This window comes from Lithobates pipiens, unplaced genomic scaffold (assembly GCF_037356315.1).
Source record: "Lithobates pipiens isolate NorthernLeopardFrog02 unplaced genomic scaffold, aLitPip1_a1.2 Scaffold_57, whole genome shotgun sequence".
In the NCBI taxonomy this organism is placed as follows: Eukaryota; Metazoa; Chordata; class Amphibia; order Anura; family Ranidae; genus Lithobates; species Lithobates pipiens.
This window is the reverse complement of record NW_027507879.1, coordinates 2708459-2996816: the sequence shown is the minus strand read 5'-3', so window position 1 is coordinate 2996816 and position 288358 is coordinate 2708459. Positions and strand designations below refer to the sequence as shown.

General features: G+C 45.4%; 3 protein-coding genes across 3 annotated transcripts in view; all 3 read right to left on the bottom strand.

Annotated features, from left to right (window-relative positions):
- Nucleotides 1-45607: 45607 nt before the first annotated feature.
- Nucleotides 45608-54814, bottom strand: VCPKMT (valosin containing protein lysine methyltransferase). Its single transcript, XM_077467602.1, has 6 exons — nt 54524-54814; nt 52728-52838; nt 52563-52635; nt 51172-51291; nt 49950-50053; nt 45608-48059 (listed from the first exon to the last, which is right to left on the bottom strand). Coding segments are annotated over exons 1-6 (645 nt in total). The 5' UTR covers nt 54760-54814; the 3' UTR covers nt 45608-48058.
- A 16815-nt stretch (nt 54815-71629) lies between these two features.
- Nucleotides 71630-258872, bottom strand: SOS2 (SOS Ras/Rho guanine nucleotide exchange factor 2). The gene is made up of 23 exons (XM_077467601.1): nt 258060-258872; nt 185934-186059; nt 170502-170633; nt 166357-166521; nt 160636-160842; nt 152447-152590; nt 145975-146085; nt 139021-139119; nt 127247-127374; nt 112929-113584; nt 110090-110171; nt 108980-109102; nt 107051-107154; nt 104818-105040; nt 103991-104110; nt 101657-101819; nt 93910-94027; nt 89885-90057; nt 88853-88969; nt 85753-86014; nt 84309-84347; nt 80395-80501; nt 71630-74991 (listed from the first exon to the last, which is right to left on the bottom strand). The coding sequence occupies exons 1-23, from the start codon at nt 258144-258146 to the stop codon at nt 74482-74484; spliced, it is 3996 nt and encodes a 1331-aa protein (XP_077323727.1). The 5' UTR covers nt 258147-258872; the 3' UTR covers nt 71630-74481.
- A 27567-nt stretch (nt 258873-286439) lies between these two features.
- The window catches only part of L2HGDH (L-2-hydroxyglutarate dehydrogenase), a 47433-nt gene continuing 45514 nt past the window's right edge, over nt 286440-288358 (bottom strand). The window contains exon 10 of the mRNA XM_077467599.1: nt 286440-288358. This exon is cut by the window's right edge and continues 653 nt beyond it. The gene's annotated coding sequence lies outside the window, so the exon portion shown is untranslated.

Below are 288358 nucleotides of genomic sequence, written 5' to 3'. Positions count from 1 at the left end.
TCTTTTTGGGATATCCTATGCTCTGTTTACTTTATCCAAGCTCAATGTTATGTAGCAGCCATAACCCTTTGTAGGGCGGCCTTAACTTATTGGGCTTACCGGTTACCTCCGCTTGGCTTGTTTTTCCACGTCTAGGGGTTCCCAGGGTTGATACCCAACAACTTGAATGCTGACACAAATAAAGTCCTTTTGAAAGGTTTTTCTCCAGGCACTTCTCAGGCTGCCACATGTCGGCCCTCCTCTGAAGAATCTTCCCTCGGTCCCTTCCATCAGCTGTGGTGCCCCTCCAAGCCAAGAGCACACCCGGACACCTTGAATCCTCCCTCAGTTACTGCGCCTCGGACCAGCCGGTTCCGAGACTCAGGAAAAGACGGATCCCTACCCCAGACCAGACGGGTCTATTGGGGATAACTAACAAGAACATGTTGCAGGATGTCGAACACCCCGTGACCGGGACCCCTCACGGGGCTACCCCAGTCCTGGAACCAGAACAGACCACACAGGCCTCACAAACTCCTCTCCCCAAACACGTGGCCCCAAAGTCTTAAGTACCCCTTCCCAGACTCCTCAGCGAGGCCCAGCACACCCACTGATTGTTTCCTTGAAGGCTGATACTTAAAAACGTCCAACCAGGCCTGGTTCTGGCCTGTCATGTGTACCTCACCACACACATGACCAATCAGAACTTCCAACACAGCCCAGCAAAACTGATGTCAAAGTCAACCTACACAATTAACCCTCAGAACCCCTACTGAAGCAAAAACTACATTTATAGCGGTATGACACTTTGTCCAAAATGTCATCCGCTACAGTTATAATAAATCAATAATAAAAAAAATTAAATAAACTGATCCTTTTAAGGCCCCTTTCACACGGGACGGATCAGTAATGATCCGCCCCGTGATGATCCGCTCGCTCAGCGGGGATCGCTCCGTTGTCCCCGCTGAGTCGGTGGCGGACAGGGCGGTCCCGGTACACTGTGCAGGGACCGCCCTGTCAGATCTCCGCTCTCCTCTATGGGGGATCGGATGAGCACGGACCGTCTGTCTGCGTTCATTCGATCCGCTCTGCAGACGGATAGAAAAATAGGATTTTCCTCCGTCTGCAGAAACGGACAATAGGGAAGGCGGACGGTATCGGGTGTCTGCAGATGTTCATCCGCAGACACCCGCTATCCCATAGGAATGCATGTACGTCCGTATTTCATCCGCAAACGGATGGATGAAATACGGACATAATGTCCGCAGGTGTGAAAGGGGCCTAAGTCAGTGGAAGATTGAAGAAGACACAGTGTGCCTGGCTACGTGTGCGCTAACTGGCGAAAAAGTCAGTTCACCAGCATCTCCCTAGGGGGTGCGCTACATTTTTCTAAAGGACCTAACCTTTACCAGCTGCTGCTTCATTGGCAGTTAGTTTTTCTGTTACCTTAGAGGAAAATGAAACAGTTACTGAACAGTTAATGAAAGACAGCAGGCCCAAGCACTGGTGAGATGTGTTAATTTTCAGTCTCACGTTCTCAAACCCTAATGAGTGGGGAACAGAAATAGCAATTCTAAGTTTAACCTGCACGCGGTCTGAAACGGCTTCACTGCGCTCCGACCTCCCACAGCAACTGATCTCTACTTGGGATCAAAGAAACAAATGGCCATAAGTAAAGGGGACATCTGTTATTCGGATGCTTTAAAGTAAAACCCCACTTGTACGTGTAATTGCAATAATCCCTCTCTTACACTTTGCAATAAGTTTCTGGCTATTGGTAAGGTAACCCTGTATGTTTTTTCACATAGGCCGACTGTAGAAAAGGTCTTCAGACCCAGACATTCAATATCGCCCTGCAGACAACTTGTGTCCATTCTACTTCACATCTCTTTAAGAAGAAGTCTCATATCTTTTTTACTTTGTACTTTTTTTTTCCATCTTACTAAGTGCCCTGGAAGACTAGTTACGTGGCCTGACAGGGCATGCGCCTTCCCCACAGCTGTCCGACAATGCAGCTAGCTAGGAGACTGCTGCAGTGAAAGCTGGTGCTCGTTTGTGCCTCCAAGCAGTGCCGGGACAAGGTCATCCAGCGCCCAGGGCAAAGATGCCAAACTGCGCCCCCCTTTCCCTTAGGGTTAGGGTGCCCCCTACCCCTGCAATAAACCATTGCGCAGGGGCAGCCACCCCCTCCTGCCCACCCCTTGTCCCGGGCCCGGCCCTGCCTACAAGCACTTGCCAGAGACAAACAGCAGCAAGAAGAACGCAGAGGGGTGGGGGTCACGTCAGCTTTCCTTCCCTCTGCATTTCTCTTGTCAGTGCTCGTCTCAAGAAAGTTCTTGCAGCAGGAGATAAGCATCGACTATCAATGCTGCCACCTTTTTTTTTTTTTGCTGGCTACATTGTCGGACAGGTGTGGTGGGGTGCGGTGGGGTGTCCTAGGCAACCATGTAGCTAGCACAACACGTAAAACTACAAGTACACTGTAGTAACACTGTGCCATTAACGTATAAAAGTTTATGAGCTGACAGAGATGCAGAATCTTTACCATATCTGGGGTGGAGTGTAGGATGTATAAAGATTACAGTCAGTTTTACTGATTTATTCTAGCAGGACTAAATGAAGATCAGCAGTATAGCTTCCCTGCTTTCCCCATAGTAGCCCAATGCCACACCAACCCTTCTGGTATTTTCCAGGAGGTGCCAAATTGCAAGTCTGGGCTGCACCTGCTCTTATGAAGAGCTTACCGTATATACTCGAGTATAAGCCGAGATTTTCAGCCTCTTTTTTGAGGCTGAAAGTGCCCCCCTCGGCTTATACTCGAGTCATCGCTGTCTGCCCGCTCGATCAGCGTGTCGAGCAGACAGACAGCGGCCATTCTATTCAAAAGCCGCGCCTCCGGCTCCGCCTTCGCCTGTGATAGGCGGAACACTGAATTTCCCAGCAGCCTGTGTTCCGCCTATCACGGACATCGTATCATCCTCGTACTACGGACGAGGATGATACGACGTCTGTGATAGGCGGAACACAGGCTGCTGGGAAATTCAGTGTTCCGCCTATCACAGGCGAAGGCGGCGGCGCAGCTTTTGAATTTTACAATGGCCGCCGACGAAGAGGGCACGGGACGGAGGCAAGGCAAGGCACGGCACGGGACGGGACGGGACGGGACGGGGGCAAGGCAAGGCACGACACGGGACGGATGCAAGGAGGCAAGGCACGGCACGGGACGGAGGCAAGGAGGCAAGGCACGGGACGGAGGCTCGGGACAAAGGTAGGCTGGACACACACACACACACACACACACACACACACACACACACACACACACACACATGGATGGAGACACACACAGGGATGGATGGATGGATGGAGACACACACACACAGGGATGGATGGATGGATGGATGGAGACACACACACACAGGGATGGATGGATGGATGGATGGAGACACACACACACAGGGATGGATGGATGGATGGACACACACACACACAGGGATGGATGGACGGACACACAGGGATGGACGGACACACAGGGATGGACGGACACACAGGGATGGACGGACACACACACAGGGATGGACAGGCATGTCTCACCCTCGGCTTATACACGAGTCAATAAGTTTGCCAGTTTTTTTGGGGGTAAATTGGGGGCCTCGGCTTATATTCGGGTCGGCCTATACTCGAGTATATACGGTACTCTCTCAGCCCTTAAGCCCATGTTTCCCAACCAGGGTTCCGTGGCCAGGGCTGGGACAAGGGGTGGGCAGGAGGGGCGGCTGCCCCTGGCGCAATGGTTTATTGCAGGGGTAGGGGGCACCCTGACCCTAACAATAAGGGAAAGGGGGCGCAGTTTGGCATCTTTGCCCTGGGCGCTGGGTAACCTTGTCCCGGCACTGTCCATGGCACTATAGGGTTCCTCCTGACCTCGCTAGGGGTTCCGTGAGCAAAATGCAACTTCTGACTCTCAGATAAGTGATCACCGGCCCAATGATCTTTTTATATACAGCAGGTAAAATAAGTATTGAACATGTCACCATTTTTCTAGGTAAATATATTTCTTATGCCATGTACACACGGCCGGACTTTGACAGCAAAGGTCCGACTGAACGAATCCGTCGGACAATTCGACCGTGTGTGGGCTTCATCGGACCTTTGCTGTCTAAAAATCAGATGGACTTTAGATTTAGAACATGTTTAAAATCTTTCCAATGGACTCGAGTCCGGTCGAAAAATCCATTCGTCTGTATGCTAGTCCAACGGATGAAAACCGACGCTAGGGCAGCTATCGGCTACTGGCTATGAACTTCCTTATTCTAGTCCGGTCGTACGTCATCACGTTTGAATCCGTCGGACTTTGGTGTGATTGTGTGTGGCCAAATCCGTTCATTTTGGAAAGTCCATCGGAACTCCGCTGAAAAGTCCATTGGGAAGACCTAGTCTGCCGGAAAGTCCGGTCACGTGTACACGGCATAAAGGTGCTATTGGCATTACATTTTCACCACATGTCAGTAACAACCCAAGCAATCCATACCTACAAAGAAACCAAAACAAATAAGTTCAAAAATTCCGTTATGTGTAATAAAATGGAATGACTCAGGGAAAGGGTATTGAACACATGAAGAAAGGGAGGTGCAAAAAGGCATGGAAAGCCAAGACACCATCTGAAATCTGTCATTAATTAGAAAGCAATCTCATTACTAAGGTGTCACACAAGAAACATCCCATGATGGGCAGGGCTGGAGCAAGGATTTTTGGCACCCTAGGCAAAACCTGATTGTGCTGCCCCTTGACTTCACCCCTGACTCCACCCCCTTTTCCCTGCCCATGTAAACCCCACCCTTTTAGCAAAGTGCCCATCAAATGCAGCCCACCAGCACCCATAAAATGCAGCCTAAAAGTGCCCATCAAATGCAGTCTACCAGCGCCCATCAAATGCAGCCTACCAGCGCCCATCAAATGCAGCCTACCAACGCCCATCACATGTAGCCTCACCAGCGCCCATCACATGTAGCCTCACCAGGACCCATCAAATGCAGCCTACCAGCGCCCATCAATGCAGCCTACCAGCGCCCATCAATGCAGCCTACCAGTGCCCATCAATGCAGCCTACCAGCGCCCATCAATGCAGCCTACCAGCGCCCATCAATGCAGCCTACCAGTGCCCATCAATGCAGCCTACCAGCGCCCACCAATGCAGCCTACCAGCACCCATCAATGCAGCCTCACCAGCGTCACCAGCGACCATCAAATGCAGCCTACCAGCGCCCCTCAATGCAGCCTCACCAGCACCCATCACATGTATCCTCACCAAGACCCATCAAATGCAGCCTACCAGTGCCCATCAATGAATGTCACAGGTATGACCTTTGTGAGTCCTGTAGTTCCACCACTGGCATCAGTAGTTTTAAAAAAAAAAAAAAAAAAAAATTTATTTTTATTTGCCCCATTGGGGGACTGTCCCTAGGCAGCATGGGGTCCCCGTCCCCAGAAGAGATGAGGTCCTTTTCTCCAGGGCAGATGAAGTTACTGCCCCCACGTGAGAAGGGGTCCCTGTCCCCAGGGGGAGATGGAGGGGGTATGTAATGGTGTGTGGGGGATGGGGTCCTCTCACTCACCATGACCAAGCTGTAGGCCGTGCACTCATCCATGTTGGCCTGGGCTCCATCCAGTGTGCTGGACGGGTGATCAGCATATCTCCCAGAAAGACCTTTCATCATCTGTGTATGACGGGGAGGAGGGGGTCTGGCAGACAAGCCTGCAGTGTCCTCCGGGGGGCTCTCATAGGGCTGCACTGCATCTGTGTGCTTAAAGTTTGTTTACCCGGGAGAAGTATGCAGTGCAGTGTGGGCCGGACTCGGGGGGGGGGGGGCGGGACTCTGGCTGGGGAGAACAGACATCCGACTGAGTGGCAATGCATGGAGCAGGAGAGGGGTACTCTGAGGAGCCGGCGGAGGACACAGGTCATGCGGGAATGCACAACTAAAGAGCAGCCAGTGCGATAGTCGAGCATGGAGCTCTGCTAGTCACCCTCCACCTCCACCACCCGTGCACTGGTACCCCTAGCTGCCTATGCTGCTGGCAGCCATATGTAGAGGGGGCTGCATGGGCCCCCTGCAGCACAGGGCCCAGTTGCGGTCACGACTGCTGCACCCCCTATAGTTACGCCCCTGCATGTAGGTATTTATACATTGCATCTAGGTTAGCCCCGACATGTTTCATGGGATCTATCCAATCATCAGGGGCGGATGCATGATACATGTATCTGCTTAGTGTGAAACAAACACACCGCCAGGGTGCCAGGGCCGAAAAGGAATGCCTGTTCCAGAAGCTGTGGTAGTAGGGTCCAATAGAAACACAGGGAACATGAGTATGGATGTAACCCAGAATATCTGGAACAATGTAACAAGCATGAGACCGGCTGTTCGGCTTGCTTATAACAGGTGACTGACCACATCAATAACCTTGCAGGTGGACAAAGACTAGGGAGGGGAGAGTGGGGAGAGGGAGAATGCATTACCCAAAACCCAAATGCTGGAATGAGGAGCAGGAGCACTAAGTGCTCCTGACAGGTACACTTGTTTCAAAGAAAACCATAAGTGATGCACTCAACCGTCATGGCCTGTATGCACGATCACCATGCAAGACTCCATTTCTGGGAGAATATAGTCTGGTCAGATGAGACCAAAATGAAACTCTTTGGAAGCCATAAATCACAACATGTTTGGGGGTCAAATGGCACTGCCCATCACCCCAAAAACACCCCCCATACCAACAGTGAAATTTGGAGGTGGGAACATCATTTTTTTCAGCATACGGTACTGGCAAACTTCATGTCATTGAAAAAAGGATGAATGGAGAAGACATTCTTGATAAAAATCTGCTGCCATCTACCAGGATGATGAAGGGCGGACATTTTAGCAAGACAATCATCCCAAACATAAAGCCAAGGAAATCCCAATTGGTTTCAAAGAAAGAAAATAAAGGTGCTAGAATGGCCCAGCCAATCACCTGTCTTGAATCTAATAGATAATCTATGGAAAGAACCAAAGATCAGAGTTCATAGAAGAGGCCCACAGAACCTTCAAGATTTGAAGATTGTGTGGAAGAATTGGCCAAAACCTGAGCAATGCACGTGACTAATTTTCAGGGCCGTCTTTAATATAGATGGGACCCTGGGCAAAATTTTTCTTGCCCCCCCCCCCCCCCCCATGCAATTTCACTCTCCACCTGCTCTGAGACAATACAATAAATAGCAACTATCAGATCAGGCAGCAATTGCAATTGGTTGCCAGGAGTTACAGCATTTCATTACTGCTTACTGACTGGTTGCTAGAGGCTAGAGGTTACAGTACACATTAAGGCTCACTGATTAGTTGCTAGAGGTTACAACACACATTACGGCTCACTGATTAGTTGCTAGAGGTTACAGCACACATTACGGCTCACTGATTGGTTGCTAGAGGTTACAGCACATCATCTCCTCACAACAGGGAAGCATGATATACATATGAATGGCACCTTTATTTACATATGAATGCTGCCGGCTGCAGCTATTTACTTAGTATTGTCGCCGCTATTTACATATGAATGCCGGTTATTTACCTGTAAACATAGGATCTGCAGGTGAGTCATCTGTACACAACAATAGGGCAGAGCTGAGCAGCATTAGTACCAGCACTTTACACTGAGATATTGGGACACAGCACAGGACTAAAACAAGGGACAAGGGAATTTAAACCTGAATAGTTGGCAAATATGAGGAAGCTGTTTTGGGCCCCACAACAATGACAGGGCCCAGGGCAGCTGCCCCTTTTGCCCTGCCTTAAAAAACGGCCCTGCTAGTTTCTCCATACAGGAGGCATCCTGAAGCTGTCATTACTAACAAAGGATTTTGTACCAAGTATTAAATACATTTCAGTTTGGGTGTTCAATACTTTTTCCCTTGGCCATTCCATTTTATTACACAGAACTTCATTTCTGAATTGTATTTGTTTTGGTTTCTTTGTATGTAAGGATTGCATGGGTTGTTACCGACAATTTCATGTCAATAGCACCTTTTAGAAATATATAGGCAGGAACACCCAAAACGCCAAAGGTGGACACAAACAGAGTCAGTCATTACAAGGGAAATTTCACTATTGGAGTGCCCAAGACACAGAAGAAGTCAGGGGCCAATTTAGCCCACCAGGCCTCACCTTTCACTAGAATATCACTTTTGGGTGGAATGACCCTTTAAACAACGCCTCAAATCTAGTACGCTCCTTTAGCCAGATCTTTTGATCACTTAATTGCAGGTTGCAGGCTGCGGGACTCAGAGGAACAGCAATGAATCACTACTGCTATCTCTTGACTGCGAAAAATCAGTTTAACAAGTAGGAAAAGGAATGTGTGAAAGTCGAAGAGACAAGTTGAGGACGTGTATGAGATCATTTCTATTAAAATAAAGACAAATGGTGACAATCGTCAGACTTTTCAGTATTTTAACATTTTAAAAATCTGAACTATTAATTTAGAGCAGAGGAGAAAGGTATAAGAGCAGCTCTACTAAGCCTGGCTTATGTCCATTATTTATATCCATTATAGTGAGACATGTGCGATTCGTTTCATTAAAATGCAGACAAAATTTTCATTATTCGTAGAATCTGATGTATCTGAATCTCTAATCACAATAGTAACAGATTTCAATGAACCTGAAAAAAATTATAACGAAAACAAGAAATTAATTTGTAATCTTTTGTTCCATTCGTTTACGACTTCAGAGGGTTTTGTAAGTTCAATAACATGTGTCACACTCTGTATTGTTATAATTAGCCAAAGTCACTTTAACCACTTTAAAACCAGGCCTTTTTCTGACATTTGTTGTTTACAAGTAAAAAAACGGTATTTTTTGCTAGAAAACGCCCAAATATATATATATATATTTTTTTTTAGCAGAGACCCTTGAGAATAAAATGGCGGTTGTTGCAATAATCTCACACTGTATTTGTGCAGTGGTCTTTCAAAAGCAATTTCTTTGGAAAAAATACACTATAATGAGAAAAAAAAATAATTAAAGTTAGCCCAATTTTTTATATAATGTGAAAGATAATGTTACGTTGAGTAGCTAGATACTTAACATGTCATGCTTTAAAAATGCACATTGCTCGTGTAATGCCGAGAAATCACGGTACTTAAAAATCTCCATAGGCGATGCTTTACTTTTTCTTTTTTTTTTTACAGGCTATCTGTTTAGAGTTACAGAGGAAGTCTAGTGCTAGAATTGTTGCTCTCACCCTAATGATTGCAGCGATACTACACATGTGTGGTTTGAACACCGTTTACATATGTGGGTGCGACTTATGCAGGGCCGTTTTTAAGGCAGGGCAAAAGGGGCAGCTGCCCTGGGCCCTGTCGTTGTTGTGGGGCCCAAAGTAGCTGCCTCATACTTGCCAACTATCCTGGTTTAAATTCCCTCGTCCTTTGAGGTTTTAGTCCCGTGCTGTGTCCCGGTATCTCAGTGTGAAGTGCTGCTACAAATGCTGCCCAGATCTGCCCTATTGCTGTGTACAGATGACTCAACTGCAGACCCTGTGTTTACATGTAAATTACTGGCATTCATATGTAAATAGCAGCAACATTCATATGTAAATAGCGGAGGCCAGCAGCATTGATATGTATATCATGCCCCCCTGAGGTCATATTCACAGTAATCTCTAACAACCAATCAACAAGCAGAAATCATGTGCTGTAACCACTAGCAACCAGTCAGTGAGCGGTAATGATACACTGTAACCTCTGGGAACCAGTTAGTGAGTGGTAATGATACACTGTAACCTCTGGGAACCAGTTAGTGAGTGGTAATGATACACTGTAACCCCTGGCAACCAATTGCAATAGCTGCCTGATCTGAAGAAAAGTTTTGCCCAGGGTCCAATCAATATTAAAGACGGCCCTGGACTTATGTATGCATTCGCTTCTGTACGAGAGAGGGATGGGGCACTTAAAAAAAAAAAAAAAATCTTATTTATTTAACTTTTTTTTTTTTACACTGTCCTTTTAATATTTTTTATTTTTTTTATCACTTTTATTCCTATTACAAGAAATGTAAACATCCCTTGTAATGGAAATAAGTGCGACAGGTCCTCTTTATTGAGAGATCTGGGGTTAAACAGACCTCAGATCTCTCACTTACCTTTAAAAAAAAAAAAAGAAAAAAAAAAAAGACATTTTGCCTTTAACAAAAATATATATATATATCAGCCCTTTAAGCCCGAGAGGCGGAAGTGACGTCAGACGCTATCTTGCCCTCACTCGGCCATCGGCCGCACTAGATCGGTTCCGAGCTTGCTGACTGCTTCGGTAAACCCGGGAACGACCAATCTTTTGAACCACCTTTATATGAAAGCCGACAGCCTGTAGAAAAAAAAAAAAAAGATACCGGGGTTATGGCAGCTAACTACTGTCATAACCCCAGTATTTACCTGTAAAGTCATGACATATATTTACAGTTAAGCGGTCGGAAAGTTGAAGTTGCATCAAGTCGCAGTGCAAAGTCGCATGACTTTGGGGTCGCACCAGTGTGATCTGAGCCTTAAAGTGGTTGTAATGGCATATTCTACGCAAGGTAAAACAACTTTCTGTGTGCAGCAGCCCGCCCCCCCCCAAAAAAAAAATTACCTGAGCCCCCTCTCGATCCAGTGACGTCCACAGTAGCCTTGTCTCTCTCCGGCGACTCCTGATTGGCTTCTGGCAGCAGCAGGAGCCATTGGCTCTCACTGCTGTCAATCACAGCCAGTGAGCCAATCAGGAGACGGAGAGGGCGGGGCTGAGTCACAGCTATGTGTGTGAATGGACACACAGAGCTGCGGGTCGGGAATGCACTAGCTTGGGTGCCCCCCATACAGGCACTCGGCACAGAGCAGGTAAGTATAACATGTTTGTTATAAAAAAATAAAAATAAAAAAAAGACTTTAATATCACTTTAACCGCTTGAGATCCGCGCTATAGCCGAATGACGGCTACAGCGCGGACCTGCTTTGCCGGGACTACGTCTCTTGACGTCATCCCGTGCACGAGCAGCCTGCGCGCCCCCTGAGGGGCACGCGCGGCGTGCTCTGTGATCAGCGAGTCTATGAGACTCGTCTGATCACAAATCGGAGAAAGGGGTCGATCCCGACCCCTTACCACGTGATCAGCTGCCAGCCAATGACAGCTGATCATGTGATCACAACAGAGCCGGTAATCACCGGCGGCCATGAGAGGGACTTCAGTCCTGATCGCGGCCAAGTCATCAGTGCCCACCTGCCCCCTGCCAGTGCAACCTAATTAAAGTAAAAGTGTCACCCATCAGTACCACCCCTTAGTGCCCATAGTGCCACCCATTAGTGCCCATAGTGCCACCCATCAGTGCCCATAGTGCCACCTATCAGTGCCCACAATCTGCCTCAACAACAGTGCTGCACCTCATATGCCACATATCCGTGCCCATCAGTGTCATCTACCAGTGTCCATCAGTGCCCAGCAGTGCACCCTATCAGAGCCACCTATCAGTGCCACCTATCAGTGCCCATCAGTTCCATCTATCAGTGGTACCTATCTGTGCCCATCCGTGCCACCCATCCGTGCCATCTTATCTGTGCCCATCTTTGCCCATCAGTGCCGCCTTATCTGTGCCCATCAGTGCTGCCTTATCTGCGCCTATCAGTACCGCCTTATCTGTGCCTATCAGTGCCCACCAGTGCAGCCTATCAGTGCCCACCAGTGGCGTGTCATCAGCGCATTTCAATGAAGGAGAAAAATGACCTGTTTGCAAAATTTTATAACTATTAAACATGATTTTTTTATTTTTTTTATTTTGTTTTTTTTTTTTGTTTGTTTAGCAAAAAATAAAACTCTCAGCTGTAATTAAATACCACCAAAAGAAAGCTCTATTTGTGGGAAAAAAAATGATAAAAATGTCATTTGGGTACAGTGTTGTATGCCCGCGCAATTGTCATTCATAGTGCATCAGCGCTGAAAGCTGAAAATTGGTCTGGGCAGGAGGGGGGTTTAAGTGCCCAGTAAGCAAGTGGTTAAAGATGGAAGCATCTGAAATAACATAAGGACATAACAAATTAATCTCCATCTTCCAAGATATGGAAAAATATGAATTGATTCAGAACAACGAATATACATAATGAATTTTGAAAACGAATTATTCTAACATAACAAATCTGATGAAATGAAATGATTGATTTAACAAATGCATCCAAAACGATACAATTTTTTTCGTCATGCACATCTCTAATTATGGTACCATTACATTATACTATTATAGTGTTCAGTTGCATACACACAGGTCGAAACCGAACAAATTCCGATCTGTGTGCAGCCCTCCCGGTTCCACAGAAGCCGAGTGTTGGATCGATTTTCTACTGAAAGGTCCTGATGGAAAACCTCCTTTGATCAGTGTAATCCGACAGCGGAGGAATTCTGCTGTCAGAATACAATAGCACAGCAAGATAGATTCCGCTATCCACCCCGCTTGCGTGAACACAGAGAAACCTGTTTTTTTTTTTTAATTAAAGGTAATTTTTGGTTTATTATGGAGGAGCTCGCTATACTAACTATCCGATGTTAGTACAGCAACCCCCCCCCCCCCCACCCGCTGAGCTATTGTGTTGTGACTATCCCCCCTCCCTTTCAGAACACACTGGTCAGCGCTCACAGCCATTGGTATTGGCTTTCCAGCATGCCCATGCAACAGAAGCAAAATGCCCAGTTTCTGTCGGACAGGCTGGTGTACACATAAGTGGAATTTCTGTTGAACTGGCCAATATCGGTCCTTGTGTACCAAGCTTAGGGGGGAGGGTTATAAAACCTGTAACTGCTTTTAAAGTGTGAACTGGAGTTTGCCTTCAATTTGTTAGTGTATTTAAATCAGTTTTTACATCTAACACTTCCCTCCCCCCAGACTGACAATGCTGCTGTCCAAAGGTGCCCCCTGTGCTCCTTCATCCAGAGTGGGTGTACTTTAAGACCCCTCTCACACTGGGGCAGTTTTCATGCTGGAATTAGCCTCTGCTAAGCACCTGAAAACCACCTCCCATTCATTCAATTGTGACTTTTCCCACTGGGGGGGGGGGGGGTGCGCTTGCGTGACGTTCCGAAAAAGTCCTTCGAGCAGCATCTTTGGGGCGGTTTGGGAGCGCTGTAAATGGCCCTGCCCGCTGGAATGAATGGGCAGCGCCTGAAAAAGCGATTTGAAGTGGCGCAACAAGGGAGTTGGGTTTAAAAGCCCCCCGCTAGCGGCCGAAAAGCGCCATATAAACAGAGCTAAAGAGCCGCTAAAATGAGCGGCGGTTTAGTGCTAACACGCCCCCGTTGTGAAAGGGGTCTTATACAGGAGGTGTGTTACTGGCCTGATCACCAGGCGAAAATAGAGGGGAAGAGCCAAAAAAGAAAAAAAAGAATGCAGCCGCTACATCCAATGATTGGTAAGCTACAATATATTAAATTTTTGATTTTGGGTTTATTACCGCTTTAATCAGCCACTAAGTATCATTCCTTTCCATGGCATGAAACTGTGCAGAACAAGAGGACAGAGCCGTACTGCCACCTAGAGGCTGGTGTGAGGCTGGGCGCTCACTGATGATAGGGCTCTGCTTACACTCCTGTGATTACCATGAAGCCCAACCTTAATCCATTGCATGGAGACTGCAGTACAGACAATTCCCTCCCCCACTCATCCCAATAGATGCCTTTCATATCACTGCTCTACAGCCCCATACATGACATTTTTAGGCCCATATGGATGACTGCACAGAAAAGTACACATAGGCATTTATGTCCATTTACTTATTTTGTAGCGTGTTAATACAAGTTTTTAATATGCATTATGTCTCACATTATCTTCCGTTGCTTTAACACAGCCTATTGACACGAATGAGTTGCCAACACAACCCCAATGCCCCGTACACACGGGTCGGACATTCCGACGACAAAATGCGTCAGATTTTTTCAGACGGATTTTGGCCCAAACTCGTCTTGCATACACACGGTCACACAAAGTTGTCGGAAAATCCGATCGCTCAGAACGCGGTGACGTCAGACACGTGCGACGGGACTATAAACGGGCCAGTAGCCAAATAGCTTTCGTCTCGTAATTTATTCTGAGCATGCGTGGCACTTTGTCCGTCGGAATTGTCTACACACGATCAGAATTTAAACAATCGGATTTTGTTGTCGGAAAATTTTTAGATCCAGCTCTCAAACTTTGTGTGTCGGAAATTCCAACGGAAAAAGTCAGATGGAGCCCACACACGATCGGATTTTCTGACAACATGATCTTTTTTTTTTTTTTTGTAGCACAATGCACCAATAATTGAAAGTGTTTCTGGATACACGCTTCACACCGCTCAGGTGTAAATGGGGGCTGAGTCCGAGGATTTGGTTAAGGCACCGTGCGGACATCGCATTGCAGGCTGCGTAGACAAGGGCGTACCACCAGTCCTCCTGTACGGGGCTCAGGGTGAATTGGATATGGGCCGGGAAGGTGAACGGTGCGGCAGGAGGGCAATTATTGGAACCAATACCCTGTATGACTCTCTCTGCAGCAGCTGAAAGCTGACTTCTTCTCCTCTCCCTCCTATTGGCTTTCAGCTGCTGCGGAGAGAGCCATACAAAGAAAGTAATTGCCCCCTCCTGCCACATTGAACGTTTCCCCCTGCTGCCCAGGCTCTTCTGTGTCCCCCCCTTACTCCTGCAGTGTTTCCAGCTTCCTTCCCACCAGCAGCTACACGCACACAATAGGATCCTTCAAGATTGAGAGTAGAGGAAGGACCTGGCAAATATGCCATATTTACCAGGACCTTCCTTTCCTGAATGAACACAATGAGTGATCGGTATCATTCACTCACTGTGATCACTTATAACTGAAGCATTGGCTGTATAGGGCCATGATGTGTCTGGTTGGCTGTATGAGGCCCTGTGTCTGGTTGTCTGTATAAGGCCCTGTGCCTGGTTGGCTGTATGAGGCCCTGTGTCTGGTTGTCTGTATGAGGCCCTGTGCCTGGTTTTCTGTATGAGGCCCTGTGTCTGGTTGTCTGTATGAGGCCCTGTGCCTGGTTGTCTGTATGAGGCCCTGTGCCTGGTTGTCTGTATGAGGCCCTGTGCCTGGTTGTCTGTATGAGGCCCTGTGCCTGGTTTTCTGTATGAGGCCCTGTGTCTGGTTGTCTGTATGAGGCCCTGTGCCTGGTTGTCTGTATGAGGCCCTGTGCCTGGTTGTCTGTATGAGGCCCTGTGCCTGGTTGTCTGTATGAGGCCCTGTGTCTGGTTTTCTGTATGAGGCCCTGTGCCTGGTTGTCTGTATGAGGCCCTGTGCCTGGTTGTCTGTATGAGGCCCTGTGTCTGGCTCTCTGTATGAGGCCCTGTGTCTGGCTATCTGTATGAGGCCCTGTGTCTGGCTATCTGTATGAGGCCCTGTGTCTGGCTGTCTGTATGAGGCCCTGTGTCTGGTTTTCTGTATGAGGCCCTGTGCCTGGTTGTCTGTATGAGGCCCTGTGTCTGGTTTTCTGTATGAGGCCCTGTGCCTGGTTGTCTGTATCTGGTTGTCTGTATGAGGCCCTGTGTCTGGTTGTCTTATGAGGCCCTGTGTCTGTATGAGGCCCTGTGTCTGGTTTTCTGTATGAGGCCCTGTGTCTGGTTTTCTGTATGAGGCCCTGTGCCTGGTTGTCTGTATCTGGTTGTCTGTATGAGGCCCTGTGTCTGGTTGTCTTATGAGGCCCTGTGTCTGTATGAGGCCCTGTGTCTGGCTGTCTGTATGAGGCCCTGTGTCTGGCTGTCTGTATGAGGCCCTGTGTCTGGCTGTCTGTATGAGGCCCTGTGTCTGGTTGTCTGTATGAGGCCCTGTGTCTGGTTTTCTGTATGAGGCCCTGTGCCTGGTTGTCTGTATCTGGTTGTCTGTATGAGGCCCTGTGTCTGGTTGTCTTATGAGGCCCTGTGTCTGGTTGTCTGTATGAGGCCCTGTGCCTGGTTGTCTGTATCTGGTTGTCTGTATGAGGCCCTGTGTCTGGTTGTCTTATGAGGCCCTGTGTCTGGTTGTCTGTATGAGGCCCTGTGTCTGGTTGTCTGTATGAGGCCCTGTGTCTGGTTGTCTGTATGAGGCCCTGTGTCTGGTTGTCTGTATGAGGCCCTGTGTCTGGTTGTCTGTATGAGGCCCTGTGTCTGGTTGTCTGTATGAGGCCCTGTGCCTGGTTGTCTGTATGAGGCCCTGTGTCTGGTTGTCTGTATGAGGCCCTGTGTCTGGTTGTCTGTATGAGGCCCTGTGCCTGGTTGTCTGTATGAGGCCCTGTGCCTGGCTGTCTGTATGAGGCCCTGTGCCTGGTTGTCAGTATGAGGCCCTGTGCCTGGTTGTCTGTATGAGGCCCTGTGCCTGGTTGTCTGTATGAGGCCCTGTGCCTGGTTGTCTGTATGAGGCCCTGTGCCTGGTTGTCTGTATGAGGCCCTGTGCCTGGTTGTCTGTATGAGGCCCTGTGTCTGGTTGTCTGTATGAGGCCCTGTGCCTGGTTGTCTGTATGAGGCCCTGTGCCTGGTTGTCTGTATGAGGCCCTGTGTCTGGTTGTCTGTATGAGGCCCTGTGCCTGGTTGTCTGTATGAGGCCCTGTGCCTGGTTGTCTGTATGATGCCCTGTGTCTGGTTGTCTGTATGAGGCCCTGTGCCTGGTTGTCTGTATGAGGCCCTGTGTCTGGTTTTCTGTATGAGGCCCTGTGCCTGGTTGTCTGTATGAGGCCCTGTGTCTGGTTGTCTGTATGAGGCCCTGTGCCTGGTTTTCTTTATGAGGCCCTGTGCCTGGTTGTCTGTATGAGGCCCTGTGTCTGGTTGTCTGTATGGGGTCCTGTGGTTTCTAACAGCAGCCCTGATTGCATTGCAGGAACGATTGTTCCCGCTTGCGATTCTCAAAGCACAGTTTATGCGCGTTTCTGCATGTCGCGCACAGGGCAGCCCATTCACTTCAATGGGTAGCCCTATGTGCATTTACCATCCAAAAGACGTTCCTGCTCCTTTTTTGGATACAAGCACGCTTTTTAAGCGCTCATGTTGCCTCTTTGGGGTGCCATTAACCACTTTTTGTCCCCAGATCTCATATTTAAGAAGTCCTGTCACGCTTTTTTCTATTACAAGGGATGTTTGTCTCACCATTCCACAAGCGGGCGCAATTTTGAAGCGTGACATGTTAGGTATCCGTTTACTCGGTGTAGCATTATCTTTCACAACATAAAAAAGAATCGGGCTAACTTTACTGTTGTCTTATTTTTTAATTCAAAAAAGTGTATTTTCTTCCCCAAAAAAAGTGCGCTTGTAAGACCGCTGCTCAAATACGGTGTGACAGAAAGTATTGCAATGACCGCCATTTTATTCTCTAGGGTGTTAGAAAAAAAAAATGTATAATGTTTGGGGGTTCTAAGTAATTTTCTAACAAAAAAAAAAAATGTTTTTAACTTGTAGACAACAATTCTCAGAAAGAGGCTTGGTCCTTAAGTGGTTAAATACAATGACACCCAAACGCATGTTTTGGAATCGCAGAGATTCTGCCTGCGATTCCCAATCCCTTAATGTGAACAGGACCTACGAGTTAAAGCAGATGTAACCCCTTAGTGAATGACATGTAGTTTGTTAACCCTTTAGCTGCTAGGTCCTTATGTCATACTGACCTGACAGCGGGAAGTTTTACAGACATTTGCTCTCCTCCCCTCCTTGTTGCTGACCCAGAAAGCATGTGTGACGTCACTTCCGGGTCCATTTCTCGGTGTCCCCGGCCAGCATATCTGGGAAAGCATGTAATACAATGTGAACGCGGCATTGCATTACCTTCAATGGGGGAAAAGGGGAGACATCCAAAGGCTTTTAGACAGGTTCTCTTTTCAGCTGAGTTTACACTAGCTGCGTCTCACAGCGGGGGGTCCGGTGTGTCCCTGTACACCGTTTCAGGTGTGAATCAGGTCAGAATTTTTTTGCTGAATTCGCACCTGAAACGGAGCCAAAGACGCACAGGACCCTTTTCCAGTGCGCTCCGCGGCCGACCCGGTGCTGTGTGAACCGGCTCCATTGAGAGCCGGTCACAGTCTTCTGCCATGCGAATTGGATCCGGAGAAACACACATCCAATTTGCATCCGGGGAAACACACATCCAATTTGCATCAGGAGAAACCCACATCTAATTTGCATCAGCATGAACCCAGCCTTAGACCCTGGATGTCTCATTAAAGAGAACCTGTCACCAAAAAAAAAAAAACACAACATAGGGGACTTTTTGTCCACTATGTGATGAAAAAAATAAAAATAAAAGTTAAACAAAACTTTTTTTTTAAATCATAAAAAAATTAAAGTAACACCAAAGCACAGAAAATCCCCTCCAAAATTTTTTGAAACCCCCCCCCCCAGCCCCACATATATGCACGTACGAATGTAAACGCACGCGCCGGGCACCTGTGCATGAAAACACTGGCTGCCATATATGTTACATATGGCCAATTCGCCACGCACCCCGGAGTGAGAGCAATATTTCTAGCGCCAGACCTCCTTTGCAACACTAAACAGATGACCTATAGCAGGGATATGCAATTAGCGGACCTCCAGCTGTTGCAGAACTACAAGTCCCATGAGGCATAGCAAGACTCTGACAGCCACAAGCATGACACCCAGAGGCAGAGGCATGATGGGACTTGTAGTTTTGCAACAGCTGGAGGTCCGCTAATTGTATATCCATGACCTATAGGGTAAAGTTTCACCTATGGAAAATATCGGGTACTGAAGTTTGTTGCCATTTCACGGGACGAGACACAAATTTGAGGTTTGACATGTGGGGTATCTATTTACTCGGTGTAATCCCGTCATTTATATTTTATCAATAAATTACATAATGTATTGCATTTGTGTGCGTTACAGTTAAAGTGTTACTAAACCCACAGCAGTAAAATCAGTCTGTATATTCAGTAAAGCATGCTCGTTATACTCACTGTGGATCCTATGGCGTTAATCCTTTGCATTGTGTATAAAGGCTGTTTGATCCTGTCTCTCTGATCCTCCTTTTTTTCCCCACTGTCTCCAAAAAATAACTTGATATTTACAGAGCCAGGGGACGGGCTGCACATGCTCAGTTTGGTGTGTATTGCTGGAGAGTTTTTTTTTTTTTTTCATGGGAGGGTGCATGTGATCAGCACAGGGCCAATCAGCACTGTCCAGACATGTCCAGAAAGAGGATCAGGGGAGAATAAAAACTCCTCCTTCAAGGTTTACTAGGAACTGATAGAAGTCACAAGACTGCTATATACTGCTGATGAGAAAAGGTATTTAGCAGTTTATATTTACTAAAATAATTGCATTTCCATGTTCTGTGTACTGTGGGAGACCAGATATAGTGAATGCAGGGTCCTGGGTTTAGTAACACTTTAAATTTAGTGTATTTTTTTTACTGAACTTTTGCATTTAATAGACCTTTACGGAAATATTGTGTCACATAAAAATTTGGAGCTACCACATTTTATTCTCCAGGGTGTCTGCTTTCAGAAAATATATCATGTTTTGGGGGTTTTCATGTAATCTTCAGATCTAAAATCATTTTTTTTTTTTAACCATGTGTGCATGCGAAAGGGTTAAAAGTGCCCAAAAGCACATCAAAAAATGATTTGGACGCTTCATTCAGTTTCACGCACACCAGTGATACAAGGGCCCTCCAGAGTCATGATGCTGTACAACTGTGCTTGAAGGGCATGCTGGCACTTGTAGTTCCTCAGCAGCTACCAGACCGAGCACTGCCCAGCTTGTAGTATGTGGTTGAGCAGGTCCCTTGGTGCGTTTCCTGTGTGAGTAGGTGTGGTGGAGAGAGATTTCCTCTGCACTCTGTTCTCCCTCATTATCAATCACTCAGCTTGACACCACACCCAGCAACCATAAAAATGTCATTATATAAGGCAGCAAAACAAAGCACACTGTAACCAATGCACAACTCCTGCCAGCAGACTGGGGGATGTATAGGGGAAAAAAAAAAAAAAAAAAAAGACTAGTGATAATACAATCCAGGCTTAACAGATGTTGCAAACGCTTTAGCAATATTCCGGTAACATCATCATGACTGATACAAAAATACTCAACGATCACTTAAAGTGGTAGTAAAGCCCGCTTTGCGATTTTTTTTTTTTTTATTTTATTTTTTTTTATTTATTTACAGGTAAGCCTATAATAAGGTTTACCTAGCCGCTGCTACCACTAGGCAAACTAGGCAGCCGCCTAGGGCGCCATGCTGACTAGGGCGGCCGGCCACTGGTGTTCCTACTCTCTTCTCTCTGCAGCAAGCAACTAAGCCTCAGCATCAGCAGGCAGCCACCCTTCCATTCACACATAATGTCAGAGGCGCAGCGGCAGTAGAGGACTGTGTCTGTGTCCTGAATCCTAAATTAATGGAAGCAAGCAGACATTCATTGATGGGCACTGGTAGGCTGCATTTGATGGGTCTTGGTGAGGCTACATGTGATGGGTGCTGGTGAGGCTACATGTGATGGGTGCTGGTGAGGCTACATGTGATGGGTGCTGGTGAGGCTGCATTTGATGGGCGCTGGTAGGCTGCATTTGATGGGCGCTGGTAGGCTGCATTTGATGGGCGCTGGTAGGCTGCATTTGATGGGCGCTGGTAGGCTGCATTTTATGGGTGCTGGTAGGCTGCATTTTATGGGTGCTGGTAGGCTGCATTTTATGGGTGCTGGTGAGGCTGCGTTGATGGGTTCTGGTGAGGCTGCATTGATGGGTCCTGGTGAGGCTGCATTGATGGGTGCTGGTAGGCTGCATTTGATGGGCATTGGTAGGCTGCATTGATGTGCACTGGTAGGCTGCATTTTATGGGCGCTGGTGAGCTGCATTTGATGGGCACTTTGTTAAAAGAGTGGGGTTTACATGGGCATGGAAAAGGGGGTGGAGTCAAGGGGCAGCAAAATCAGGTTTCGCCTAGGGTGCCAAAAATCCTTGCACCAGCCCTGCCTACAGGTAAAATGAATATCTCCTAAGCACGCACCGTTTAGGACAGGGATATGCAATTAGCGGACCTCCAGCTGTTGCAGAACTACAAGTCCCATGAGGCATAGCAAGACTCTGACAGCCACAGGCATGACACCCAGAGGCAGAGGCATGATGGGACTTGTAGTTTTGCAATAGCTGGAGGTCCGGTAATTGCATATCCCTGGTTTAGGAGATATTCACCCTGAAAGCAGTAGGTGACCTCACCGGTGCATGCGCTCTGAAGGTCCGGCATATAACCGAGGGCTTCCGCGTGCATGCGCCGGAGGTAGGTCATTGCGACCCTGGCCAATCACAGCGCCGGAGCCCGTGAACCTAGAAGAAAGACTGGGGGAAAATGTCAACCCTCTCAGCAGTGACAGCATGGTGCTAGAGGGCTTTGTTCTATGGTAAGTATTTTATAAAATGCTAGCACGCGATGCATACTAGCACAATATGTCATTGTCTTACAGGGTTTTTTTTAACCTGTTTACGACCGCCCCGTAGCAGATTTACTACTACAGGGCGGTCGCTGTGTGCACAATCACGTGTATATATACGCGATTCTGCATTTCCATGTTTTGACTATGAGCACGCACCACTGGCGGCCCACTCCCGCTGTGATTTTACACAGTGGGGGGCTGATCAGCTGCTCCCACAAACCTGATGTCTGCTGGGTCCGCCGATTGTTTCGTTAATCTGACAGAATGACAGTCTGCCTAAATCTAAACAAGGCATTCCATGAGTACAGAAGGCATGGATCCTCCATGTCTTCCAATAGTAAAAGCACCTCCCCCACAGTTAGTAAGCACTCCCTAGGAACACATTTAACCCTTTGATTGCCCCTGTTAACCCCTTCCTTGCCAGTGTCAGTGCATATTTTTAGCACTAATCACTGGTCCCCCAAAAAGTGTCCGATTTGTCTGCCGCAATATCGCTGTCCTGCTACAAGTTACTGATCGCCGCCATTACTAGTAAAAAAATAAATAAATGAAAATAAAAATATCCCATAGTTTGTAGACGCTATAACTTTTGCGCAAACCATCAATATACGCTTATTGGGATTTTTTTTTACCAAAAATATTGACCTAAATTGATGAATAAATTAGATTTTTTTTTATTGGATGTGTTTTAAGCTCGATTCACATCTATGCATGTTGTTTTTGAGCGTTTCTGCACTGCTTTTTGCGTTTTTTTTTCTTTTACACTGTATATAGCTGGTTGCTAAGGAGGGGGCCGACGAGAAGCCGGTCGGCACGTCCTTAACAGCTGATGAGTCATCAGCTGTCAGCGGGCTTCCCCACTGAATGTTAAAAAAAAAAATTGCTGGCTAGAAAAAAAACAGCGTGGGGTCCCCCCCCCCAGGTCCATACCACCATACCAGGCCCTTGGGTCTAGTATGTATTTGGAGGGGAGCCCCCACGCCAAAAAAAAAAAAAAGGCATGTGTCGCCCCCCTAAAATCCATACCAGACCCTTATCCGAGCATGCAGCCAGGTAGGGAGGCCCTGAACCATACCAGGCTGCATTCCCTCAAGGGGGGGGGGGGGGGCGGGCTCTGCGCTCCCCCCCCCACCCCAAAGCACCTTGCCCCCATATTGATGGGGACAAGAGCCTCTTCCTGACAACCCTTTCCTGGGTGGGGGGCTTATCGGAATCTGGAAGCACCCTTTAACAAGGGGGCCCCCAGATACTGGCCTTCCCCCCCTATGTGAATGAGTATGGGGTACATTGTACCCCTACCCATTCACCCAAAAAAAAGTAGCATAGTGTGAAAAAATACAGTACACAGTTTTTGACAAGTCTTTTATTAAAAATATCTGCTTCTTCCCCGCTTCTTCCTCCAGTCTTCCTCCATCTTCTCCCACATCTTCCTCTTCCGGGCTTCTCCTTCTCCCGCTGCTTATTCTTCCACTCTTCTTTGTCCAGTGTTCTCCTTCCACTGCCGCCGCCGACCCCACCCCTCCCTCCGATGCTGAGTCCCGCTCCTGCCGCCGACCCTCCTCTGAAGCTGCGTCCCACTTATCTGTCCCCGCCGATGTCAAGCATTTCTTAGATAATGATGGGGGCGTGGTCATCGTATGACTTCATTTGGAGACCCTGCCCCCTTGAGACATCACCACCCAGGGCATGATGGGTCCGTGATGTCACAAGGGGGCAGGCCTCCAGATGCCGTCATCCGATGGTCATGCTCCCACCGTTATCTAAGAAATGCTTGACATCGGTGCGGACAGATCAGCGGGATGCAACATTGGAGGAGGGTCAGCAGCAGCAGAGGAGGAACACAGGAGAAAAAAGAGCGGAAGAAGTGGGAGGAGGAGAATCCCGGACGAGGAAGATGCGTGAGAAGATGGAGGAAGAAGCAGGGAAGAAGATATTTTTAATAAAAGACTGTCAGAAATTGTCTACTGTATTTTTTCACTCTACACTACTTTGTTTTGGGTGAATGGGCAGGGGTACAATGCACCCCATATTCATTCATATAGGGGGAGGAGGCGGGGATCCGGGTGCCCTCTTGTTAAAGGAGGCTTCCAGATTCCTCCTGCCCCAAAGCACCCACCCCCTCATGTTGAGGGCATGCGGCCTGGTATGGTTCAGGAGGGAGGGGGCGTTTGCATGTCCCCTCCCTTTCCTGACCTGCCGGGCTGCATTTTTATTTATTTTTGGCCCCGAATCCATACTAGACCCAAGAACCTGGACCCCATGCTGGGTTTTTTTTTTTTTTTCACAAGGCCCACAACCTTTTAGCCGGCTTTTTTTTTTATTTTTTATTTTTTTTTACATTCAGCGGGGAAGCCAGCTGACAGCTGATGACTTAAGGATGCAGCGGCCGGCCTTATGGTCCCCTCCTTAGCAACCAGTTATATAAAGTAAATGTACAGCTCAAAAAAAAAACCCTAAAACGCAAATCGCGTCAAAATTGCGGTACTTGCATTTTGGAAGTCTATTACATGCAAAACGCTGCATTTTGCGGGAAAAAAGTCCCTGACTACCTTTCCAAAAAACGCAGAGGTACAAAATTGATTGATGTGAATAAACATGTTCCATAGGAACCCATGTTGAAAAATTTCCCTGCATTTCTGCAAAATGCAGAATTTATAAAAAAAAAATGCATTAGTGTGAATCAAACCTCATAGCAGAAAGTTAAAAAATATTGTTTTAGTAATATAATTGTCAGTCGTTCTTTGTTTCTAGCGCAAAAAATAAAAACCTTTGGGGAAAAAGGGACATCAATTTTATTTGAGTACAGCGTCGCATGACTGCCCAATTTAAAGTTAAAGTAATGTAGTGCCATATCACAAAAACTGCCGGGTCAGGAAGGGGGGGGGGGGTAAATCTTCCAGAGCCAAAGTGGTTAAACTCTGCTGCTGTTTACTACCGCTTTAAAGTGACACTAAACTCTGGACAGGATCTGCACCACATTCCTGTTCAATTCACATGCGAGTCATGTAGTCATTTTGGAACAACACTGCAAACCAGATCGCATCGTGCTTTTGTACCATGTGGTCCAGTGCGGGCAAACGCACTGCCTTTGGGGAGTTAAATGCAGAGTGGGAAACGCGCACGGATCGCAGGGTTTTCCGCACTGCGTTTGTGGAACCTAGGCTAACTCAGAAAAGTCCTTTCTATTTCTCTCAGCTTCCGCCAAATCTCCAAACTCCTTCTTTTTTAATTTTTTTTAAAAAATTTTTGTGCTGCTGTGATCCGATTTCCTGTTAGAGGGTTGGTTATTCTCCGTAGTCCCACTGTATGCAGGGACAGAGCCACCCTCTCTTGCCCGTTCCTGAGATGGACTATGGGATGTGAAATGTGCAGGATTGGGCTGCACTCCGGTGTAATCTGTCAATTGCTATGTCCACCAGACACAGCCAATCACAGATCACGGTACCGACCCACTGCTGGTATCATGTGATCGCTGTGGCCAATCACATGAAAATTATAAACAATGAATGGCTTTGATTCATGCAATTTATTGTGTAGAATTGTGATAAGAAGCTTTTCAGAGGAGCACACAGAAGAGTCTTTTCTAGCTCTAGATCAGAGGGGCACACAGAAGTTGTTTTTCTAGCCCTAGGTCAGAGGGGCACACAGAAGAGGCTTTTCTTGCTCTAGATCAGAAAGGTACAAGGAAGAAGCTTTTTTGGCTCTAGATCAACAGAAGAAGATTTTCTGGCTCTAGATCAGAGGGGCACACAGAAGAAGCTTTTCTGGCTCTAGATCAGAAGGGCACACAGAAGATTTTCTGGTTCTAGATCAGAAGGGCACACAGAAGAAGCTTTTCTGGCTCTAGATTTGAGGGGCACACAGAAGAAGCTTTTCTGGCTCTAGATCAGAAGGGCACAAAGAAGAAGCTTTTCTGGCTCTAGATCAGAAGGGCACACAGAAGATTTTCTGGTTCTAGATCAGAAGGGCACACAGAAGATTTTCTGGCTCTAGAACAGAGGGACACACAGAAGAAGCTTTTCTGGCTCTAGATTTGAGGGGCACACAGAAGAAGCTTTTCTGGCTCTAGATCAGAAGGGCACACAGAAGATTTTCTGGTTCTAGATCAGAAGGGCACACAGAAGAAGCTTTTCTGGCTCTAGATTTGAGGGACACACAGAAGAAGCTTTTCTGGCTCTAGATTTGAGGGACACACAGAAGAAGCTTTTCTGGCTCTAGATTTGAGGGACACACAGAAGAAGCTTTTCTGGCTCTAGATTTGAGGGACACACAGAAGAAGCTTTTCTGGCTCTAGATTTGAGGGGCACACAGAAGAAGCTTTTCTGGCTCTAGATTTGAGGGGCACACAGAAGAAGCTTTTTTTATGGCTAAATATCTAAAGTCATTGCAGGCTCTTGTGTAGAACTTTTACCCTTTTTAAAAGTGTAAAATGACTGATAGGTTTACTTCAATTCTTCTTATAAATATTGATAGGTGTGCTTTCATGAATCTTCACCATCTCCTAGGCTTGGAGTGCACATGCAGGATCAGTGAAGGAATGCTTCCACCTGCTGTGACTGTGCAGCATGTATTATTAATGAACTGAAGCAGTGCTCTATAATAAAACACCTGGCACAGCACATTCACCAGCGCACGCCTCTTTATCAGAGCACAATGTACCATTTCAGCGGGATAACACACAACAATAAGGAGTGCCGCTTCAGCAGAATGGTCCGCCGTGGACTCGTGGCATCGATGTGCTGGCTGTGTCCCCAATACTATCACCCCCAGTCAAAACTTCTGGCCTCACCCCGGACAACGAGCAACACAGTACAATAATGCACAACAGTCAGAACTCATATTTTACTGATCTGAATGTGCTAAGATGACGTCTGATTGGCTATGTGGAGTTAGATCTCCTCATATGCCATTACTGCTTTGTGCATTTCTTTAATAAAGTGTATCAATAGTATATACCAGTGATGGCGAACCTTGGCACTCCAGGTGTTTTGGAACTACATTTCCCATGATGCTCATGCACTCTGCAGCGTTGTTGAGCATCATGGGAAATGTAGTTCCAAAACATCTGGGGTGCCAAGGTTCGCCATCACTGGTATATACTAACATCAATAGTATGCAAGCTCTTGGAGGGGATGATAAGGGACTATATACAAGATTTTAGTAATGAGAACGGTATCATTGGCAGTAATCAGCATGGATTCATGAAGAATCGTTCTTGCCAAACCAATCAATTAACCTTCTATGAGGAGGTGAGCTGCTATCTAGATAAAGGAAGGTCTGTAGACGTGGTGTATCTGGATTTTGCAAAAGCATTTGACACAGTTCCCTATAAACGTTTACTGTACAAAATAAGGTCTGTTGGCATGGACCATAGGGTCAGTACATGGATTGAAAACTGGGAGCACGGGCGAGTTCAGAGGGTGGTGAATGGTGATAAATGGGGAGTACTCGGAATGGTCAGGGGTGAGTAGTGGGGTCCCCCAGGATTCGGTCCAGGGACCAATCCTATTTAAAGCGGAGGTCCACCCTAAAGTGGACCTTCCGCTCATCGGAACCCTCCCCCCCTCCGGTGCCACAATCGGCACCTTTCAGGGGGGAGGGGGGTGCAGTTACCTGGATAATCCAGGTAACTGCACCTACTTCCGGGACAGCTCTCTGCGGAAAGGGGCGTAACTTACGCCCCTTTCCGCAAGTGCCCGCCCCTTCCCGCAAGTGCCCCGCTGCCTGCTGGGAAACACACAGATCCCAGAGGCAGCGGGGAGCGTCCTTATTGCACAGTGCGATTCACGCATGCGCAGTAGGGAACCGGGAAATGAAGCCGAAAGGCTCCATTTCCTGATTCCCATACCCAAGATGGCGGCGGCAGGACCCGACAGACGACCTAGAGATCGGCTTCAGGTGCTGACATCGCGGGCGTGCTGGACAGGTAAGTGTCACTATTTTAAAAGTCAACATCTGCAGTATTTGTAGCTGCTGGCTTTTAAAAAAAAAAAAAAAAATGCGGAGTCCCGGTGGACTCCCGCTTTAATTTGTTCATAAACGACCTGCAGGATGGGGATGAGGGAAACTGTTCAAGCTCTGTATTTGAGGACGATACTAAGCTAAGCAGGGCAATAACTTCTCCGCAGGATGTGGAAACCTTGCAAAAAGATCGGAACAAATGAATGGGGTGGGCAACTACATGGCAAATGAGGTTCAATGCAGAAAAATTTAAAATAATGCATTCAGGTGGCAAAAATATGAATGCAATCTATAGACTGGGGGGAGAACCTCTGGGGGAATCTAGGATGGAAAAGGGGGTCCTAGTAGATGATAGGCTCAGCAATGGAATGCAATGCCAAGCTGCTGCTAACAAAGCAAACAGAATATTGGCAAGTATTAAAAAGGGGATCAACTCCAGAGATAAAACGATAATTTTCCCGCTCTATAAGACTCTGGTCTGGCCGCACCTGGAGTATGCTGTCCAGTTCTGGGCACCAATCCTCAGGAAGGATGTACTGGAAATGGAGCGACTACAAAGAAGGGCAACAAAGCTAATAAAGGGTCTGAAGGATATTAGTTATGAAGAAAAGTTGCGAGCGCTGAACTTATTCTTTCTGGAGAAGAGACGCTTGAGAGGGGATATGATTTCAATTTACAAATACCACACTGGTGACCCCACAATAGGGAGAAAATGTTTTTGCGGAAGGGAGTTTAACAAGACTTGTGGCCACTCATTAAGATTAGAAGAAAAGAGGTTTAACCTTAACCTACGTAGAGGGTTCTTTACTGTAAGAGTGGCAAGGATGTGGAATTCCCTTCCACAGGCGGTGGTCTCAGCAGGGGGCATTGATAGTTTAAAAAACTATTAGATAAGCACCTGAACAACCACAACATACAGGGATATACAATGTAATACTGATATATAATCACACACATAGGATGGACTTATGTCTTTTTCTCATATCGTCTTCCAGGACAGCCTTTGAGATATAGGGCTCCTCCCTCCGGGACAGGAAACACGTCAACCCAATCAAATAAAAGGTGTGGTCCTCCAGGCCCTCCTCAGTTTTTGTGTTTCCTGCCGGACGGGAAGGAGCACGTTGGAACTTGTAAGGGGAGCTCCTTCTCAGGGGTTGGTCCTGGGGGGAGCACCTGGTGGACCTGACCCTTAGCACCCCTCGGTCCGTTCGGAGGGAGGAGAGGGTAGCTATCAGTCCCCGCTGCCATTTAAACGTTCGGAGAGAACGGGACCCCGATGGGCGGCAATCTCCCCCCTCTGTAGCGCTAACCGCTCGTACCTGGTCGGTCGAATGGCGGGTCGAGAGACGTTCGTTTCAGCGGCTGGCGTTCGGGTACTGTGAGCGGTGCGTTCGTAAGGAACGCACGGCGTCGGGGCAGAGTCTTTGCGTTCCGGCATCCGGAAGTGGGAGAGACGCACTTCCGCTGGATTCGCGTCATCAGGGGGCGCCGCAGGACATGTTCCAGTTCTTTGGGCGCAGCGGTGTGACTACAGGGTTGCCTGGAGCGGTGTGAAGGCTCAGAGAGACTGAGTGAGACACAGGAACCATGGAGAGTGCAGTTGTGCAGGTGGACTCCGGTTCAACAGGCTCCAGTACCTCTCAGGTAAGCTTGGTGAGGGCAGACCAGGACTTACACTGGGGGGTGGAGGGGTCACTCTGACCTTAGTACCTTCCCGGGGTGGAGAACCTGCTGGTGAAGGGGGGCACTTCCTAGGCAGACCCTAGAAGCATAGTGGTGTGGTCAGGGGTGGTATTGTAATGGGACCCTGTTTTTTCGTTGTTTTTTAGGTTAAACAGGACAGAGCCCAGATACCTTTGCCCAGAAGGAAATGTGCCGTGTGTGGGGCTAAGTTAGGCACCGGTTGGGAGAAGCCGCTTTGCCCGGATTGTGTCAGTAGCCTGGTGAAAGAGGACTCGGTGGCAGCTTGTCACAATGTTTTGGCGTCCGTAAAGGATGAGATAGCATCCACCTTCCAGTCATTTAAAAGCATGATGGATAGGGTGCAGGGTCCTTCTGTCTCTTTACCCAGGGCCGTGAGTATGCCCTCCTTATCCGAACCAAGTCAGGAGGAGGAGGTGGATAGGGAGAGGTTACCTAGGTCATTAGCCTCCTCTAGGACAGAGTCTACTTCTGAGTCTGAGGGGGAGGAAGAAGCCATTAGATCAGCCAGATACAAGCTGTCTTTGGACGATGTGGGTGACCTCCTCAAGGCTATATATGACACTTTGGAGATCAGGGAAGAACAGGTCTAGCTTTCAAAACACGACATGATGTATCAGGGGTCGAGTGTGCTGAAAGACAGGGTATTCCCCATCCATAAATCGCTGGTTGAGGCGATTCTGCTGGAGTGGGAACAACTGGAAAAAAGGCAATTTTTTTCAGGTAGCCTTAGAAGGAGGTTCCCTTTTGAGACTGATGCGGTGCATCCCTGGAACAAGGTTCCCAAATTGGATGCTCCCTTGGCTAAGGTCTCTAAGAAGGCAGATTTGGCCTTTGATGATATGGGTTCACTCAGGGATCCTATGGATAAGAGGGGAGATCTGCTGCTCAAGAGAGCCTGGGATGCCTCTTCCATTGGGCTTAAACCAGCCTTAGCAGCTACCTGTGTGGCCAGAAACTTAGAGTGTTGGCTTACACAGTTACAATCGCATATTTCTGCGGGTACTTCTAGGCAACAGCTGTTGAAGTCCTTTCCGCTACTGTTCAAGGCTGTGGGGTTTTTGGCTGATGCCTCTGCAGAATCAGTCAAATTGGCTGCTAGATCTGCAGCACTAGTGAACGCTGCCAGAAGGGCCGTTTGGCTTAAAACCTGGTCAGGGGACGCAGCTTCAAAATTGAAGCTATGTGGATTACCCTTTTCAGGGGACCATTTGTTCGGGCCCGGCCTGCAAGAGGCGTTAGAGCGCACGCAGGATAGGAAGAAAGCTTTCCCAGAAAGGAAAAAGAGACCTGAGGGGAAATGCCTTTTTCGAGGCCCTAGGCAGCAGAACCTGCAGGAAAGGGAGGTTCGCCCCAAAAAGCATTGGACGGGTCACAAGGGAAGGGGTAGAGGAGGAATCTTATTCAATCCTCCTCAACCCTCCCCTAAAACCCAGTGACTCCTGCGTCCCGGTGGGAGGAAGACTGGGGAAGTTCCTCCCACAATGGGATGCTTCAACCGAAAGTCCGTTCATTCGAGATGTAATAAGGAACGGCTACAGGTTGGAGTTTGGTTCATTTCCCCTCCCAAATTTTCAAGTAACAAGGTTACCAAGGGACCAAGAGAAGGCAAAATCTGGGTCTTCTTCTGGGGGATCTGGTGGACCAAGAAGTACTGGTGCAGGTGCCTCAAGAGGAGCGAGGCTTGGGGGTTTACTCCCACGTATTCGTGGTAAAGAAACCTTCGGGAAAGTTCAGGCTAATACTGAATCTCCGCCCCCTGAACAGATTCATAAAATACAAGCGGTTCCGGATGGAGTCAATCTTCTCGGTAACCAAGTTCCTGTTTCAGGGCTGTCACATGGCCACCGTGGATCTCAGGGATGCATATTTGCATATCCCGATTCATCCGGAATCTCAGAGATTTCTCAGGTTGGCGGTGAGGTTGAACACGGGTGTGTTACACCTCCAGTTTCGAGCTCTCCCTTTCGGGCTTTCAGCCTCGCCAATGATCTTTACAAAGGTTCTGGCAGAGGCACTGGCCCCATTAAGGCTCAAGGCTATAACAGTGATTCCATATCTGGACGATCTACTGTTCATAGCCCATTCGGCCAAACAGCTGCAGAAGGATGTACAGGAGGCCTTGGGTTTCCTGCGCTCACTGGGGTGGCTAATAAACCAGGAAAAATCCCAGTTGACCCCCTCACAGGAGGTCCTGTATTTAGGATACAGGATTTCTTCGGTGGAGATGAGGGTATTTCTTCCGGCGGAGAAGATCCGCAAGCTAGAACAGGCGGTAGCCCAGCTGCAATCATGTCGGGAAGCCCAGATCAGGGAGGTTATGAGAGTCCTGGGATTGATGACATCATGCTTTCCAGTGGTGGCCTGGGCAAGGCATCATCAGCGTCCTTTACAGAGACTCATGCTCCGTTATTGGGATGGCAGGCAGCAGAGCATGGATCAGGTTATGCCCCTATCCTCGGCAGTCAGGAGGTCTCTGTGGTGGTGGCGGGCCCAGGTCAACCTAGACAGGGGTCTTCCCTGGTCCCCACAAGCTACGGTGGTGGTCACGACCGATGCCAGTGCGCTGGGTTGGGGTGCCCACCTAGAGGGAATCTTAGTCCAAGGTACCTGGTCGAATCTAGAGACAGGTCGTTCCTCAAACCAGAAGGAGCTTCTGGCGGTTTGGAAGGCTATAGAAACCTTCCAGTCCCAGTTACAGGGCAGGGACCTACAAGTTCGTTCAGACAATGTGGCAGCAGTAGCCTACCTGAACAAGCAAGGGGGAACCAGAAGCCCCGCGCTACAGGTAATTGCGGACAGAATCTTCTGCTGGGCAGAGAAGAACTTGTCCTCAATATCAGCCATTCACCTGAAGGGAACTCAGGATTTGCTGGCCGACTTTCTCATTCGCCAGAAGATAGGTCAGGACGAGTGGTCCCTCAACAAGGAGGTGTTCGAGGAGATTGTGTCATGCTGGGGAAGGCCAGAAATAGACCTATTTGCAACAGAAGGCAACAGGAAGGTGACGCAATTTTTTTCGGTTCACCCACAGGATCGGGCCAGGGGGATAGACGCCCTTGCCAATCCAGGGCTGTTCGGCCTGTGTTATGCCTTTCCTCCGGTAAGGATGGTGGCGGAGGTCCTGCAGAAGTTCCGATCGGAAGCTACAGACCTCATTTTAGTGGCTCCTTTTTGGCCAAGGAGACCCTGGTTTGCCAGCATAAAGAGGTTGGCTGTTCATCCTCCGCTGTTTCTACCAATCAGGGAGGATTTACTTTCCCAGGGGCCGATCCTGTATCCTCAGATAGAGAGGCTCAAGCTTGCGGCCTGGTATCTGAGGAACAGATCTTAAGAGCACAGGGTTTTTCAGAAAGAGTGGTTAAGACCTTGTTAGAATGCCGTAAACCAGTTACTAGGGCAATTTACGCCAAGATAGGAAAGAGGTTTAATTCCTGGTTGCGAGAACAGGGGATTGCAAGTCCTGGGGTCCCGGCAGTCCTAGATTTTCTACAAGCAGGGGTAGAGCTGGGCCTATCTATCAGCACTCTAAAGGTACAGGTGGCGGCCTTAAGTCTTTATCTAGGTCCAGGCCTGTGAGAATGAAGACCTGTCCTACTTGGGATTTGGCCTTGGTTCTTAGGGCTTTGATCCAAGATCCATTTGAACCACTAGAGGGAGCATCACTTAAGTGGATGGTACTAAAAACTGTGTTTTTGATAGCGATCACGTCAGCTAGAAGGGTCAGTAATCTGCAGGCGCTCTCGGTCAGAGAGCCATTTCTGTTAATTTTAGAAGACAGGGTAGTACTTAAGACTGACCCTAGTTTTCTTCCTAAAGTTGTGTCCACTTTTCATAGGACACAGGATATTATTTTACCAACATTTTTCTCAACCTCAGGAGAGGATGAGGCGAGATCTTTAAGTTTGTTAGATGTCAGGAGAAGTCTATTAATTTTTTTAGAAGCCACTAGGGTCTTCAGGAAGTCAGACTCACTTTTTGTTAATTTTTCGGGCGCCCGCAAGGGCTTCAAGGCGTCCAAATCGTCTATCGCCAGGTGGATACGAATGGCGATAGTTAAAGCCTATGAATTAGAGGGGAAGCAGGCACCCTTAGTTAAGGCACACTCTACAAGGGCGGTTTCCGCATCATGGGCAGAGAGGGCTGGAGCCTCTCCGGAGGAGATCTGCAAAGCAGCAACGTGGTCCAGCTACTCAACGTTTGCAAGACATTACCGTCTGGATTTATGGTCTGATAAAGAGCAGACTTTTGGTTGCAAGGTCCTCCAGGCAGTGGTCCCGCCCTGACAAGGTGAGCTCCTTGCTTATCATCTCAAAGGCTGTCCTGGAAGACGATATGAGAAAACCGGAGTTAGACTTACCGGTAACTCTTTTTCTAGGAGTCTTCCAGGACAGCCTGGTTTCCCACCCAAAGTTGTTTAAGTTGGACTAAGTGGTGAGGATGTGTACTAACGTGATTGTTAGTGTGTTATATCTTTCAGAGCCTTCCGGCGGTTCTTGGAGTAAAACTGAGGAGGGCCTGGAGGACCACACCTTTTATTTGATTGGGTTGACGGGTTTCCTGTCCCGGAGGGAGGAGCCCTATATCTCAAAGGCTGTCCTGGAAGACTCCTAGAAAAAGAGTTACCGGTAAGTCTAACTCCGGTTTTTTTAACCTCACCTACTATGTATCTAAAGCCTTCTTGACTAGTTCTGGATACAGAACAGGTTCGAACCCCTGCCAGGTTTTTATTGCTCTGTGTCACAGTTAGGGAGATTCAAGGCCCATTAAAACTTGTGCGTTACCACATGTTTCTGTAATGCCCATACTTATGGGAGACTAGTGCTCTTCATTGTGAATTGTACCCCACTGCACAGGAGAGAGCAACACACGACATGCCGCATGTTGTCCTGCACTGCTGGGTAGCATGAATTTTTTGATTTGCAGCATTGTGTTGGCAGTCACTTTCTGGTACAATATGTTTTATTGAAATATGAAAAAGGGAAAAACCAGATGACAAATTCCCACGCAGGGGATATGAACATAAAAAGGAGGTTCACATACAAGTAAATAATAAGACATATATTATGAGGGTATAGGCTATAAACTAACACCGACCCACCAGCTGAAGTCGGGGGCCAGTGCGTTATGGGCAGTCAGTTTCATAATGAATTGACCAAGACCTGGTTCACACCTATGCAGGTTGCAGTTTGCATATTCCAGGTGCAATTTGCGTTTTTCAATAAATGTTTTTTGATCCATTGAAGTCTATGGAACATAAAAAAAAAAAAAAACAGAAAAAAGTCCCGGGCCCTTTCCATAAAATGCACAGATGTGAACTACATCCATAGGAAACCATGTTAAATGGACTGTAGTGTTTCTGCAAAACTGAAAACGCACAAAAAAAATGCATAGGTGTGAACTAGGCCTTAAAGCGGGGTTCCACCCTAAAGTGGAACTTCTGCTCATCAGAACCCTCCCCCCCCCCCCTCCGGTGTCACATTTGGCACCTTTCAGGGGGGAGGGGGGTGCAGATACTTGTCTAAGCCCTTGTACACACGGTCAGAGATTCCGACGGAATGTGTCCTATCGGACCGTTTTGTCAGATAACTGTGTGTGGTCTCCATCGGACTGTTTCCATCGGAATATCCGACGGACCAAGTTTTCCAACTTGTCCGTAAAATTTTCCGACAAAATGCTCCGATTGGACATACTCCGATCATGTGTAGCTTACTCCGATCGGACAAAGTGCCACGCATGCTCAGATCAAATTCCTAGACCAAAGCTATTGGCTACTAGCCTGAACGTAGTCCCGTCGTAACGAAATAACATCATCACGTTATGTACAATCGGATTTTCCGACAACTTTGTCCAACCGTGTGTATGCAACAGTTTTGGACAAAATCCGTCGGACAAAATCCAACGGATTTGGTTGTCAGAATGTCCGACCCGTGTGTACAAGGGCTAAGACAGGTATTTGCACCCACTTCCGGGCATAAGACTCCCACCGGAGTCTATGCCGTTTCCTGTCCTGGCGCGCTGTCTGCTGGGACACACACGGGTCCCAGAGACAGCCCTGACCATTCCTAGTGCGCTGCGTGACTCGCGCATGCGCAATAGGGAACCAGGTAGTGAAGCCGCAACGCTTCGCTTCCTGATTCCCTCAGCTAGAATGGCGGCGGCAGCAGCCAAGCGATCGATCGGCCTCGGCTGCCGGCATCACTGGAACCCAGGACAGGTGAGTGTCCATTTATTAAAAGTCAGCAGCTGTAGTATTTATAGCTGCTGGCTTTTACTATTTTTTTTTTGTAGGTGGAATCCCTCTTTAATGCACTGCAGCGAATCAATACAGCCCCATACTCTCTCAGGCTGGGTTCGCACTATTATGAATTTGATGCGGGTTTCCCCGCCTCCAATTCGCATGACAGGAGAGTTTGACAGGCTCTCAATAGAAGCGGTTCACACATCTCCGGGGAGGCCGCAAAGCGCACCGCAGTAGTCCTGTGGGCGTCATTGGCTCTGTATTCAGGTCCAAATTTAGCCACACATTCAGACCTGAAGCGGTGAAGCACCGGACCCCCTGCTGCGAGCCGCGCCACACACAGGGTGAACCCGGCCTTAATCTTGGTGATCCTTGTCCTGAAGACAGAAGGCGATGTGAAATCCAAAATATTACAGTTGTCACCAGTACAGGAGGGGAGTTACACCAATAATTTATCAGTGAAAGGTTATAGATAAGGCGGTCAGGTGAAAAGCTCCAGAATTTATGGTTATATCACTATACAGATAAAGGGAACGTTTGTATACCTTGTAATTATTAAAACATCATATTAAATGAAAATCGAATGTGTCATTAGAGGTGCGGACTCCATGCACTCTGACCGCATTGTCTGCATGCAGTGTGCAGGGGGAGGACTGTGCAGTCTTATTAGCAGCAAGAGGGATTGTGTTTATAAATAATGCAACCCCGTTCTTGTTCTTATAAGGATTTATTTATCACAGGCGCAAGATTATTTGTGGTGTGCTGAGCAGGGAATTCATAATTAGGTGGAAGAACACCACAAGCGTTAGGTTTACATTATTTATACATTTAGCTGTTTGGATATCTCAGAGGAACCGTGATTTAGTGCTTATTAGCATCAGGTATTGCATTATAATGCCTTACAGGAGAAGTAGGGCCAAAGCTCTTTTGGCTCTACTTCTCCTCTGGGTCACAGTAGTGCACTTTGTTTCTGCACTCTGGTGGCCCAGATTCAGCTGGCAGTGTTGGCTTTTTGGCGTCAGCCAATCAAGGCTCTGCAGGGATCCCGACAACAATGTCAGGATCTGCCAAAATGCCCGACCAGCAGCTGGCCTAGCACACCTCTGAAAAACCGAGCCTGCCACTTCTACTCTCTACCCCCCCCTCCACAATCTGGCGCTCCAGTGAGCGCTGGAGGGGCAGAGCAGAGCGCTGGTGACCGACAGTGGACAGAGAACTGAGCGATCGGTGGTCTTTAACTACTCAGTTCTCAGTGTAAAGCAGATGGAGGATCGATGCTGCACTTGCCTAGGCAAGTATGAATGTTTACTGTATAGAAATCAGACCATTCCCTTTCACCACTTGCCTGCTGGGCATTTTCTCCCCCTTCCTGCCCAGGCCAATTTTCAGCTTTCAGCACTGTCGAAATTTGAATGGCAATTGCGCGGTCATGCAACACTGTACCCAAATTCCATTTTTTGCATTTATTTGAGACAAGATAGAGCTTTTTCTTGGTGGTATTTAATCACCACTGCCAAAAAAGCCAGAAAAAAAAAAGAAAAAAGAAAAACATTTTTCAAAGTTAGGACACTGGCAATGCACGCTGTAAAGGGCACGCACAAAGTAAAGGTTAAAAAAAAAATCACCTTAATGCATTCTATGCATTAAAGCGGGAGTCCACCGTTTTTTTTTTTTTTTTTAAAAGCCAGCAGCTACAAATACTGCAGCTGCTGACTTTTAAAATAATGACACTTACCCGCCCAGCGTGCCCGCGATGTCGGCACCCGAAGCCGATCTCTCGGGTGCTGCCGCCGCCATCTTGGGTATGGGAATCAGGAAGTGGAGCCTTGCGGCTTCATTTCCCGGTTCCCTACTGCGCAATAAGGATGGTCCCCTCTGTCTCTGGGATCCGTGTGTTTCCCAGCAGACAGCGGGGGACCTTCGGAAAGGGGCGTAGATTCTGCGGAAAGGGGCGTACCTTCTGCAGAATCTACGCCGGAAGTGGGTGCAGATACCTGTACTGTACAGGTACCTGCACCCCCCTCCCCCCTGAAAGGTGCCAATAGAGGTGCCGGAGGGGGGGAGGTTTCCAATGAGCGGAAGCTCCACTTTAGGGTGGACCTCTGCTTTAAGGTGAAAAAACATCTGACAGTGCCGGCACCCCCCCCCCCCCCCCCATTTTACTTACCCGACCCCTTGAAAGTCCCACGCTCGCCTCCGACATCCTCTTCGCCCGTCAGCCTGGACGTTGATTGGCTGGAGTGGATGGATTGAAAGCAGCGCAGCCATTAGCTCGCGCTGCTGTCAATCACATCCAATGACGCGGCGCGTCGGGGGGGTGGGGCCGAGTGATACAGTGAGCGGCTATGGACATACTAGTCCATCATGTGACACTTAGCCGCAAACGAAGCCCACGCTCTCCCCTGCTGCGTCCATCTTCGCCCCTCTTCCTTCGGGAGCTGCGGACTCCGGCTCTGTGACTGGCCAGAGCCGTGTGACGTCACTCCCGCGCATGCACGGACAATATTAAAAGCTATTTACATAGCGGAGGGGCACACAGTAGTTCTTACATTATGCCTCGCTGTTGCAGAGCGGCTTGTGGCTGTGTTGAAGGGCAGGTTTTGTCTGTGTTGCAACCCGCCCTTAGACACAGGCAACAGGCACTGACCAAGATACTAAAGCCGCCGTGCAACACTGACAAAAGGCGACTTTGAGCAGACTGAAACCCCGCGCCCCGCAAGAGCGAGGCACAATATGAGAACTGCGGTGTCCTTCGGCTCTGTGAATAGCTTTTAAAAGTGCCCGTGACATTCTCTCTCCCATCGAAAATTGCCTCCTGTGATGTGCGCATGCGCCATGGTCACGTCACTCCAGCTGATTGGCAAATCGGCTGGAGTGCGGCTCTGTGCTGCGCATGCGCGGGCACATATCGATAGACAGGGACGGCACGGAGGTCCGTTTCTTCACAGTCAATGACTACTACAAGTGAAATATCTCCTAAATGGCACACGTTTAGGAAATATTTCCACTACCTAGAGGTAAGCCTTATTTTAGGCTTACCTATAGATAAAAGGCAGACAAAAGGGTTTACAACCACAGTAGAACAGTGGTCATAATATAAAATCACAGGGGTGATGTGGGCTGACCATTCTGGTAAGACTGGGCTTTCTATTATTTTTTTTAACCGCCCTATTCTATAAATACCAGTTGATCCTGCCATTTGAACCACTGAATAGGCACTCCCTTTGATAGTGAGAAGACACTCTGCCTTCTGCAATCAAAGCACTGCAGGGTTGTCACCCTAGATGCAGCAGCTGCTTAGATGTTGGCGCTTTTGATGTCTGTGTGCATTGCATGCAGCTGCAGCATAGTGATGATGCATCTAAAGGGGTTGTAACCCTTCGTGTTTTTTCACCTTAATGCATCCTATGCATTAAGGTGAAAAAACACCTGGCAGTAACCCCCCCCCGTTTTACTTACCTGAGCCCTAAAAATTTAACCTGGCGGAAACGCACTCTTCCTTTCCCCGGGGTTCTCGGCTCCTGATTGGATAGATTGAAAGCAGAGCAGCCATTGGCTTCTGCTGCTGTCAATCAAATGACGCACAGGGTGGGGGGGGGGGCGGGGTCCGGCGTTCGTGTCTATGGACGCCAGTGCTGGACTCAGGAGTGCACCTGCAATGTAACCCCCCCCCCCCCCCCCCTCCGGGAGAGCGCTTCTCCTAGGGTGTTATCTGATAAGAGGAGGAGCCGCGAGAGCTGCTGAGGGACCCCAAAAGTCAGTGTTCGGGGCTGCTCTGTGCAAAAGGAGCTGCACAGTGGAGGTAAGTATGATATGTTTGTTTTTTTTGCTTTTTAAACGCAAACTTTTACAATCACTTTAATGCTGCGTACACACGATCGAATTGTCCGGCGGAATTGGTCCGGCAAACAATCCGGCGGACATTATAACGAACGGACTTGGCCACACACGGACGCTTCCGAAAGTCCGGCGATTTCTAGCACACTGACGAACGTATTGTCCGCTGAAAGCCAAGTCCGGCGGACAAATTTTGAGTCAAAACTACTTTCTAAGTCCGCCGGACTTTACGATGAAAAAGTCCGCTGGAGCCCACACACAATCGAATTGTCGATCGTGTGTACGTGGCATAAGGGGTTAAAACAGGTGGTCAGGAGGCAACATATTGCCTCTTTACCGGCTATCAAATGCCTCTGAAAAGCAATCTGAGCATAGGTCGCTTTTCGGAGGAACAGCATTTTTTTTTTGCTGGTACTTTGATCAAGCAAGAAAAAAAAAGGCAGTTCTGATTGTACACATATAGGGGGTTGGGATTAAATGTGCATACATACATCTAAACAGTGGCGTTAGTGCTTTTTGCAAAGGATTCTGTTGCTGTATTGTCACTAATTATTCATCTTATTTGCTTTACATCTGCTGTGATTTCTGCATCAGCCTACTGATGGCCATTGACAGAATTCCCTAAGAACCTTCAGCAGCTTTTAAAAAGAGCTCTTTCATAACATGTTGTAGGTTATTTTCAAATAAATATCATTCCGCCACCAACAGGATTATGCAAAAAATAAATAAAAAATGACTGGACATTATTAAAGGCCTTAAAAAAAAAAGAAAAAAAAAAAAAGAAAAAAAAAGAACCTCTACAGTCCATAATTTAGAACTAATCCGATGTTAAAAATATCCATTATGCTGCTCCCATATCTGTAGGCCTTTTGTAAATGTAATGTAAACTGCAAGAAACACTCAGTTTGTCACAGCTCCATCCTGTCCCCTTCCCTAGGGCAGACCAGCCATTAAGACCAATGCCCCCTAGGAGTAAGGGCCATTCATCTGAGCCCCGCAGATACGCAGCTTTCTCTGGTCACTGCAGATCTCCAATTTTTTTCTTTGTTCTGTGCCAGGCATGTCCAAAGTCCGGCCCACGGGCCAATCACGGCCCGCGTTCCGGTTTTGAATGGCCCGCCTGCTTATCTGGACATATATCTTTTGTGCCCCCCCAACGATCTCCCAGCGCCGGTGTTCTATTGAATAGTGCCCGCTATCGTGAAGTGCCTATGACGAACGGCGCATGCGCCGTAGGGAGCAGCACAACAGTTGATTTTACGATCCGCTGTCGTGACGGTAAGACGGCGCCTGCGCACAATAGTGACTGGAAGAAATTTTTGCGTGAGATTGTAAAAAAAAAAAAGGGGGGGGGGGTAAGGTTTGCGCTATGGAGACAGAAAAATAATAATAAAAAAGAGGCGAATGATTAAATCGCATTTATAGAATAAGGGAGGGAGGCTGCCACTACCAGATAGTACCAGCCTAATAGGTTGGAAAGAACTGTGAATATTAAGGTGGTAGCTATAGCGCTCTCCTGTAACAGTGCATAAAATGCATACTACATGTGAGTTACAAATGCTAAAATTATTTCAGCCTTCTTAAAGTGCTAATACTACATAAGTTCATATATGTTTAATCCCAGTGCAAAAAATATATAGAAAATTATTAAAAAATAAAAATGTTTGAAATTAACTGCTATGTGCAGTCGAAAGTGCATATGAAGCCTATGGAACTTGTATCATCTTCACACAATGAAAATCATTCCAAAACATAAAATAAAATAAAATAAAGTCCATTTAGAATTTTAAAGAAAAAAAAAACAAAAAAATCTTCAGAAAAATCCACAAGAGTTCAATTAAGGTGACTTGTGCTCAGTGCCTGGTGTATCCTGAATGACAACCGGTGCGTTTTCCGTGCATGGAACAAATTACCGCACTCACCAGCTCCCCTGCCCCTGCAGGGGTTAACTCTCCTCCACAGTGTGAGCCCCTCTGCTGCTGTATAAAGCTGGTCCGGTTAGTGTTCAGTTACTCCTCGTGTTTATATAAAAAAATATATAAAGCATCCATAGTGTAGTACTGTTTAAAATTAGCGCCTTTATTGCATTCAAAAGTGGCTACTCACATAAGTCAGAGGTTAAAAAACGTTCGTAAAGTACAAACACCGCCACTGCCTTGTGAAAGAGTGTGTGTATGTTAGGCCACGCCCTACGCGTTTCGTCATCGGACGTCGTCTGGAGCCTTAGTAGAACTTATGTAGTGTTAGCACTTTAAGAAGGCTGGAATAATTTTAGCATTTGTAACTCGTATGTAGTATGCATTTTATGCACTGTTACAGGAGAGCGCCATAGCTACCACCTTAATATTTGCGTCAGATTGTGTCCCCTGCTGGCGAGGAGTGTTCATGTCAGTGAGGGGCGGATTATTAAATGACGGGCAGTGCTGCTAAACACATTTTTCTGATAGAAAAGGACACCCTTCAGTTGGCTAAACACGCCCCGCAAACGCTCCTCGCCGACAAGAACACGCCTCGACAGCGCAGGGCACAATCTGACACAAACATTTCTTCCGTCGGCTATTGTGCGCAGGCGCCGTCTCAACAGCTGATCGTAAAATCGGCTGTTGTGCTGCACTTGCGCCATTTGTCCCAGGCACTTCTCAATAGCGGGCACTATCCGATAGAACTCCAGGGCCACACAAGATATATATGCTGGCTGCCTTGGAGAGGACAGGGAGGAGGCGGAACGAGTGCCGCACACACAGGAGTATTTCCTCTTTACACAGTAGCCTCTGTACGAAAATCCCGGTGCTGCCATTGGACGACTGCTGTTCTGTCCATCAAAGGAGGCGGGACTTTCTATTAAAGCGGTAGTAAAACCGCACCTTATTATAGGCTTACCTGTAGGTAGAAGTTAAAAAAAAGACTATACAACCACTTTAAAGAGGCAGCCGAGAAAACAGGAGTTTTTGCTGTATGTAATATTTTGGTGCTCATCCCAGCCCCTCCTAGGCTGCAGATGGATGGACATCGATCAGGCTGCACTGATGGCAATAGTGAATCTGCATTCCTGGCAATGGTGGGCCTGCAGATGGGCACTGACCCTTATTTTGCTTCACAGTTCTTTATTTAAAATGTAAGTTTTTTTTTTTTTCCTGAACCTTCCCTCTTCAGGCCTCTTTCACACGGGACGGATCCGTAACGATCCGTCCCATGATGATCCGCTTCCTCAGCGGGGATCCGTTTATCCCCGCTGACCCGGCAGATTACAGGGCAGTCCCTTCACACTGTGCAGGGACCGCCCTGTCAGCTCTCCCCTATCCTCTATGGGGGGGGGGGGGGGGGGAATCGGATGCACACAGGCAGTCTGTCCGTGTTCATCCGATCCGCTCTGCAGTCGGATAGAAAAATAGGATTTTCCTCCATCTGCAGAATTGGACCATTGTGGAGACGGACAATACCCATAGGAATGCATGTATGTCCGTATTTCATCCGCAAACGGATGGATGAAATACGGACCACACGTGTGAATGGAGCCTTAAAGTGAAGGTGCGTGTTATATGCCAATAAATACGGTATATCCAAACAACACACCCAAGCTCATCTCTTTACTCACACACAGCTACAAAGGCAATAGAATTCTTGTTGGCCCGTGTATTTAGTGCTCGGACTAACACAATTTGAACCATTAAAATTCAGTCTAAGAACGTCAGACAAAACGGTCGGCCCTCCCGCATGTTCACTTCGTCAAATCTGGCCCTCTTTGAAAAGTTTGGCCACCCCTGTTATGCGGTGTATTCTGTTTGTGCATGTTTTCACAAAAAAAAAAAAAAAAAAAAAAAAAAAAAATCGCTTTTTTTTTATTAGATGACCTCAGCAGATGCAACATTCTTTTTCCTGTGGCGGCCACTGAACTCATCTGTAGTGGAGAGCACAATGCACGGCTCAGAAAGATGCAGCTCCCTCCTGTACTGCTAAGGAGCACTTGTCCCAACGGCTACACCATCCTAGGAAAAAAATTTAATAAATAAAAAAATAAAAACACTGTGAAAATTTTTGGGGAAGTTTTTGGGGCAGGCTTCACAAAAGGGGCATTTTTAACATTGGATTGGTTTAAAATGATGGACTGGTGTTCATATACTGCATAGAGCAGCCCCTTTCAACTAAGGTGCCTTGGATAAATGCCTAAAAGTTGCCAGTGGGTGGATCAAGCCTGCCTTTTTGTTAAACAAAGCCACAGGTTTTCATTGTGCACCATTACAACCTTCCAGTCGCTGGTGTCCTAACAAGCACTGAGGTCATTGGTTGATAAGGTGGACATCGGGGCACCTGAACAGCATCCTGTTTTCCCTCACCTGCCCTCTTTGCCAGCACTGGGGTTACTAAGAAGTAAACACTTACACTAGCTACTAGTGCATAGAATAAGAAATCATACCCATGCAATAAAATTAAATGTGTGAACTTCAGGTTTTAATGAGAAAATAAGTAAAAAAAATAAATAAAGAAAAATATAACTTGTGTAGTGGCACTGGACACTAGCACCACCTGCAGGGCATTTTTAGTCACTGCCACCAATGCAAGATGTACTGCAAGAACCTGAATATAGTGATGCGAGTCCCCTTAAAGCGGGGCTCCACCCTAAAGTGGAACTTCCGCTCATCGGAACCCTCCCCCCCCTCCGGTGCCACAATTGGCACCTTTCAGGGGGGTGCAGATACCTGTACAGTACAGGTATTTGCACCCACTTCCAGCATAAATATCCGCAGAATCTGCAGATATTTATGCCACTTCCTGCGGGTCCCCCGCTGTCTGCTGGGAAACACACGGATCCCAGGGACAGCGGGGACCATCCTTATTGCGCAGTGCGACTCGCGCATGCGCAGTAGGGAACTGGGAAGTGAAGCGGCAAGGCTCCACTTCCTGATTCCCATACCCAAGATGGCGGCAGCAGCACCCGAGAGACGATCGAGAGATCGGCTTCGGGTGCCGACATCGCGGGCGCGCTGGGCGGGTAAGTGTCACTATTTTAAAAGTCAGCAGCTGCAGTATTTGTAGCTGCTGACTTTAAAAAAAAAAAAAAAACGCCCGAACTCCCGCTTTAACTACGGTACTTCAGCCCCAGAAGATTGTACCCCCTAAATGACCAGAGCATTTTTTGCGATACGTCACTGCGTCGCTTTAACCGACAATTGTGCGGTCATATGACGCTGTACCCAAAAAATCTGCAGGTTTTATTTTTTGCGATATAAAAACAAAAAAAATAAATAAATACATTTTGAAAAAAAAAAGCTATATTTTTTACTTTTTGCTATAATAAATATCCCCCCCCCCCCAAAAAAAATATAAAAAGTCCTCAGTTTAGAGCGATATGTATTCTATATATTTTTGGTAAAAAAAAAAAAAGTTGGATATCTTTTTTTCTTTTTTACCAAAAATATGTAGACGAATACATATCATCTAAGTGTATATTGATTGGTTTGCGCAAAAGTTATAGCGTCTACCAAATAGGGGATAGATGTATGGCATTTTTATTTAAAAAAAATATATATAAAATTTAGTAATGGCGGTGATCTGCGATTTTTTTTTTTTATCGGGACTGCAACATTGCAGCAGATAGGACACTTTTGACACCATTGACAGTGATCAGAGCTAAAAATAGTCCCCGATCACTGTATCAACGTCACTGGCAGGGAAGGGGTTAAACACTAGGGGGGTGATCAAGGGGTTAACTGTGTTCCCTCAGCGTGTTCTAACTGTAGGAGGGATGGGCTACCACTGACATGACAGGGAACAGATCTGTCATGTTACTAGGCAGAACAGGGAAATGGCCTTGTTTTCTGCATCTCCTCGCCATGATTGCGGGCCATCGGCGGACGCCCGCTATCCTGCTTTTGGGGAGTGATGTGCAGGTATGTCAGTTTGTGCAAGAGTGCCATTCTGCCGACGTATATTAGCGTGAGCCAGTCAGCAAGTGGTTAAAAAATAAAGTGCAAGCCAAGTCAAAACTTATTTTTTCTAGTTTTGGATAAAAAGGGAGGAAGGATTCCTTTTACGGCTGTCCAGTTAGGGAGATTTACCTTCATTTCTGGTCCTGCTTACAAAGGTTTCAGCACACAAAGTAAAATAAAAAACTGTAACCTTCCACTCAATGAAGAAAAAAAATATATATTATTGCGATCTGTGTTGCTACTAGTCAGTTACCCTCACTTCCCATCTTGTTACAAAAACATCACACATAAAAAGCAATGGAATTGAGAGGAAGTCTAACAGAATCCCAGATAGCAGGAAAAACCCAACAGGGGTTTCAAATTTTCCCCACACAAAAAAAAAAAAAAAAAAAAAAAAAAAAAAAGAAGAAGTTTTGCCTCTGCATGCACTTTAAATGTTTATTGCGTACACCTTGTTCTGAGGCAGTTTACATATTTGTTGCAGCGAAAAAACAATGCAATCAATAACACACCAATTATAAAAAGTGATTTATTTGTACAGTACCAAGATACATGCAGAAAAGTCAAATACAGTTCATATGCACATTGCAAAATCCTAGGCTCACAATTATAGCTCCATATGCAACAAACTTAAAAAATAAATAAAAATAAAGTAGTAATAATGCAAATGTAAATGTTTTATTTTTCTAATGCAAATGTAATTCCATTACCAAGATGCAATATTTTACAGGATCCTAGGGAAAAAAAAATATGATATACATCAAAATAAAAGTAGTGCAGAAGTTGATGGGTTACTATGCACAGCTACTCTAGTTTTAGTAAATCTTCCCCATGGCGCATATATATATCTATCGTATTTATCAGCGTATAACACGCACCCCAAGTTTAGGAGGGAATTTAAAAGAAAAAAAACTTTTATGAGGGAAGTTTAAGGAAAAAAATAAAATAAAAAAAATTACATTTAAATGCCCATCAATGCAGCCTTGTCAGTCATTTGCAGCCTTGTCTGTGGCTTTGCCATTTAAAAATGGCACCGCCGAGATACAGAGCGGATGTTCTGTGTATCTCGGCGGCGCACGGTAGTTCTCAGCAGCCTTCGGGTATTTTCGGCCGCCCTCGGCTGTTCTCAGTGGCTTTTGGCTTTCCGAGAACGGCCGAAGATAGCAGAGAATGGCCGAAGATAGCAGAGAATGGCCGAGTGCAGCCGAAAATACCCGGAAGCCGCAGAGAGCATCAGAAAGGGTTAGAAATAGCGGGGGATCGCGTATAACACGCACCCCCGACTTCCCCCTGATTTTAGGGGGGAGTGTGTGTTATACGCCGATAAATACGGTGTATGTATATATATATATATATATATATAAAACATACACACACATTATATGCATGTGCCATGGGGAAGATTTACTTAAACTGTAAAACTGGAGTAGCTGTGCATAGTAAGGCTCGGTTCACACAGGGGGCGACACGAGGCGACACGACTTGCCGCGCCGCGACCTCAGCGGCGACTTGCAAATGACTTCTGTATAGAAGTCAATGCAAGTCGCCCAAAAGTAGTACAGGAACCTTTTTTCTAAGTCGGAGCGACTCGAGTCGCTCCTCTTAGAACGGTTCCGTAGTACAGAACGGGGGCAACTTGTCAGGTCGCGGCACGGCAAGTCGTGTCGCCCCCTGTGTGAACCGAGCCTAACCCATCAACTTCTAGATTCAAGCCCCAGTTCAGACCGGTGTGATTTGTCATGTGATTTGAACCGTTCATGTCGCAGCAATTATGAAAGGTTCCTGCACTACTTTTTAACAATTTCATTGCAACTTGCATAGACTTCTGTTAAATGAAGTTGCAATGAAATAGGCAGTGCAAATCGCACCGATGTTCGCTGAAGAAACTTGATTTCAAAAAGGTGGACCAGTGTGAACCAGGGCTTATTGCTAACGTTTATTTCAACAAACTGAAGTTGGAAGCTGATTGGCTACTATACACAGCTGTACAAGATTCTGGGCCCCGGACACATTTTGTCTATATACCGCATGTGATCCTGTAACTGCCAAATCACTATGTTGTACATATGTATTTACCACGAAAGGCTGAAAACACTCAGCAAATATCACATGAAAAAAAGGCATTAAACTCCATTCACAGAAGGAAATAAATAATTAAATGCATGAGGTCGTTAAGTAGTGATCGAGACGTGGTAATGGTGTAATGTGTACAGGTTGTTAAGGAGCAGGCGGGCGCTGCATCCTTAACAACCGATGAGTCAATCGGCTGTTTTTATTTTTTGTTTTTACTTTTGTATAGAGTGGAGATGGATTAGAAGACCTGTAAGGTTTATACTGCTGCCTGTGTCCCCGTTAGGGAGATTCTTCCTCTCCGTTTGTCCTGTTCACTATTTTTTTAACTGAAAGTGGAAGGACATCCCAAAAATGGTTTGCCGCAGAACTGCAATATTGAGGTCATTTTCCGCTGGAGACACTATTTGTGGTGTTTAGGCTACTGGGAGCAAGCGGAGAGAAATCTCCAATGGGACACAGAAGGCAAGAAAAACCTGAGAGGTGCTATAACCCCTCAAATGAAAACGTTGCCTTCAGATTTACTTTAAGCTTTAGGTGGAGGTCAACAACAGGGTGCAGAAGCCCACAGCTACTCCAGATTAAAAGGCATGCCATGCATTCATTCCGAAACAGCCTGCACCAGAGCAATAGAAAACAACAAAAAAAATAAAAAATGAGGCTCCAAAAAAATGCTACAGGATTTGTATGTATGACAACAGAGACATATACTGACTTAACTGCATTATACAGCCATTTTCTGTGCAAGCTTTGCTCCTCATTCAGCATACCAATATCATTCTTGTTAAACTTTCCTCAGTAGAGACTTGGTTGGGCCCTTCAGGAGGACCAGGAGGCATATTCTGAGCATCATTCCCACTGGCAAACAAGACTTATTGGCTTTACTGGTGGAAAGATCTGATGAAAGAACATCGATATAAAAAATTAAAGCTGAATTAATTACATGCAAGAGAATTTCTGAACCAAAAAAAAATAAAAAATAAAAAAGGTAAAACCATTTGTTAATCAAACTAAATGTATTCTTGTCATGATAATTGCAACCCAGCATGGTTGTATAGTCATTGTTATGACTTTTACCTACAAGAAAGCCTAAAATAAGGTTTACCTGTAGGTAAAAAGAATAACCGTACAGGTTTAGGAGATATTCCCCTCGCAATCTGCCGCTGACTGCAGCGGCGCATGCGCACAAGGGATTCTCGGCTGAAAGTCCGGCAGACGCCAGACCCTGCCGGAAAGAAATCTCCCATGCGCATGTGTGGGAGTGACGATGCCGCGGCTCCGGCCACTCACAGCGCCGGAGCCGCGATACCCGGAAGAAACGCAGAGGGAACATGTTATCTCCCTCTGCGTGGATCGGGCCAGATGTCGGGGCCTCGTTCTAAGGTAAGTATTTCATAATGAGCTAGTATGCGGTGCATACTAGCTCATTATGGCTTTTCCTTTGCAGGTCAGGAATAAAAAAAAAAAAAAAAAAAAAAAAAAAAACCTTCAGCAGGTTTACTACCGCCTTAAGGAGTATGCACCATGGATCACTAGCTTGTTAAAATGCTGCTGCATGGCAGCACTACAATCCCTAAATTCAGGGCACTGGCAGAAAGTAGGGATTGACCTTTAGGTAGGTCTTTGTAGAGCAATAACCCCAAACGCATCCGAAAATGCAATGCAGAGATAGTGAGAGCAGCCTTAACTGCATCCTGCCCTGTGGTCATGCAGTTATATAAAAAGGTTAAAAATAAATGACTACATGCAATGTCATGTGTACACGATGTTTAGGATAACACTAAACTCTGTGCTTCCTAGTTGGATTTTAATGTATCTGATTAAATTGTGCCACTTCCAAATATATTTGCAAAAGTTTTATGTCTGGATACATGCAAGAAAACATTTCACAGTATGAAATGCATCCTATACCTATATCAATTGGCTGGTGATGGGTCTGTCAAATGCATTAGGTAGGACTGACGGGAAAAGTTAAAGCGGGCCCCCACCCTGAAGTGAAAGTGTCGCTCACCTGATTCCTCCCCCCCCTCCTACCTTTCAGGGGGGAGGGGGGGTGCAGTTACCTGGATAATCCAGGTATCTGCACCCACTTCTGGGACAAGACCGCCGCAGACTGCTGCAGATGCGCCCCCCCCCCCCCATTGTGTTCTGGGAAACGCACAGTTCCCAAGACACAGCGGGGACCAGTGGAGACGCGCAGCGCGACTCACGCATGCGCAGCAGGGAACCGGGCAGTGAAGCTGCAATGCTTCACTTCCCGATTCCCTGACAGAGGATGGCGGAGAGGGCAGCAGAGAGACGAATGATTGCTCGTCATCTGCTGCCGACATCGCTGGACCCTGGGACAGGTAAGTGTCAATTTATTAAAAGTCAGCAGCTGCAATATTTGTAGCTGCTGGCTTTTAATATTTTTTTTTTTTTTTTTAAAAGGTGCAGTTCCTCTTTAAAGAGGAAAAAAAAAAAAAAAAAAAACGCACAATGCAATATCTATGAGATCAGTATAGTTTCCCATCCTACAAGTAGCCAACATAACTGCTCTAAATGGCTTCCTTTTCCTAAATGTAGGCCTCAGGGGTGCACTTTTGTCACAAGTGTGAAACTATTTTTTTTTTTAAATCAGCACCTAAAACAATGACTCAAAATGTAATAATAAAAAAATAAAAACACATCTCTCTCTCTCATAATAGATACATACACATATATATACACACAGAGAGAGAGAGAGAGAGAGAGAGAGAGAGAGAGAGAGACTCACTATAATATTACACAAATAATATCGACACTCACTAATTTTTCAAATAAATTTGCAAAATATGGATATCTTCACTGCGGTATTCCTCATCATGCTTTTCTATGGGCACTTCCTCGTATTCAAAGTCAACCTTGAGCAGCTGAAACACAGATAAGCACACATATAAATCAATGTACACCCATACATGCTTCAGATCATAAAAACACTCACCTTTGTGTTTCTCATTGTACTAAGGAATACATGCAGGGTTAACAAAAAATAACTAAAATAAAACAATCCTGTCAGATTTGTTTCCTGTCTCTCTCCACTTTGGGGTGATTCACTCACTCATGGCCTGATCACCAATGTCTCTGGGAATAAACTCAATTCTAAAACTAAAATGTTGTGCTGTCACAAGAACAAGAGTAAAAAGGAGAAATCTTCCAATGAGTATACTTTTTGCCAGGGCTTCCGATAAGGGGGTAGCACCAGCCCTCCTGTACCAGGCCCCAGCCAGCAGAGGGACCCTGACAGGGAAATCAGATATGGGCAGGAGAGGGGGTGATTAGTGTGGCATGGTAGGGTGGGGGAGCAATTACAGTAACTGATCCTCTGTCTCTCTTCCTGCAGCAGCTGAAAGCCGGCTTCTACTCTTCTTCCTGATGGCTTTACGCTGCTGAAGGGAGAGACACACACAAGGGATCAGTCAGGAAATTGCAGGACGTGAGCATAAATCTCTCTAGTTAGACACAGATGGCAAAAAAAGAAACCCTGGATTTAATCCTCCCCTACTCCATCCATAATAAAAACAGGTTAAGGTTTTACTTTAAGTATCCAAGTGTTTTGGCAAGAGGTGATCCAGACTCTTTGTAAGATTATGGGTCACCTTTTATGTTTATGTTTTATGCACAGAAAGCAATTCTCCTGTAGTGGAAAAAAAAACAGATGCCCCATAGCTAGACTTTTGGAAAGCCCTAATTAATAAAGCATTGACCTTTAACAAAGCTACTTACCTGAACAGAGGCTGTTCCAAAAGGGAAAGGGGAAGGAGAGGGGAGGGGCTAAACTACACATAAAACACCATTCTTAAGAAGGTGCAAGCATTGTAGCTCAGTGAATATCCATAGATAGAAAATTCTCTAAAACCCATATTGACATTCCCTTTCAGCCAAACATCTTTTGGCATTTACTGCTGGTGAAAATCAGCAGCTTGTCAGAGATAAAATTCGATAGAGTAATAGCAGTACAAAGTAGTAATAATAATTTATACAAGCTCACCTCAAAGAACTTTTTCTCTATTTCAGGATTCTTGCCAGTAGTTCTTTCTTCATAACAACATAGAATACACGTGTCACTTCCTGACAGATCCTTAAGAGACTTCAGCAAAGGTTTTAGTGACTGGAAGCAAAAAGGAAAATAGTTAGAGTAACAGTAAAATGTTTAACCACTTGCCCTCTGGAAGATTTACCTCCTTTCATGACCAGGCCATTTTTTTTCTTTGCTATACGGCACTGCGTTACTTTAGCTGACAATTGCGCAGTCATGTAACGCTGTACATAATTTAAAGGGTTGTCCTTTTTCCCCACAAATAGAATAAAAAAAATTAAAACTTCTTCATAAAATTTAGGACTATGTATTCTGCTACATCTTTTTGGTAAAAAAAAAATCCCAATAACTGTATATTGGTTTGCACAAAAGTTATAGCATCTACAAATGATGGGATATATACTGGAATTTTTCAAAAAATGTTATACTAGTAATGGTGGCGATCAGGGACTTATAGTAGGACTGCACTATTGCGACAGGTCTGGAAGGTATTCAACTGATTTTACCTGAAAGCTCAGTTAGGCGTTAAAAATATCAGTCCATTCCATTCATTTTTTTTATTAAATGGTCATAAAAAGTAGGAACCTCCAAGGGTTTACCACAGTCTGTGTGATAAGGTGATGTCCTCTTGCCTTCTGTGGCAGTGAGCACACAGGAAACAAAAGGACATTTCAATTAAGGGCACAGACAGTAACTATTTTTGGCTGGAGTTCCCCTTTAAAAGGAGATTCCATTCTTCTACAGACCCTAACTTTCATTATCAAGGGGTTCACGATCAAAGAAAAATCTGTAATGTGAACTTACACAGGACACCCTCCTTCCCCCTCAGCGCCACGCTCCCCCCCCCCCCCCCCCTCCAAAGTCCCGTGATCTCTCCTTCTGAATCTCCTCTGCATTCACGCTTCTTCCTCTCTGACAGGACAGGGCTACACGGGTTCTAAATGGTCGGTGCCGATCAATTTGAATGCTCCATAACGTCCCTACTGACAGGGTACGTTTTGGAGATTTATCTGTGGGGATTTCTAAAGCCCCAGATCCCTGACGCGGCTATACCAGGGCTCAGAATATCGCTGCGATCCAGGTCAGCGGGACTAAGGAGGTGAGAAGGTAGTCCTGTGTAAGGTCACCTTACAGATTTATCTGTAATGGTGAACTTACCCTTAAGGGGTGGGAAGGGTGTACATTGTTAGTTCACCATTTCATTATTTTTCTGTAATGGTGTACCAACACTTTAAATATTATTTGTGAAAAATATATTTCTGAATTTGAGCAATTCTACTCATCGGTACAAATCCAAACAAAGGTCTACCAATAATTCCTAATAAAACAATTTGTATACGGACCTCCTCATAGTAGATGCAGTCAGCCATCAAGATATAGTTAGGAGACAGGAAAGAGCCTGCAATTTCCTCGCCCCTAAAAACAGAACACATTTTGCTATAAAAGATACTAAAAAGGTCAACGAGAAACTTTTTTTCAGCTCTTTCCATAACCACAAAAATACAAACCATTTTAATACCTTCGCTTGGCAAGAACCGGTGATCAGATGAGCGTTATGGTCAATGTTCGCATTCATCAAATCTTGCAGCTCTTCAAGATCAGTCACTGTAACGTGCGCTCTGTGAAAATAGAAATACAAAAAGTCTGAATCTTTATTCACAGAATTTGTAGCCAATTTTAAAGCAATGCATGCTATAACAAAAGTGTTGCCCATCCAAATTTTCACTTCAGGAATAGCTAAACCCAGAAACAAAAATGTAACATATTGCAGCTGATCAGCTCTTAGCCCTTGTACACACGGTCGGACATTCCGACGAAAAATGTCCGATCGGACCGCGTTGTTGGATAATCCATCGGAATATCAGACGGACAAAGTTTTAGAGCTGGGCTATAAAACTTTCCGACAACACGATCCGATTGGACTTTGTCCGATTGTGTGTAGAGAATTCCGATCGGACAAAGTGCCACGCATGCTCAGATCAAATTCCTAGACCAAAGCTATTGGCTACTAGCCTGAACGTAGTCCCGTCGTAACTAAATAACGTCATCACGTTCTGAATGATCGGATTTTTCGACAACTTTGTCCGACCGTGTGTATACAACAGTTTCGGACAGAATCCTTTGCACAAAATCCGATGGGTTTTGTTGTCGGAATGTCCGGCCATGTGTACAAGGGCTTAGGCTGGATTCACACCTATGGCAGTTTTAGTGCTTTTTGCAGATTTGCACTACAGTCCATTTAACATGGTTTGCTATGGAACACGTTCTGTAGTGCACATCTGCAAAATGCAAAAATCACTAAAACTGCCATAGGTGTGAATCCAGCCTTAGCTGTGGTGACTGGAGTACTTTTATTTTATTTTTTTAGGCTCATTCTGTTGGAAGAAAAGTTGGGATAAATGCTTCCCGGCTACTCAGAAGAATACTTGGATTTTTATCAATAAATACAAGGCTTCCTCTGAATGGAACGGGTTTGGCAAACTGCTAAAGAGGAACTACACCCTCCTATCATTTTCAGACAAGGTAGCTGCCATCTTAGCTTCTGTTTGATCTGAAACTGCCATGATGCTCCCACGTGATCAGTTATGGTTTGACAGTTTCCTTGAGAGATCAAGAAAATCATGTGACAGTTATCACTCCTGGAATGCAACTTTTTTCAACTGTTAAATCGAGGGGTTTAGTTCAACTTTAGCCTTGGTTCAGACTGATGCGGGAAACGCACAGGAATCGATGCGATTCCCACATCGCATTCACACGGTGTTCATGCAATCTGCTGCAGGTGACAATTAACCACTTAAAGGACCAGCCTTGTTTTGAGATTTTGGTGTTGACAAGTTTAAAACAGTTTTTTTATTTTTGCTAGAAAATTACTTAGAACCCCCAAAAAACATTATTGTTTTTTTTTCTTTTCTAACACCCTAGAGAATAAAATGGCGGTCACTGCAATACTTTTTTTCCATATTGCGCAGCGGTCTTACAAGCGCACTTTTGGAAAAAAATTCACATTTTGAATAAAAAAAAGACCAAAGTGAAGTTAGCCCATTTTTTTTTTTTTTTCACACCACACCGCTGATCTGCAGTTATTAAAGCTGCATGACAGTCAGGGAATGAGCACTTCCGGAAGGAAGAGCAGCCCTGGTTGTCCCGGCACGCCTACTCCCTACATCAACCAATCAGCTTTCACACAAGCTCGGACATGATTGGCTGCTGGCAGGAAGGCTCGACTCTGATTGGCCCAGGAGTGTGAGCAGGTGGGACATTGCAGCGCAGTGTAAGCCGGGCAGTTATCACAGCGCCTCCTCACCCCAGTGCAGCCGCCGCGATGCCGACAATGGCGGTCCCAGAGCCCAGCTCCAGCGCCGCTCTGCCCCGCAGCGCCCCGGGGTCCGCACGCTCCCTCCGCTCCAAATACTTAGACAGGACGATGGCGGCGTCCCACACCACGCAACCCACATCCCCGGAGCTCAGCTGCCGTATCTCCAGCACTCTGCCGTCCCCGAGCTCCAGCTCCCTGATGAACACTCCCGCTGCCTCCGCCATGGCAACAGTGCGTCAGCGCCGCGCATGCGTCCTGTCCTCCGGAGGGAGGGGGGACCAGAACGTCGCTGAAAGCGTGCGCGTAACACATACAGGTTCCGGAAGTGACGCGGCTGGAGATTTTGACAGAAAATCACTGTGCTGTCATAGCGGGCGCGCGCGCACCTTTACCGCCGCAGAGTGGAGCTCAGACAATAGAAAAACAATCAGTTAATAGCCATATTATGGCCTTGTGTAGGTCAAAGGCAGATAAATAAACATAAATAATACTAAAAACACAGTTTAAAGTGCAAATTCACTCAACATACTTCCAAATCAAACACAAATAGATTGACCATAAAGTGCTGAGTGCTTACTTGACCAGACTGTGCAAACAAATAAACACGCTACAGATGTAGCCAAAAGCATAAATACAATTAAAAGTGAATAATAATAATAGTAAATATCAGAAGATCTACACGTGAAAGTTACAACCTCAAAATAGTGTATTAATAAAGTGCAAAAAAGAAAAAAAATAGTAAACGCACAGCAGAGGCAGCTGAGACATGTGTCAAACAGATCACTCCAAACTTTGTGAGTTAGATGTCCACCATACTTATTTAGAGTCTTTCTGACTAAAAAAAAATCTAAATATATAAATATTCAATTCATAAGTGATGTGAAGAGACAAGCTCCTTTAAGTGAAAGTGCTTTTCTGTTCAAACTGTGCAAATTCAAATAAGGTGACAGCTTCCCGGTGTTCTATCCCTCTGTGACCGCACACATTGAATGAATAAATGAATGCATGAGTGACTTGTATAGCGACTTGCGACTTTGCGTGGTCCTTTACCCCGTAAGGTCCTACTTTGGTAGGCAATGGCCCCTTACCTTATGGTACGGAGAAAATCGCATGTAAACATTGGTCCCTGGATCTCTTTAAAACTCTTCTCCCTAGCTCCACAAAATTGACTTCTCCTTTAAATTCTTTATCACTCGGTGGGGCCCAACAAATCAATAAAAAGGGGGTACCCTTTTTAAATGTTATCACACAGGGTACTCACAAAATATTTGGTTAAAAACAGCCCATCCAAAACGAGCAGCGAGCTCGTACTTGTGTACATCAATGTCGAGCGTCTTTCCCGTCCCTACGTGTGACGTCACACCGCATGACTTCATCAGGGGATGCACAGGAAACAACTCCACACGCGGTGAGAAAACACATCACATTCCACTCCGCTTCTGGAGCTTTTTGGGGCATTTGTCAAGCATAGAGCAGTCCGTTCAAGGGCAAGGGCTTGCCCTATGGGTAATGAGTGGAAAGCGCTTGAAAAACGCACAATAAAATAAGCAAGTTCCTGCTACGCTCAAGTACGATTCCTAAGGGCCCATTCACACCAGAACGCGGCGCGGGAAAAAAATGCGACCCACGCACCTTTCATGCACCGCATGTAAAAGCGCTGCCTTTGCGGGGAAATTGTTAATAGCGGCCTAAAGCATCTCGCAATTGCAGCATATTTGTGTTTATTAAACTGTATTATGGTACCGCAGCACCGTGTGGTTTGGTGCGATTTGAAAAAGCGGTGCTTACACTACTTTTTTTTCGGTTCCAGTGCATTTTGCAGCCCGCGTAACTGAACGGGCAGTAAAAACTGGGCCATACGGGAATGCGCATGTTTCAGTGTGAACCAGCCCTAAATGGACATAAAAAAAAATCTATTCCATAAAACTAAATCGTTTTATGGAATAGGCCCCTCTCCTTTCCAGGCTGGAAGCTGAACACAAATTGCCAGTGTCCTCCCAATTGTCTGGCTGTCATGCCTCTCCTCTGGATTCTGAGGGCTCAGCCACACATGCGATTAGGCTGCTGCATTCAGATGCTGCTAAATGCTGTCTCTGAACCCACCCAACTATGTGTGGCTGGGTTCAGAGACAGCATTTAGCAGCATCTGAACGCAGCAGCCTAATCGCATGTGTGGCTGGGTTCAGAGACAGCATTTAGCAGCATCTGAACGCAGCAGCCTAATCGCATGTGTGGCTGGGTTCAGAGACAGCATTTAGCAGTATCTGAACGCAGCAGCCTAATCGCATGTGTGGCTGAACTATGATAGCCCTTCCACACTGTTCTGTAGCAAAATCTTTTCCTGCGATTTTGCTGTGGTTCAGATGCGTCTCCAATCAGTTTTTGGGTTGCCTTCACCTGTGAAAACTGGACACGACGTGACTCAAAAATGCACAAAGAACACAAATCGCAGTGTGTTTTTACCACAGAGTTACTGCGATTTCCATAAAAAATTTTTTAAAACCGCACCAAAGATGCTGCATGCAGAACTTTTCAAAACGCATCGCACCTGTAACGCAGCGCTGTGATGATTCCCATAAGATTTAAAGGGAAACATTTTGCTTGCAAAAACACAGGAAAAACGTATTAGTGTGAAAGGATCCTGACTGTATATACACTAAACAATTAGCTGCGGTCAGGGAAGAACAGCCCTGGGCACAAAGTGGGAGATTTACTAAGGCTAGGTTCACACTTGTGCGGCCCGCAGTTGTGCGCGGGCATGAGAACCCAGTTATTTGAATAGGCTGCTGTGCCCCGCGACATGCATGAAAAAAGTCTTTGCACTATTTTTTAAATTGCAGCCTGCACAGGAAGTGAGGTTCCCAGTACAGGTGCGATTTCCAGTGCGGGCGGAGTGCCATTAGGATTAATAGCATCCGCCCACGGGTCCCGCATTTCTCTGTGTGGGTGGCTGCGGCTGCTGGTATTTGTGCAGGTCCCACGGTGGCACCACCCGTACAGGCGTGAACCTAGCCTAAGGCACTCAGAACCTGGGCAGCTGTGCATAGTAACCAAAAAGGTTCTAGCTTCAACTTGTTCAAGTAAGCTTTGACAAGGCCATGTTCACACTGGTGAGACGTCCGATCTGACTTTGCCCTGCAACTTCGGTCCGACTTCCATGTGACTTTAAAGTGGTTGTAAACCCTTACAAACCACTTTGACCTATAGGTAAGCCTAGATTAAGGCTTACCTGTAGGTCCAAGAAATATCTCCTAAACCTAAACGGTTTAGGAGATATTTGCCAAAAGACAGGTACCGCTGTCTACGGCACATGCGCTGTAGATAGCGGCACGCAGGCGCACTATCGCCGTTGGCAGCGGCGCGCTTAGTGTGCCTGCGCGCCGCTGTTAATGGTGATATGCCGCGAGTGGCAGCTCCCATGCGCATGCGTGGGAGTGACATCATTGTGGCTCCGTCCAATGACTGCGCCGGAGCAGCGAGACCCACCAAGAGGATGGTGGCTCCATACACAAGGGGACGGCGGTGACTTCGCTGGCTCCTGTGTCGGGTAAGTGACACATAATGGACTACTATGCGATGCGATGCGTTGCGATGCATAGTAGTCCATTATGCTTTACCTTTGCAGGGAATCAAAGAGGAAGTAAACCCATCAGGGTTTCCTTCCTCTTTAAGGACCAGCCGCCGCAGTTGTACTTCCGCAATGTGGCTGCTTCCCGCAAAGCTGCCATTGTACATCGGCTCGTACACAGTGATTTGTGGGCGTGCCCATTGGCCAGCAGGGGAGCCAATCAGCGGGTGGGGCGGACTTGATGGCCACCAGCCACCAGCGATTGTTCCCTGCAGTGACAGAATGGGTATCTGCCTGTGTAAACAAGGCAGATCTCTGTTCTGACGGGAGATCACACAGATCTTGTCTTTTTGCTATGCAGGAAGACAGATCTGTGCATTTCCCCAGTCACACAGTCCCCCATAGAGTTTGTAAACACACCCAGGGAACACACTTAACTCCTTGATCGCCCCTAGTATTAACTCCTTCCCTGCCAGTGTCATTAGTACAATAACCGTGTTTATGTTTAGCACTGTAATAATGTCACTGGTTCCCAAAAAAAAGTGTAAAAAATGTCAGGTGTTCGATGTGTCTGGCGCAATGTCGCCGTCCTGCTAAAAATAGCTTTTTGCCGCCATTACTAGTAAAAAAAATAAATAATAATAAATGCCATAAATCTATCCCCTATTTTGTAGACGCGATAACCTTTGCGCAAATAAATCAATATACGCTTATTGTGATTGTTTTTTTTTTTTTTACCAAAAATATATAGAAGAATATATATCTTGATCTAAACTGATGAAGAAATTTGTTTTTGTTTTTTATATTTATTATAGCTAAAAATGTAAAAAAAAAAAATATATTTTTTCAAAATTGTCGTTTTTTTGGTTTATAGCGCAAAAAATGAACACCGCAGAAATGATCAAATACCACCAAAAGATAGCTCTATTTGTGGAGAAAAAAAGGACATCAATTGTGTTTGGGTACATCATCGAGCAACCGCGTAATTGTCAGTTAAAACAGCGCAGTGCCTTATCGCAAACAATGGCCAATACGGGGGAAATCTTCCAGTCCTTAAGTGGTCAATGAACGGGATCCAATTTTGATCGACTTTGAGATGGGTGCGACTTGTCCTTTGACCAATCAAAACGTTTCCTTTGGTTCTGGTATGGCTGAAACATCATGCCAAATTTATCCCCCCCCAAAAAAAAAAAAATGTTTGTTTAACCACTTGCTTACTGGGCACTTAAACCCCCCTCAGTCCCAGACCAATTTTCAGCTTTCAGCGCTGATGCACTTTGAGTGACAATTACGCGGTCATACAACACTGTACCCAAATGAATTTTTTATCATTTTTTTCCCACAAATAGAGCTTTCTTTTGGTGGTATTTAGTTACAGCTCGGAGTTTTATTTTTTGCTAAACAAACAAAAAAAGATGCAAAAAAAAAAAAAAAAAAAAAATCATGTTTTAATAGTTTGTTATAAAATTTTGCAAACGGGTCATTTTTCTCCTTCATTGAAGTGCGCTGATTAGGCGGCACTGATAGGCTGCATTGGTGGGCACTGATGGGCTGCATTGGTGGGCACTGATGGGCTGCATTGGTGGGCACTGATAGGCTGCACTGGTGGGCACTGATAGGCATAGTTAAGGCGGCACTAATAGGCACAGATAAGGCGGCACCGATGGGCACAGATAAGGCGGCACTGATGGGCAAAGATGGGCACAGATAAGATGGCACGGATGGGTGGCACGGATAAGTGGCACAGATGGGTGGCACGGATGGGCACTGATAGGTACCACAGATAGATGGGACTGATGGGCACTGATAGGTGGCACTGATAGGTGGCTCTGATAGGTGGCACTGCTGGGCACTGATGGGCGGCACTGGGGTGCAGCACCTGAGGCAGATTTTGGGTGGCACTGTGGGTGGCACTGCTGGGTGGCACTGTGGGTGGCACTGTGGGCACTGCTGGGTGGCACTGTGGGCACTGCTGGGTGGCACTGTGGGCACTATGGGCACTGCTGGGTGGCACTGACAGGGGGGCACTTACTTTATTTCAGGATGGCACTGCGGGTGGCAGGTGGGCACTGGCAGGGGGCAGGTGTCCTTTTAAATTGCTGGCCGTGATCGGGACTGATGTCCCGAACACGGCCGCCGGCGATCGGCTTTTTTTTTTTCTCCTCGCGCTGTCAGCGCGAGGAGGAATACTAGCCGATTACCGGCTCCGTTTTATCACATGATCAGCTGTCATTGGCTGACAGCTGATCACGTGATAAGGGGTCGGGATCGACCCCTTACACGGATCGGTGATCAGGCGAGTCTCACGGACTCGCCGATCACAGAGCGCGCCGCGCGCGCCCCTCAGGGGGCGCGCAGGCCGCTCGTATCCGGGACGACGTCAATAGACGTCGTCCCGGAAATGTGGGTCCGCGCTATTGCCGTCATTTTGCAATAGCGCGGATCCCAAGTGGTTAATCATTTATTTGAGCAACATAGTGATGTTAAAGCAGCTGTAAACCGCTGGACAATTTTTTTTTATTTTTTTATTTTTTGGACCTGCAAGGTAAAGGCATAATGTGCTAGTATGCATTACATACTAGCACATTATGTTAAACTTACCTTAAAATGAAGTCCTTCAGCGCCAAGATGTCAGCGCTGCAAGCACTCTCATCTTCACCTGTCTTGCTTCCAGGTTCACGGGCTCTGGCTCTGACTGGCTGGAGCTGCTCATACGTACGGGAGCCGCCGAAACAGATGGCATTGTTTCCATTCACACCTAAGCTAAGCTTTTTTTTCAGATTATTTGTTGTACAAGCATTTTTGCACAAGTATGGAAAGCTCAAGTGTTGGTAGGTTTCCTCCGGGTACTTCGCTTTCCTACCAAACTCCAAAGACATGCTGGTAGGTTAATTGTCTCCTGTGGAAATATGCCCTTTGTTTGTATATGTATGCATGTGAGATAGGGACCTTAGATTCTAAGCTCCTTGAGGGTCGGAACTGATATGAAGTCAAATTACCATCATTATATAAATACCTATAATAAATAATTCAGCTTTCTGGAGAATTGAGTACCTATCCCCCTATACTCGGTCCCTGGAATCGATCAGATATTATGTATAATTAACCACTTAGTGACCGGCCCATTGTAGCTTTAACAAAATCACTAACCAGATGAAGCACTGTTTTTGGCATAAATTATATTTCTACATGGCAAATAATTTACTAGTAGGTGTAGTAGAGTAATAGAAAACCAACAGACCCAACGGTCATGACATGCATGCTGCTAATTCCGTGTAATTGAAAGGGGACGTGTTCAAAATAATAGTGTGGAGTTCAATTAGTGAGGACATTCAGTCTGTGAAGAAACAGATGTCACACAAGCATGGGTGTCCACGGGGGGGGGGGGGGGGGGGGGGAATACATCTTCACATGTGCCAGAAGTTGGTGGACTCCATGCAACACAGATGTGAAGCAGTTCTCAGAAACAGTGTCTATACTAAATATGAGTTCACTGGAAAGCTAAATCTTCAAGCATTGTTCAGTTTTATACTGTAAATGTTTGAGTTTGTAAAGAAAAATTCAGACACTACTTTGTTTTTGGAAAAGCCTAATGCAGTAATACCTCAGATTGCGAGTAACGCTGTTTGTGAGCGTTGTCTTGCAAAACAGGCAGTATTCAAGCCTCTGTGGTGTGCAGTACCGCATTTGGCCAGAGCTGCGGGGGAGGCGGTGACACTAGTAGCTGCTCGGAAACACTCCATTCCCGAGTGTAACCAATCGGCTCCGAATGTTTTCCAAGTGTCTCTGGCGCCCTGCCCCCGACCTCTGGCCACATGCGGTACTGCATACAATAGAAGTCAATGTAGAACGAATTATAGGAGTTTCCATTGATTTCTTTGGAGAAATTCAAACGCTTTGGATTACAAGCATTCTTCTGGAACAAATTATGCTTGTAATCCAAGGTTCCGCTGCATTTTTTTTGTCTTTAACTTCTGTAAAGTAGTAACAGATTTTAAACATTTTCTTCATGTTTTGATTTGGAATAAACTGTGCAGTGTTCCCAATGCATTTGCATGTATGAAAATAAAAGCTATTCTAAAAATTTAGAGTTTTACTATTTTGAACACAACTGTATACACACAATTTTGCTCTTCCGGGTAGGGGGGAGTACCACTGTGATTATTTACAGCGGAAGCCGACCAATGGATGCCCGCTGACCATCCTTTGTTCGCCTTAGATTTTTAACCCCTTCCCAGCCAGTGTCATTAGTACAGTGACAGTGCATATTTTTAGCACTGATCAGCGTCAGATTGTCCGCCGCAATATCGCAGTCCTACTATAAAGTTGCCAATCACTGCCATTACTAGTATAAAAATAAAATAAAAAAATTCCAGGATATATACCATAGTTTGTAGATGCTATAACTTTTGCGCAAATGTGTTTTATAGCAGAAGGTAAAAAAATAGGATTTTTATAACAGGCTTACCTGTAAAAATCCTTTTCTTTGAGTAAATCATGGGACACAGAGCCTAAGGTAATAACAATGGGTATATAGGCACCTTCAGGTGATGCACACTGGTATATCCAATCCAGGAAGTGCACTCCCTATATAACCCCTCCTCCTATCAGGGGTACCTCAGTTTTTGTAGCCAAGCAATATACTTAAACCACAAAAGTGGGGAGGGACCTCTGTGTCCCATGATGTACTCCAAGAAAAGGATTTTACAGGTAAGCCGTTATAAAAATCCTATTTTCTTTATCGTACTGTATATCATGGGACACAGAGCCCAAGTTAATAACTTAATGGGATGTCCCATAGCAATGCTATTTGAGGGGAGGGAGACACAACCCGCAGAGTACCCCCAGACTTGAGGACCTATACTGCTGCCTGCAGCACACTGCATCCAAAGGCGACATCCTCATACCTACTTATATCCACTTGATAAAATTTGGTGAATGTATGTACTGAAGACTAAGTTGAGGCCTTACAGATCTGAGCCATGGAGACCTGGTGACGCACTGCCCAAGAAGCACTAACCGCCCTGGTAAAGTGCGCTTTGATTTACCCCTTTGAATCTTACCCCTTAAATTATAATTCTGAATTATAACCTGCCGAATCCACTTAGCGACAGTGGATTTCGATGCTGCCTATCCTTTCTTAGGACCCTCTGGCAGAATAAATAAGACATCAGTCTTACGAATCTGAGCAGTTGTATTTAAATAGATTTTCACTGCTCTCACCACATCAAGACAATGTAGTGACTTTTCTTCCCTGGAACATGGTTTTGGAAAAAACGATGGCAGGACAATATCTTGGTTCAGGTGAAAACCTGTAACCACTTTTGACAAAAATCTGGACGAGGGCATAACACCACTTTGTCCTCATGAATAATTAAGTATGGCTCTGTACAAGAAAGAGCAGCCAATTCCAAAACCCTCCTTGCTGAGGATATAGCAACCAAGAATACCAGCTTCCTTGTCAGAAGGACTAAGGGAATATGCTGTGTCTGTTCAAATGGCTGTTTTGTAACACTGACAAAATTAAGTTCAAGTTCCAAGGGTTCAAAGGAGGTTTGACTGGCTGATTAAAGCCACATACACACTATCATATTATCTGCTGAGTTTTTCCTTCAGATTTACCAAAACCATATAGTAGAAGGGTCTGCCTGATTACATACACATTGAAACTCCTAAGGTTTGTCCTCATATTATATGGTTTTGGTAAATCTGAAGGAAAAACTCAGCAGATAATCTGATAGTGTGTATGGGGCTTAAGCCGCATCACCCCTTGCATAAAACCCCACACTAAAGAATGTGTAGTAAGCGGTCTTTGAAATAAGATCGATAAAGCCAAAATTGGCCTTTAATAGTACTCAAGGCCAATTTCATCTCTACCCCTAATTGTAGAAAGGCAAGAATTCTGCCTATGATATACCTCCAAAGGTGCTCACCCTTGGATTCACACCAAGAAACATAAGCCCCCCAGACTCAATAATATATAGTCCTGGAAGCTGGCTTCCTTGCATTAATAAAGGTAGAGATACAGTGCCTTGCGAAAGTATTCGGCCCCCTTGAACTTTTCAACCCTTTGCCACATTTCAGGCTTCAAACATAAAGATATAAAATTTTTATTTTTTGTGAAGAATCACCAACAAGTGGGACACAATTGTGAAGTGGAACGAAATCTATTGGATTTTTGAAACTTTTTTAACTAATAAAAAAATGAGGGACGTGCAAAATTATTCGGCCCCCTTGCGTTAATACTTTGTAGAGCCACCTTTTGCTGCGATTACAGCTGCAAGTCGCTTGGGGTATGTCTCTATTAGTTTTGCACATCGAGAGACTGAAATTCTTGCCCATTCTTCCTTGCAAAACAGCTCGAGCTCAGTGAGGTTGGATGGAGAGCGTTTGTGAACAGCAGTTTTCAGCTCTTTCCACAGATTCTCGATTGGATTCAGGTCTGGACTTTGACTTGGCCATTCTAACACCTGGATACGTTTATTTGTGAACCATTCCTTTGTAGATTTTGCTGTATGTTTGGGATCATTGTCTTGTTGGAAGATAAATCTCCGTCCCAGTTTCAGGTCTTTTGCAGACTCCCAGCAGGTTTTCATCCAGAATGGTCCAGTATTTGGCTGCATCCATCTTCCCCTCAATTTTAACTATCTTCCCTGTCCCTGCTGAAGAAAAGCAGGCCCAAATCATGATGCTGCCACCACCATGTTTGACAGTGGGGATGGTGTGTTGAGGGTGATGAGCTGTGTTGCTTTTACACCAAACATATCGTTTTGCATTGTGGGCAAAAAGTTGGATTTTGGTTTCATCTGACCAGAGCACCTTCTTCCACATGTTTAATGCGTCTCCCAGGTGGCTTGTGGCAAACTTTAGACAAGACTTTTTATGGATATCTTTGAGAAATGGCTTTCTTCTTGCCACTCTTCCATAAAGGCCAGCTTTGTGCAGTGTACGACTGATTGTTGTCCTATGGACAGACTCTCCCACCTCAGCTGTAGTTCTCTGCAGTTCATCCAGAGAGATCATGGACCTCTTGGCTGCATCTCTGATCAGACTTCTCCTTGTCTGAGTTGAAAGTTTAGAGGGACGGCCAGGTCTTGGTAGATTTGCAGTGGTCTGATACTCCTTTCATTGCAAAATGATCGCTTGCACAGTGCTCCTTGGGATGTTTAAAGCTTGGGAAATCTTTTTGTATCCAAATCCGGCTTTAAACTTCTCCACAACAGTATTACAGACCTGCCTGGTGTGTTCCTTGGTCTTCATGATGCTCTCTGCGCTTTAAACAGAACCCTGAGACTATCACAGAGCAGGTGCATTTATACAGAGACTTGATTACACACAGGTGGATTCTATTTATAACCATCAGTCATTTAGGACAACATTGGATCATTCAGAGATCCTCGCTGAACTTCTGGAGTGAGTTTGCTGCACTGAAAGTAAAGGGGCCGAATAATTTTGCACGCACCACTTTTCAGTTTTTTATTTGCTAAAAAAGTTTAAAATTATCCAATAGATTTCGTTCCACTTCACAATTGTGTCCCACTTGTTGGTGATTCTTCACAAAAAATAAAAATTTTATATCTTTATGTTTGAAGCCTGAAATGTGGCAAAAGGTTGAAAAGTTCAAGGGGGCCGAATACTTTCGCAAGGCACTGTAACTGACCCGGACCACATTTCTTCAGAATGTGGGTTATAATAGCCAGACCATTAAATTTAGCATTCGTAAGGTAGGGTGGAATATCGGCCCCTGTGAGAGTAGGTCTGGCCGTAGTTGGAGGGACCATGGACCATTCACCGCCATCTTTACAATTTCTGCATACCATGACCTTCTGGGTAATGCTGACAGTAATGCCGCTATGAAGTTCAGCCTAGTGCTGGGAAAAACCGGAGTTAGACTTACCGGTAACTCTTTTTCTAGGAGTCTTCCAGGACAGCCTTTGAGATATAGGGCTCCTCCCTCCGGGACAGGAAACACGCCAAGCCAATCAAATAAAAGGTGTGGACCTCCAGGCCCTCCTCAGTTTTACCCCAAGAACCGCCGGAAGGCTCTGAAAGACATAACACACTAACAATCACGTTAGTACACATCCTCACCACTTAGTCCAACTTAAACAACTTTGGGTGGGAAACCAGGCTGTCCTGGAAGACTCCTAGAAAAAGAGTTACCGGTAAGTCTAACTCCGGTTTTCTCATATCGTCTTCCAGGACAGCCTTTGAGATGATAAGCAAGGAGCTCACCTTGTCAGGGCGGGACCACTGCCTGGAGGACCTTACGTCCAAAAGTCTGCTCTTTATCAGACCATAAATCCAGACGGTAATGTCTTGCAAACGTTGAGTAGCTGGACCACGTTGCTGCTTTACAGATCTCCTCCAGAGAGGCTCCAGCCCTCTCTGCCCATGATGCGGAAACCGCCCTTGTAGAGTGTGCCTTAACTAAGGGTGCCTGCTTCCCCTCTAATTCATAAGCTTTAACTATCGCCATTCTTATCCACCTGGCGATAGACGATTTGGACGCCTTGCAGCCCTTGCGGGCGCCCGAAAAATTAACAAAAAGTGAGTCTGACTTCCTGAAGACCCTAGTGGCTTCTAAAAAAATTAATAGACTTCTCCTGACGTCTAACAAACTTAAAGATCTCGCCTCATCCTCTCCTGCGGTTGAGAAAAATGTTGGCAGCCCTCTCTGCCCATGATGCCTGACTGCCGAGGATAGGGGCATAACCTGATCCAGGCTCTGCTGCCTGCCATCCCAATAACTGAGCATGAGTCTCTGTAAAGGACGCTGATGATGCCTTGCCCAGGCCACCGCTGGAAAGCATGATGTCATCAACCCCAGGACTCTCATAACCTCCCTGATCTGGGCTTCCCGACCTGATTATAGCTGGGCTACCGCCTGTTCTAGCTTGCTGATCTTCTCCGCAGGAAGAAATACCCTCATCTCCACCGAATAAATCCTGTATCCTAAATACAGGACCTCCTGTGAGGGGGTCAACTGGGATTTTTCCTGGTTTATTAGCCACCCCAGTGAGCGCAGGAAACCCAGGGCCTCCTGTACATCCTTCTGCAGCTGTTGGGCCGACTGGGCTATGAACAGTAGATCGTCCAGATATGGAATCACTGTTATAGCCTTGAGCCTTAATGGGGCCAGTGCCTCTGCCAGAACCTTTGTAAAGATTCTTGGTGAGGCTGAAAGCCCGAAGGGGAGAGCTCGAAACTGGAGGTGTAACACACCCGTGTTCAACCTCACCGCCAACCTGAGAAATCTCTGAGATTCCAGATGAATCGGGATATGCAAATATGCATCCCTGAGATCCACGGTGGCCATGTGACAGCCCTGAAACAGGAACTTGGTTACCGAGAAGATTGACTCCATCCGGAACCGCTTGTATTTTATGAATCTGTTCAGGGGGCGGAGATTCAGTATTAGCCTGAACTTTCCCGAAGGTTTCTTTACCACAAATACGTGGGAGTAAACCCCCAAGCCTCGTTCCTCCTGAGGCACCTGCACCAGTACTTCTTGGTCCACCAGATCCCCCAGAAGAAGACCCAGAGCCTCTGCCTTCTCTTGGTCCCTTGGTAACCTTGTTACTTGAAAATTTGGGAGGGGAACTGAACCAAACTCCAACCTGTAGCCGTTCCTTATTACATCTCGAATGAACAGACTTTCGGTTGAAGCATCCCATTGTGGGAGGAACTTCCCCAGTCTTCCTCCCACCGGGACGCAGGAGTCACTGGGTTTTAGGGGAGGGTTGAGGAGGATTGAATAAGATTCCTCCTCTACCCCTTCCCTTGTGACCCGTCCAATTCTTTTTGGGGCGAACCTCCCTTTCCTGCAGGTTCTGCTGCCTAGGGCCTCGAAAAAGGCGTTTCCCCTCAGGTCTCTTTTTCCTTTCTGGGAAAGCTTTCTTCCTATCCTGCGTGCGCTCTAACGCCTCTTGCAGGCCGGGTCCGAACAAATGGTCCCCTGAAAAGAGTAATCCACATAACTTCAATTTTGAAGCTGCGTCCCCTGACCAGGTTTTAAGCCAAACGACCCTTCTGGCAGCGTTCACTAGTGCTGCAGATCTAGCAGCCAATTTGACTGATTCTGCAGAGGCATCGGCCAAAAACCCCACAGCCTTGAACAGTAGCGGAAAAGACTTCAACAGCTGTTCCCTAGAAGTGCCCGCAGAAATATGCGATTGTAACTGTGTAAGCCAACACTCTAAGTTTCTGCCCACACAGGTAGCTGCTAAGGCTGGTTTAAGCCCAATGGAAGAGGCATCCCAGGCTCTCTTAAGCAGCACATCTCCCCTCTTATCCATAGGATCCCTGAGTGAACCCATATCATCAAAGGCCAAATCTGTCTTCTTAGAGACTTTAGCCAAGGGAGCATCCAATTTGGGAACCTTGTTCCAGGGATGCACCGCATCCGTCTCAAAAGGGAACCTCCTTCTAAGGCTACCTGAAAAAAATTGCCTTTTTTCCGGTTCCCACTCCAGCAGAATCGCCTCAACTAGCGATTTATGGACGGGGAATACCCTGTCTTTCATCACACTCGACCCCTGATACATCATGTCGTGTTTTGAAAGTTGGACCTGTTCTTCCCTGATCTCCAAAGTGTCATATATAGCCTTGAGGAGGTCACCCACATCGTCCAAAGACAGCTTGTATCTGGCTGATCTAATGGACTCTTCCTCCCCCTCTGACTCAGAAGTAGACTCTGTCCTAGAGGAGGCTAATGACCTAGGTAACCTCTCCCTATCCACCTCCTCCTCCTGACTTGGTTCGGATAAGGAGGGCATACTCACGGCCCTGGGTAAAGAGACAGAAGGACCCTGCACCCTATCCATCATGCTTTTAAATGACTGGAAGGTGGATGCTATCTCATCCTTTACGGACGCCAAAACATTGTGACAAGCTGCCACCGAGTCCTCTTTCACCAGGCTACTGACACAATCCGGGCAAAGCGGCTTCTCCCAACCGGTGCCTAACTTAGCCCCGCACACGGCACATTTCCTTCTGGGCAAAGGTATCTGGGCTCTGTCCTGTTTAACCTAAAAAACAACGAAAAAAACAGGGTCCCATTACAATACCACCCCTGACCACACCACTGTGCTTCTAGGGTCTGCCTAGGAAGTGCCCCCCTTCACCAGCAAGTTCTCCACCCCGGGAAGGTACTAAGGTCAGAGTGACCCCTCCACCCCCCAGTGTAAGTCCTGGTCTGCCCTCACCAAGCTTACCTGAGAGGTACTGGAGCCTGTTGAACCGGAGTCCACCTGCACAACTGCACTCTCCATGGTTCCTGTGTCTCACTCAGTCTCTCTGAGCCTTCACACCGCTCCAGGCAACCCTGTAGTCACACCGCCGCGCCCAAAGGACTGGAACAGGTCCTGCGGCGCCCCCTAATGACGCGAATCAGGCGGAAGTGCGTCTCTCCCACTTCCGGATGCCGGAACGCAAAGACTCCGCCCCGACGCCGTGCGTTCCTTACGAACGCACCGCTCACAGTACCCGAACGCCAGCCGGTGAAACGAACGTCTCTCGCCCGCCATCCGACCGACCAGGTACGAGTGGTTAGCGCTACAGAGGGGGGAGATTGCCGCCCATCGGGGTCCCGTTCTCTCCGAACGTTTAAATGGCAGCGAGGACTGATAGCTACCCTCTCCTCCCTTCGAACGGACCGAGGGGTGCTAAGGGTCAGGTCCACCAGGTGCTCCCCCCAGGACCAACCCCTGAGAAGGAGCTCCCCTTACCAGTTCCAACGTGCTCCTTCCCGTCCGGCAGGAAACACAAAAACTGAGGAGGGCCTGGAGGACCACACCTTTTATTTGATTAGCTTAACGTGTTTCCTGTCCCGGAGGGAGGAGCCCTATATCTCAAAGGCTGTCCTGGAAGACTATATGAGAAAATGTCCTTCCTAAATCAGGAATGCCACTTGCAGCCCTTACGTGCCCCACTGCGCTTCTGTGTCCCAGTGTAGGCTGCTTGCTTCCTCCTCATAGGTGGACTTTTTAGTTCCCAAGTTTCTTCCCTTACCTTATCCCCGCCACAGGATTTTCTGAATTAACAGTCAATCCAACCTTCACCCATCACGGCGGGTTGCGTTTAGCAAACCTTTAAGGACCAGGTCTCTTTTTATTGGGGTTCCACTCCCTTTGACCTGTAAAAAGCACCCTGCCAGGAAAAGCTTTTTGGTAATGTAGCATGACCAAAGCCCTGGGTGCCGGGTCCAGCCCTGCAAAGAGAGGCGTTACAGGCAAAACCTTTTGCTTCAGATACGAGGCCCAGGTACCATCCACTTTGGCCTCAGTGGCACTTTGGATGGATCCGGTCTGTGGAGGCTGTTTAAATCCAGCATGGATCCCTCCTGGAGCTCCTCAGAGCACATCTTCACTTGTGACCAATACCTTAAACACTGGCGATAAACTGAGGTACTCCTGATAGGAGGAGGGGTTATGTAGGGAGTGAACTTCCTGGATTGGGTATACCAGTGTCCATCACCTGAAGGTGCCTATATACCCATTAAGTTATTAAAGCGGGAGTCCGCCGTTGTTTTTTTTTTTTTTTAAAGCAACAAATACTGCAGCTGCTGACTTTTAAAATAATGACACTTACCCGCCCAGCGCACCCGCGATGTCGGCACCCAAAGCCGATCTCTCGATCGTCTCTCTGGTGCTGCCGCCGCCATCTTGGGTATGGGAATCAGGAAGTGGAGCCTTGCGGCTTCATTTCCCGGTTCCCTACTGCGCATGCGCGAGTCGCGCTGCGCAATAAGGATGGACCCGCTTCCTCTGGGATCCGTGTGTTTCCCAGCAGGCAGCGGGGAACCTTCGGAAAGGGGCGTAGATTCTGCGGAAAGGGGCGTAGCTTCTGCAGAATCTACGCCGGAAGTGGGTGCAGATACCTGTACTGTACAGGTACCTGCACCCCCCTCCCCCCTTAAAGGTGCCAATTGTGGCGCAGGAGGGGGGGAGGGTTCCAATGAGCGGAAGCGCCACTTTAGGGTGGACCTCCGCTTTAACTTAGGCTCTGTGTCCCATGATGTACGATAAATATATATATATATATTTAATTGTCTTCCTTTTTTTTTTTGTTTATAGCCCTAGAAAATTAAAAACCCAGTGGTGATCAAATACCACCACTTTGCATCCCTGTGCGGGTAAACATGGCCCTCTATATGGGGGTGGAAGTTTATGTACGCCTCATGTGAACGAGGCCTTAGAACCCGTTATGTATTTTATTGGCTGCAGAGCTGAACAGTGTATTCAGATGGTGGGGGAGTCCCGTTGTCAGAATACAATGACACAGCGGAGAGGATTCCTCCATCCACATCGAATGTGAAGATGGGGGAATCAGTTCAGTTTTTATGTTCCGCCTTCTGGCTGAATGAAAAAAAACTGAACCATGTGGCCAGCCTAACTCTTTCACATTAAGAAAAGGATTAGGCTAGCGCTGGGCTTTAACAGTTGTTCACTTTGTCACAGTCCTGTCTCAATGCACATCATCTTGATTTAACACTTTAACTCACAACACAAATGAATTCAATCAGATTAAGACTACTGTAATTTATTACATCTGTTAAGAACACAGATACAAAGCACAGTAAAAGGCCACAGGACAGGAAATTGACGTGGCTTGTAGACATCTGTACAAACACTGCTTAAACCTGAAAAGTCATGTTATATCCCACGCCATCTGTCATTAGAGGCTCAGTTATATATATATATATTTAAAAAAAAAAAAAAATCAATGACTTAATAGTGAGTTGATGGAATTAATGAAGAACATAACCATAAGCAACAGTGGAATGATGTCAAAGCTACCAGATTTAAATAAAATGATTAATAAGTCCTCTGTTTCTGGCGATAAAACACATGAGCAGGTTTATCCAATAAGGCGAAGATCAATATGCAAAACAACCAATCAGCAATCACCTCCCATTGTTCATTCAAGATGGTATCCAATAGTAATGGGTTACAGCGCTTGCACTATATTCTGGGACTTATGTATAATATCAATTTTATTGATCCGGATATAAATTTTGCCATCTGGTTTCCCAGGAATCTCTTGGCAACATTTAGGAAAACCAAGGCACAGAAAAATAAAATAAAAAGAATACATTTTGCAACACCTTCTCTTTTACACCATTTATCTAAAATATTTTGTGTGCCAAATTGGTGGTGGTGGAGGGGCTGCAATAAAATAGGAAATCGTTGAAACACGGACGCCGTTTGAATTTTCCATCTCTACTGTACGAAGAGTTTGACCAGACACTTTTCATGATTTGTGTTTATTAAATATTCCAGTTGCCTATAGCAAACTTTATGGCATTGGAAGAGTTTTGTTACGAAGGGTGATGCAAATACGTCTTCCTTTAGAGATGAGGTCTAAAGGAAAAAAAAAAAAAAAAAGCAAGAAAGGAAAAATGTGGAAGTACTGCTTATTTCACCCAATAAGATTCAATCTGTCTTTCTCTACTAAAGAGCAGACTAAATAAAACAATGATCTGGTTGATATAGGGATCATTCAGATGGACGCCGACACCCGTACTGCATGCTCTTTTTTGTGTCCGCATGCACCACGGAGCTGCATGCGGGCAAGCCCATAGAACTGGATGCATGTCAAAATTTGGCATGCATGCAGGAGTGGGTTGCACAGATCCAAACTGCATTTATAATGTTGGCATCCTGACCACAAAGAGAATATTAATGGTAAAGGAACACTCCTTCAGTTATCAAAATGGCTGCCACCGCTATGGGCTTTAGCAGCTCTGTTTTGGAACTTGACATCAACAATCGGCTATATACAAAAGTGCAAGGACTGAATATTTTATAAAATAAATACTTGCATACTTTCTTTTTTTTTTTTTTCTAACCCCCCTTTTCATGCCATTTACAGGAAAAAATTGTTATGAAGATTTCCAAAGACCCAGGTTTAAAAATAAAGCAGAGCGTCTTGGTGTATGGAGCTTTTAAGGTTTTCAGTCACGTCTTTGCAAGATTACACATTACCCTCAGAAACATTTTTGCCAAATTTTATTTGTTCTGTACAAGGACATATTACAAAGGAGACAGCCTGAAAAAAAAAAAAAAATAGTTGTTTTTGGCTGCTTGTGGTCTTCAGAAGAGACAACATGACTGACCGACTGAAGAAATGTATGCAGATTATATCCTCTGCTATTGATACCCCAACAACACACCCGGATAGACAGCGGTTCTTCAATTGTACATTCGTGGCAGATAGCTTTGATCTCAGAAAAAAGGCAACTTATGAGCACAATCTGGCTTTTACCTGCTAAAATAAAGGAAAAAAGGCACATTTGAACACACTGCATGCTTAATACTAGTCTTTTGATAAACAGTAGTGTTTTTTTTTGTTTGTTTCCTTAGGTAGTGTTTGTGAACAAATAACCACATAGTGCACTTAATGGGAATCTGATATTTTTTTTTCCTTTTCAATAGACATCGTCCATAAATGAGACTTGAGGGCAGCGAACATTTGCCTGTTAAAAAATCAAGCACAATGGTGAACGGAGCCATTTTGAAAATGTGGCCTACAATGCTAAAAAAACAAAAACAAAAAAAAAACAACGGCACTTCTTCCCAGCGTTGTGGTGTCGCCGGCTCAGTTGCCTAAAAAATTCCCATTTAACACTTCAGGCGACAAAATGGCTTCCTCCACTTGGTGTATAGGTAACAGGTGCAGTGTAACCCCTGTTACGGCATAAGAGGTCATAATGCCACTACTGAGAATGGTTTGCTGAGTGGGCAAATGGAATGATGTAACCTGTCAAGATCCGCAGAGACTGCAATGACACTGTATGTCCTGGTAATAAAAAATAAAAAAAAATAAAAAGAAGAAAGAAAAAAAGGCCACTAGTGCTTTAAATAAAGTCTTCCCTCCAAAAAATGCACTTATTTTACCAAATATTAAAATTTGGCTTAGTGCATAGAACTGCAGTTTTAATGAATTGGTCTGTTGGAGGGTACAGTGCAAAACAAGTGTGAACAATAAAGTTTGTATGCATATAAAAAAAAAAAGAAAAAAAAAAATGAAACATACAGCACTGTGTGTCCAAGACAAAGCAGAGACAGGTTTCTCCTGAGGCAGTTACACATTGTATTAGTGTTTAAAGGCCGTAGTGTGTGTAGAACAGTCCCTCCCCCGAGGAGTTCATTCCTGCGCATGCCGTTTTTGATCAGTAGCACTTTTAGTTGAAGAGCAATGGAGTTAAACCCCCTCCCTGGCCACACCGCCGGGCAGCACTTTTAGCCGTGCCTTGGTTAAACAAGGGGAAATACAGTGCCATATCAAAATAAATTACCAAAAAAGAAAGAAAGAATAGCTTGTCAATAGTTCATTTCTGATCCCTATCCAGTGTCGAGGACTGTCATGGCTGTAGTCATTGCGGGGTTTCTGTATTTTCCAACAAGGTTAGTCTGTGCAAAGGAGGGTGGGAGAAGTCCCTTTTGTAAGTCTTTGGTGGCAGTTTAGGTAGCTGAGGACTGGAGTTCTGCCGTGGCGGGACCGGGGGGGCCACTGTCTGTAAGAGGTTGCTGTGACTGGTGCTAAGCCCGCAGCAGCGACGTAGTGCTCTCGGGGATGGAGTGCTAGGAGGGGTGTTGGGAGAGTTTGGAACGGTGCTGGAGTCTCTGAACCAATCCTGCTCTCTGTGGAGGCGTCCCAGGGGTGGAGGCTGGAGGTTCAGGGGGCAGTTTATAAAGTGTTCTGGAGGACGAAGCGGGACTGGTGGTGGGGTGTCAGGAAGAGGATCTCTTGGTGGAGGAGGTGGTGGGCTGTGTAAAGGTCCATCAAAGGCCCCGGAATAAGCAGGAATTCGTGGCTGAATCTTTGGAGGTGGAGGCAATCTTGGTGGAATGGCAGGTGGGTCCTCATCTGCTCTGGAGCTTGCCTGGGGTGAAAAGGAAAATGCAGAATGTTTAAATGTCAGACAGAATTTCTTGTACCTGTACCGTAAGTAATGCAAACTATCCAGGTAGACAAAGTGGCTGTTTTAACAGTAAAGTAACAAGAGAACATGTAAGGCCTTGCTCAGCGGGGGGACCTGTCCGCTGATCCCCACTAAGCAGGCGGGTGGCGGGTCCATGTCTATTCCGCTATGCAGAGCAGACACAGCCTGCTCTCCTCTATGGGGCGATTGGATGGAAAGCGGATTGTCATCCGATCCACTGGACAGATGGCGAAGGTATCGCCTGTTTTCGGCGGATTTTGTTGGATCGGATTCCCAGCGGGTGTCATCTTCTGCCCCACAGAGGACAATGGGTGGTCCAATCAGGTCCTCCTAAAAAAAAAAAAAACTGACAAGCGGACCTGATCGGTCCGCTGGTGTAAAAGGGGGCCTAAAGCTAAACTACAGAAAAAGTCTAATACACAGCAAAAGAACAAAAAAAAAATCTTCAAAAAGGTGCCTTAGGTGTTCAAAATAGTCCCACAAGTATTAAAGCTCAACTCTAGGAATCATCTGTATTGCATAATTACATTGGTCAAACGTGGCACAATGTAAGTGTGCATAGCTCATACCCGATGGGCTGCTGGGGAAGCTTAAAGAAAAAAAATCACTGTAGTAGCTAATATTAGTTGGTACGGTGATCGTTGCAATCTTCTTGCGATCTTTCTGCTCAGGTTCAATGTGAGTGGCTGTCGCACCGCACACTGTCAACAGCAGGTCGCAAATTGAACACCCTGTATTTTTTTTTTTTACAATAAATACAAGACGTTATCTGATTGGACAAGGACATCACAACCTCCACATTATCCAGAGAATGCCTTGTATTCAGTAAAAATACAAGACATTCTATGAATGGAGTCAGTGTTGAGGGAGCAACCCCCTGTGGTCATTGTGCAGAAGGGAAGCCACCTGCACAGAGCTTTAGCAGGACCCAGAAGATCGTGGCTATCACTGTAGAAGCTCCGACTGCTGCAATGATTATTCAGCTTCCCCGGCGGCCCATCGGGTATGTGATAGGCATTATTTGTGCCAAGCTAGACCAATGTAAGTATGCAATACAAATCATTTCTGAGATACACGAGTCTCATACTGGATTGTAACATTTAATGAACTTTTGATGGGTCAAGGTACAATAACTTCCTATGTAAACAGCTAACAGCTATACACTGCTGAAATACATATATGTGAATTGTCTTACCTGCCACATGATTGATATTTGAGTAAATGCAGACATGTTTAGGTACTTCTAGATCAGGAATATGCAATTAGCGGACCTCCAGCTGTTGCAAAACTACAAGTCCCATCATGCTCTACCTCTGGGTGTCATGCTTGTGGATGTCAGAGTCTTGCTATGCCTCATGGGAATTGTAGTTCTGCAACAGCTGGAGGTCCGCTAATTGCATATCCCTGTTCTAGATTCATAAATATTATATGTAAGGTGGTATATTCCTTTATTTTTTTTTACATTCAACTAGTATATGTGCCAGAATCTGTCTGATATCAGCCTCTGTCATTCCTTGCAAAGCAGAACTTAGAACTTGGAAAGGGAGGAGCATCACTAGGAGCTAGTCGGGGACTACCGCTTGAATGTGCTGACAGAGAACACGCTGACTGGAGGAAAGAGAAAAGTGAGCAGAAGTTATCTGTTCAGTGCCCTGCCGTCTTTTTATTACCAGCTGTGGGCGGGGAGGCGATACCACTGTATAAAAAAAGTAAGCTGCACTCTAAAAAATGATTATATTGACATATGATCACATATATGTAGGGCTGCAACTAACGATTATTTTCATAATCGATTAGTTGGCCGATTGTGGTTTCAATTAATCGGTTAATAACCTTTAAGAAAAAATAAATAAAAAAAAGAGGGTCAAATTGACATTCATTTTCAACCACAGTGACGGGAAAATTTGGAAATAATAGAAAACTTCTCGGTCAAAGGAATTTTCAGATAGTGTATGTGTTTTTTGTTCAGAAATGAAGTGAAAATTTCAAACAAAATTCTTTCATTCAGTGAATGTACAAAGATTTTTCGTCTGAATATTCTGACCTGAAAATTGATCTGTGAGGCTGACATAAGGCTTGGTGCACACCTATGCAGTTTTTGCTTTTGAGCCGTTTCTGCAGTACTTTTTGCTGTGCGTTTTGATTTTTGCGCACGTGATTTTACTGCATTACAGCGTTTTTTTGCATTTTTTTTTTTTGGGCAGATTAAACCCCCCAGCGGTAATCCCGAGTCTGGCTCGGGTTAGGAATTTACTTGATAGAAGCGGTAACCCCGAGCCAGACTCGGGATGGCTTCGCTGGATGCAGGGGAGGACACAGGGAGAGTTACTTACCTTGTCCCCTGGATCCAGCGATGTCCCCCGCGCTGTGTGATCGAGCCGTCCTCCGCTCCATTCACACAGTGCCCGAATGCCGCCGAGCTCCGTTCCCTGCGACGTTACGGCACACGGGAGCGGAGAACGGCGGCAAATTAAAAAAAGTAAAAAGACACAAAACACACACAGCACTGTAATCTTACAGATTACAGTACTGTATTAAAAATTACACACCCCCTTTGTCCCTAGTGGTCTGTGCAATGCCCTGCATGCACTTTTATATTATAAATACTGTTTTTTTCTTCCTGGAATTTTGAGATTGCCCATAGCAACCAAAACGTGTCCCTTTTTTCAGTGTTTTAGGATTTGATTAAATTATTGAATAATTTTTATTATTCTTTATTATATTATAAACTTTATCATACCCGGGATGTCTGCTAGACTCTGGTTTGAAGAGATTTAAGAGCGTTATTCCTAGGAATTACAGGACTACAAAATAAAACGCCAAATTTCCATGCAAAATAACTAACGCTTTCAGCACCTAAAACCAGAACTAATCATACCGCCAGGGAGGTTAAAAAACACAAATTGCTTCAAAAACGCATTACATTCTTTTCTGCAGCTTCTCCTTTGAAGTATATTGAACCAAAAAAAAGCACCATTTTTGCGTTAAAAAGTCCCTGACCCTTTCCAAATATGCAGCGGCTGAAAAAAAGCACAGATGTGAACGTGTCCCATAGGAAACCATGTAAATGAACTGTAGTGCGTTTCTGCAAAAAGCACAAATAAACATATAGATGTGAACCAGGCCTAAGACGTGTAGTAACACATTGGGGTTAAAAAGACTAAAATTAGCCATTTATAGTCTAAAAAAGCAAATACTCACTACTGTAAGGGGTTCATTGTTTTACTGTAGAACAGGGAAAGTAATATTTACAGTAGTGATTATATTTTTGTACTATAAAGGGCTCATTTTAGTTTTTTAACCCCATTATGTTACTGGCCAATTAATCGATTATGAAAATAGTAATCGATTAATTTCATAATCGATTCGTTGTCGATTAATTGATTATGAAAATAGTAATCAATTTCATAATCGATTAATTGATTATGAAAATAGTAATCGATTAATTTCATAATCGAATCGTTGTCGATTAATTGATTAGTTGTTTCAGCCCTACATATATGATCTATCTGTGTCAATGGAGACTATAATGGCCCCCAATACACTTTACAATACATGATGAACCATATTACTGTGATAAACCTATAATTAAAAAAAAAAAAGTTATTTATCTTAAACCGTACAAAACATGGATCACAGTTATTAGAGGGCTAGAAAACCCTGTTGGAAAATCCACACTTGTCTTGAAAAAAAAAAAAAAAAAAAGATGAAAATTCCACAATTATGCAACACTTCCAGCATACATTCATATATAAAGAATCCTCAGTTCACTGATCATTGGTGACTTAAAACGGTAAACACCCAAGGAATAGTGATGAATTGAGATAGAAAGATTCCTCCACCCGAGAAACGACTGGCGCTTACCAGCTAGATTGATCTCTTTTTTTTTTTTTTAGGGAGATCAAATGCGCCTATGTCTTATAGCCAGGGTCTCTTATGCTTGCCAGCAAGATGTCCCCACTCCTCTGTTCAAAGTGTCCTTGGAGTTACCCGCGGTCATAAAGACGGCGCACAACCCGACCGGCAGTTCATCGTTACTGACTTATCGACCTGCAGATAATTCAGAGCCGTTTGTTCTGGATCATTTAAAAAAAAAGGAGCACTCCGCATACGTCACCGAGGTACTTACACTGTATGTGTTTTGGTCGGTTGCCTTAACATGATTAAGGAAAGTGGTGTCCCCCCCCCCCCCCCTAACGGCTGAGCTGTCTGGCAGAGGTGTATGAATCATGCGTTTGGAATACAAATCTAGCAGGACAGACAGTTCACATGTTTTTAGCTATTCACCTGCAGATTTCAATTCTTTGGCCCCATCTAAAGTTGTGAGTGCAAACATAAGATTCCTGAAGACGCTTGAATGCGAAACGCGTAGGAGTTGTGGGAGACATACTATCTTTAAACACAAGCCAGGAACAGGTTGGTCCAGTGGAGGGAGAACATCACCACCTGCGGAACATCATTGGCTTGCCCGATTCTAAACGGTTTTCTCATTGCTGGAAAGGCTTGGTGTCGGCCAATAGGCACATTGAAATGTGAGTGCAATATGTTTTTATTGATTTTTCATTAAAGTTGAAACGGTTTTACACTATATTGGTTCTATTTAATTTTGTATGCATATAGGGACATTGAGGAATTGCTAACGGAGAAGTGCATTGAGGATTGGTTATCGGTTGAATGAACCGAAAGGCTTACTTGGTTGGTGACATCTGGTGAGTGGCCATTCTGCTTGGTGACAGTGGCACGGATTTGGTTTTCTTAGTTGACACATGTGGACTTTTTATTAGAAGATGAATGATGATTAAGATCGCACAGCTGGAGGGGTCGCATTAATTATCGCACAAGAAGGACGCTATTTTTTGCAAACGCTTATATGTTGTCATCAGACTATTGTGTTGTTTATAATTTTAGGACACTATGGTGGCACAGTGATTATTCAGTATAAGTTACTTAGAAGGGGGTGGGTGAAGTAGTGAGTGGGAGGTGGAATCCCCTAAGACAGTGATGGCGAACCTTGGCACCCCAGATGTTTTGGAACTACATTTCCCATCGTGCTCATGCACTCTGCAGTGTAGTGGAGCATCATGGGAAATGTAGTTCCAAAACATCTGGGGTGCCAAGGTTTGCCATCACTGCACTAAGATATGTATAAACATGAGATTGTGTTTCACAGACTAAAGAGGTTCAAGGTGAACGACAGAAAGCTTTTATGTTACTATAAAAAGAAGGTGGGAAAAAAAAAAACCCCTGTCGTTTAGGACCTGCAGATAATATACAGCTCTGACCGCTACAAAAGTTACTTCCTCCAAGTATCTTTGCCACCACGTGGTTGTATATTGTACCTACCAAGCTAATGGAGTCCGGATCAAACTTCTTCCGTGGAGGTAATGGAGGAGGAAGCAGATGATCATCAACTAGTCTGTGCAGGCTACTGCAAGAACTGAAGAAGGACTCTGTCAAAAGAATGGGGGGAAAACTGAGTGAAATACGGATTACCTTTGTGTTTTGTTCACTTTGGTCTAGAATTCTGTCTATCCAAATTCATAGAATATTCAATCTATACAAGGAACACACTATACGGTCAAGCATTTGCGGACATCTGACCAACACATCTATATAAGCTTGATGGACATTCTATTTAAAAAAAACAAAAAAACAAGCATTAATGTAGACAGCAAACAAACACTGACCATCATTTGGACCCCCGGCATCCTCAAAAAATTGTGCAGACACGGTACTCACTGACATCTCCTGCTCCTCGCCATCCACAGTATGTATATGGTAGAGCTGCACAATTAATCAATCATTAAAAAAAATTGTGATCTCGATTTAACCCCCTCCGACGATCTCTATTGCAGAGTTTGCCAATTCTTTCATATAACAAGTGGAGAGACTTATCTGCTCACTCAGCTGTCAAAAGAAAACATCCAGGCAGTCTGCCGAGTTTTTAACAGGAAACATTTTAACTAAAGCCCCATACACACTATCAGATTTTAAGCTGATTTTTGTCTTCAGATTTACCAGAACCATATAATGAGGTCAAACCTTAGGAGTTTCAATTTGTATGCAATCAGGCAGGTCCTTGCACTACATGGTTTTGGTAAATCTGAAGGAAAAAAAAAAAAAATCAGCAGAAAATCTGATAGTGTGTATGGGGCTTAAAGGGGTTGTAAAGGTAAATGTTTTTTAACCTTAATGCATTCTATGCATTAAGGTGAAAAAACATCTGACAGTGCCGGCGCCCCCAGCCCCCCCCTGTTTTACTTACCTCACCCCTCAAAAGCCCCACGCTTGTCCCCCCACGTCCTTTCCACCGTTCAGCCTGGCCGCTGATTGGCTGGAGTGGATGGATGGAAAGCAGCGCAGCCATTGGCTCGCGCTGCTGTCAATCACATCCAATGACGCGGAGCGCCAGGGGGCGGGGCCGTGTGATACAGCGAGCGGCTATAGCCGCCGGCTGCATCACGGGAGCGCGCCCGCAGGTGCTTCTCACCATGCGAGGGAGCGCGCATGAACGTGAGACGTACTTGCAGGGGGAAGCAGAGACAGCCGCTGAGGGACCCCAGAAGAGCAGGTTCGGGGCCACTCTGTGCAAAACGAGCTGCACAGTGGAGGTAAGTATAACAGGTTTGTTATTTAAAAAAAAATAAAAAAATTCACTTTACAATCCCTTTAATCCTCTTTAACTCTTCCTTCTTATATCAAAGGGATAAACTTGTGTGTAAAGAAAAAACCCAGGCAGTCTACCAAGTTTTTACCAACTGTGTAAATGCAGGCACTTAAAGCCGCAATTTTTTTTTTTTTTACCACCTGCAAAGCAAAAGGCATAATGAGCTAGTATGCACCGCATACTAGCTCATTATGAAATACTTACCTTAGAACGAGGCCCCGACATCTGGCCCGATCCACGACGAGGGAGCTGACATGCTCCCTCTGCGTTTCTTCCATGTATCGCGGCTCCGGCGCTGTGAGTGGGAGATTTCATCCCGGACTGCCGGAATTTCAGCCGAGAATCCCCTTGTGCGCATGCGCCGCTGCAGTCAGCGGCGCATACCGAAGGGAATCTGTACGGTTTAGGAGATATTTTTTTACCTACAGGTAAGCCTTATTATAGGCTTTCCTGTAGGTAAAAGTTAAAAAAATTAGTATACAACCACTTTAAAGTGGGGTGCCCCCTAAAAAAAAATAATAATAAATTTTTTTTTTTTAAAGTCAACAGCTACAGAGAACAGAGAATGAGGCTTTGGGTGGCCACATCGCTGGATTGTGGGACAGGTGAGTCTTTTAATTAAAAATCATACGATACACTTTTTTTGTAGCTACTGACTCTTAATAAACAAAAAAATTTACTGGAACTCTGCTTTGAATTAAAAATAACCTCACTCCCAAAAGTGGAACTTCCGCTTTAAGCATTCTTCGCCCCCTGATGTGCCACATTTGGCATGTCATTTTTTTTTCGGGCGTCTCCTCTTCCTGTCCCGGCTGTCTAGGTGACTCCTCCTCTAACCCTAGGCGGCCCCTCCCTGCCAGCGATCTTCTGGGACACAATACAGGTCCCAGAAGATTGGCTGGCTAATAGCAGAGCGCAGTGCGCGCCTGGCCGCGAAGCCGTAGGCTGTTACGGCCAGGTGCTGCTGCCCACAGTAGATCTGACGGTGCCGAGGAGAGGAGGGGGGAGAGGAGCGGGGCTCCGTGCGGCCGAATCGATGAACCGAGGGACAGGTGAGGGTCGGTTTATTAAAAGTCAGCAGCTACACTTTTTGTAGCTGCTGACTTTTAATAAACTAAAAAAAAAAAAACGGGTGGAACTCCGCTTTAAGGAGTGCGCTAATCCGGTGCACTACATGGTACAGGAATTCACGCACATGGCTGCTGGGAGGTCAGGAGGGATTAAAATCCACAGCAAACAGCCCTGTGAAGCTCTCTGTACTACTGCTGTTAAAATACCTGTGTGGTAATAAATGTCGAGTTATAATCCATTAAGTGCCCGCCGCTGTATGTGGCTTTTTAAAAATATATGCAGCTTCATACCTCATTTCTGTGCGTCACCGTATAACCACCGACTGCAGCTATCAGATCAGAAGAGAGGTGGGCGGGGCTGACGTCAGCCGAGATGTGAGAGGAGAGAGGCGGGCAGTCACATAAGCGGCATATACAGTTATACATAGAAATGAGGTATGAAGCTGCATATACTTTAAGAAGCACATACAGCGGTGGGAACTTAATGGTTTATCACTCTGCATTTATTACAAAACAGTTATTATGACAGCCATGCTCAGAGTGCTCTCCCCGAAGGGGCGGGGCAAGTCGGGATGACGTAAATTTTTCCAGTCGCATGCATCGATGCCGCATCGAGGGAAACCCGCATTGCGATGCAGCGATTAAATTCTGCACTCCTAGTGTTCAGCAGATTTAAGGTCAGCACACCAAACTATGTATTCCTGGAGCTGGCTTTGTACACAGATCATGATGCAGCAAAAAAAAATAAAAAAATGCCTTCCCCTAAACCAGTGATGGTGAACCTTGGCACTCCAGATGTTTTGGAACTACATTTCCCATGATGCTCATGCACTCTGCAGTGTAGTGGAGCATTATGGGAAATGTAGTTCCAAAACATCTGGGGTGCCAAGGTTCACCATCACTGCCCTAAACTGTTGCCTAAAGGATCAAAGCACAGAATTGTATAAAATGTCTTTGTATGCTGTAGCATTCGCTGGAAACAATTGAACTCAATTTGGAGGGGTGTCCACATACCTTAATTATCGGTGTATAACACGCACCCCAAGTTTAGGAGGGAATTTAAAGGAATAAACTTTTAGGAGGGAAGTTTAAGGAAAAAAAACATCAATGCAGCCTTATCAGTGTCCATCTGCAGCCTTGCCCAGCCGCTGATTTAAAATTGGCGCCGATCTCCACTGACTGAGTGGAGAGGAGCGAGCGCCGCCGACATACAGAAAGCCGAGTTTACTCGGCTAGACTAGGCTCTGCTCACAGTTAGGGGTGGGACTGCGAGTGTAGCCGAGTACACTCGGTTTTCTGTATGTCGGCACCGCTTGCTCCTCTCCTCTCGCAATCAGTGGAGATCGGCGTATAACACGCACCCACTGCTCTCCCTTAATTTTAAGGGGGGGAAAAAGTGCGTGTTATACGCCGATAAATACGGTACTTTTGGCCATATAGATAGTAGTTGTAATACTCAGGTGTCCACAAAGTTCTGACCGCAGTGTTTAATAAGAATATAAAAACGGATATATACTTACTGGCATTCGGCAGAAGAACTGGGGCAAATATGCTGTTACCTGTTGAAGGTAAACAAGCACACTTTTAGTGCAAATCCAGTATTACAGTTGAAATATCTCGGTGTGCTATGAGTCCATTGGGAGTAGGGATTGATCGATTATTGCAGGCTGATATCAGCATTTTCGGAAAAATCGCTATCGGTCGCAAACTAGACCGATATTCCCCCTTCAAGGGGTTTTACCGGGGAGATGCCTGCAGCTGCAGGCATCATCCCAGTACCATTTTATTAGAGCGGATGGTCGGTTTTATTGTAATAACAACCGATGAGGCTCAGCAGTCGATCGGCTGTTATAACAAACAGCGAGAGGGGACACCCCCTCCCTCCCCCCACCTTTCGCATGAATATAAAACACGGGGGGGGGGGGGGGGGGGAGGGACACCTGTGTCCTCCAATGGAATCCATGAAAAGGATTTTACAGTTTAGTACATAAATCCTAATCTTAAAAGGTACGTTCACCTTAACAGGAAATCTGTAAGGTGACTTTACACCAGACACGCTCCCAATCCCCTCTGGTCCTGCTGCGGTGTCATGCAATCCTCCTCTGTCAGAGACCAGAACGCCCCTTCATCGGTCCGGGGATTTGAAATCCCCCTGGCCTTCTCTCCTCGCAGCGCTGACAGGATGGGCTAGTTGTCCATGTGACAGTGCTGACCAATTAGAATGCCTCTTGTCTGTACATGCTGAGACGTACAGATAAGAGATTAAGCCACAGGGATTTCAAATCCCAAGACTGGTGAAGCGCCATCACAGTGCCCGAAAGCAGGGGATCGCGGGATGCTGGTACTGCAGGGCGGGACGGGGGACGGGGGGGGGTTGGGGGGATGGGGGGGTTGGGATAGGGGGTCAGTGTAAGATTTTCTGTAAAGGTGAATTCACAATTTAACCTTTGGGAGATCCAAAAGTAGTCCAACAGAGAGAGCAATACAGCCACCCATCTCCAAGCGTGAAACCCAGTGCCCGAAAGTCACTTCCAGGCTAATCCCATGACTTCCAGTCCAGAAGGGTCCAGATTCTGCACTCCAACAGCTAGGCTGAGGATGCACCAGCCTCTGCACCCCCAAACCCCCCCCCCCCCATATGCACCAGGCTCCGCCCCAGCCCCTCCGATCCCTCATTTGACAGCGAGCGGGGGCTCCTCCCCCAATTTGCTGCCACAATTTAAAAAAAATCTGCGGCTGTGTGGGGCTCCGCCCACGTAATTCATTCACACTGTTCTGTGAACGTGAAAACTACATGTACCAATAGCCTGTCCTTCTTTACAACAGCAAAATAAGATTTGTTTTAAAAATATAACCAATTTTAAGAAAGACTGCCTTTTTTTTTTTTTTTTTTTTTTTTTTTACAAGGACCTGGTGGGGATACCGATAGGGCTAAATAACTGCAAGAAAGAATGAAATACCTACCTAAGGAGCTGCTGAGATCTAGGTCTAAGAAGACGCTGACTTCAGAGTTTGCAGACACAGGAGGAGTAGAGGGGGTATTGGGGGAAATGGGTGGAGAGGTTGTTGACTCGTGTTCAGATTCAGTGATTCTGCTGAAGCTGATCTTGTAAGGTTCTCGCTCCAGGGGCATAGGGTGTCCGCGCAGCGTGCCAGAGGATGACAAGTGTCTCCCGCTGTTCGGTCGTATGCCTGGGGACTTGAGTGGATATGTGGTTTTCCGTGGCTGTAATAAACAAAAAAGTTGTGTTTTAAATTGACACCATTCATATTTGGCTAAATTTTTCAAAGATTAGGAATCTTAACAATGTCGCAAAAGTTTGTATTTAGATTTTTACATTTGCAAGAATTCAGTCCAGCCCTAAAAGAGATGTACAGGGTTTTTTTTTGGTTTAAGAATTATACTTACCTAGGTGGTAAGATGTTGCATCTGTCCCCCAGAACCGCTAACACTGAGAACTGAGCGATCAAACACTGCCGATCGCTCAGTTCTCACAGCTCCCTGAGCAGAGAGCTACTGACTGTCAGCCACCGCTGTCTACCCAGCCCCCCCCCCCCGCCCAATGCACACTGGGATGTGGAGGGGGCGGGAGTGGCCAGCTCAGGCGCTCAGCGGCTTGCTGAGAGCCTGAGCTGGGTGCTGGTCTAGGCATGTGGGCAGATCCCAACTCTATTGTCGCCATCTAGCCCGAGCCTGGACCGGCTCTGACGTCAGCGGGCTGTCTGCTGAAGGCAAGTCACAGGAGTGCAGAACAAACTAAACTACTGAGATCCTCAGGCTCTCAGCGGCTCGCTGAGAGCCTGAGCTGGGTGCTGGTCTAGGCATGTGGGCAGATCCCAACTCTATTGTCGCGATCTTGCACGAGCCTGGACCGGCTCTGACGTCAGCGGGCTTCAGTCGGCTGTCTGCTGAAGGCAGGTCACAGGAGTGCAGAACAAACTAAACTCCTGAGATCCACAGGAAAAGTACAGCCAAATGAGCTTTGGCTGTACTCATCTAACATCTAAAAAAAAAAAAAAAAAGTCTTAACATGTGTGACTCCTAAAACAGAGGAGGGCCTCTTTTCCTTCCTGGCATTCCCTCAACTCTCAATCATAAATTCACTTTAGATTAAATAGTTGTGAGGGCCCATCCCTCTAACCCCTCAAACCTATCCAAATCTAAAACCCTCCTACCCAGGATGGGAGCCAGGCGTGCCTATACATGTTAAGATCTATACAAAAAAAATAATAATTGAAAGCAAATCATTTTATTAAAAGCGGACTTCCACCCTAAAGTGGAGCTTCCGCTCATTGGAACCCTCCCCCCCTCCGGTGCCACAACGGGCACCTTTCAGGGGGGAGGGGGTTACAGATACCTGTATAATACAGGTATCCGCACCCACTTCCGGGCATAGATATCTGCAGAATCTGCGGGTATTTACGCCACTTCCTGCAGGGCCCCCCACTGTCTGCTGGGAAACGCACGGATCCCCGAGACAGCAGGGACTGTCCTTATTGCGCAGCGCAACTCATGCATGTGCAGTAGGGAACCAGGAAGTGAAGCCACAAGGCTCCACTTCCTGATTCCCATACCCAAGATGGCGGCGGCAGCACCAGAGAGCCGAGCGACAGATAGGCTTCGGGTGCCGACATCGCGGGCGCGCTGGGTGGGTAAGTGTCCATATTTTAAAAGTCAGCAGCTGCAGTATTTGTAGCTGCTGACTTAAAAAAAAAAAACGGTGGAACTCCGGCTTTAACCACTTGAGCTCCAGGCCTTTTTCTAGCACTGTTGTTTCCATGTAAAAATCTGTATTTTTTGCTAGAAAACTAGTTTGAATCCCTGAATATTATATATATTTTTTAAAGTCGAGGCCCTAGATAATAAAATGATGAACAAACAGATTATTGATAATTCTTAATCTACATAGGTAAATTCATTTAAAAATAATCCAAGCAGCGCTCCCTATCAGCTCTACAACATTGACATAGTAGATTTATGTATAATTTCACATGAAATATGAGTAAACCAAATTAATTGATCAATGAAATTAATCAATAAAATTAATCAATAATTCAAATCAATTAACCAATAATGTTGAGTTTTTGAAACTATTTAGCGCCGAGGTGAGAGAAATAATAAAATGATGGGTTTTGCAATTTTGTAGGTCAGCGCAGCAGTTTTTCAAACACAATTTTGTAGGCATAAAATGCATTTTTTTTTTTATTTTAATGCAAAAAAACACAATACATAACAACATTTATGGCAAAATATAAAACATGATGTATGCCGAGCAGATACCAAACATATCACGCTTTAAAATTGAGCATGCCTGTGCGACGGTGACAAACGATGTAAATGTTACTATCCATAGGCGACATTTTAAAAGCCTTTACAGGTTACCACTTTAGATTTACAGAAGTCTAGGGTTGCCCATGAGCTGACATTTGCCGGTGATACCTCACTTGTGGGACGTTCACAGTTTGAGTGTGAAACGACGCGCAGACGCTTTTGCGCACAAGCGTTTTTAAATTATTAAATCGATTTCGATATTTTTTTTTTAAAAATTTTTTTACACTGTTGCTTTAAATTTTGTATTTTATCACTTTTTTTGCTGTCAGGAGAAATTAAAAGCATTCTATTATACCAAGATCAGTGTTTGAGTGCTTTTGATCTTTGAAAATGGCGTTACCCGTCGACATTCGGGTAAACCGGAAGTGACATCAGGTCATTGCTTCTGGGGTACCATAGCTAAGAGCCAATCAAAGTTCGGCTCTCTGATCAGCCGGCGGAAGGGCCAGCTCCGGTTTCCTGGTGGGATGGGAAAGCCCAAGAAATCTGCGGGGGGGGGGGGGGGGGGGATTGCTTTTACAAGAGAGCTGACCGTCGTTTAAAAAAAAAATAAGAAAACGGTACCGGGATGATGCAGCTGATCATCCCTGTATAACCACTTGAAGTCCAGCAAGGTACGGATGTGTCACTTGTCGCCAAGTAGTTAAAATAATCATGCAGACATGGTAACGTGTGAGTACATATTACATTCTACGTATAATGATATTTTACAGTGGCCCACAGAATACTTACAAATCTAGGTGGCTGTTTGCAGCCTCTGGGTTCAATCTCTAGAGATTTATTGAATAAATGATCTGTAAAATCTTTCTCGGGTGTGTTCCCCATTGGGTTCAAATTCTCGAAGAATCTCTAGAAAAAAAACAAACAAACACAGTTACTCTCTACTCAGTATGGGTTATTTAACATACTGTATGTATGCAGCAGAATCCTAAAGAAATAGCACTAAATGATTTATTGGATAGCTATGTTTCTGGGGTTAATGAACATTAGGGTAACCCAGGCCTTATATATAGTACGCGAATGAATGAATATAGAACTGTATACCCCCAGCTTAAAGAGGAAGTAAACCCTAATGGGTTTACTTCCTCTTTCATTCCCTGCAAAGCATAATGGACTACTGTGCATCGCATCGTATAGTAGTCCATTATGTGTCACTTACCTGACACAGGAGCCAGTGAAGTCGCCGCTGTCCCCTGTAGTCCGCCGCATCCATCTTGTTGGTGGCGTCTCGCAGCTCCGCCGCTGTCATTCGGCGAAGCCGCGATGACGTCACTCCCGCGCATGCGCACGGGAGTCGACGCGCGCGGCAGCTCCATTCTTGGAAATGCCGCGCTCAGTGCGCCTGCGCGCCGCTGTCTTCGGGCAAATGTCTCCTAAACCATATAGGTTTAGGAGATATTTCTTGGACCTACAGGTAAGCCTTAATCTAGGCTTACCTGTAGGTGAAAGTGGTTTGTAAGGGTTTACAACCACTTTAAGTGCTGTGATCCTCAGCAGAGACCTGGCTGTTCTCGGAATATATTTAAATTCTTATGGTAAGCAGCGTTCTCACACTTAGCCCCACGACTCCATTCCTAGCTATAGTTATGGTGGGGCACTATCCAAAGTGGGTTCTTTTGCACTGCATGCCCATTCATTTTGTATGGGTTCAAGTCGCACTGCAAAGGTATCGGTTTTAGGTATCTGAGCATTTGCACGAGTACTCATGACACTCTTAACACAGATACTGGTGCAACTTTGACACATTTTGCCCTCGATCCATACCCGGATATCGGCTTCTATCCGTAAACAGTAAGGCTGGTTCTGGTACTGTTGAATCTCTCCCGTGATTTCTGCCACTTTCCGCCTCTTACTGAAATTGATGAGCTCTTTGCCATGTCTCTTCAGGAAGTCCGGGTTACCTTCTTCAGTCTTCAGTATATTGGTTAAATATATTCCTGGAATAAAGGAAAACAATCATGTGCTCATTAGTGAGACATATACCAACAGAATGAAGGTGGAAACCAAGGCGTGGGGCAGCAATCTCAATATTTTGCAGACTGAAGGTTCAGCTAAACTTTTGGCTATGGTAGTATGGAGGAAAAAAAATAAAAAATCAAGGTGCTAAAAACAATGCAAGATGATATGGGAAATGACCACCCTTTTAAAGAATTAGTAAACCCTGATGGGTTTTACTTCCTCTGTCTCCCTGCAAAGGTAAAGCATAATGGGCTACTATGCATCGCATAGTAGTCCATTATGTGTCACTTACCTGACACAGGAGCCAGTGAAGTCACCGCTGTCCCCTGTTGTCCGGCACATCCATCTTCTTCCTGGTATCGCTGCTCCGGCCACTCACAGCGCCGGAGCAGCGATGCCGTCACTTCCGCGCATGCGCACGGAAGCCGCCACTAACGGCGTATCGCCGTTAGCAGCGGCATGCTGCCAACGGCGATAGTGCACCTGTGTGGCGCTATCTATGGTGCATGCGCCGTAGACAGCTGTCACTGTCTTTAAGTAAATATCTCCTAAACCGTGTAGGTTTAGGAGATATTTCTTGGACCTACAGGTGAGCCTTAATCTAGGCTTACCTGTAGGTCAAAGTGGTTTGTAAGGGTTTACAACCACTTTAAGCCTGTAATAATACCTACTAGTTCCATCACCATTGACTGCAAACTTCACTCTCTTGCAACACTACACCAGCTGAGGAACCTAGAGACTCTGGAACTTGCAAGCGTTCGGGGTGTCTGCGCTACCCCCCGCCCCCCAACCCCCATGAGAGGTTACTACAGCTATGCATGGACTCAATGATGTAGGCAGCCAATGGATGAACCACAACACACAATGGACCATGCAAGCATTTGTTGCACCCTGAAATGCGGAATGCTGAAGATTCTTCAACTGCAAGAATTCAAAGGTTAGATCACTGGCAGCTGGACTGGTAAGCACTGGTATTCTTGTACAGTGCTCTAGCCGACCTGTAAGTATAGATCTTTTTTTTCCAGATGAGGTCTTTTCTCCCTTTAAAAGGGGTAGAACATATTTACTAATACTACACATCTATTTATATTTACAGTTTACTTCTGTACCCAACTCCTGATGAATGGCATAAGGCCATGAAACGCGTCGAGTTTTTCATGGGGTGCTCAGTCAAGTCTGGCTCATTACTTATTCACTGGTCCATATATATCTTTCATACATTCAAAATGTATTGAGTGCATGGTGTACCAATGTCTGCTAATATGAAATACCGTATATTACATTCATCAATGTTTACTATCTCTCATAGTATGCCAAGCTGACATATATGTATCCATTATGTTTATACCGTGTGCGTGTGTGCGTGTGCGTGTGTGCGTGTGTGTGTATATATAAAAAAAATTTTTTTTACTAGTGTTACAAATAAAAAATGTTTACTAAATACTCTACCTCCACAAGTCAATTGCCTCATTTCAAGTCCCACATTCCCTTCTTATATACCTGTTATTCTTGTATAGGCTGCCCTTTTTTTTTTTTTTTTGGCGGCTGTCCCTTTGAGAGCAAAGCACTTAAAGCGGTAGTAAACCCATCCTTTGCTATTTCCACCATATCGAGCTTCCTACCTTATCCCGTTCTGTCTAATATGTCCTTTTCTTATCAATGACGTAAACAGCGCATGCGCATAGTGCCATTTTTCCGGCGGGCTCTTCTTCTTTCCGGAAAATTGGCGTTTACATGCGGGGGGGGGGCTGCATCATTTCTTTTACGTGGCATCAGCTCCGAAATTCCGCGATAATGTTTGACATTCATAAGCTGAGCCTTAAAGAGGAAGTAAACCCTGATGAGTTTACTTCCTCTTTCATTCCCTGCAAAGGCAAAGCATAATGGACTACTATGCATGGCATAGCAGTCCATTACGTGACACAGGAGCCAGCGAAGTCAGCGCTGTCCCCTATAGTCCCAAGCATCCATCTTCTCGGTGGGGTCTCGCTGCTCCACAGCTGTCATTAGGAGAAGCAGCGATAACGTCACTCCCGCGCATGCGCACGGGAGCCGATACGCGCGGCAGCTCGGTCGGTGAAAATGCCGCGCTCAGTGCACCGCTGTTTACGGCGCATGCGCCGTAGACAGCGGTGCCCGTCTTCGGGCAAATATCTCCTAAACCGTGTAGGTTAAGGAGATATTTCTTGGACCTACAGGTAAGCCTTAATCTAGGCTTACCTGTAGGTCAGAGTGGTTTGTAAGGGTTTACAACCTTTTTAACCCGGCAGCGAGCGTGCGAGATTAGGGACATGGAAAGGGAGTAAGGGCGCACGTAATAACAGTATTGAACACGGAAGACAGAAGTGAGCATGGCGGCGGCTGCAGGGGAAAAGAGCTTTATCAAATACAACGTTTTTACAAGTAAGAAGCCTTCATATATTTTCCCTATATGGCGCTTTGATTTAAAGTAACTTGATGAACTTCATTCTGTGTTTTTTTGGGTAGAAGTATGAGAATTTACTACCACCTTAACATTCTCAAAAAGAGAGGTCAACTATGATAGAGCCGTCATAAATAATTCTTTAACCCTTTCATGACAGACTATTTTTGACATTTGGTGTTTAGAAGTTAAAATCCATATTTTTTTGCTAGAAAATTACTTGGAACCCCCAAACATTATATATATATATATATATATATATATATATATATATATATATTTAGCAGAGACTCTAGAGACTAAAACGGCAATTGCTGAAATATTTTATGTCACACGGTATTTGCGCAGCGGTGTTTTAAACGCAACTATTTGGGAAAAGGGACACTTTCATGAATTAAAAAAAAAAACTAAACAGTGAAATTAACCCAATTTTTTTTTGCATAATGTGAAAGATAATGTTATGCCGAGTAAACAGATACCAAACATGTCATACTTTATAATCGCACGCACTTGTGGAATGACGACAAACTACGGTACCTAAAAATCTCAATAGGCGACGCTTTCAACTTTTTTTCCCGGTTACCAGGTTAGAGTTACAGAGGAGTTCTAGTACTAGAATTATTGCTCTTGCTCAGACGATCGTGGCGATACCTCACATGTGTGATTTGAACACCATTTGCATATGCGGGCGCAACTTCCATATGCGTTTACTTTGCTGCGCAAGCTCGTGGGGACGGGGAGGGGGCGCTTTAAAAAAAAATTCTTATTTATTTTAAAATTAATAAATTGTTTTTAAAAATAATAATAATAATTTGATCACTTTTATTGCTGTCACAAGCCAAGTAAACATCCCTTGTGACAGTAATAGGTGGTGACAGGTACTCTTTAGACCCCCGATCCCTCCTTTACACTTCAAAGTATTCAGATCGCCGTTTTCGGCGATTCTGAATACTGTATATATTTTTAAATCCGGTGCCATTGGCAGCCGAGTCATGACGTCGCTTCCGTGTTTACAATTAGGAGACTGGAATGAAGCGGCTTACGGCTTCATTCCAATCCCTCACTAGCCGCCAGAGGCATCGGATTCTGCATCGGTGCTCCCGATTGAACGGGAGCCCTGGTAAGAGCGGATACTAGCTCATTATGGCTTTTCCCTTGCAGGTCAGAAAAAAAAAAAAAAAAAAACGTTAGCGGGTTTACTCCCGCTTTAACATGAAAACCTTCGACCTTTACAACTCCTTTAATGCAGCCCAGAAATTAGACCATGTTTCGGGTCAACAGAAGGGTGAATCTCCCGAATGTCACACCAAACTTTATAAAACTACAAGTCCCAGCATGCTCTATGAGTTTCTAATGCAAAGCCACATTTACGTTTCACTGCAGTCACTAAAAGTGGAAAGCGACTTACCAAAGAAAGGCACACAAGGTGGGTTGATTGACTTGAGTTTTGCCAGATATTTTTTGAAGTGATCCTGACTAAGTTCCACAGCTTCATCCAAGATTTTCCTCTTCCTTTCCTGTAATGCCTGTAATGTAACAAAACGTAATGCTTTACTTTCACTCTAAAGCCCCATACACACACGGTCAGAAATTCCGCCAGCAAAAGTCGGATGAGAGCTTTTGGTCAAAAATTCTGACCGTGTGTGCGCTCCATCGGACTTTTTGCTGGCAGAATTCCAGTCAGCAAAAGATTGAGAGCAGGTTCTCTATTTTTCGGTCGGAAAAATGTTCCGATCGGAAATTCCGATAGTCTGTACAAATTCCGGTGCTACGCATGCTCGGAAATAATTAGACGCATGCTCGGAAGCATTGAATTTAATTTTCTCTTGTACATCACCGCGTTCTTGGCGGTCGAAAGTTCAGAGAACTTTAGTATGACCCGTGTGTATGCAAGCCAAACTTGAGTGGAATTCTGTCGGAAAAACCATCCAAATTTTTTCCAACAGAAAATCTGCTGTGTTTGGGGCATAACCCTTAGCAGGTATAATTTTTAGCATAGAATCCTTTTTAAGTGAAAAGGGTCACAATATATACAGTGGGGAAAATGATTATTTGATCCCCTGCAGATTTGGTACATTTGCCCACTTACAAAGAAACGAAGGGTCTATAATTCTTATCATAGGTATATTTTAAATACTAGAGACAGAATAGCAACCAAAAATCCAGAAAAAAAAAAAAAAACACATGATACAAATGTTATAAATTGAGTTGCAGTTCAGTAAGTATTTGATCCCCAAGGAAAACATGACTTAGTACTTGGTGAAGAAACCCTTGAGGTAAGACGTTTCTTGTAATTGGTGACCGGGTTTGCACACATCTCAGGAGGGATTTTGGTTCACTCTTCTTTACAGATCTTCTCTAAATCCTTAAAGTGGTTGTAAACCCCTACAAACCACTTTGACCTACGGGTAAAGCCTAGATTAAGGCTTACCTGTAGGTCCAAGAAATATCTCCCAAACCTACACGGTTTAGGAGATATTTGCCCGAAGACGGGCCCCGCTGTCTACGGCGCATGCGCCGTAGACAGCGGCGCGCAGGCGCATTGAGCGTGGCATCGTCGATGACGAAGATGCCGCACGTCTCGGCTCCCGTGCGCATCACAGCGCCGGAGCAGCGAGACCCACGGAGACCCACCAAGAAGATGGACGCTCGGAACTACAGGGGACAGCGGTGACTTCGCTGGCTCCTGTGTCAGGTAAGTGACACATAATGGACTACTATGCGATGCATAGTAGTCCATTATGCTTTACCTTTGCAGGGAATGAAAGAGGAAGTAAACTCATCAGGGTTTACTTCCTCTTTAAGGTCTCTTTGCTGTCACTTGGCAACTCAAAGTTTCAGCTCCCTCCATATATTTTCTATAGGATTAAGGTCTGGAGACTGACTAGGCCACTCTATGACCTTAATGTGTTTCTTCTTGAGCCACTCCTTTGTTGCCTTGGAGGTATGTTTTTGGTCATGGTCATGCTGGAAGACCCACCCATGACCCATTTTTAGTGTTCTGGCTGAGGAAAGAAGGTTCTCATCCAAGATTTTACAATACACGGTCCTTTTCATTGGCCCCCCTCAATACGGCAAAGTCAGCCTGTACCCTTAGCAGAGAAACAGCCCCAAAGCATAAATGTTTCCACCTCCATGCTTGATTGTAGGGATGGTGTTCTTAGGGTCATAATCAGCGAGTCCAGTTAATGCCATAAAGCTAAATTTTGATCTCATCTGACAGCACTTTCTCCCAATCCTTTTCTGAATCATTTAGATGTTCATTGGCAAACTTCAGCTGGGCCTGTACATGTGCCTTCTTGAGGAGGGGGACCTTGCGGGCGCAGCAAGAATTCAATCCATGGCAGTGTATTGTGTTACCGATGGTTTATTTGGATACTGTGGTCCCAAATGCCTTGAGATCATTCACAAGCTCCTGCCGTGTAGTTCTGGGCTGATCCCTCACTTTTCTCAGGATCATCCTCACCCCATGAGGCAAAATCTTAAATGGAGCTCCAGACCGAGGGCGATTGATGCTTATTTTGTATTTCCTCCATTTGCGAATAATCGCTCCAACAGTTGTCTCCTTCTCATCAAGCTTCTTGCTGATGGTCTTGTAGCCCATTCCAGGCTTTTGCAGGTCTACAATCTTGTCCCTGATGTGCTTTGACGGTTCTTTGGTCTTGCCCATGATGGTGGGTTTGAATGTAAGAACGAGATTCTGTGGACAGGTGTTTTTTATACACATTGATAGGACTAATCTGTGTACCACATGAGCACATACTGTAGTCCAGGAATATGCAATTAGCCGGACCTCCAGCTGTTGCAGAACTACAAGTCCCATGAGGCATAGCAAGACTCTGACAGCCGCAAGCATGACACCCAGAGGCAGAGGCATGATGGGACTTGTAGTTTTGCAACAGCTGGAGGTCCGCTAATTGCATATCCCTGGTGTAGTCAGTCTGTTGGAGCCAGAAATATTGTTGGTTGGTAGAAGATCAAATACTTTACTCACTGAACTGCAACAAAATATATAACATTTGTATCATGTGCTTTTTCAGGATTTTTTGGTTGATATTCTGGCTCTATCATTAATCAGTTCAGCCCCGGAAGATTTTACCCCCTTCCTGACCAGAGCGCTTTTTACAATTTGGCACTGCGTCGGGTTAACTGACAATTGCGCGGTCGCTTCACGTGGCTCCCAAACTAAATTTGCTCCCTTTTTTTCCCCATAAATAGAGACTTCTTTGGTTGGTATTTGAGCACCTCTGCAGTTTTTATTTTTTGTGCTATAAACAAAAAAAGAGCAACAATTTTGAAAATTTATTATTTTTTATTTTTTTTTACTTTTTGCTATAATTAATATCACCAAACATTAAAAAAATAAAATTATTCATCAGTTTAGGCCGATGTATATTCTTCTACATATTTTTGGTTAAAAAAAACAACTGATTACTGTGTAAATGACACTGGTAGGGGAGGGGTTAACACTAGGGGGCGATCAAGGGGTTAAATGCATGTTCCCTCAGTTGTGTGTTCCAATTGTATGGGGATAGGACTGAGTAGGAGAGGAAACATTTTACTGTTCCTACTCAGTAGGAACAAACAACGTCTCCTGTTCTCTGACAGCACAGGGATTTGTGTGTTTACACATACAAATCTAAGTGCTGGCGCTAGATCGCAACCGCCGGCCACGTGCATCGGGTCCACCGCCGTGCAGCGGGCATGCGCGTGCACTCTGGCGGCTCTTAAAGGAACACCGTACCTGTACGGGGTTTCATGCAGGGGAGCAATTCTGCCCCCTTTATATATACGAGAGCCAGTCGGGTACCGGTTAAAAATACACCTATGCTAACAATTACAGACCCTTCATCCCTTTGTAAGTGGACAAACTTACAAAATATGCAGGGGATCAAATACTTATTTTACCCACTGTACTAATACCAGGGGTGCAATATTTTACTAGGAGTTACTTGACTACCTTTCCCTGTAACAGCGGTCAACTGTGGCAATACAGGTAATTGATTTTAGCATAAAAGTATGCTTCAATCATGGACAGGCAAGTAGGAGAGCTGTCAGCATAGTCAGTACACTGCTAGGGATAACTAGGGATACTTTGGATTGTTATACTTGTAATGGCAATAATAATAATAATAAACCTAAGGGCCGGTTCACACTGCAGGCGATGCGAGGCGACACCGACTTGCCTCGCCGCGATCTGCCGCGACCTCAGCGGCAACTTGCAGATGGCTTCTGTATAGAAGTCAATGCAAGTCGCCCCGAGGTCGCCCGAAAGTAGTACAGGAACCTTTTTTCTGAGTCGGAGCGACTCGAGTCGCTCCTCTCAGAACGGTTCCATTGTACAGAACGGGGGCGACTTGTCAGATAGCGGCGAGGCGAGTCGTGTCGCCTCGCCCGCAATGTGAACCGGCTCTGTCGATATTTTATGGCATAATGACAAATGCTCTTGCACACAATTTCACGTTAACTCCAATATAAACTTCTTTGAACTCTAGCTTCTATATACGTTTTGTAGAATGACTGACCTCAGCCATCCTTTAAGGTTTTATCTGAGGAGGAACTCTGGGATTTTAGGCTGGGTTCACACCGGAGCGATGCGGGAACGTCGCGAATCCGCGGCGTTTTCCCGCATCGCATGCCTCCCGCCGGCAGTTCACACTGCCCTATGCGGACTGCTGGGAGTGTCAGTGAAATCTTAATGACACCCCCAGATCAGTTCGCATAATCGCAGTGCGATCTGCAAACTGGGACAGGAATCGGATCACATGGTGTGAACACCCATGCGATCCGATTCTGCTGCAGTCCAAAAAAAGGGTCCTGTGCGAGTTTGCGGCGGCTGCGATGCAAATTCAGCCGTACTATCTGTATGGCTGAACTTGCATCGCACAGAGATCGCATGTGATTTGCACTGCGGTGCGAATCACATCCGGGGGTCTCCCAGCCGCAGCGGTGTGAACCCAGCCGTAGACTGCATTAGGCATACAAGGGTCCATTTCAGTCTGTAGCAGAATCTCAGAAAACAATAAACCCGGGCTCACACTATAACCTGCTGCGGAACGCACAGGAGCGCTGTGCGTCCCTGTTCCCCATTTCAGGCTGGGTTCACACTGCTGCGGTGATGAGAATCGGATGTGATTCGCACCGCACTGCAGTGCAAATCACATGCGATCTCTGTGCGATGCGAGTTCAGCCATACAGATGGTATGGCTGAATTCGCATCGCATCCGGCCCAAACTCGCACAGGAGCCTTTTTTTGGTCCGCAGCAGAATCGGATCGCATGGGTGTTCACACCATGCGATCCGATTCCTGTCCGAGTTTGCAGATCGCATTGCAATATGTGAACTGATCTGGGGGTCGTCATTAACTTTTCACTGACACTCCCAGCAGTTCGCATAGGGCAGTGTGAACTGCCGCAGGGATGCATGCGATGCGGGAACCCGCAGTAGATTCGCAGCGTTCCCGCATCACAGCAGTGTGAACCCAGCCTTAGGGACGAATCAGGGCTGATTCTATGCCTGAATTCGGCCCTGAAACGGAGCCGAAGACGCACGCGTCTTTTCTGCAGTGCGCTCCGCAGCCGCCCCCGGAGATATGTGAACAGGCTACAGAGGGAGCCAGTCACATTCTCCCACTATGCGAATTAGATGCGGCTGAAACGCACATGTAATTCGCATAGGTGTGAACGGGGGCTAAATCTACATTGCTAGGGCAGATATGCAAATGTGTTTTCCTACACTTTAGGTGATGAGGGGGTTCCTATGGAGAGCTATTCACTCTCTCATGTGCTTCATATGTCCCCACCAAACAATTAAAACCCCCTGCCAGGTTTTAATTGTTGTCTGTCATCCAAACGAGGAGGCCCACATTTTCTGTCCTCGTGACTATTGTCTCCGATACAAAAAGTAGTGGGAAATTTTCAAAAATGTTAGCATTGTCACAGTAATAGGAAGTCAGGGGAAATAAGGAAACTTATTCTGACTACTGTCACAGAGGGGATTTCCCCAACTTTGGAGAGATTTCATTTTACTTCCTGCTGTATCGCTGGGGGAAAAAGTGAAGGCAGCAAAGATGAAAAAAACTGTTGGGGGTCCTAATCATACCCTACTCTATGCAAAATGACAATATATATATATATATATATATATATATATATATATATATACACATACATACATACATACATATATATATATATATATACACACATATATATACATACACACACACACATACACACACACACACACACACACATACATATACATATATATATATATATATATATATATATATATATATATATATATATATATATATATATATAGATAGATAGATAGATAGATATAAATATACACACACATTTGTGCTCATAAGTTTACATACCCTGGCAGAATTTATGATTTCTTGGCCGTTTTTCAGAGAATATGAACGATAACACAAACGTCTCTCTTTCACGCATGGTCAGTGTTTGGCTGAAGCCATTTACTATCAATCAGCCGTGTTTACTCTTTTTAACCACTTAAGGACCAGGCCTCTTTTTCAGACTCGTTGTTTACATGTTTAAAACTGTTTTTTTTGCTAGAAAATTACTTAGAACCCCCAAACATTATATATATATATATATATATATATATATATATATATATATATATATATATATATATATATATATATATATATATATATATTTTTTTCTAACACCCTAGAGAATAAAATGGCAGTCATTGCAATACTTTTTTTCACACCGTATTTGCGCAGCGGTCTTACAAGCGCACTTTTCTTTGGGAAAAAAAAATCACTTTTTTGAATAAAAAAAAAAAGATAACAGTAAAATTAGTCCAATTTTTTTTTATATTGTGAAAGATAATGTTACGCCCAGTAAATTGATACCCAACAGGTCACGCTTCAAAATTGCACCCGCTCGTGGAATGGCATCAAACTTTTACCTTCAAAAATCTCCATAAGCGACATTTAAAAAAATTCTACAGGTTGCATGTTTTGCGTTACAGAGGAAATCTAGGGCTAGAATTATTGTTCTCGCTCTACCGATCGCGGCGATACCCTCACATGTGTGGTTTGACTACCGTTTTCATATGCAGGCGCTACTCACATATGCGCTCGCTTCTGTGCGCAAGCTCGTCGGGACGGGGTGTTTTAAAAAAAATATATATTTTTTTCTTATTTATTTAACTTGATTTTATTTATTTTTACACTGTTTAAAAAAAAAAAAATGGATCACTTATATTCCTATTACAAGGAATGTAAACATCCCTTGTAATAGAAAAACAGGTCCTCTTAAATATGAGATCTGGGGTCAAAAAGTCCTAAGATCTCATATTTGGACTTAAATGCAATAAAAAAAAAAAAAAAAAAAAAAAATAGCGTCATTTGAAAAAATGACATTGAAAAAATTTTCCTTTTATGAGCGGAAGTGATGTTTTGATGTCGCTTCCGCCCTCCTATGGTATAGAGACGAGTGGGGGCCCATCTTAGTCTCACTCGTCTCCATACCCAGCAACGTGAAGGACCCGATCGCCTCCACCGCTACCGACGGCTCCGGTAAGTGGCGGAGGGCGCGGGAGAGCGGCGGGAGGGGGGGTGGCACCTATCCCACCGCCGATAACGGTGATCTCGCGGTGAACCTGATCCGGAGACCACCATTTATAGTAAACCAGACCGCTTCCTGCTGTAACGCTGGTTATCTCAGTTGTGGCAGCAGCTGATGCCGTTACCGAGATATCGCTCTTCAAAGTGCCGCCGTATATATACAGCAAGCGGTCCTTAAGTGGTTAACCACTTAAGGATCGAGCGTCTTTCTGCGATTTATTGTTTACAAGTTAAAAACACTTTTTTTGCTAGCAAATTACGTGGAACCCCTAAACATACTTTTTTTTTTCCCCAACACCCTAGACCAGGGATATGCAATTAGCGGACCTCCAGCTGTTGCAAAACTACAAGTCCCATCATGCCTCTGCCGCTGGGTGTCATTCTTTTGGCTGTCAGAATCTTGCTATGCCTCATGGGAATTGTAGTTCTGCAACAGCTGGAGGTCCGCTAATTGCATATCCCTGCCTTAGAGAATAAAATTAAATTTTTCAAGCATCAGAGTTGACATAAGTGACATAAAACATGCCAAAAGTAGTACATCACGTACCTCAAAGGTGTGATCCAGCCGATACACGGGAACAGAGTTCACTGCACTCACTATCTCTAGAACACCATTAAAATTGTTTAAGTCTTGGAACACCTGAAGGATTTCAATGATTCGACTGAAGACAGCCACTCGCTCCTCAAAATGTTCAGTTTCCACAAGACACCTGTACAACAAAAGAAAGAGAAAAAACATGAAACTATAAAAAAAAAAAAAAAAAATCGATGAAACTATACATTACAGCTTATGAGCTCAAAGCGACCCTTACTGCTCCTTGTGATATTCTAATAGAAAACAAAATTCCAGCCAGACAAGGAGGGGTATTATCATTGTATCTGGGCCAACTTCACACATCAGCTATAAACATCTGAACTAAGTGTATTTTTACACAGAGTTTTCACAGCTGCTCTCTGGGTATTTCTAGATAGCTGTAAAGATTTCTATGCACAGTTTCTGTTAGATGGTATAGAATAAGAAATTCCACAAATCTGGTTTTTAGCAGAAACAAAATCTCTATAGACATGGCAAGGATGTTTTCAAATGTTTCTGCACATGCTTTCCTGCTTCTGTTCTGTAGATCTACATACAGCCTATTCTAGTCCATTCGAATTCTTGTTTCATAACTTTAGAATGAGGGCTAAGCAGAAAGTACTACCTTGGAGCAGTGGTCACCAGGACAGAACATGAGTGAATCTCCCAAATGGGAACAAAATAAATGTGGCAAAGTTCTTACCCCTCCTATGTCTATCCAAAATTAGAAAAAGCTGCTGGCCCGAGTTCCATTTTAATCAATTAACATTGAATTCCAGACAAACACACAGATGAAAAACATATAAAAGGGAGTAGTACTAAAGCGATAGTAAGCCACTGGGTATTTTTTTTTTTTCCTGGCCTGCAAGGTAATATCATAATGTGCTAGTATGTATTGCATACTAGAAGACTACGTGACACTTACCTGAAAACGAAGCCCTCAATTGAAGGGCTGTCATTGCTGGAGCCGCGTCCATCTTCACCTGTCTTCCTTCGGGGTCCGCGGACTCTGACTGGCTGCAGCCTTGATGACGTCACTCCTGCGCATGTGCGGGGGAGCCGCCGTTAACGGCACAGGACTCTGAAAGAACAGCCCGAGTGGCAGTTCCTTCAGAGTGCATGTGCCGATGTCATTGGCTGCAAATACAGTAAATATCTCCTAAACGGTACAAGTCAAAGATGGGTGTTTACTACCTCTTTAACCACTTCCCGACCGGCGCACGCTGATGATACGTCGGCAGAATGGCACGGGCAGGCAAATGGGCGTACCTGTACATCCCTTTAAATTTGCCACCCTGCCATCGCGAGTGCGCCACCGGCGGCGCGCCCGCGTGTCGGTCGGGACCCCCGTGAGTCCGGTCGCGGCTCCCGCAGATTGTGTGATCATCTCACGGGGCAGCTGAACTAGGAGATGCCATAGTAAACAGCATCTCCCAGTTCTGCCTAGCAACAAATGACGCTGATCTCTGCTCTATGTGATTGGAGCAGAGATCAGTGTTCACTAAAAGAAAGCCCAGCCCCCAACAGTTAGTAACACGCCCCCTAGGAACACTTAACCCCTACACTGCCACCCGCTGGTTAACCCCTTCACTGCCAGTGTCATTTACACAGGAATCACTGCATTTGTATAGCACTGATTGCTGTATAAATGACAATGGTCCCAAAAATGTGTCAAAAATGTCCGATGTGTCCGTCGCAATGTCGCAGTCACAATAAAAATCGCTGATCGCTGCCATTACTAGTAAAAAAAAATATTAATAAAAATGCCATAAAACTATCCCCTATTTTGTAGACGCTATAACTTTTGCACAAACCAATCAATAATTGCTTATTGCGATTTTTTTTACCAAAAATATGTAGAAGAATACGTATCGGCCTAAACTGAGGGAAAAAAAAGTTTCTTTTATATATTTTTGGGGGATATTTATTATAACAAAATGTAAAAAATAATGAGTTTTTTTCAAAATTGTCGCTCTATTTTTGTTTATAGCGCAAAAAATAAAAACCGCAGGGGTGATCAAATGGCACTAAAATAAAGCTATTTGTGGGAAAAAAAAGGATGTAAATTTTGTTTGGGAGCCACGTCGCACGACCGCGCAATTGTCAGTTAAAGCGACGCAGGGCCGAATCGCAAAAAGTGGTCTGGTCTTAAGTCAGCAAAATGGTCCGGGGCTGAAAATTTTTTTCATTCCAAGCATATAGCACAGCCCTGTCTGCGTTTTACTAAACCTCATTCTGTTAGTAGTATATTTAAAAACACACACAAAAAAAAAAAAAAAAAAAAATACAGAAATCTCCAGAACTTACTTTTCAAACCAAAGCGTAAGGTTGGTAGTATGGCGAATCATCTTAAGCAAGTTTGGGGAATTTATTTCTTTGTCTTCTTTTGTCCAAACGCTTCCTACAAGTTCTGACGGCTGCACAGCCCTGAACAGGGACAGAAATATTCAGATATTTTAGAGTTTGATGTACATCCTATCACTGTGTGCTAATACTTTATATATAAAAACAAAGATTGTACACAAATATTAAAAGAAAAAATACAAAAACGACAGCTTTAAAAATGGAAAAAAAAAATTACCTAAAATTAAAACGGACTCTAAACCATTATAATTTCCCTTTAATTGCATAGGCCATTTAAAGAGGAAGTAAACCCTGATGAGTTTACTTCCTCTTTCATTCCCTGCAAAGGTAAAGCATAATAGACTACTATGCATCGCATCGCATCGCATAGTAGTCCATTATGTGTCACTTACCTGACACAGGAGCCAGCGAAGTCACCGTTGTCCCCTGTAGTTCCGAGCGTCCATCTTCTTGGTGGGTCTCGCTGCTCCGGTGCTGTGATTCGCCGGAGCAGCGATGATGTCACTCCCGCGCATGCACGCGGGAGCCGCCACTCGCGGCATATCGCCGCGATCTGCGGCTTACCCAGTGCGCCTGCGCGGCTATCTTTAGGTAAATATCTTAAAATGTATAGGTTTAGGAGATATTTCTTGGACCTACAGGTAAGCCTTAATCTAGGCTTACCTGTAGGTCAAAGTGGTTTGTAAGGGTTTACAACCACTTTAATAATTTTGATACCCCAAAAATAAAACGGAAGCCCCGCTGTTTGCTCCAACAATGCAATGCATTACCTGTAGAGGTCAGACTCGATCAGGGTCAATTGGCGAGCGATCTCTATGGGGTGCAGAGTCATCAAGTCAAATGTCTCAAACTGACCGGCTCGGCTAATGTGCCACTCAATAGGAGGCGGGGGGCTCTCGAATGTGATGTTGTGGCTGACTCCATTAGCCTGTACTTGCTTCTTCCTCCTGATTATCTTGGCAATGGACTCCACCCATTTCTTCATGGATTTACCTTAAACACAAAAGCAAATAAAATTCAGGTAGACATCTGTGTAAGTAAAATCTATTCCATTCATGATCAGCTCATCAAACTACTGCTGCCCTACAGAAGGTTTAGGAACTCATGTGTCCCTCAATAGATACTTACCTGTCCTGCCCCCCCCCCCAGTGTCTTTACTCTTTTGAGGATCTATACCAAACAAAGAATCAAAAGCACACTAAGAATCCAGACTCAAATGACTGGTCCCCCACAGCTTTCTGTGGTTTCTCCATCCAGCTGCTGCTTCACTGCTGTGTCCTGCAGTGATATAGCGGCCGGTGGGTGGAATATCAGTACACATCGAAAGACCAAGTGACACCCAAGTGTGTCGGATGTTTAAAGTAGAATTCCAGCCTAAACAAAACTAGTCTTAAAAATTTCCCCTCCCGTCTCTCAACACCAATGCCAACTATCCTGTGTAAAAAAAAAAAAAAAAAAAAAAAAGATGTATATAGTTGCCTATTTTCACTATTCCCACCATGGTGTGATCCTGCTCACCAATGTCAGCCAGCGGCAGCTGCAGGGGAAAGGAGGGAGCACAGACAATGGCTGTGACATGAGAGCCTATAGGTCAGTGATAGCGAACCTTGGCACCCCAGATGTTTTGGAACTACATTTCCCATGATGCTCTGGCACTCTGCAGTGTACTGGAGCATCATGGGAAATGTAGTTCCAAAACATCTGGGGTGCCAAGGTTCGCCATCACTGCTATAGGTGATGTCACTATTCCTAGGCATTCCCCGCCGTGGGGGAGCGCTCTACCGGGCAGCTGCCACTGGCTGCCTCAAATACAGAAAAGATAATTATGAGCCCCCATTACATCGGTGCAGCTTAGAATTTTTCACTACTTCAGCAGGATTTTAAAGCTGCACATCAGTGCTATTTGCACTGCCGATTTCCCTGCGGCTTGAGACTTCATTTAACAGAAATCAATGCAAGTTGCAGTGAAACTGGAAAAAGTACTCAAGGAAACTTTTTCAAGGTTGCCGTGACATGAGTGGCGGATATTTGAACGGTTCCATTGCCAGCAATGAGGTGTGACTTAGAACTGTCAAATGGCATGACAAATCGCACTGGTGTGAAACTCTGATACAGTTTTTTCTTTCTTGTGAACTGGTCACCTTAAAGCAATCCTTCATGTACCCATGCCATGTACAGGATAACAGGCGCATGGATCATCCTGACCATACTGCACTCCAATCTTATACAATTATACAAGCCTAAGAAAATCCAGAAATAGGGGAACAATAGGCAACCAATCATAAGGGCCAGGGCTGCCTCGTAAGGACCGGATTATGAAAGGGTTGTCAATCGCTTTGTATGTTTTGACTTTTCCCACTTTACACAGGCTTGTAAAGGAGCTGTGACTGTGATGGAAAAGCAGAGGTGAAAAATACTGGAAGCTTAAAAGGGATTGTAAAAGTACATTTTTTTTATTTTTTTTTAAAACAACAGACATGTTATACTTACCTCCACTGTGCAGCTCGTTTTGCACAGAGTGGCCCCGAACCTGCTCTTCTGGGGTCCCTCGGCGGCTGTCTCTGCTTCCTCCCGCAAGTACTTCTCACGTTCTTGCGAGCTCCCTCGCATGGTTTGAAGCACCTGCGGGCACACTCCCGCGATACAGCCGGCGGCTATAGCCGCTCGCTGTATCACACGGCCCTGCCCCCCTGCGTCATTGGATGTGATTGACAGCAGCGCGAGCCAATGGCTGCGCCGCTTTCAATCCATCCACTCCAGCCAATCAGTGGCCAGGCTGAGCGGCGAAGAGGACGGCGGGGGCGAGCGCGGGATTTTCGAGGGGTCAGGTAAGTAAAACAGGGGGACTGGGGGCGCCGGCACTGTGAGATGTTTTTTCACCTTAATGCATAGAATGCATTAAGGTGAAAAAAAATGTACCTTTACAACCTCTTTAATCTACGTCTATCATGAAAAAAAGTACAGGTTCGCGGGGCTGACACTTCATGTCGGATCCATTCTTACCTTTAACGCTGGAGATAAAGATTTCTAATCGATCTAGAAGTTCTTCGTCTCTTTCAAAATCATAGAAATGATGTTCAACCCAATGCCGAAATACATTTAAAACCCTGAAAACATAAAGAGGTATGGTGATATCTACATAGAGTAGGGCACAAAAGAAAATAAATTTGACATTCCAGTAGTAAAAGGAACAAAAAAAAAAAAGAGTTAACTTAAAGTGATATTAAACCCTCATTTTTAAGAACCTTTAGCGCCGATTTAAATCCCTTAACTGATTTTGCAGCTATGTTTCAGTTTAAGCTGGTGCCATGACCACTCCTCCAGATTTCCCATTTCAGAGTGGCTCCTTTCTCTTGCAGAATCCTATGGAGCCACCCGTGCATATAGGAACTAGAGTCGTGTCTCCCAACACTGTGTGCAACAGACATCTCCATATAGTCTGTTTGCAATGCACCTCCTTCCTCTTCCCCACTCCTTTCTCCAATCCTGCGATTTTCAACCAGGGTGCCATGGCAAAATGCCAAAAATTCAATTTTTTTTTTATACAAGCCAGCCGGTGGATGAAGCCTGCCTTTTAGTTACACAAAGCCACAGGTTTTCATTGTGCACCATTACAGCCCTCTAGTCACCTGCATCCTAATGACCAATGATGTAATTGGCTGATAAGGAGGACATTGGGCACATATGCACAGCATCCTTGCCAGCCATTCCCTCGCTCCTCTCCGTCAGCACTGGGGTCACATTAGCTGAAAGACTAAATCAGCTCTAATGCCAAGTGTTCTATGTGTGTGGATATTGCTGCGGTATGTAAATTTTTGTTTGTTTATATTTGTTTATTTTTTTACATTTTAGAATGTGCCTCGAGATCGTGCAGAATTTTAACCACTTAAAGTGGTTGTAAACCCATGGGTGAGAAAAAAAAAAAAGCAACCTGCAAGGCAAAGGCATAATGAGCATAGCATACTAGCTCATTATGAATAACTTACTGAGAATGAAGCACCCGAAGCAGTCCTCCGTCTTCATGTTCGCCGCTGCCATGGATCCCGGAGTGACTTCTGGGTCTCGCTGCTCTGGCGCTGTGATTCGCCGGAGCAGCGATGACGTCGCTCCTGCGCATATCGCCGCGATCTGTGGCCTGCCCAGTGCGCCTGTGCACCGCTGTCTACGGAGCATGCGCCGTAGACAGCGGTGGCTGTCTTTTTGTAAATATCTCCTAAACCGTATAGGTTTACTAGATATTTCTTGGACCTACAGGTAAGCCTTAATCTAGGCTTACCTGTAGGTCAAAGTGGTTTGTAAGGGTTTACAACCACTTTAAGGACGTGTACTGCGTCAGGGCTGCCCTTAAGCTCATAATCAGGTACCTGTACGTGATTACTATTGTCGGCTCTGGGGCGTGCATGTGCGCTGCCGGAGCCATGCTTCCGCTGTGATTGGACACAGCGGGAGCCAATCAGCGGGTCTAGTGGCCAGCCACCCGCAATCATTCCCTGGAGAGGCAAAACAGCGGTCTGCCTATGTAAACAAGGCAGACCGTCGTTCTGTAAGGGAGGAAAATGGAGATCTTGCGTTTCTGCTAAGCAGTAACACGGATCTCCATTTTTCTACAGTCACAGCATCCCCCCCCCCCCACAGTTAAAAAGCATTCCCTAGGAGCACACTTAACCCTTTGATTGCCCCTGATGTTTCTCCCCTTCCCTGCCAGTGTAATTTACACAGTGACCGTGCATTGTTTTTTTTAGCACTGATCACTGTATTGCTGTCACTGGTCCCCAAAAACTCCCACTTAGCGCCAGATTTGTCCGACTTGTCATGTGACTTTGCTTTTCAAGTCGCAGGACAAGCCGCACAAGCGTGAAAGGGGCCTAAACATAGTTGGCACTCTCACTTTTTCACCACTTTTATGCATCGCTACATCCAACAGAGACCAACCTGAGTTGCACTGGCTGAACATATTCTTTTCTAAATCTCTTAAGGTTGGTGCTAATTGGCTGTTCTCCTTTCTCTATTGCCAGTCTATCTGCTTCTGTTGGTTCAGGATCTGGGATTTCAAACCTAAAAGAGAGAAAGGTAAAGCGTTAAAAAAAAAAAAAAAAAAAAATAAAAGAAAGAAAAAAAAAAAAAAAGGACAGGCAATTGTGTACGATACACAGTGATTTGGCAAACTAAACGCCATTCAATTAGGGCTTGCATGTGCTTTAAAGGATCACCTTTGGCATCGATTTTCCTTAAAAAAAGGACCATCCTTCTGCACTACCTCCACATGTTATAGGTACTTGGCCCTGTCCCCCTGGAATCTTGGCTGTGGGTCCTGTAGGGAGATCTACAACCATAGCTGCGTAGGTGCAACATCGTATGCAGACCTCTATTATGTGTCCCAGCAGTGGATGGCTCCTCCATAGGTAGGAAGAAAAATGTAAAGACCAATAACATTTCCTTGCCAAGCCTAGGCCCATGACAACAAAGCTTTTTTTAGCTTCACAGTATCTGATATTGCTGCTCTGACACTAGTATGAGGCCAGAAAGTTGGACTTAAAATGGTAACTTGCTTTTCAACACATTTCCTTTGGCAAGTGGTAGGTAGAAACACAGGATGGCTTTATTTAAAGTTATTCTACAGACTCAAGGTTTTATTACCTTCATGCATTCTATGCACAAAGGTAAAAAACTTTCTCTGTGCAGCAGCCCCCCCAATACATATCTGAGCCCCATCTCGATCCAGCGATGTGCACTAGAGCTTCAGCTCACCGGGGACTCACTCCTCATTAGCTGAGGCAGCAGCGGGAGCCAATGGCTTCTGCTGCTGTCAATCACAGCCAGTGAGCTAATGAGGAGAGAGAGAGAGGGGACGGGGCTGAGCCACAGCTCTGTGTGTGAATGGACACGCAGAGCAGCAGCTTTAAAGTGAGCTTTTGCCTGAAAGCCCCCATAGCAAGCTGCTTGTTCTGGGGGCACTCAGTAAGTATGACATGTTTGTTTTGTTTTTTAAATGGGAACCTTTATTATCACTTTAAAGCCAATGTACACAACGTATGCACTTGCCTTTCAATGAGAAGACTTAGTAATTCCTGTGGCTTACAAAAAGAGCGATATGTTGTCAGAAAAGTGCGAACAAAGTTAGGATCTGTAGAGAGAATGGAAAGAAAGTCATATCTTAAAGGGTTCATAGTAAGAAAACCAACAGAACATTCTTTAAAAGCTAAATTCACCTTTAGAACACGTTATATACTACACCAGTATTTAGGGTTTAATATTAACACGTTCAAGCTGTTGCCCTCCCTTTTCCCCTGTGACAGCGGGCAGGGGGATCCTCTCCCCCACAGCCGCTGTCACATTTAAAATCAGCTGATCAGCTTGATCGTAGTATATTCAATCTTCCTCCAACTTTCTAGTTGAAAGCCTGTACTGAGGGCTTTTCCTTAAAGGTGAACTCAACCTTTAGCCCCGGGTCACACTGAATGCGGCTTTCAAAGCTGCCGGTTAGTGCGATATCATGTGCGGCTTGCCGTCATCTGTGCAACTTCATGCACAGATATCGATGCAAGTCGCACATGAAATACCAGCAAGTCGGAGTCTTACCCATTTGAACGGTCCCATAGGGTGCGACTTTAAACTGTCAAATCGCAGCGGTGTGAACCAAGGCTAAAAGATAAATTGCAGTAAGATTTAAAAATAATACGTATTATCAAGTTTAAATATTCATTAAAAACAAACATTTTTAAACATACCTACTTCAAGTTTCAGAGTTTGTATTGATGTCAGCCTTCTGTACTTAACTGCACAGCAGCACTCATGACTTGATGACAGCAACATTCTGACAAGAGGCCGGATCAGTGTTTAGTTTTCTGTTGATTCACCATAACTGTTCAATCACCTTCTTGCTGTTAAGGTTGAGCAACTGTCTGTGCTACCTGGATTACATACCTAGATAAGCATTGTGCCAATCTGGACTCTACAGCTTGCACAATGCTATCAGTTTAACATTGGAAACATGCCTTTAAAAAAGTCAAAGGGCTCCAAGGTGGTATCAGTGCCATACTGTCCTCCATAAGATTGACCCCTCAATTCTGAAACAGTGCTGGATGTTCCAGTGGGCTCCAGGTATGATGACACATACCTGGGGTACACACCCATTCATTTTAAGCTTGTGGGGGATTGTTTTCCCAATACCCCCCAAATTACCATGGTCTACATCAGGGATATGCAATTAGCGGACCTCCAGCTGTTGCAGAACTACAATTACCATGAGGCATAGAAAAACTGACAGCCACAAGCATGGCACCCAGACGCAGAGGCATGATGGAACTTGTAGTTTTGCAACAGCTGGAGGTCCGCTAATTGCATATCCCTGGTCTACATGATCCCAGGTTGTTTGACACAAATTAAAAAGGATTTATTACGTCATTTTCGGACCTCAGAGAAGACCGTTGACACTGAAGTAAGCCTAATACGCCCATGTCGGAGCGGGCGTGTAAAAATGGACTCTTTATGCCACATGGAACAGATGGTCTCTTAAAGTGGTTGTAAACCCTTACAAACCACTTTGACCTACAGGTAAGCCTAGATTAAGGCTTACCTGTAGGTCCAAGAAATATCTCCTAAACCTATACGGTTTAGAAGATATTTACCTGAAGACAGCCACCGCTGTCTACGACGCATGGGCGGTTGACGGTGGCGCACAGGCACACTGGGCAAGCCGCAGATCACGGCGATATGCCGCGAGTGTCGGCTCCCGTGTGCATGCGCGGGAGTGACGTCATCGCTGCTCTGACGAATAACAGCGCCGGAGCAGCGAGACCCACCAAGAAGATGGGCGCTCGGAACTACAGGGGACAGCGGTGACTTTGCTGGCTCTTGTGTCAGGTAAGTGACACATAATGGACTACTATGTGATGCATAGTAGTCCATTATGTTTTACCTTTGCAGAGAATCAAAGAGGAAGTAAACCCATTAGGGTTTACTTCCTCTTTAAGAGAAGGGCACTGAGGAGGCTTCCCTTCTATGACATGTCCTGCAGGCTCATATACACCACAGTTATGGACAGTGGTTGGATGGAACTCCCCCCCACATCTTTTTTGCCTCCTTTTTTTTTTTTTACTTTTTCTATTCTTTTATACTTGGTGGTTGACTGTTCTCTTCATATGTAATACAGTAAGCAAGTTCATCTGGTTGACATACTGGCCACACTTTCATGGGCTGTACCCCCACTTCAAGAAGTTACTGTTAAACTTTTTTTTACAACAGATATCCTAGATGATAACTCATCTGCTAGTATATTGTGCATGATATACATTTGCTTCCTGGAATTTTGCTCACCTGCACTGGAATACTGTACACTATATGTCTGGGTATTTCGGAAGACATGGACATAGCTGACCGTTTTCTATCTTTTTGCATACTGTATATATTTTACACTTTTATACTTGTGAAAATTTGAAAAAAAAAAAAAATAGATAACATAAAAAGGTCAAAGAGGGGGTGCGATTCCACAAATGAGTGGAACTTCCACGTACAAGGATATCCTGAGAGAAATCACTCCTGCAGAGGGATGGGATGAAGTATGGAACAGTGATGTCCCCCGTTCGTCCCAGAAGCCATGACAGAGGTGTGTGGTGAGCAGTTTTAATTTTTAAAACCCAACTGTGTGTAAATAATAATTAGTACATTTGGTGGGGGGCTGTGTGTCTGGTTTTCATGAAAGATCCATTTAATGACAGTAAATTTTGCTGGGGGGCTGGCATTCTGTTTTTTCACGGAAGGTCCAAATGGTTTTGCTTTGGGATTTCCAACAACCTGCTTTGGGATTTCCAACAATTTTAGGGTTGTCCACAAACCTTTGGCCCTATAATGGATATAAGCTTTCACCCCGACTTTCACCCACCTGCATACATGTGATATGTCAGCCTTTCGATGAGTTTCACCACAGTCCCTCCCTTTATGATGGGGATTCCGCCTCTACTTTGCACATTGTCCTCAAATACAATGTTCTCTTCTGAATCCTCCTCCACAAAGCGGTAGACATCTGGACTCGGCAAACGCAGCGGCTGCTCATTCTCTTCCTGGAGCAGCACAGAGTCCAACATCCGGTCCAACGTGCTGCGGTACTGCAGCGTAATCAGAGCCGCCATCCAGTTGTTTTTTTCCTCTGCGGCTTTCGCGGCAAAGATAATGCAGTTCTCATCTTTGGAGAGCAACTCGAAGGCGTGTTTATACTCGCTTGTATCTTCCCGATCTATGACTTGCACCTTCCTCATGATGAACTTTTCCTTCAGGCGGTACTCAGCTGTGTTGTAACCGGGGATGCGAGACTGGCCGTGATTCATCTTGCAACTGATCATCAGTCCATCGAACAGGAAAATGTGTCTCTCGTGTTTGGCCCCAACTCTTGTCAAGGAACCCTCCATGATGAATTCGTTACAGCACTGTCCAATATCTTTCCCTTCCCAGCCATCAATGTTTTTCTGGATCTCGTTCATCTTCTTGATAGCCAGGTGCTTGCTGCGCATTTGACGGTTGTAAAGACGCCAAGTGTGCTCTCTGAAAAACAAACAACGGTTGTGGCAAGGTCTCAAATGGTACCTATGGTGAAACTCTACATCAAATCTACCAATAGGGAACGACTAAAGACCAGATTACTTATTGTTGCTAATGACATAGTTATCTCAAGTATAGAGTGGAGAGTAATTAGAACACCTGTCAGTTTTTACTGCTGTCTGTGCCCCCTGTTGGGCAGAGTCACCCTCTCTATTTGTCCTGCTTAATGTTCAAAAGTAAAAATACAATTCCAACTTTTGGCCACCAGGACAGTAATAGAGGGTGTGACAGACCTAGCCGGGACACAGGCTTTTTGAGAGGACTGAATGCGAGCCTCTTGCAGACTGATTATGGGCACTGGATTTTAAGGGGCACAGGGTGAATGAGAACCCCACTATAATCTGTGCTAGTCAGATTCAATGCTGTCTATATGTATATATAATGTGTGTTGTCTCATGCTGTTAGGACACACACTGTCAGATGCTAATGTCATGGACTCCAGCTACCTGTCTGTTGGCTTGTATAATGTAAATGAGTCTAGTCTGGCTTGTAATAGTATTCCACACATTGTTGTTTGGGCTAATTAACCCGGTGTTGATGTTTATGTTAATGTCTATTGAATTGTTAGTGAGCTAGGAGCCGAAAAGTCTTATCCCTCAGTCAACTAGTCTGAGTGTTGATTTAGATAATTAGCTCATGCTAATTAGGTTAGGTTTTATTCCTTTACTGTATTATAAATGCTTGGCATTTTGGTTCTAATAAAGGAGTCCGTGTTGAGCAGCTAAGCAAGTGTCGTCTTGTTTTGTGCTTGTGAGCGGTTGGAATATCGGATATCTATATTCAGACTTAGGAAGCGGTATACTGACGGAAGCACTCAATCGGAGTGTGGAATCGGTTCCTTCACAGAGGGGAAATCTTTCAAAGGGGGCACTAGTTCTAGTGCCACCCCAGGATTACCTTACTTTGGAGGGATTTCCTCTCACTTCCTGTTTTGGCTATGGAATGGGAAGTGAAGGCAAATTTCTGCAATGGGACAGAGATGGCAAAAAAAAAACCTGACACAGGTTACAGGCAGACCTAAACTAGACATCCTGAACATTTTAAGGTCTCTGCCTGCTTTACTTTAAAGCGGTAGTAAACCAGTTGATGGAAAAAAAAAAAATAATAATCCCCAAGGCAATGTTATAATGTGTTAGTATGCATTGCATAATAGCACACTAGGAATAAAATATGTCACAGTCAAACTATAAAATTAGTAGCGCTTTAAACACCACACTTAATAATGACAAAAAGCGTATATTCAAAAGTCCAAAATAGAGCCAATCACTTGTCGTTTATATAGGTTCCAAATTCAATCACAGATCCCGTCACCGTCACCACACCGCATGAGGAAAACACCCCTATGGTAATGAACTCCCCGGACAGACTCAGCTCATGCGCTTGTAATGTTTATTGTTGGCATCTAGGACTGCATCCTTCCATTTAGATAATAGTCATAATTAAGGATGAGCTCCGGAGTGTTTTCGCACACCCCACGTGCAGAGCCCGCCAGGAATTCGGCACGGCGCTGCACTAATCAAAGGCAGTGAGACATTTCCTGATCTCTGCAGCAGCGCATTGGTACAATGTCTCACTGCTACTACTGGTGAGCTCTGCGCGTGGGCAGTGCGAACACGCCTGAGCTCATCCTTAGTCGTAATGAAAAGATAAGTGCACATATTGTGATTCCGTAAACAAGATTTATTGATTTCAAACCCCCTTACAAATTTGCACTCACAATAAAACCAAATATTAAAACATGTATAACAATCTTGTCCTCATCGCTCAGCCGCCTCTCACCACTCCTCGAATATCTCAGAGAGCGGCGTTCTCAGGTTGACACGAATGCCGATAGATCGCTAAGGTAGCTGCATGGTCACAATCCTAACGCGTTTCGTCATCACTTCGTCAGAGGGTGTGGTGACCAAAGTAAGGACAGGATTGTTCTACGTGTTTTAATATTTGGTTTTATTATAAATGCACATTTGTGAGGGGGGGTTTGGAATTAATAAATCTTGTTTACGGAATCACACTATGTGCACTTATCTTTTCATTATGAGTGATATCTAGATGGAAGGATGCAGTCCTAGATGCCAACAATCGTTACAAGTGCATGAGCTGAGTCTGTGCGGTGAGTTCATTGCCACAGGGGTGTTTTCCTCATGCGATGTGATGAGGGGATCCATGATTGAATTTGGAACCTATATGAACAACAAGTGATGGATTTATGATTGGCTCTACTTTGGACTTTTGAATATACACTTTTTGTCATTATTAAGTGTGGTGTTTTAAGCGCTGCTAATGTTTATAGTTTGTGATATATTCTGTTTCTATTTTATTTCATTTATAGCAGCTGCTAACTCTCTATACATTGTTTTCAATTACTCTATGTGCGATGGGTGAGAGGGATTATTCAATCATTGTTGATGGTCACTTCTTTTGGTTTGAAACATACTAGCACATTATGGGAGCTCTCCAGCGCCATGCTGTTACCGCTGACCTCTTCCCCCGGGTGCTACTAACAGGTTCAAGTGGTCAAAGGTGTGAGGACGTCACTCCTGTGCATGTGAGAGCTGCCGTTTACGACATGGGCTCTGAACGTCCGGCACTGTATGCCAGACCCTCAGAACGCATGCGCCGGTAACGTCACTGGCAGCATGCACTCTGAATATCTCCTAAACTACAAATTTAGAAGATATTCACGGTACCCTACAGGTAAGCCTTACTATAGGCTTGCCTGTAGGTACAAGTGGTAGAACAGACTTTACTACCACTTTAAAGCATCCTGTAGAGCTGCAACTAACGATTAATTTGTCTGTCGACTAATCTATCGATTATTTTTTCGATTAGTCAACGACTATCCGATTATTATTATTTTTTTAATGAATCTAGTGGGTTTTTTTTGATTAGCTAATTAATCCTTTGGATAACCTTACAAAAAATAATTACATACAAAAAAAAATAAAAAAGTAAGATAAAAGAATATAACTAGTACATACATATATATATTATATATAAGTATGTACTTATATTCTTACCTTTTTTTATGTACTTATTTTTTGTAAAGTTAAGATAAAAAAATATATATATATATTTATTTTTTATTTATATTTTATCTTAACTTTATATTTTCTGTTCAGAAGTTCATGAATGTTTATATTTTTTGCAATGTTTTCTTTTTTTTAAGGGGGAGGGTGTGTGGAGATAGTATCAGTGTGTTTTGTTTTTTTTATTATTATTTTTTATTTTTTTTTATTTATTGCAATTTTTTTTATCAGCCCTGTTGGGGGGAGGGAGGCTATGGTGAGATATCAGGGGTCTTAACAGACCTCTGACATCTCCCATTTGAGACAGGGAAAGGGAATGGGGACAGAGATTCCCCAGTCCCTTTCTCTGCAGCCTCTGCTGCACTGATAATGAATGGAGAGAAGACAGCGGCTTCTCTCCATTCATTAACAGACATCGTAATCACAGGCGGTTAACAATGTTTCAGTTATGTGAATGTCCATTCTGAAAACAAAGGAGCCCGGTTTACCGGCTTCTACCTCCGCTCTCCATCCTGAGATACTGAGGGGGGTGGCAGCACGGAGGGGGAGAAGAGAGAGGGGGATGGCAGCACGGAGGGGGAGAAGAGAGAGGGGGACGGCAGCACGGAGGGGGAGAAGAGAAGAGAGATGGGGCGGCAGCATTGAGGGGGACACAGAGAAGAAAGAGGGGGACAGCAGCACGGAGGGGGAGAAGAGAAGAGAGAGGGGGGCAGCAGCACGGAGGGGGAGAAGAGAGGGGGGCGGCAGCACGGAGGAGAGCGGGAGATACTGAGCACTGTGACGCATTGACGCCCTGCACGCACGTCGACGTATTTTTGTAGTCGACGTAATCGATTACGTCGACTCGTCGTGGCAGCTCTACTGTACATTGTTCATTCAACCAAGTCAAGTGAAAAAGCCCAGCGTAGGCTCCAAGTAGAAGCTTACACAAGGCCAAGCTATTCTTCCCAACCCCCATATGACAACACCATAGTGCTGCATGAGGGAGGGAGCGGTTAGCAGATACTTTACTTAAGCAGAAGATCAATGCAGTCATCTTGGATGTGGATTCTAACCTGATACTTGCTGATGAGTATATTGGTATGTACCCATTGAATTACCCCTGACTACATATTAACTGATTTAATGGCACCACAATATACTGAGATTAATGACACTGGTGTTACTATTTTCTCCTTTCAGCCGGATCTATTCATTCAAACCTCCCGTGTCCGCCCCAAGGGTGGTTAAGCCCAGATGGTAGGAGCCACCCCTGTTCCACTTTTGGTCCGTATCTTGGTTCTTTACGGTGGTGAGCCATCTGCTCTGTAGTACCAAAGGTGTTAATAGTTGTAAAAATACTCTGTACAATGAGATTTTGAGATGTGTTTTGTATACTATACCAACAATGTTGACGTTATATATTTAAATATAAAATACAATCAACTTGGACATCAGTTATTTTGCCCCGAACCTCTCTATAGGAGAAGGATGGTTACCATCTAAATACACTACTGTGTGTTGTAACTATGTTGTTTGTCAACAATTGTTTTTAAACTTATATTTTTTTCTCTTTTCAAATAAAAACTATTTTAATTGCATCTGTTATATTTTTCTGGGTATCAAGATAGTCCTTTACTCCACTGGGGGATGGTTGGCTAGTCCATGGTTGGAGTGTTCCATGCATAGGCCCTTTCCCTATATTTGCTTTCTGTATAAAATTTATGAGGATGAGGATACCGTCTATATTATTACTATCCCTTTTTTAATATTTTAGGCACGTTTATCTACTATCCCAGAAGAGTGTAGGGGAAAATAGGGACCAGCAACCAAAAGGAAAGGGGGGGGGGGCATTTCTATGATGTAAATTTGTAATCACAGTGCACTGGTCTTTGTCTGCCCCTAGAACTTTAACCATTCCAGGTGTTGCTGTACCTATGGATAAGGCTAACTTAAAAGGCATACCCGCTCTCAGTTTATTCATTACTATATACAGTATGTTTCAAGTTGGAATCTCAGATAGTTTAGAGTCAGGGAACACAGACCATGACAGAAGGTCATCTTTTTCTGTTCCTGATTTAGAGATGATCAGCTATGGAATACCGAGGAGGAGTAACAACCACATATGCAACCTATTACTTCCACATGTCCACAAAAAGGAGTTGAAGAAACAGCTAATGCCCTGCAAACACGCGTTCTCCCAGCAGGAGAGGAGAGTGCCCCAGCTGCAGTATTGCTAGTTCTGGTTTTATAGAGCTAAAAGCTATTGTCCTCATTAATACGGGTGTACTACAGCGTACACCTATGCGAAGGCCAAGTTTGCCTTACACAGGTATATATGGTAGTGGGCGCCGGTTTGAATAAAGGCTTTAGCTCCACTGTCAATGACCTTACCCCATAAGTATCAGCAGTTTGACTCTCATGCACATCAGCTTCCTCTCGCTTATGCATTTGGAACTTTACAGCCCTCCTTTCATATCATGCTCTGCATCTAAAAGAAATCCTGAATACAACAATCCCCTGCCAGCTATAACTGGTGCTATATCATACTAAAGTATACATCAATCAAAAGATACCATTGTATTTATAGCTGGCAAGGGAGAAGAACTAAGCCAAGACTGGGGAAACTTGCCAAATGATGTATGCTACCAGAGCAAGGATAATTGTGATGTAGGAGAAGCACGGTGAGCTGAGAAAGAAGAATGGAAAGAAGAATCATACACTTAAAACTAAAGAATCTATTATGAAGAAAATACTAGCAGGGGCTTTAGTAAATATACCCTATTAATTTAACTCACTTTTGATCACCAAATTAGACCTTTAATATATTGCAGAGTCCGGCACATACATAATTGTATCCTAGGACATTTAAATTAAGTCAGGGGCATTGCGCAGCTCCTCTACCACTTTTTTTGAAGACCTAGACTCTTCTCCCCCCAAAAAAAGTCTACCAACTTTTCCATGTTTGACTGTTCCGTAGTTTCTTCAACATGACCCCCGCTTCCTTCACACAAGTTCTGTACCTTTTGCCCACTGCGGCGTACGTAGCTGGTACACTGAAGTACTTGCACTTCAAGCAGAAAAAAATTAAATTGGATTTTACCTGTAAAATCCTTTTCTTGGAGTACATCACAGGACACAGCGCCATAATTAATTACTTAATGGGTTAATCTGACACTTGGCATACCCAAGACAGAAAGTTCCCCTCTATATAACCCCTCCCATACAGGGAGTACCTCAGTTTTTGCAGCAAAGCATAAAGTATCCCAACGAGAGGGGAGGGACCTCTGTGTCCCGTGATGTACTTCAAGAAAAGTATTTTCCAGGTAAGCTGTTATAAAAAAAAAAACTATTTTCTTTTTCGTACATCACGGGACAGAGAGCCCTAGTCAATTACTTAATGGGATGTTCCAGAACAATGCTATCTCAAGGGGAGAGAGACATGAGGACCTATACTGCTGACTGCACCCAAAAGCAGCATCCTCATGCCTTCTTACATCCACCTGATAAAATCTGGTGAATGCATGGACCGAAGACCAAGCTGTGGCCTTGCAGACCTGAGCCATGGAGGCCTGGTGATGGACCGCCCATGAAGCACTAACTGCTCTGGTAGAGTGTGCTCTCACATCAAAAGGAGGAATCTTCCTCTTTAAATCGTAAGCCCGAATAACTTGTCAAATCCACTTAGAGATAGTAGATTTTGATGTTGTCTGGCCCTTCCTGGGACCTTCTGGCAGCACAAACAGAACATCAGTTTTACTTATCTGAGCTGTCGCTTTTAGGTAAACCTTGACTGCTCTCACTACATCCAGAAAGTGCAATAATTTTAAGCGCCCTACCCCTTGTATAAAGGCCTTAACCAAGGAATGTGAAGCAAGCAGCCTTTGAAAAAATACTGATAAGGCCAAGACCTGACCCTCGATGTACTCAAGGCCAGCTTCATTTCCACTCCTAACTGTAGAAAGGCAAGAACTCTACCAATGACATACTTTCGAGGATGCCATCCTTTGGATTCACAGCAGGAAACACATGCCTTCCAGATTTTGTAATGAATGAGCCTGGAGGCCAGTTTCCTAGTATTGACCAAAGTGGAGAGAACTGGACCCGAAAACCCACAACTTTTTAAGACGTAGGTCTCAACAGCCAAACCGTCAAATTTAGAGACTTTGTAAGGAAGGATGGAATACTGGTCCCTGCGTGAGCAGGTCTGGGCGTAATGGAAGGACCCATGGTTTTCCTACCACCATTCTCACGATCTCTGTATACCAAGATCTTCTGGTCCAAGCTGGGGCCACAAGGACTACCGTTTTTCTTTCCTTATTGATTCTGATAAGGAGTCACTGTGGGAGCAGAACCAGAACACATATCAGTGAAAACTGATCCTAAAGAACTACCAACGCATCTATTCTGCTCGCTAGTGGATCCCTTGTCCTTGACACAAATCTGCCTGCCAATTTTCCACTCCCGGAATGAAGACTGCAGATAGGCAAGGTAAAGGCCTCTCTGCCTAAACCAATATATGGTTCACCTCCCTCTGGGCAGCCAGACTCCTGGTGCCCCCTTGGTGGTTTATATAGGGCACTGCTGTGGCATTGTCTGATTGTATCCTGACTGGACAGTCCTGTAACCTGTACGTCCAGGCCCTGATGGCCAAATGTACTGCCCGGATCTCTAGGAGATTGATGGGTAGGATCCTTTTGGGTTCAGACCATTTTCCTTGGACAGTAGTCTCCTCCAGGACTGCTCCCCAGCACAAAAGGCTGGCATCCGTTGTCAGAACTTTCCAGGTAACTGGGATGAAGGACTTTCCCTTCTGTACATTTTTGGTTAGCGCCTTTCCCAAAAACCTCATGCAAAGGCGAATGGAAGGCCCATTCCTTGCTTTGACCAAGTGAACCACTTCCTTTATAGATTTGACCTTTGACGGGGGCAAAAGAAAAAAAAAAAAAAAAACATTGTTCGAGTTGTGTTTATGACCATACCCAGATATTCCAGCCTTTTTAGTGACTGCAAGGATGATTTCTCTAGGTTGAGAACCCAGCCCAGCATTTTAGATATTCGACTGCGCTGCACACACTCTGGTTTAAACATGCTACCGACTGATCTACCAGCAACAGGTCGTCCAAATATGCTGTTACCGCTATGCTCAGGGCCCTTACCTTTGTTAGGAGTGGGGTCAGAACCTTTGTGAAAACCCGGAGAGCAGTAGCTACAGTGAAGAGTAGGGTCACAAACTGGAAGTGGCGCTGTTCTACTGCAAACCATAGGAACCTTTGATCAGCGGGAAATACAGGCACATGCAGGTATGCATCCTTGATATCTTTTGAGGCTAAAAGTTCTCCCCCTTGTAAGGTGGAGACCACTGAGCGGATTGACTCCATGTGAAAAGAGCGGATGTTCAGGAATTGAGTCAGATCTTTTAGATCTAGAATGGGTCTGACATCTCCATTTGGTTATGGAACTGTAAAGAGGTTAGAATAAAAACCTGTGCCTTGGTCTTCTGAGGAAATCTCTGATTACCCCTTGGGATAACATTTGGTCTAATGCTAGGAACAAGGGCCTTCTTTTCAATGGATCCTTGGGAATGCTCGATTTTAGAAAACGAGATGGCGGAGCTTCCGAAATTCTAGCCTGTAACCCAGACACACTGTGGAAACGACCCACTTGTCCTGAATCTCTTCCCGCCAAGCCCTTGAAAATCGCAGAAGTCTTCCCCCCACTCGATTGAGCGGGTGCACCCCTTCATAAGGGGGCCTTGGGCTCCGCTTTTCAGATTTCTGTCCCCAAGGTTTCTATTGACCCTGAGCTTGGCCCTGGGCCTTACCTCTTGAACTTGGCTGAGGAGGCCATCTTCACTGCCTGGAGGCTGTAGCTCCCGGGACTGGGGAAAGAGAATGTTTAAAAGAAGGACATTTACTCTTTCTCTTAACTGGTAAAAGGGTAGTTTTACCACTAGAAATCCCCTGGATGTATTTATCCAGGTCATCCCCAAACAAGTGTTCCCCAAGAAAGGGGAAACCAGCCAAAAGCTTTTTGCATGATGCCTCCGCTGACCAATGCTTCAGCCACAGAATCCTGCGTATATGCACTAGCAGGAGAGTAAGGCGGGATGCTTGCTGAATAGAATCCTTAATGGCATCCTCCGCAAAACATAAGGCATTAGGTAGGTCTGCCAAAAGGTTGGCCTGCTGAGCAGGGACCATTTTGACCACCTGCTTCATCTGATCCTTTAGGAACTGACACACGGCAATTGCTCCCACTGCAGGTTGAGTTACAGTGCCGGCCATAGAAAAGGAGGATTTAAGCAAAGATTCCAGCTTTTTTTCCTGTTGGATCCATAAATAACTGAACATTGTCCACAGCACAGGTCCGACTTTTATTCATGCAAGAAATAGCAGCATCTATTGCTGGCATACTCCATCTTTTGGTGAATTTCTCCTCCATCGGATAAAGGATAAGGAATACTTTATAGGAGGCAAAAATAGCTGGGTGATCCTAGTCAGCATAAATAAGCTTATCCAGTAATGGATGGACTGGGAAGGCATATGAAGCCTGTGGGGATCTTAAAGACCCCAAGGAGGAGACGGGGTTTCGGCAGACTCGGCTGAGGGCAACTTGTATGTAGCCTGAATGGCCTCTGTAAAAGATTTTAACAGCAACTTCAGAGCTTGAGAGGCTGAAAAAAAAAAGTTCCTCTGAATCCGGACTCGTCCAACTTCTCCTGTTCCTTGTCCCCCTGATGGTGTTTCTTCATCATCAGACTGTTGACCCTCTGATAAGAGATCTAGAGCAGGAGAAGGGGACCTACCCCGCTTACTGCTCTTTTGTGAGGATGCTGCGATTAAAGCAGCTAACCTCCCTTCTAAACCAACTAATGCTGATGCTAAAGCGTCCTCGGTGATGTAAGCAGAAGCTGAAATGTTGGGACAAGCTGCAATGACCGACAGGGCTAATGGCTCATCCTTTGGGGCCACCCCCGGTCTTTCAGGGGAGGACAGTACCATGGAGGCATGCTCCAGATCCTCAGATCCTGATGGTGACGCCTTTGTGCCCTCTTTCCTGCCCCTGGACCCCTTTTACGGAGAGACATAGTCCTTAAGCCCAAAAGCAGAGGTACTAAAACAGGTGCATTAACTGCTGAGCTTTAGTCCAGCAAAAAAATTCTGCTAATATTGAACAGCCAGATGCTAAGTAGGGGTCAAACAGTATGCCTGAATCCAATACACAGAGAAAGCTTACATGCCCCAACAAGCTGCTGTGTCCCATCGCATACAGAGCTCCTGATGTCTGAGGCTTTTAACAACTAGCCTTGTGCCTGCGCAGTAAGCCGACGTGCACGGCGATCTCCACGTGCACGTTCGGTGGCAAACGCTACCCCTTCTCTCCCGGCCGTCTCGCTGGAATAAAATGTGTCCCTGCGCGCGTGAGACAGGAGAAAGCGGCGGGGGGAAGAGGAGGTAAAAATCTCCATCGGGGGGAAAAGAGGGGGACCACCGTGGGACCTGAAGACGGTGAGGGACCTCCTATTGCCCCTGTGGCAGAGCCTGAAGAGGAGGAAGAGAGCAGATTAATGGACCTGCTGACACTGAGTTTTTACCCTGGAGAGCATGGTAAGCAAAAAACATCAGGTATGTGTTTAACACCCTCTAGTGGCAGAAAACAGGCGAGACATGCTACTCAAAGAAGAAAATCCTAAAATATTTCATTGGATTATCTTCACTTACCTTATCCCGCCACAGGATAGTGCTGAAGACCAGACAGACTCCATCTTCACCCATCACGGTGGGTCGTGTCGTGCCAGACCTTCAGGGCTCTGGGTTCCCATTAATGGGTGCTTCTTCTCTGGACCTGTAGAGCACCCTGCCAGAAAACCTTTGGGCATTTAGATATGGGCCCAAAGTGCTGGGTCCCAGGGTCCAGTCCTACAAGCACAGTCCTTTAGGCACTTTTGGATGGGTCCGGTTGCGTAGCTCCTTGACCCCCCGCAGGGATCTGCAGCGGAGTTCTTAGCACATCTTTAACCGTGACCAACACCTTAGACACTGGCAAAAAAACAGAGGTACTCCCTGTATGGGAGGGGTTATATAGGGGAGGATTTCTGTCTTGGGTATTGCCAGTGTCCAATCACCTGAAGGTGGAGATTAACCCATTAATTAACTAGGGCTTTGTGTCCCGTGATGTACGAAAAAGAAAAAAACTATACACTGCACTTTTTCGTCAAATCTGAGGAGGAATAGCAGTTCATGTGTGGCTGATTTTACATTTTATTAGCTGTACAACGTATCGTTTGTCCAGGTCCCACGTTAAGCCAGGCTCTGCCCAACATTTCATCACTCAAAGTGCATCATCAGGGGCTGCCCGAAACGTTGGGCAGAGCCTGGCTTAACGTGGGACCTGGACAGACTGCACTACAGCGACTATCACTGAAGCGCTGGACGCTTCAGTTGTTTTGCCTATTTGAATCAACTTAAATGTGAGTGGAATTGTTTTTTCTTAATAAATTGGGCATCGTTTTTTAAGATATCTGCGCAATGAGCGTTGTTATTTTTCTCTATCCACATGACTGGTGAAATGCATGGGAATCTTAATACCTGTTCATGATTGGAGAGATTTCTGGTTCCAGTGTACTGCTTGTAAGGAGTAGTGGAGCAAAGTGGCTTTTCTATTTGCGCATTATCGTTGCACTGATGGTAAGGGTCTGTCGTGTTGGGTGATGGTGGATGGGACCCCCTACTATCCTTATCTCTGCTGAATGTGGTGGAGGGAGATCTGTTGTGGATTCACTGAACTTTCAGTACCTGTTTTGGACTTTTACACATGAATGTGTTACTTTAAATGCGCTTATATATTTTTTGCTTTGTGCGCCGCATTTTCTTTGTTTATATTGTGCATAGTGCGAGCTGCCATTTTATTTATTTTATTATTTTTTTTATTTATATCGATTTTTTTTTGAGTCAGCGCAACAATCTTTATCTGTATTAACGTATCGTTTCAAAGTAAATCTACGCTAGAGCAAATATCAAGCCAAGATTCACAGTCACATCACAGCCAGGCGCACATGGAAGAGAAGCCAGAACCTGACGTGTTGAAGGGGTGGCTGAGGGGTGGCTGACCCCTTCAACTAGACAGCTGTTTTTCCATTACACTCCATTGTTTCTCATCTTTAAAAGGACCTGAGATACAGATTTTTAAATAGTTAGTACTTTGTACGAATCTTTTTTGGACACTTGTTTTTTTTTTTTTTTTTACTATTTCGTAATTGCTGGTATGGCCTCTCTACAGATATCCTATAAAGCGCACTGGTCTCCTGAAGAAGTGAACTTTGTTTCTCAAAACATGTAGAAAGTGATTTGGATATCAACTAGTTATCTTGATCTCTATACATGGTACTATGTAATCATTCCCTATACTCTGTTGTGCTTTATGGAATTTTATTCATTATTTACATTTTTGTAGATGAATAAAAATCAATGCTTTTAAGTAATTATTGATTTGTTGATGTTTGGTGCAGTTCTCAAAAGTCCCATGAGCTACTTTTATTTGGTTGATAGGTCTGTTTTTCTTTTTTTACAATATTTTACAGAATTCTTTTAACGGCTTTACCTCAGTAATTTGGGCAGCGTTATGGCTGCACAGTTCAAGTAGCGCTAATGGTGCATATTTACCAAACAGTGCAAATACTATTTTAACAGATAACTATAGTAAAAAAGTCACTACACGTTTGCAAGCAGCAAAGTCCTTTCATCTGACAGAATACCACTCCAGAGATTCAGACCTATTTGGATTAACTGATACAATTATGGGTGGCACAGTGGTGTAGTGGTTAGCACTCTCACCTAGCAGTAAGAAGGGTTGCTGGTTCGAATCCCTACCACAACACTACCTGCCTGGAGTTTGCATGTTCTCCCTGTGCCTGCGTGGGTTTCCTCCGGGTACTCTGGTTTCCTCCCACACTCCAAAGACATGCAGGTAGGTTAATTGGCTTCTGTCCAAAATTGGCCCTAGAATATGAATGGGGACCTTGGATTGTTGGCTCCTTGAGGGTAGGGACTGATGTGAGTGTGCAATGTACAGGGACAATTGTAGACACTCATTCAGGTTGAACTGGATGGACTGGTGTCTTTATTCAACCCTAGAAACTAAACTATGAAACTAAACTATGAAATTAGGCTGGGTTCACACTGCAGCGGTGACGAGAATCGGACGTGATTCGCACCGCACTGCACTGCAGTGCAAATCACATCCGATCTCTGTGCGATGCGAGTTCAGCCATACAGATAGTATGGCTGAATTTGCATCGCACCCGGCCCAAACTCGCACAGGACCCTTTTTCCACAGCAGAATCGGATCGCATTGGGTGTTCACACCATGCGATCCGATTCCTGTCCGAGTTTGCAGATCACATTGCGATATGCGAACTGATCTGGGGGTATCATTAACGTTTCACTGACACTCCCAGCAGTTCGCATAGGGCAGTGTGAACTGCCGCCGGGAGGTATGCGATGCAGGAACCATGAATTTGCGGCGTTCCCGCATCGCTGCAATGTGAACCCAGCCAAGCAAGTTCTCAACCCGATCAAAACACAAAGCCGTTCCTTACCCTGGGCGTCGTCGTGGGGAGTGCTTGTTGTAGATGCGCTCCATGCTACATCGGAGATTAAGCAGAGCGGTGATGGCTTGTTTTAAACATTCTCTGTCCTCCTGGTCCTCGCTGCGTTCTTGTAACAGCTGCAAGATAGTGCTCAATTCATTTAACAATTTACTTCTGTACTTAAAGACCATTTTTTTAAATCATTACATCAAATCAGTTAAGCTATTTCCCCCCTTTCCCTGCAATTAGAACTAACAAATGATTAGCTCTCTGGTAGCTGATTACCTCCAACTAGGTCTATATCCATCCCTTCTACCCCATCATCCTAAAAGCCCGTCTCATGGTAGGGAAGAACATCATGAGAGTTCAAATTATGTATAGCTCAGGTAAGACATCTAGGAAGAGTAGAGTAGTGACAATAAAAATACAAACGGACTTGCTGCACAGGTACAGTGGGGAAAATTATTATTTGATCCCCTGCATATTTTGTAAGATTGCCCTTGTAGAAAGAAATGACGAGTCTATAACTTTTATCATAGGTGTATTATATGATTGAAACACAATATCAACCAAATATCCATAAAAAAAACAAAAAAAAAAAACATAATACAAATGTTATAAATTGAGCTGCAGTCCAGTGCGTAAAGTATTTGATCCTCTACCAACCAACAATAGTTCTGTCTCTCAGACTGGCTACAGTATGTGCTCATGTGGTACACAGATTAGTCCTGTCAATTTAAAGTGGTTGTAAACCCTTACAACACACTTTGACCTACAGGTAAGCCTAGATTAAGGCTTACCTGTAGGTTCAAGAAATATCTCCTAAACCTACACGGTTTAGGAGATATTTGCCGAAAGAAAGGCACCGCCGTCTACGGCGCATGCGCCGTAGACAGCGACGCGCAGGCGCACTGAGCACGCCATGGTCAACGGCGATATGCCGCGAGTGGCGGCTCCCGTGCGCATGCGCGGGAGTGATGTCATCGCGGTTATGCCAAATGACAGCTGCGGAGCGGCGAGACCCACCGAGAAGATGGACGCTCGGAACTACAGGGGACAGCGGTGACTTCGCTGGCTCCTGTGTCAGGTAAGTGACACATAATGGTCTACTATGCGATGCGATGCGATGCACAGTAGTCCATTATGCTTTACCTTTGCAGGGAATGAAAGAGGGATTAAACTCATTAGGGTTTACTTCCTCTTTAAGAAGGTGCTCCTAACGACAATTCATTATGTGTATAAAAGACACTTGTCCACAGAATCTCTTCCTTCCATTCAAACACTATCATGGGAAAGACTAAAGAGCTGTCAAAGGATGTCAAGGACAAGATTGTAGACCTGCACAAGGCTGGAATGGGCTACAAGACCATCAGCAAGAAGCTTGGTGAGAAGGAGACAAAATGTTGGAGTGATTATTCGCAAACAAAAGGAATACAAAATAACCATCAGTCTTCGGTCTGGTGCTCCATGCAAGATTTCGCCTCATGGGGTGAGGATGATCATGAGAAAAGTGAGGGATCAGCCCAGAACTACACAGGAGGTGTCTTGTGAATGATCTCTAGGCAGTTGGGTCCACAGTCAAACAATCGATAACACAATACACTGTAATAGGTTGAAATCCTGCAGCATCCACAAGGTCCCCCTCCTCAAGAAGACACATGTACAGGCCCATCTGAAGTTTGCCAATGAACATCTAAATGATTCAGAGAAGGACTGGGAGAAAGTGCTGTGGTCAGATGAGATCAAAATTGAGCTCTTTGGCATTAACTTGACTCACTGTGTTTGGAGGAAGAAAAATGCTGACTATGATCCTAAGAACACCATCAAGCATGGAGGTGGAAACATTATGCTTTGGGGCCGCTTCCCTGCTAAAAGTACAAGCCGACTTTATCACATTGAGAAGACAACGGACAGGGCCATGTATTGTAAAATCATGAACGAGAACCATGAAGGGTCTTCCAGCATGACAATGACCCAAAAACATACCAACAAGGCAACAAAGGAGTGGCTCAAGAAGCAGAACATTAAGGTCATGGAGTGGCCTAGCCAGTCTCTAGACCTTAATCCTATAGAGAATTTATAGAAGGAGCTGAAACTTCAAGTTGCCAAACAGGCAAGAAACCTTGAAGATCTGTAAAGAAGAATGGACCAAAATCCCTGAGATGTGTGCAAACCTGGTGACCAACTACAGTGCCTTAAATGTATTCATACCCCTTGAAATGTTCCACATTTTGTCATGTTATGACCAAAAACATAAATGCAATATTGGCATTTTATGTGATAGACCAACAAAGTGGAACACAATTGTGAAGTGGAAAGAAAATTATAAATGGTTTTAATTTTTTTTTTTTTACAAATAAAGTGAAAAGTGTGGCGTGAATTTGTATTCAGCCCCTTTTACACTGATACCCCTAACTAAAATGTAGTAGAACCAACTGCCTTCAGAAGTCACCCAATTAGTAGTCAATATGTGTGTCATTTAATCTCAGTATAAATACGGAGGTTTCTTAGAGAACCTTAGTGAACAAACCGTATCATGAAGGCCACGGAACACATCAGACAAGGTCATGAATAAAGTTGTGGAAAAGTTTAAAGCAGGGTTGGGTCAGAGGAGACCAAAATTGAACTTTTTGGCCTAAAAGCAAAAGCTTATGTGTGGTGGAAAACGGACACTGCACATAACCCTTAACACACAATCCCCACCGTGAAACATGGTGGTGGCGGCAACATCATGTTGTGGGGATGCTTTTCTTCAGAAGGCACAGGGAAGCTGGTCGAAGTTGATGGGAAAATGGATGCAGCCAAATACAGGGCAATCTAATGTCACGTACACACGACTGGGCTTTTCGACGGACTAGGTCTGATGGTCTATCGACGGACTTTCAGCGGATTTCCGACAGACTTTCCGAATGAATGGACTTGGCCACACACAATCACACCAAAGTCCGACGGATTTGAACGTGATGACGTATGACCGGACTAGAATAAGGAAGTTCATAGCCAGTAGTCAATAGCTACCCTAGCATCGGTTTTTGTTCATCGGACTAGCATACACACAAGCGGATTTCTCGATAAAAACTGGGTCTAGCAGGGTTCCAGCGAAAAAAAATTGAAACATGTTCTATTTCTAAAATCCATCAGATTTTTGGACAACAAAGGTCCGATGTAGCCCACACACGGTCGAATTAATACGTCGGACCTCTGCTGTCGAAAAGTCCGGTCGTGTGTACGTGGCATTAGAAGTCTGCAAAAGATTTGAGTCTTTCAGCAGGACAACAAACCTAAACATACAGCCAGAGCTACAATGGAATGGTTTAGATCAAAGCATATCCACGTGTTAGAATGTCCAGACCTAAATATAATTAAAGCGGAGGTCCACCCTAAAATGGACCTCCGCTCATCGGAATCCCCCCCCCTCCGGCGCCACAATTGGCACCTTTCAGGGGGGAGGGGGGGTGCAGTTACCTGGATAATCCAGGTAACTGCACCCACTTCCGGGATAGCTGTCTGCGGAAAGGGGCGTAGATTACGCCCCTTTCCGCAACTGCCCGCCCCTTTGCGCAAGTGCCCCGCTGCCTGCTGGGAAACACACAGTTCCCAGAGGCAGCGGGGACCGTCCGGATTGCGCCGCGCGGCTCGCGCATGCGCAGTAGGGAACCGGGAAATGAAGCCGAAAGGCTCCATTTCCTGATTCCCATACCCAAGATGGCGGCGGCAGGACCCGACAGACGACCTAGCGATCGGCTTCGGGTGCCGACATCGCGGGCGCGCTGGACAGGTAAGTGTCACTATTTTAAAAGTCAGCAGCTGCAGTATTTGTAGCTGCTGGCTTTAAAAAAAAAAAAATCGCGGAGTCCCGGTGGACTCCCGCTTTAAGAATCTGTGGCAAGACTTGAAAATTGCTGTTCACAGACGCTCTCCATCCAATCTGACAGAGCTTGAGATATTTTGTAAAGAACAATGAGCAAAAATGTCACTCTAGTGAAAAGCTGACAGAGATACCCCCAAAAAGACTTGTAGCTGTAATTGCAGTGAAAGGGGGTACAAAGTATTGACTCCGGGGGACTGAATACAAATGCACGCCACACTTTTCAGATATTTGTAAAAGATTAGAAAACAATTTATCATTTTCCTTCCACTTCACAATTATGTGTCACTTTGTGTCGGTCTATCACATAAAATACATTTACGTTTTTGGTTGTAACATGATAAAATGTGGATAATGGCAAGGGGTATGAATACTTTTTCAAGGCACTGTACAAGAAACATCTTACCTCTGTGTTTGCCAACAAGGATTTCTCCACCAAGTACTAAGTCATGTTTTGCTTGGGGATCAAATACTTATTTTACTCACTAAACTGCAACTCAATTTAAAACATTTGTATTATGTGTTTTTTCTGGATTTTTGGTCTCATTTAAAATACACCTATGACAACAATTCTAGACTCTCGATTTTTTTTGTAAGTGAAGTGACTTACAAAATCTTCTGGGGATCAAATAATTATTTTCCATACTGTACAAGTTAAAAATCCACAGAGAATACGGAAAGGTAATGCCGTCTTTTAGACACAACGGACACTCAACAAAACTATTTAATATACTGTAATGTGACAGAAAGAAATTAGCATTCACGTGGCTCATGTTAGCGGCCAACATGTTCAGGGGAGCAAATCTATCCTTAACTACATGCAAACCGTTGTGGACAGCGTCAGCCTGTCATTGCTATGTACAGTACAGGCTTCCTTGTCTGCGGCTGATCTGAAATGCTTAATCATACCAGCCGCAGAAATATGCTGATCTAGGTGGTGTACGGCGCTAATCGGCCAATCGCATGAGCTCATTAACTACATAAAAATAAGAGATAACTAGCATTGCTCTAGGCCAGTCTTCAAACTGTGGATCAGCGGCCAGATGCTGCCCTTTGCCTGCTTTTATCCGGGCCTCGGGACATTATTGACCCCACTGTCAGCAACAGTGGGGCATAGTTCCTTACACAAGTGGGGCACTAGTCCTCTCACTTCACGTTGAATGGGCACCATTCCTGCCACCGACAGTGATGGGGCACCATTCCTGCCACCGACAGTGATGGGGCACCATTCCTGCCACCAACAGTGATGGGGCACCATTCCTTCCACCGACTTTCATGAGGCACTATTCCTCCCACTGACTTTCATGGGGCACTATTCCTCCCACTGACTTTCATGGGGCACTATTCCTCCCACTGACTTTCATGGGGCACTATTCCTCCCACTGACTTTCATGGGGCACTATTCCTCCCACTGACTTTCATGGGGCACTATTCCTCCCACTGACTTTCATGGGGCACTATTCCTCCCACTGACTTTCATGGGGCACTATTCCTCCCACTGACTTTCATGGGGCACTATTCCTCCCACTGACTTTCATGGGGCACTATTCCTCCCACTGACTTTCATGGGGCACTATTCCTCCCACTGACTTTCATGAGGCACTATTCCTCCCACTGACTTTCATGGGGCACTATTCCTCCCACTGACTTTCATGGGGCACTATTCCTCCCACTGATATTCATGGGGCACTATTCCTCCCACTGACTTTCATGGGGCACTATTCCTCCCACTGACTTTCATGGGGCACTATTCCTCCCACTGATATTCATGGGGCACTATTCTTCCCACTGATATTCATGGGGGCACTATTCCTCCCACTGATATTCATGGGGGCACTATTCCTCCCAATGATATTCATGGGGGCACTATTCCTCCCAATGATATTCATGGGGCACTATTCCTCCCACTGATATTCATGGGGGCACTATTCCTCCCCACTGATATTCATGGGGGCACTATTCCTCCCACTGATATTCATGGGGGCACTATTCCTCCCCACTGATATTCATGGGGGCACTATTCCTCCCACTGATATTCATGGGGGCACTATTCCTCCCCACTGATATTCATGGGGGCACTATTCCTCCCCACTGATATTCATGGGGGCACTATTCCTCCCACTGATATTCATGGGGGCACTATTCCTCCCCACTGATATTCATGGGGGCACTATTCCTCCCACTGATATTCATGGGGGCACTATTCCTCCCACTGATATTCATGGGGGCACTATTCCTCCCACTGATATTAACGATGGGGGACTATTCCCCCTTTTGATACCAATGATGGGGCACTATTTCTCCCACTGACACCAATGATAGGGCATTATTCCTCCCACTGACTTGATACCAATGATGGGCCACTATTATTCCCCTGAATACCAATGATGGGGTATTGTTTACTCCCACTGACGCCAGGACATTTTCTTCTCCCACTGGCCACAGTCCGGACCCCCTAAAATCTGAAGGGCAGTAAACTGGCCCTTTGATTAGAAAGTTTGCAGACCCTTGCTCTAGGTTATTAACCAGTTTCAAGTAGCACTGTATTAAAAATCATTTCCAGGCAACACATGAAAACATTCAGTGAGATAGTAAAGCTATGCAGTAAAATACTGATAAAGTGATAACATTGAAAGGTTCACTTAAATCGTAAAGCAGAAATTAATGCAGTTCTGCATTCATTAATACATCAATAAATGATTATTTTTAAAATCCTGCCACTATTCCTCCCAATGATATTCATGGGGGCACTATTCCTCCCAATGATATTCATGGGGCACTATTCCTCCCACTGATATTCATGGGGGCACTATTCCTCCCCACTGATATTCATGGGGGCACTATTCCTCCCACTGATATTCATGGGGGCACTATTCCTCCCCACTGATATTCATGGGGGCACTATTCCTCCCACTGATATTCATGGGGGCACTATTCCTCCCCACTGATATTCATGGGGGCACTATTCCTCCCCACTGATATTCATGGGGGCACTATTCCTCCCACTGATATTCATGGGGGCACTATTCCTCCCCACTGATATTCATGGGGGCACTATTCCTCCCACTGATATTCATGGGGGCACTATTCCTCCCACTGATATTCATGGGGGCACTATTCCTCCCACTGATATTAACGATGGGGGACTATTCCCCCTTTTGATACCAATGATGGGGCACTATTTCTCCCACTGACACCAATGATAGGGCATTATTCCTCCCACTGACTTGATACCAATGATGGGCCACTATTATTCCCCTGAATACCAATGATGGGGTATTGTTTACTCCCACTGACGCCAGGACATTTTCTTCTCCCACTGGCCACAGTCCGGACCCCCTAAAATCTGAAGGGCAGTAAACTGGCCCTTTGATTAGAAAGTTTGCAGACCCTTGCTCTAGGTTATTAACCAGTTTCAAGTAGCACTGTATTAAAAATCATTTCCAGGCAACACATGAAAACATTCAGTGAGATAGTAAAGCTATGCAGTAAAATACTGATAAAGTGATAACATTGAAAGGTTCACTTAAATCGTAAAGCAGAAATTAATGCAGTTCTGCATTCATTAATACATCAATAAATGATTATTTTTAAAATCAGTTGGCCTTATGATACAAACAATACATAAGTCCGGTGCTACCAAGTAATCAATCCAATCCAATAAAAAAAAAAGTCCATAAATTATTGTGCACATATAAAGTCCAAAAAGAATCCAAGTGCCAAGGATTTTCCCCAACACCACAGAAGACGAGATTGTCAAATGCACCAATTCTTCATTTATCCACCTTAAACTCCACCATGTGTGCTTATAAATTGCGCACTCATCAAAAGGTATTGATCCCTGATTAAGGAAGGTCAAAGGCGCTTAAGCTCCAATAGGTTTGCAACCCACTTTCTCCACACTCGGCCACAAACCGAGAAGAATGCCAAATATTTGTTAAGTAAAGCCCTTTGCCATTAAACATAAGTACAGCTCACTCACATGTAATGGTGCCTTTAGACCGGCACCAGTGCAAACAGCTTCGTATTTGGAAGACTGCCCACGCTTCCATGGGTCACTGGAAATTAGGACCGGATGTGACTTCATGTATTACCCGGAAAATAGGGCAACATGCCCTTCAACGCGTTTCACCAAGATGGCGTCTTCAGGAAGCAGATTGAACACAATCATATTGCATAATGATTTAATTATATTTGGCATTCTCCTCAGTTTGTGGAGTATGGAGAAAGTAGGAATCGTTGTTGGAAAGTGAATGAAGATCTTCCGATGCGCTCTGGTTGTAAATCTATTGTGGCTTAAGCGCCTTTGACCTTCTTTAATTGGGGGTCAATACCTGTGGTGAGTGCGTGCAGTTTAAGGAGTTTAACCTCTTGCCGACTGGCCGCAGTACATATACTGTGGCAGGTCGCCTCTACTGCGCGAAACATACCTGTACGTCATTTCGTGTACTAGCCAGCGGGGGGGGGGGGGGGGGCGTGCGCTGACTGGCCGGAGGGGGAGCCCAGCACTCCCCAGAGAGCCAGGACGGCGGTCTGCCAATGTAAGTAAGGCAGACCATTGTCCTGTCAGGGATGTACATGGAGATCTTGTGTTCATCCCAAGCAGGAACACAGATCTCAGTGTTCATCCAGCGAGTTCACCCCCCACACAGTTAGAAAGCATCCCCTAGAGACACACCTAACCCTTTAATCACCCCCTGGGATTAACCCCTTCCCTGCCAGTGCCATTAGTACAGTAACATTGCATATTTGTAGCACTGATCACTGTATTGGGGTCTCTGGTTCCTAAAAAAAAGTGTCAGTTAGGTGTCCGATTTATCCGCCGCAGTCCTGCTAAAAATCGCTGATTGCCACCATTACTAGGTAAATAAATAAAAATACCATAAAAATATCCTACGGTTTGTAGACTTCATAACTTTTCGTCAAACCACTCAATACCCTTAGTGGGATTTTTTTTTTTTTTACCAAAAATATGTAGCAGAATATATATTGGCCTAAACTGATGAAGAAATTAATTTTTTTAAACTTTTTTATTGGGCATGTTTCATAGCAGAAAGTAAAAAATATTGGGATTTCTTTTTTCACAAGTCTTTTTTTTGTTTATAGCGCAAAAAATAAAAAATAAAAATCGCAGAGGTGATCAAACATCGCCAAAAGAAAGGTCTATTTGTGGGCAAAAAATTACATTAATTTTGTTTGGGTACAGCGTCGCACGACCTCGCAATTGTCAGTTAAAATAATGCAGTGCCATATTGCAAAATATGGCCTGGTCACGAAGGGGGTAAAACCCTGCGGGGTTGAAGTGGTTGAGGTGGAAGAGTGAAGAAGTTCATTTGATTTTCTAATTTTATGTGGTGTTGGGAAAAATCCTTGGCTCTTGGATTCTTTTTGGTCTTTATATGTGCACACTCATTTATGGACTTTTTATTTTATTTTATTTTTTTAATTGTATTGGGTTAATCGATTACTTAGTAGTGCCTTAGTAGGAACTTTATTTATTGATATATTGTTTGTATCATAGTAGTATTCACTTAAAGGGGCAGCTGCACATTACTGGTGATATTTCAAAAGTATAACGGAGACAGATATGATGGCCCACTCTAATGGTATATTTAAAATTGAATCGGTTGGCCTTAATTGTAGACCTCTATGATGAAGCCCAACCTTGTGGGCGAAACGCAACAGGGAGTAGGACTCTATTCATGTTGCCCAGAAAAAGTAACCAGTGTTTGAACTCATGAGATCATCAGTCTGCAGCTTATTCTCCCATCTCTAATCACACAGGCACAAAACCTGTAATGCCCTGCACACACGGTCTGACATTTCCGACAACAAAAACTGTTTTTTTTCCCCGACGGATTTCGTCCTAAACTGATCACTGTATTGTTGTCACTGGTTCGAAAAAAAAAAAAGTGTCAGTTTGGTGTCCGATTCATCCGCCGCAGTCCTGCTAAAAATCGCTGAATGCCACCATTACTAGGCAAATAAATAAAAATGCCATAAAAATATCCCATGGTTTGTAGATGTGATAACTTTTTCTCAAACCACTCAATACCCGGGATTGGGATTTATTTTTTTTTTTTACCAAAAATATGTAGCAGAATACATATTGGCCTAAACCAATAAGGTAATTATTATTTTTTTACTTTTTTTTTATTTATTGGGCATCTTTCATAGCAGAAAGTAAAAAATATTGGGATTTATTTTTTTTTTTTTCACAATTTTCGCTCTTTTTTTGTTTATAGCGTAAAAAATAAATGGTACACGCGGTTGGACAAAGTCGTCGGAAAATCCGATCGTTCGGAAACGTGATGACGTTCCTTCGTTACGACGCGACTGCGCTGAGGCTAGTAGCTTTGGTCTCGTAATTTGATCTGAGCATGCGTGGCACTTTGTCCGATCGGAAATTCTCTACAAACGATCGGGAAAAAGTCCGAGTGGATTTTTTTTTTTTTGTCAGAAAATTTGAGATCCTGCTCACATAGAGCCCACACATGATCGGATTTTCCGACAATATAATCCGATCGGACATAATCAGAAGATATTCCTGCGCCAAGATGGGAAGGGATATTATATTAATGGAATAGGGTACTGCTGCACTCACTGGGGGGGGGGAAATGTCTGAACCCGGGGAGAGAGATTGATACAAGGATAGTGGTGCGCTGTACTAAAAGGTATATAGATACACAATAGTTGTGTACCATTAGACATGTAGAGATAAAATTACAGTGAAGCCAACGAAAGTGGCCAAGGCAAATGGAATATAAAGTCCAAAGTGTGTATACAGGTAAGTAGATAGCAGCTAATAGCACATCTGTATATATCAAATATATAACAAAGTTAAATATAATGTAGTAGTTATCATATGGTCTCTTGGGTCAGTAAAGTGACATACACAGCAATACATATAAAATTATTATTTTATTTATGTCACTTTACTGACCCAAGAGACCATATGATAACTACTACATTATATTTTACTTTGTTATATATTTGATATATACAGATGTGCTATTAGCTGCTATCTACTTACCTTTATACATAATCCGATCGGACCTTTTCTGTCAGAATTTCCGACTGTGTGTACGGGGCATAAGTGTTACTTCACTGCAACAGAGAAAAAGCAGCCCTTGTGGGTCAGGGAGGCGTGTCAGAGCTGTGTAAATATCAGGACTGGATGGACCGAATCATCATCATCGGATGGTACAGAATACATTGCTTAGCTTTTAAAAAAATTTTTTATCTCTTTGTCTGAAGCTTTAACTTGCTCAATGTAATTTCCTGCTGAAACCGCTAAGCCCTTGTACACACGGTCGGACATTCTGACAACCAAATCCATGGATTTTGTCCGAAACTGTTGCATACACACGGTCGGACAAAGTTATCAGAAAAATCCGATTGTACATAACGTGATGACGTTATTTCGTTACAACGGGACTACGTTCAGGCTAGTAGCCAATAGCTTTGGTGTAGGAATTTGATCTGAGCATGCGTGGCACTTTGTACGTCGGAGTAGGCTACACATGATCGGAGTATGTCCGATAGGAGCATTTTGTCGAAAAATTTTATAGACAAGTTGGAAAACTTGGTCTGCCGGATACTCCAACGGAAACAGTCCGATGGAGACCACACACTGTCGGATTATCTGACAAAACGCTCCGATCGGACACATTCTGTCGGAATCTCTGACCGTGTGTACAAGGGCTAAAGCTCCATACAGGGCCAGTAGGATGTACTTCTTGAAGTCTGCTGCATGCAACTTCCCTTTTCGCTCACTAATTACATTTAAACTTACAAGATAGATATTATGTTTGGTGATCAACTTTTTTTTTTTTTTACACTTCAGTATCTGAAAGGAAGCAATTTGCCCTGAATGGGAGTTCCAGCATTGCCAAAGTATCAACAGAAGTCTTACCTCCAATAATTCAAAATAGTGCAAACAGTGGTAAACAGGAACCAGCATGAGACGAGGGAGGATGTATCTCACTGCTTCTTTAAAGCCGTCAGATATTGACTGAGAGGAGACGACACAAATTAGAGAACATGACATTCTGCGGAATTAGAAGCTCTAACATGCAAGACCTACATACAATGTTTACATATTTACTACACAGCCTACTGACTCCACGATTAAAAAGGGACATGGGGGGGGTTGATTCACTAAAAGGCAAATCCACTTTGCACTGCAAGTGCACTTGGAAGTGCAGTCGCTGTAAATCTAAGGGAAAGATCTGAAACGAGGGGAAGCTCTGCTGATTCTATCATCCAATCACATACAAGCAAAAATGCCTTTTTTTTTTAAATATTCCTTGCATGTCCTCCTCGGATCTACGACGACTGCACTTCCAAGTGCACTCGTAGTGCAAAGTGGATTTCCCTATAGTAAATAAACCCCGTGGTCACCTTGCTCATGCAGGAGAAAGCAACAGTGTCTCTAAAAAGCTGCTCCCCCCCCCCGATAACACTATACTCACCATACCTGCGCTCCCTCGCAGCTCCTCTGCAGTCATCAATGACATGGACTGTGCTTGTAAACTGCAGGAGCTGTGATGTCATTCCTTAGTTCCCAGGCCTAGCGACTGGCTGCTAGGCCTGGCGACTTCATGGGGAGCAGGCCACCTGCTTAGTATTCGCGTCAACTGCAGAGGAGCACTGGTAAGGTGGGGGGGTAAGAGGGTCAGGGGACGCCCTTTGCAGAAACACTGTTACTATGCCCTACATAGGCAATGAGACAGTGGGGCCAATTTACTAAAACTGGTTCACATGAGTGGATCTGGTGCAGCTGTGCATAGTAACCAATCGGCTTCTAGATTGTCTTGTCAAAGCTTATTTGCACAATCTGAAAATAGAAGTTGCGCAGCTTCTGTGTGCTCCGGTTTTAGTACATTTTTCCTGTGTCTCTTTAAACTATTAGAGAGTAAACAGCATAAGGGAGAAGAACTATTGTCTATGCTGTCCATCTTATTCAATCAACTATGCCTTGACATGGTTTCAGCTAATTCAGACCATGTTGCAGTACATAAAAAGGAGAAGTTTGGGATTTTTAAAAAATGTTTTATTTATTAGAAATAATACTTACGTAGGTAGATGCAGCATCTGTCCTCTGGCTGCTCTAAGGCCCCCCTTTCACACGGGGACCTGATCGGACCCTTCAATCTCCCCTATGGAGTGACGGATGTCAGCGGTGACATGTCTAGTGACATCCGCCACTATCTGATCCGGTCTGCAAAATCCAGATGGATGGTGGTCTTATTTTCCATCTGTCTGGCGAATCGAAAACATATATGTGGTCCGTTTTCACCCAATTTCCCCATAGAGGAGAGTGCGACTATGTTCGTCTCCGCTCTGCACAGTGAGTGGAGACGGACCTGTCATCTGACTGCTTGGCAGGGATCAGCGGAGTAGGTTCTGGGTGAATACCGACCGTATAGTCACGGCCTTTCCCCAGCCTGGACCGGTGTCCTATCAGATACTGTCCCCCATCACATAGTGTCCACTTGCGCAGTATGGGGGACAAGGAGAAGCTGAACATCTCTGAAGATAAACTGCGCCTGCGCACTGTGTCAAGGTTCAAGCCCCACCATCCAAGCGGACATAGAGTTAGAATATAGAAGAGCCGAGCGAAGCAAGGCCGTGCCCGAAGCGAGCCCGCGAGGGGCCCCTGTTACTACGAGCAACCCTAAGTCCACTTGGATGGTGGGGCTTCAACCTGGACTCAGTGCGCAGGCGCCGTTCTTCTTCGGAGATGTTCGGCCTCTCCTTGTCCCCCCCGTACTGCACAAGCGCTGCGCCTTTGCAGAACGTCCCGGACACTATGCGATAGGCGGACACTTTGTGTCAGAACACCGGCTCTGTGACGTTAGCCGACAGGCCCGCCGTTTGCTGAAAACGGGTCACAGGAATGCAGAACAAACCACATTCCTGTGATCCATAAGAGAAGTACAGCCAAAGTTTGTTCTTTTTTAAAAAGGTATGTGAACCCTAAATAATAAACTTCTATCTGCTCCCTTTAGGTCTGTTAGAATAGTATTGCAAAGGTTTCGTCAGATCTATTCAAAGTATGAAAAAACACTGATTGATCATGCAAAAAAATTTGTAACCTGGTAATATCCTGTGCTTTCAGCCTGAGCTGCACTCTTATTCAATACATTGTTCCAAACTATCTCTGAGAACTACAGAACCCCCCCCCCCCCTCCAAATATTAGAGGTGCACCGAATGGAAATTTTGGTGCCAAAACACGAAAATGCAGGACGCACGTGGCCAAAACCCGAAAATGACAGTTTTTAAAAATATATTTATATATAATTGTATTATATTCGACTTTCTAATTAATATCATCAATTTAAATGAATATTAATTTATCGTCAGCCATTATTGGCACCTTAAGACCCCTTTCACACCACACCGCCCATGGGCGGTAAAATTCCGCTATTTTTAGCGGCGTTTTACCGCCAGATTTGCGGTGCATTTTGGCCGCTAGCGGGGCGCTTTTACCCCCGCTAGCGGCCGAGAAAGGGTTAAAACCACCGGCAATATGCCGCATTTTGATGGCGGTATTACAGCGCTGCCCCATTGATTTCAATGGGGAGCAGCGGTAAACACACCGCTCCAAGGAAGCTGCTGGCAGGACTTTTCCCTGACATCCTGCCAGCGCACCGCTGTAGTGTGAAGGCCCTCAGGCTTTCACACTACATACAATGGTGCAGCTTCTTTAGGGCGGATTGCAGGCGCTATTTCTGCAAAACGTCCTGGTGTGAAAGGGGTCTTAGTGCAAAAAAATCTCAAGAAAAATGTATCCCTTTAAATTCTATGCAGCTGTCTGCATTTTTGGTTTATAAAAAAAAAAAAAAAAGCGCACAAAAAACACACCTCCCCGTTCAAATGCATTGAAAACGCTAGAAAAGCCCCGTATTACGTTTTTCATGCTGTTTTTGAGTCACATGACCTATGAAAAACACACAATAAGCACAGTAAAATTGCTGCGAATTTGCGGCAAAATCGCTTATCAGCCGAATGTCAATAACGCCATTTTCAGCAGAAATTTCAGTGCATCTCCATCAAATATATTATGGAGATCAGGTAAGGGGGAGGTTATTGTAGTTCTGCCCTTGGGCTATGACCCCAATTCTCTTCAGGTACAGTATAGTTAGTGAGCGCTGTCATCCTAGGGCAGGAATTGTGTTACAAGTAAAATCACCAGATGAAAAGAAAGAAAAGCATAAAAGAAGAAGATTAATGCAGCCACTAAAACCACAATTACAAAAAAAAAGTTGGAATGCTGTGTAAAATCTACATAAAAACAGAATGCAATGGTTTGCAAATCTCATAAACCTATAATTTATTCACAATAGAAAAATGTTTAAACAGAGAAAATTTTAGGAAAAAAAAAAATAAGGTCGTTTTGAAATTGATGGCAGCAACATGTCGCAAAAAATTGGTTTACCACGGTGTAGCATCCCCTCTTCTTTTAACTACACTCTGAATGTCTGGGAACTGGGGAGACCAGTTTCTGGAGTTTTGGGAGGGTAACGTTGTCCTATCTTTGAGTGAATCTAACTGCTCTGCAGTCTTGGGTCATCTTTATTGTTTTTTGTTTCAAGATGCACCAAATATTTCCAACTGGCGAAAGGTCTGGACTGTAGGCAGGCCAGTTTAGCACCTGGCATCTTCTACTAAGAAGCCATGCTGTTGTCATAGCTGCAGTGTAGCACAGTCCTCCTGAAAAATGCAAGGCCTTCCCTGAAAAGACGCTTGTCTGGATGGGAGCATATGCTGCTCTAAAGCCTGGATATATCTTTCAGCATTGATGGTGTCTTTCCAGATGTGCCATCTTCCCCTTTCCATACACACAAATACACCCCCATACCATCAGAGATGTGGGCTTTTGAACTGAGCGCTGATAACAAGCCAGAGGATCCCTCTCCTTTTTAGTCCAGAGGACACCACGTGGCGCCCATGGTTGCCAAAAAGAATGTAACATTTTGATTCTTCTGACCACAGAACAGTTTTCCACTTTGCAACACATTTTAAAGGAGCTTTAGTCCAGCGAAGAACGCAGCATTTCTGGATTATGTTCAGATGTGGCTTCTTCGTTGCATGATAGAGTTTTACTTTGTATTTTTTTGGATGGCACAGCGAACCGTGTTAACAGAATGATTTTTGTAAGCATTCCTGAGCACTTGTAGTGATGTCCATCACAGACTCATGCCAGTTTTTAATGCCGTCTTTGGAATTTTACGCTAAGGAACATTATTCTTAAATTTGTTCAACAATTCTTGGACTCAACTTTTCAGTTTGGTGAACCTCTGCCCATCTTTACTTCTGAGACACTCCGACGTCCTAAAATGCTTATCTTATATCCGATCATTACTGACCTATTGCCAATTAACCTAATTAGTTGCAAAATGTTTTTTAGGCTCTTCCTTGTTAGTACCACTTACTTTGCCAACCTTTTTTTTCCATGTCCCAACCTTTTTGCTGCCATCAATTTAAAATTTACCAAATTTTTTCAGTTTCTGGGTTTAACTGGTTCCCGTCCTGCCTATGGTAGAGTGGCACTGGCTACTTAATAAATATATAGATAAAAAAAAAAAAATTATATATATATATATATATATATATATACACACACATAGACATACACATACACATACATACGAATTTTGTTTATTCAGTAAAAAGTAAAAACCCAGTGGTGATTAAATACCACCAAATGAAAGCTCTATTTGTGTGTGAACAAAATGGGTACAGTGTTGCAAGACCATGCAATGGTCATTCAAAGTGCAACAGCGCGGAAAATTGGCCTGGGCAGGAAAGGGGTAAAAGTGCCCAGGAATTGAAGTGGTTAAATATTTGATAGGTTTTTTTATTGTAAAAAAAATATAGGTTTATGAGATTTGCAAATCATTGCATTTTGTTTTCATGTAGATTTTACACAGCACCCCAACTTTTTTGGAAATGGGGTTGTACAATGGATATAAAAAGTCTACACACCTCTGGTAAAATGTCAGGTTTCCGTGATGTAAAAAAAAAAAAAGAGACAGATAAATGAATGCTTTGCAGAACTTTTTCCACCTTTATTGTGTCCTATAAACTGTACAACTCAATTGAAAAACAAACTGAAATCTTTTAAGCGGGGGGATAAAAACTAAAATAATGTGGTTGCATAAGTGTGCACACCCTCTTATTAACTGGGGATTTAGCTGTGTTCAGAATTAAGCAATCACATTCAAACTTGTGTTAAATAGGAGTCAGTACACACCTACCATCATTTAAAGTGGAAGTAAACTCCCCTATCGTTTTCAGCCAAGGAAGCGGCCATCTTTGCCTCCGTTTAACCTTCAACTGCTATGGTGCTGCACATGTGATTCGTTAGGACACCAGCCATTGGATGGTTTGATAATTTGGCCGAGAGCAAAGCCAATATGCAGTTAGCATTCCCAGCATGCCTTTTTTTTAACTGTTTAAATCGATGGGTTTACTTTAAAGTGCTTCTGATTAACCCCAAATACATTTTAGCTGTTCTAGTAGGTCTTTCCTGACATTTTCTTAGTCGCATCCCACAGCAAAAGCCATGGTCCACAGAGAACTTCCAAAGCATGACCTGAGGGATCTTTTTATTAAAAGGTATCATTCAGGAGAAGGGTACAAAATAGTTTTCAAGGCATTAGATATACCATGGAATACAGTGAAGACAGTTATCATCAAGTGGAGAAAATATGGCCCAACAGTGACATTACCAAGAACTGGACGTCCCTCCAAAATTGATGAAATGACAAGAAGAAAACTGCTCAGGGAGGCTGCCAAAGGGCCTACAGCAACAGGAATATCTGGAAAGTACTGGCTGTGTGGTACATATGACAACAATCTCCCATATTCTTCATATGTCTGGTCTATGGGGTTGAGTGGAAAGACCGAAGCCTTACAAAGAAAAACACCAAAGCCCGGCTAAATTTTGCAAAAACATGTGAAGTCTCCCAAAAGCACGTGGAAAAATGTGTTCTGGTCTGATGAAACAAAAGGTTGAACTTTTTGGCCATAATTCCAAAAGATATGCTTGCCGCAAAAACAAAACTGAACATTGCCAAAAGAACACCATACCCACTGTGAAGCATGGTGGTGGTGGCATCATGCTTCGGGGCTGTTTTTCTTCAGCTGGAACAGGGGCTTTAGTCAAGGTAGAAGGAATTATGAACATTTCCAAATACCAGTCAATATCGGCACAAACCCTTCAGGCTTCTGCTAGAAAGCTGAACATGAAGAGAAACTTCATCTTTTAGCATGACAACGACCCAAAGAATTCATCCAAATCAACAAAGGAATGGCTTCACTAGAAGAAGATTCAAGTTTTGGAATGGCCCAGCCAGAGCCCAGACCCGAATCCGATTGGAAATTGGAAATCTGTGGGGTGATCTGAAGAGGGTTGTGCACAGGAGATGCCCTCGCAATCTGACAGATTTGGAGTATTTTTGCAAAGAAAAGTGGGCAAATGTTGCCAAGTCAAGATGTGCCATGCTGATAGACATATACTGGAAAAGATTGTGCGTGTAATAAAATCAAAAGGTGCTTCAACAAAGTATTCGTTTAAGCGTGTGCACACTTATGCAAACATATTTTATTTTTTGTTTTTACTTCCTTCCACCTGGAAGATTTCAGTTTGTTGTTCAACTGAGTTGTACAGTTTATATGTCACATTAAAAGGTGGAAAGAGTCCTGAAATAATTTATTCCATCAAAGAAACCTGACATTTTAACAGGGGTGTGTAGCCTTTTTATATCTACTGTATATCTAAGGGCAGGTAAGCTGCATTATCTTACCTATTAGTAGTAGTAACCATTGACACAGCGCAAAAAAAAAAAAAATCCTCACCTGGAAATACAGGGGAACGTTAGGTTTAGCCATGAGGTTATTGAAATGCTCCTGGAAATGGGTGGTAAGGATGTCCTGGGACAAGGTCTCATACGGGTCGAAGGCTTGTTCCTAAGGGTAAAATACAGGAAGTTGTGTCATTTTTGCATCCGAGTCCTGATGAAGGGGGGTTGTTTGACACCCCCCCCCCCCCCCCCCTTACGTATTGGCTAACTTTCATCTTTCTGTTGTTTCATTTTTACCAACAATAAATCATATGGACTCTTAAAGTGGTTGTAAACCCTTACAACACACTTTGACCTACAGGTAAACCTAGATTAAGGCTTACCTGTAGGTTCAAGCAATATCTCCTAAACCTACACGGTTTAGGAGATATTTGCTAAAAAACAGGCAGCGCACTGAGGCGCCGCGGTCAACAGCGATATGCCGTGAGTGGCGGCTCCCGTGCGCATGCACGGGAGAGACGACATCGCGGCTTCGCCGAATGACATCGGCGGAGCGGCGAGACCCACCGAGAAGATGGATGCTCCGGACTACAGGGGACAGCGGTGACTTCGCTGGCTCCTGTGTCAGGTAAGTGACACATAATGGACTACTATGCGATGCGATGCATAGTAGTCCATTATGCTTTACCTTTGCAGGGAATGAAAGAGGAAGTAAACCCATCAGGGTTTACTCCCTCTTTAAAACAGAACTAAAAAGTCCTACTTTCACAGCAAAGGGAACTGCCATCTTAAATTCCGTTTGATCTGCAGCTGCCAAGTTGCTGCACGTGTGCTCAACTATGACACAAGCAATTTCATGGCTTAACAGTTCCACTGATATTAAGATATTAAACCATAGCGGGAATATAGGCACGTGTACCCAACTTATTTTCTGCTATACAACTAATAACAATGATTAGTTACATTTCAACATGTGCCCACTGTCTAGTGTCTGTCTTAAAAAGGAAGTAAACCTTCCTGTATTCTTTGTACCTATAGATAAGCCTAGAATAAGGTTCATCTAAAGGTAAATATCTCCTAAACGTGCGCCGTTTAAGAGACATTTACAGTATAATGCGCCGATGATGTAATTGGCACATTCGCTCTTGAAGGAACATGCACCCGTACCGTTTCTTCAGAAGCCTGTGCTGTGACCGACGGCTCCCATGCGCATGCGGGGGGAGTGATGTCACATGGCTCCGGCCAGTCACACAGCCGGAGTCTGCGGCCCCAGAAGGAAGATGGGCAAAGATGGATGTTGCCTGCAGCAGGGAAGGACACAGGTTTTGTTTACAGGTGGAGTGTCAGAAAATGTGCTAGCATGTGATGCATTCTAGCACATTATGCCTTTACTTTGCAGGGAAGATAAACCGAATTAAAGAGGAAGTAAACCCTGATGAGTTTACTTCCTCTTTCATTCCCTGCAAAGGTAAAGCATAATGGGCTACTATGCATCGCATCACATCGCATAGTAGTCCATTATGTGTCACTTACCTGACACAGGAGCCAGCGAAGTCACCACTGTCCCCTGTAGTCCGGCGCATCCATCTTCTCGGTGGGTCTCGCCGCTCCGTCGCTGTCATTCGGCGAAGCCACAATGATGTCACTCCCACGCATGCGCACGGGAGCCGCCACGCGCGGCATATCGCCATTGACGGCGGTGCGCTCAGTGCGCCACTGTGTACGGCGCATGTGCTGTAGACAGCGGTGCCTGTCTTTCGGGAAATATCTGCTAAACCGTGTAGGTTTAGGAGATATTTCTTGGACCTACAGGTAAGCCTTAATCTAGGCTTACCTGTAGGTCAAAGTGTGTTGTAAGGGTTTACAACCACTTAGGAAGCTGTTCCTCAAAAAAAAAAAAAAAAAAAAAGGCAGAGAGCAAAGGACTAGCGACCAGTATTGCCCATGGTCTGCAACTGAACGTCCTCCATTACAGACTTCCTTAATCCTGAATTCCTAAAGCTGACCATAGATGGATCAGTCCCTGCTGAACTGGCTGAATTTCATTGCATCTATGGGCATTCCCGTTCGTGAGGAGTCTTATCTAAAGCCCCGTACACACTATAAGATTTTATGCTGATTTTTGTCTTCAGATTTACCAAAACTATATAATATGAGGTCAAACCTTATGAGTTTCAATTTGTATGCAGTCAAGGCAAGGCCCTTCTACTACATGGTTTTGGTAAATCTGAAGGGAAAAAATCAGCAGAAAATCTGATAGTGTGTATGGAGTTTAACAATCAACTCCTCTCGAACTGGACTGTTGGTATATTTTCGTTTAATGAGTGCTTGCACAGTGGTGTCATCACCAAATTTCACTTTATGTTTCTTGAGACTAGCAGTAAGACAGACATACAGTAAGGCAAATAAGTATTTTACCCCCCCCCCCCCCCCCCTCCCCGCCAATTTTTGTACATTTGCCCACTGACAAAGAAATGATCAGTCTATAATTTTAATGGTAGGTTTATTTTAACAGCGAGAGTCAGAACAGCAGCAAATATATCCAGAAAACTGCATTCCAAAAAAGTTATAAATTGATTTGCATTTTAATGAGTGAAACAGGTGTTTGACCCCTTCGCAAAACAGGACTTAGCACTTGGTGGCAAACCCCTTGGTGGCAATCACAGAGGTCAGACGATTTTTGTAGTTGGCCACCAGGTCTGTACACATCTCAGGAGGGATTCTGTCCCACTCCTCTCTCCAGATCTTCATCTCCAAGTCATCAAGGTTTTGAAGCTGACATTTGGTAACTAGAACCTTCAGCTCCCCCCACATATTTTCTATGGGATTAAGGTCTGTAAACTGGCTAGGCCACCCCAGGACCATAAATATGCCTCTTCTTGATCCACTCTTTTGTTGCCTTGGCCGTGTGTTTTGGGTCATGCTGGAATACCCATCCACAACCCATTTTCAATGCCCTGGCTGAGGAAAGGAGGTTCTCACCCAAGATTTGACGGTACATGGCCCCATCCATCGTCCCTCTGATGCTGTGAAGTTGTCCTGTCCCCTTAGCAGAAAAACAACCCCAAAGCATAATCTTTCCACCTCTATTTTTGACGGTGGGGATGGTGTTCTTGGGGTCATAGGCAGCATCCCTCCTCCTCCGAATATGGCGAGTTGAGTTGATGCCAAAGGGCTCGATTTTGGTCTTATCTGACCACAAGACTGTCACTCAGTTCTCCTCTGAATCATTCAGAGTAGGGCTGCAACTAACGATTATTTTCATAATCGATTAGTTGGCCGATTATTGTTTCGATTAATCGGTTAATAAACTTAAAAAAAATCGTGGTGTATAATTAAGTTAATATGTAAAGTTAAAAAAAAAAGGCAATTTATTCTTAAATATCTCTATATGCAGTGGTGAATATAACTAACCAACTATATGGTTAGGGAGCAAAATATCTAATCCACTCTGAGAATAACAGACAGAAGAGATATACTGTATATATCAGAGGGGATATACTGTATATATCATTAGAGGAGAGATATACTGTATATACCATTAGAGGGGATATATACTGCATATACTATCAGAGGAGAGATATACTGTATATACTTTGAGGGGATATACTGTATATACCATTAGATGAGAGAGATAGTGTATATACCATTAGAGGATATATAGTGTATATACTAATAGTATATACAGTATATCTCCTCTAATAGTATATACAGTATATCACCTCTAATAGTATATGCAGTATATCTCCTCTAATAGTATATGCAGTATATCTCCTCTAATAGTATATACAGTATATCTCCTCTATTAGAGGAGATATACTGTATATACTATTAGAGGATATATACTGCATATACTATTAGAGGATATATACTGCATATACTATTAGAGGAGAGATATACTATTAAAGGGTCAATCTAGTAAATATCATCATACTCAATAACTATAACCCCATTTTGTTACTGGCCGATTAATCGATGAAAATAGTAATCGATTAATTCCATAATGGATTAGTTGTTTCAGCCCTAATTCAGAGGTTCAATAGCAAACTTCAGATGGGCCTGTGCATGTGCTTTCTTGAGCAGGGGGACCTTGTGAGGGTTGCAGGATTTCAGTTCCTCACGGCGTAGTGCGTTATCGATTGTTTTTTTTTTTTGGTGACTACGGTCCCAGCTGCCTTGAGATCATTGACAAGATTCTCCCATGTAGTTCTGGCATCACCGTTTTCATGATTATTGAAACTCCACGAGGTGAGATCTTGCATGGAGTCCCGGACCGAGAGAGAGATTGACAGTTATTTTGTGTTTCTTCCATTGGTGAATAATCGCTCCAACCGTTTTCACCCTCTCACCAAGCTGCTTGGCGATGGTCTTGTAGCTCATTCCAGCCTTGTGTATGTCTACAATCTTGTCCCTGACATTCTTGGACAGCTCTTTGGTCTTGGCCATGGTGGAGACATTGGAATCTGATTGATTGCTTCTATGGACAGGTGCTTTTTCTACAGGTAACAAGCTGAGATTAGGAGCACTCCCTTTTAGGAGAGTGCTCCTAATCTTAGCTTGTTAGCTGTAAAGAAGACACCTCAGAGCCATAAATCTTGTTGATTGATAGGGGATCAGATACTTATTTCACTCATTAAAATGCCAATAAATGTATAACTTTTTTGAAATGCGTTTTTCTTGACCTTTGTTTTTTGTTATTCTGTCTCTCGCTGTTAAAATAAACCTACCATTGAAATTATAGACTGATCGGTTTTTTTTTGTCAGGGGGCAAATGTACAAAATCAGCAGGGGATCAAATACTTTTTCCCCTCACTGTACACTCATCAGCCACTTTATTAAGTACACCTTGCTAGTACCAGGTTGGACCCCCCTTTTGCCTTCAAAACTGCCTTAATTCTTCAGGACATAGATTCAACAAGGTCTTGGAAACATTCTTCAGTGATTTTGGTCCATAGTGATATGATAGCATCACACAGTTGCTGTAGATTTGTCAGCTGTATATCCCAAAGGTGCTCTATTGGATTGAGATCTGGTGAGTGTGGAGGCCATTGAAGTACAGTGACATCATAGTCATGTTCAGGAAACCAGTGGTGAGATGATTGGAGCTTTGTGACATGGTGAATTATCCTGCTGGAAGGAGCCATCAGAAGATGGGGACACTGTAGTCATAAAGGGATGGACATGGTCGGCAACAATACTCAGGTAGGCCGTGGTGTTTAAACAATGCTAAATTGGTACTAAGGGGTTCAAAGTGTACCAAGAATATATCCCCCACACCATTAGACCACCACCACCATCCTGAACCATTGATATATGGCAGGATGGATCCATGCTTTCATGTTGTTTACGCCAAATTCTGACCCGACCATCTGAATGTCCCGGCTGAAATCCAGACTCATCAGACCAGGCAACGTTTTTCCAATCTTCTATTGTCCAATTTTGGTGATCCTGTGAATTGTAGCCTCAGTTTCCTGTTCTTAGCTGACAGGAGTGGCACCCGGTGTGGTCTTCTGCTGCTGTAGCCCAGCTGATTCAAGGTGCGATGCGTTGTGTGTTCAGAGATGGTATTCTACATACCTTGGTTGTAAACGAGTCGTTATTTGAGTTACTGTTGTCTTTCTATCATCTCAAAAACAGTTTTCCCATTCTCCTCTGACATCAACAAGGCATCTTCCTCCACACAACTGCCGCTCACTGGATATTTTCTCTTTTTCTCTGTAAACCCGAGAGATGGTTTTGCGTGAATATCCCAGCAGATCAGCAGCAAATACTCAGACCAGCCCGTCTGGCACCAACAACTATGTCACATTCAATGGTACGGATACTGATACTCGGTTTGAACTTCAGCAAGTAGTCTTCATCACGTCTAGATGCCTGAATGCATTGAGTGGCTGCCATCAGATTGGCTGATTACAAACTTGGGTTACCAAGCAGTTTCATAGTTAGTAAGGTTGAATAAAGACACCAGTCCATCCAGTTCAACCTGAGTGAGTGTCTATCCCTGTACATTGTACACTCAAATTGGTCCCTACCCTCAAGGAGCCCACAATCCAAGGTCCCCATTCATATACTAGGGCCAATTTTTGGACAGAAGCCAATTAACCTACCTGCATGTCTTTGGAGTGTGGGAGGAAACCGGAGTACCCGGAGGAAACCCACACAGGCACAGGGAGATCATGCAAACTCCAGGCAGGTAGTGTCGTGGTTGGGATCTGAACCAGCGACCCTTCTTGCTGCTAGGTGAGAGTGCTAACCACTACACCACTGTGCCGCCCAGTTGAAGAGGTGTACCTAATAAAGTGGCCAGCGAGTGCACAGTTATAAGGCAGTAGGCAAAAGGAGTTGTCCGGGTACACCAGGCACCCTTGCAGTTCACTGTTTTTTTTTTTTTGTTTTTTTTTTTAGGAATTCCAGACAAAAAAAAGGTAACATTTTCAGGGCACAATAAACGTTTCTAAATGTTCCCTATACCCTAGCAGATCGTCACTCATTGAGTTCATGTCCACTTTAGAACCCATGGTCTGTACCTCAGCCAAGTCTTCAAAACAGCTTCCAACAAGAGGATGTGGGCTGCTCTCATCCGTCATCTCCACAGTATCCTCAATCAAACCCAGAAGCTTCACCGTAAGTTCATGGATGTCCAGGATATTACTGAAGATGATCTCGATTTCCTGCAAGATGGTAAATGGAATGCTTTACACGTTAAGACACACAAGAATAATGTCATTTAAATTGCAATCTGTGTCCCCTCTATGTAGATTCATCCTATTTGTCCCCGTGATCACTGTCACAGACAGGAAGTGATGGGAAATCCAATATTTACAGCTGTCATCAGAACAGGAAGTTAGAGGAAATCTTCCACTGGAAGAGGCACGGGTGACAACTGTAGAGAAGGGAATTCTCCTCACTTTTCATATATTTCTTCTCTCTTTTTGTTGCATTTGTAGGACACAGCAAAAAATTAACTGACAGGTTTTAATCCTTCACTACTCCATCCAAAACTAGAAGAAAGAGTTTTAAGCTAGAAATGCACTTTAACAGATCACAGGAAATACCTCTACTCTCACCTCTGTGTATATGAAGGTATCATTTTAAAGTGGTTGTAAACCCATCTGGGGAAAAAAAAAAAAAAAGCAACCTGCACAGCAAAGGCATAATGAGCTAGTATGAATAGCATACTAGCTCATTATGAATAACGCTGCAGACAGCGGTGGCTGTCTTTTTGTAAATATCTCCTAAATCGTGTAGGTTTAGGAGATATTTTTTGGACCTACAGGTAAGCCTTAATCTAGGCTTACCTGTAGATAAGGGTTTACAACCACTTTAAAGAGGAAGTAAACCCTGATGAGTTTACTTCCTCTTTCATTCCCTGCAAAGGTAAAGCATAATAGACTACTATGCATTGCATACTACCCCATTATGTGTCACTTACCTGACACAGGAGCCAGCGAAGTCACCGCTGTCCCCTGTAGTCCGGCGCATCCATCTTCTCGGTGGGTCTCGCTGCTCCGCCGCTGTCATTCGGCGAAGCCGTGATGAAGTCACCCCCGCGCATGCGCACGGAAGCCGCTACGCACGGCATATCGCCGTTGCAGGGTGCCGCACTCAGTGCGCCTGCGTGCAGCTGTCTACGGCGCATGCGCCATAGACAGCGGTGCCTGTCTTTTGGAAAATATCTCCTAAACCGTGTAGGTTTAGGAGATATTTCTTGGACCTCCAGGTAAGCCTTAATCTAGGCTTACCTGTAGGTCAAAGTGGTTTATATGGGTTTACAACCACTTTAAGGTCAAGTGACAAAATAAATTAAAGATGGACAACCTATATTTACAGCAAGCCCGAAAATTTTGCGTGATTTGCTGCTACTTAGGAATTGTTTGCCTTGGCCATATCAAAACCATTCTGTCATCATTTCTGTATATTAAAATGATGGTCACTTAGACTTCATATAACAATTCAGAGCGTATTTTTATTTTTTCTTAACATTTCAGATTAACTGGAGAACAGTAATGCCGCGTACACACGAATAGACTTTTTGACAGCAAAGGTCAGACGGAACGAGTCCGTCTGACAATTCGATCGTGTGTGGTCTCCATCGGACCTTTGCTTGCCAAAAATCTGGCGGACTTTAGAAATAGAACATGTTTTAAATTTTCCCGCCGGACCGAGAAATAAGTTTGTGTGCATTAGGGATGAGCTCAGGCGTGTTCACATGGAACACGTGCAGAACCCGCCAGGAAGTCGGCGCAGCGCTGCGCTAATCAAAGGCAGTGAGACATTGCCCCGATGTGCGGCTGCAGAGAACGGGCAATGTCTCACTGCCTGTGATTAGCGCAGCGCCGACTTCCCGGCGGGCTCTGCACGTGTTCCATGCGAATGCGCCTGAGCTCATCCCTAGTGTGTATGCTAATCCGACGGACAAAAACCGACGCTAGGGCAGCTATTGGCTATGAACTTCCTTATTCTAGTCCGGTCGTACGTCATCACATTCGAATCCGTTGGACTTCGGTGTGATTGTGTGTGTCCGTTCATTTAGAAAGTCAGCCGAAAGACTGTTGGGCCTAGTCCGTCGTAAAGTCCGGTTGTGTGTACACGGCATTAACCTGTCAGGTTTCTACTGCCCTCTTTACCCCTGATGAGGAAGTTCTCCTCCTGTTGCTTGTCCTGGTGACAACCTCAACCAGGCATGGAGACATTTTTTTTTTTTACAAGGACGGCAATAAAAGCCTCATGGTTGTATTTACTGTAAGTGGAGTTACAGGGAAATCAGAATTCTTGGTAACAAGCAAAATCTCTTGGTAGGACGATCACTGAGTTCCTTCCTAGCTCAGCTTTGCTACTCCCTAGATGAATATTTCTCAACTCCAGTCCTCAAGGCGCTCCAACAGGTCATGTTTTCTGGCTTTCCATTATTTTTTTGCACAGGTGATATGATCAGTTTCACTGCCTTAGTAATTACCACAGCTGTTTTATCTGAGGGAAATCCTGAAAACATGACCTGCTGGGGCGCCTTGAGGACTGGAGTTGAGAAACACTGCTCTAGATCACCTTTCTGCTACCTGGACAAAAATGATAATTGTTGCTTCAATATTGGAATGGAAAACACCTGTCTGATATAGGGAATGGAGTTGCTGAACCAGAAAATACATGCATCATCTGCTTAGCTGAGTAATGTAGAAAAGTTGTGTGATCACAGGACTGGCTGTACAGAATTACTATTTATTTTGGCAGATAAGACATCAGTGGGCGAGACTGTATTATTAGACCAGCAGGCAGCTTTTGATTTGTCATAGTGTGGATTCAGCCCCGCTTTTTCTGATAGTGGTCCCAGTCAAATCAGTTTCATAGTTAGTTAGGTTGAATAAAGACACCAGTCCATCCAGTTCAACATGAGTGAGGTGTCTACAATTGTCCCTATCCTTGTACATTGCTACACCCACATTGGTCCCTATCCTCAAGGAGCCCACGATCCAAGGTCCCCATTCATATACTAGGACCAATTTTGGACAGAAGCCAATTAACCTACCTGCATGTCTTTGGAGTGTGGGAGGAAACCAGAGTACCCGGAGGAAACCCACGCAGGCACAGGGAGAACATGCAAACTCCAGGCAGGTAGTGTCGCGGTTGGGATTTGAACCAGCGACCCTTCTTACTGCTAGGTGAAAGTGCTAACCACTACACCACTGTGCTGCCCCAAGTTGTGGTGACCAGTTATAGTGTACATATTGCCTAGATTATATACAGCCCTATTCATAGTTTGTATATCCCCTTGCCGCCGAGCGTACGCAGATGTGCGTACTCGGCTTCCGGGGGGGTATACCGGGATGATGCCCGCACCTGCAGGCATCATGCCGGTATCGTTTTTCTGAGCGGGCGATTGGCTTTCCAGCCATAACAACCGATGCGGCTAAAAGCCGCTCGGCTGTTATGCCGGAGGAGCGGGAGGGGACATCCCCCCTTACCGCGGCTAGAGAGGGTCTGGAATTCCAGTCATTCCAGTCTCCCAATTGTAAACACGGAAGCGACGTCATGATGTCACTTCCCGTTTACTCGGCTGCCAATGGCGCCGGATTTAAAAAAATATATACAGTATTCAGAATCGCTATTTTCGGCGATCTGAATACTTTGAAGTGTAAAGGAGGGGTGGTGGGTCTTTTAGACCGCCGATCCCTCCAGAAAGAGTACCTGTCACCACCTATTACTGTCACAAGGGATGTTTACATTCCTTGTAACAACAATAAAAGTGATCAATTTTTATTTTTTTTAAACTATTTATTAATTAAAAAATTTATAAAATAAATAAGATAAAAAAATTTTTTTTTACATTTTTATTTTTTAAAAGGGCCCCGTCGCCGCGAGCTCGCACAGCAAAGAAAGCACATATGGAAGTCGCACCAGCATACCGTATATACTCGAGTATAGGCCGACCCGAGTATAAGCCAAGGCCCCCAATTTACCCCCAAAAAACTGGGAAACCTATTGACTCGTGTATAAGCCGAGGGTGAGATATGCCTGTCCATCCCTGTGTGTGTGTCCATCCATCCATCCATCCATCCCTGTGTGTGTGTGTGTCCATCCATCCCTGTGTGTGTGTGTGTCCATCCATCCATCCATCCCTGTGTGTGTGTGTGTGTCCATCCATCCATCCATCCCTGTGTGTGTGTGTGTCCATCCATCCATCCATCCATCCCTGTGTGTGTGTGTGTGTGTCCATCCATCCATCCATCCCTGTGTGTGTGTGTGTGCGTGTGTGTGTGTGTGTGGCCTTGTGTGTCCAGCCTACCTGTGTCCCAAGCCTCCGTCCGGTCCCGTCCCGTCCCGAGCCGAGCCTCCGTCCGGTCCCGTCCCGTCCCGAGCCTCCGTCCGGTCCCGTCCCGAGACTCCGTCCGGTCCCGTCCCGTCCCGAGCCGAGCCTCCGTCCGGTCCCGTCCCAGGATCACCGCTCTTCGTCGGCGCCCATTCCCCTGTTCAAATGCCGCGCCTCCCTGTCTGTGATAGGCGGAACACAATTTCCCAGCAGTCTGTGTTCCGCCTATCACGGACATCCTTTCATCCTCGTCCGTAGTACGAGGATGAGACGATGTCCGTGATAGGCGGAACACAGGCTGCTGGGAAATTCAGTGTTCCGCCTATCACAGGCGAAGGCGGAGCCGGAGGCGCGGCTTTTGAATTATAGAATGGCCGCTGTCTGTCTGCTCGACACGCTGATCGAGCGGGCAGACAGCGATGACTCGAGTATAAGCCGAGGGGGGCACTTTCAGCCTCAAAAAAGAGGCTGAAAATCTCGGCTTATACTCGAGTATATACGGTATGTAAACGGTATTCAAATCACACATGTGAGGTATCGCCGCGATTGTCAGAGCGAGAGCAATAATTCTAGCACTAGACCTGGTAACCGGAATTTTGTTTTCTTAAAGGGTCACCTATTGAGATTTTTAGGTACCGTAGTTTGTCGTCATTCCACAAGTGAGTGCAATTATAAAGTGTGACATGTTTGGTATCTATTTACTCGGCGTAACATTATCTTTCATATTTTGCAAAACAAATGGGCTAATTTTATTGTTTAGTTTTTTTAAAATGCATGAAAGTGTCACTTTTCCCAAAAAGTTGCGTTTAAAACACGGCTGCGCTAATACCGCGAGACATAAAATATTGCAACAATCGCCATTTTATTCTCTAGAGTCTCTGCTAAAAAATATATATATATATAATGTTTGGGGGTTCTAAGTAATTTTCTAGCAAAAAAATATGGATTTTAGCTCGTAAACACCAAATGTCAAAAATAGGCTTAGTCATGAAGGGGATAAAACATCACACAGGCTGGGTCGGTTACGACCTGTAGCGTTGAAGCCAACGACTTCTCCATGGACTTTGTACGGCATGTATTATCATGCTGCAATATAAGCTGGCGTATATGGCACTATTGGGTTGGATTCATACTGGTGCGATCCCAGACATCGCATGTGGTTCGCACCACATGCCTGTGCACATCACATGCGATGTCTGTGCGGGGCGAATTCAGCCCGACTGTCTGTATGGCTGAAATTGCATTCGGACCAAAATGGCGCATGACCCTTATATTTGTCTGCGCTGGAATCGAATCACATGGGTGTTCAGACCCATGCGATCCAATTCCATCTTATTTCACAATTCGCACTGCATTCCGCCAACTGATTTGGGGGTGTCATTAACTTTATATTGACACCCCAAGCGGTTCGTGAACTGCCTGCAAATCAGCTGCGATGCGCACAGGAATCGCTGTGTTTCACGCATCACACCAGTATGAACCCAAGGCTGCACACTCTCTTGAGTATAATATACCAGGTACACATCCTGTCTAGGAATCTGAAGTTAAAGCACTCAAAAACGGAACTTCCACTTTTTGAAATCCGCCCCCCTCCGGTGTCACAATTGGCACCTTTCAGGGGGAGGGGGAGCAAATAACGGTCTTATACAGGTATTTTGCTCCCACTTCCAGGCATAGATATCTGTGGATATCTACACCGGGTCCAGTGTCTCCTATGCCCCCTCCCCCCCCCGCTGTCTTCTGGGAAACGCAAAGGTCTCAGAAGACAGCAGGGACCATTCAGATCGTGCAGTGCAACTCGCGCATGCGCGGTAGCGAACCAGATTCCCTTACCGGAGGTGGCGGAGGCACCCGAGGGACAGATCGGCTCTGGGTGCCGACATCGTGGGTGCCATGGGCGGGTAAGTGTCCATATTTTAAAAGTCAGCAGCTGCAGTATTTGTAGCTGCTGACTTTAAAAAAACAAAAACACACATTGCTACATGTTGTGAACAATGTACTAAATTATGGACTACTATTAGGGAGGCTATACCCATTCTTCAATACCGGGGTTTTTTCTTCCCAGGTGTCCTGTACTAGCCTATAATATGCAATTACCACCTATAAATAGAACTGAAGATTTAACTTGCGTTGGTGCCCATTTTGTAGTCAATTTAATTAATGCATGCATGCACGCATCTTAAGGGTTACATGCATATGCTGGGTGGGGGGTACCTAGGTGGGAGGGGGGAACAGGATACCAAATTTATAATTTTTGTTTTTATAACTTTTTAATACTTGCTCTAACATAATATATGGTAGATAGGAATTGATAGCATATATCTCTCTTACACTCAGTTGTGGTGCCTGGGAATGTGTGCGTGTATCTCTCTCTCTCTCTCTTATGCTTGCCCAATTGATGCGTGTAATGCCAAAAGTCATGCTGCCCTCACAAGACTTGTGGGCGTCCTTACAAGCACTGAAAACCATCAACAAAAGGAAAGGGCACACCGACCTAGTGCATTACCAATATAAACATTTTTATTGAATGATAAAAAGTAATCTACTTACAAACTCCTAGTGAACATAGGCATGTAAAATGGTGCAGACGAGACCACCACAAGATCCACAGTACTCAGCCAGTGGTGTGGGAAACCCTCGTAGCATCCAAAAGCAAACGCGCTTTGAGGATCAAGCCCTCTTTGTCCGTGCCAAACGCAATGCTTCAATCCTCGAAACGTGTTAGCCTTTGGATGCTACACCGATGGCTGAGCACTGGTTATGTTGGTAATGAACTAGGTAGGTCAGTGCGCCCTTTCTATTGTTCTCGATTTCTGCTATAAATTGGTGTCATGTGCCACTTCATTTTATTTTTTTTTGAGTTGCATTGTTTTTTTTTAGGGTGACACCCACAAATATACAAATTTATATTGGTGTCTAACCAATAGTAACAATAGAATCCTACGACCAAATCAGGGTTTGAATATAGACAGGATACAGGTCTTTAAAATGCTTTGGGCATTAATCCCTCGAAGCCCAAGCCTTCTTCTGACACTTGGAAAATTCAGAGCTCAACTTGTTGCTTACAAGTTAAAATCAGTATTTTTTTGCTAGAAAATTACTTCGTGTTGAATCCCGATCAGGTTTCTACTGCTATCCAGAGCTGCTTTAGAGAGATTCACCTTCTCATGCTGTCCTGCAGACAATCGTTTACCAGACAGGAAGTGGGGGAAATTCTCAAAACGGCAACACAGACAGGTATAAAAATGCTTTTCTTTAGTAGAATAGGAAAAGGCTAGAATGCCCATCAGATTTCTATTTCCTGTAAGTGCCCCTGCTGCAGATTTTCCCCTACGACCTGTCTAGTGAAACCATTGTCTTGAAGTGAGGCCAACATTAAAAACCAAAACAAGAGACCTAATTATCGCTAATAAAAAGCCCTGTGGATAGAGCCATTTGTACGCTAAACAAATATAAGGGAGAAAAAGGACCGGAGGCCTTAAAATCATGCAGTCACAGTTTTGTAAGGACCTATTTTTGCATAATGCATTGATGCATTTCCAAGAATATCCTGCTGCGGTCACTAGGAAAGGATCCACTAAGGCCCCATTCACACCTGAGCATAGAGTTTTCAGACAGAAAATCGCGCGATTTTGGCGGCGTTTTTTACCACGTTTTGTGCAGGGCAAAAGGTCACCAATGTAAAAAGAAGAAAAACGCCCAAATCTGCCCGATTCGAGCGACAAAAAAAAAAAAGGGTCCAGAACTTGTTTGAGCTTCAGGCGACTTGGAGTGGAGTCCATTGAGAATAATAGATTTTTTTTTTCCCCCTCCAGCGTTTTGTAGCTTCAGGCTTCAAGCTACAAAACGCTCAGATGTTGAATGGGGCATAACACGGAACGCAGCACGAAAATTAAAAACAAAATGACTTACATTGGATGTAAACAACTTTTTGTTTTCGAGAAAAGCTTCCCGAAAGACTTTGATGATGAGGTTCAGCTCTCGCAAATACTGCCTCTCCCCAGCTATTTCATTCCGCACCAACTCGTAGTAGTTCAGCTCTCCTGTGGAGGAAGGCTCCTCATCACATAATGCAACAACGCCAATGTCATCGTCCTGGTCAAACATATCCATCAAGACCTGGCAGACAGTATAGAAAAGCAGGTTAGTTACAAAAATAAAATAAAAAGGGGACACATTTTCTTAACCACTTAAGGACCAGGCCTATTCTGACACTGTTTACAAGTAGTTTTTGTTTGCTAGAAAATAACTTGGAAGCCCCAAACAATTATATATATATATCTATATATATATTTATTTTTAAGCAGAGGCCCTAAAGAATAATATTGCGGTCATTGCATTTTTTTTTATGTCACATGGTATTTGGGCAGCAGTTTTTCAAAACACTATTTTTTGTAAAAAATACACTTAAAGCGGAGGTCCACCCTAAAGTGGACCTTCCGCTCATCGGAACCCTCCCCCCCTCCGGTGCCACAATCGGCACCTTTCAGGGGGGAGGGGGGTGCAGTTACCTGGATAATCCAGGTAACTGCACCCACTTCCGGGATAGCTCTCTGCGGAAAGGGGCGTAACGTACGCCCCTTTCCGCAAGTGCCCGCCCCTTCCCGCAAGTGCCCCGCTGCCTGCTGGGAAGCACACAGATCCCAGAGGCAGCGGGGAGCGTCCTTATTGCGCAGCGCGATTCGCGCATGCGCAGTAGGGAACCGGGAAATGAAGCCGAAAGGCTCCATTTCCTGATTCCCATACCCAAGATGGCGGCGGCAGGACCCGACAGGCGACCTAGAGATCGGCTTCGGGTGCCGACATCGCGGGCGCGCTGGACAGGTAAGTGTCACTATTTTAAAAGTCAGCAGCTGCAGTATTTGTAGCTGCTGGCTTTTAAAAAAAAAAAATAATAAAAAAAAAAAAAAAAAAAAAAAAAAAAAACGCGGAGTCCCGGTGGACTGCCGCTTTAAATGAGTGCCAATTAGCTGCTCGGATCACTGCTTTGTTCACTGGTCCAAATAATTTGGTGGAGGGGGGATTATGGTGTGGGAATATTTTTCAGGGGTTGGGATTGGCCCCTTAGTGCCAGTGAAGGGTGAAGGTGCCAGTGAACTCTTAAAGCGGAGTGCCGCCGAAATCTTTATTTTTAATTTTTTTTAAAAGTCAGAAGCTACAAATACTGCAGCTGCTGACTTTTAATATATTGGCACTTACTTTTTATGGGAGCCCGAGATGTTGGCACCCAGAAGCCGATCCATCCCTCGGCTCTCGGGTGCTGTTGCCGCCACCATCTTCAGTAAGGGAATCAGGAAGTGAAGCCTTGCGCCTTCAGTTCCTGGTTCCCTACTGCACATGCTCGAGTCGCGCTGCACGATCCCACTGGTCCCTGCTGTCTTCTGGGACCTGTGTGCCTCCAAGAAGACAGCGGAGGGGGGACGGAGGAGGTGCTGGAAGTGGTGTAGATATTCGCGGATATCTATGCCCGGAAGTGGGAGCAAAATACCTGCATTAGACAGGTATCTGCTCCCCTCTACCCCTGAAAGGTGCCAAATGTGACACCGGATGGGGGGAGGATTCCAAAAAGCGGAAGTTCCATTTTTGGGCGGAACTCCACTTTAAGGCGTTAGCATACCGAGACATTTTGTAAAATTTCATGTTCTCAACTTTGTGGGAACAGTTTGGGGACGGCCCCTTCCTGTTCCAACATGACTGCGCACCAGTCTGCAAAGCAAGGTCCATAAAGATGAGTGAGTTTGGAGTGGAGGAACTTGACCGGGCTGCACACAGTCCTGACCTCACAAATGCACTTCTGGAAGAATGGTCAAACATTCCCATATACACACTCCTAAACCTTGTGGACAGCCTCAGAAGAGTTGAAGCTGTTGTAGCTGCAGAGGGTGGGCCAACGCAATATTGAACCCTACGGACTGAGACTGTGATGTCATTAAAGTTTATCTGCGTAAAGGCAAGCGTCTCGATACTTTTGACAATATAGTTTATATCTTCCTGTCTGCCACACTTCTGAATGGCCCTGAACAGCCTGCAACATTATAAATCATTTAGTTCACGATCTGCTCAGATTGAATTGCCTTGGTTTGTGACAGGTCCTCTATAAATCCTGGCTTCTCTTCCTGTTTGTAGCATGGCGTGGTGTCTGGAGTTCTCCTTTCTACTTTCTGTGTACCAATTCATTTCCATAGCTATATTATCAAATGAAACACAAACTGTGTTTACAAAGTGAGGCACTGAACACCTTATACCTACGCACACACCCAGCCAGCCACCTCACCCAGACTATTGTTGTAGGACGTGTGCTAAAATCATTGACTCATTGAGCCGAGAGTGGAAAGATGGAGCGCGTTGGACATTCCCCCGTCCATTCAGCAGACCAAACCAGCTAGCTTTATATGTGGCTGACCACTGACAGCCAATCACAGTAGTCACGTGATTGGCCAAGCAAACAAAATATTTATTATTAAATGTTATTTTTACTTCCCATTTACACAAATCCCCCTCCCCCCCCCCCATTTCCTTAGTAAGGCCCCTTTCACACTGGGGCGGTGCGGGCGTCGGCGGTAAAGCGCCGCTATTTTTAGTGGCGCTTTACCGTCGTTTTAGCAGCGGTCTGCGAGTGCTAGCGGGGTGGTTTTAACCCCCGCTAGCGGCCGAAAAAGGGTTAAAACCGCTCGCAAAGCGCCCCTGCAGCGGCGCTTTGCCGGCGGTATTGCCGCGCTGTCCCATTGATTTCAAAGGGTAGGAGCGGTTTAGGAGCGGTGAATACACCGCTCCTTCACCGCTCCAAAGATGCGGCTAGCAGGACTTTTTTCACTGTCCTGCCAGCGCACCGCTCCAGCGTGAAAGCCCTCCGGCTTTCACACTGGAGTGAAAGGGGCCGGTTTTTTTCAGGCGCTATTTTTAGCGCTGTAACGCCCGAAAACTGCCCCAGTGTGAAAGGGGCCTTACACAGGATACACCCCCCCCTTCAATAATATTATTTTCCTGATTCCTATGATGCGGTGGATGCATTGTATTATAAAACTACCATGGTTACTATTACTACTACCATTACTTGATTAGATTCACCTATCGTTATTATTACTACTACTACTACTAGTATTAAAATTAAAAAACATTTTTATTACACAATTTTCAATATACTTTATTATGATTTTGAAGATTATTATCTTCATTATCACATCACCCATACTCTTGAATACTTACTTTGCAGCCATGAATTTGTAACAATGTAGTAATAGTTACTATTATTATTACAATCATCCTGGACCACCTACTATGCCTCCATTATACACTTTCTACTCCTATGGTCCATTATTATCAGTTTTCAATCTACTAAGGTGTACATGTGTTCACAAATGTCTTTATATAATAATTCTTGTACATACACACATATATATATATATATATATATATATATATATATATATACACACATACACACATTATATATATACACACACACATACACACATTATATATATACACACACACACATATATATATATATATATATATATATATATATATATATATATATATACACACATATATATATATATATATATATATATATATATATACACACACACACACACACACACATTATATATATATAAAAACATATGTATGTACGTGGAGCATTTTCCTTCTGCTCCCTTTACGTTTCAGCCCTGTATTTCCTTGAAGGTTAATTGTGAGCAGCCATAAAAAGCTTTACATAGTCAGGTTGAAAAAAAAAAGACACAAGTCCATCCAGTTCAACCTCAAAGTGGAAGTAAACCCATGGATTTAAACAGTTAAAAAAAAAAAAAAGGCATGCCGGTGTTCTGGCAGATAGTGTCCTGCCATCATATAGCGTCCGCCCCGTACTGCAAGCTTCGGAAAATCTCCGAAGCTGAACGGCGCCTGCGCCGTGAGTGGAGGTGGTAGCCCCACCATCCAAGCGGACATAGGGTTATGAAAATTAGACGGCCACTCGCCACGCTTCGGGCTCGGCCTCGCTGCGCTTGGCTCTTTTTTATTCCTACTCTATGTCCACTTGGATGGAGGGGCTAGAACCTGGACTCACGGCGCAGGCGCCGTTCATCCTCGGCTATTTTCGTAATCTGTGTTGCTGTGTACTGCGCGCATGCGCGAGGACCGACTTCACGATCCCATGCGGGATCACCCCCAGAGCTCATCCGGGCACAGGACTTTTACACCTTGTTATCCTGCGAGTGGAACTTGTTATTGATTTTAAATTCTTCTTAATAAACTGTGCTAGACCATTGGTTGCCTGGCACCTCTCTCCACCTCCCTTTCTCTGAAATTTGAGAAAAATTCTGGACAGTCGCACTCCAAAAAAATAGCCTTTATTTGTCAAAAGGAATCAAAAATACATGCCACAGGAGAACGGACATAAGAGCTGACGCGTTTTACATTATCAAACAGTGCTTATCAAACAGCGCAGGGCCTGCTTAGAAGTTGCTGCGATATGAATGGAACTACTAATCACGGGGTAGGACCCGTCATGCGACTTTGCAGTTCCAAGATGCAGGACAAGTCACACAAGTGTGAAAGGGGCCTAAATTGACGGGTTTATTTTCGCTTCTGAATTCACTGCTGTTCAGGGGCTTTGGGCTTCAGCAAAATGGCAGCCTCCAGCAAGAAGAAACAGGAGCAACACTGGATTTACAGCACACACTAATGATGGTAGCATAATTATTAATGTATGGAATGTATGTTCCTTGCTAAAGAATATTTTTTATTATCAATTTGTTATGTATAAAGTTCAGTTTTAGGCCTCTTTCACACGGGACGGATCAGTAAAGATCCGCCCCGTGATGATCCGCTCGCTCAGCGGGGATCGCTCCGTTGTCCCCGCTGAGCTGGCTGCGGACAGGGCGGTCTCCGCACACTGTGCAGGGACCGCCCTGTCAGCTCTCCGCTCTCCTCTATGGAGATCGGACCAGCACGGACCGTGTGTCCGTGTTCATCCGATCCGCTCTGCAGACGGACAGAAAAATAGGATTTTCCTCCGTCTGCAGAATCGGACAATTGCGGAGGCGGACGATAGCGGGTGTCTGCGGATGCTCATCCGCAGACACCCGCTATCCCATAGGGATGAATGTATGTCCGTATTTCATCCGCAAACGGATGGATGAAATACAGACATACCATCCGCATGTGTGAAAGGGGCCTTAGGTAACCTAAATTTGATTTGTTTTGAACTGTGAAAAAAAAAAAAAAAACACACACACGAGTAGACAAAGCCCCCACTCTTCCCCCAATAACGATGTAATGATCCCTTTGATATTAATGACAGTTATTAGCAAATTATAAGCTAGTAGCTGAAAACGGCCCTGGTGTAGACAACTAATCAAGCTGAAATTGTTAATGGAACTGGTCAACGAGCTCCATCCAATTCTCTGTAAAGCTGGCCATACACCATACAATTTTCTTATTCAATTTCCTTTAGATTTACCTTCAACTGTGTGGTACAAGGGCCTGTCTGATTGCACACAAATTGAAAGTGTTTAGATTTGACCTCATATTATATGGTTTTGGTAAATCTAAAGGAAATCTATAGAAGAAAATTGTATAATGTATGGCCAGCATAAGTCAGCAACTGACCGCATACCATCATCTTACCTTATCAGCGCACATGGACACTTTAATGTCCTGCTGAGAGATCTCATAATGGCGGATGTTAAAGACATAATTTCCAGCAAGCTTCAGAATATCAGCTGAAATGTATTCCAACACGGCCACAATGTACAGACACACGTTATAATCCACTTTGTATCCAAGCACCTCCTGTGAGGAACAAAATGGGAAGAAGGTAAACTGCTAAACCAGCAGAAGAAAAAAAATATAATATATAAAAATTTCTAACGCAACAAGGTAGCAAAGCACTTGACTATTTTCACCAGCATTGTGACCAATCTTCTCATCACTAATGGTAACAATGTACATCAGGAGGAACAAAGACTCCAATTTTACATTAAAGAAAATTCACCTTCACTGAAAAAAAAAAAATATATGTAATATTAAAATGTTTGTTAAGTAAAGATTAGTCACTTCAAACTGAAGAGAAATCCCCCCTAGACAGTAGTCACTGTAACAGATGTCCTTATTAAAAAAAAATATAAAGTGGTTGCTAGCCTCAGACATGAAATACGAACAAAGCATATCCTTCTATAGTGTGTACGTGCCTCAATCCAGAGCACTAACTGTCATTTCTCTCTGCTGCTTCGTTCCTCTGCTATCTGCATGAATCAATTCTGACAAGTTTTCCTGACACCAAGAGAAAAATGGTGACAGGACAGGAAGCTCCAGCAGATTGGCACCTTCAGTGTGAAGGGGCGGGGGGGGGGGGGGGTGTCCCTTCCCTTTAATCAGCTCAGAGCTTGCCTCACTGAGCTCTGTAGAGGTCTGTCCCTTTTTTTCGGAACCCTCAGGCAAGTTTATAAATTCAGTACTTTGAAGGGATGTAGAGAAGAGAAGACTGCAGATAAACAGATACAACTTATGTAAGATGCTTTATTTCATCTCTGTTTATCACCTGAGGATAGTCCTTTCACTAGGTATGTTGTATGTACGGGTTTACAACCACTTTAACCTCATCTCTTGTTGCCCTAACAACACTAATATTTGGGAATTCTTAACGGTCTCAAAGATGAATCTGCCCAGGGGGGACACAGACAGCAATAAAAATTTGACATTGGGTTTTAAAACCCTTGCTACTCTATGATGGACATCTCTTCTTTGTAATTTTGGTCTGGGAAAGGGCACTGTGCTGTCAACCCACAACAGGAAAGGAGGATCTGAGTGCATCTCTGCCAGGGTCAACCGGTATTTTGGGCAGTGCAGTGGCTAAGTGGTCAGCACTTCTACCTGGCAGCACTGGGGTTTTGGTTTGAATCCCAACAATGGCACTACCGGCCTGGAGTTTGCATGTTCTCCTTTTGCCTCTCCGGGTTTCCTCTGTGTACTCCGGGCTCCGCCCACACTCCAAAGACAAGCTGGTAAGTTAATTGGTTCTAGCATGTGTATGTATGAATGTGAGTCAGGGATCTTAGATTGTAAGCTCCTTGAGGGAGGACAGGGACTGATGTGAATGTAAATATTATATATATATATATATATATATATGGCTGCGTAAATTGTCAGAGATATATAAATGTCTGTAATAAATAATAAAATAAAAGAGATACTTGTACAATCTTTAACCACTTCCATACCCGGCACTTTCGCCCCGTCCTGCCCAGGACAATTTTCCGTTTTTAGCACTGTCGCACTTTGAATGACACCACTGTACCCAAACTAAATTTTTACCATTTCTTCCCACAAATAGAGCTTACTTTTGGTGGTATTTGATCACCTCTGCGGTTTTGCTAAACAAACTAAAAAAGGACCGATATTTTTGAAAAAAATAAAAAAAGTTTTTTTTTCTTTTCTGTTATAAAATTTTGTTTTCTCCTTCAATGACGAGCACTGATGAGGAGGCACCGATATTCAGCACTAATGGGCACTGACAGGGGGCATTTATGGGCACTGACAGGTGGCATTGATGACACTAAGATGGCACTGATGGGCAGGTACTGACAGGTATTAATTAGGGGAACTGAGGCGAACTGATTGGCACGGATTGGCACTGTGGTGGGCACTGATTGGCACTGTAGTGGGCACTGGCAAACTATTATTGGGGCACTGCTGGGCACATCTGATGGGGCTGTGCTGATCATCAGCACAGACCACCCCCCCCCCCCCCCCCCAACAGGGAGAGCCACCGATTGGCAAACCGAGGAATGCCGTTGCTGGTTTTTGCGATGATCAGCTGTGATTGGTCACAGCTGATCACGTGGTAAGAAGCCTCTGTCAGAGGCTTCTTATCACAATTGGAGATGTGGCGTGTCAGACTGACTCGCCGCGCGCCGGCATGTTATCCTGCAGGACATCATATGACGCCCAGTCAGGATAACAGAACCACTTCCCGGCCGTCATTCTGTTATAGGCCGGGCGGGAAGTGGTTAAAGAGGAAGAAAAGTTCCACACATTACTTTTATCTATAGGTAAGCCTATAATGAGGGGGGCGCCAATGTGGCTCCGGCCAGTCACAGAGCCAGAATTCCACGAACCCAGAATCAAGACGGGTGAAGATAGGAACCCGCTGCAGCTCTGAGATCTCAGCGCTGGAGGGCTTTGTTTTAAGGTAAGTTTAAAGCGGAGGTCCACCCTAAAATGGACCTCCGCTCATCGGAATCACCCCCCCCCCTCCGGCGCCACAATTGGCACCTTTCAGGGGGGAGGGGGGTGCAGTTACCTGGATAATCCAGGTAACTGCACCCACTTCCGGGATAGCTGTCTGCGGAAAGGGGCGTAGATTACGCCCCTTTCCGCAAGTGCCCTCCCCTTTGCGCAAGTGCCCCGCTGCCTGCTGGGAAACACACAGATCCCAAAGGCAGCGGGGACCGTCTGGATTGCGCCGCGCGACTCGCGCATGCGCAGTAGGGAACCGGGAAATGAAGCCGAAAGGCTCCATTTCCTGATTCCCATACCCAAGATGGCGGTGGCAGCACCCGAGTGTCGATCTAGAGATCGGCTTCGGGTGCCGACATCGCGGGCGCGCTGGACAGGTAAGTGTCACTATTTTAAAAGTCAGCAGCTGCAGTATTTGTAGCTGCTGACTTAAAAAAAAAAAAAAAAAAAAAAAAAAAAAAAACGCGGAGTCCCGGCGGACTCCCGCTTTAAATTATCGCACATTATGCCTTTACCTTGCGAGGTATAAAAAAAACTAAAATTTAAAAAAATGCTTTAAAATTATAAAATATGGAAAAATGTGCAGATATACACAGCATATATACCTTATTTTTTAACCCCTTCACACCTAAATGGTAAAACGAATCTAAAGACCTAAGCTCAATTTTGCAACATTGACGTGTTAGTAAAACCGTACATATCATCACAATTACTTAGTGCATCCAGGTGTAATATACCTTGGTTTTTTTCAGGACAAATTGCGCTCTCTCTTGTTGGTAAATGTTAATTTAAAAAGACGGATTTTTTTTTTTTTTTTTTTTTAAAGGAAAAATTGCCTAAAATAAAAGTTTTTTTTTTTTAGCTGTATATTTCTTGATATTATCATCATTTATCACCAAAGAACAACCCAAAATGAATTCTCCTGACGATTGCATTGTGTATGTTAATTGCTTGTACCTGTAGTACAGCCCAAAAAGAATGGTGCACATTTTGCATTTTTTTTTTTTTATCCTGCTTAAAGCACACCGACACATAGCACATTTTTATTTTATTTTACCCAAATGATGCTGGTTGTGACCTTTGACCCCAACAATAACCCTGGCAATCACTGGATCTTATTTTTTTATTTTATTTTTTATTATTATTTATTTAGAATTTTTAGTACATTTTTTTTTTTTTTTACACACTTGGATTGTTTACAATTCCTCTCCTGCAAGAAGAGGAAGATACAATGTGTCTTCCTCTTCATTCACAAGAAGAACAAAACCAAGGGGCGGGCTCACAGCGACTGAACATTGTGATAGCCTCTGATTGGCTATCACAGCAATCAGATGATCCCGGAACCGACAGTCTCGGGTCATGATCGTTAGTATGAGACCTCAGTCTCTAGCTATGCGGCGCGCTCCAAGCACAAAGGGAGGTACACAAATATGCGGCCCCACAGAAAAAAAAATATATATGTGTGTGCAGTCAGTGCAAAGGGGTTCATTTGAATTTACATACCCTTTAACTATAATGGTAAATAGTAAACCTACCTTTAATAATGGATGAATTTTATCAACAGGCAGAAGCAGGGGGTTCCTTCGCTTGCGTTTTTCTATGGCTGACTGAGCATCTGCTATGGCCCATTTATCGATCGGGTGGGGAAAAGTCTTTTGGACTCTTTCCTGAAATAAAAAAAATAAAAAAAGAAATAATTTAAAAAAAAAGAAATTAAATTAAAAAAAGGAACATAACGTGAAAGATAGAAAAATGAAATTATACACATCATTTTTTATACAGATACACTTATCTCTAGGCAAAACCCTTGTTTTAATTTTTCCCAAAAATCAGTGTATGGCCAGCTTAATCACTTAAGACCCCCCCCCCCCCATAGCATATTTACTATTAAGGGCGGCCCTCCTGTGCAGAATCATGTGTATATATATATATATATATATATATATATATATATATATATATATATATATATATATATGCGATTCTGCACTTACGCTGGCGGCCTGGCCCGCTTCTGCTGTAATTACTCACACAGCAGAAGCCAATCACAAGGCAGAATCCCGTTCCGATAAGGGAGGAAGAGATGGATTTTTTTTTTTGTCCCTGCAACGCAAGAAATAAATTCCCTGAGTAAAAGCAGCAGACACAGTACACCAAAACACTGGCTAGGCACACATTTAACCCTTTGATCACCCTAGATGTTTAACCCCTTACAAGCCAGTGTCATTAGTACAGTGACCGTGCATATTTTTTAGCACTAATCCCTGTATTAGTGTCACTGGCTCCCGCAAAGTGTCAAAATTGCCAGTTAGTGTCCGATTGTCCACCGCAATATAGCAGTCCCACTATAAGCCGCTGATCGCCACCATTACTGGTATATATATAAAAAGAAAAAAAAATATTCCAGTACATATGCCATAGTTTGTAAATGCTATAACTTTTGTGCTAAACAGTCAATATGCGCTTATTGGGATTTTTTTTTTTTACCAAAAAAATATGTAGCAGAATACATATTACCCTAAATTTATGAAGAAATTTGATTTTTTTTCAATAATTTTATTGGATATGTTTTTATTGCAGAAAGCAAACGTTTTTTAAATTGACGGTAATTTTTTTGTTTATTGCACAAAAAGTAAAAAATGTAGTGGTGATCAAATACCACCAAAAGAAAACTCTATTTGTGCAGGGGAAAAATGATATAAATTTTATTTGGGTACAGTGTCACGCAGCCACAAAATTGTCAGTTACATGCTATGTTGGGGCTTGCCCCCCCTTTTTTCCTTGAATAAAAAAAAAAATTGTCAGTGACAGTAACGCGGTGCTGTATTACAAAATAATGTCCGGATCATAAAGGAGGGGTAAATCTTCCAAAAGGTCAAGTAGTTAAAGTGGATGTAAAGTCAAGCATTTGATGCTATACGGCACTGCATTATTTAACTGACAATTGCGCGGTCATGCAAGTCTGTACACAAATAAAATGTATGTAAAAAAAATAAAATAAAAAATAAAAATAAAGAGCGACAATTTTGAAAAAAATAAAAAAACACGCATTATTTTTTTACATTTTGCTATAATAAATATCCCGCACAAATATATTTAAAAAAACATTTTTTTTCCTCAGGCCGATACGCATTATTCTAAATATTTTTGGTAAAAAAAAAACAAAAAAAAACGCAAGAAGAGATTATTGATTGGTTTGCGCAAAAGTTATAGCGTTTACAAAATAGGGGATAGTTTTAAGGCATTTTTATTCATTTCTTTTTTAAATGGCGGCAATCAGCGATTTTTATCATGACTGCGACATTATGGCGGACACGTCGGACATTTTTGACACATTTTTGGGACCATTGTCATTTATACAGCAATCAGTGCTATACAAATGCACTGATTCCTGTGTAAATGACACTGGCAGTGAAGGGGTTAACCACTAGGTGGCAGCGTAGGGGTTAAGTGTGTCCTGGGGAGTGTTTCTAACTGTGGGGGAGGGGGGCGTGGCTGTGCGTGATATGTCACTGATCTCTGCTCCGATCACAGGGAGCAGAGATCAGTGACATTGTCACTAGGCAGAATGGAGAGATGCTTGTTTACGTTCGCATCTCCCCATTCTTCCTCCCCGTGAGACGATCGTGGGTACCCCCGCAGCGATCGAGTCCGCAGGACCCGCGACCCGACTCACGGAGCTTGCTGCGCCGCTGGCCGCCTCTTAAAGGGCAACGTACAGGTATGCGATTCTTCCTGTAAGAGCCCTTCTGCCGACGTATATCGGCGTGAGGCGGCCGGCAAGCGGTTAATTGGTTTGCGCAAAAGTTACAGCATCTTCGAACTACGGGATATGTATACTGGAATTTTTATTTATTGATTTTTTTTAATACTACGTACTAGTACATACTAGGTGGCGATCAGTGACTTATATTGCAGTGGACATTCTGATACTTAAAGCGGAGGTCTGCTGAAAAAGAAAATTTTAAAAGCCATCAGCTACAAATACTGCAGCTGCCGACTTTAATATATGGATACTTGTCCAGGAAGCCCGCAATGTCCGCAGCCAAAGCCCATCTGTCTCTGTCGGCTCTGGGCTGCTGCTGCCGCTGTAGTGTCATATTTTGCTCCCCATCGTAGAATGCTCCGGAAGTGAGTGGTGTTGCGGCCAGAAATTTCGCACTGCGCAGGCACGATGCATACCAAACACTTGCGCTATGCGTTCCAAGGGATTTGCGACAATGCAGACCAGTAAAACCGTCAGATAATGTCACAGAAGTGAGGGGAGGTAATCCCCCTCCCCGAGCCACGTTACCCGCTCTCTCTCTGCTCCGCTCTGTTTAAACGTAACGACACCATTACCTCCCCTCACTTCCGTGACATTATCTGACAGTTTCACTGAACTGCATTGTCGCAAATCCTCTGGAACGCATGGCGCAAGTGTTTGGAACGCATCGCGCATGCGCAGTGCGAAATTTCTGGCCGCAACGCCACTTCTGGAGCATTCTACCATGGGGAGCAAAATATGACACTACACCGCCGCCATCCTCGGTAAGGGATGGCTTCACTTCCTGGTTCCCTACTACGCATGCGTGAGGCCGCGTACACACGGGCGGATTGTCTGGCCAACTAAGTTCGGCATACAATCCGACAGACAGTCCGTTCAAAATGAGCATGAACGGACTTGACCACACACGATGAGCAGACAGTCCGCTGAAAGCGTGCGTGATGACGTGTACAGCACGTACGACGGGACTAGAAAAACGACGTCCTATACGCTGCAATGCAACCTTCGGCCGCGTAAACCCTTTCTGAGCATGCGCCATACTTAGTCCGTCCAACTTGCCTACACACGAGCGGACTGTCCGCTGAAACCAAGTTTGGACGGTTAAAACCAAGTTTGAACAGACTGTCTTACGGAAATTCCGTAAGACTTTGTTCGTCAGACTGTCCACTGAAAAAGTCCGCTGAAGCCCACACACGAGCGGATTGTCCGCTGAAACACTGTTCAGCGGACTAAGTTGGGCAGACAGTCCGCCCGTGTGTACGCGGCCTAAGTCACTAGTCACTACGCTACAGCTCCTCACTGGTCCCTGCTATGTTCTGGGACCTGTGAGTCTCCCAGAAGACAGCAGGGGAGGACAGAGTAGGCGACGGAAGTGGCGTAGGTCAGCGCGATCATCGCAGTGATCTATGCCAGGAAGTGGGAGCAAATACCTGCATTAGACAGGTATCTATCTGCTCCCTCCTCCCCCCTGAAAGGTGCCAAATGTGACACTGGGGGGGGATTCCAAAAAGAAGAAGTTTCCATTTTTGGGTAGAACTCCACTTTAAGGCTTCGTGTACACTGTTGCTGGTAAATGTTTTAGAAGCATTTGGGCATTTTTTTCAGCAGCCTCTGACCTCTCCTCTATGTGATTTTATCAGTACATGTGCACTGGGTCGTTTACAGTAGTTTCTAGGCAGGCGAGTTTAGAAGCATTTTTTGGAAAGCAAAAAAAAAAAAAAAAAATATGTGTTCAGGACGGATTATTCAGAGGCATTTGAAACGCCAAGCGCCTGCAACAGCTTTTAAAATGCGTGTAAACGCGGTAACTTGCATCTAGCAAAAATTTAAAACGCAGCATGTAAAACGTGGCAAAACTGACATTTTTAAACATCGGTTATTATCTGTCAAGTTACATCGTTCAGGAGAGGTTGTAAGAAACGTCCTGTGTACATTAAAGTGGTTGTAAACCCTTAGGCCCCTTTCACACTGGGGCGGGAGCGGCGTTGGCTGTATGCGGCCGCTAGCGGGGCGGTTTCAACTCCCACTAGCGGGCGAAAAAAGGGTTAAAACCGCCCGCAGAGCGCCCCTTGATTTCAATGGGTAGGAGCGGTTAAAGTGGCTGTAAACCCTTACAACACACTTTGACCTACAGGTAAGCCTAGATTAAGGCTTACCTGTAGGTCCAAGAAATATCTCCTAAACCTACACGGTTTAGGAGATATTTGCCGAAAGACAGGCACCGTTGTCTACGGCGCATGCGTCGTAGACAGCGGCGCGCAGGCGCACTGAGGACGGCACTGTCAACAACGAAGATGCCACGCGCGTCGGCTCCCATGCGCGGGAGTGACGTCATCTTGGCTTCGCCGAATGACAGCGGCAGAGCAGCGAGACCCCACCGAGAAGATGGAGGCGCTGGACTACAGGGGACAGCGGTGACTTCGCTGGCTCCTGTGTCAGGTAAGTGACACATAATGGACTACTATGCGATGCGATGCGATGCATAGTAGTCCATTATGCTTTACCTTTGCAGGGAATGAAAGAGGAAGTAAACTCATCAGGGTTTACTTCCTCTTTAATACACAGCTACAAAGATGCGGATAGCAGGACTTTTTTCACCGCCCTGCCAGTGCACCGCTCCAGTGTGAAAGCCCTCCGGCTTTCACACTGGAGTGAAAGGGGCCTTTTTTTTTTTATTCAGGCGCCACACAGGTGCTATTTTTAGCGCTGTAGCGCCTGAAAACCGGTGTGAAAGGGGGGGCCTAACAGACCACTTTAACCTACAGGTAAGCCTAGATTTTCTTTTAGAAAGAAAATCTATCCCTTCCTCCCTGTCAGAACGAAGCTCTACCTTGCTTGCACAGGCAAAGTTCCATTCTGTGCGTTTTCCTGACGATCGGTGAGCGCTGGCAGACAGCCAATCGCCGGCACCCGCTGATCGGCTTCTGCTGCGACAAATCACAGCAGTAGCGGCGCGCCGGCGGTGTGTGCCCCCCCCCCCTACCCGGGAAGTGGCGAGTCACTAGATACGTAACACAGCCCAGGAGAGCCGCTTTGCCGCCGTACATCCCCGTGATGCGGTTGGCATGCGGGTAAAGCTTCTCGTTAAAGGCCGTGTAAATACTTCAATGTCCATAGCCGGGTCACAGGTTTACTTTAGGATAAGATCCAAACTCTCATTACTAATTTCAGGATGACCAACTCAGACGAAGTCAGAGGCCTTTCGCTGACCACAGTTTGCCGGAACTTTTCCTCTACCAAGCTGCCATGAACCCTCCTATGCTTTATTTTAATCTCTCTCGCCCGGTCTGTGGAGAAGGGCTCTAAGGGACTGAGGCATAGACCGCATTCTATTCCTAGAAATTGCTCACTGAGATAAGATTCGTTTTTATAATCTATCCATAGACAAGATTGACAACAGCGAGACGAAACGTCTTCCAAAAATCAAATGCAGTTCTTGGCTACAAAACTGCAAAGTCGTGGCAACTCTACCCACAACTATAGTAAGGCCAGGACCGCACTACATCTTCATTATAGGGAGATGGAGAATAATTGCCTCATACCACACTCTACACCCCACGGGAAAAAAAAAAAGAAAAGAAAAGAAAAAGAAGAAAAGTCATAAATGCTTCCCTTGTGCGCAAAGGCTACCCACAGGCATAAGAAGGTCGGAGAAAAGGGAAACTTGAAAGCTGAACTTTAGTCTTGGAGAAAATAATATACGTATGATAGAGCTGAACAGCCGCCATTTAAAATGAAAATATTTATGTCCACGTAAAAAGGTACCTTTTATTATTAACCACTTCAGCCCCGAAAGAATTTACCCAGCTCCCCCGCCGTCCTGACCAGAGCACTTTTTTTTGCGTTTCAGCACTGCGTCGCTTTAACTGACAATTGGGCGGTCGTGCGACGTGGCTCCCAAACAAAAATTTACGTAATTTCCCTCCCCCCCCCCCAAATAGAGCTTTCCTTTGGTGGTATTTGATCACCCCTGTGGTTTTTTTTTTCACTATAAACAAAAAAAGCGTAGATTTTGAAAAAAAAACGCGTTATTTTTTACTTTTTGCTATAATAAATATCCCCCAAAAATATTTAAAAAAAAAACATTTTTTTTCCCTCAGTTTAGGCCGATACGTATTCTTCTACATATTTTTGGTTTAAAAAAAAAATAAAAAAATCGCAATAAGCAATTATTGATTGGTTTGTGCAAAAGTTATAGCGTTTACAAAATAGGGATAGTTTTGTGGCATTTTTATTAATATATTTTTTTTTAAATGGCGGCGATCAGCGATTTTTATCGTGACTGCAACATTATGGCGGACACATCGGACATTTTTGGGACTGTTGTCATTTATACAGCAATCAGTGCTATACAAATTCACCAATTCCTGTGTAAATGACACTGACAGTGAATGGGTTAACCACTAGGTGGCAGTGAGCGGGTTAAGTGTGTCCTAGAGGCGTGTTTCTAACTGTGGGGGGCGTGGCTGTGTGAGACACATCACTGATCTCTGGTCCGATCACAGGGAACAGAGATCAGTGACACTGTCACTAAGCAGAACGGGGAGATGCTTGTTTACATTAGCATTTCCCTGTTCTTCCTCCCCGCGAGGTGATCGCGGGTATCCCCGCGTCGATCAAGTCCGTGGGACCCGACTCATGGAGCTTGCTGCAAGCACGCCCGCATCTTAAAAGGTCAATGTACAGGTACGTGATACTGCCTGTACGAGCCCTTCTGCCAACGTACTGTATATCGGCGTGAGGCGGTCGGCAAGCGGTTAAAGTAGAGCTATAGGTAAAACTTTTTTTACATTTTGGATAGAATGAGAGGAGGTTATAACACCTGTCAGATTTATTTCCCCCACCATTGGTGTCTCATTGTGGAGATTTCCCATTACTTCCTATCCCATAGACCAAACAGGAAGTGAGAGAAAATCCCTGCAAATTAATGGAATTCTTTGGGAACCCCTGTATTCCCCCGTTCTGCCATTCCGAGACCCGATCGCGGGACACCGGCGGGCGTAGAGTCTCCGCGGGACGCCGGCGGACATAGAGTCCGCGGGACGCCGGCGGACATAGAGTCCGCGGGACGCCGGCGGACATAGAGTCCGCGGGACGCCGGCGGACATAGAGTCCGCGGGACGCCGGAGGACATAGAGTCCGCGGGCAGGGACACGGAGGGGGCAGGTTCAAAGCAACGTATATATACGTTGCTTTGCCTGCCCGCGCCATTCTGCCGGCGTAAATGTGCGTGAGGCAGTCGGCAAGCGGTTAATGAACAGGATCCGACTTGAGATGAGTGCAAATTGGGTCTGGTATGGATTTGTTATGTTTTTTAATACATTTTACAGTGCTAGCATTGCCTCTGAGCACAAGTCACATGTCATAAGTTGGATCAGTTAAGATACGACTTCAATGATATTCAATGGGCTGAAACCAGACCAAAGTAGTACAGGAACCTTTTCCCAAGTTGGACCAGTTAGGACGGCTCTCATAGGGAATCATTGATTTGTACACATAGTTATATAGTTACATAGTAGGTAAGGTTGAATGAAGACAACAGTCCATCCAGTTCAGCCTGTGTAGGTGTTTGTGTGTAGAAAAAGTATTTTAAAACTATCCATACTTCCTGCCAACACCAATTGTGAAAGAGAGTTACACATCTTTACCACCCTGACAGTGAAAAACCTTCTATGCAGCACATGATGTTGCACATAAAAAAAAAAAAAAAAAAAAAAAAAAAAAATTCACCAAAATTCCTAAAAAAATTAAATAAAAAAATTCCAGATATTTTTTAACTCACCTCTAAATGCCTGTTGCTAGAGGGTCCCTCGTAGTCTGCCTCCTTCAGTGCCTGGGCTGGTGACGTCACTTCCCCTCGGCGCAGGAAGGGCTCAGCTCTGCCCCCCTCCCTCCTGTCAGTCATCTGGGACACGTGACAGGTCCCAGATGACCGCGCGGCCAATCACGGCCCACAGTTAGAATGCCGGGGCCGCCAAGCGGAGGGGAGAACGAGTGGGGCTTCATTCCCCCGCATCACTGGACCCCGAGACAGGTAAGTGTCCGATTATTAAAAGTCAGCAGCTGCAGTATTTGTAGTTGCTGACTTTACATTTTTTTTTTTTTTTAGGGGAACTTCTCTTTAAAGGTTAAACCGCTTCTCTTCCAATCTCATTGTGTGTCCCTGTGTCCCCTTACATGGGACTGAAAAGTTTCATACTTACGCTGGGATCACCGTTGAGATATTTGTAAATCGCCATAATTACCTACCTCTCAAGCGTCTCTTGAACAAATTTTGCGCTTGTAATCGTTCCTCATAATTGAGGTCCTTCAGTCCCCATATTAATTTAGTTACCTTTCTCTGGAGTCTCTCCAGGTCCAGCACATCCTTTCTGAGGATTGGTGACCAGAAATGGACAGAATACTCCAGATGCAGCCGGGCCAAAGTTTTATAAAGTAGTAAAATAATCGATCTCTGGAGTAAATTCATTTTTTAACGCCAATATTCTGCTGACTATGGCAGCCGCAGCTTGACACTGCATGCCATTACTCAGTCTGTCTTCTACTAGGACCCCCAGATCTTTCTCTATCCTGAAAGCCTTAAGGATTCTCCCCCTAACGAGTAACTTGCATTTATATTTTTACCCCTCAAGAGCATCATCTTACATTTTTTAATGTTATAGTGGTTGTAAACCCTTACAACACACTTTAAAGAGGAAGTAAACCCTAATGGGTTTACTTCCTCTTTGTTTCCCTGCAAAGGCAAAGCATAATAGCCCATTATTGTGTCACTTACCTGACACAGGAGACAGCGATGGACGCTTCAAGCCGGCGAGGAAATCGGGGACATCTTTCTTCCGGGGTCACGGACTCCGGCTCTGTGACTGGCCCGAGTCGCGTGACGTCACTCCCGCACGTGCGCACAGGAGCACAGGAGCCGCCAGTCACGGCATGTCATTTAATGAAGACGGCACGCCGTGATCCTTCTAAAGTGCGCATGTGCCGATGTAGAAGGAATCCTCGTACGGGGAATTGTAAATATCTCCTTAACCATGTAGGTTTAGGAGATATTTGCAGCACCTACAGGTAAGCCTTAAGATAGGCTTACCTGTAGGTTAAAGTGGTTGTAAACCCTTACAAACCACTTTGACCTACAGGTAAGCCTAGATTAAGGCTTACCTGTAGGTTCAAGAAATATCTCCTAAACTAATACAGTTTAGGAGATATTTACCCGAAGACAACCACCGCTGTCTACGGCGCATGCGCAGGTGCACTGGGCAGGCCGCAGATCACGGCGATATGCGACATGCGCAGGAGCGACGTCATCGCTGCTCTGGCAAATCACAGCGCCGGAACAGCAAGACCCACCAAGAAGATGGACACTCGGAACTACAGGGGACAGGGGTGACATCGCTGGCTCCTGTGTCAGGTAAGTGACACATAATGGACTACGATGCGATGCGATGCATAGTAGTCCATTATGCTTTACTTTTGCAGGGAATGAAAGAGGAAGTAAACCCATCAGGGTTTACTTCCTCTTTAAACTTCATTTGCCATGCAGTAGCCCACTCCACTAATTTATTCAGGTCCTTTTGTAAAGTTTCTATATCCTGCTGTGGTGTTATTGCCCTGCATATTTTTGTGTCATCAGCAAGCACTGAGATCCAGCTATTTATCCCATCCTCTATATCATTTATAAATGAATTAAACAGAATTGGTCCCAGGACAGAGCCCTGGGGTACCACACTAACCATTCTGAGTACACATTATTTATCACCACCATTTGTACACGACCCCTTAGCCAGTTTTCTATCCAAGAACAAACCTTGTGGTCCATGCCTACACACCTCAGCTTGTAGATTTAAGCCTCGTACACACGATCCGATTGTTGGCAGGGGATTGTCTGTTGACAGACTGTTGTCCTAAAATCTGACCGTTAGTACGCTCCTTTTGACAATTGTTGTCCAACTTTCTGCCAACAAATGTTGGATGACATGCCAGTAAATTTTCGGCGGACAACAGCTGGTTGTGAGATTTTTCTGATGGTCAGTACACAAGTCCGTCACACAAAAGTTGAAAGTACGAACACGCATGCTCGGAATCAATGCTCACCAAACAAAAAATAAGCAGAAGGGGCCCAAAGGGTGGTGCTCAAGAGCTCAAATTCCTCGTAGTGCGTAACTAAGTTCGTGTTTGTTGGCTGACAATTGTGTACCGTTCGTATGTAAGGCAAGATCCAGGCACACACCCTGAAGACAAAAATCAGACGCTCGGTTAGCCAACACTTGAATCGTGTGTGCGAGGCTTAAGCGTTTGTGGGGGACTGTATCAAGTGCTTTTCTAAAATACAGATACACCACATCCACTGGCCCTCCTTTATCTAGGTGGCAGCTCACTTCCTCGTAGAATGATACACGTCACGGGACATGTGCTCTCAAAGTCGGAGCGTGTGTCGCACTAGTGTGAACACCAGGTATTAGAATCTCTAAGGTTCAGTTCACACTGATGCATCATAGATTTCGACTTGTGAGACCCCAAGTTGGATGACGTGAAATTCAATTTTTCCCTATGAGAGCCATCTTAACCAAGGACACGCTGTCAGGGGAGGCAGATCCTCGCCTACTGTGAACATAAAAAATAAATTACCAAAAAAACACCATTGTGCTTCCAGGGTCATAGCTTGGAGACCTGGGGGGGGGGGGGGGGGCAGCTGAAGTCCTACCCCACCACTGGTCAAAATTTGGGGCTCCTGACCCCTATAGTTCCGGAGATACAGGGCTTCTTGTGCAGCCTTTCAGAAGCTACATACAGAGCGGCCACTTTAAATAAAAAGCTGGCACACGGTTTGCAGCAGACTGAGAGGCTGAGCTCACAGTGCTTCTCCTCACTTCTTGCCAGAAGCACTGAGCTCAATGGACAGCTTGGAGCCTTGGACCAATGGCAAAGCACCATTGGAAGAAGCTGTCCAATAAAAATGCTGCAGTGGAGGCTCTCATCTCACTGCAGTGTCATAGAAGAGGGAATGTGACTAAGGCCTCATTCACACGAGGCAGATCCATTTAGCGGAGTTTGCCAGCTCGGCAGAAGGTCGCTCTGTTTATCTCCGCTGAGCCAGCGGAAGACAGGTCAGTTTCTGCTCACTGAGCGGGGAGGGACCTGTATGAGCATCACCGATTCCTATGGAGAATTCTGACAAAAAACGGACAGCATGTCCGTTTTCATCAGATCTCATTCGTTTCCGATCCGCCAAGACAAATGGTGAACGTATCCGCCATAGGTCTGTTTTTATCGGATCGGATGGTAGACGGACATATCTCCGCTGACATCTGTCTCCCCATAGGAGTCAATGGCTGGCCCGCTCGGATCAACTTGAAAAACAAATGCTCCCTTTCCAGCCCAGCACTCTTAACTAGAAGGAAAAAGCATGGATTCATGTGGAAGATTTACCCACAATCCCATGTTTTTCTCACACAGTTAAGAGGGAGAATGAGAATCTTCTGCTGCTGAAAAGGTACAAGCTAAATTATATATTTATATGCTATATGTCAGGGCCGTCTAATATTGATTGGACCCTGGGCAAAACTTTTCTTGCCCATCCCCCCCCCCCCCCCCATGCAGTTTTGCTCTCCACCTGCTCTGAGACATACAATAAATAGCAGCTAGACTCAAAATCAGTTTACTGAATCAGATCAGGCAGCTATTGCGATTGGTTGCCAGAGGTTACAGTGTATCATTACCACTTACTGACTGGTTGCTAGAGGTTACAGCACACATTACAGCTCACTGATTAGTTGCTAGAGGTTACAGCACATGATTACTTCTTGTTGAGCTTACTGTACAGTAATACTGCTCACTGATTCGTTGCTAGAGGTTACAGCACAACATCTCCTCACTTCAGGGGTCATGCTATACATATGGATGCCGCCTTTATTTACATATTTATGCAGCTATTTACATATGAAAGCTTCTGCTATTTACATATGAATGTCTGTTATTTACATGTAAACACAGGTCTGCAGGTGAGTCATCTGTACACAACAATAGGGCAGAGCTGGGCAGCATTAGTAGCAGCACTTCACACTGAGATATTGGGACACAGCAAGAGACAAGGGAATTTAAACTGAGATAGTTAGCAAGTATGAGGCAGCTGCTTTGGGCTCCACAACAATGACAGGGCCCAGGGCAGCTGCCCCTTTTGCCCTGCCTTAAAAACGGCCCTGCTATATGTTATAAGATAATAATTGTTTTATCTATTTACTGTGAAATTGCTGGTTGGAAGTTCTAACTTCAAACTTCAGTTATTTGTCCGTTAAGCCACCTGCTTGAGTACAGTTTCTGAAAATATAGAAATTTTACCTAACAATATATAATAATTATTTGTATATTACTTATGGCGATTAACCCCTTGCCACCCAGGCCAATTCTGACACTTCTACAAAATTACTCAGAACCAAATATCATATATATTGTTTTAGCAGACACCCTAGGGAATAAAATGGTGAATGATACAACTTATGTTACACGGTATTTGCGCAACAATTTTTCAAACACATTTTATTTTTATTCTTTTGCGGGAAAATACATAAAAAAATACAAAAAAAAAAAAAAAACACATTAAAGTTAGCCCGATTTTTTATAATGTGAAAGATGGTGTTACACTAAGTAAATAGATATGTCACACAACAATTGCGCACGCTCAAAGAATGGCGACAAACTTCAGTACGTAAAAATCTCCATAGGCGACGCTTTAAAAATATTTACAGGTTACATGTTTAGAGTTACAGAGGAGGCCTAGTGCTAGAATTATTGCTCTTACTTTAATGTTCGTGGCGTATGTAACCTGTGTGTATGTGGCTCTAATACTAGCCAGAGCCTCACCAGCCACTCACCTCACTGCCCGCCCCTGGTCTTAACTCAACAGTTCTCAACTCCTTGTCCTCAGGACCCACTAACAGGCCAGGTTTACAAGGTAACTGAATATGTCATTTGCTGCTCAGTGATTGCAGTATTCTAGTCTGTCTGTCTAGTCTCCTCGAGGTTATACTTAAAATCTGGCCTGTTAGTGGGTCCTGAGGACAGGAGTTGAGAACCCGTCCCAACTGATACTAAACAAGTCTGTCTGACTTCAGAAAAGGTTCCTGCACTACTTTAATCCGATTTCAATGCCACAAAAGTATAAAAAGTCACATCAAACGTTAAAAAAAAAAAAAAAATAGGGAGTCGGGCGAGTGTGAACTGAGCCATATGCCTCGTGTACACACGTTCTGATTATCGGATGATAAAAATCGCTTTCGGATAGATCGGTCGATAATCTGATCGTTAAAGTGGTTGTAAACCCTTACAACCAACTTTGACCTACAGGTAAGTCTAGATTAAGGCTTACCTGTAGGTCCAAGAAATCTCTCCTAAACCTACACAGTTTAGGAGATATTTGCCGAAAGACAGGCACCTGAGCACGCCGCTGTCAACGGCGATATGCCGTGAGTGGTGGCTCCCATGCGCATTCGCGGGAGTGACGTCATTGCGGCTTCGCCGTATGACAGCGCCGGAGCAGCGGGACCCACCGAGAAGATGGACGCTCCGGACTACAGGGGACAGCGGTGACTTCGCTGGCTCCTGTGTCAGGTAAGTGACACATAATGGACTACTATGCGATGCGATGTGATGCATAGTAGTCCATTATGCTTTACCTTTGCAGGGAATCAAAGAGGAAGTAAGATCATCAGGATTTACTTCCTCTTTAAAGAGTAGCACCACAAAAAAAAAAAAAAATTTGATTTTTTTTTTACTCACCTCTAAATGGCTGTTGCTAGGGGGTCCCTCGTAGTCTGCCTCCTTCAGTGCCTGGGCTTGTGAAATCACATCCCCGCAGCACAGGAAGGGCACAGCTCTGCCCCCTCCCTCCTCGTCAATCATCTGGGACACGCGTCAGGTCCCAGATGAGCGTGCGGTGCCGCTCGTGCATGCGCAGTGGGTGCCCAGCTGTAAAGCCACAGCCAGGCGCCCACAGTTACAATGCAGGAGCCGCCGAACGGAGGGGGGAGATGAGCGGGGCTTCAATCCACCGCATCGTTGTGGCCCTGGGACAGGTAAGTGTCCGATTATTAAAACTCAGCAGCTGTATTATTTGTAGCTACTGACTTTTATTTTTTATATTTTTTTAAATCGCAACACCTTTTTTTTTTTTTTTTTTTAAATAACAAACATACTTACCTCTACTGTGCAGTTCGTTTTGCACACAGTGGCCCCAATCCTCGTCTGCTGGGGTCCCTCGGCGGCTGTCTGGGCTCCTCCCCGCAAGAGCTAACCTCCCCCCCCCCCCCCCCGGGAAGCGCTCTCCGAAGGGGGTTAGCTTGTGGGCCGCACTCCCGTGTGATACAGTCAGCAGCAATATCCGCCGGTAAGGGGGATGGGATGGAGAGTGCAAAGTGTTTTTTCACCCTACTGCATAGGATGCATTAAGGTGAAAAAGCACAAAGCTTTACAACCTTTTTAAAAGTGGTTGTAAACCCTTACAACCAACTTTGACCTACAGGTAAGCCTAGATTAAGGCTTACCTGTAGGTCCAAGAAATATCTCCTAAACCTACACGGTTTAGGAGATATTTGCCAAAACGCAGGCACCGCTGTCTACGGCGCATGCGCCGTAGACAGCGGCGCGCAGGCGCACTGAGCGCGCCACTGTCAACAGCGATATGCCGCGAGTGGCGGCTCCCGTGCGCATGCGCGGGAGTGAAGTCATCGCGGCTAAGCCGAATGACAGCGACGGAGCGGCGAGACCCACCGAGAAGATGGATGCGCCGGACTACAGGGGACAGCGGTGACTTCGCTGGCTCCTGTGTCACGTAAGTGACACATAATGGACTACTATGCGATGCGATGTGATGCATAGTAGTCCATTATGCTTTACCTTTGCAGGGAAAGAAAGAGGAAGTAAACTCATCAGGGTTTACTTCCTCTTTAACTTTAGCCATTTGCAACAGCCATTCATATCATGACTGTAGGGCAAGATAGATACTGGGATAAAATCATCTCACTTTTCCCTACTATGGACATGTAGGGACTATGGACATGTAGGGACTATGGACATGTAGGGACTATGGACATTCACTGTCTTCAAATCTACAAAAACAGATTCATTCAACCTATAATAGAATATAGTTTGTTATTCTACACACAGCGTCTGCTGCGGATGGGAAGAGCTCTATACCCGGGCATCTTACCTCCACATCCTGAACTGTCCTTGGCTGGGCAATACAAAGCTTATTAAGGAGCTGCAGGATGAGTTCTTCAATGTAGTACAAGGAGTCCTCTTTAGCAGACAGTGTGGGGTGGACTTGTTGCAGGACCTGAAATAGAATTGAAACTCTATTAAAATTTTATTATGACCAAACCGGGGCCGGTAATCTTTTTTTTTTATTTTTCAAACATGATTCATTCTGATACTTTTGATTATTGTATAGAAGGAATGCAACCAGAGAAAATGATATTAGAGCTGGTACCGGACTTCTGCTGCCAATCAAAATGTTTTCTGGACATCTTAAAGAGGATTTTTTTACTGCATCTGAGCACCACAAACCAAAAACACTATTTAAATTGTTTTTAAAGCGGTTCTGCACCTTAAAAAAAAAAAAAATATTAAGCCAGCAGCTACAAATATTGCAGCTGCTGACTTTTAATAAATTGACACTTACCTGTCCCAGGTTCCAGCGATGTCGGCGGCAGATGACGAGCGATCGCTCGCCTCTCTGCTGCCCCCGCCGCCATCCTCTGTCAGGGAATCGGGCAGGTTCCCTACTGCACATGCGTGAGTCGCGCTGCGCGTCTCTGCTGGTCCCCGCTGTGTCCTGGGAACTGTGTGTTTCCCAGAACACAACGGGATGGGGGGTGGGGCATCTGCGGCGGTCTGTCCCGGAAGTGGGTGCAGATACCTGGATTATCCAGGTAAATGCACCCCCCTTCCCCCTGAAAGGTGCCGATTGTGGCACCGGAGGGGGGGGAGGGATCAGATTAGGGGAACTTCCACTTTAGGGTGGAGAACCGCTTTAATATTCAAAGCAACCTCCCCCAATCCATCCATGTCTTTATTTTGTTGGAGAAATCACCTTGAAAAACCATTTCCCTACCCCGTTTCCCCAAAAATAAAACCTAGCGTGATTGTCGGTGATGGCTGCAATATAAGCCCTACCCCCCCAAATGAGCCCTATTTAAAGTCCATGTAGGTCTTATTTTCAGGGTAGGGCTTATTTTTAGGGAAACAGGGTAGGGCTTATTTGGGGGGGAGGAGGGGTAGGGATTATATATATAGCAGCCATCAACAAAAATCACGGCAAGTCTTATTTTCGGGGAAACAGGGTAGTATTTCTAGCTGTGGCCATCTTGAGTAAGGGTAGATGATTTGTGTAGCATTTACTTCCTGGAATCCATCTACTCTTAGCCCAAGCATGCACGCAGGAGGACGTGCTTAGCGGAGAACCTCCTTCTCCTCCTGAAGAATCCTGGGATGTATGACGACATTTGCCCAGAGCAAGAAACCAGGAAGTAACTGAAGAAACTTAAAACAAGTACATATGATATATACGTTCCTATCTATTTACTAATGCTAGCAGCAGAAGGATTAAAATGAGCCTCTTTACAACCGCCTAACACAGCTTTAACACCCACGCTGAGCTTAGAGCAGCCTTTTTTCAACCAGGGAGCCTTGAGGTTTCTTCAGGGGTGCCTTAGCAAAAATGCCTAAAAATTGTATACAAGCCAGAGGGTGCCATTTTTTCTGCCTTTTAGTTACACAGGGCCACAGGTTTTCATTGTGCACCATTATGACCTTCTAGCCACCAGCATCACAACAACCAATAGCATCATCAGTTGATAAGGAGGATGTCTGATGTCTATAAAGCATCCTTGTTTGATTCTCCTCTGCCCCTCTCCATCAGCGCTGGGGTCACATTAGCTGAGTGAGGAAGAAAAACTGAGGAAGAAAAACTGAGGAAGAAGAGAAACACTGGAATACTAGTCAGTACAAGTGTATTTGCTTTGGAAGGGACGATATTCAATTTTTTTTTTACCGATACTGGTCAGACCTGCCCCTGTCCCCAGTCGGCGCTCGCCGCAGTCTCTGCCAATCTGCTCCTGTATGTACCATTTTTTAGCGGGGGGCCCCTGGGCCGTGAAAGCTGCTCTATCAGCGGCGTGGCAGGCAGCAGAGATGACATCATCTCTCACTGCCCGCCTCACATCAGAGATGTTTCACCCCTACAGCAGGGCCACAAATGCTGCTCTTGACAGCGCTGCAGCTGTGGGCGAGCAGTAAGGTAGTTATGTCAACTCTCACTGCCGCCCGCATGTGGAAGTTTACCCACTTGGATGCTGCCAGAAGTAGTGTAAGTAGTGATATGCGGCATATGGGTGGCAGGCGCCAGGCGACAGTCTGCGTATGGGCGCCAGGCGACAGTCTGCGTATGGGCGCCAGGCGACAGTCTGCGTATGGGCGCCAGGCGACAGTCTGCGTATGGGCGCCAGGCGACAAGCCGCGTATGGGTGGCAGGCGACAAGCCACGTATGGGTGGCAGGCGACAAGCCGCGTATGGGTGGCAGGCGACAAGCCGCATATGGGTGGCAGGCGACAAGCTGCATATGGGTGGCAGGCGACAAGCTGCATATGGGTGGCAGGCGACAAGCTGCATATGGGTGGCAGGCGACAAGCTGCATATGGGTGGCAGACGACAAGCTGCATATGGGTGGCAGGCGACAGTGGCAAGAGACACGTTGCATCTGGGTGGCAGGTGACGGTGGCAAGCCTCATATGGGTGGCAGGTTACAGTGGCGTGTGACAAGCTGCATTTGGATTGCAAGTGACACCCCATGTTCAGTTTATACCAGATTTGTGAAGAATTGTGTTTTTTTCAAAAATGTAAACGTACAGAATATCGGCACCTGTTATCGGCTATCAGCGCTGAAAAAACGATATTGGTCTATCCCTAGTGTGAACCCGGCTAAACGTTGGGTGTCCTACGTATGTGGATACACTAAATACAGCACTCCTAACCCACCCCAAAGATGCTGCTTGCAGGACTTTTCCGAATGCCCCGCAGGCGCACCGCCCCAGTGTGAAAAGTCACACTGGCATGAATGGGAGGCGATTTTCAGGTGCTTAGCAGAGGCTATTTCCAGCGCTAAAGCACCTGAAAACTGCCCCAGTGTGAAAGGGGTCTTAGAATGGGGTGCCTCGAGACTGTCCATAATTTTAAAGGGTGCCTTGACTGAAAAAAAAGATTGAGAAACTTTGGCTTAGGAGCACACTCACTGCACGCTCCCAGTAAGGAGACTGAGCTGTTAAATATAGCTGCGATCGCTGGCTGGCAGGACTGGCGCCCGATCATGTGACCACTGGGACAGGCAATTACAGTTATCAGGTGATCAGCCAATCTTTCCATCCAGCCTGGCTAAGCAAAAAAACAAAAAACAAAAAAAACAAATGACTGAACCATGTATGGCCAGCTAGGAAAAACATTATTTTTTGTAAAAATAACAAACATGTTATACTTGCCTGCTCTGTGTAATGTTTTTGCACAGAGCAGCCCGATCGTCTTCTTTTTGGGTCCCTCGTCGGTGGTCCTGGATTCCCCCACCCCCCCCCCCCTTGCTATAGGAACACTCCCACACGCTATGTGTCCATTCACACACAGAGTGTGGCTCGGCCCTCCCCCCTGCTCTCTACTCATTGGCTGTGATTGACAGCAGAAGGAGCCAACGGCTCCCACTGCTACGTGAGCCAATGAGGATAGAGAGACGTTTGAGAGCCGTTGCTTTCATGCACATCGCTGGATCGAGATGCAGCTAAGGGAGGTATAAAGGGGGGCTGGGAGAGCTGCACCCAGACGGTCTTTTACCTTAAAAGGGGTGGTAAACCCTCATGTTTTTTTCAGCTTAATGCATGAAAGTGAAAAAACTTCTGTCAGTGACCCCCAGCCCCCCCCAGTTTTACTCACCTGAGCCCCGGAATGTCCCACACTGGGGACGCGCTGTCTCTCTGCCCGGGATTTTCGGTTCTTCATTGGATAGATTGATGGAAGTGCAGCCATTGGCTCCATCTGCTGTCAATCAAATCAAATCAAATAACGCAGCCGCCGGGGAGCGGAGCAGAGTCCTGAAATCGGCAGATATGGACGCCAAAATGATGGACTCGGGAGTGTGCCCGCAAGATAACCCCCCCCCCCCCCCCGGGAGAACGCTTCTCCTAGGGGGGTCATCTAATGCGTGGAGGAGCTGCGAGAGCCGCCAAGGGACCCCAGAAGATGGTGATCGGGGCCACTCTGTGCAAAACAAATGGCGCAGTGGGGGGAAGTATGACATGTTTGTTATTTTAAAAAAAAATTGAAACTTTAGTTATCACTTTAATGCATAGAATGCATTATGGTAGAAAAACCTTGAGCCTTTAGAACTACTTTAATGCAGTTCTGCACCTTTTAAAAAAAAATATTAAAAGCCAGCAGCTACAAATATTGCAGCTTCTGACTTTTAATAAATTCACACTTACCTGTCCCAGGGTCCAGCGATGTCGGCGGCAGATGACGAGCGATCGCTTGTCTCTCTGCTGCCCCCGCCGCCATCCTCTGTCAGGGAATCGGGAAGTGAAGCATTGCGGCTTCACTGCCCGGTTCCCTACTGCGCATGTGTGAGTCGCGATACGCGTCTATGCTGGTCCCCGCTGTGTCCTGGGAACTGTGTGTTTCCCAGAACACAACGGGGGGGGGGGGCGCATCTGCGGCGGTCTTGTCCCGGAAGTGGCTGCAGATACCTGGATTATCCAGGTAACTGCACCCCCCTCCCCCCTGAAAGGTGCCGATTGTGGCACTGGAGAGGGGGGGGGGGAGGGATCAGATGAGCGGAACTTCCACTTCAGGGTGGAGTACCGCTTTAAGGAGGACGCTGCTAAATCCTGGATGTCCACCAGCCAGGAAACAAGGCATACTAACTTACTGCAGATTCTAATGCACACTGTGAGAAGCTCACAGTATGCAGTGAAATCAGAGTAAGTAGTAGTGGCTATCAGATTGAAAAAGCTCCATTCTTTCATCTTATATAAAAAAAAAAATATATGTTTTGGCTAGAGATCCACTTTAAATGAAGATGTCTAGTTAGATCTTTATCAAATATGGTCTGAATCATAAAATGAGCCCAGGAGAACCGTAATAAAACAATAAAAAAAATAAAAAAAAAATAATGTGCCTTTTTAATAAACGACTTCCTTTCCCTGAAGCGTACATGTGCGTTGAAGATGTGAAACACGCAATCATGATTACTTCAGCTTTAAAAGTGTTTATTATGACAAAACAATGTCAATATACAAGAACAATTCCCTCTTCGCGTCACCTTCGTATTTTCCACACTCCTACTTGCTGTCAGCTCGTCTTGAATTTTTTTTATTTATTTTTTTCCTATTACATGTGCCGTGCTCATGCCGATCGTTCGTCATCGCACTAATTCAACACATATTTCAGTTTATCTTTGAAATGGCAACGTCCTTCGGAAATCTGCACGACCGTCTTATCAGGTTTTCCTTCATTGTTCCTAGGCCGGGAACATCTGCTACTCTGGTTCATACATTTAAAAAAGAAAAAAGAAAATAGAAAAAAATAATAATAATAATAAAAAAAAAAAAAAAAAAAAAAAAAAAAAAAAGCACAGAGCTCGCATCTCAACCCCACATTTTTGATTAGGGTTGTCAGCGTATTACAACGTGCGTAAACCTGCGCTGCCCTGTCACCCAATCCAGAGGAAGGCCGATGAAAAATTCCAGGTAGCCGAAAGGTCTTTGCGGAGGGGGAACCTCCTGGCCACGGGCTGCTGCCGGTAGGGAACATAAAAAAAAAAAACCACGTCCTGCCAAGCAGACCCAGTTGGCGCAGCCCTTTGCGTTACAGACAGCCTTGTTGCCCGAGGCTTTGATAATAAGCATAAAAAAAAAAAAAAAAAGAAGAAGAAGAAAAGGGACAAATCGATGAAGAGGAGGACTTGATTAACAAGCCAAACCAGTATGTGGGTGCACGCTCGCCAGAACAAGGTGTGTCCAGTATGTGAGAATGTCGAGACTTACCAACTCCAACCAAGACACATTCTTTAAAGGCAAACTAGGGCATATTTTCAGTGCCTGAGTAATTACAGGATCGTTCACCTGAGAAAACGTTTGTCTTGTGACTTGCACATTTTTCACGCACATCCTGATCCATATTTTAAAGGAAAAAAAAGAAGTTAGGGAGGGAGGATGACTTCAAAGTGGTTGTAAACCTCAGACACGAAATATGAACAAAGCATATCCTTCTATAGTGTGTACTTGTCTCTGTTTGTAGCATAAAGTGTCATTTCTGTCTGCTCCTTCTTTCCTCTGCTATCAGCATGAATCACTTCCGACAAGTGTTCCTGACACCAAGAGAAAAATGGTGACAGGGGGAGGCAGTTCCATATCGACAGCCTCAGCTCTGTTCCTTTGTGCTGTGTGGAGGGGGGTGTCCCTTCCCTCCAATCAGCTCCCAGAGCTCTCCTCACTGAGCTCTGAAGAGTGTAACTTCAGCTTTCCACCCACTTTTTTTTTTTTCTGAACTCTCAGATAAGCTTTAAAAGCGATAGTAAACCGCTGAAGACAAAGAGGGAAAAAAATTAATCTGCAAGACACACACACACATATTTAGGGCTGAATCGATTAATTTCATAGTCAATTAGTTGTCGATCAATCGATTACTATTTTCATAATCGATTAATCGGCCAGTAACAAAATGGGGTTAAAAAAACTAAAACTAAAATGAGCCCATTATAATACAAAAAGAGCAAATAAACGCTACTGTAAATTACTTTCACTGTTCTACAGTAAAAAAATGATCCCCTCACAGTAGTGATTATCTGCTTTTTTCTACTATAAGGCTGGGTTCACATTGGAGCGATGCAGGTTCCCGCATCGCATGCCTCCCGCCGGCAGTTCACACTGCCCTATGCGGACTGCTGGGAGTGTCAGTGAAACGTTAATGACACCCCCAGATCAGTTCGCATATCGCAGTGCGATCTGCAAACTCGGACAGGAATCGGATCGCATGGTGTGAACACCCAATGCGATCTGATTCTGCTGCGGACCAAAAAAAGGGTCCGGTGCGAGTTTGAGGCGGGTGCGATGCGAATTCAGCCAATACTATCTGTATGGCTGAAATCGCATCGCACAGAGATCGGATGTGATTTGCACTGCAGCGCGAATCACATCCGGTTCTCATAGCCGCAGCAGTGTGAACTCAGACTCAAGGGCTCATTTTAGTTTTTTTAACCCCATTATGTTACTAAACGTCTTAGGCCTGGTTCACATCTGTGTTTTTATTGGTGCTTTTTGCAGAAATGCACTACAGTTCATTCACATGGTTTCCTATGGGACACGTTCACATCTGAAAGGGTCGGGGACTTTTAATACAAAACGGTGCTTTATTGGTTCAATATACTTCAATGGAGAAGCTGCAGAAAAGCATATAATGCGTTTTTGCAGCAATTTGTGTTTTTTAATCTGCCCAAAAAAAAAAAAGCAAAAAAATGCAAATTGCAGTAAAATCACGTGCGCAAAAATCAAAAACGCACAGCAAAAAGGCACTGCAGAAACAGATCAAAAGCAAACTGCATACCGAGCCTTATGCTGGCCTCACCGATCGATTTTCAGATGAGAATTATTCAGACGAAAAATCTTCGTACATTCGCTGAATGAAAGAATTTTGTTCGAAATTTTCACTTGTTTTTAAAATGAATGTCATTTCTGAACAAAAACCACAACCACTGTCTGAAAATTCCTTTGACTAAGAAGTTTTCTATTGTTTCTAAATGTTCCCATCACTGTGGTTGAAAATGAGCGTCAATTTGACCCACTTTTTTTTGTAAGGTTATTAATCGATTAAGCGAAACAATAAAATCGGCCAACTAATCGATTATGAAAATAATCGTTAGTTGCAGCCCTACACACATTATGAAATACTTACCTTAGAACGAAGCTCCCGCAGCCCAACCTGGTCAGCGCCGAGGTGTCTGATAGCCTCCAGGCGCTGTGAGTGGCCAGAGCCAAGACTACGTCACTCCCGCGCATGCATGCAGGAGTCCTCCGTTCCAGCAAGATACGACGGACCTTCACTGCAAATGCGCCGCAGACATCAGCAGCTGCATGCAGGGTGAATATCTCCTAAGCCGTGAACTTTAATGGTATCTCGGACTAATGCCGCGTACACACGATCGGAATTCTCCTCGGAAAAAGCTCTTGATGGTTTTCCCGTCGGAATGCCGACAGAATTTTGCTCAAACCGTCTTGCCTACACATGGTCACACCAAAATTACGACGGTCAATAACACCGCGGCATACAACACGTTCAACGGCACTATAAAAAAAGGGAAGTTTAATGCTTCTGAGCATGCGCCGAATTGTTTCCGAGCGATGCGTCGGAAATTTGTGTGTCGGAATTGCATACACACGACGGGAAAATCCGATGGAATTGGTTTCCTTCAGAAAAATTAAGAACAGGCTCTCAATTCTAAAGACCATTGGAGACGCCAACAGAAAAAGACCGATGGGCATACACACGGTTGGAAAATCCGATGAAAAGCTCCCATCGGACTGTTTCCATCAGAAATTCCGGCCGTGTGTACGCGGCATTAGTCTGTAGGGTTCAATATTGATTGGGCCCACCCTTTGCAGCTTTAACAGCTTCAACTCTCCTGGGAAGGCCGTCCACAAGGATTAGGAGGGTGTCTATGGGAATGTTTGACCATTCTTCCAGAAGTGCATTTGTGAGGCCAGGGCACTGATGAGGATGAGAAGGCCTGGCTCACAGTCTCTACTCTAATTCAGGACTCTGTACAGGCCAATCAAGTTGCTCCACCACAAACTCGCTCATCCATGTCTTTATGGACCTTGCTTTGTGCACTGGTCCAAATCATTTTGTGGCAGCGGGGTTATGATGTGGGGTTGTCCCTCAGGGGTTGGGCTTGGCCCCTTAGTTCCAGTGAAGGGAATTCTTAAAACCTCAGCATACTAAGACATTTTGGACAATTTCATGCTCCCAACTTTGTGGGAATAGTTTGGGGACGGCCCCTTCCTATTCCAACATGACTTCACACCGGTGCACAAAGCAAGGTCCATAAAGACATGGATGAGCGAGTTTGGGGTGGAGGAACTTGACTGGCCTGCACAGACTCCTGCCCTCAACCCGATAGAACACCTTTGGGATGAAATGGCCTTCTCCTCCACAAATGCGCAAACATTCCCATCCTTGTGGACGGCCTTCCCAGAAGAGCTGAGGCCGTTATAGCTGCAAAAGGTGGGCCAACTCCATAGTGAACCCTACGGACTAAGATGCAATTAAAGTTCACGTGCGTGTAAAGGCAGGTGTCACAATACTTTTGACAATATAGTGTATGAAACGATAAAGTACCTAAAATAAACAGCTACTTTAGATGTGCATGTCATGTAAGCTCTAACGAGCGGGGAGGGCACTGCGATTCCTCCTGTATTGAATTGTATTGTAATTGTACTGTCTGCCCACTTATTGTAAAATGCTGTGCAAACTGTTGGCACAATATAAATCCTGTATAATAATAATAGTAATAATAATAATAGTAATAGTAATAATAATAGTAATAGTAATAATAATAATAATAATAATAATAATAATAATAATGTGAATGAAGCCTATAGGGGGTTTCATTTTTGTGTGGGCATTTTCTAAGGATCGTCCACGTCTAAAGAGATGCAGATGCTGCAGCTTACAGTATGGAAACAGTTTCAGCTGCTGATAAATAAAAAAAAATCCTCCCTTTCAATAATGCAAATGACGAAGAAAAACAACAAAAAAAAAAAAAACAAAGAAAAAAAAACAAAAAAAAAAAAAAAAAAAGACTGTTGTGTTCCTTGGAGTAGATTTATTTTTTGTCATACACTCAGGTACAGTATATATAATATACACACACAGCTTAAAATGCAACATATGTTTGGCATTGAGCAGCAGGCAGTCTGCACTGTGCGTCGTCTTTCCTCCAGCAGCTCTTAAGCGCTTTGTGCGATTCCTAGAGACCAGAATAGCTTGTAATCTGAGCCCCTCTCCATGGCTGCAGCTCATTTTCCCAGCACTCCGGGGCATTAATGGATTCCTGCTCATCTCAGTAAAAGTGACAGCTTGCAGAAATTACCATTACTATGAGAACGGTCCAGCATTGTCCAGCCTATCGCTGCTGTCAGAGATTAGCGGCACCAAAAAAAAAAAAAAAAACACATTTATATTTATAGCTTTCGTACTATTTTTATTTTTTAAAAAAAGAACAATCGCCTTGCATTGAGGGAGCGATTTTATTATTCTGATACTATTAAAGAGGAAGTAAAAGCAATATAAAAAAAAAAAATAATAAAAAAAACGCACCCTGTAAGGCTCGGTTCACACAGGGGGCGACACGAGGTGACACGACTTGCCGCGCCGCGACCTGCCGCGACCTCAGCGGCGACTTGCAAATGACTTCTGTATAGAAGTCAATGCAAGTCGCCCGAGGTCGCCCAAAAGTAGTACAGGAACCTTTTTTCTAAGTCGGAGCGACTCGAGTCGCTCCTCTTAGAACGGTTCCGTAGTACAGAACGGGGGCGACTTGTCAGGTCGCGGCACGGCAAGTCGTGTCGCCTCGTGTCGCCCCCTGTGTGAACCGAGCCTATGGCAAAGGCATAATGAGCTAGTATGCATAGCATACTAGCTCATTATGAATAACTTACCTGAGTACGACGAAGCCCCCTGAAGCGGTCCTCCGTCTTCCTCCTCGCCACTGCCATGTATCCCGGAGCGACTTCCAGGTCTCGCTGTTCCAGCGCGGTGATTCGCCGGAGCCGCGATGACGTCACTCCCGCGCATGCGCACGGGAGCCGACACGAGCGGCATATCGCCGCAATCTGCGGCCTGCCCCAGTGCGCCTGCGCACCGCTGTCTACGGCGCATGCACCGTAGACAGCAATGGCTGTCTTTTTGTAAATATCTTCTAAACCGTGTAGGTTTAGGAGATATTTCTTGGACCTACAGGTAAGCCTTAATCTAGGTTTATCTGTAGGTCAAAGTGTGTTGTAAGGGTTTACAACCACTGTAAGAGATCTTTCACACTCAGGCGTTTTAGCGCTAGAAATAGCGCCTGTAAAGTATCCCGATAACTGCCTCTCATTCATTGCAATGGGTGCTTTCACACCCGGGCGCTGCACTTGCGGGACGTTAGAAAAAGTCCTGCAAGTAGTATCTTTGGGCAGTTTTGGGAGTGCCGTGTACAACTCTCCCTAAATGGCCCCCCGCTCATTGCAACGAATGGGCAGCAATTCCAAAGCCCCTGAAAAGGGCCTCAGAAGTGCTGCAACATGGGAGTTTTTTTTTTTACCTTTGAGGTTAAAAGCGCCCTGCTAGCGGCCAAAAAGTGTAGGAAAAAGCACCACTTGCCGACTGGGACAGGTAAGTGTCCAATTATTAAAAGTCAGCAGCTACAGTATTTGTAGTTTCTGACTTTTAATTCTTTTTTTTTTTTTTTTTTTTTAGGGGGCACCCCACTTTAATGCATTCTATGCATTAGGCCGGGTTCACACCGCTGCGATGCGGGAACGCCGCGAATCCGGGGTGTTTTCCCGCATCGCATTACTCCCGCCGGCAGTTCACACTGCCCTATGCGGACGGCTGGGAGTGTCAATGATATGTTAATGACACCCCCAGATCCGTTCGCATATCGCAGTGCGATCTGCCGACTCGCACAGGAATCGGATCGCATGGTGTGAACCCCCATGCGATCCGATTCTGTTGCGGACCAAAAAAAGGGTCCCGTGCGAGTTTGCTGCGGGAGCGATGCGAATTCAGCCATACTATCTGTATGGCTGAACTCGCATCGCTACGGAGATCGGATGTGATTTGCGGTGCGAATCACATCCGGATCTCCCCCCGCAGCAGTGTGAACCCGGCCTTAAGGTGAAAAAACATCTGACAGTGCCGGCCCCCCCCCAGCCCCCCTGTTTTACTTACCTGACCCCTTGAAAGTCCCGCGCTCGCCCCAGACGTCCTCTTCCCCACTCAGCCTGGCTGTTGATTGGCTGGAGTGGATGGATTGAAAGCAGCGCAGCCATTGGCTCGCACTGCTGTCAATCACATCCAATGATGCGGCGCGCCGGGGGGAGGCGAGCGATATAGCGAGTAGCTACAGCCGCCGGCTGTATCACAGGAGCGGGAGCTCGCATGAACGTGAGAAGTACTTGCAGGGGGAGGGGGGGGGGGAGCAGAGACAGCCCCCGAGTGACCCCAGAAGAGCAGGTTCGGGGCCACTCTGTGCAAATCGAGCTGCACAGTGGAGGTAAGTATAACATATTTGTTATTTAAAAAAAAAATAATAATTCTCTTTAACCGGTTCCCAACCAGCGCACGCCGATGTATGTCGGCAGAATGGCACGGGCAGGCATATTGGCGTACAGGTACGTCCAATCTTCAATGCCGCCCTGTCATCGCAAGCACTCCGCGAGCGCGCGCCGGCGGGGATACCCGCGATCGTCTCACGCGACGGCCGAATGGAGAAATGCAGTTGTAAACAGCATTTCTCCATTCTGCCTAGCAACTAGTGACGCTGATCTCTACTCCATGTGATTGGAGCAGAGATCAGTGCTCACTAAATGAAAGCCCAGCCCCCCCCAGTTAGTAACACACCCCTAGGAACACTTAACCCCTACACTGCCAGTGTCATTTACACAGGAATCAGTGCATTTATATAGCAGTGATTGCTGTATAACTGACAATGGTCCCAAAAATGTGTCAAAAATGTCCGATGTGTCCGCCGCAATGTCGCAGTCACAATAAAAATCCCTGATCGCCGCCATTACTAGTAAAAAAAAAAATAATAATAAAAAATTATTAATAAAAATGCCATAAAACTATCCCTATTTTGTAAAAGCTATAACTTTTGCGCAAACCAATCAATAAACGCTTATTGCGATTTTTTTTAAATCAAAAATATGTAGAAGAATACGTATCGGTCCTAAACTGAGGGAAAAAATGTATTTTTTATATATTTTTGGGTCGATATTTATTATAACAAAAAGTAAAAAATAATGCGTTTTTTTTCAAAATTGTCGCTCTATTTTTGTTTAAAGCGCAAAAAATAAAAACTGCAGGGGGTGATCAAATACCACCAAAAGAAAGCTCTATTTGTGGAAAAAAAAAAAAAAAAAAAAAGGATGTCAATTTTGTTTGGGAGCCACGCCGCACGGCCGCGGAATTGTCAGTTAAAGCGACGCAGTGCAGAATCGCAAAAAGTGGTCTGGTCTTAAGCCAGCAAAATGGTCCGGTCTGTAAGTGGTTAAAACCCCTTTAAATCACAAAATTTGCCTGGAAAGATCCAAGTCTGAATTCTAGAATATGGGATGCGCGGATAATCTCAATGGAAAGTGTTACGAAAAGCCAGACTGATTGTTAACGATGTAGTAATAATAATAATATGTAGATAAGAATGTAGCCATGCAGCCAGAGTTACAAAATAAAGTAGCAATGAATGAGAATTAAAGTAATAATTACAGCTTGTAAGTCTGACGACATGGCTACATTCTTCTCTTTATATCATTACTACATGTTTATTAGGTAAACAAACACCCTGATTTTAGGCAGCGTGGTTTCCTGTGAGGCCTGGGTCACACCTATGCAGGTTGTACTTTGCATTTTCCAGGAGCATTTTGCATTTTACAATACACGTTTCTGATCCATTGAAGTCTATGGAACCAAAAACGCAACCTGCTGCTCCCTGGTCCTTTCCATAAAACGCACCGATGTGAACGTGACCCATAGGAAACCATGTTATCGGGACTGTAGTGCGTTTCTGCAAAAAAAAACTGAAAACGCGCTAAAGAAATGCATAGGTGTGAACCGGATTATTACCCATGCTTCTGATAGGTCAGCTCCAGATTTCACACCTTTGACCCCCTTCAGGTAAGGCCCCTTTCACAATGATGAGGTGCGGTTTGACCGCAACACAGGTGTAGCGCAACTTACCCGTGGGTTTGGTGCGGGTTAGCTGTGCTTGCTTTTAAGTTATTTTCCCGCTACTGCAACTTTGGACACAAAGTCGCATGATAAGTCCAAAGCCTATTGATTTCAATGGCACTCAAGCTCATCTATGCGACTTAACTTAAAGTGGTTGTAAACCCTTACAACCAACTTTGACCTACAGGTAAGCCTAGAGTAAGGCTTACCTGTAGGTCCAAGAAATATCTCCTAAACCTACATGGTTTAGGAGATATTTGCCCGAAGACACCACCGCTGTCTACGGTGCATGCGCCGTAGACAGCAGCGCGCAGGCACACTGGGGCAGGCCGCAGATGGCGGCGATATGCCCTGAGCATTGGCTCCCGTGCGCATGCGCGGGAGTGACGTCATCGCGACCTGGAAGTCGCTCCGGGATCCATGGCAGCGGCGAAGAGGAAGACGGAGGACCGATTCGGGGGCTTCGTTCTCAAGTAAGTTATTCATAATGAGCTAGTATGTTATGCAGGATTTTTTAGCCCCGGACCAATTTGCAGCCAAAGGACCAGGCCCCTTTTTGCGATTCGGCGCTGCGTCGATTTAACTGACAATTGCGCGGTCGTGCGGCGTGGCTCCCAAACAAAATTGACATCTTTTTTTTTTCCCCACAAATAGAGCTTTCTATTGGTGGTATTTAATCACCTCTGCGGTTTTTATTTTTTGCACTATAAACAAAAATAGAGCGACAATTTTGAAAAAAATATATATATATATTTTTTACTTTTTGCTATAATAAATATCCCAAAAAAAAAAAAATTATTATATATATATATATATATATATATATATATATATATATATATAATTCCTGAGTTTAGGCCGCGACGTATTCTTCTACATATTTTTGGTAAAAAAAAAAAAAAAATTGAAATTATCAATTATTGGTTTGCGCAAAAAGTTATAGTGTTTACAAAATAGGGGATAGTTTTAGAGCATTTTTATTAATATTTTTTTTTTTTTTTACTAGTAATGGCGGCGATCAGTGATTTTTATTGCGACTGCGACATTGCGGTGGACACATCGGACATTTTTGACACATTTTTTGGACCATTGTCATTTATACAGCAATCAGTGCTATTTAAATGCACTGATTCCTGTGTAAATGACACTGGCAGTGAAGGAGTTAACCATTAGGGGGCGGGGAGGGGTTATGTGTGACTTGTGTGTTTTTTTTTCTGTTGGGGGCGTGGCCTGGCATGTGACATCACTGATTGTTTTTACCTATAACAGGGAAGAGATGATAGGTGACAGCCACACTAGGAAGCACGGGGAGAGGTTTGTTTACACTTACCTCTCCTCGTTCTTCAGCTCTGTGACCTGATCGCGGGACACCAGTGGCGATCGGGTCCCGCAGCCACGGAGTTCAGGACCGGGTCGCAAGCGCGCGGCCACTGCTCGTGACCCACGGCCGGGCACTTAAAGAGCTACATACAGGTACGTGATTGTGCCCAGCTGTGCCATTCTGCCGACGTAAATGTGCAGGAGGCAGTCCTTAACCACTTGCCGACCGCCGCACGACGATATACGTCGGCAGAATGGCACGGGCAGGCATATGGGCGTATATATAAGTCCCTGCCTGCCCGCGGGTGGGGGGCCCGATCGGGCCCCCCCCCCCGGTGCCTGCGGCGGTCGGCATTCCTTCGAGAGCGATCCGGGATGAGGGGGCGGCCATTCATTCATGGCCACCCCCTCGCGATCGCTGTCGACGAATGGAAATCCTCCGTGACATCACTTCCTCTCCTGTAATGTAAACACAGGAGAGGAAGTGATGTATTCTCTCCTCCGTGTCGGTATTTTTCGTTCCGGCACCAAGGAGAGAGGTTCGGTGAGTTGCACCAACACACCACACATACAGTAGAACATGCCAGGCACACTCACACCCCCCCTTTACCCCCCGATCACCCCCCCAATTACCCCTGCCCCCCCAGTCACAGTGACACCAATTGCTTTTTTTTTTTTTGCATTGGTGTCATTTGTGACTGTAATAACTGTTAGGGCAGTTAGGGTTAGCCCCCTTTAGTTCTAATGTGCCCCCCTAACCCCCCCAATAAAGGTTTAACCCCGTGATCACCCCCCGTCGCCAGTGTCACTAAGGCTGGGTTCACATTGCAGCGGTTTATGAGAACGAATGTGATTCGCACCGCACTGCAGTGCAAATCACATCCGATCTCTGTGCGATTCGAGTTCAGCCATTCGCCGCACCCGCCGCAAATTCGCACGGGACCCTTTTTTTGGCCCGCAGCAGAATCGGATCGCATGGGTGTTCACACCATGCGATCCGAGTTTGCAGATCGCACTGCGATATGCGAACTGATCTGGGGGTGTCATTAACATTTCACTGACACTCCCAGCAGTTCGCATAGGGCAGTGTGAACTGCCGCCGGGAGGCATGCGATGCGGGAACCCGCCGCGCATTCGTGGCGTTCCCGCATCGCTCCAGTGTGAACCCAGCCTAATAAGCGATAGTTTTTCTGATCGCTGTATTAGTGTCACAGGTGACGCTAGTTAGGCAGGTAGGTATTTAGGTTCGCCGCAGCTTTTTATAGCGCCAGGGACCCCCATATACTACCGCATAAAGCCCCCTGATTGCCCCCTAGTTAACCCTTTCACCAGTGATCACCATATAACTGTTACAGGTGACGCTGGTTGGTTAGTTATTTTTTTATAGTTTCAGGGCACCCGCCATTTATTACCTAGTCTCACTAGTGTACCCCTAAATTTAGGGGTGTCTACTTTCCAAAATGGGGTCATTTGGGGGGGGGTTTGTGCCATCTTGGCATTTTATGGCCTTCAAAACTGTAACGCCCTTAGAAAGCCTGAAGGCGGTGCTTGGTTTTCGGGGCCCCGTACGCGGCTAGGCTCCCAAAAAGTCCCACATGTGGTATCCCCGTACTCAGGAGAAGCAGCAGAATTTATTTTGGGGTGTCATTTCACATATGCCCATAGCATGTGTGAGCAATATATCATTTAGTGACAACTTTGTGAAAAAAAAAAAAAAAAAAAAAGTTTGTAATTTTCCCGCAACTTGTGGCAAAATATAAAATATTCCATGGACTCAACATGCCTCTCAGCAAATAGCTTGGGGTGTCTACTTTCTAAAATGGGGTCATTTGTGGGGGTTTTGTGCCATCTTGGCATTTTATGGCCTTCAAAACTGTAATAGGTAGTGAGGAGTGAAGTCAAATATTTACGCCCTTAGAAAACCTGAAGGCGGTTCTTGGCTTTCGGGGCCCCGTACGCGGCTAGGCTCCCAAAAAATCCCACACGTGTGGTATCCCCGTACTCAGGAGAAGCAGCAGAATTTATTTTGGGGTGTCATTTCACATACGCCCATAGCATGTGTGAGCAATATATCATTTAGTGACAACTTTGTGAAAAAAATAAAAAAAAAAAATATTTTTTTGTCATTATTCAATCGCTTGAGGCAAAAAAATAAAATATTCGATGGGCTCAACATGCCACTTATCAATTTCCTTAGGGGGTCTACTTTCCAAAATGGGGTCATTTGGGGGGGTTTTGTACTGCCCTGCCATTTTAGCACCTCAAGAAATGAGATAGGCAGTCGTAAACTAAAAGCTGCGTAAATTCCAGAAAACGTACCTTAGTTTGTAGATGTGACAACTTTTGCGCAAACCAATAAATATACAATTATTGACTTTTTTTTTACCAAAGACATGTGGCTGAATACATTTTGGCCTAAATGACTAAAATTGAATTTATTGGATTTTTCTAATAACAAAAAGTAGAAAATATCATTTCTTTTCAAAATTTGCGGTCTTTTTCCATTTATATCGCAAAAAATAAAAATCGCAGAGGCAATCAATCAAATACCATCAAAAGAAAGCTCTATTTGTGGGAAGAAAAGGACGCAAATTTCGTTTGGGTACAACATTGCATGACCGCGCAATTACCAGTTAAAGCAGCGCAGTGCCAAATTGTAAAAAGACCTCTGGTCATTTACCAGCAAAATGGTCCGGTCTGAAAGTGGTTAAGTGGTTAAAGTTGCAAGGACTTTGAAAAGGTTTCTGCACTACTTTGATGCCACTTTCTTGCGACTTGAGGGTCAGCGCGTATAAGAGAAGTTGCACTAGTTGAAATAGAGATTGAAGTTGCATCTGAGCAATTTTCTGCTTGAAGCTCCAAAACACTCAACAAGCCAAATCGCATTCATTTCAATAGCTCCTGTTTACATCTGAGCGGTCTGTCGCCTGAAGAAAAACGATTGAATCTCAAAAAAGTACACGAGTTTCTTTTTGGCCCCATAGACTTCAATAGAAATGCCTGACTGGAGCTTTTTGTCACTCGTTTTCGGCTCAAACAGCAAATCTTCCCCCCTAATTTCCTCTCCTCCCCCCCCCCCCCCGTGCTTTCTATTGGCTAAACAAAAATGCCCGGAGCTGCAAAAGGCTTGTAATACGCTTCTAAAAAGCTGCATAGATAGGCTTTTATAAAAATGCCCAAATAACGCCAGTAAAATCACTGTGCTCAGGTGTACATGGACCCTTAGAGCTCTAAGAGGTTGTAGTTCAAATCATTGATAATTTAATTGTTATTCATACAATAAATTGATGTTTATACAATAATGTCTTCTTTATTGTAAGAGGTCTTTATTGTATGAATATCAATTGTTTTCTAAAGATATTTTATATCAATGATTTAAAAAAAAAAAAAAAAAAAACTTTCATAAAATTAAGAGATATCATCATCCATACAAAGTTTTTTAAAATCATTGCTATAAAATCTTTAGAAAACAATTGATATTCATACAATAAAGACCTCTTCCAATAAAGAAGACATTATTGTATGAACATCAATTTATTGTATGACTAACAATTAAATTATCAATGATTTGAACTTTGTATGTATAAAGAGATTATATATATATATATTTTTTTTTTTTTTTTATTGTGTTGATTGTGGTGCCTTGAAAGTCCTGCCTACCAGAAAGTTTTCTTATAATCCATTACTTCGGATGTGGCACGCTTAGTGAGAGCGTTCCTTATCAGTTTATACGGAAGATATTACATATATTTTTTTTTTGCTGAATAGATAAAGATTTTTTTAAATGTCGTTATTAAATGTGAAGCAATTATTTATTTTTTTTCCTTCTGGTCACATTTTTTCTTCACCCTCGTCTCCTTTATAAATTCTACAATTACTTTTAAATACACACACATATATATATATATATATATATATATATATATATATATATATATATATATATATATATATATATATATATATATATATATATATATATATATATATATATACATACATACACACACACACACACACACACACAAATACCGTATTTATCGGCGTATAACACGCACCCCAAGTTTAGGATGGAAATTTAAGGAAAAAAATTTTAAATTCCCATCAATGCAGCCTTATCAGTGTCCATCTGAAGCCTTGTCAGTGTCAGTCATTGCAGCCTCGTGCATCGTTGTCCCCTCAGTGATGTCGGCTTTTATTTTTAAAAATGGCGCCACCGAGATGTCCCGTGTATCTCAGCGGCTCTTGGCCGCGAGAAGGGCCGAAGGTGGCTGAAAGCCGCCCAGATATCGATCAGAAATCGCAGAGGATCGGCATATAACATGCACCCGCGATTTATCCACTGATTTTAAGGGGAAAAGGGTGCGTGTTATACGCCGATAAATACACACACATATATATATATATATATATATATACACACACATATACATATACATATATATACATATACACACACACACACTATATTATATGCACACATGGGCACACTTTAAATATACTGTATGCATATCCTTTTTTCAAAATAAGCATTTTAACAGCCCGGGCAAGGAAGAAGGCAGACTACGAGGGACCCCCCTAGCAACAGGAATTTAGAGACGAGTAAAAAAATATTTTTTCCAATTATTATTTTTTTCTTTTTTTTTGTGAATTTTCAGCAATTTTTTTTTTTTTGGTGGCAACACCACTTTAAGAAAAAAATAAAAATAATAATAATTTTTTATTTATTTTTTTACGTTAGATGTAGTGGAAGGGAGAACGAAGTGATGTGACTGGAATGAATGGGTGTGTATAGCGGGATGAATGTGGAAATAATTGGAAATATTGCATTATTAAAGCTATGGATTTAATAAGTAAATAAACATAAATACACAAATAGAGGTTAATATGATTAAGGAAATGACTAATGATATGAAGACGCTAGAAAGCAATCCATATAGAGTAGATAGTTAACAGGTGAATATGTAAATAAAAAGCTGTAAAAAATGTTTTGCAAAATAAAGATTACTAAAAAAAAAAAACAAAAAAAAAAAACAAATTGGATGAACTGTCCTGATCGGTTCTCGAAAGCTCTGTACTAACGATCATATCATTGTACGATCGCTCCGAAATCTGTATGTTATCGTACACTTTTCTGATTGTGTGCAGGGGCTCAACTGTGGTAGCAAAAAGTCAAGTCACTGACCTCTCTGTGAATCTCAGAAACAGAGGGAGAGAAATACAAATTTATTGGCAAGTAAAACAGTGCCTGGAAAAAGTATTTGTACCCCTTGAAATTTTCCACATTTTGTCATGTTACAGCCAAAATCGTAAATGTATTTTATTGGGATTTTATGTGATAGACCAACACAAAGTGGCACATTATTGTGAAGTGGAAGGAAAATGATAATTTTTTTTAAATGTTTATTAATAAATATGTGAAAAGTGTGTGGGGGGGGGGGGGGGGGATTTGTATTCAGCCCCCTTTACTCTGATACACCTTACTAATATCTAGTGGAACCAATTGCCTTCAAAAGTCACCTGATCAGTAAATAGAGTCCACCTGTGTGTAATTTATTATCAGTAGAAATACAGCTGTTCTGTGAAGCCCTCGGAGGTTTGTTAGAAAACCTTAGTGAACAAACAGCATCATGAAGGCCAAGAAACACACCAGACAGGTCAGGGATAAAGTTGTGGAGAAGTTTAAAGCAGGGTTAGGTAATAAAAAAAAAAAAAATCCCAAGCTTTGAACATCTCACGGAGCTCTGTTCAATCCATCATTCGAAAATGGAAAGAATATGGCACAACTGCAAACCTACCAAGACATGGCCGTCCACCTAAACTGACCGGCCGGGCAAGGAGAACATTAAAAAGAGTTACTAAAAAAATTTTTTTTTATTATTATTAAAATAACAAACATGTTATACTTACCCGCTCTGTGCAGTGGTATTGCTCAGAGCGGCCCCTGTACCCACGGGCACAGGCGAGGGCTGTACCCACAGGCACAGGCGAGGGCTGTACCCACAGGCACAGGCGAGGGCTGTACCCACAGGCACAGGCGAGGGCTGTACCCACAGGCGAGGGCTATACCCACAGGCGAGGGCTATACCCACAGGCGAGGGCTATACCCACAGGCGAGGGCTATACCCACAGGCGAGGGCTATACCCACAGGCACAGGCGAGGGCTGTAATTCTGCCAGGGTATGTAAACTTATGAGCACAACTGTAAGTGTCAATTCATGAGATAACTTATGAGGGAGTGTTTAGGGGTGGGGCATGGTTGGGGTTGGGTAGGGTAACTGAGTGCAAGTAAACCTTAAGGCCTGGCTAGTAGCTCGGGACTTGAAATTTTGAGCCCTGCTTTGGAGGACACACAAAAGAGGAGGAGCCAAGACCGCCGCCAGGGACCCCGAGAAGAGGAGGTACGGGGCTGCTCTGTGCAATACCACTGTACAGAGAAGGTAAGTATAACATGTTTATTTTTATTTTTTTTGTTTTAAAAAAAAAATAACAATCAGTACTTTAAGGTTCCATTCACACCTAAGTCTACTGCAGCAACACCTGCTACACAGCATATTTTTTTTTAACTTTTTGTGTGTTTTTGTGCCACATTTTTGGAGCGGCACCAATTATTTGAATGGGCCTCCCTCCCCTTCCAAAAAACGTGCCAAAGAAGCTCATGTACCAAATCTTGGCACAGAGCAAGGCGCTTTTTTTTTTCCCCCACAATCTTAGCGCGTTTTGTTGCTCGACCCTCACAGCAAAATAACGGTATCACAAACGCGTTCCCTTGTTTTGCTGCGATTTTGCCCGCGATCCCAGTACGCTCCGGTATGACTGGAGCCTAAAGCTAGCCATAGACGGAGCGATCTTCTTTCCTGTAACCACGGGTTGCAGGAAAGGAAGTCACTCGATAACCCCCATCCCATCAACACTGACTTTGTTAATGGGGGCAATAGTCGCTAGCAATAATCGCATGTACAATCCGACAGGCTGGTTTACCCATCAGTGAGCGCCACCAAGTCCAGGAAGAATGCCTTCTACCGTTGTATTTGGAAGCCAAGCTTCCACGCCATCACTGGGATGGATAGAAGGCTGCAGGGTAAGCTATATACACTTTTTATATAAATTACTGTAATTAATAAGACATGGCCGAGGACACAAAGAACCACTTTAAAAACCTCTCCCTGAAGAATCTTTACGTTCGGCATCTGATGACGTGACCCCCCGGCAGAGGAAAGAGACCAGTCTGTTCTCCACTGAAATATTTCACACTTTTCTTCCACTGCAGTTTTAGAGCGCATGCAGAAGTCGTGATTCTTGGAAGTGAAGGACGCGGCATGAAAAAGAACATTGCAAACTGTATCAGACAGGAGGGGGGGAGGGGGGGCAGAAAACTGACACAAAGTTGAACTCTCCACCAAGATTTAAAGAGTGTAGTTCCACACAAACTGGTATTTATGTGTAGCTGGCGGAGTGCGCGTTCTTCTACCGCCATAAACGGCGATTAAAAAAAGAAAAAATTGTGTTTGGTTTTGAAAATGCTGAATGGAAGGGTTCTGTCACACGAGTGGCCAGGGGGCAGTAAAAACAGGCAGTTCTAGCACACTAGGACATTGCCTTGCAGGGGATTTTTTTTTTCTTTATTGGCAGTTTACTACCACTAGTACAGTAGGTCATTCTTTACAAAAATTATAATTTCAAATACCTCCTTGCACAGCTCCGCTGTGGGGTCACTTGACCTCAGCGGCCATGATTACTGAGGTCAATATGTATTTTACAACATAGAATGGGACAAATGAAGCCCCTTTTTACGTGGCCGGTTTGTTTTGCGGCTTCCGCACTCCTGCACCAAGAATCTGCAGATTCCTGCTGTGGAAACGACCAGGTTATGAGATTAGCATCGGCCGTTCAGCCCATTTAAACAGCCGCTGCTGATCGCACGTAGCCGCACACAGAGCGATTAGCTGCCGTTTCCAGATGTCCGCTTCTGGACGCAGTTAGCTGCCAATCAGCACTTTCCAGACAGAGAGGTCATGTAGAAAAAACGCATACGCAAGTCGCGCTCGCAAATGTAAAAAACGGTGTTCAAAAGGTATCGCCACAATCAGAGCGAGAGCAATAATTCTAGCAAAAGACATCCTCTGTAACTTTAACCACTTTCAGACCGGACCATTTTGCTGGTAAATGACCAGAGGTCTTTTTACACTTTGGCACTGCGCTGCTTTAACTGGTAATTGCGCGGTCATGCAATGTTGTACCCAAACAAAATTTGCGTCCTTTTCTTCCCACAAATAGAGCTTTCTTTTGATGGTATTTGATTGCCTCTGCGATTTTTATTTTTTGCGATATAAACGTAAAAAGACCGCAAATTTTGAAAAAAAATGATATTTTCTACTTTTTGTTATTAGACAAATCCAATAAACTCAATTTTAGTCATACATTTAGGCCAAAATGTATTCAGCCACATGTCTTTGGTAAAAAAAAAGTCAATAATTGTATATTTATTGGTTTGCGCAAAAGTTGTCACATCTACAAACTAAGGTACGTTTTCTGGAATTTACGCAGCTTTTAGTTTACGACTGCCTATCTCATTTCTTGAGGTGCTAAAATGGCAGGGCAGTACAAAACCCCCCCAAATGACCCCATTTTGGAAAGTAGACCCCCTAAGGAAATTGATAAGAGGCATGTTGAGCCCATTGAATATTTTATTTTTTTGCCTCAAGCGATTGAATAATGACAAAAAAAAAAATTTTTTTTTTTTTTTACACAAAGTTGTCACTAAATGATATATTGCTCACACATGCTATGGGCGTATGTGAAATGACACCCCAAAATAAATTCTGCTGCTTCTCCTGAGTATGGGGATACCACATATGTGGGACTTTTTGGGAGCCTAGCCGCGTACGGGGCCCCGAAAACCAAGCACCGCCTTCAGGCTTTCTAAGGGCGTAATTTTTTGATTTCACTCCTCACTACCTATTACAGTTTTGAAGGCCATAAAATGCCAAGATGGCACAAAACCCCCACAAATGACCCCATTTTAGAAAGTAGACACCCCAAGCTATTTGCTGAGAGGCATGTTGAGTCCATGGAATATTTTATATTTTGCCACAAGTTGCGGGAAAATTACAAACTTTTTTTTTTTTTTTTTTTTTTTCACAAAGTTGTCACTAAATGATATATTGCTCACGCATGCCATAGGCATATGTGAAATGACACCCCAAAATAAATTCTGCTGCTTCTCCTGAGTACGGGGATACCACATATGTGGGACTTTTTGGGAGCCTAGCCGCGTACGGGGCCCCGAAAACCAAGCACCGCCTTCAGGCTTTCTAAGGGCGTTACAGTTTTGAAGGCCATAAAATGCCAAGATGGCACAAACCCCCCCCAAATGACCCCATTTTGGAAAGTAGACACCCCTAAATTTAGGGGTACACTAGTGAGACTAGGTAATAAATGGCGGGTGCCCTGAAACTATAAAAAAATAACTAACCAACCAGCGTCACCTGTAACAGTTATATGGTGATCACTGGTGAAAGGGTTAACTAGGGGGCAATTAGGGGGCTTTATGCGGTAGTATATGGGGGTCCCTGGCGCTATAAAAAGCTGCAGCGAACCTAAATACCTACCTGCCTAACTAGCGTCACCTGTGACACTAATACGGCGATCAGAAAAACGATCGCTTATTAGGCTGGGTTCACACTGGAGCGATGCGGGAACGCCACGAATGCGCGGCGGGTTCCCGCATCGCATGCCTCCCGGCGGCAGTTCACACTGCCCTATGCGAACTGCTGGGAGTGTCAGTGAAATGTTACTGACACCCCCAGATCAGTTCGCATATCGCAGTGCGATCTGCAAACTCGGATCGCATGGTGTGAACACCCATGCGATCCGATTCTGCTGCGGGCCAAAAAAAGGGTCCCGTGCGAATTTGCGGCGGGTGCGGCGGGTGCGGCGAATGGCTGAACTCGAATCGCACAGAGATCGGATGTGATTTGCACTGCAGTGCGGTGCGAATCACATCCGTTCTCATAAACCGCTGCAATGTGAACCCAGCCTTAGTGACACTGGCGACGGGGGGTGATCACGGGGTTAAACCTTTATTGGGGGGGTTAGGGGGGTACCTTAGAACTAAAGGGGGCTAACCCTAACTGCCCTAACAGTTATTAGTCACAAATGACACCCGCCGGGTGATCAGGGGGTTAAACCTTTATTAGGTAATAAATGGCGGGTGCCCTGAAACTATAAAAAAATAACTAACCAACCAGCGTCACCTGTAACAGTTATATGGTGATCACTGGTGAAAGGGTTAACTAGGGGGCAATCAGGGGGCTTTATGCGGTAGTATATGGGGGTCCCTGGCGCTATAAAAAGCTGCGGCGAACCTAAATACCTACCTGCCTAACTAGCGTCACCTGTGACACTAATACGGCGATCAGAAAAATGATCGCTTATTAGGCTGGGTTCACACTGGAGCGATGCGGAAACGCCGCGAATCCGCGGCGGGTTCCCGCATCGCATGCCTCCCGGCGGCAGTTCACACTGCCCTATGCGAACTGCTGGGAGTGTCAGTGAAATGTTACTGACACCCCCAGATCAGTTCGCATATCGCAGTGCGATCTGCAAACTCGGATCGCATGGTGTGAACACCCATGCGATCCGATTCTGCTGCGGGCCAAAAAAAGGGTCCCGTGCGAATTTGCGGCGGGTGCGGCGGGTGTGGCGGGTGCGGCGAATGGCTGAACTCGAATCGCACAGAGATCGGATGTGATTTGCACTGCAGTGCGGTGCGAATCACATTCGTTCTCATAAACCGCTGCAATGTGAACCCAGCCTTAGTGACACTGGCGACGGGGGGTGATCACGGGGTTAAACCTTTATTGGGGGGGTTAGGGGGGTACATTAGAACTAAAGGGGGCTAACTCTAACTGCCCTAACAGTTATTACAGTCACAAATGACACCAATGCAAAAAAAAAAAAATAAAAAAAAAAAATGACATTGGTGTCACTGTGACTGGGGGGCAGGGGTAATTGGGGGGGTGATCGGGGGGTAAAGGGGGGGTGTGAGTGTGCCTGGCATGTTCTACTGTGTGTGTGAGTGTTGGTGCAACTTACTGATCCGCTCTCCTCCGTGTCGGAACGAAAAATACCGACACGGAGGAGAGAATACATCACTTCCTCTCCTGTGTTTACATTACAGGAGAGGAAGTGATGTCACCGGGGATTTCTATTCGTCGGGAGCGATCGCGAGGGGGTGGCCATGAATGAATGGCCGTCCCCTCGTCCGGGATCGCTCCCGTACGAATACCGACCGCCGCAGGCACCGGGCGGGGGCCCGATCGGGCCCCCGACCCGCGGGAGGCAAGGGACGTACATGTATGTCCTTATGCCTGCCCGTGCCATTGTACCGACGTACATCGGCGTGCGGCGGTCGGCAACTGGTTAACCTGGTAACCATAATTTTTTTTTTTTTTTTAAACGTCGCCTATGAAGATTTTTAGGTACTGTAGTTTGTTGCCATTCCACGAGTGTGTGCAATTTTAAAGTGTGACATGTTGGGTATCTATTTACTCGGCGTAAAAACATCTTTCACATTATAAAAAAATTGGGATCATTTACTGCTTTTTTTTTTTTTTTCTTTTTATTATTCAAATACTGTAAAAAAAAAAAAAAAAAATTAAAAAAAATTGCCTCGCCTAAAAACTCCTGCCCGCAGCTCCTCAGGACCAGAGCGGTGTCCATAAAAAAAAAAAAAAAAATTTGATTTGAATCGTTTCTCGAGTTTTAAAATATAAAAATCGCCCAGCTCTAATATGAGATAGAGATGGTAGAGATAGAGATGGTAGAGATAGAGATGGTAGAGATAGAGATGGTAGAGATGATAGAGATGGTAGAGATGATAGAGATGGTAGAGATGATAGAGATGGTAGAGATGATAGAGATGGTAGAGATGATAGAGATGGTAGAGATGATAGAGACAGAGAGATGATAGAGACAGAGAGATGATAGAGACAGAGAGATGATAGAGACAGAGAGATGATAGAGACAGAGAGATGATAGAGACAGAGAGATGATAGAGACAGAGAGATGATAGAGACAGAGAGATGATAGAGACAGAGATAGAGATGATAGAGACAGAGAGAGAGATGATAGAGATAGAGAGAGAGATGATAGAGATAGAGAGAGAGAGATGATAGAGAGGATAGAGATTATATATATATATATATATATATATATATTTTTAGCAGAGACTCTAGAAAATAAAAATGGCATATATATATATATATATATATATATATATATATATATATATATATATATATATATATATATATATATATATATATATATATATATATACACATACATATATATATATATATATACATATACACACACACACACGAGGCCTCGCCTAAAAACTCCTGCCTGCAGCTCCTCAGGACCAGAGAGGTGTCCATAAAAAAAATAAAAAATAAAAAAACCTCAATTCGAATCGTGAATTGAAAAAACAAAAAATCTATTATATATATATATATATATATATATATATATATATAAAGGCTATTAACTTGTAAGCAACAAATGTCAGAAACAGCCATGAAAAGATTAAGGCTCCATGCACAGTGGAGCTCAAAAAGGCCTCTGAATGCCAGGATTACTAGCAGAAAACGGTTGAAAAACGCGCTTTTAACAGCAGTTTGCACTAGCGTTTATACGTGTTTTTTTAGCGTTAGCGTTTATGGGCGTTTTTAAAAAAAATACAGAGGACACTCCAAAAATCCCACAATGCATTGAAAAAAAATAAACCCACTAATTTATGAGCATTTATTGGCGTTTTTTTTGTAGTCAGAAAAATGGCACTTTGAACGCGATTTTATGGCGTTTCGAGAACAGCCCATAAACTCCACTCCTGACAAAAGATGGAAAACGTCCGTGTGTGTATGGACACATAGGATAACAGAGTGGAGTTTATGGGCTGTTAAAAAAAACAAAAAAAAAAACGCCCAAACTCCAAAAAAACGTCCGTTTACGAGCTCCAGTGTGTATGGAACCCAAGCGTGTTTGGCCAGCTTTAGATCATAAGATAAGCATCAGCAAAGCTCCATATTTCTATCAGATCCCCAAATGTCTACAAGAGGCCCAGTGTGTAAAACGTATCCAGCCCGGCACGTGCCGAGTCTGAGAGAAGGTTGGAGAGATTGCTGGCGGTCTGAGCCATTGATCAATGGAAAAGGTTTTAAATAGACCAAAGTCAGAATGTTTGACAGTGAAGCAGATCAGATCATTTTTCAAATCTAAAAGAATGTTGCAACCACTGAAACACGAAGAAGCCATGGGGGGGATTGACATCCATTAAAATCTCCAGATATGTATACAATAGCACCCCATAGCTGACATAGCTATTTAACTACAAAGGTCTGACAGAGAATTATCGGAAAGCAATCTTCAAAGCCAAAAAGGACCACTTCTCATATACAATCTCAACGGCCGCAAACCAACCACGGGAACTGTTTAAACTGGTTAATCAATCAATGAATCCGGTGTGCCTAGAACCCCCAGAAAGCGAATCCCAGGATTACTGTGACAAACTGTCAGATTTTTTCATCGATAAAGTCAAAACCATCAGGGAAACAATTTGTCAGAAGAAAACATCCGACCTCAGCCAGCAAATACATAAAGAGGATGTCCGCACCAACATACCGCAACCGCCAAAATTTTCACTATCCCCAATTACCGTAGACACCGCAAAAAACATCATTAATAAACTGCGTGACAGTACCTCACCTATTGACATCATCCCCACAAAACTACTGAAAGAATGCTCCGACATCGTGGCTCCAACCATAACCCACCTCATAAACCGATCATTCCACGAAGGGATTGTTCCCAGCATCCTCAAACAAGGCATCGTCAAACCTCTACTCAAGAAACCAAACCTGGACCCTCAGGATCCAAACAACCGTAGGCCAATTACAAGCCTCAACACCATTTCTAAGATCATGGAGAAAGCTGTAGTACATCAGCTACAACTTCACCTGGATACTCACAAACTCCTGGACCCGCTGCAATCAGGCTTCCGCCCGGGTCATGGAACAGAAACAGCTCTCCTCAAGATTTGGGATGACGCCCTCGAAGCGGCAGATGACGGAGAGCCGTGTCTCCTCGTACTGCTAGACCTAAGTGCAGCGTTTGATACAGTAGATCACAATACTCTACTCGTCCGCCTCACAGAAGTAGCCGGAGTCCAAGACATAGATCTCCATTGGTTCGCGTCCTTCCTAGGAAATCGGTCACAGACAGTGAAACTAGGAAAATTCCTCTCCGAAACTCGGGCAGTCACCTGCGGAGTCCCTCAAGGCTCTCCGTTGTCACCCGTTCTCTTCAACATTTACATTCGCCCACTCCTTCAAATCATCAGATGCTCAGATCTCTGCTTCCACTCTTACGCTGACGACACGCAACTTTATTTCCGGATCAATGGGAAAAAAGATCACCAACAACAACTTGAAAACTGCCTCAAATCAATAGAGGACTGGATGACCACCAACTCCCTCCAGCTGAACCAATCAAAGACAGAGCTTCTTATCTTACACCCAAATCATAAGCCCGCAACCAAAACCTCCTGGTCTCCACCAACCGTCTTTGGGCAGACTATCTCCCCAAAGACCAAAGCGAAGAGTCTCGGGGTTATTTTAGACGCACAAATGTCAATGGATGCGCAAATAGGATCTGTAGTCAGTCGATCTCACCATCTGCTGCGCATGCTTCGCAGACTCATCCCTTTTATCCCAAAGAATGACAAAGCAGTGGTAGTTGGAACAATCATTAATTCACGACTGGACTACGCAAACTCGCTTTACATAGGATTACCACAATATCAACTTGCGCGATTACAACTGATCCAAAACACGGCGGCAAGGCTGATAACAGGAAAAAAACCCTGGGAATCCATTTCTCCTTCACTGAGGAGCTTACATTGGCTAACCGTAAAAAATCGGATCACGTTCAAGACCCTTTGCCTCACCCACAAATGCGTGCATAGAGAAGCTCCGCAATACCTAATGGAGAAAATAAATCATTACACACCAAACCGCAGTCTTCGATCAGCCAACAAAAACCTCCTCCTCGTGCCCAAAGCCCGGTATAAATCCAAGGGGGATCGGAGATTCGCTGTCCAAGGGCCTCGGCTATGGAATGCTCTACCAATAAACATCCGCCTGGAAGAAAATCACCTGGCTTTTAGGAAAAAACTCAAGACCTTCCTCTTTTAGCAGATGATCAAAGCTCGCCACAGTGCCTAGAGGCGATTCAGTTCGCATTGTGCGCTATATAAGTATTTCATTCATTCATTCACATACATTTTCTTCAGAAGCTATAAATTATTTTTATTCAGCCAGCGTATGTATGAAGAATCAATCGAGTCCCATTCATTCAGCATAAATAAGGCATTTCAAGGCATAAACATCCCTTACTACTTACTAAAGCCAACCTCCAAATACAAAAGGCCACAATCCAATCCCAAGGTTCATTGCCCAATCACGGAGGACCCATACACATCATTTGCACTGGGCTGTGCTCAGTGTTCATTTTGGCAGCAAATTTTGATAAAGTTTTAGCCCTTGTACACACGGGTCAGACATTCCGACTAGGGCTGCGACCAACGATTATTTTCATAATCGATTAGTTGGCCGATTATTGTTTCAATTAATCGGTTAATAACCTTTAAAAAAATAAAATAAAAAAAAGTGTGGTGTATAATTTAGTTAATATTTACAGTTTTTAAAAAAAGGCAATTTTATTCTTAAATATCTCTATATGCAGTGGTAACTATAAATAACCAACTATATGGTTAGGGAGCAAAATATCTAATCCACTCTGAGAATAACAGACAGAAGAGATATACTATATTAGAGGTGATATATACTATTAGAGGAGAGATACTGTGTATACCAGTACTATTAGAAGAGATATACTGTATATACTATTAGAGGAGAGAGATACTATATATACCATTAGAAGAGATATACTGTATTTCCTCTTAGAGGCTATATACTGTTACTGTATATACTATTAGAGGAGAGATATAGTGTATATACCATTAGAGGAGATATAGTGTATATACTATTCGAGGAGATATAGTGTATATACTATTAGAGGAGATATAGTGTATATACTATTAGAGGAGATATAGTGTGTATACTATTAGAGGAGATATAGTGTATATACTATTAGAGGAGATAGTGTATATATTTGCGGAATGATATAGTGTATATACTATTTGCGGAATGATATAGTGTATATATCGTAGGTAACGTGATGACGTTATTTCGTTACGACGGGACTACGTTCAGGCTAGTAGCCAATAGCTTTGGTCTAGGAATTTGATCTGAGCATGCGTGGCACTTTGTCCGATCGGAATTCTCTACACATGATCGGACAAAGTCCGATCGGATCATGTTGTCAGAAAATTTTATAGCCCAGCTCTAAAACTTTGTTGGTCGGATATTCCGATGGAAACAGTCCGATGGAGCCCACACACGGTCGGATTATCCGACAACACGGTCCAATCGGGCATTTTCCGTTGGAATATCCGACTGTGTGTACAAGGGATTAGTCTTAGTCTTGGGACTAAAACTAAAATGCCCTTTTAGTCCTATTTTAGTCTTCTGCAATTGTTTTAGTTTTAGTCGTATTTAGTTGATGAAATCTCCAGTACATGTCAGTTGACTAAAACTCATTTTATTCGTCTAAAATCGAAGGAGTGTATTTAAATTGTAATGCATTAGTGAAAATTTCTCTACATTTTACTAACTTATTATCTACTGGTGGTAGGGATGCACCGAATGGGTTTTTTGGTGCCAAAACAGATACTGAAAATGAAAAATACACTACGAAACCGATACCGAAAATGACCGATACCAAAAATGACTGTATACGTTTTTATAGAACACATTGCTAATAGTATTAGCAAAATTTCCATGCAGTGCATCTCTAGCAGACATGGTGCAGGGGATGGACAGAGACTGCGGACATGGTGCAGGGGATGGACAGAGACTGCGGACATGGTGCAGGGGATGGACAGAGACTGCGGACATGGTGCAGGGGATGGACAGAGACTGCGGACATGGTGCAGGGGATGGACAGAGACTGCGGACATGGTGCAGGGGATGGACAGAGACTGCGGACATGGTGCAGGGGATGGACAGAGACTGCGGACATGGTGCAGGGGATGGACAGAGACTGCGGACATGGTGCAGGGGATGGACAGAGACTGCGGACATGGTGCAGGGGATGGACAGAGACTGCGGACATGGTGCAGGGGATGGACAGAGACTGCGGACATGGTGCAGGGGATGGACAGAGACTGCGGACATGGTGCAGGGGATGGACAGAGACTGCGGACATGGTGCAGGGGATGGACAGAGACTGCGGACATGGTGCAGGGGATGGACAGAGACTGCGGACATGGTGCAGGGGATGGACAGAGACTGCGGACATGGTGCAGGGGATGGACAGAGACTGCGGACATGGTGCAGGGGATGGACAGAGACTGCGGACATGGTGCAGGGGATGGACAGAGACTGCGGACATGGTGCAGGGGATGGACAGAGACTGCGGACATGGTGCAGGGGATGGACAGAGACTGCGGACATGGTGCAGGGGATGGACAGAGACTGCGGACATGGTGCAGGGGATGGACAGAGACTGCGGACATGGTGCAGGGGATGGACAGAGACTGCGGATATGGTGAAGGAGATGGACAGAGACTGTGGACATGGTGCAGGAGATGGACAGAGACTGTGAACATGGTGCAGGAGATGGACAGAGACTGCGGACATGGTGCAGGAGATGGACAGAGACTGCGGATATGGTGAAGGAGATGGACAGAGACTGTGGACATGGTGCAGGAGATGGTCAGAGACTGGGGACATCCCCAGTGTATCCATAGACACACACATCGCAGGGCAGTCTGACTGACAGCAGTGGGAGCTTATGGCTCCTGCTGTCCTCTATGGCTCCAGAGAAAGCGTAAATAAGCAGAGTGGGTGCAGCAGCCAAGACAGCGCTGCATAAGTGACAGAAGTCAGGTAAGTGTTTAAGGATGGGGGAGGGGGGGTAAGACAAGTGGTAACGGTAATTTCTTTTTTTTCCAAAATGCACAGAATGAATTAAAGTAAAAAAAAAAAAATAAAAAAAAAAAAAAAAAAATTGAAAACCTTTTGACTTCAGAGCCACTTTGATGAAACGCCACATGTAACATTTCAATAAAGTTTTAATAAAAGAAATAGTGTGATGCGCCAGGATTGGTTCGTTTTCCTCCAATCACACACCAGCGGCTGTGCAATCAACGTGGCTGTGAACGAGTTCCCAATGTATTATATGCAGAACAAGCATAACTGCCTGAACCAATCATTATTTCAGACATCAGAAATACCCTGCACAGCAGAACCCCGACACAGAGACACAGCCAATTGGGCCGAAAAAGAGAAAATATCCAGTGAGCGGCAGTTGTGTGGAGGAAAATGCCTTGATGTCAGAGGAGAATGGGTAGACTGGTTTGAGATGATAGAAAGACAACAGTAACTCAAATAACCACTCGTTACAACCAAGGTAAGCAGAATACCATCTCTGAACGTACAACACATCGAACCTTGAAGCAGATGGGTTACAGCAGCAGAAGATCACATTGGGTGCCACTCCTGTCAGCTAAGAACAAGAAACTGAGGCTACAATTCCCACAGGCTCACCAAAATTGGACAATAGAATATTGGAAACATTGTCTGGTCTGATGAGCCTCAATTTCAGCTGCAACATTCAGATGATGTCAGAATTTGGAGTAAAAAACATAAAAGCATGGATCCATCCTGCCTTGTATCAAAGAGGAAGTTAACCATGAATAAAATAAAAACAAACCCTGCAAGGTAAAGGCATGATGAGCTAGTATGCATAGCACACTAGCTCATTATGAATAACTTACCTGAGATCGAAGCCCCCGAAGCGGTCCTCGTTCTTCATCTCCGCCACTGCCATGTATCCTGGTGTGACTTCCGGGTCTCGCGGCTCCGGCGCTACGATTGGCCGGAGCCATGATGACGTCACTCAGGCGCATGCGCGCAAGAGCCGTCATTGGCGGCATGGTCGCTTTCACTTGCGCCGTAGACACCGGTGCCTTTTTCTAAAATATCTCCTTAACCGTGTAGGAGATAAGGGTACAAAAATACTAACGCGTTTCGCACTGGAATTAGTGCTTACTCGTAGCCATGAGTAAGCACTGATTCCAGTGCGAAACGCGTTAGTATTTTTATACCATTTTCTTTGCTGTGGACTATTTGATGTGATATGACCACCGATTATCAATAAAAACACTGGATTTTAAGCCTTTTTCCGGTGTGCGGCTATCCAGGGTCTTTTTGCTATTGCCTGCCTATTGCATATGTATTTGCCAGCATCTGGGGTTCCTTGTCAGGAAGGAGGACATCCGCCTTGGAGAGCTATCCTGGAGCGGTGGTTTTCTTTTACCAACATTAACCAATCAAAAAAAAAAATCTATTTCATAAGTAGTGTTGACGTCTCACGTACAAGCGGGGTCGTCTGCTAGTTTCGCTCATGCCCGATAACGTTCAAGATTTGTTTTGCAGACGACCTTCACCCCAACGAATAGGATATCGTTCCTTTCGCAAACGATACAACACAATTTTTCCATTTTTTCAATCAGTCTTTTTCGTTTACAATATCGATATCGGATATTACTCGCTGGGCACAGAATCAAAAAATCGGCCGATCGTTTGCAGAGCAGAAATTTTTGCAGATTTTCTTATTGTGTATTCCTGCCATTACACTGAGCTTTCATTCAGATCCACCTGAAAAATCCAATACAGGTGAATATAAAACGAAACAACCGATGGAAAAGGCGATTTGTTTTGCCAATGGAGGTTAGAAAATAAAACGCTCTGATTAGCCGAGTTGTGTAATAGTACAGCTTTCCGTTTCCACAAGAAAGGCCCATCATTTCCCATTGTGATAAAGAAGCCGACTTGCAACATAGGAAGGGGAAAGGCCTGCTACCCACAGCAGCCAATCAGGAGCCAACTTTCACTCTCAGCACTGGTAAAAGGAAGCATGAAACCCCAAATTGCTTGCCATGGAAAACAACCCACAGCAATGATGGGGCACAATTTCTCCATATGGTACCAATGATGGGGCACAATTTCTCCATATGGTACCAATGATGGGGCACAATTTCTCCATATGGCACCAATGATGGGGCACAATTTCTCCATATGGCACCAATGATGGGGCCCAATTTCTCCCAAGGGCACATTACCAATGATGGGGCACAATTCTCCCAGTGGTGCCAATGATGGGGCACAATTCTCCCAGTGGTACCAATGATGGGGCACAATTCTCCCAGTGGTACCAATGATGGGGCACAATTCTCCCAGTGGTACCAATGATGGGGCACAATTCTCCCAGTGGTACCAATGATGGGGCACAATTCTCCCAGTGGTACCAATGATGGGGCACAATTCTCCCAGTGGTACCAATGATGGGGCACAATTCTCCCAGTGGTACCAATGATGGGGCACAATTCTCCCAGTGGTACCAATGATGGGGCACAATTCTCCCAGTGGTACCAATGATGGGGCACAATTCTCCCAGTGGTACCAATGATGGGGCACAATTCTCCCAGTGGTACCAATGATGGGGCACAATTCTCCCAGTGGTACCAATGATGGGGCACAATTCTCCCAGTGGTACCAATGATGGGGCACAATTCTCCCAGTGGTACCAATGATGGGGCACAATTCTCCCAGTGGTACCAATGATGGGGCACAATTCTCCCAGTGGTACCAATGATGGGGCACAATTCTCCCAGTGGTACCAATGATGGGGCACAATTCTCCCAGTGGTACCAATGATGGGGCACAATTCTCCCAGTGGTACCAATGATGGGGCACAATTCTCCCAATGGTACCAATGATGGGGCACAATTCTCCCAATGGTACCAATGATGGGGCACAATTCTCCCAATGGTACCAATGATGGGGCACAATTCTCCCAATGGTACCAATGATGGGGCACAATTCTCCCAATGGTACCAATGATGGGGCACAATTCTCCCAATGGTACCAATGATGGGGCACAATTCTCCCAATGGCACCAATTATGGGGCATTACTTTTTCCCCACTGATGTCTGGAACTTGTCTACTCCCAATGGCCACAGTCCAGCCCTCCTAAAGTCTGAAGATAGTAAACAGGCCATTTGTTTAGAAAATCTGGAGACCCCTGTGATAGACCAAAATAAAAAGGCAGGAAAATGATAAATGGTTTTCAAATTTAAATAATAAAAAAAAATATATATGAAAAAGTGTGGCATGCATTTGCAGCCCCCTTACTCTGATACCCCTCTGAACTAAAATTCAATGGAACCAATTGCCTTCAGAAGTCACCTAATTAGTAAATATGTGGAAGAAGGTGCATTGGTCAGAAGAGACCAAAATTTAACTTTTTGGCCTAAAAGTAAAACGCTGTGTGTGTGGCAAAAAACTAACACTGCACATCACCTGAACACACCATCCCCACTGTGAAACATGGTGGTGGCAATATCATGTTGTGGGGATGCTTTTCAGCAGGGACAGGGAAGTTGGTCAGAGTTGATGGGAAGATGGATGGAGCCAAATACAGGACGATCTTGGAAGAAAACCTGTTAGAATCTGCAAAAGACTTGAGACCGGGGCGGAGGTTCACCTTCCAGCAGGACAATGACCCGAAACCTACAGCCAGAGCTACAATGGAATGATTTAGATCAAAGAATATTTATGTGTTAGAATGGCCCAGTCACAGTCCAGACCTAAATCCAATTGAAAATCTGTGGCAAGACTTGAAAACTGCCGTTTGCAGACGCTCTCCATCCAATCTGACAGAGCTTGAGATATTTTGCAAAGAAGAACAATGGGCAAAAATGTCACTCTCAAATGGGCAAAGCTGGTAGAGACATCCTCCAAATAGACTTGCAGCTGTAATTGCAGTGAAAGACGGTTCTACAAAGTACTGACTCCGGGGGGCGCCAAACACACGCACGCCACAATTTTCACATATTTAGTTGTAAAAAAAATGTTGAAAACCATTTATCATTTTCGTCTTCACTGTCCTGGCTGTAATATTTAATAATAAAAGTTGGAGCTCTGCTGAAAAAAGGTAAGTATACTGTTTAGAGCTGCACGATTGATCGTGAAGAATCGAAATCGCAATCTTTTTTCCCTTCCCGATCTTCAAAACAGCATGTCACGATCTTTCTAACGAGTGCAGAGAGTTCTCACAGCGGGACAAACAAAATCCAGGCAGCCTGACAAGTTTTATTACAACACGCGAATAAGTAGAAACAAAGTATCTTTTCGTTCTTTTAGCAAAAAGGAAAGAACTCCGGTGTTGTGCCAAGAAAGGTCCCCCGTAGGATAATGCCCACCCAGTACTGCGCAGGTGCAGCGCTTGCGCAGCTCAACGGCGCAGCCGAAAATCTCTGAACATAAACAGCTGTTGATCAGCTGTATAGGCGCCTGCGCAATCAAGACGACATTGTGCCACACACCGCCGCACGCTCCCGATGCTTGTGCAACTCTGCAAGGGGCGGGTGCATACAGAAGAGGCTGCATGATGGGCAGAGCTCATACGATGGGGGAGGAATTCTCAACTTATCAGCTCTGCCCATCATTGTAAATATGGCCTCTTCTGTAGGCATCCGCCCCTTACACGCTTCTCAATAATACATCTGCCCCTTTGAGAAATCCACCCGATCGTATGATCTCTGCCCATCATGTCTCTTCTGTATGCATCAGTCCCTTGCAGAGTTCAATGAATAATGCACACGCCCCTTGCAGAGTTCAATGAATAATACACCCGCCCCTTGCAGAGTTCAATGAATAATACACCCGCCCCTTGCAGAGTTCAATGAATAATACACACGCCCCTTGCAGAGTTCAATGAATAATACACACGCCCCTTGCAGAGTTCAATGAATAATACACCCGCCCCTTGCAGAGTTCAATGAATAATACACCCGCCCCTTGCAGAGTTCAATGAATAATGCACACGCCCCTTGCAGAGTTCAATGAATAATGCACACGCCCCTTGCAGAGTTCAATGAATAATGCACACGCCCCTTGCAGAGTTCAATGAATAATGCACACGCCCCTTGCAGAGTTCAATGAATAATACACCCGCCCCTTGCAGAGTTCAATGAATAATGCACACGCCCCTTGTAAAGTTCAATGAATAATACACACGCCCCTTGCAGATTTCAATGAATAATACACCCGCCCCTTGCAGAGTTCAATGAATAATGCACACGCCCCTTGCAGAGTTCAATGAATAATACACCCGCCCCTTGCAGAGTTCAATGAATAATACACCCGCCCCTTGCAGAGTTCAATGAATAATACACCCGCCCCTTGCAGAGTTCAATGAATAATACACCCGCCCCTTGCAGAGTTCAATGAATAATACACACGCCCCTTGCAGAGTTCAATGAATAATACACCCGCCCCTTGCAGAGTTCAATGAATAATGCACACGCCCCTTGCAGAGTTCAATGAATAATGCACACGCCCCTTGCAGAGTTCAATGAATAATACACCCGCCCCTTGCAGAGTTCAATGAATAATACACCCGCCCCTTGCAGAGTTCAATGAATAATACACCCGCCCCTAGCAGAGTTCAATGAATAATACACCCGCCCCTTGCAGAGTTCAATGAATAATGCACACGCCCCTTGTAAAGTTCAATGAATAATACACACGCCCCTTGCAGATTTCAATGAATAATACACCCGCCCCTTGCAGAGTTCAATGAATAATGCACACGCCCCTTGCAGAGTTCAATGAATAATGCACACGCCCCTTGCAGAGTTCAATGAATAATACACCCGCCCCTTACAGAGTTCAATGAATAATACACCCGCCCCTTGCAGAGTTCAATGAATAATACACCCGTCCCTTGCAGAGTTCAATGAATAATGCACACGCCCCTTGCAGAGTTCAATGAATAATGCACACGCCCCTTGCAGAGTTCAATGAATAATACACACTCCCCTTGCAGAGTTCAATGAATAATACACACGCCCCTTGCAGAGTTCAATGAATAATACACACTCCCTTGCAGAGTTCAATGAATAACACACACGCCCCTTGCAGAGTTCAATGAATAATACACACTCCCCTTGCAGAGTTCAATGAATAATACACACTCCCCTTGCAGAGTTCAATGAATAATACACACGCCCCTTGCAGAGTTCAATGAATAATACACACTCCCCTTGCAGAGTTCAATGAATAATACACACGCCCCTTGCAGAGTTCAATGAATAATACACACGCCCCTTGCAGAGTTCAATGAATAATGCACACGCCCCTTGCAGAGTTCAATGAATAATGCACACGCCCCTTGCAGAGTTCAATGAATAGTACACCCGCCCCTTGAAGAGTTCAATGAATAATACACCCGCCCCTTGAAGAGTTCAATGAATACACACGCCCCTTGCAGAGTTCAATGAATAATACACACACCCCTAGCAGAGTTCAATGAATAATACACACGCCCCTTGCAGAGTTCAATGAATAATGCACACGCCCCTTGCAGAGTTCAATGAATAATACACACGCCCCTTGCAGAGTTCAATGAATAATACACACTCCCCTTGCAGAGTTCAATGAATAATACACACTCCCCTTGCAGAGTTCAATGAATAATACACACGCCCCTTGCAGAGTTCAATGAATAATACACACTCCCCTTGCAGAGTTCAATGAATAATACACACGCCCCTTGCAGAGTTCAATGAATAATACACACGCCCCTTGCAGAGTTCAATGAATAATGCACACGCCCCTTGCAGAGTTCAATGAATAATGCACACGCCCCTTGCAGAGTTCAATGAATAATACACCCGCCCCTTGAAGAGTTCAATGAATAATACACCCGCCCCTTGAAGAGTTCAATGAATACACACGCCCCTTGCAGAGTTCAATGAATAATACACACACCCCTAGCAGAGTTCAATGAATAATACACACGCCCCTTGCAGAGTTCAATGAATAATGCACACGCCCCTTGCAGAGTTCAATGAATAATAAACCCGCCCATTGAAGAGTTCAATGAATAATACACCCGCCCCTTGAAGAGTTCAATGAATACACACGCCCCTTGCAGAGTTCAATGAATAATACACACACCCCTAGCAGAGTTCAATGAATAATACACACGCCCCTTGCAGAGTTCAATGAATAATACACACACCCCTAGCAGAGTTCAATGAATAATGCACCCGCCCCTTGCAGAGTTGCACGAGCATCGGGGGCGTGTGGCACAATGTAGTCTTAATTGCACAGGCGCCGTGTACAGCTGATCAACAGCTGTTCATGTTCGGAGACTTTCAGCGGCTCCTTTGTCCTCTGTACTGCGCAAGCGCTAAGCAGTACAGGGCGGGCACTATCCGACGGGGGACCTTTCTCATCAGATCACAGACGTGTAAGATGAAGGAATTTTAACCATTTAAAGACCACACCTTTTCTGACATTTGTTGCTTACAAGTAAAAAAAAATTAAATTCTGCTAGAAAATTACTTGGAACACCCAAACGTGATAGATTATATATATATATATATATATATATATATATAAAATCTATCTATCTATATATATATTTTTTGCAGAGACCCTAGAGAATAAAATGGTGGTTGTTGCAATATTTTGTTACACCGTATTTACGCAGCAGTTTTTCAAAACGCAATTTTTTTTTGTTTTTAATACACTTTAATGAATTAAAAAAATTAAAAATAAACAGCAAAGTTAGCCCAATTTTTTTGTATAATGTGAAAGAAGATGTTACGCGAGAATCGTGATCTTTATTCGAAGCAAAAACATTGCGATTCCCATTTTAGCCAGAATCGCTCAGCGCTAATACTGTTGTATATTGTGACATCAGGAAATAATTTATGCAGATTTCTGTCAAGAGGCTTTGGGCTTGTGTCAATGGCATCAGTTTGAAATGCATCCGAGATGATGCAGAAATCACTGACAGGCGCATTTGAGCCACAGATTACTACAAACTTGCATTTGACCCCTTCAGTTGGGTTTTACATTACTATGGACTGCAGAACAAAAGCCTGCCAACAAAGCCTTTAGTCATTTGTTAACACAAAATTATATTATAATAAATAAATATATAAATATATATATATATATATATATATATATATAAACAGTATGTTGCTCCTGAATTCTGTGTAACTGGGAAAGTGGCCGCGAGTCACGTGACCGGCCTGAAGACAGCGGAAATTCAGTATTTACAGCGCTAGTTTTGAAAAACAACATACACAGTGTGCTACGTCAGCCTCTAATAGAGGGGCTGGGCTAGAGTTATGCCCCGTACACATATTACGATTATCGTAAGACAGATCGTTCACATTTTGTTGTATACAACTAAGATTGAATACAACAGTGCAAAATGTGTGTAAGACTTTTGTCGTACTATTCTGGAAAAATCTTCCGTCGTGCGTAGCTACACATTTTAAATGATGTCAAATACGTGTGACCCGTGTGTCCTTCTGGTTTATTTTCGTGTTTGCGATCATGCGTGGTGTTCGTCTTATGACTTTTATCGGAGACATACTGTACTGACTAAACAATTGTCGTACGATGGGCTGTCATCCGACCAAAGTTTTCCTGTTTGTCCCTTTGGATTTGGTTGGACGGACTGTCGCGATCGGCTGTCGGAAGCTGCGTACTAACGATCAGATTATCGAACGATCTGTCCGAAACCGATTTTTGTGGTCCAATAATCGGAAAGGTGTGTACGGGGGGCATTATATTATTGCATTAAACACTTGTATGGCTCTGTTTCATGCCCAGATTAGTACATGCTCCATCTAGTGGCTTTCAGTAAACCAGACAGTGCAGTCAGCATTCTTGCCACATGATTTTTCAGACAAACAAATTAGGGCCGGTTCACACTGCAGGCGAGGCGAGGCGACTCCGACTTGCCTCGCCGCGACCTGCAGCGGCCTCAGCGGCGACTTGCAAATGACTTCTGTATAGAAGTCAATGCAAGTCGCCCCGAGGTCGCCCAAAAGTAGTACAGGAACCTTTTTTCTGAGTCGGAGCGACTCGAGTCGCTCCTCTCAGAACGGTTCCATTGTACAGAACGGGGGCGACTTGCGAGAGCGAGGCAAGGCGAGTCGTGTCGCCTCGCATCGCCCGCTGTGTGAACCGGCTCTTACTGTACAGTAGAGATGCACAATTAATCGTCAAGAATCGTTATCGGCGATCTTGACTAAAAAGTGTTTCACAATTCTTTCTATGCAAAGAATTCTCTCCGCTCTTCTAAAGCCACAGCCATCAAGAGAAAGGAAGAGAAAAACTGGACAGTCTGCCAAGAATCAAAACTTTCTTTATCAGTTGAACTTAAAGTGGTTGTATAATCATTTTTTTAACTTTTACCTACAGGAAAGCCTATAATAACCTGTAGGCCAAAAAAAATATCTCCTAAACCGTATTCCCCTCGGTATGCGCCGCTGACTGCGGCGGCGCATGCGCACAAGGGGATTCTCGGCTGAACGTCTGGCAGTGGCCGGACCCGGCCGGGATGAAAACTCCTGCGCGCATGCCCGGGAGTGACGATATCGCGGCTCCGGCCACTCACAGCGCCGGAGCCGCGATACCCGGAAGAAACGCTGAGGGAGCATGTCAGCTCCCTCGGCGTGGATCGGGCCAGATGTCGGGGCCTCGTTCTAAGGTAAGTATTTCATAATGAGCTAGTATGCGGTGCATACTAGCTCATTATGCCTTTTGCGGGTTTACTCCCGCTTTAAGTATAAACATTGTAATAATTTGTAAACTAAACCTTTCTCTGACATTTGTTGGTTTCACATAAAAAATAAAAATAAAAAAATAAATAAAAAAAAAACAAACACACCTTTTTTGGGGCAAAAAATTACTTTAATGAAAAAAAAAAAAACAACCAGTAAAGTTAGCCCATTTTTTTTTTTTTTTTTTTTGTATAATGTGAAAGATTTTATATTGCAAGAATTGTGAGAAAATCGTGATCTTTTTATTCTAAGCAAAAAAAAATCATGATTCTCATTTTGCCCAGAATCGTGCAGCTCTACTGTACAGCATAAAACTGACCACTGAAGTTTGTTTTCCCTTTCCCTGAACAAAAGGAAAAAAATAAAAAAAAACAGGAAAAAAAAAAAAAAACAAAAAAAAACACAATTCCTCCATCCACATCAACTGTCAAAATACCCAGGCAGTGGCTGCATTTTTTTTTTTGTTTATAGTGCAAAAAATAAGAAAAACGCAGTGGTAATCAAACACTACCAAAAGAACTCTCTACTTATGAGAAGAAAAAAAAATTAAATCAATTTTATTTGGGTAGAGTGTTGCATCACCACACAATTGTCAGTTACATGAATGCACTGTCATATCGCAAGAAGTAGCCTGGTGATGAAGGGGGGGGGGGGGGTAAATCTTCCGGAGGTCAAGTGGTTGAGTCATTCTAGGCTGACTCATATAGAAGTGAAGAGAACGGCATACAGACACTGCACTACACGACATAAGGCACAGCATAAGCTAAAATAAACCTCATGTGTTCATATACCGTATGTCGGCCTTACAGAGACGCACTATAAAGGCCAACTATATGTAGGTGGACGCGTCACGTTACGGAGGCATTTCCAGGGAAGGGTACATTCTATGCTACAGCATACAAAGGCGTTTATAGACCATTGTGTTCTTGTAGTAACAGTTTGGGGTTTGATGGCCCTTTTATGTACCAGCATGTCTGTGCCCCTGTGTAGAAAGCCAGCTCCATATAGACGGTGGTTGGATGGTTTGACCAGTCTGAGTGGAGGAACTCAAGTGGCCTACACAGAGCCCAAACCTCAACCATAATGAACTTTTGGATGAATTAGAATGCCAACTGCAAGCCAGGTCATCTCATCCAACATGACCACACATAGCTGACCTCACAAACGTTTTTGTGGCTGAATGGGATCCGTTTCTCCCAGACACATTTCAAATTGACGTGAAGCTTTCCTAGAAAAGTGGAGGCCGTTATAGCCACAAAAGAGAGGGGGGGGTGAAAAAACATTTACCTTTACAACCCCTTTAAAGTGGTTGTAAACCCTTACAAACCACTTTGACCTACAGGTAAGCCTAGATTAAGGCTTACCTGTAGGTCCAAGAAATATCTCCTAAACCTATACGGTTTAGGAGATATTTGCCCGAAAACAGGCGCATGCGCCGTAGTCAGCGGCGCGCAGGCGCACTGAACGCGGCAGTTCCAAAAATGGAGCTGCCGCATTTGTCGACTCCCGTGCGCATGCGTGGGAGTGACGTCATCGCGGCTTCGCCGAATGACAGCGGCGGAGCTGCGAGACGCCACCAGCAAGATGGATGCGGCGGACTACAGGGGACAGCGCGACTTCGCTGGCTCCTGTGTCAGGTAAGTGACACATAATGGACTACTATGTGATGCGATGCGATGCATAGTAGTCCATTATGCTTTACCTTTGCAGGGAATCAAAGAGGAAGTAAACTCATCAGGGTTTACTTCCTCTTTAATGCACGAATTAAAGCGAGAGAAGAGAACTATCAATGTTCCTTTGGCTACTGTAGTCCATCCAATCAACGGGTTCATATTTTAAGGAATGGATTGGGTGTCATTAAAGCCGAAGTTGACTTTTGGAACATATTACATCTCCATTTAGCATGGAACTCATGATCCAGCTCTGTCCCCTCTACCCCCTAGCAGCAGACAGTTTGTATTTTCAATGGGCTGCAGGGGGTGCTGATGAGCGCTCTTGTAGCCCACTGACATATCCTTTCAAAGATGGAGGACGTGTCTGCAGGACCTACATTGCAACCCTGATCTACTGATCATGGGTGCCACACTTTCCAGGCTCCTGCAGGAAAAAAATAAAATAATAAATGCACATTTTCTTTCTGAAAAAATACGTGCAAATATTATTTTATTTGTAAAGGTGAACTTAGGCTTTAAAGTCTTACCAAACCCACAACAGTAAAATCAGTCTGTATATGCAGTAAAGAATGCTCCTTATACTCACTGTGGAATCTAAGGGGTTAATCTTCTGCATTGTGTAAAAAGGCTGTTTGATCCTGTCTTTTCTAATCTTCCCCTTCTTCCACTGTCCCCAATCCATCTCCTGATAGAACAGAGCCTTGGTGGGCAAGCTGCACATGCTCAGTTTAGTGTGTACTGCTAGAGATTTTTTTTTTTTTTTTTTTTTTGAGAGTGCATGTGATCAGCCCAGGGGCAATCAGCACTGTCCAGGTAGAGGGTCAGGGGTCCTGCAGACTCATAGGACAATCACAGGAGAATGAAAACTCCTTCTACAAGCTCTAACCAGTGCTCTGCTGGACACGGATAGACGTCACAAGACTGTTATATACTGCTGATGAAATAAAAAAGGTATTTAGCAGTTTATATTTACGAAAATAATTGCATTTCCATGTTCTGTGTACTGTGGGAGACCAGATATAGTGAATGCCGGGTCCTGGGTGTAGTAACACTAAGTATTGCAGTAAGGGAAAGAACTATAATAAACACTTAAAGTGGAAGTAAACTCCCCTATCGTTTTCTGCCAAGGAAGCTGCCATCTTTGCCTCTGTTTAATCTTCAACTGCTATGGTGCTGCACATGTGATTCGTTATGAATTCAGCCATTGGATGGTTTGATAGTTTGGCTGAGAGCACAGCCAATGTGCAGTTAGCATTCCCGGCATGCCTTTTTTTTTTTTTAACTGTTTAAATCCATGGGTTTACTTCCACTTTAAGGACCGCCTCATGGCGATGTACATTGGCAGAATGGCACGGCTGGGCACAAGCACGTACCTGTACGTTGCTTTTTAAGTGCCCAGCCGAGGCGCGCTCCCGACCCGGTCCTGAGCTCCGCGACCTTGGCCGCGGGACCAGAGGACCCAATCGCCGCTGGTTGTCCCGCAATCGGGTCACAGAGCTGAAGAACGAGGAGAGGTCTGTGTAAACAAACCTCTCCCCATGCTTCCTAGTGTGGCTGTCACCGATCGCCTGTTCTCTTTTTATAGGGAAAGATGATCAGTGGCGTCACATGCCAGGCCACGCCCCCTACAATAAAAAATAAAAAAAAATAAAACACATAACGTCATACATAACCCCTACACTGCCCCCTAGTGGTTAACTCCTTCACTGCCAGTGTCATTTACACAGGAATCAGTGCATTTAAATAGCACTGATTGCTGTATAAATGACAATGGTCCCAAAAATGTCTGATGTGTCTGCCATAATGTCACAAAAAAAATAAAATAAAATAAATAAAAAAATAAAAAATAAAAAAAAATCGCTGATCGCCGCCATTACTAGTAAAAAAAAAATATTCATAAAAATGCTATAAAACTATCCCCTATAACTTTTGCGCAAACCAATCAATCGCCAATTACATATTAGTCTACATATTTTTGGTAAAAAATAAAAATCGCATCGGCCTAAACTGAGGAAAAAAATAGTTTTTATATATATTTTTTGGGATATTTATTATAGCAAAAAGTAAAAAAATATTGCATTTTTTTCAAAATTGTCGCTCTATTTTTGTTTATGGCACAAAAAATAAAAGCTGCAGAGCTGATCAAAAGAAAGCTCTATTTGTGGGGGAATAAAAAAGGACGCCAATTTTGTTTGGGAGCCACGTCACACGACCACACGAATTGTCAGTTCAGTGCCGAATCGCAAAAAGGGGCAGGTTCCTTTGGCTGCAAATTGGTCCAAGGCTTAAGTGGTTAAAATTTTGTTTGAAATAAAAAAAAAAAAAATTGAAACCCCCCCCCCCCCCCCCCCCCCCCCAAAAATTGACTTGCCAGGAACCCCTGTTGCTAGGCAGTCTTCCTAATCTGCCTCTTCCTAGTCTGTGGAGCTGTTCCATCACTTCCTCCTTTTTGGCGAGCTCCCCCGTCGTCTTCTACAGGGCTGTTCACAAAGCGCCGCGAGACTCGCGCAGTAGGAAACGGGCAGTGAACACCGCAAGGCTCCACTGCCAGTTTCCCTTAGTTGCAGTGGCGGTACCGGCACCTGATCTGATGGACGGATCGGCCTTGAGGGGGGTGGGGGGGGGGGGCGACACTGCGAGCTCACTGGACAGGTAAGTGCCCTTATTTCAGCAGTTACAGTGTTCGTAGTTCGGGACGGCTGGAACACCGCTTTAAAGTGGTTGTAAACCCTTACAACACACTTTGACCTACAGGTAAGCCTGGATTAAGGCTTATCTGTAGGTTCAAGAAATATATATATATATTAAATATATTTACCTGAAGACAGCCACTGCTGTCTACGGCGCATGCACCATAGACAGCGGCGCGCAGGCACACTGGGTAAGCTGCAGATCGCATGCGCGGGAGTGACGTCATCGCTGCTCCGGCGAATCACAGCGCTGGAGCAGCGAGACCCACCAAGAAGATGGACGCTCGGAACTACAGGGGACAGCAGTAACTTCGCTGGCTCCTGTGTCAGGTAAGTGACACATAATGGACTACTATGTGATGCGATGCGATGCATAGTAGTCCATTATGCTTTACCTTTGCAGGGAATCAAAGAGGAAGTAAACTCATCAGGGTTTACTTCCTCTTTGAAGGGCACCTGTCATTTCAGATCCATCATGGCAGCGCCTGTTAGCAGGGCATCCACTCACCTGCTGCCGCCACGTCCCTCCTCTTGTTGTGTCACTGCTGCATCACCAGCCATCCCATTAAAGTGAATGGGACTGTCGGTGAGCCAACAAAAGGTCAGAGGAGTCGCTGCGGGGCAGAGGTGACGGTTGTTCTTTAAAAATCCTAATTTAAATCAAGCTATTTTACTAGCGATTTAAATCATGATTCAAATTGCGATTTAAAATTATTATTTAAAACAAATCCACCCCGACTAAAACCGAAAGCAAAGTAGAATTCCTGCTGTGACGTTTGCAGACACTTTCCGGTTTGCAACAGAATGTCAGGTGCACACGGTACTAAGAACACAACATAAGTTATATGGCATGCGATTTAGCCCTGGTTCACACTGGTGCGTTTTGACATGCGATTTGGCATGTCAAATCGGCGGCAATTGCCAGCAATGGCACCGCCCTAAAAATCGGTGCAACGTTGCATTTGCGGCGCTGCACCGATTTGAAAAAGTCATTCCTGTACTACTTTGATGCGATTTCAGGGTGCGATTTTCATTGACATCTGTGCAGAAACCGAAAATCGGAAGCGACATGCGGGAGTGAACACGCACGTCTTCATTCCCGCAGCTCAGTGTGAACCTGGGCTCAGGGACGGTTCTTAGACCCCTTTCACACTGAGGTGCTTTGCTGGCGCTATAACGCTAAAAATAGCGCCTGCAAATCGCCCCGAGAGAGCCGTTGCCACCTCTCCAATGTGAAAGCCCTGAGTGCTTTCCACACTGGAGCGGTGCGCTGGCAGGACACTTAAAAAAGTCCTGCTAGCAGCATCTTTGAAATCAATGGTGCAGCGCGCTATACCTCAGCAGTGCTTTGTGGTGGCTTTAACCCATTCTCGGCCGCTAGCACGCGCGCGGGGGAGGGGGGTTAAAAGCACCCCGTTAGCAGCCGAAAAGCGCAGCGAAATCGATGGTAATGTGCCGCTAAAAATAGCAGCGCTTTACCACCGATGCACTCAACGCCCCAGCGTGAAAGGGGCATTATACTTTACTTGTTAGGCCTCATGTACACTGTTGCTGCTAAACGGACGTTTAGGAGCAGTTGGGCATTTTTTTTCAACTGCCCCTGAACTCTCCTCTGTGTTATCTTATCAGTAAATGTACAGAGGGCCCTTTACAGTAGTTTCTAGTCAGTTGAGCTTTTTCTTTGGAATGCAAAAAAATGAAGAGGAGGGCCGTTTAAAAAAAAAAAAAAAAAAAATTTTAAGTCAGCAGCTGCAAACACTGCAGCTGCTGACTTAATAAGCCGACTTACCTGTCCAGGGCGCCCGCGATGTCGGCCTCCCTCAGCTCTCGGGTCCCAGCGCCGCCATTCCTTCTAAGGGAAACAGGCAGTGGAGCCTTACAGCTTCACTGCCCGTTTCCTACTGCGCATGCGCGAGTCGTACAGCACTTTGTGAATGGAACGCGCTGTGTTCTGAAACACACAGTTCCCAGAACACAGCGCGACCCATTACCCAGAAGACAACGCGACGAGGAGAGAAGACAGAAGATCTCCGCGGAGGAGGAAGAGGAAGATTAGGATTATGTGCCTAGCAACAGGCATTTCTGGTAAGTAAAAAAAATAAAAAATCTCATTTTTTTTTTATTTTTTTGTAATTTGTAATATTTTTTTTTTTTCAGGGTGGCCCTCCACTTTAAATTGATCAGGAGAGGTTGTAAAAACGTCCCGTGTACATGAAGCCTTAATCATTTACTGTATACAAAATTAGTTGTAATGGGGTTGATTTACAAAAACTGGAGAGTGCAAAATCTAGTGCAGCTCTGCGGAGAAACCAATCGGCTTCCAGTTTTTTTGTTTTGTTTTGTTTTTAGCTTAAAGCGGAGTTCCAATGACATTTTATAATTTTTTTTTTTTTTTTTTTTTTTTTTTTAATACTTCTAAAAAGGTCAGAACATTAACATAGAACACAAGTTTAGAAGGTTTCCTCCCCCGATGTCCGCTTTAATATAAAAAATTAAAAGTAATATAATCGTGTCCTGGCCCTTCCCATTTCGCTTGTGGGCATGTGAAGCCCACAAGCATTATCTTCTGGGATACGGTGTAGCTGAGCGACCAGCATGCACTGCCCGTAATGGCACGTATCGGCGCTGTAAAGCATACAGGTTACCATGGGAAGTGCCCACCCCATTGTTATTGCAACCTAGCCCTCAGCGCTGCCCACTGACTCCTGGAAAATTAGGACACACATCTCCCAGGAGCAGTAGCGAGCAGCAGCGCCGAGGGAAATGACGTCAGGTGCCGCGGTGAGGAAGGAGAAGATTAGAAGGAACCACATAGCAACAGGCCTTAAAAAGGCAAGTTAAAGCGGTCCTCCACCCTGAAGTGGAAGTTCCGCTCATCTGATCCCTCCCCCCCTCTGGTGCCACAATCGGCACCTTTTCAGGGGGGAGGGGGGTGCAGTTACCTGGATAATCCAGGTATCTGCACCCACTTCCGGGACAAGACCGCCGCAGATGCCCCGCCCCCCCCCCCCCCGTTGTGTTCTGGGAAACACACAGTTCCCAGGACACAGCGGGGACCAGAAAAGACGCGCAGCGCGACTCACGCATGCGCAGTAGGGAACCGGGCAGTGAAGCCGCAATGCTTCACTTCGCGATTCCCTGACAGAGGATGGCGGCGGGGGCTTCGGAGAGACGAGCGATCGCTCATCATCTGCCGCCGACATCGCTGGACCCTGGGACAGGTAAGTGTCAATTTATTAAAAGTCAGCAGCTGCAATATTTGTAGCTGATGGCTTTTAATATTTTCTTTAAGGCCGGGTTCACACCGCTGCGATGCGGGAACGCCGCAAATCCGCGGTGTTTTCCCGCATCGCATTACTCCCGCCGGCAGTTCACACTGCCCTATGCGGACGGCTGGGAGTGTCAATGATATGTTAATGACACCCCCAGATCCGTCCGCATATCGCAGTGCGATCTGCCGACTCGCACAGGAATCGGATCGCATGGTGTGAACCCCCATGCGATCCGATTCTGTTGCGGACCAAAAAAAGGGTCCCGTGCGAGTTTGCAGCGGGAGCGATGTGAATTCAGCCATACTATCTGTATGGCTGAACTCGCATCGCTACGGAGATCGGATGTGATTTGCGGTGCGAATCACATCCGGATCTCCCCCCGCAGCAGTGTGAACCCAGCCTAAAGGTGCAGAACCGCTTTAAAAAATAAATTCTACAAATTTTTTTTTATATTTGCTGTACAATAACGAAAAATTATTTTTTATTGGTTGAACTACGCTTTAATTGAACAGAAGTTAGAAGCTGATTGGCTACCATGCACAGCTGCACCAGATTTTTGCACTCTCCAGTTTTAGTAAATCAACCCCATTTCAACTAATTGGCATAAATAATAAAAAAAAAAAAAAAAAAAAAAGAAGGTTAAAGAAGAATATCTTATGTTGTATTCTTAGTAGGGCTGAAACAACTAATCGATTATGAAAATAGTAATAGATTAAATCGGCCACTGACATAATGGGGTTAAAAAAAATAAAATAAATTAACCCTTTATAGTACAAAAAGAGCAAATTGCTACTGTAAATATTTTCACTGTCCCATAGTAAAAAAAATTAACCCCTTACAGTTTGCTCTTTTTGTAATAATTTTTGTTTTTTTAACCCCCATTATATTACTAAACATCTCAGGCCTGGGTCACACCTCTGTGTTTTTTTGTGCTTTTTGCAGAAACGCACTGCAGTTCATTTACATGATTTCCTATGAGACACGTTCACATCCATGATTTTTTCAACTGCTGCGTATCTGGAAAAGAAAAGGACCTTTTCTTAATGCAAAACGGTGCCATTTTGCTTTTTGGTTCAATATACTTCAATGGAGAAGCCGCAGAAAAGCAATGTAATAATGCATTTTTGCAGCGTTTTACAGTGTTTTTTAATCTGCCCAACAAAATATTGGCCAAAAAAAAAAAATTTAAAAATGCAAATCACAGCAAAATTACCTTTTTTTTTTTTTTAAAGTTATTAACCGATTAATCGAAACAATAATCAGCCAACTAATCAATTATGAAAATAATTGTTAGTTGCAGCCCTAATTCTTAAGAGGAGAGCCAGTTTTAAAAAAAATTTTTTTAAAAGTCAGCAGCTGCAAACACTGTAGCTGCTGACTTTTAATAAGCACACTTACCTGTCCAGGGCGCCCGCGATGTCGGCCGCCCGAGGCTGACCCGCCCCTCAGCTCTCGGGTCCCGGCGCCGCCATTTTAACTAAGGGAAACAGGCAGTGGAGCCTTGCGGCTTCACTGCCCGTTTCCTACTGCGCATGCGCGAGTCACGCAGCGCTTTGTGAATGGGGCGCGCTGTGTTCTGGGACACACAGTTCCCAGAACACAGCGTGACCCATTACCCAGAAGACGCCGCACGGAGGAGAGAAGACAGAAGATCTCCACGGAGGAGGAAGAGGCAGATTAGGACGATGTGCCTAGCAACAGGCATTTCTGGTAAGTTAAAAAAAAAATATATATTTTTTCATTTTTTTTTACCTGATTTTTTTCAAAATTTTTATGTATTTTTGTTTTTCAGGGTGGCCCTCCACTTTAGTGCCGTGTTCATCCGACATTTGGTTACTTCACTGTGAGATGGGTGGGAGAACCAAACAGGAAAGCGCTCATGCAGTCTGTAAACGCCCTGCGGCCGCACAGAGCATAATAAACTCACAGCAAGGTTTGCTTGAGGAGCTTCTGCCAATCAACGTCTTGGAGCTGCCCTGCAAGCTTCTGATATGCAAGTCCAGTAAGGAGGGGAGCCAGCGAGGAGAATCTGATTCAACCCTGCAGGAGGCGCCCTGCAATCCGATGCAGATTGTCACATGCGGCGGAGAGCAGGGAGTGGAAGGGGAGGTCTATAAACCTGCTGGATCCACCCCCACTGGTTGACAAAGAGAGTCACATTGGGACAGCTTCCAGACTACCATCGTAATGCTGCGGGTATAATGCTTTCGGGAAAAGATGCTGCATGCAACATTTGCTGTCCACTCTGGCACGCTGTGCGTGTTAACGCAGCTCAACAAAAGCAGACATGTCTGAATGTACAATGCTCTACACAGCGTTTTACATTGAGGGGGATACTTCTTCGCCACTTGCTGACCAGCCCTTTTCCGGAACTTTTTCTTTACAAGTTTAAATTTGTATTTTTTGCTAGAAAATCACTTAGAACCTCCAAAACATATTTTTTTTTATTTTTTAGCAGAGACCCCAGAGAATAAAATGGCGATCGCTAGGGCTGGGGAGAAAAAAAAAAAAAAAAAAAAAATCGATTTAAATCTTGAATTGAGTTGGGATGTCAAATCGATTCAAAATTTCAGCAAATCGATTTTTTTTCCCCCACCAGGCCCAGCGGTGCTGCAGCAGTCCACTAGGCCGAAGCCGCGGCCTCGCCTAAAAACTCCTGCCCGCAGCTCCTCAGGACCGGTGTATATATATAAAAAAAAAAAAAAAACTCAATATGAAATCGTGAATCAAGGTTTTTTTTTTTTTTTTAGAAAATCGCCCAGCTCTAGCAATATTTTATGTCACACTGTATTTGCACAGTGGTCTTTCAAACACAATTTTTTTGAAAAAAATACAATGGAAAAAAAAAAAAAACAAACACACACAATATAGTTACCCCAATTTTTTGTGTAATGTGAAAGATAATGTTACACCGAGTAAATAGATACCCAACATGTCATGCTTTAAAACATGGAATGGCGACAAACTACAGTAATTAATAATCTTTATAGACGACGCTTTCATTTTAATTTTTTTTTTTTTTTTTACAGGTTACCCGTTTAGAGTTACAGAGGACTAGAATTATTGTTCTCACTCGTAGAATTGCGGCGATACCACAAGTGTGGTTTGAACACAGTTTACATTTGCAGGCATGACTTACGTATGCGTTAGCTTCTGCTGGGGGAAGCTAACCCATTCACATTACAGTTTTCCGCCCCCTCCCCCCCATTCACATTACAGTCTTTAGCCCCCCCCTCATTGACATTACAGTTTTCAGCCCCCCATTCACATTACAGTCTTTAGCCCCCCTCCCCCCCCATTCACATTACAGTTTTCAGCCCCCCCCCCCCCCCCAATTGACATCAGCCAGATCATGTGACCGGACTGGAGAGGCCTGAAAATAGGTTAGTATATAGATGTTTCTTACAAAGGATACTCAGCATAGGCGTTAGGAGGAGGGAGGGCCCATACCTAAAAGGAGAAGTCAGGCCTGAGCTCGTTTGGCTGGACTTCTGCTATGGGTCTCAGGAAGTTCGATTGGCACTCCTGTGACCCGGTTTCAGCGGAGAGCAGTCTGGAGTCCCAGATCAGTCCAGGCACCGCGCCATGCTGACTCTGGGAGTCTGGATCCGCCAGACGCCTGAACCGATAGCCATCTCAGCGAGCCGCTCAGATGGCCTGTCACAGCTCATCGCTCCAGTGAGCATGCAGGAGCAGAGAGGAGAGCTGCCAATTGACAGTCAGCGGCTCTCTGCTCGGACAGCCAAGAGAACCGAGCGATCAGCGGTGTTTGATGGCACGGTTCTCAGTGGAGAGATAGCGGGGGACATATCCAGCATCCACCCAAGTATAAAAATGCAATACCAAACCCAAAATTCTCCTTTAAAGGGGAGCTCCGCTTTAAGACTATTTAGGTTTAGCCTGCTTCAAGCTCCCCACCCCAAAAAAAAAAAAGTCAGCAGCTACAAATACTGTAGCTGCTGACTTTTAATAATAGAGCACTTACCTGTCCAGGCATCCAGCAATGTCCTCACCCGAGCTGCTCCTGCAATCGGCTATCGAGTGCTGGCGCCGCCATCCTGACTAAGGGAAGTGAAGCTTTGCCACAGTCTTCTGAAACCTGTGACCTGTCCCAGAAGGCTGTGGGGAGGGGAAGAAGGTAGGGAGGGGAAGCAGGTAGGAACGGGAAGCAGGTAGGAAGGGGAAGCAGGTAGGAAGGGGAAGCAGGTAGGAAGGGGGGACGAATTTCTGGCAGGAAGTGGGAGCTGGTACCTGTCAAAACCAGGTACCCGCTTTCCCCTCCCCCCAAAAAGGTGACAAATGTGGCAGCAGTGGGGGGGGGGGGGGGCAGGGTAGTAGGCAGACAAGCAAAGCTCTCTCTTTTTGGTGGAGCTCCACTTTAAGACTATTTCGATTTGCCTGCAGAGTTAACCGACTCCAGTGATTGGATTGTTGTCCCGCGAGCTGGTAAATCTCTGGAGTAAGGCGAGGCTGAGAGTGCCAACGTCACATTGCCCACACACTTTAAAATAGAAGCAAATAACGAGCATTTTTAGCAACACAGCGCACCACATTAATGCACGTTTAGCGTTCTGTACCTCAGGCGCATTGGCCGCTACTATACATGTGGGTTGGAGTGGTGCCAGTCAAAAAAAAAAAAAAAAAGCAGGCACAATGTTTTATGTGATAGCATATGTACTTTTTTACCAAGCGTTACCACCATGCATAGCGGCAATGGGCCCTTGCACACAGCTCATGGTCATACTAAATACGCCTGTTGCGGTTTGTTCACGGACAGCTTACGATATTTATGGTTGTGTATATTTTGCTTGTTGAGCACAAATAAATTATGCACTGACTCAGGAATTCTAAACTGCCTGCCGGAGTTCAATACATCATCCACCGATCACAGTCAATAAAAGAGGGAATAAATCCAGGATTCATACCCAGTAATCAATTTCCCCAATCTTATCCCAGGCTGCTACAGCACTAGATGACGTGTGCTCTTGAAATACAATATACATTACCTTGATGCTTTTTTTTTTTTTTTCCTACTGCTGGAAAATCCGTGTTCTGAAATACAGCAGTCGCTACAGACAAGTCCAAAATTTGCCCCATAGCCTGGATTTGAGGGAAGGGGCAAGAGTGGCACAAAGATGGCCGCCACGGAATCATCTTAAAGCGGTTCTACACCCGGTTTAAAAAAAAAAAAATAAAAAAAAATAAAAATAAAAATATAGCCCTCGTCCACATTGAACATCGCTTTGAAATTTTGCGACTTCATTTGAAGCCGCATGATTTCAAAGCGGAATGTCCACGTAACTTCGGGTGCGACTTTGAAAGACACCTGTGCGGATTCATGCATAGATATCCGTTTAAGTTGCACCTCAATTCTGCAAAAGTAGTGCAGAAACGACTTTAGCAAATCGGTGTGGAGCCGCAAAGTTGGCGCCGCATCAACTGGAGTGGTGCCACTGCCGGCAATAGGCTTGCGACTTGTCATGCAATTCGACCTGTCAAATTGCATGAACAATCGGTTCAGTGTGAACAAGGGCTAAAAGTCAGCAGCTACAAATACTGCAATTGGGGAGTGGCTATACAACAATTGGATCTGACGCAGTGACCTGGGAGTGTGCGGGCGAGGTGATGGCGAGAGCGCTCCTTCTCCACTCCCCCTCCCCTAGATCTGTCAGGATGGAGAGCTGAGGAAGGAGACGGTAAATCTGTCATTTACCAGCTCCTTCCCTTTTTCAAATGCACATAGTCAGTGTCCATTCATATTCACTATGTTTACAATGCTTCAGTTTAAGCCATTGTACACACGGTCAGAGATTCCGACAACCAAATCCGACGGATCTTGTCCGAAACTGTTGCATACACACAGTTGGACAAAGTTGTCGGAAAATCCGATCGTTCGGAAACGTGATGACGTAATTTCGTTACGATGGGACTACATTCAGGCTAGTAGCCAATAGCTTTGAGGTAGGAATTTGATCTGAGCATGCGTGGCACTTTGTCCGATCGGAATTCTCTACACATGATCGGAGTATATTTTGTCTGAAAATATTTCCGGCAAGTTGGAAATTTTGGTCCGATATATATTCCGACGGAAACAGTCCGATGCAGACCACACACAGTCGGAATATCCGACAAAACGCTCCGATCGGACACATTCCGTCGGAATCTCCGATTGTGTGTACAAGGGCCAGGAAAGAAAAGGAGCCTCTGTCTCATCTCCATTCATCTTTAGTGCAGCTGAGACCGCAGAGAAAGGGATTGGGGAATCTCTATCCTCAGTCCCTTTCTCTGTCTCAAATGGGAGATATCAGGGGTCTCACCAAAGCCCCTCCAACAGGGTTTTAAAAAATAATAATACAATTATTAATAATAAATATTATGAATAATATGTTTAATAATAATATTTATATAATTATATTAATAAATAATAAAAAGAAATAATTAAAAAAAAAACACTGACACTGTCCCTTTAGGCTGGATTCACACCTATGGCATTTTTAGTGCTTTTTGCATTTTTCAGATTTGCACTACAGTCCATTTATCATGGTTTCCTATGGAACATGTTCTGTAGTGCAAATCTGCAAAATGCACTGAAAATGCCATAGGTGTGAATCAGGCCTTAGGGTGAAGTTCCACTTTAGGCTCCATTCACACTTCTATGACTCCAATGTTGTTCCAACTTTGGAGTGCAGTTTTGGTGCAACTTTAACCACTTAAAGCGGGATTCCACCCTAAAGTGGAACTTCCGCTGATCGGAAACCCTCCCCCCCTCCGGTGTCACAATTGGCACCTTTCAGGGGGGAGGGGGGTGGAGATACCTGTCAAAGACAGGTATTTACACCCACTTCCATGCATAGACTCCCGTGGGAATCGATGCCTCTTCCTGTCCTGCCGCGCTGTCTGCTGGGACACACACGGGTCTCAGAGACAGCACGGACAATTCCTATTGCGCTGCGCGACTCGCACATGCGCAGTAGGGAACCGGGAAGTGAAGCCGATTCGCTTCACTTCTTGATTCCCTCACCTAGAATGGTGGCGGCAGAAGCCGAGAGCCGAGCGATCGATCGGCCTCGGCATCGCTGGACCCCGAGACAGGCGAGTGTCCATTTATTAAAAGTCAGCAGCTGTAGTATCTATAGCTACTGGCTTTTAATATTTTTTTTGTAGGTGGAATCCCTCTTTAAGGACCAGCCTCGTTTTGAAATTTAGGCGTTTACATGTTTAAAAATTTTTTTTTTTGCTAGAAAATTACTTAGAACTAGGGCTGCAACCAACAATTATTTTCATAATCGATTAATCGGCCGATTATTTTTTCGATTAATCGGATAAAAAAAACTTAATATGCAATTTTTCCATTTATTTAAAAGTAATAATGAAAAAAAAAAACTGAGTGTTACACACAAACTGCAGAATAAAACACAAACGATGGGGTACTATTACCCGCAAAGAAAGTATGGTGAATGTCAGATTCCCTGCTTTATTCATGCAAGTACCGTATATACTCGAGTATAAGCCGAGATTTTCAGCCTCTTTTTTGAGGCTGAAAGTGCCCCCCTCGGCTTATACTCGAGTCATCGCTGTCTGCCTGCTCGATCAGCGTGTCGAGCAGACAGACAGCGGCCATTCTATTCTAATTCAAAAGCCGCGCCTCCGGCTCCGCCTTCGCCTGTGATAGGCGGAACACTGAATTTCCCAGCAGCCTGTGTTCCGCCTATCACGGACATCCGCTCATCCTCGTACTACGGACGAGGATGAAAGGATGGCCGTGATAGGCGGAACACAGACTGCTGGGAAATTGTGTTCCGCCTATCACAGACAGGGAGGCGCGGCATTTGAACAGGAAAATGGGCGCCGACGAAGAGTGGTGATCCTGGGACGGGACCGGACGGAGTCTCGGGACGGGACGGGACCGGACGGAGGCTCGGGACGGGACGGGACCGGACGGAGGCTCGGGACGGGACGGAGGCTGGGGACACAGGTAGGCTGGACACACAAGGCCTCTCACACACACACACACACACACACACACACACACACACACACAGGGATGGATGGATGGATGGACACACACACAGGGATGGACAGGCATATCTCACCCTCGGCTTATACACGAGTCAATAGGTTTCCCAGTTTTTTGGGGGTAAATTGGGGGCCTCGGCTTATACTCGGGTCGGCCTATACTCGAGTATATACGGTATGTGTATATATAAAGAGAATAATAATAGACATATAAAATACTTTTTTTCCCCCCTCCATTATTCCATAGAAAGTATACATTGAGGACAATATATATAAAAAAAATTATAATAAATATTGTTTATGTATAATATATGTGTAAAGGTAAAAAAAAAAAAAAAAAAAACAACAGAAAAAGGGGAGAAATATACATACACACGCACGCACGCACGCGTCCCCCCCAGTATAGATGACACATTCCTCCCCTCTCACATGGTGTCACTGCCCCACCTCGTCTCAGTGCTCCCCTCCCCCCCTCCGGTGTCTCTGGTTTTCTCACCCCTTCATGGTGACAGCGGCTCCTCCTCGGTGTGCCGGGGTGGTGTGGGGCGGAGTCTCAGTCCGGACCCGCCACCCGTGACTCGGCCGACTCCTCCAAATGGAGCGAAGGGCACCCTGAAGCCGGGAGATGGATGCACGCATGTGCAGAGCACAACCTCCAATCACGGCAGCGCTGGAAAGCGGCCCGGCGAGGGTTTGCCGCGCCTGCGCTCTGCGGCGGGTCTATCGGAAGGCTGCTGGGTAGGGGGGGGGGGGGATGAGGAGCCGAAAGCAGCGCAGACGCGTTGCTGGCGGGACGTCAGCTGGGTGGAGAATGCAAGCAGGCGTAGCTGCGTGGTCATGGACGTGGTGCATGCGTAGGACAAGGGAGGATACACAGGATTCTAACGGACCGGCAGGGGGGGGGAGGTGTGGACTAGGGGTGCAACGGATCAAAAAAACTCACGGATCGGATCGTTCCTCGGATCAGAGTCACGGATCGGATCAATTTTCGGATCAGCGAAAAAAATAACACTATCCCCGCCCCCCACAGCCACATTGTTTATTTAAATAAAAAGGTATAACACTATCTCCCCCCAATAAAATGCAGCTTATTACAAGCATAAAAACATAGTCAGCATATCACTGATCGGACCAACTAATTGATAATGAAAATCGTTGACAACAATTTTCATTAACGATTATTATCAATAATATGGGTTAATCGTTTCAGCCCTACTTAGAACCCCCAAACATTATATATTGTTTTTTTTCTAACACCTTAGAGAATAAAATGGCGGTTGTTGTAATACTTTTTTTCATACCGTATTTGCGCAGCGGTCTTACAAGCACACTTTTTTGGGATAAAATTCACTTTTTTGAATAAACAAAATAAGACAACAGAATAATTAGCCCAATTGTTTTTATATTGTGAAATACAATGTTACGCCGAATAAATTGATACCCAACATGTCACGCTTCAAAATTGCCCCCGCTCGTGGAATGGCGACAAATGTTTACCCTTAAAAATCTCCATAGGCGACGTTTGAAAAAATCTACAGGTTGCATGTTTTGCGTTACAGAGGAGGTCTAGGGCTAGAATTATTGCTCTCGCTCTACCGATCGCAGCGATACCTCATATGTGTGGTTTAAACACAGTTTTCATATGCAGGTGCTACTCACATATGCGTTTGCTTCTGCGCGCGAGCTCAGCGGGATGGGGCACGTTTAACCACTTGCCGACCAGCGCACGACGATGTACGTTGACAGAATGGCACGGGTAGACAAATGAGCGTACATGTACGTCCCTTTAAATTTGCCGCCCTGCCATCGGGAGCGCGGCGCGCTCCCGTGCTGGTCGGGACCCCCGTGAGTCTGGTCGCGGGACCCGCGGACTCGATCGCCCCGGGCATACCCGCAATCGTCTCATGGAGCGGTCGAATGGAGAAGTGCCATTGTAAACAACATTTCTCCATTCTGCCTAGCAACTAGTGACGCTGATCTCTGCTCCATGTGATTGGAGCAGAGATCAGTGTTCACTATGAAAGCCCAACCCCCCCACAGTTAGTAACACACCCCTAGGAACACTTAACCCCTACACTGCCACCCACTGGTTAACCCCTTCAGTGCCAGTGTCATTTACACAGGAATCAGTGCATTTGTATAGCACTGATTGCTGTATAAATGACAATGGTCCCAAAAATGTGTCAAAAATGTCCGATGTGTCTGCCACAATGTCGCAGTCACAATAAAAATCGTTGATCGCCGCCATTACTAGTAAAAAATAAATAAAAAATTATTAATAAAAATGCTATAAAACTATCCCCTATTTTGTAAACGCTATAACTTTTGCGCAAACCAATCAATCGCTTATTGCGATTTTTTTATTCCTTTTATTCTTTAAAAAAAATGTAATTTGAAAAAATCAATAAAAAAAAATAAAAAATTGGCCTTTTAAGAGCTATGGGTGGAAGTGATGTTTTGATGTTGTTTCCGCCCAGCAATTGTATGGAGATGAGTGGGGGGCAGCCGTCTTCCCCTCACTCATCTCCATACTGAACAAGCAACAGGTCGCGATCGCCTCCGCCACTGCCGACAGCTCCGGTAAGTGCTGGAGGGCACCGGATCGTGGCGGGGGGGCAATCACTGATAAAAGTGATTTTGCGGCGAATCCACCGCAGGTACCACTTTTATCTTGTAGCGGACCGCCCGCTGAAGAAGAGGATACTGTGGTTATGGCATCTAGCTGCTTCCATAACAACGATATTCCTCTTCAAACAGCTGCCGTAAAACTGTGGTGGGCGGTCCGTAAGGGGTTAATGCAACTTTGGATGGGTGCAACTTGGATTCGACTTTGGCTTTGACCAGTTAAAATGTACAACTGTTGCAACGCTTAACATTCAGGTACGACTTTTATGCAATTTCTAGTTAACATTGAAGTCTATGGCCCTCAAGTTGCATTAAATTCGGACCAAAGTAGTACATGAAGTTGCTGTAACTTTAAGTCGCACATACATGAATGGTTATCATTGGAAAACACAGGGAGCAACTTGTCATGCGACCTTGGTGCCCAAAGTTGCATGACAAGTTGCACAAGTCTGAATGGACCTTTACTGTCCACATAAAATAATGCGCACTTAAGACTCCTTTAGAAGCAGCGAGCGTGCCGTTTCTAAAGGAGATCGTGCTGTGATTGGCGGCTCCCGCTCGCATGCGCGGGAGTGACGTCATTGCAGCTCCAGCCAATCACATACCCTTCAGGGTTTACTTCCTCTTTAAAGCAGAATTGTACCCAGTGGTAAAGCGGACTCTGTGCAGGGGGTCTCAAACTGGCGGCCCTCCAGCTGTTGCAAAACTACAAGTCCCATCATGCCTCTGCGTGTGGGAGTGAGGCTTAAAATTGTCAGCCTTGCAATGCCTCATGGGACTTGTAGTTCCGCAACAGCTGAAGGGGCCACCAGTTTGAGACCCCTGCTGTAAAGCCTCGTACACAAGATCGGACTTCCATCGGACAAATCTGTGGAATTTTGTCCGAAGGGCGTTGGCCGTGAACTCGTTCTGCATACAGACGGCAAGACATTTTTTATCCAACCATTCACGAAACGACGTGGTTTTTCTGCTCTTTAGCGCCACCCTTTGGGCAACTTCTGCTAATGTTGTCTGATGGTTAGCATTGGTTCGGAGCATGCGTGTTTGTACCTTGGATTTTAGTCCGGCGGATTTGCGCACACACGATCGGAAATATTCCGATGGAACACATTTGTTGTCGGCCAATTTCAGAGCATTCGCAGCCAACATTTGTTGTCGGAAATCCAGACGATTGCCCGACGGAGCATACAGGCAGTCGGATTATCCGACAAAACTCGCCCCGCGGACAATTGTTGTTGGAATATCCGATCGTGTGTACAGGTCTTAAAGAGGAAGTAAACCCTGATGAGTTTACTTCCTCTTTCATTCCCTGCAAAGGCAAAGCATAATGGACTACTATGCATCGCATAGTAGTCCATTATGTGTCACTTACCTGACACAGGAGCCAGCAAAGTCACCGCTGTCCCCTGTAGTCCGGAGCATCCATCTTCTCGTGGGTCTCGCAGCTCCGCCGCTGTCATTCGGCGAAGCCGCGATGACGTCACCCCCACGCATGCGCACGGGAGCCGAGACGCGTGGCATCTTCGTTATCGAGAATGCCACGCTCAGTGCGCCTACGCACCGCTGTCTACGGCGCATGCGCCGTAGCGGTGCCCATCTTCGGGCAAATATCTCCTAAACCATGTAGGTTTGGGAGATATTTCTTGGACCTACAGGTAAGCCTTAATCTAGGCTTACCTGTAGGTCAAAGTAGTTTGTAAGGGTTTACAACCACTTTAAGCCAAAAATGTTTTTCGGAGTTTTGGCTAGGGCAGATTTTTTATTTTTTTTTGTTTTTTCTTATCATTGTATGTGTTCCCCACGGGGGGAGATTCGCTCTCTCCATTTGTCCCAGTGGTCACTGGAAATTAGGGAAAATTCAAAAACTTTCCAGTTGTCAGCAGAAGAAGATTAGAAGGGAAATCTTCCAAACGGGGACAACAGCTCCAGTGAGGACGGTCTCGGAGAGGATTGATCTCACTTTGCAGACAGTTCCTGATGTCTCTACAGGGCGAGACGTGATGGGAAATCTCTCAAATGGGACAGAGATGGCAAGTAAAAAATTAAAAAAAATCCTATACATTTTGAATATACTTTTAAGCATTTTTTACCCCAACACTTCAAGTAAAAAGTTTTTTATTTTAACATTTTTGATAGAGTTATGCTGGCCATACACGCACGGAATTTCGTCCGTTTGCAGATAGAACGATTATTCGTCGGTTAAAAGCGAATGGCCCACTGACAGAATAAACACATTTCCATGATCGTTGTTACTGATGGATAACAATAAAAACCATATATAAAAATTATACAAGGCAGAATATTCTTATTTCAATGACAACATACACACTTTAGTTGAAACGTTAAAAGTTTCCGCTTCGGATCCATCGACATTAGCAGTCAAAATCGTTGGTAAAGTTGGGTCCACTGATGGCACGATTGTCGACCGAACTTTCTGCAAACTAACCGGTCTGTCCAAAAATTCTGTGCATGCATGGCCAGCATAAGGGAGGGTTATAACCCCTGTTAGTTTATTTTTTTTGCCACCTGTGCCCCATTGGGGGGTGGGGGGGGAGAGAGATTGCCCTTCATTTCCTGTCCCATAGCCAAAACAGGAAGTGAGAGGAAATTCCTGCAAATTAGGAGAATCCCTTGGGGACCCCCACAACTTATCAGAACTAGTATCCCCATTGGAAGATTTCCACTCTATAACTTTTCTGGGGACAACCCAAAATTTTTGATTTTCTTTTACTTTCAATGCGAAGGGTAAAACAGGACCAATAAAGAAACTGAAGCAAAGACAGCAATAAAAGCCTGCCAGCTGTTCCGATCCCTCTTCACTCTATCCAAAACTAAAAAAGAAAAGTTTTATCTTTAGTTATTCATTTCATATTCCTGATATGTGGCTGCTGTACCATGTACTTGTATGAGAAAGTCTCTCTCCTCTCTGTATTGCTTCCTCTATACGAAATCCCTTGGTGTTCCTGACAGTGCCTCTGCTTTCCTATTAAAAACTGACCACACTAAGCAGGAGAGCCTGGTCAGTTATCTAGCTGTGGAGGAGGAGGAAGAGGGAGGGAGGAGGAAGAAGGAGGGAGGAGGAGGAAGAAGGAGGGAGGAGGAGGAGGAGGAGGAGAAGGAGGGAGGAGGAGGAGAAGGAGGGAGGAGGAGGAGGAGGAGAAGGAGGGAGGAGGAGGAGAAGGAGAAGGAGGGAGGAGGAGGAGAAGGAGGGAGGAGGAGGAGAAGGAGGGAGGAGGAGGAGAAGGAGGAGGAGAAGGAGGGAGGAGGAGGAGGAGGAGAAGGAGAAGGAGGGAGGAGGAGGAGAAGGAGAAGGAGGGAGGAGGAGGAGAAGGAGGGAGGAGGAGGAGAAGGAGGGAGGAGGAGGAGAAGGAGAAGGAGGGAGGAGGAGGAGAAGGAGGGAGGAGGAGGAGAAGGAGAAGGAGAAGGAGGGAGGAGAAGGAGAAGGAGAAGGAGAAGGAGGGAGGAGAAGGAGAAGGAGAAGGAGAAGGAGAAGGAGAAGGAGAAGGAGAAGGAGAAGAGAGGGGGGGAAGAGAGGGGGGGAAGAGAGGGGGGGAAGAGAGGGGGGGAAGAGAGGGGGGGAAGAGAGAAGAAGATCATTTACAATCACTTAAAGTGACACTAAACCCAGGAGCCTGCATTCACTATATCTGGCCTCCAACAGTACGCAGATGGAAACGCAATAGTATATAGCAGTCTTGTGAGTTCTATCAGTTCCTCGGAAAACTTGTACAAGGAGTTTTCATACTACACTGAGATATTCTATCATAATGCAGGACCCCCTGACCCTCTATCTGGACAGTGCTGATTGGCCCTGTTCTCTATATACGGCGGCACTTTGAAGAGGTATCCATCACTTCAGGACGACGGTCTGGTTAACGATGATGGTGATCTCTGCAGCGGATTCGCCGCAAGATCACCATTATCGGCGGCAGGAGAGGGGGCCGCCGCTTATCGGAGCCGTCGATAGCAGCGCGAGGCGCTCAGGTCCCGTCTCCTGCTGGGTATGGATACGTGTGAGGGCAAGATGGCCCCCCACCCATCTCCATACCATACCATAGCAGGGTGGAAGCGACATCAAAACGTCACTTCCGCCCATACCTCTTAAAAAGGGACATTTTTTTTTTTATCATTTTTTTCAAATTACCAAATTTTTTTAATTTTCCTTTTATTGCATTTTAGTCCAAATATGAGATTTGAGGTCTTTTTGACCCCCGGATCTCATATTTAAGAGGACCTGTCATGCTTTTTTCTATTACAAGGGATGTTTACATTCCTTTTAACGGGAATAAAAGGGACCCAAATTTAATTTTTTATTTTTTTAAACAGTGTAAAAATAAATAAAATCAAGTAAAATAAATAAGAAATTTTCCTGACAGGCTTGCAAGCAGAAAAAAGGAAATACGTGAGCAGCGCCCGCATATATAAACGGTGTTGAAACCACACATGTGAGGTATCACCGTGATCATTAGAGTGAGAGCAATAATTCTACCCCTAGACCTGCTCTGTAACTTAAAACATGCAACCTGCAGAATCTTTTAAACATCGCCTATGGAGATTTTTTTAAGGGTAAAAGTTTGTTGCCATTCCACGAGCGGGCACAATTTTGAAGCATGACATGTTGGGTATCAATTTACTCGATGTAACATTAACAATATAAAAAAAAAAAAAAAATTGGGCTAACTTTACTTTTTTTAATTGAAAAAAGTGAATTTTTTTCCCATAAAAAATGCACTTGTAAGACCGTTGCGCAAATACGGTGTGACAAAAAGTATTGCAATGACCGCCATTTTATTCTCTAGGGCAGTGATGGCGAACCTTGGCACCCCAGATGTTTTGGAACTACATTTCCCATGATGCTCCACTACACTGCAGAGTTCATGAGCATCATGGGAAATGTAGTTCCAAAACATCTGGGGGTGCCAAAGTTCGCCATCACTGCTCTAGGGTGTTAGAAAAAAAATATATATAACGTTTGGGGGTTCTAAGTAATTTTCTAGCAAAAAAACTTGTTTTTAGCTTGTAAACGCCGAGTTTGAAAAACAGGCCTTCGGGCTGAAGTGGTTAAAGCATTCCTTTCCCCATGTCTGTGAAAACTGTTTCCCATATGCCTGTTACCTTGATGCTCAAGTATCCAAGAAAACCGTACTTACAAGCCCAGAAAATCCGATGTTGTACATTCCTACCCCTCAATCTTCTGCTGCACATCCTATCCCACGCCGCCATCTTTGTTTTCTTCATCATCATACAAGGCTGGCGCCTCTTCCTGGCCCTTGCAGGCGGCGCCCCCCTGATGACAAGGCGCCAGATCTCAAGTATGTGCAAACGGAGATCTGGTTCCATGCCTTTCACATTACATGTCATTGTGTCAAAAGATCTACCCACCCCACCCCATACGTGCAAATGGAGATCTGGTTCCAATCGTTTTCCATTACTTGTCATTGTGTCAGAAGATCCTGGGGTACACATGACCCTCCTTAGAAGGTTGCAGGGCCATCAGGTGCTGTACTCTTGGGAGATCTCTATGTAATGTGAAGGACATGGCGCCACATCTCCATCTGCGCGAGATCTGGCGCTGTGCCCTTCACATTACATGTCGTGATAACGTCAGGAGACGTTTGCGAGAGTTTAGCACCTACGGCTCCACAGCCTTCTGGGATGCGTGATGAGAATTTACAGAAGGTTAGGGAAGGAGAAGGCTACGTCACTCTTGTCTTGGCGAGGAACAAGGAAATAAGAGGGAAAACAAATACAGTATGTAAGAGAGGGGGCTGAACGACCAGAGACCGACGTACATTTAGTGAAAGGTTCTGCCGCTATGAACTAGCCTGTCCGAAGATCCCTACCTGCGTCCGCTTGTGCGCAGGTATCAAAATGACAAACCCAGGGGGATCAAGCATCTCAATATCCCGGGAGGTACATGGATGCGCACATTCATGCAACGCCCTGATGCGGACTACAGAGAGCTGTGCGCATGCAGGGTGTTCAAAACTTCATTTTGCAGAGTTAGTTAGGAAAAAAAAAAAAAAAGCTAGCGATAATTTGTTGCTGATAAAGCCTGGTACAACACTATCATTTTTTTTTCCATTTAACTGGGCTGAATGAAAAAATAAAACTGAGGGGCTGCCGTACTAACTATCCAATGTTAGTACAGCAATCTCCCCACTGGGCTATTGTGTCCTGAGAGGGGGGCTGCCCCCCGCCAGAGCACAACAGTCAGCACTCGCATCCAATGGCTGCGAGAGCGCTGAATGGATGCATTTTGGACTTGCCCCCTTCAGCCAGACTGCCGTACAACGGGAGGTTGAAGGGTTTCTGTTGAACCGTCTGATATTTTACCCGTGTGTACGGGGGATAAAAGTGGTAGTAAACTCTTTTGTACCATTTTTACCTACAGGTAAGCCTACGATAAAGCTCACCTGTACGCAAGTGCACCGTTTAGGAGATATTCCAGCGAGCAGCAACCGGTGACGTCACCAGCACATGTGCTCCGAAGGAACGGCATACCTGTGCCAGAGCTCCTGCGCTGTGCCGGAGCTCCTGCGCACATGCGTGATGTCATCGCAGCTCGACCAATCAGGCAGTCAGAGCCTGCAAATCTGGAATAAGACCAGGTAAAGATGGAATCCCCGTCAGCGGTGACTGGGGGCCACTGGAGGGATCTGTTCTAATGGCAAGTCCGACATAATGTACCAACTAATTATGGCTTAAACCTCCAGGGAGGGGGGGGGGGACCTCTTTGTTTTTGTTAAATTTACTACATCTTTAAGAAATCCATTACTGTAAAAAGCTGGATGTCAGGTGGAAAAAAAAAAAAAAAAGATATATTATATAATATAATACATACACACAGTATCTCACAAAAGTGAGTACACCCCTCATTTTTGTAAATATTTTATCAACACTATCTTTTCATGTGACAACACGGAGGAAATGACACTTGTTTACAATGTAAAGTAGTGAGTGTACAGCTTGTAAAACAGTGTCAATTTGCTGTCCCCTCAAAATAACTCAACACTCAGCCATTAATGTCTAAACCGCTGGCAACAAAAGCGAGTACATCCCATAAGTGAAAATGTCCAAATTGGGCCCAATTACCCATTGTCCCTCCCCCCAAATCATGTTACTTGTTAGTGTTACAAGGTCTCAGGTGTGAATGAGGAGCAGGTGTGTTAAATTTGGTGTTATCGCTCTCACTCGCTCATACTGGTCACTGGAAGTTCAACATGACACCTCATGGCAAAGAACTCTCTGAGGATCTAAAAAAAAAAAAAAGAACGATTGCTCTACATAAAGATGGCCTCCTAGGCTATAAGATTGCCAAGACCCTGAAACTGAGCTGCAGCACGGTGTCCAAGACCATACAGCGGTTTAACAGGACAGGTTCTACTCTGAACAGGCCTCGCCATGGTCCACCAAAGAAGTTGAGGTCACGTGCTCAGCATCATATCCAGAGGTTGTCTTTGGGAAATAGACATACGAGTGCTGTCAGCATTGCTGCAGAGGTGGTGGTGGTGGTGGTGAGGGGGGGGGGGGGGGGGGGGTTAGCCTGTCAGTGCTCAGACCACACACTGCATCAAATTGGTCTGCATGGCTGTCATCCCAAAAGGAAGTCTCTTCTGAAGATGAAGCACAAGAAAGCCCACAGTTTGCTGAAGACAAACAGACTAAGGACATGGATTACTGGAACCATGTCCTGTGGTCTGATGAGACCAAGATAAACTTATTTGGTTCAGATGGTGACAAGCGTGTGTGGCGGCAACCAGGTGAGGAGGACAAAGACAAGTGTGTCTTGTCTACAGTCAAGCATGGTGGTGGGAGTGTCATGGTCTGGGGCTGCATGAGTGCTGCCGGCACTGGGGAGCTACAGATCATTGAGGAAACCATGAATGCCAACATGTACTGTGACATTCTGAAGGGAGGAGATCATGCTCTGCTTCAGTGACTGGGCTGCAGGGCAGTATTCCAACATGATAACGACCCCAAACACACCTCCAAGACAACCACTGCCTTGTTAAAGTAGCTGAGGATAAAGGTGATGGACTGGCCAAGCATGTCTCCAGACCTAAACCCTATTGAGCATCTGTGGGGCATCCTCAAACAGAAGGTGGAGGAGCACAAGGTCTCCACCGTCCACCAGCTCTGTGATGTCATAATGGCGGAGTGGAAGAGGACTCCAGTGGCAACCTGTGAAGCTCTGGTGAACTCCATGCCCAAGAGTGTTAAAGTGGTTGTAAACCCTTACAAACCACTTTGACCTACAGGTAAGCCTAGATCAGTGATGGCGAACCTTGGCACCCCAGATGTTTTGGAACTACATTTCCCATGATGCTCTTGCACGCTGAAGTGTAGTTGAGCATCATGGGAAATGTAGTTTCAAAACATCTGGAGTGTCAAGGTTCGCCATCACTGGCCTAGATTACGGCTTACCTGTAGGTCCAAGAAATAGCTCCTAAACCTACACGGTTTAGGAGATATTTGCCAAAAGACAGGCACCGCTGTCTACGGCGCATGCGCCGTAGACAGCGGCACGCAGACACACTGAGCGTGCCGCTGTCAACGGCGATATGCCGCGAGTGGCGGCTCCCGTGCGCATGTGCGAGTGACGTCATCGTGGCTTCGCCGAATGACAGCGGCGCAGCAGCGAGACCCACCGAGAAGATGGAGGCTCCGGACTACAGGGGACAGCGGTGACTTCGCTGGCTCCTGTGTCAGGTAAGTGACACATAAAGGACTACTATGCGATGCGATGCATAGGAGTCCATTATGCTTTACCATTGCAGGGAATCAAAGAGGAAGTAAACTCATCAGGGTTTACTTCCTCTTTAAGGCAGTGCTGGAAAATAATGGTGGGCACACATAATATTGACACTTTGGACAGCAAATTTACACTGTTAGGGCCGGTTCACACTGCAGGTGAGGCGAGGCGACTCCAACTTGCCTCGCCGCGACCTGCCGCGGCCTCAGCGGCGACTTGCAAATGACTTCTGTATAGAAGTCAATGCAAGTCGCCCCGAGGTCACCCAAAAGTAGTACAGGAACCTTTTTTCTGAGTCGGAGCGACTCGAGTCGCTCCTCTCAGAATGGTTCCATTGTACAGAACGGGGGCGACTTGCGAGAGCGAGGCGAGTCGTGTCGCCTCGCATCGCCCGCTGTGTGAACCGGCTCTTATACAAGCTGTACACTCACTACTTTACATTGTAGCAAAGTGTCATTTCTTCAGTGTTGTCACATGAAAAGAAAATATTTACAAAAATTGTCAGTGGTGTACTGACTTTTGTGATATTGTGTGTGTGAAAATTATATATAAACATTCCTGCAATCCATGGACATTTCGCCATGTATAGAAAAATATCGGTTGATCTGCCAGAAGTCCAGTGAGCTCCTAACTTTCTGTGGTGAACCAACAACTCAGTGTCTATAATGAATTGAAATCAGTGTTGTCAGCTCTGCCCAGGTCTCTTCTGCTGGACTACAGAACACCTAATTTCCGCTTCACATAAGGAGGAGGTGTTCTGTAGTCTAGGGGGAAGAGCTGGGTAGGGCTAATAACACTTCCTACAGCAATGACGCTGTTATCATCATGTCAAACAGGAAGTTAGGCTGGATTCACATCTATGGCAGTTTTAGTGCATTTTGCAGATTTGCACTACAGTCCATTTACCATGGTTTCCTATGGGACACGGTCTGTAGTGCAAAACTGCAAAAAGCACTAAAAATGGCATAGGTGTGAATCAGGCCTTAGAGACTTACTAGATTGTTGGGCACGGTTGAAAACACGGTTTGGGACTTTAGTGCATCAATGGCACTGCGTTGTTGAGTCAAAACAGAAATTTGGGAGCTCACAGGATTTCAACCAGGTTCAAATGTCTTTTTCTGTACTTGCAGTGTTTTTGAAAGGATAAAAAAAAACAAGGTGTAATGTGCATGTATTGCAGAGATGTAAAGAATAGGTTTCTTATATTTTTATTTTATCCATCCGTGTCTCCATGCTTTATTTTGGTGAGAAGTTACTTTGAGGAACCCCCCCCCAGCATTTCTGGCAATAGCCATCTTGAGTAAGGGCAGGTGATTCATGTAGCATTTAAATTCCTGGAATCCACCTGCTCTTAGATCAGGCATGCAAGCAGGAGGGGGGTGTGCATAGCTGAGAAAGCCCCGCCTCCCCTACTGAAGACTCCTGGGATGTACGACATAATTTGTTTAGGTTTGAAAACCAGGAAGTAACTGAAGAAATGTGAAAACAAAAAAGTTTCAAAACAAGCAAATGAGATACTTTCCTATCTATTTCCTAATGATAGCAACATAAGGATTAAAGATAGTCAATGTCGATTGAGAGAGTGAAGTTTAAAGCAGTCATTATAGGAGGTTCAAGTTCAAACTTTTAAAAGCCCAGTTTGCTCTGCAAACATAGCGACATGAAAAGCATCTTGTATTAAATATTTAATCGCAAAGTAAAATAAATAAAAACAAACAAACAAAAAAAAAAAAAAACAAGACACATATACAAACAGTGAAAAAAGGAATATAAACATCACTGCAAATAAAAAAATAAAAAATAAAAAAAAAAAAAAAAAAAAAGGAAGAAGAGGGAAGAAGAAGAAATTACCAAAAACCACTAAAGTTTACATTTAAAGTATATCTGCGTGTCAATCAAACAATATAGGCTAAAAATAAATGATATCGGAACACAGTAAGGTATAACATTTACCAAATAACCAAACAGAACCATGAATGGCCAACATTAGACGTGAAAAGATTGCGTGTGTTCTAGAGATGCTGGGACTTGTAGTTACACAGTAGATATAGGATGACATGTATGCCTGTCAATATTCCACTTGAATAAAGCAGTAGCACCCATGGCACTCACCTTCTTCAAGGCTGGGAAGAAGAGTCCTCGCCACTTAACGTTGTTCTCCTCGCTGAAGAAGTCATAGTTTTGCGGTGACTGCTGCATGGTGCCGGCCTCATGGGACACAGTCAAGGATCTAGCCCGGTGCAGGGCTGCAGAAGTGCTCAGGCCACCCTGCTACCATAGACCAGAGCTGTAATGCTGCAACAGTGTGCAAACAATGCTTTCTATTCCACAGGATGGACCGTTGCTCACTCCTTTTCTTCTTCAGATGGGGCCTGCTGATCCTCTGGCAGACTCCAGCCCACTGGGCTCCTTAGGCCACACTCTTTAGCTGGAACCAAGCCTGCAGCTCCACTCTCCAGCTGATATGGGGGAAGATCAACACTGCTGACATCTACCATAGACCGCTCTACAGTACTGCTAACCTACTAGAACAGGCCAAGGCACCAGCGCTGATATACAGCACAGAAATGACCTGCACGGCTGAGTATAAACAATGCTGCTCACTTGCAGGCAGAAGTGTTGCCCTACAGATACAGATCCGGGGACACCAACTCAGGGCTGGCTGACTTTCTAGAATACACAGCTAATTGTAACAGAGACAGGGAAGGGGGGGCGCAACTCCGCCAACAGGGGTGAGCAAGCGGAGGGGGGGGAGCAACTCCGCCAACAGGGGTGAGCAAGCGGAGGGGGGGGCAACTCCACCAACAGGGGCGAGCAGGCGGAGGGGGGGGGCAACTCCACCAACAGGGGTGAGCAGGCGGAGGGGGGGGCAACTCCACCAACAGGGGTGAGCAGGCGGAGGGGGGGGCAACTCCACCAACAGGGGTGAGCAGGCGGAGGGGGGGGGCAACTCCACCAACAGGGGTGAGCAGGCGGAGGGGGGGGGCAACTCCACCAACAGGGGTGAGCAGGCGGGAGGGGGGGGCAACTCCACCAACAGGGGTGAGCAGGCGGAGGGGGGGGGGGGCAACTCTACCAACAGGGGTGAGCAGGCGGAGGGGGGGGGGGCAACTCTACCAACAGGGGTGAGCAGGCGGAGGGGGGGGGGGGGCAACTCCACCAACAGGGGTGAGCAGGCGGAGGGGGGGGGGGCAACTCCACCAACAGGGGTGAGCAGGCGGAGGGGGGGGGGGCAACTCCACCAACAGGGGTGAGCAGGCGGAGGGGGGGGCTACTCCACCAACAGGGGTGAGCAGACGGGGAGGGGGGCTACTCCACCAACAGGGGTGAGCAGACGGGGGGGGGCGCAACTTTACCAACAGGGGTGAGCAGACGGGGAGGGCGCAACTTTACCAACAGGGGTGAGCAGACGGGGGGCTACTCCACCAACAGGGGTGAGCAGGCGGGGGGCTACTCCACCAACAGGGGTGAGCAGGCGGGGGGCTACTCCACCAACAGGGGTGAGCAGGCGGGGGGCTACTCCACCAACAGGGGTGAGGCTACTCCACCAACAGGGGTGAGCAGGCGGGGGGGGGGAGGCTACTCCACCAACAGGGGTGAGCAGGCGGGGGGGGGGGGAGGCTACTCCACCAACAGGGGTGAGCAGGCGGGGGGGGGGAGGCTACTCCACCAACAGGGGTGAGCAGGCGGGGGGGGGGAGGCTACTCCACCAACAGGGGTGAGCAGGCGGGGGGGGGGAGGCTACTCCACCAACAGGGGTGAGCAGGCGGGGGGGGGGAGGCTACTCCACCAACAGGGGTGAGCAGGCGGGGGGGGGAGGCTACTCCACCAACAGGGGTGAGCAGGCGGGGGGGGGGAGGCTACTCCACCAACAGGGGTGAGCAGGCGGGGGGGGAGGCTACTCCACCAACAGGGGTGAGCAGGCGGGGGGGGGAGGCTACTCCACCAACAGGGGTGAGCAGGCGGGGGGGGGGGAGGCTACTCCACCAACAGGGGTGAGCAGGCGGGGGGGGGGAGGCTACTCCACCAACAGGGGTGAGCAGGCGGGGGGGGGAGGCTACTCCACCAACAGGGGTGAGCAGGCGGGGGGGGGAGGCTACTCCACCAACAGGGGTGAGCAGGCGGGGGGGGGAGGCTACTCCACCAACAGGGGTGAGCAGGCGGGGGGGGGAGGCTACTCCACCAACAGGGGTGAGCAGGCGGGGGGGGGAGGCTACTCCACCAACAGGGGTGAGCAGGCGGGGGGGGGGAGGCTACTCCACCAACAGGGGTGAGCAGGCGGGGGGGGGAGGCTACTCCACCAACAGGGGTGAGCAGGCGGGGGGGGGAGGCTACTCCACCAACAGGGGTGAGCAGGCGGGGGGGGGAGGCTACTCCACCAACAGGGGTGAGCAGGCGGGGGGGGGAGGCTACTCCACCAACAGGGGTGAGCAGGCGGGGGGGGGAGGCTACTCCACCAACAGGGGTGAGCAGGCGGGGGGGGAGGCTACTCCACCAACAGGGGTGAGCAGGCGGGGGGGGGGGCTACTCCTCCAACAGGGGTGAGCAGACGGGGGGGGCTACTCCACCAACAGGGGTGAGCAGACGGGGGGAGGGCTATTCCACCAACAGGGGTGAGCAGACGGGGGGGGGCAACTCTACCAACAGGGGTGAGCAGACGGGGGGGCAACTCCGACTCTCTAGAACAAAGCATACAAACCTAGAGGGACGGGCATTCAGAGTTCTACTAATTCCCCAATATAAACAGGGGTAAAGTTCCACAAAATACCCAACATGGGTACAAATGATACAACTCAACTGACACTCAAATTTACTGACTCCTTAGCGCGCACGCAGGAGTACAGTTTGCTGACTCCTTAGCGCGCACGCAGGAGTACAGTTTGCTGACTCTTTAGCGCTCACAACAATAGAACTTACTAAACACACACGCAAAGCTATAACTTACTATTTAGAGCACACACACAGGGGACAGCTTATTCTCTAGCGCACACACAACCTGCAGACTCTTACACACACACACACACACACAAAAGGGGGTACAACTACACTGATTCCAACTCCACTGCCACGCTACCATAAGCGACAGTACAGCCCTGCTGCTTGTCTACCTACACAAGGATGCACCTGCACTGACTGACCAATGCAGGGGCACTGCCTGCACAGAACACACACAAGTGTAGCTCTCTACTGACTCTGGAAAAAGAAGAGGGTCCGCCTCTAAAACACACATCTGCCAAGTTGCCCTCGTCTCCCCAGCACAGAGAGGGGGTACAGTGCAGCCCCCATAGGTGGGGGGGTCAGTACTGGTCTCTCTGTCTCCCCAGCAGACACACAGATGGTACAGTGCTACTCTTAGTATCCCTCCGATGCACACAGGGGGTTTGGAGCTCCTGAGTCTTCTTGGCGTCCCTCCAGCACAGTGCTGCTGTCAATGTGCCCCTCCAGCACAGTGCTGCTGTCAATGTGCCCCTCCAGCACAGTGCTGCTGTCAATGTGCCCCTCCAGCACAGTGGTGTTCTCCTCTATCATAGACCGGGGCACTGTGCTGCTTCCAGTACAGACGGGGGTCTTCTCAGTGCCCCCAGCACAGTGCTGCTTAGTGTCCCTCCTGCACACACAGGGATGCAGTGCTGGTCTTGGTGTCTCTCCAGCACAGTGCTGCTCTCTCTCTTTGTTCCTCAGGTACAGAGGGGTGCACAGCTCCTGAGTCCTGTTGGTGTCTCTCCAGCACAGTGTTGCTTTGTGTGTACAGACAGGGGGGACAGTGCTGCTCTCTCCCAGCAAACACAGGGGTTACAGAGATCCTGAGTCCCTTATACGTCCCTCCAGCACAGTGCTGCTCTCTCACTGCCCCCCCAGCATAGTGTTGCTGTGTCCCTCCAGCACTGGGGGGGTGCAGAGTGTTGCTTGCTCTCAGTGTTGCTCCAGCACAGTGTTGCTCGCTCTCAGGGTCCTGCCAGCACAGACAGGGGTTATGGTGTCGCTTTCTCCCTCAGGGTCCCCCCCCAGCACAGTGTTGCTCGCTCTCTCAATGTCCCTTCAGCACAGCTCTGCTCTCCCCCCTCTGTGTCTCTCCGGGCCGCCGTGCGCACACTCAGGCCGGGCCTTCCTCTCCAGCCCAGGCCGGGGCTTCTCCTCTGCCTCTACTGAGCATGTGCCGAATTCAGACAAGACAAGCCGAGCGCCGAGCTACTGCCGACCGACACAGCTGAGTTCCCTTAACCCTTCACACACCGAGTGATCGGCTGCATCATGAGACACAGCGAGACACCCGGCTCCATGTGGAGGACAGCGGGGGCACACGGCGAGGGGACATCGGCTGCATATCACAAGTGGGGGGGCCGTCTGCATATCACAGGGGGGGGGGGGGCAGTCTGCATGTCACAGGGGGCCAGTTTGGATGTCACAAGGGGGGGATAGTCAGGATATGACGGGGGCCAGTCTGCATGTCACGGGGGCAGTCTGGATGTCACAAGGGGAAGGGGGGGGGGGGCAGTCTGGATATGAGCGGAAGCAGTCTGCATGTCACAGGGGGCCAGTCTGGATATGACGGGGGGGGGGGCATTCTGCATGTCACAGGGGGGCCAGTTTGGATGTCACAGGGGGCAGTCTGGATGTTACAGGGGGGCACAGGCTGCATGTCACCAGGGGCACGTGATGGTTGGCACATGCTGGCTGCATGTCACAGGGGGGGGCCATAGGCTACACTGGCTGGGTGCCACAGGGGTGCCACAGACTGCATGGCACAGGAGGCACACAATGGTCACCACAGGCTGGTTGGATATCACAGAGGGCTGCAGGCTGCATGTCGCGGGGGAACACGATGGCTAGCACAGGCTGGCTGGATATCACAGGGGGCCAAAGGCAACACAGGCTGGTTGGCACAGGCTACATTAGCTGCATGTCACAGGGGGGCCACAGGCTGCATGGCACAGGGGACACAGGATGGTTGGCCTGCTTTATTAGAGGGGGATACCTATTTTAATGACCTGCATTATTGGGGGGGGGGGATACCTATTTTCATGGCCTGCATTATAAGAGGAGGGATACTTATATTCATGGCCTGCAATATAAGGGGGATTCCTATTTTCATGGGGGATATCATATATGTGATTAATTAGGTGGGTTTGGTTTTCTGATATGCATATTTATATATTTATCTTGTGGTTCTTTCTTTTTCTTCTCTTTTATTCATCCCCACTTATCCTTTTCTGTTCATCCCATCTTCTCTTCTTCCTTTCCCCTTTCTCTCTTTTTTCCTCCCTCCCTTTCCCCTCTCTCTCCTTCTCCCCTCTTTTTTCCTTTCCTCTCCTCCCCCTCCCATTCACCCTTCCTCCCCTTTTCCTTTCCTTCTCTCCCCCCCCTCTTTTTTCCCTCCCCTCTGGTGTCCCCCTCCTCCGCCCCACCATCCACCCCTATTTTCTCCCCACTTTTACCCCCCCTTTTTCTTATTTATTTTCCCTTTTTCCCCTTCCCTCCCTTTCGCTCTCTCTCTCTCTCTCTCCCCCCCCCCCTCTACTTCCCTATTTTCCTTCCACCCCTCTAATAATATAGGCCATGAAAATAGGTACCCCCCCTCTAATAATATAGGCCATGAAATTATGTATCCCCTCTTATAATTATACAGGTCGTGAAATTCTGCATCCAGACCCCCCCCCCCCAACTACTGCCCCCCACTCCCCACTGACAGACCCTCATGCCACAAACATAAACACCAACCTCCCACTACAAGATCCCCACCCCCGAACTACTGCCCCTCCCTCACTCACAAATCCTTACCCCACAAACTAAACTCACCCCCCCCCAACAGACCCCCAATCTCCACCAAGAGCGTCCCATCTCTGATAGATCTCCACCTCTCAACTAATGACCCCTGGCCTCTCCACTGATAGACCCCCACTTCTCTTACCACTCACCCTAACTCCCTCCTGACAGAGCCCCCATATTCATGCTACAGGGATAAGCACTGACCATTCCGCATGCAAAGGGTTAATCCAGCCTGTGTCCCACTATCCCCTCCGATCCAGCCTGTGCCCCCTTATGATATCAAGCCAGCCCGCCTGTGCCCCCTCTGCCATGCAGCCAGCCAGCCTGTGCCAACCATCGTGTGGCCCCTGTGACATCCAGCCAGTGCCAACCATCGTGTTGCCCCTGTGACATCCAGCCACTGACAGCCTGATCCAACCATCGTGTGGCCCCCGTGACTTCCAGCCAATGCCAGCCATCGTGTGGCCCCTGTGACATCCAGCCTGTGGCAGCCATTGAGAACCCCCTGTGCCATGCAGCCAGGCTGTGACATCCATGGTGTGCCCCCTGTGTCATGCAGCCAGCCTGCAACATCCATAGTGTGCCCCCTGTGACATCCATGGTGTGCCCCCCTGTGTCATGCAGCCAGCCTGTGATATCCATGGTGTGCCCCCTGTGATATACATAGTGTGCCCCCTGTGCCAACCATCCAGCCTGTGATGTCCATAGTGTGCCTCCTGTGCCAACCATCCAGCCTGCGATATCCATGGTGTGCCGCCTGTGCCAACCATCCAGCCTGTGATATCCATGGTGTGCCCCCATCTACCCTGTGTGTAGGTGATACAGCCGATTGCTGTTCCCTCCTCGCAACCAGCCTGTGTCTATGCTGTGAGCCCTAGCCGTGTCCCGCAGCTGCTGTCATCTAGATGGAGCTTGTGTCTCTCTGTGTTTAGCCGATCAATCGGCGTGTGAGGGGTTAATCCAACTCAGCTGTATTGGTCAGCAACCGCTCTGCGCTTGGTTTCTTTTTTCTGAAACCGGCGCATGCGCAGTAGAAGAAAAGGTACCATATTTCATGGCATACCGATTTTACTGCTACACCGGTAGTCTCGGTCCCCCTTCACTCTGGGCCCTCCTCGGGCTGCCATGGTTGCGGTGTCGGTGGCTTCCTCAGGACCTGTGTCCTGCACTCTGAGTCCCGCACTGAGCATGCCTGGGACCAGAGGAGGGAGGGACGAGGAGGAGCCCGAGCAACTTTCCACAGGACACACACTGTGATGGCTGATGATCTGTCCATGAAAATGGCTCTTCTGGAAATATCCCTCCCTGAGAGTCAGCCTGGGCCCTCCACCATTATATTTGCAGGCTGCATGGGGCCCTCTGAACACTGGGGTATCTCTGTATGGACCCTGATGCACTAGGATCCCTAAATATGGGCCCCTCAGACACTGGGATCCCTAAATATGGGCCCCTCAGACACTGGTGTAGCACTTACCCCCGAAGGAGCAGCTGATTTATATGGGGTTACCGTTACCTTCTTGACCTCGTGTGTCTAGGGGGTTTCCCGAGGTTGATGGCCCAAGAACTGTAGAGACTGACACCAGATCCACTTGAGGGATTTTTATTTGCAAAAAAGATAAACGAACACAGTCTCTCACAGTAGGGTTAGAGAGTTTAGGTAGGAAAGTCCAGGTACTCTTGGGACTAAGTCAAATAGAAAAATGAGTCTCTCACATTAGGAAATTCAGGAGAATAGCCATTCACAGCTGGGTCCTCACCCTTATCGGATAGTCCTCTCACCAGGCCTAGCAGCCAAAAGGGTGCTTAAATCAGACTAAGTCTCTGCCACAGACTTGTAGAACACTTGAATGAACTGAAAGATGTAGACAACTCAGAGAACCCTCGTATGGTACCAGTATCTCGCAGCCTGTCCGGCGATACCATATGAGATTACATTCGCTTTGGGTCTTTCAACTAAGCCTCCAGGCTCTGCTGAGAAGCCAACCTTTCCGTGGCCTTCTCCCGAAGAGTCCTCCCCTGGATGCTTCTACAGTTGCTGTGCCTCTCCACAAACCGAGACGGCACCGGACCACCTTTGAATCCTTCTTTCAGTTTCTTTGCCTCGGGCTAGCCAGCCCCGAGACTTGGAGTCGGGTGGATCCGCACCCCAGGCCATGAGAGCCCTGGGGGCTGGTCAGGAGGACCAGGACCAAACGGTCAGAAAGCACTTCTGGACCGGAACCCCCCGAAGCACGTGACCTCCACACCTTAAGTACCCCTCCCCAGAATGCACAGCAAGAGGGACACTCCCACTAGACTGGTTCAGAGAGAGAACTGGCACTTAATGCACCCAACCGGACTGCATTCTAGCACCTGCCATAGATGACAGCGCCACCTATGGTCAAGCAGAACACAATGCAACCCAGCCAGACTGGTACTGAGGCCAAAATTTAGAGTAATTAAACCCAAAACCAAACTGCGGTTCCAGGAATATTAAATGCCAAAAACACAAATTCACGAGCTGGCGCTACACTGGGATCCCACTGTATGGGCCCCTGAGACACTGGGATCCCTAAATATGGGGCCCTGAGACATTGCGACCCTTCTGTATGGGGCCCTCAGACACTGGGATGCCTCTGCATGGGGCCTCAAACACTGGGATGCCTCTGTGTGGGGCCCTGAGACACTGAGAACCCTCTGTGTGGGCCTTGAGACTGGGATCCCTCTGCGTGTTGCTCTGAGACACTTGGATTCCTCTGTGTGGGGCCCTGAGACACTAGTATCCCTCTACATGGGGGCCCTGCGACACTGGGATTCCTCTGTATGGGGCCCTGAGTAGGGTTGCCATCTGTTCAGGATTCACCCAGACAGTTCGGGTTTTGAAAAATGTGTCCGGGTTTCGGGCGGACTGAACCTGGACACATTATTCAGACCAGGCTGTGGCTCCCCAAGTAACCAAGATAGTCACACAAAAATCTGTTGCCATTCGGGAGCTACGGATAGCTGTCTGGGGGCAGGTTTGGAATCACTGGGGGGCAGGGCGATGATGGCAACGAGTAATTTAGCAATCCACTGTTTACTGCGGCACGCTATGTGCACTGCATTACTACTCACCTTGGGGCACCCAAAGGTGTCAGAGGCCTCTAAAGTGTTCGGGTTTGGGCTTAAAAAAAAAAAAAAAAAAAGCGGCAACCCAGACACAGGAATCCCTCTGGATGGGACCCTGAGATACTAGGATCCCTCTAGATGAGGTCCTGAAACATTGAGATCCCTCTGACACTGGGATCCCTGAGAATGGGACCCTGAGACACCAGGATCTGTATGGGGTCCTCGGGCACTGGGATCCCACTGTACGGGGCACTGAGACACTGGGATCCCACTGTACGGGGCACTGAGACACTGGGATCCCTCTGGATGGGGCCCTGAGACACTGGGATCCCTCTGGATGGGGCCCTGAGACACTGGGACCCTCTGGATGGGGCCATGAGACACTGGGATCCCCTCTGGATGGGGCCCTTAGACACTTGGATCCCTCTGGATGAGGCCCTGAGACACTGGGATACATTTGTATGGGGCCCTTGCACACTGGGTTCCTTCTGCATGGGGCTCTAAGACACTGGGATCCTTCTGCTTGGGTCTCACTTTATGGGGCCCTGAGACACTTGGATCCTTCTGCATGGGGCCCTCAGGCACTGGGATCCTTCTGCATGGGGCCCTCAGGAACTGGGATCCTTCTGCATGGGGCCCTCAGGCTCTGGGATCCTTCTGCATGGGGCCCTCAGGCTCTGGGATCCTTCTGCATGGGGCCCTCAGGCACTGGGATCCTTCTGCATGGAGCCCTCAGGCACTGGGATCCTTCTGCATGGAGCCCTCAGGCACTGGGATCCTTCTGCATGGGGCCCTCAGGCACTGTGATCCTTCTGCATGGGGCCCTCAGACACTAGGATCATTCTGCATGGGGCCTTCAGACACTGGGATCATTCTGCATGGGGATCTCAGACACCGGAAACCTTCTGCTTGGGTCCTACTGTATGGGGCCCTGAGACACTGGTATTCCTCTGCATGGGGCCCTCAGACACTGGGGTCTCACTGTATTGGGCCCTGAAACACTGGGATCCTTTTGCATGGGGCCCTGAGACACTGTGATCCCGCTGGATGGTGCCCTGAGTAGGGTTGCTACCTGTTCGGGATTCACCCGGACAGTCTGGGTTCTAAATCATGTACAAGTAAAAGGATTGAGCCGGCAATTCTGTAGTCCATATAGCGTTTTTAATGATTGGTTACATGAAGTGAAAGAAGAACAGCTGACACGTTTCAGCAACATCCTTAGTTACATTTATACTCATATAAGCTCCACCCAAAAATCTATTTGCATGGTAAATTGAAGCAATTAACTGGGCAATGAAGAGGTTAATATCAAGATGGCAAAATGCAGGAAAAGGACTGACATGTTGCAAAAGGAGCTTTATGAGAATTTGTGTATACAGGCATTTCTTTTTGAAGATGGTCCATAGAAGTTCTGAAGGCCAGCTTGGATAAGGTTTGGTAATGTTTTGAGCCTACAGGAAAACAAAGGGATCATTCATGCACCGGGAAAATGGGGACATGTAAGTGGAGACCAACAGAGGCCAGAAGGTATTCTGGAAGTAAGCAATGACTGACCTGGCTAATTTGATATGGAATTTTTGCATGCAGACAAAGGTGTTGGGAACCTTTAGATCCAGCATGAATCAGATGCCCCCTTTGTCTTTGGGGATAATTAACAGCTTTGAATAAGTGCCCTGAAACATCTTTTTTGAGACAATAGCTATCACCCCTCGAAAAAGCACTGCAAAAGTGTAGTGTGAAAGTCCACCAGTCTTTGCGTGGATCTTGGCAAGTTTGACAACGTGAGGCAGGGGCTTAGTCAGAAATTCCAGTTTGTATCTCCTGGATAAGCCCAAACACTAACACCTGAAATGTCCTGGCACCAGATGGCCATGAAGACCAACAGAAGTCCACTCTGACAAATGGGAGTGTCAACTCATTGTGAGGATAGCATGCTTGAGGACTTCAAGAGTCTGGACGTTCGCCAGAACCGAGTTCCAGGCTTTGGCTTGAAACTGAAGGCATGGGAGAAACAAAAGGAACTCTAAAGCCCCGTACACACGAGCGGACTTTTCAACATCCAAAGTCCGACGGAATGATTCCGTCAGACTTTTCGATTAGTGTGTGGGCTGCAACGGACTTTTGATTCGCAAAAGTCTGACGGACTTTAGAAAATGGAACATGCTTCAAATTTTTCCGACGGAACTCCGCCGGACCCAGTTCCTACCGAAAAATTCGCTCGTGTGTATGCTATTCCGACGGACTAAAACCGACGCTAGGGCAGCTATTGGCTACTGGCTATGAACTTCCTTATTCTAGTCCAGTCGTACGTCATCACGTTCAAATCCGTCGGAGTTTGGTGTGATTGTGTGTGGCCAAGTCCGCTCATTCGAAAAGTCCGTCAGAACTCTGTCGGAACTCCGGCAGAACTCCTTCGGAAGTCTGTCGGATTTAATCCCTCGAAAAGTCCGCTCGTGTGTACGCGGCATTAGCCCCTGTACACACGGTCGGAGATTCTGCCAACCAAATCTGTCGGATTTTGTCCGACAGATTGTGTCTGAAACTGTTGCATACACACGGTCGGACTAAGTTGTCGAAAAATCTGATCTTTCAGAACGCGATGACGTAATTTCGTTACGATGGGACTACGTTCAGGCTAGTAGCCAATAGCTTTGATGTAGGAATTTGATCTGAGCATGCGTGGCACTTGGTCTGATCAAAATGCTCTACACATGATCGGATTAGGTCCGTCCAGCCCAGTTGGTCGGGAAATCTTTCCAACATGTTGGAAAATTGGGTCCGACGGAGATTCGGATGGAATCAGTCCGATGCAGACCACACACAGTCGGATTATCCGACGACACAGTCCGATAGGACACATTCCGACGGATTCTCCGACCGTGTGTACAAGGGCTTAAAGTGGTTGTAAACCCTTACAAACCACTTTGACCTACAGGTGAGCCTAGATTAAGGCTTACCTGTAGGTCCAAGAAATATCTCCTAAACCTACAGCCATCGCATGCGCCGTAGACAGCGGCGCGCAAGCGCACTGGGCAGGCCGCAGATCGCGGCGATATGCCGCGAGTGTCAGCTCCCATGCGCGGGAGTGACATCGCGGCTCCGGCGAATCACAGCGCCGGAGCAGCGAGACCCCGGAAGTCGCTCCGGGATCCATGGCAGCGGCGAAGAGGAAGACGGAGGACTGCTTCGGGGGCTTCGTTCTTAGGTAAGTTATTCATAATGAGCTAGTATGCTATGCATACTAGCTCATTATGCCTTTGCCTTACAGGGTCTGTTTTTTATTTTTTTGCCTTTACTTCCTCTTTAATAGTCTCAGCAATAGAGGTTTTCCCAGATGGAGGTGTTGCCTTTTTTTTCTGAAGCAAAGGGGTACTCTGCCCACCAGTGACTTGCTTAATGAAGTTGTACAGGGATGCGCCAAAGAGGCATTCAACATCAACGGGCATACACAGAAGGCATTTCTTGCACTCATGCTCTATAAACCAATATTTGAGGCAAAGGGTTCTCTGCATATGTACCGAAAGAAGCCCACTCTGGATATTTTGTTTCACTTTAAGAGTCGTTGATGAAGGCAGCTCCAAAACTAGGCATGTGCCAACTGCGTCAATATGGACCAAGATGATGTTCGTACCTTTTGGAGTAACGTCTACAGGCTGCGATTCCTTGTGTGATTCCTTCTTGTGCAACAAGTCCTCAAATAATGATAAGGTACAATCCTCCTCATCCTCAGCTGACTATGCAAAAGCAACTGCAGTCTCAAGTAATTCAAAAACTCTGAAAGAGAGGGCGTGGAAGCACGCTTGCCGCTCCTGCGTTCGCAGTCAGCTATCATGGCTGAAGTTTTGCTCATGAACTCAGACATGGCAGCTGAAAAGACAGAGAATTGCTGCGTCACAGGCAGGGGATAGTGATGCAGGCTGTTGGGTCCTAGAGAGAAGACAGTACAAGACCCCCTGGCACTATTAGCAGATGGCAAGCTGGCCAGGCCCCTAGGACATCTGCTCTTGCGCTTATGATCTGCCATACTAGTCCAGAGTGAAGGACATCCTAAAATGGTTCTCACAAATTCACTGGCAGAGCAGGAAGGCATATTTTGGTGATCTGGGCTTACTGACCCACCATTCCAGAGTATCAGAGTGCAATGCAGAGGGACTACTTGTAAAGTTGGAGCTGTAGTAGGGAGCTAGAGCCGCATATGCCCATTACTCATCTGGAGTGCTGGCTCCGTTCCCAAGCAGAGTGATAACAACTGCACTACATCTCTAATCCCAGCAACTTTCTCCAGAGTGGTGCCAGCAGTAGGAAAGAACAGATCTTCTGGTAAGTGTAAAGCAATACACTGGCCCTAATAGTATAGGGCTGCTTTCACACTGATGCGCTGAGGCGGGTGTAGTGTAGCTGTAGCTTGCCTAAGCCCTTGTACACACGATCGGACATTTCAACAACCAAATCCGTCGGATTTTGTCTGACGGATTGTGTCCGAAACTGTTGCATACACACGGTCGGACAAAGTTGTCGGAAAATCCGATCTTTCAGAGCGTGATGACGTAATTTTCGTTACGATGGGACTACGTTCAGGCTAGTAGCCAATAGCTTTGATGTAGGAATTTGATCTGAGCATGCGTGGCACTTTGTCCGATTGGAATTCTCTACACATGATCAGAATATGTCCGATCGGACGAGTTTGTCGGAAAATATTTCCAGCAAGTTGGAAAATTTGGTCCGACGGATATTCCGACGGAAACAGTCCGATGCATACCACACACAGTCGGATTATCCGACAAAATGGTCCAATAGGACACATTCCGACGAATTCTCCGACCGTGTGTACAAGGGCTAAGGGTTGGCTGTGCTTAGCCATAGATTTGTATTATATCCTGCGTGTCTGGTGCACTTTCTGAATGCAGGAGTTTTGGTGTGCTTTCAGAAAGTGCACCACACCTGCGGGATATAATAGAAGTCTATGGCAAAGCGCAGCTAACCCAGGAAAAGCTACACTTCCAGTACATCAGTGTGAAAACAGCCTTAGCCCTTGTACACACGGTTGGAGATTCCGACGGAATGTGTCCGATCGGAGCGCTTTGTCGGATATTCCGACTGTGTGTGGTCTGCATCGGACTGTTTCCATCGGACCAAATTTTCCAACTTGCCGGAAATATTTTCCGACAAAATGCTCCGATCGGACATACTCCGATCATGTGTAGAGAATTCCGATCGGACAAAATGCCACGCATGCTCAGATCAAATTCCTACATCAAAGCTATTGGCTACTAGCGTGAACGTAGTCCCATCGTAATGAAATTACGTCATGTTCTGAACGATTGGATTTTCCGACAACTTTGTCCGACCGTGTGTATGCAACAGTTTCGGACAAGATCCGACGGACAAAATCCGATGGATTTGGTTGTCGGAATCTCCGACCGTGTGTACAAGGGCTTATAGGGGGCTCAGAACAGTAAGGGTTCATTGACAGTTGTAGTTTGGGGGGTGGTAAAGATGTTTTTTTTTACCACCCCTGCCCCAACCGCACCAGGATCTTTGTTTTTTTTTGGTTAATAAACGCTTTAAAGCAGGCAGCATTGTGTTGCTTTCTCACCACCTGCTTTAACCCCTTGGACCCTGCAGGAACAGGCATTTTCGGGGTGCTTGCAGAGGGGCCCTGTTTACTTGAATGGTTTGCGTTTGGCAGGTGGCAGCACCCACCAAAAGAAACAGGGGGTTTAATTCCTGCTGTGGCATGTGTACACCTTTGGCTGCTGTCTCAGCAACCACCTAACTTTGTGTGAATGAGCCCTAAAGGTGCCATTGCTGAATGCAACTAAGGGCTCATTCACAAGTGCAGCAGTCCTCTGAAAAGCGATCCAAGTGTTTGACTAGTGGTGAGGAGGTGATACGTTGCCTCCTCACCACCTGATTTGAACCCATGATTGCTATGCAATGCACATGACTGGGACACAGTAGTAAGGCAATTAGAGGTTTAAATCGGGTGTGAGGAGGTGACACTGTGCCCGGTGATCTTTGACTTCTAGCATGCTGTTCAGGTAGATCTCCACCTCTTTAAGTTTGTCTACCCCTAGAATCATTCCATCTGTGACCAGGTCATTTATAAAGTAGCATAGAGTCCAGGTTATGTCCAGAGGATTGTAGAACCAACATGGGTCCAGTGGAGATGGTGGGAAGACATCAAGCGCCACACATGCTCAGAGAAAATGGCCCATGCATGTGTAGTACAACCACCATGTGAGGGAAACCACTAAACAGCCACAGAAGACGGGCTGCGCAGGGGTCACATTTAAAACACTAGCACAGGCGATGTGGCTGATTGTGTAATGCCGCGTACACACAATCAGAATTCTCATCGGAAAAAGCTCTGATGGTTTTCCCAACGGAATTCCGACGGAATGCGTCTCAAGCTGTCTTGCCGACACACGGTCACATCAAATTCCGATCGTTTATAACACGGTGACGTACAACACGTATGACATGACTAGAAAAAGGAAGTTCAATAGCCAGTAGCCAATAGCTTCCATCTCGTAGTTGAATCTGAGCATGCGTGATTTTTGGCGTGTCGGAATTGCATACACACGATCGGAATTACCGATAGAACGTTTTTCCGTCTGGAAAATTGAGAACCTGCTATCAATTTTTGGCTGGCGGAAATTCGGACAGCTAAATTCCGATGGAGCGTACACACGGTCGCATTTTCCGATGAAAAGCTCTCATCTGTCTTTTTCTGGCCGGAATTCCGATCGTGTGTACGCGGGCATTAGTGGAATAATCCCCCCCCTCCTTGGTGCAACCAAACAGCATGGAGCAAAACTCGTGTAAATTATAGGTAAAAAATCCTATTCAGAGAATTATACATGTATCAACACACCCTGTGGTAAGGTGGATACAACATCAAAAAGCGTGCCACGTCCTAGATTTAAATTTGGACATAGAAGAAAAATTGGGCGATGGACTTTTTAGGCACCATACATTAACCGGTTCCCGACCAGCGCACGCCGGTGTACGTCGGCAGAATGGCACGGGCAGGCATATTGGCGTACAGGTACGTCCAATCTTCAATGCCGTCCTGCCATCGCGAGCGTGGTCGGGACCCCCGTGAGTCCGGTCGCGGGACCCGCGGACTCGATCGCCGCGGGCATCCCCACGATCGTCTCACGGGACGGCTGAATGGAGGAAATGCCGTGTAAACAGCATTTCTCCATTCTGCCTAGCAACTAGTGACGCTGATCTCTGCTCCATGTGATTGGAGCAGAGATCAGTGTTCACTAAATGAAAGCCCAACCCCCCCCCCCCCCCCCCCAGTTAGTAACACACCCCTAGGAACACTTAACCCCTACACTGCCACCCACTGGTTAACCCCTTCACTGCCAGTGTCATTTACACAGGAATCACTGCATTTATATAGCACTGATTACTGTATAAATGACAATGGTCCCAAAAATGTCCGATGGGTCCCCCACAATGTCGCAGTCACAATAAAAATCTCTGATCGCCGCCATTACTAGTAAAAAAATAAATAAAAAATTATTAATAAAAATGCTATAAAACTATCCCTATTTTGTAAACGCTATAACTTTTGCACAAACCAATCAATAATCGCTTATTGCGATTTTTTTTACCAAAAATATGTAGAAGAATACGTATCGGCCTAAACTGAGGGAAAAAAATGTTTTTTTTATATATTTTTGGGGGATATTTATTATAACAAAAAGTAAAAAAATAATGCGTTTTTTTCAAAATTGTCGCTCTATTTTTGTTTATAGCTCAAAAAATAAAAACCGCAGGGGTGATCAAATACCACCAAAAGAAAGCTCTATTTGTGGTAAAAAAAAAGGACGTAAATTTTTTTGGGAGCCACTTCGCACGACCGCGCAATTGTCAGTTAAAGCGACGCAGTGCCGAATCGCAAAAAGTGGTCTGGTCTTTGACCAGCAAAATGGTCCAGTCTGTAAGTGGTTAAGGCTTACCTGTAGGTCCAAGAAATATCTCCTAAACCTATACGGTTTAGGAGATATGTACCCAAAGACAGCGGCGCGCAGGCGCACTGGGCAGGCCACAGATTGCGGCGATATGCCGCGAGTGTCGGCTCTCGTGCGCGGGAGTGATGTCATTGCGGCTCCGGCGAATCACAGCGTCGGAGCCGCAAGACCCGGAAGTCGCTCCGGGATAGATGGCAGCGGCGAAGAGGAAGACGGAGGACCGCTTCGGGGGCTTCGTTCTCAGGTAAGTTATTCATAATGAGCTAGTATGCTATGCATACTAGCTCATTATGCCTTGGCCTTACAGGGTGTGTTTAAAAAATAAAAATAAAAATGTGCCTTTACTTCCTCTTTAATGTATGGTGCCTAAAAAGTCCATCGAAAAATCCGATCATTCAGAACGTGATGACATAATTTCGTTACGATGGGACTACGTTCAGGCTAGTAGCCAATAGCTTTGATGTAGGAATTTGATCCGAGCATGCGTGGCACTTGGTCCGATCAAAATTCTCTACACATGATCGGAGTATGTCAGATTGGCCCAGTTGGTCGGGAAATATTTCCAACATGTTGGAAAATTGGGTCCGACGGATATTCTGAAAGAATCAGTCCGATGCATACCACACACAGTCGGATTATCCGACGTCACGGTCCGATAGGACACATTCCGATGGATTCTCTGACCGTGTGTACAAGGGCTTAGACTTGGTTCACATCTATGTGTTTATTGGTGCTTTTTGCAGAAATGCACTACAGTTCATTTACTTATAATTTATTTATTCATTTAATTTGCAAAAATGCAAATTGCAGTAAAATTATGTGCGCAGAAATCAAAAGCGCACAGCAAAAAATGGGTCAAAAGAAAACTGCACAGGTGTGTTCCGAGCCTTCTGCTGGCCTCACCGCCATATTTCAGATGAGAATATTCAGACGAAAAATCTTTGTACATTCGCTGAATGAAAGAATTTTGTTTGAAATTTTCGCTTGTTTTTAACATTCTGTTTTTAAAATGAATGTCATTTCTTAATGAAAACCACTTACACTGAAAATTCCTTTGACCGAGCAGTTTTCTATTCTTTCCAAATTTTTCCATCACTGTGGTTGAAAAGGAACGTCAATTTGACCCACTTTTTCTTTTTAAGGTCATTAACCGATTAATCGAAACAATAATCAGCCAACTAATCGATTATGAAAATAATCGTTACTTGCAGCCCTAGTTACAATATAAATCAATACAGGTGGAATGAGAGCACCCTGCTCGTTAGAACTTACAATCTAGAACAGTGATGGCGAATCTCGACACCCCAGATGTTTTGGAACTACATTTCCCATGATGCTCATGCACCCTGCAGTGTAGTGGAGCATCTTGGGAAATGTAGTTCCAAAACATCTGGGGGTGCCAAGGTTCGCCATCACTGATCTAGAAGGTAGGGTCAGGTGGAACAAAAAAGGTAATAACTGTGGGGGATGAGGTGATGGAAAAAAATTTTTAAATACAGTTCTTAGGTGTGTGTGTATAGGATAGGCTTCTGTGAAGAGAAGTGGTTTCATGGATCGTCTAAAAGCGCATGGAATAGGAGATAACCGGACCGATTGGGGTAACACGTTCCATAGTATTGGAGAGGCTCTGGAGAAGTCCTGGAGGCGAGCATGGGAGGAGGCGACGAGGGCGCTAGAGAACAGGAGGTCTTGAGAGGGACGAAGAGAACGAACATGTTGATATTTAGAGTCTAGGCTAGTGATGTAGCTGGGGGCTTAGTTGTGGATGGCTTTGTAAGAAGTTGTAATGCCGCATACACACGACCGGACTTTGAGGGACTAGGACTGGCGGTCTTTCCGACAGACTTTCCGAATGAACGGACTTGGACACACACAATCGCACCAAAGTCCGACAGAATCGAACGTGATGACGTACGACTGGACTAGAATAAGGAAGTTCATAGCCAGTAGCCAATAGCTGCCCTAGCGTCAGTTTTTGTCCGTCAGACCTGCATACACACGAAAGGATTTCTCGGTCCGGCGGAGTTCCGGTGGAAAAATTTAAAACATGTTCCATTTCTAAATTCCGCCGGATTTTTGGCAAGCAAAGGTCCGATGGATACCACACACACACAATCGAATTGTCAGACGGACTCGTTCCGCCGGACCTTTGCTGTCAAAAAGTCCGGTCGTGTGTAAGCGGCCTTAGTATTTTTAATTTAAAGCGGGACTGTACTGCGGAAAAAAAATATTAAAAGCCAGCAGCTACAAATACTACAGCTGCTGACTTTTAATAAATGGACACTCGCCTGTCCCGGGGTCCAGCGATGCCGGCAGCCGAGGCCGATCAATCTCTCGGCTGCTTCCGCCGCCATTCTAGGTGAGGGAATCAGGAAGTGAAGCGAATCGGCTTCACTTCCCGGTTCCTTACTGCGCGAGTTGCGCAGCGCAATAGGAATTGTCTGCGTTGTCTCTGGGACCCGTGTGTGTCCCAGCAGACAGCGCGGCAGGGCAGGAAATGGCATAGACTCCCACAGGAGTCTATGCCCAGGAAGTGGGTGTAAATACCTGTCTTTGACAGGTATCTGCACCCCCCTCCCCCCTGAAAGGTGACAATTGTGACACCGGAGGGGGGGAGGGTTCTGATCAGCGGAAGTTCCACTTTAGGGTGGAACCCCGCTTTAATTAGTTGGCTGAGCGGAAGCCAGTCGAGGGATTGACAGAGAGGAGTAGCAGACACAGAGCGATTGGTAAAGTAGTAGGTGAGTAGGTGAGTAGGTTCAGCAGAGTTCACTTGCAAGGACACAGGCCATCCCTACTGCTTCTCAGCTGGTCCAGGTACAGCTTCCCTAGTTGAGAATCATTGATATGGAAAGCTGCAAAATTTGCCCCTTTTCGCTATGCAGCAGCTTAAGAAACTTGCTGGGTAAAAATAAATCTTGATATAAAAAAAAAAGGTTTTTCTTCTCTCAGGAGGTGACACCTATTCTCCTAGGGCACTAGCAAAAAGAATCTGAAGCATTTTGGGAGTGGTAGAGATTATATTGAGCGGTTCTTTTTTTTTGTAATGCGAATGTCCAATCTCCTGAAGGCAATAGCATAACCCAATGTACCTGAATACTTAGCCTGTGTCTTGTATGTACAATTAAAAGGGTTGTAAAGAGAATTTTATTTTATTTTTTTAATAACAAACATGTTATACTTGCCTCCACTGTGCAGCTCGTTTTGCACAGAGTGGCCCCGAACCTGCTCTTCTGGGGTCCCTCGGCGACTGCCTCTGCTTCCCCCTGCAAGTACTTCTCACGTTCATGCGAGCTCCCTCGCATGGTGAGAAGCACCTCCGGGCGCTCTCCCGTGATACAGTGAGCGGCTATAGCCACCGGCTGTATCACTCGGCCCCATCCCCCCGGCGCGCCGCATCATTGGATGTGATTGACAGCAGCGCAAGCCAATGGCTGCGTTGCTTTCAATCCATCCACTCCAGCCAATCAACGGGCAAGCTGAGCGGCGAAGAGGATGTCGGAGGCGAGCGCGGGACTTTCGAGGGGTCAGGCAAGTAAAACAGGGGGACGGGGGGCAGATGTTTTTTCACCTTAAAGGGGTTGTAAAGGTAAATGTTTTTTCACCTTAATGCATTCTATGCATTAAGGTGAAAAAACATCTGACAGTGCCGTCGCCCCCAGCCCCCCCTCCCCGTTTTACTTACCTGAAAGTTCCGCGCTCACCCCGACATTCTCTTCACTGCTCAGCCTGGCCGCTGATTGGCTGCAGTGGATGGATTGAAAGCAGCGCAGCCATTGGCTTGCGCTGCTGTCAATCACAACCAATGATGCGGAGCGCAGGGGGGGCGGGGCCGTGTGATACAGCGAGTGGCTATAGCCGCCAGTTGTATCACGGGAGCGCGCCCGCAAGTGCTTCTCACCATGTGAGGGAGCTCGCATGAACGTGAGAAGCACCTGCAGGAGGAAGCAGAGACAGCCGCCGAGGGACCCCAGAAGAGCAGGTTCGGGGCCACTCTGTGCAAAACGAGCTGCACAGTGGAGGTATAACATGTCTGTTATTTTTTATATATTTTTTTAATTTACTTTACAATCCCTTTAATGCATAGAATGCATTCAAGGTGACATTTTTTTTTACCTTTACAACCCCTTTAAGTAAAAGATCTTGTGCAGTGCTCCAGCTTACCCTCCCAGCGCTAGCTTTACATTCATAATACAAGCACTAGTACAAGACCAATCAGCACTCATAGGGCTGTATGACCTACATTGCCTTGAAAAAGTATTCACACCCACTTGAAAGTTTCCATATTTTGTCATGACACATCCAAAAATGTAAATTATTTTATTGGGATTTTATGTGATAGACCAACACAAAGTGACATATAAAATTGTGAAGTGGAAGGAAAATGATAAATGATTTTCAACATTTTTTACAAATAAATATCTGAAAAGTGTGAGGTGAATTTGTATTCAGCCCCCTTTACTCTGATAACCCCTAACTAAAATCTAGTGGAACCAATTGCCTTTAGAAGTCACCTAATTGGTAAACAGAATCCACCTGTGTATAATTAAATTTCAGTATAAATACAGCTGTTCTGTGAAACCCTCAGAGGTTTGTTAGAGAACCTCAGTGACCAAACGGCATCATGAAGGCCAAGGAACACACCAGACAGGTCAGAGATAAGGTTGTGAAGACGTTTAAAACAGGGTTAGGTTATAAAAAATATTCCAAGCTTTGAACATCTCACAGAGCACCGTTCAATCCATCATCTAAAAATGGAAAGAGTATGGCACAACTGCAAACCTACCAAGACATGGCCGTCCACCTAAACTGACCGGCCGGGAAAGGAGAGCATTAGTCTGAAATGCAGCAAAGAGGCCCATGGTGCGTCTGGAGGAGGTGCAGAGATCCACAGTTCAGGTGAGAGAATCTGTCTGCAGGGCAACTATTAGTAGTGTTTTCCACAAATCTGCCTTTAAGAGTGTCAAGAAGAAAGTCATTGTTGAAGGAAAGCCAGAAGAAGTCTTGTTTTCAGTTTGCGAGAAGCCACGTGGGGGACACAGCAAACATGGAAGAAGGTGCTCTGGTCAGATCAGACCAAAATTTTACTTTCTGGCCTAAAAGCAAAAAATGTGTGATGGAAAATTAACACTGCACATCCCCACGAATACATCATCCCCACCGTGAAACATGGTGGTGGCAGCATCATGTTGTGGGGATGCTTTTTTTCAGCAGGGACAGGGAAACTGGTCAGAGTTGATGGGAAGAGGGATGGAGCCAAATACAGGACAATCTTAGAAGAAAACATGTTAGAGTCTGCAAAAGACTAGAGACCGGGGCGGAGGTTCACCTTCCAGCAGGACAACAACCCTAAACATACACCTGAAGCTACAATGCAATGGTGTAGCTCAAGGCAAATTCAGGTGTTCGAATGACCCAGTCAAAGTCCTGACCTAAATCCAAATAAGAATCAGTGATGAGACTTGAAAATTGCTGTTCGCAGACGCTCTCCATCCAATCTGACAGATCTTGAGATATTTTTCAAAGAAGAATGGGCAGAAATTTCACTCTCTAGATGTGTAAAGCTGGTAGAGACATCCCCAAAAAGACTTGCCGTTGTAATTGCATTCTACAAAGTATTGACTCAGGAGGGGCTGAATACAAATGCATGCCACACTTTTCACATATTTGTAAAACATTTATCATTTTTATTCCTTCACAATTATGTGCCACTTGTTGGTCTATCACAGGGATCCTCAAACTACGGCCCTCCAGCTGCTGCGAAACTACACATCCCATGAGGCATTGTAAAACTCTGACATTCACAGACATGACTGGGCATGATGGGAATTGTAGTTCCTGAGCAACTGGAGGGCCATAGTTTTAATACCCATGGTCTATCACATAAAATCCCATTAAAATACATTTCTGTTTTTGGTTGGAACTAGGGATGCACTGAAATTTCAGCCGAAAGAGAATTCTTGCCAATAATGGCGCAGAAAATCTTGCATGCGCAGTAGGGGTGGGAGAACCAGCGGGTGATGTCACTCGTTGTGTGGGCGGCACGGTTTAGGAGATGTCATCGGCACATGCGCACTGAATCAAGGGCACGTAGGGCTCAGTGAGTGCGCCGTTACCGGCAGCTCCCGCGTCATCCTACAGTGCCGGAGCCTGCAATACCCTGAATTAACTCCGGGAGAGATGTTGCCGGCTGGAGGGAGGGGTGGGGGTACGAGGTCTGCTGCGGGGGCTTCGATGTAAGGTAATTCATAATGAGTTAGTATGCTATGCATGATAGCTCATTATGCCCTTGTCTTGCAGGTTTTTTTTTTTTTCTTTATTATGGTTTACAACACCTCTTTAAAGAGGAAGTAAACCCTGATGAGTTTACTTCCTCTTTCATTCCCTGCAAAGGTAAAGCATAATTGACTACTATGCATCGCATCACATAGTAGTCCATTATGTGTCACTTACCTGACACAGGAGCCAGCGAAGTCACCGCTGTCCCCTGTAGTCCGACGCATCCATCTTCTCGGTGGGTCTCGCTGCTCCGCCATGACGTCACTCCCGCGCATGCACATGGGAGCCGCCACTCGTGACATATCACTGTTGACAGCGGCGCACTCAGTGCGCCGCTGTCTACGGCGCATGTGCCGTAGACAGCGGTGCCTGTCTTTTGGCAAATATCTCCTAAACCTACACGGTTTAGGAGATATTTGCCGAAAGACAGGCACCGCTGTCTACGGCACATGCGCCGTAGACAGCGGCGCACTGAGTGCGCCGCTGTCAACAGTGATATGCCACGAGTGGCGGCTCCCATGTGCATACGCGGGAGTGACGTCATGGCGGAGCAGCGAGACCCATATTTCTTGGACCTACAGGTAAGCCTTAATCTAGGCTTAGCTGTAGGTCAAAGTTGGTTGTAAGGGTTTACAACCACTTTAAACATTTGTTCTTGGGTTTGGATACTCTAACATAAACCTGTCATGGCAAAAAAAAAGTTGAATGTGTCACTGCCTGCTTCTGAAAATTCTGATTGACGTGCTTCTCTGCTGACCCTCTGGCGACTTCGGAGTCATTGATCCAGAACAAGCATACAGATCAGGAAAGGCAGAGTGAAGGCATCACGCCTAGTCTGTGTACTTTCAATCAGGGACTAATGCCCCGTACACACGAGCGGATTCTCAGTCGGAAAAAACTCGGATGGTTTTTCAGACGGAATTCTGCTCAAGCTTGGCTTGCATACACACGGTCACACAAAAGTTCTCTGAACTTTCGGCCGTCAAGAACGTGGTGACGTACAACACTACAACGAGCTGAGAAAATGAAATTCAATGCTTCCAAGCATGTGTAGGAATTTTGCACGTTGGAAATTGGTACAGACGATCGTAATTTCCGATCAGAACTTTTTCTGACCGAAAAATAGAATGAGAACCTGCTCTCATTCTTTTGCTGGCGGGAATTCCGCCATCACAAGCCCGAAGGAGCATACACACGGTCGGAATCTTCGACCAAAAGCTCACATCGGACTTTTGCTGGGGAAATTTCCGATCGTGTGTACAGGGCTTTGGGCTTCATGTAAACCGCTGCTGGTAAACAGACGTTTAGGAGCAGTTGGCAGTTTTTTCAGCCGCTCCTGAACTCTCCTCCGTGTTATCTTATCAGAACATGTACACAGGGTCATTTACAGTGCCTTGCGAAAGTATTCGGCCCCCTTGATCTTTTCAACCTTTTGCCACATTTCAGGCTTCAAACATAAAGATATAACATTTTTATTTTTTGTGAATAATCACCAACAAGTGGGACACAATTGTGAAGTGGAACGAAATCTATTGGATTTTTGAACCTTTTTTTAACTAATAAAAAAATGAAAAGTGGGGCGTGCAAAATTATTCAGCCCCCTTGCGTTAATACTTTGTAGAGCCACCTTTTGCTGCGATTACAGCTGCAAGTCGCTTGGGGTATGTCTCTATCAGTTTTGCACATCGAGAGACTGAAATTCTTGCCCATTCTTCCTTGCAAAACAGCTCGAGCTCAGTGAGGTTGGATGGAGAGCGTTTGTGAACAGCAGTTTTCAGCTCTTTCCACAGATTCTCGATTGGATTCAGGTCTGGACTTTGACTTGGCCATTCTAACACCTGGATACGTTTATTTGTGAACCATTCCTTTGTAGATTTTGCTGTATGTTTGGGATCATTGTCTTGTTGGAAGATAAATCTCCGTCCCAGTTTCAGGTCTTTTGCAGACTCCAACAGGTTTTCATCCAGAATGGTCCTGTATTTGGCTGCATCCATCTTCCCCTCAATTTTAACCATCTTCCCTGTCCCTGCTGAAGAAAAGCAGGCCCAAACCATGATGCTGCCACCACCATGTTTGTTTGACAGTGGGGATGGTGTGTTGAGGGTGATGAGCTGTGTTGCTTTTACGCCAAACATATCGTTTTGCATTGTGGGCAAAAAGTTGGATTTTGGTTTCATCTGACCAGAGCACCTTCTTCCACATGTTTGGTGTGTCTCCCAGGTGGCTTGTGGCAAACTTTAGACGAGACTTTTTATGGATATCTTTGAGAAATGGCTTTCTTCTTGCCACTCTTCCATAAAGGCCAGATTTGTGCAGTGTACGACTGATTGTTGTCCTATGGACAGACTCTCCCACCTCAGCTGTAGTTCTCTGCAGTTCATCCAGAGTGATCATGGGCCTCTTGGCTGCATCTCTGATCAGTCTTATCCTTGTCTGAGCTGAAGGTTTAGAGGGACGGCCAGATCTTGGTAGATTTGCAGTGGTCTGATACTCCTTCCATTTCAAAATGATCGCTTGCACAGTGCTCCTTGGGATGTTTAAAGCTTGGGAAATCTTTTTGTATCCAAATCTGGCTTTAAACTTCTCCACAACAGTATTACGGACCTGCCTGGTGTGTTCCTTGGTCTTCATGATGCTCTCTGCGCTTTCAACAGAAACCTGAGACTATCACAGAGCAGGTGCATTTATACAGAGACTTGATTACACACAGGTGGATTCTATTTATCACCATCAGTCATTTAGGACAACATTGGATCATTCAGAGATCCTCGCTGAACTTCTGGAGTGAGTTTGCTGCACTGAAAGTAAAGGGGCCGAATAATTTTGCACGCACCACTTTTCAGTTTTTTTATTTGCTAAAAAAGTTTAAAATTATCCAATAGATTTCGTTCCACTTCACAATTGTGTCCCACTTGTTGGCGATTCTTCACAAAAAATTAAAATTTTATATCTTTATGTTTGAAGCCTGAAATGTGGCAAAAGGTTGAAAAGTTCTAGGGGGCCGAATACTTTTGCAAGGCACTGTATAGTAATTTCTAGGCAGTTGAGTTTAGAAGCATTTTTTGGAAAGCAAAAAATAAAAGTAATGCATTCAGAACAGATGTTCAGAGGCATTTCAAACGCCTGTAACAGCTTGTAAGCGCGGTAATTCGCGTTTAGCCACATTTCGTTTACAGACGTTTTTCATGGAGATACATTTTTGACTATTAAAATTTTTTTTTTTTTTTTTAACGTGCCATGTAAAAAGGACGTTTTTAAACATCGGTTACCATCTGTCATGAAAATAGTTTGGAAGAGTTTTTAAAACGTCCCTTGTACATTAAGCCTTATGCCGCGCACACACACGGTCGGCCAGCAAAAGACCGATGAGAGCTTTAGTCGGAAAATACGACCGTGTGTACGCTCCATCGGAATTTTGCTGGCCGAATTTCCTCCAGCAAAAGATTGAGAGCAGGTTCTCAATTTTCCAGACGGAAATTCCGATCGTGTTTATGCAATTCCGACACAAAAAAACTCACGCATGCTCAGATTCAACTACAAGACGGAAGCTATTGGCAACTGGCTATTGAACTTCTTTTCTAGTCCCGCCGTACATCCCCGCGTTCTTGACAGTCGGAATTTGGTGTGACCGTATGTATGCAAGACAGCTTGAGCGAAATCCCATTGGAATTTCGTCAGGAAAACCAATCAGAGCTTTTTCCGACCAAAATTCAGATCGTGTGTACGCAGCATCAGACAGTACGGAAACCATTGAATCAGTATGACAGCTAGGACACTGGTCTTTTTTGAGGGAACGCAATCTCAGCATCCACACACAGCCACTCTCGCTCACAACAGGTAAATATAAAGCAGAGTACAAGGCAGGGGAAAATTTTATATCAATAATCTTTACTTGGCAACTCTCAAATCAGGTGGAAAATTATAGAGATTTAATCTGGTCTTTACAGATAAGAGCCATCCTTATATGAGATTCCAGTACTGGACAGAGTTTTTGGAACAGTTAGCCTGGGTTCACACTTGTAGGAACACAGACATTGCATAGGATTCGCACCCACACTGCGATCACATGTGATGTCTGTGCAATGCAATTTCAGCCATACAGTTGTGTGCAGGGACTTCTCCTCATCTCCCCCCCCCCCCCCCCCACGCACTGAAATCAGATTGCACGGGTGTTCTCATCCATGTGACCCGATTCCTGCACGGGCTCACACTTTGCACTGCGATCTGTGAACCGATCTGGGGGCGTCATAAAACATTGTATTGACACCCGCAGCGGTTCGCAGAGGGCAGCGTGAACTGCCGGCGAGGGAGATGCGATGCGAAAACTGACGCTGTAATCGCGCTGGTTCCCACATCGCTACAGTATGAACCTAGACTTACTGTTATGAAATCATAAACTGCCAGTTTTAAAATTCTAACAGTAGCCACACACATATAATATGAACAAACATTCAACTGATCATTTGATGTGACTACTTTGATCAAATCAAAATTGCAAACTATAGACCCTCCAATCTGTTTTAGAGAGCCCGCGATTGATTCCAGATCCCCCAAATCGATTGTCTGCGGCACAGTTTTGTCAGTCGTTATTAAGCGCTCAGACAACTGCGTGCCCCCCTGAGATCCAATTGTAAAGGAGATCAACAGTACAATCAGTTTTTAATTGCTATTTTCAGTCGTTTAGTTATGCAAAGTGTTTTTTTTTTGTCAATTGATATTTTAACCCTTTTGCTGCCACAGGTGCAAGTAATACATTGGTGGCAGCGCTGGCATGTAAACAAGCTATAGCGGCCGGAAGTTTGTTTACCTTTTATGTGCCAACTGCCAGCCCTGTAGTAGAAGTAAAGCTGGCCATACACTGTGCAGCTAACAGATTCCTCCATCCATGCTAAACAGCTTGGATAGAAGAATTCCTCCTGCTGGGCTATTGTATCCACTTACAGCCTAAGCCTTTTCTGACACGTGTTGCAAAACAAAAAACAAAATGTTTTGCTAGAAAATTACTTAAAACCCCCAAACATATCACACACACTGAATTTTTTTTATGCAACACTGTTTTTGCGCAGTGGCTTTTCAAATGTTTTATTTATTAACCCTTTCATGACTAAGCCTATTTTTGGCATTTGGTGTTTACAAGTTAAAATCCATATTTTTTGCTAGACAATTACTTGGAACCCCCAAACATTTATTTATTTATATATATATATATATATATATATATTTTTTTTTAACAGAGACTCTAGCGAATAAAAGGGCGATTGTTGCAATATTTTATGTCACACGGTATTTGCGTAGTGGTGTTTTAAACGCAACTTTTTGGGAAAAGGGACACTTTCATGAATTAAAAAAAAAAAAAAAAAAAACGAAAAAGTAAAATTAGCACAATTTTTTTACATAATGTGAAAGATAATGTTACGCCGAGTAAATTAGATACCAAACATGTCACACTTTATAATTGCACGCACTCGTGGAATGACGACAGACTACGGTACCTAAAAATCTCAATAGGCGACGCTTTCAACTTTTTTTTCCGGTTACCAGGTTAGAGTTACAGAGGAGTTCTAGTGCTTTTTTTTATCACTTTTATTGCAGTCACAAGGAATGTAAACTTCCCTTGTGACAGGAATAGGAGGTGACAGGTACTCTTTATGGAAGGATCAGGGGTCTAAAAGACCCCCGATCCCTCCTTTACACTTCAAAGCATTCAGATCGCCGAAAACAGAAGCCGAGTACGCACATCTGTGTACGCTCAGCGGGAAGGGGTTAAATACACTTAAAGCGGTTGTATAGTCTTTTTTACAACTTTTACCTACAGATAAGCCTATAATAAGGCTTACCTGTAGGTAAAAAAAAAAATAATAATCTCCCAAACCTGTACGGTTTAGGAGATATTCCCCTCGCAATGCACCGCTGATTTCAGCAGCGCATGCGCACAGGGGATTCTCGGCTGAAAGTCCGGCAGACGCCGGACCTTGCCGAAAAGAAATCTCCCGCGCTTATGCACGGGAGTGACGATATCGCAGCTCTGGCCACTCACAGCGCCGGAGCCGCGATACCCGGAAGACACACCGAGGGAACATGTCAGCTCCCTCGGCGTGGACCGGGCCAGATGTCGGGGCCCCGTTCTAAGGTAAGTATTTCATAATGAGCTAGTATGCGGTGCATACTAGCTCATTATGCCTTACCCTCTGCAGGTCAGGAAAAAAAATAAAATAAACACCATCAGCGGGTTTACTCCCCCTTTAAATGAATAAAAACAAAAACACATAATAATACCCCAATTTCTTCTGTAATAAGAAAGATGATATTACACCGAGTAAATAGATACCCAACATGTAATGCTTTAAAATTGCGTGTGCTCGTGGAAAGGCACCACACTACAGTATGTAAAAATTTCTATAGGCAACACTTTAAAAAACATTTTACAGGTTACCAGTTTGGTTTCAGAGGAGATCTAGTGCTGGAATTATTGTTCTCGCTTAGATGTTCACAGCAATACCTCTCAGCATGACAGGTCCTCTTTATGGAGAGATCTGGGGTCTGAAAGACACCAAATCTCTCTTCTACCCTTAAAAGCAAAAGATTTTTTTAAAATAGCCTCTTCTACAAGTGACCCAGCGGCGAATCCGCCCCTCAAGCGACATTTAAGGGGCCGGCGTTTGAAGAAAAAAAAAATAAACAGGCTTATGACATTTAGCTGCTGCCTTAAAGTGGTTGTAAACCCTTACAAACCACTTTGACCTACAGATAAGCCTAGATTAAGGCTTACCTGTAGGTCCAAGAAATATCTCCCAAACCTATACGGTTTAGGAGATATTTGCCCGAAGACGGGCACCGCTGTCTACAGCGCACGCGCCATAGACAGCAGCGCGCAGCAGTCAATGGTGATATGCCGCGAGTGGCGGCTCCCGTGCGCATGCGCGGGAGTGACGTCATCGTGGCTTCGCCGAATGACAGCGGCGGAGCGGTGAGACCCACCAAGAAGATGGATGCGCCAGACTACAGGGGACAGCTATGACTCCGCTGGCTCCTGTGTCAGGTAAGTGACACATAATGGACTACTATGGGATGCGATGCATAGTAGTCCATTATGCTTTACCTTTGCAGGGAATCAAAGAGGAAGTAAACTCATCAGGGTTTATTTCTTCTTTAACCCTGGTATTTAACATCAAAGTAATGTTGTATTTTCCCAGTTAGGCGTTTGACAGGGCCCAGAAGGCCCACTTGTCAGAATACCCACACAGAAGCTGCATCAGACTACTGGATGCAGGCACTGTTTGGCTGAAATTT

Coding starts and splice junctions, on each gene's coding strand:
- VCPKMT (XM_077467602.1), bottom strand. CDS start 54,759: ATGGCGGAGGCAGCGGGAGTGTTCATCAGGGAGCTGGAGCTCGGGGAC. Junction 52,839..54,523: donor ATCGCGGCGGCTGCACTGGG/GTGAGGAGGCGC, acceptor CTATTTTCACAG/AGCGCACGTTACAGTGACTG. Junction 51,292..52,562: donor ACTGCATCTACTATGAGGAG/GTCCGTATACAA, acceptor TTTTGCTTCCAG/TCACTAAAACCTTTGCTGAA.
- SOS2 (XM_077467601.1), bottom strand. CDS start 258,146: ATGCAGCAGTCACCGCAAAACTATGACTTCTTCAGCGAGGAGAACAAC. Junction 186,060..258,059: donor TCTTCCCAGCCTTGAAGAAG/GTGAGTGCCATG, acceptor ATTCTATTTCAG/GTCCTGCAACAAGTCCACCC. Junction 110,172..112,928: donor GACATATCACATGTATGCAG/GTGGGTGAAAGT, acceptor TTCTCTCTACAG/ATCCTAACTTTGTTCGCACT.